Below are 243,793 nucleotides of genomic sequence, written 5' to 3' on the forward strand. Positions count from 1 at the left end.
TCAAACCCAGTGCCTCATGCATGCTAGGCGAGCACACTACCACTGAGCCAAAACCCCAGCCCCCAAAAGGGTGATTTTTTTAATGCAGTGAAATAAAGCTTGGTTGGCATCATTTCCCATGGTGTGGTACAATGGAGGGAGACTTCACTTTGGGTGCATGTGGATCTTCCAGCTGTACCTTAGGGAAGGTGTGGGCAAGGAGTTTTTTTCCTTCTCTGTTCTCTGTTCTCTTATCAGCAGAACAAATACTGTTTCTAGTTCGGTCATGATCCTTTTTTTGTTTGTGGTGCTGAGGATTGAACCCAAGGTCCTAGTATATACTATAGAGCTCTACCACTGAGCTCCACCCCCAGCCCAGTAATCTTTGTTTGGTTGTTTTAGATGGGGCAAATGGCATACTGGGAGAGATGTGAGGATGTTTTCTCTTTTTTCCTACTAGCCTGTTGGTTTTGTCATCTTTGACAGCCGGGCAGGAGCAGAAGCCGCCAAGAATGCATTGAACGTGAGTAGGTGGAAAGTAGGCCTTCTCTGGTAGGCAGTGAGTGCCCCTGTTCTGTCTTTTGCAAACCTTCCCCCATTTCACACCCAAGAAAAGAGTCCATAGGTGAACTTCATTTCCCACTCATCTCAGGGCAGAGTCCTTGATTCCCTGTTTGTGATAAATATCATTACTCACAGGTCTAAGCCACATTCTTCTACCATGGCCCCATGTGCATGAGACTTGTAGGCGAGCTTGGTTCCGGAGCCCTCTATATCCACTGCAGTCGACAGTGTGGATCCTACAGAGTAAGTCTTTCTCTTCCTTTCCTTCCTGTGTAGGGTATTCGCTTTGATCCTGAGAACCCGCAAACCCTGAGGCTAGAGTTTGCCAAAGCCAACACCAAGATGGCCAAGAGCAAGTTAATGGCAACACCAAATCCCACCAGTGTTCACCCTGCCCTAGGAGCACATTTCATCGCCCGGGATCCCTGTGAGTGGTACTCTGAGCTGCCTTCTTTTGCCCCTTTGCCTGGTCAGAGCTGGTAGGCTCTACTGGAGTTGCATGCAAAGAGACACTCAGATTCTTGTTGAGGGAATCAGTCCTGTCTGTCTTCCCCTCTTCAGGGGGCTTCTTGCATCCAGAGCTACCTTTGAGATTCCTTCCCTGTGGCCTTGGTTGACTCTCAGAGGGACTGTGCCTGAGCTGTTGGGGTTTTCAGCTTCTTGAAGCCAGTTCTTGAAGCCACCTCTGATTTTTCTTATTTGAAATGGATTGAGGCCTGTTTGAGAACTTATTGCTGCAATCAGGGTGCCCATCATGCCAGGCCAAATTCATGTGGCTTCTTTGCCTAGTCTTGGTCTTCAGTAGAGGCTGGGGGTGGAGGTTATGGCTCAATCATAGTGCTGGGTCCCCTTCTCTGTTTGGAAGGGGGTGGTAGGAGGAAAGACCAGTGTTCTGACGATGGAGGCTGTTGTCTCCTGTTATAGATGACCTGATGGGGGCTGCTCTGATCCCTGCGTCCCCAGAGGCCTGGGCCCCTTATCCTCTGTACACCACAGAGCTGACCCCAGCCATCTCACATGCTGCGTTCACCTACCCAGCTGCCACTGCTGCTGCTGCTGCTGCCCTCCATGCTCAGGTAAGCCCCTCTGGGTGGAGGAGTAGAAGGGCTCTGAGTTGGCTCTTCCAACTTAGACTTTGTACCTTCCTGGCCATGGGGCCACTTCTATTCCCAGAGCTCCAGTGGAACTGTTGTCCTTCAGGATGATCTAAAAGACTAGGCTTCAGGGATCTATAAGGATTGGGATCTGACTGAGGGGAGGGAGACTGTGAGTGGTGAGCTCCTATAGAGGCTGTAAGGCAGAGTGCCAGGAGTGCTGAGAAGACTGGCTGTGGCATCGCCTCCCGGAGCCCACCGTGCTCTGCCCTGCTTCTCTGTGGTGACAGGATCACAATTCCATTCCCAGTCCAAGCATGATCTCTGGAACCAGATGTGCCTCTGCCTGTCTTTATGAACTTCGTCAAGCTTTTAAAGATTTCTCTGCCTCAATTTTTAATCACCTGGAAAATGAGAATAATAGACTTTGCCTTAGTTGTTGTGACAGGTTGATGTTAACACAGTGAAGTTCTAGAACTGTGCCTGGTTGTCCTAAGAGGTCTTGAGTGTTTGCTCCTGTTTTTATGAAACCTGGCTATTTCTGGTCTTAGGGCAGGAAAGTGGGAGCAGACATGTCTTGGGGGGAGTTGGGGAGGGTGAGGACTGGGCCCAGGGGGCTCTGTGTCAAATGCTATGTCAGATCCCAGCCTCTGGCCACCCAGGTTTACTCTGGTCTGACTTTTTTTTTTTTTTTTTTTTTTTGCTTTTATTTTTTAAATACATGACAGCAGAATGCATCACAATTCTTATTACATATTTAGAACACAATTTTTCATATCTCTGTACTCTGGTCTGACTTTGTCATTAAGTATAAGCCTTGGGATATACTACCAGTGATGTCTCACCACACTGTGTGTGTGTATGGAGAGTGGTCTGCACAGTGGCAATGACAGGAAGCTACCAGGTGTGTGGACAGGATGCTGCCAGACAGTCACAGGAGGAAGGCCAAGGAGCAGTCTTGATCAGCCTCTGATCTTAGCCTCTGATCGGCCAGATGACCAACAGCTGAGCAAGCTGGCCCCAGCGGGATGGCGGTGGGGTGTGCTGTGCTGTTGAGGGAGTATATAAAGGTAGGTGGCTTGGACCTGACCTGGGAAGTAGGGAAGGGGACAAGGCGAAAGGACATGAGAAGCCAGAAAGGGAGAGTTCACTGGAAGAAGAAGCTGCTGGTGTGGGGAGCTAGGTGCTTTGCTAAAAGCTGAATGCATAACCTTCTTTAGGCCCTTTGAGGGGCTAATGACATTGAGGTTCACCAGTTCCAAGGTAGAAAGTTCAGATTCATGGTCCACTACCTGAGCCAACTTTCCCCTGGCAGGGAATTCCTTGGCTACAGCATCTTTTGATTGTACCAAGGGCAGAAGAATTGTGGTTATAGACTCGCCACTGTTCCCAGCTGATTACCAGAGACAGCGCTGAAAAATTGATTAAAGCATAGAAAGAGGGCAAAGGTCTTTCCCTGGAGGAAGACCTTTGAAGGTTTGAGTGTGTGCCACAAACTAGTTTCTGTGGCAGGGATAGAGTGGGGAGCAAGAAAACCCATCCTGTGTGTCTGCCCAGGGCAGACCTGTAGTGCTCCAGCGAGCTGAGCTGTTTTAACTGTAGGGGCCCCAGGAGACACTGATGGGACACAGAACTGGCCTTGCTGGGCTCCTCACCTCTGGTCCTGTGTCTTCATCTGTAAAATGAGAGGGTTGGACTGGATCAGGTGGAGAGGTTCTGCTCTGTCCTGAGATGCTAGGCCATGACAGACAGGGAGGCAGGAAGGGGGTTGATCAAATGAATCAGGGGAGGCTTGGAGTGGCATGCTGCTACCTGTCACTGAGCTCCATGCCACAGGGTTGCGTGCCTGCCATTTTTCTTTTTTCCAGTTTCCTCCCATAATCTGCCATATCTAAGGATAGTGGCAGTTTTCGGGAAGAAGAAAACTCATGTCCAGAGGTTAACCAGGTGGTCATTAGCCAGCCATTCATTCCTCAGCAGTAAAAGAGGCTGTTAGGACCAAACGTGTTAGTCCTTAGATTTGGGAATAGGTGTGTAGGTAAATTCACAGATGTGAATCTTTTATGGAAAAAAGAAATAGGCTTGAGAACATTTTCCAAGTAGAGACTTTTTTTTCTTTCCAAGAGCCCCTTGACAAAAATGGAGGCTGAAAGCATCTAAATAAAGAAAATGGATTCTTCTCAACTAATAGAAAAACTCAGGGCAAGAAGGTGACTTTAAGAGAACGGCCAATGGTCGAGGTTGTGGCTCAGTGGTAGAGTGCTTGCCTAGCATGTGTCAACCACTGGGTTCGATACCCAGCACCCCATTAAAAAAATAAATAAGATAAAGGTACTGTGTTCATCTATAACTAAAAAAAATATTTTTAAGAGAGAGAGAGAACTCTCAAAAGACAAGCAGGGATGAGGGCCGGACCCCTTTCTCTGCCCCATCATGCACAGCTCCACTGCAGGCCAGGCCTTGGAGGTTATTCTGTCCTGCTCTGTCTTGGCACAAGGCCATCTTGCTCAGTCTTATAATCCTCATAAAAGAATCTTCTCCTTTGAAGGGTTGAGCTTTGAAAACAGGCATGGATGGCAGGGGTACAGTGGGGCTTGGCACATAAAAATGGTGGCTTGAAAGCAGGGATTCTCCATCTCCTGTGGCATCCCAGTGTCCTCCTGAATGGAATTTCATTTTCCATTTCAATCTGAGAAATGCAGGTCATTTACCATGGCTCGATCCCCCTTAAACTGCTTCAACCACTTAGGTGGAAGTCACATTAACCCCCCCTTTGCCTCCATTTTCTGTTAGTATACTGATGTGTCTGGAGATGGGGCATTAGCTTAACAGGTTGTTTGTTTAATGAAAATTACTCAGAACAGCATTTGGCACATGGTGAGCTTCTCCTAAGCATTGGCTACTACAGGTCTACATTTAGGGAAAGCAGGTTTTTGGGTTTTGCCCGCCCCATCCCTCCCTTTGACCAATTTTACTCCCAGGAAAACCACTCGTGTTAGTCCTTAGATTTGGGAATAGGTGTGTAGGTAAATTCACATATGTGAATCTTTTGTGAAAATTACAATACATAGTTAATCTTTTCTGAGTTTGAATCTTAAGACAGTTTTCTTAGTAAGTAAGTATAGACTTGCATTTGGGATGCCTAGCTGGCACAGCGGTATGGAAATGGACCTGTGCCTGGTGGACAGTAAGTTAGTTGTTTGCATACTTGTTTTCTACTGTAGTGCCCTTGCTTTGCTCACATGTCTAGGCACCTGTCACAGACCTATTGCAGGGTCCAAGTGTAGGCTGTCACCTGGGTCAAGTATTGTTTAATTGACCTTCAGATGAGAGAGGTTCCCATCTTTCTTGACTATTCATATTTCTAATTCCTTTACCCTCTTCTTGGTGTCATCTTCTCCATTAGCCAGTCCTAAGATCTGAGAGCGAGCTGAGGCCATGTCCTCCCCTCCTTGTTGGAAGCAGCCCCCCATAGGCTCATCCATAGCCTCATCATTGTGCCCTGTGGGATGGTCTCTCAGGAGCACATTGGGTTAGCTAGAGGCCCCGACTCTGGTTGGGTCCCTAACATTGGTCCTGCCCCCAGGCCTGAGGGTCTCAGGCAGGAGGAAGAAATCTAGGAAAGGTCATGTTGCTTCTGGAGAGCCACTGGCCTATACCAGGCCCCCGAGGGAAGCAGCCCCTCTAAGTGCATTCCATCTACTTCAGTGACACGGCTGTCCTGAGCCCACAATGGGAGCTTTCTTCTTCTTTTCCCCCAATTAGTCACCTGACTTACCCAAGTTGGAGGGAAAGTTGCTGCTTGAGATGCAGGGGTCACAGTACCTTGTGGAGGAAGTGTAAGACAGGATCTAGCAGCTGCTCAGATTCTCCAGTGTAAAAAAAAGGTAAGCTAGAGGTTTCCTAGTCCCTTCTAGTCTCATCCCGTGCTCTCCCCTCTTTGGCCCTGCAGGGCACCCAGATGGGTAAGGGATCTGGGCAGGGCCCACTGATGGGTTCCCCGAGCTGGACTGAGCCAAGGCTTCTCTGGTGGCACCACTGCCAGTTTCTCATGTGTCACTCTTATGTGGAATTATTTGTAGTGTCCAGCCACATGGCCAGCTGAGAGGGCATCCCTGGGCCACATCTAGGAAGGGACATGCTGTTGGGGGCAAGAGAAGCTTTCTACACAGCTGTCAGCCTAGAAGGGAAGGATCTGCTTCCCGACACTTAGGAGGCAAGGAGAGGCCTTTTCTGTGGGCTACAGGCTCTATTAAGGTAGTTCCTGTGACCCAGGGCCATTGTATTCTAGTGACAGCACTGCCACATCCTTTAGAGCCCAGGGGAATCCTAGTGTTGATTGGGTGGCCAGACACTCACTTCCCACTGCAGTCCAGGGTGGGTGTGTGGCCAGAAATCTGCATTGCACAAAATAACATCAAGAATTTGCACAGAGCAAATTTTTAGGAAACCTCTCCTCCGCCCCCAGAGGGCCTGGCATCCTTGGACATCTTCTGTCTACCCAAGAGGCAGGAATCATGGCTGCTAAGTGGGTAACTGGTACCGCCTGCTCTGCTTCAGGGTGTCTGGCTATGTACTTGGCTTCAATCTCATTCTCTGTAGTCCCTTGCTCTCGTATGTCTTTCCTTCCTTTTTTAAGGGGACCCTGGGCTCCCCTTCTGAGTTCTCATCCCTATACCACATTCACGTGGTGCCCCTTCCCTCTCCAAGACAGCCATGGCAGGCTAGGGCAGACATGCTCTGCCGTGTGTAACAGGCAGGTGCCTTCCCTGCAGCCTTGGCCTCGCAGCTGGTGTAGCCCTCCTTCCAGATGACTGGCCCATGGGGACAGGGTGCATGTTATTCATTCTCTTTCTTTCTCTCTGTCTCTCTCTAGTGCTAGGGATTGAACACACTCAACAAGGCAAGTACTCCACCACTGAGCTTCACCCCTAGCCTTGCATGTCATTTTCTTGATCAGACTCTGGGAATCCAGCTTTGGAACCATTGCTCTGTGGGGCCTTCTGGCAAGTGCTAGAGTTTAGGTGGGCACTGGTAGGATACTTTGAGGCTGCCATCCCTCTAGATGCTTTGAAGAATCGTATAAGGACAGGAGTTTTATCTCTTAGATGACCCTGTTTTGTTTGTCTTGTTTTGTTTTGAGTACTAGAGATTGAACTCAGAGGGGCTTTCCCACTGAGCTTCATCCCCAGACCTTTTTATTTTTTATTTTTGAGTCAGGGTCTTACTGAGTTGCTGATGCTAGCCTTGACCCGAACTTGTGATCCTTCTGCCTCAGCCTCACCAGTCTCTGGGATTGCAGGAGTGCACCACTCCTGGTGTGACCCTGGTTTTTTGGGGGGCGGGGGGTGGGTGGGTACTGGGGAGTGAACTCAGGGGCACTTAACCATTGAGCCACATCCCCAGCCCTGTTTTGTATTTTATTTAGAGGCAAGGTCTCACTGAGTTGCTTAGCGCCTCGCTGTTGCTGAGGCTGGCTTGGAACTCGCGATCCTCCTGCCTCAGCCTCCCGAGCCTCTGGGATTACAGGCCACCACACCTGAACTGATCCTGGTTTTTAATGTACCTTATGTCCTATCTTACCTGATTGTCACATCCATCTCTGTTCTATGACTGGAATGAGGATACTGAGACCCAAAGAAACACAATAGAAATTTACTAGGTTTGTTTTTCTACTAATGTTAGGAATGTCTTGCTCTCCTAGTAAGCAGGGGGGGCAGATTGCTGACTGCCGAGATGTCCCTCTGGCAGGCCTAACCTGGCACATGGCTCAGGCCTAGTGAAGTCTAAAGGCATCTGCATGATCTGCTCTCACGGAGCCTCAATCCTGCAAAGGAGGTGGGGCAGGCAGTCTTCTGGTTTCTGGATGAAGAAACTCATATTTAACGTGAGTAACTGGCCCAGCCTTTGCCAGCCAGTCAGTGGCACAACTAGGACTGCAGCAGGGACACCGAAGGCTGAGCTCATCAAGTTCCCTGCTGAGGGAAAGGACCGCACGGTGGGCCCCTGATGGTGGGTTCTCTTGCAGGTGCGCTGGTATCCCTCCTCTGACGGCACCCAGCAAGGATGGAAGTATCGCCAGTTCTGTTGATTCTTCAGTAAGTGTTGGCCCCAGAAGCCTGGGACAGAAAATGTTCTAGACTCTGGCTTCCTGCAGGGCTGTGGTCCTCTCTCTGCCCAAGTCTCCAGAGCTTGCTACTGTGAGGTGGTACCTGGAGCCTGGTCACTGGGGCATGTGGCTGGTTTTCCCTTTTCCCACCCCCGTGAGCCTGCCATCTCCGTGTGCCACCTCTGCAAAGGGAGGCCTGGGCCAGCTCTACTCCCTTACCTCTGCTCATGGCCACCCCTCTCCCCTCCAGGTCTGGTCGCCAGGAAGTTGGTTCTGGGACTATGTGGTGGGGCCAGAATAGGGCCCTGAGCTTCCACCGCCCCCTGCGTGCGGCCTGTGCAGAGCTGCTGCTTCTCCGGAGACTGTGAATCTTAAGCCTGACTCAGTGAACTGCTTCCTGTTCCTTTCCCTCTTCCTCAGGCTTGTTCTACCCCAAACCCTTCTCCAAGGCCTCCCTGGAGGATTTGAGGGCCTTCTTGCTGGGACACCCAGACCCAGCTAGGAGGCCTCACTGTGACCCAGCAAGACCTGACCTGACCTCCCACTCAAACATGCTTCTTAAGCTCCCCCTCAAGAAAATGAGGCATTTAATTTTGCATGTTTTCTGGCATGAATTAAGACACTTAAACTTGTGTATATGTGAGTGTACAGTTTGTTCTCACACTGTCTCCATAGCAACAGGTCCTAGCTTATGGTGCCTGGTCCCTCTCTCCACACCCCGCCCCTACACCCACTGTGCTTCAGAGAGGCCTGAGCCCTGTGGCCACTTCTCCCCCGAGGACCCATGCACCACACACACTTCCAGGCTCAGCAACCACCACACGACATTTGCCTTGTCATTTCGAATCAGTCCTCTGCTTCCTTCTCAGATGGGCCAATAATTATAAGAAAGTCCTCTCCTCTGCCCATCTTGCTGACCTCTCCACAGGGCGCCCTGCCCCCACCACTGCTCCTTGTTCTTTCCAAACCTTAAAGTCAACCAAAACGTGAAAAGTATTTTTGTACCCTGTGTAACAAAATATTTATGCATCATAAAGGATTTTCATGTGTGTACCATTAATTATTAAAGAGACCTTGTTCGCCTTGTCAGATAAGTTTAATGTTTAGTTTGAGGCACGAAGAAGAAACGGGTTTCCATTCTTCAGCAGTGAGCCTTTGTGTCAGGCGTTGGTTTAAGAAAAATAAAGAAAAAAATTGTGCAATTTTATTTTGTTTTGTGAGCATATCAATGCTTTACCTTTAGTCACAGCTGTGACTGTCTTGCCATTTCAGATGTGGGAGACTAGGTGGCTGTTGTAATTGTTGATCCTGTGAGAATGTGAAACTGGATAATATATGAAATGTAAAATTAAAAAATCCAAAGTGACTGCTCTCTGGCCTTTGCTTCCACCTTCCATGAGACACGACTGCAGGGTGAGGGTGTGACCAGAGAGGTGCTGAGTTAAGGGGAAGGAGCGGAGTGCGCCTGCCTGGAGCTCTGGCCTGGTGACTGTCATGGTGGGAGGGCAGCGGAGCTCCTGTTGCCTTTCTCTCCCCCCCCCCTTTCTTTGGAGAGCTCAGGAAACAAAGTCCTGGAGGGGAAGCAGCTTGCCAGGGGCTGCACAGCTGGGAGCTGTGTCTAACAGCCCACCTTGTTTTTAATGAATTCAGCTCCTCATTCTTGGTTCTGAGGGTAGGGACGGGCTTCCCTGCACCCAGAATAGACACCCTGATATTTGGTCAGGATCTGAGAAGGGACCTTTGTTTTCTCAGCATCCCTGTGTCTGTTTGGCTTCACCCTTCATGGCTTGTGGTCTTTCAAGCCCTCCAGTAGAAAAGGACTAAGGTGTGGGGCGTCAGGCTGCCCCATGAGGTGTCCCACCTTTGTGTACATCTTGTGCTGTGCTGGAGGGAAGGAGAAGGCCCAGGAGCCTTGTCAAAAAAAGATTAAACTAAGCCACTGTGTAGGCTGTGGACTACAATTCTGATTGCTAGGAGGGGAACAGATGGGTGTGAAGGTCCCCAGTGTTGTGCGGTGCTAAAGAGCCTTCCGGGTTGGCCTGGGTCAGGGCCAGGATGCTGTAGCCACCCAGTCCTTCTGTGATTTGGGCTCTCGGTTTTCTCATCTGTGAATTGGTAGTTAGAAATACTTTCTAGCTACTACTAGAGGGATGACCCAGTATTTCTAACTGGCCAACTGGCGAGACTGAGGCAGGAGGATCACAAGTTCCATCCACATCCACCCAGGAGAGCTGCCCCTGCACCCTACCTTCACCCCATACCTGAACCTGTACCTAGAATGAGAGGGCAGGGTAGGCCCCCAGAGCCTTCCTCCCCTGGGGTTCATTCCAGCCTTCCTCTGAGCAAAAGCTAGAGGGGATGGTATGCTACCCTGGTCACTTCCTCTCCTGCACCTGGGGTGACCCTGGTGACATTCCAGGTCCTGCACTAGGTGGCTTGAGTCTCAGGTGTTCCCTGTTGGTGCATGTGCCAGCTGTTAAAAACTCAGAGGTGACAGGTTCATTCAGGTGCTCTGAGGGAGGGGGAAGAGCCTGGGCAGGCACAGGCCCTGTGGGTTACTGGGTGGCAGGTGGATGGTTGTCTGGATCCCAGAGGGAAGCTCTGGGAAGAGGGGTGTTGGTGCCTTTCTTGCCTCAGACCCCTTACCTCACTTGTCAAGTAAGCAAGGTCATTCCAGCCTGCAACCTGTCCCAGTGCTGGTGGGAGAGCTGCTGCTAGCCTTACAGAGCCCAGCCGGTGCCTGACCTACTTCAGCTGTGTCAGGAACCACTGGGTCTTCCCAAGGTGGTGAATTATTTAGCTGGGGCGCCTGGGCCTTTCTGAGAGGGGCTAAGAAAGCTGCTCCATAATTTAAAGGCCCCTGCGCCTGTGGCTTCCCTGGGGGGCCTCCTTCATGCTTTACTGAGCAGGGGCTAGGCCTGGGTCTGAGAGGAGGAGCCAGGAAGGGGCAGGAAGTCCTGTACCCATTCCAGGGGAGGCTCTCCAGCTGGACGAGGGCTTTTCTCAGGGCATCTGCAGAAGGCCTCAATGGACAGTCATGCTTGGCTTGAGCTTGAGTTGATGAGCCTCCCATAGTTTAATAAGGGCTTCCTGGCAAGGGTGTAGTAAGGCTGGGGTCAGAAACACTGGGTTCTGACTCTGTCCCATGCTCTTTCCAGAAGGTACTTACCCCTTTCTGAGGTGTATCATCCTGATCTCTGGTGGCAGGTGTAAAGCTTCTTTCCTTCCTGAAAGGGACCTGAGCATCTGGGAATACCAGGGTTCTTTGAATCGGGGTCTCTTCCCAGTAGCACTAAAGTCTCCCCTGAGGCAGAAGAGGCCATCTGTACATGTCTCCTTCACACACTGATGAGGTCAGTGCTAAAGAGACGCTTGGGAGACTGTACAGCCCTGCTGCCCCTGTGCCCTGGCCAGAACCAGCTCTCCTTGCAATAGAGATGGTGCTCATGGCTCCAGCTGTACCTTACTGGGGAGCTATTGCCTGGCCAGCAACTTTTAGGAGATACACCTTTTTTTTTTTTTTAATGGGTAGGAATACGACTTTTATCTCAGGACCTTACCTAGAGTAGGTTCCCAGGTTCCAGGCTATGGGGTCTGAATCATACATCCTAGAAATCAGTGCAGGATAAAAGTTCAGGCTGCTTGAGGACCTAGAAGACTGGAGGGATCAGGACTCCTATCCCGTGTGTGCCTTGTAGAACTCCATTTCCTGAAGTTTTGAATAAAACCATTTTGATGTTGAGTTCTCTGTCAGAATGCAAATACCCTTCAGAAACAGGACTAGTTGGGCTTTATGGTGCACACCTGTAATCTCTGCAACTGGCCAACTGGCGAGGCTGAGGCAGGAGTTTCACAAGTTACAAACTGTCCTCAGCAGTTTAGCAAGGCCCTAAGCAATTTTAGTGACACCTTGTCTCTAAATAAAATACAAAAAAAGGGCTGGGGATGTGGCCCAGTGGTTAAGAGCCTCTAGGTACAATCCCTCATACAGAAAAAAAAAGCAAAAAACAAAACAACCCCAGGGCTAAGCCCTTGAATAGAGAAGGCGATCCTGAAGAGAAAGGTGAAAAATGGGGAAGAAAGACTTCCTGTAAAGCCAACAGGTGGGAGCAAAAACTCCCAGTTACAGGCCCACCCTGACTCCCACTTCAAAAGAGCAGGACTCTCCCTGACATGTTCTCTAAGGTAGAGCTGAGGGCCACCCTTGTGAGAGGAGAGAGAAGCTGGGCAGATCACTGTCATGACCATACCTCAGGGTTGACCAGAAGGGACTGAGTCCTGATGCTTTTCCCTGGCTGTATAGCCCATCACCCAGTCCACCCACACACTCTGAGAGGCAGTGTGGACAACATCCATGGGCTCCCCTGCTCTCTGGTCTCTGGGTGGAGTCAGTAATGGGAGTCCCTACAATAGTGTGGAGGGGATTCAGTGAGATCAGATGCCTCTTGGTCATTGCCCTCATGACCTTAGAGCGAACCCCTCCACCAGTCTTCTGAAGAATGCTTCAGATGACCCTGAAAAACCAAAATCAGAATGTTATCACTGAGTATTGAGTCCATTTCCCTGCCCCATTTTACAGTTGAGCAAATTGAAACAGGACAAGTGGTCAGCTCTAATGGCACGAAGACATGTCTCCTGGCTTCTACTTCTACCACTGCACATGGCCATTCCAGAACCACACACTGAGGGAGGCAGCAGACCCCTCCCTATTATGCTACACTATGCTTTCTGCTTGAGGTATCTTGGTCTAAATATTACCTGATCTTTCCCTGGGATACTGGATCCTGCTACTTGATTAAGGGACAAAGAGAAGCATTCAGTGGCCCATCTAACTTCAGTCCAGCCTATGCAGTCTCTGGCTTTCTTACACAGAAGTTAGGATTGTTGAGTTTATAAAACCCATCTAGCCCCAGTTTATGCAAGAACCCAAATAGTCTTTCTGCGTTTCTGTCTGTAGTAGAGAAAATGTAATACAGGAGGGCTCTCAAACAAGGATGACACTCTCATTCCATAAGAGCCAACCATTTCTCTCTGAATGTGAATGTATTTCTCTGTGACTCCTTTTCCTTCTCTCACAAGGTTATGAGAATTAATGACAACACAAAAACATGTTCACAGTAGGTACTCAACTGTTTTCCATGATTATCTTAAAAACACATTTTTCGGGCTGGGGTTGTGGCTCAGTGGCAGAGCGCTTGCCTAGCATGTGTGAGGCACTGGGTTCGATCCTCAGCACCACATAAAAAAATAAATAAACAAAATAAAGGTATTGTGTCCATTTACAACTAAAAATAAATAATTTTTCATGTTTCATATTTCTCTCATTTTTATGACAAAATGAAGTTGAGTTGATTTCAATTTCTGCCCTTCTTAATTATTTCTTCAATGGATCAATAGTCATTAAAAGGTTTTTAATCCCTAGAAGAAAGGAGAAGGAAAGACAAAGGAGGGGCCCAGGAACTTACAGAATACCTATAATACCTAGACACTTTGGCACTAGATCTAACTCTAGCATTTTTTTTTTTCTTTTTTTCTTTTGTACCAGGGATGAACCCAGGAGCAATTTACCACTGAGCCAAATCCCCAGTCCTTTTTATTTTTTATCTTGAGAGAGGGTCTTACTGAGTTGCTTAGGGCCTTGCTAAATTCCTGAGGCTAGCTTTGAATTTAGGATCCTCCTGCCTCAGCCTCCCAAATTGCTGGGATTACAGGCATGTACCACTAGCCTTTTTTTTTTTTTTTTTTTTTTTTTGTACCAGGGTTTGAACTCAGGGCACTTGATCACTGAGCCACATCCCCAGACCTATTTTTTTTTTGTATGAATAAACTTTATTTATTTATTTATTTTAGTTGTTGATAGGCCTTTAGTTTATTTATGAATTTATATGGGGTGCTGAGAATTAAACCCAGTGCCTCACACATGCTAGGCAAGTTCACTACCACTGAGCCCCAGCCCCCCTATTTTGTATTTTATTTAGAGACAGGGTCTCACTGAGTTGCTTAGCCTTTGCTGAGGCTGGCTTTGAACTTGGATCCTCCTGCCTCAGCCTTTTGAGTCGCTGGGATTACAGGCATGTGCTACTGCACCAGTTACCACTAGCCTTTTAACTCTGGCCTTTTTAATCAAAGTACTCAGGACTTCAGGATAGTAATACTAATAGGGGTAACATGTTCATGCACTACTATCTCTGATGATCACCCATAAAAGCCCTATGAGATAAGCAAGAAATGCATTTTCCTCTATTTTTTGCATCTATGGAAACTGAAGTTAAATAGGTCCCAGAGAGGGGCTGGGGCTGGGCCTCAGTGGTAGAGCGCTCACCTAGCATGTGCAGGGCCCTGGGTTCAATCCTCAGCACCACATATACATAAAGTTATTGTGTGCAACTACAACTAAAAAAATAAATAAACATCTTAAAAAAAAAATAGGTTCCAGAGAAAGCAAAGGCTCAATTTTCAGGTTTTCCAGTTCCCCATCCAGAGTTAAAACAATTCTCTGTGATTCTAAACCCACAAAATCTAGGGTTCCTTCAACTCTTGGGAGTACCAATCCTATTAGCACCAGAGAAACCCAGAATGAACAGAAGAGCTATCAAATGTTTCTAGTTACCAGATTAAGAAGTACATTAGGGCTGGAGTTGTGGCTCAGCAGTAGAGCGCTCACCTAGCACGTGCGGGGCTTTAGGTTCGAACCTCAGAAGCACATAAAAATAAATAAAATAAAGGTATTGTGTCCAACTACAACTAAAAATTAAATATAAAAAAATAAATATGTTAGAAATTAGGCATGATGGCACACACTTATAATCCTAGCAACTCAGGAGGCTGAGGCAGGAGAATCACAAATTCAAGGTCAGCCTGGGCAATTTATCAAGGCCCTGTCTCAAAAATTTAAAAGGGAATTTGGGGGTGTCTATAGCTCAGTGATAGAGCATTTGCCTAGCATGCACAAGATAAGTCCCTGGAATCAATCCCTAGTGCCACCAAAAAAAAAAAAAAAAAAAGATGAGAGTCTATGAAACAAAAAGTAAAGAATACAACCTTGAGCATTTGTGGGAGGGAAAAATTTATTAGCTTGAACAAGAGTGAGCAAAATTCAAAAGTATCTTGCTGGGTGCAGTGGCTCATGCCTCTCATGCCTATAATCCCAGCAGCTTCAGAGGCTAAGGCAGGAAGATTGCAAGTTCAAAGCCAGCCTCAGCAATTTAGCAAGGTCCTAAGCAACTCAGCAAGACCCTGTCTCTAAGTAAAAAATAAAAAAGGGCTAGGAATGTGGCTTAGTGGTTAAGCGCCCATGGGTTCAATCCCCAGTACTAAAATAAAATTTTAAAAAATTAACAAATAAAATCTCAGTGTAGACTTGCTTCTTCTTTTGGTCAAACTGGATTTTACATGTGCCATTGTCAACTACCTACATCTGAATTTATTATTTAACATTTTTGAGAAACTGTAACAATACTGCCTGAGTGTGAATAGCTTTATTAGTCTAAATAAAAGAAAAATTTGGTTTGTTGTTTTCTTTTCTTTTTTTTTTAAAGGGAGAGAGAGGGGGAGAGAGAAAGAGAATTTTTTTTTATATTTATTTTTTAGTTTTCGGCAGACACAACATCTTTGTATGTGGTGCTGAGGATCAAACCCAGGCCGCACGCATGCCAGGCGAGCGCGCTACCGCTTGAGCCACATCTCCAGCCCTTTTTTTTTTTTTTTTTTTTATGCTTCTGGGATTGAACCCACCAAGGCCTTGAGCCTGCTAGGCAAACTCTGTACCACTGAGCTACATCTCCAGCCCTGAATTATTTGTTTTCAATAACTTAAAATTATGAAGCAGGATGAGAAGGATCTAAAAACTAAATCCATACACAATTACCACAAAGCATTCCTGTTTCTGATCTTCAAAGTATCCTGAGAAGGTCATCTGGGAATGATAATTTTTAATGGACAGAAAGTTCAAGTTCTGAGAGGTTCCAATATCATGTTTGGCTCTGATGAGCCAAGCCAGAGGATCTTGTCACATCAGGGAAAGGGCCACACACCAATTTACCCATTCATTCCCTCATTGTCATTCTTTTTCCAAACATTTTTTTCTTTTCATGTGGTACTAGGGATTGAACTCAGTTTTGTGCATGCTAGGCAAGCCCTCTACCGTGGAGCTACATCCCCAGTCCCCACTCCCTTTTTAAAAACTTTTTTTTTTTTTAAAGCTGTTAATGGATCTTTATTTATATGCAGGGCTGAGAATCCAACCCAGGGCCTCACACATGCTAGGCAAGCATTCTACCACTGAACCACAACTCCAGCCCTTTTCTAAAACAGCGTTTCCTTAAGTTGCCAAGGCTGACCTTGAACTTGTGATCCTCCTGCCTCAGCCTGGGAGTAGCTGGGATTCAGGCATGCACCATTGCTCCCTGCTTCATTAAATGCACATTGAATACTTGCTCTCAACCGGAAGCTGCATTTGGTGCTGAGGTGGAGAACAAGGCATACTTTCTGCCCTCTGGGGGTCCACAGCTTGGATTCCGAGGGTCTTGGCATGGAGCTACTCAAGTAGGAATCAGGAAGGCGGGGGTTAGGAGTTAATGGTTCCTAATGCCCCACTTTCCCTCTTTTCCCCCTAGATACTGTTCTACACCTGTCTTCCCTCAAGAGTCCAGAACCTGACTTTGGGTGCTGGGTATTGTTCTGGGCTTGACCTACCAGAATAGCTACACAGGTGACTTAGGAGGTGGGCACTGAGGAAGAGGCCCCCATTCCCTATCCCAAGATAATTCCTCAGCTTCCAGAGCAGGGTACCCCCAGGATCCATCCCCTGGTAAAAGAGACCTCTCAGGATTCTCAGATGTGCTTGTTTCTCTCCTGGAATCAGGAATGAGCTTCCTGAAAGTTAGCTGTGTCTCAGAGGAAAGACAGGGAGCAAGAAGCACCATAGAACAGCAAACAGGAAGGCAGAAAAGTCCCCGGAGCAGTGTCCCCACTAAGATTTTTCCCAAAGACCACATTCCCAGGTGTTTATTTGCATATGTGTTGCTTAATCTATATATTTCAATCTGCTGTGTGTAGCTGCCTGATGAACTGTGCCAAAATAACCCCTTCCTAGTTTCAGAGCTTCCTCCCATGGTTCTTTAAAGCCTATCAGGACCCACCAGCACTCTGGGTTTTGGTCCCTCTTTCCCTGTGCCCTCAGGTCAAGACATTGCGCTGATCTCTTTTAGGCTGAGCATTGTCTTCATCCTCCAGGTAACAGGAAACCTCGGGGTGACACTGCTCCCAGTCTCATTTCCTTATGTTGCTCTAGACATGCCTGATAGTTCCCCCACAAGTACCTTTCTCTCTCTTTGGCCCCCTTCCGGTTCTGTGGCCACCTGCATTTACATCTCAGGCTCCCTGTCTTGGCTTCCTGGTGATTAAGGTGAGGTTTCTACTCACCTCACACTTAGTATTGTGCCTTTGATGCAGCCTCCCTCTGCTCAGGAGCTGGCTTGGCCATGAAGCTGGGGCACCCTCTTGTGGCTGAAAATGCTCACAAGCCTCCCAGATCTTTCCCTTTTGGTCCTCCAGAATGAACTTTGCCTGGAGCTACTTGAGGGTCTGTTTTTCTGAGCTGTCTGGGCGTCTAATGCTCTCTGAGACAGAGTAGGGCAGTAAGTCACAAACATTCATGGGGCACCTTCTGTATTTGCAAAAGATATACATTCTAGATGATAACAAACTGCTGCCACAGGGGACACAAAAGTGAGTATTAGACTGACAGATTTGATTCAGTGCCCTCAGTTCACCAATGGAGAAGCTTCAGCCCTAGGAGGGAAAGAGCTGCACCCAAATCCATTTGTATGTGCGCAATTGACATAAAACTCATGGTGTTCTGACACGGTGTCATAGGAGTTCAAGTCAGAGCCGGATGTGGTGTGATCCTGGGAAGGCAGAAGCAGGAGGATTGCAAGTTTGAGGCCAGTCTCAACAACTTAATGTAACCCTGTGACAAAATTAAAAATTAAAAAAGGTTGGGGTGTAGAGCACCCTCAGTGGTAGAGCACCCTCGGCTTAAATCTCCAGTACCACAACCATCATAAAAAAAATAAATAAATAAATGAAGTCAATTTGGTTACCTCTGTGCCCTTTCAACTTACTGATTAACCCCCTACATGCCCACAGTAATGACACTGGGCTGAGTAACAGTTGCTATTTTCAGAGCTTGCATTTCTCATGCTGGGCAGGTTTTATTCCCACTGGAATGGCAAGAACAGACCCCCTGCAAGCTCAGATTCAAGACGGTTCCATCTCATTGTACTGTTATTCCCACTGGCCTGTCTCTCAGGTCCCCCTACATAAGCCTGGCTTGTCCCCACCCAGACTGGAAGCTCCTCTAGGGTGCAGATCCTGCGTTGTCACTCATTTACCAGCCCAGTCCAGGGCCCTTGGTGGTATCTGACCCGGGCCAGCTAACTGGCAACTTCACTTCGGAGACATATTATAGGCAAGTCTCTTCCCATCTTTGGACACACGTCCTCATGGGAACCCAGCTTCCCCACCCAGTGAAAGCAGTGGAAGCTGTCCAGAGACACAACAAGCTGCCTTAAGTCAATGACATTTTTGTCCCTGAAGGTCTTCCAGCACATACTGGATGATGATGTTTAATGGGGATGTTCTGGAGGCAATTTAAGCACTGAATGATTGGGTGGATCCCTGACCTGATGTTTTTCCACTCTGTTCTTTTTTTCTTTTTTCCCTTTCTTTTTTGGTACTGGGGATTGAATCCAGGGGCACTCATCTATTGAGTCACATCCCATTTTATATTTTGAGACAGGGTAATACTTAGTTGCTTAGGGTCTCCCTCGGTTGCTGAGGCTGGCCTCAAATTTGGTATCCTCCTGCCTCAGCCTCCCAAGTCACTGGGATTATAGATTTCAACCCTGCTCTCTATCATGAAACTCTGGGCTTGGTCAAGAGTTACAAACCTGCAGAGTAGGGTAGTAAGGAGGCTGAGGGAGGTGGCCTGGGTGACTGGGTGGCAGGAGAGAGAGCTCAAGCCCTGCCGAGCTCATGCGGCCGTCCTCAGCCCCAGTGAATGGCTGCTTAGCAGGATGGGGGCCCCATATGGCTTAATTCTGATTTTTTCAGAAAAACTAGACATTGAAACTTTAACAGGCTAAAGAATGATGCATGTGCTTGTCACTTTGCAACTTCAGATCAAAGATGCCTTCTAGTTTTCACTTTGTGCAGTGAGTTTTGGGGAGAAAAATCAGCCCCCTAGGGCTTAGTTATCCCTGCCTCTATGTATGGCACCAGTCTCTCCCTCTATTGTTCTGTTCTTCTTCTACAGCTAGCAAAGGGCAAATCATGAAGGCTGGGTTAGCTGAGTTTCTTCCTCTCACCCACATCAATCCTGATCTCTGAGGAAGAACCAGAATAGGCCTTTCTTATTATGATGTGTCCACAGTGCTACAAGAGGCCTCCAGGGGGGAGGATGGGTGCTGAAAAAGACTGATTGTGGCTGGTGAAGGAGTGGGGGTTGTCATCTCAGTTTTTTTATTCAGGTTTGGAGGGTCAGGAAGGCAGCTGGGGTCACTCCTTTAGGGTACAGTGTGGCTTGCCATTCCCTGACATACCTGCCAGTGAGGGCCGTGCCTCACCTCTTGGGAGCAACTTTTTATCTGGATTTTTGCCCTTAGCTGTCTTTCCTTTTATACTCACCTCATCCCACCTCTGTCCCCCAGCCAACCAGCAGTCTCTGGTATCAGACTGATCTGCCTAAAACCCACCTACTAGACCTTTTTAAGTGCTTTCAAAATAGGGCACAGTGGTGCATGTGTATAATTCCAGCTACTTGCTGGCTGAGGTAGGAGGATTGCCAAGGTCGAGGCCAGCCTAGGTTATTTAGCAAGACTCTGTTTCAAAATAAAATAAACAATAAATAAATAGGGCTAGGGGTGTAGCTCACAGATAGAGTGCCCCTGGGTTCAATCTGTAGTACCATTAAAAAAAAAAAAAAGCCTTCAAGGGCTCCTCATTACATTCAGTTGGATGTGCATCCCTATTATATGAAAGAGAATGGGCTGAAGAAGCCTGGCTTTCATCTCAATTGTAATTGTGAGAGCTGGGATGGAGCTCAGTGGCAGTGGCCAAGCCATGAAGCCCGGGTCTCAATCCACCACCACCAACAACAGCAACAACAAAAAAGAACCCCGTAATCAATTGTGATTTAAGAACAAACTTTATCATTTCAAGTTCATTGATTAGAAGAAAAGAGTCTAATTTAGCCCAAAAGAATTCAAACATTTTCTAAATATCCCTGCTAGATAGTGTGGAGCATATAGTGAACTTGAAGATAAGGCTCACATCCTCTAAGAGACTATAGGTTGTTAAGAAAACATGATACACGGGCTGGGGTTGTGGCTCAGAGGGAGAGTGCTTGCCTTCATGCATGAGGCACTGGGTTCGATCCTCAGCACCACATAAAAATAAAGCAAAGATATTGTGTCCACCTATAACTAAAAAAAAATAAAGAAAAGAAAACATGATACACATTTATGAAGAGGTAACCAACTCCCAGTGGCTTCAATATGGGTAGGATAGGCAATAACAATAATAGGGATATCAGAGGCTGGTCAGGACAGGCTCCACAAAGGGAGTAGCAGTCTTCAACTAAAGTTCTGTGTCTCCAGAGGCATAAAAGGACTTTTAGTCTTTTTTTTTTTTTTTTCCAGCACTGAGGATTGAACTTAGGGCACTCTATCACTGGGCTAAATCCCAGACCTTATTTTTTATTTTGAGACAAATTCTTGCTAAGTTGCCTGGACTAGCCTCAAATTTGCAATCCTCCCATCTCAGCCTCCCGAGTAGCTGGAATTACAGGCATTCAGCTTTGTAGGAAGACTTTTCCAAGGGTAGATGGGCAGGGTTATGTTTAAGAGAATCAATTTCCAGAAAGTCATCTTCAATAAATTACAGCAACTCCAGAGGTTGAGGCAGGAGGATCACAACTAAGTTGCTGCCTCAGCAACTTAGACTCTGTCTCAGAAATTAAAGGTTCAGGGCTGGGGTTGTGGCTCAGCGGTAGAGCACTCACCTAGCATGTGCAAGGCCCTGAATTCAAGCCTCAGCACCACATAAGAATAAATAAATAAAATAAAGATTAAAAAAAAAAGTTAAATCAGAAAGAAAAAAGGCTCAGTGGTAGAGTGCCCTGGGTTCAATCCCAAGGGTACTGAAAAATATATATTAAAAAATAGGGCTGGGCGGGCTGGGGATGTGGCTCAGGAGTAAAGCAGTTGCCTGGCATGTGTGAGACCCTGGGTTCAATCCTTAGCACTGCATATAAATAAACAAATTAATTAAATAAAGGTCCATTGACAACTAAAAAGTATTTTAAAAAAATAGGGCTGGGGTTGTAGTTCAACGGAAGTGTGCTTGCCTAGCATGTGTGAGGCACTGGGTTCAATTCTCAGCACCACATACAAATAAATAAAATAAAGGTCCATCAACAACTAAAAAATATTTTAAAAAATAAACTTTATCCAGGACTACATAATTTTAAAAAAGTGCTTAGGGCCAGATGCAGCGGCACATGCCTGTAATCCCAGTGGCTTTGGAGGCTGAGGCAGGAGGATTGTGAGTTCAAAGCCAGCCTCAGTAAAAGTGAGACACTAAGCAACTCAGTGAGACCCTGTCTCTAATAAAATACAAAATAGGGCTGGGGATGTGGCTCAGTGGTTAAGTACCTCTGGGTTCAATCCCCAGTACTCCCTACCCCAAAAGTGTTTAGGGTATGCATGAGCCGAATTATTAAAAAACCACAGTTTTGAGAGCTAGGCTGGAGATGGCTTAGTAGAAGAGTAGGAGAAAGGTATTCTTTTTTAAAAATATTTTTTATTTGTCAATGGATCTTTATTTTTTTTTTTTTATGTGGTGCTGAGAATCAAACCCAGTGCCTTGCACATGCTAGGCAGGTGCTCTACCACTGAGCCACCACCACAGCCCAGGAGAAAGGTATTCTGAATAGAAGGAAGAGAGAGATTAAGTATGGAAGAAAAATTAAGGCATGTTCAGGGAATTATGAGTGGACAGATCATGGAGGGCAGCCATCTGAGAGAAAAGAAAGTTGGGATCATACTAACAGGTATGAGGCTGAGACATTTCTCTTCATTATTGTTTTTAATTAAGTAAATTATGCATGATTATAATCTCCTTATAAAGAAAAATTTAAGTTTTAAGGATAGGCCTGGGACCATAGTTTCTATTTTTTTTTCTTTTTGTACTAGTGATTGAAACCAGAGTCCCTGTACCACTGAGCTAGATACACCCTCAGCCTTTTTAACTTTTTTATTTTGAGACAATCTTGCTAAGTTACTTAGGGCTTCCGTAAAGTTGGTGAGGCTGTCCTCAAACTTGCAATCCTCCTGCCTCAGCCTGTGAGTCACTGGGATTACAGGCATGCGCCACTGCACCCAGCCATCACCCCCATTTCTGCTTCCTTCTCTACTTCTCTGGAGGTGACCTTCGTTTTCAGTTTGGAGTAAACTCCTTTGGATGTATTTCCTTGTATTCCCAAGCACATGTCACATGTCTCTGCATGAGAGAACACTTAAGCTAAGAAGTGTCAGCTTTCTCACAGGGTCATTAGCAACCTGAGGCTGGGGGATGAGCTGATAATATACTACTAGATTTTATTATTACTCTTTCGTGTCTTGCAACTATGCTTTGCTCACTGAGAAAATTAGAATTATGATTTAGGAATAAGGGAAGGAGTAGGGGGGGTAATTCTAGCACAAGACCTATGACATTTCATAGCCAAAGAATGACATTAAACACTATGCCACTGGAGGCCAGGTGTGGTAGCACACACCTGTAATCCTAGGGGCTCAGGAGGCTGAGATGAGAGGATCTTGAGTTCCAAGCCAGCCTTAGAAAAAGTGAGGCACTAAGCAACTCAGTGAGACTCTGTCTCTAAATAAAATATAAAAAAGGGCTGGGGATGTGGTTCAGTGGTCGAGTGCCCCTGAGTTCAATCCCCAGTACTCGCCCCACTCCCCACAAAAAAAACAAACAAAACCACACTACGCCACTGGAAAGTGAAGGGGAGGGGACAGAAAAGGTGGTAAAAGGACAACAAACCTTATCTTGGCTTGCTTAGAAATGTGCCTGGCTGGGTGGAAGTATGCTCTAGAAACAGGTGGCTCTCTTGGTTTCTTTTGTGTCCTCATTTTTGATAAAGACAAGAACACAGAAAACTATGGAATAATCATGCCAGTGTAAGGAGCAGCAGCAACAGATACTCAGCCTCAGATTTGGGGACAAGTGGGGAGTGATGTGGACTGTGGTAAAATCAATTGCCCAAGCTCTTTCTAATGGGAACAGCCATTATTGAGTCCAGTCAGCTATTGTCCTAGGCCAGTGTGTATCAATAGTCTGTATCTTCTGATTTTTCAAAAGACTGTAATAATTGGGATTTTAGTGAATTTTAGTGAATTTAGTAATCTCTCAATATTGACTGAAAAAAAAAAGTTTTTTTTTTTTTCTTTTTTTCCCAGCACTGGGGATTGAACCCAGGGGCATTCTACCACTGAGCCACATCCATCATCCATGCTCCCACCCACTTTTTTTTTCTTCTTTCTTTTGAGACAGGGTCTAAGTTGCCCACGTTGACCTTAAACCTGTCATCTTCCTGCCTCAGCCTCCTGAGTAGCTGGATCAAAATTCTTAAACAGTATATTAGCCAAACAAAGCATGTATCTACAGGCTGCATATGGCCTTTGGTCTGCCATCATGCATTTGGCTCTAAGCTTTAAGTGGCTGTGAAGGATTCTCAGCTTAAGTAGATGCAGTGGGAATGATTGACTTTATTCCCCACATCTGGCTCCTACTCCTCTCCAATATCCAGCAAGTCATAGAGCTCTGCTAGGAAGCTTGGAGCTTAGCAAATGGTTCCAGAAACATCCTAGAAGTTCAGGGAAGTCACCATCTAGATTCACCACCTCCAGGGAAATAGTCCTAAGGCCTCCAGTGTCTTTCTCTCAGGCATTGGGGCATGTTCTTATGCCTCTCCCAGAAGAGAGCCCAGTGGGAACGTAGACTGGTAACTAGTTTTCAAAGGGCTTTGTCCTGTGACTAAAGCCAGGCAAGGCAGTCAGACACAAATGAAAGTGCGCGCATACACACACACACACACACACAGAGTGCACTCCCAAGACCTTTTCCCACGCAGTCCCAGGACAGCCGGAAGGGCAGCCAGTCATGGGAATTAACCCAGGCCCCCCTCCCCCAGTGGAAGCTTCACCCTGCTTCATTTACTCCAGGCCATGAATCTCTGGCCCCCTCCACCCCCTTACTACTTCCAGAGGAGGAAATAGATGAACAATGTGGCAGATCAGAGAATGGGCACAGAGCCTGGAGCCAAGGCCCAGGAGGAGTCCTCATAGGCCATGGTCTCTGACCCTTGGCTGCCTTGCTCCCTGTCAGATGGCTTCCCCAAATGTGGCCTTCCTCAAGCCTCTCCATCCCTAGAAGATTCCACACAGCCTGACAACTCCTTTTCCCTCCCTTGGTTTGCCTCTTTCCTTTTTCTTTCACACGCCCACACTCCACTTGGAGCTCCAAGTCTGAGGGGCTAAAGCCAGAATTTGGTGGGAATTTTGTCTAGTGGGGAGCAAGTAGGAAGAAAGGATCATTTTTCTCTCACATTTGTCTCGGGGCTAGGGAATGCATGTCCTGAGAATGAGACATTGTTGGAATAAAAGCTCCAGAGTCCTGAGATCTCATTCTGTCTTCTAGACAAAGCCTTCTCACCTTAGCAGGAGGAATGGAAGTGCTCACAGGCCCTGGGGCCATTCTCAGAGCAACAGAAGGGAATCGCCAGGCATTTCCAGTTTCCTGGGGCTGAGAAGTTGGTGGGAACCACTAATTTTGTTTTTCCTGTTGGTCTAAAATAATGATCTTCCTGGGACCGGAACCCTACGCCCCAGGCAAAACTACCATTGCTTCCTCCCAGTTCTAGTACTTTCAACTGCCTCACCTCTGCCAGGCACTTCCTGACTTGTGAGCCAAGGGGCAGGGTTCCTCACAAATCTTTTGCTCTCTCAAAACCTGGTATTCTGCCCCCTTCCCCATGGATCCTGGTTCAGGAGTTGGTAGTGGGATCCAAGATAGACCCTGGAAGGTGGACCCTGGATAGGTGTCACAAGAGGCCAACCTCATACCCTTCTGCCATATCCAAGATGGTTCCAGGATACAGTGGAGATGAGTCCTGAATCTCTTTCCCCTGATGTTTGGTTTCACCCTTTAAATGATTCTCATCTCCTTTTAGCTTGACCATACATGTGTGGTCATTTGGGAATCTCAAAGGTATTTTTTTTTTGTGTGTGTGTGTGTGTCTGATACTGTGGATCACATCCAGAGCCTCACGTATGCTAGGCAGGCACTCCTCTACTAGGCTATACTCCCAGCCCCTAAAAGGTCTTAGAGTGGGAATGACTTTTTATGAGTTTATTCCTACCCTGAAATTTTAGATGAGAAACTGGCACAAAGAGTACATGTGTCTGACTTGAGATCAGTAACCAGAAGGAGGAGGAGAATTCGGACTCCATTTTTATTTTTATTTATTTATTTTTTTAAAGAGAGAGTGTGGGGGGAGAGAGAGAGAGAGAGAGAGAGAGAGAGAGAGAGAGAGAGAGAGAGAGAGAGAATTTTTTAATATTTATTTTTTAGTTCTAGGCGGACACAACATCTTTGTTTGTATGTGGTGCTGAGGATCGAACCCGGGCAGCACGCATGCCAGGCGACCGCTTGAGCCACATCCCCAGCCCACCATTTTTATTTTATTTTATTTTGCAGTACTGAGGATGGAATCCAAGGCCTCACATACGCTAGATAACTGCTTTACCACTGAGCTACATTCCCAACCCTTTTTATTTTTTTGAGAAAGAGTCTCCTCACTGAGTTGCCAAAGGTGTCCTTAAACCTGCCAACCTCCTTCCTCAGCTTCCCAAGTAGCTGGGATTACAGAGATATACTTTTGTGTCATAACTACACCTGATATTCTCTTTCTCCCTCTCATTCTTTCTTTAGCTCTTTCTCTACACACGCACACACACACACAAATATTTATATATAAATATATATATATATATAAATATATATATATTTTTGTTGTTGTTGTTGTTGGTTTGTTTTTTTTTTTTTTTTTTTTTTTACAGTTGGGTTCTTTGAGTTAGCATCCAAAAAGAGGAGCTTCATGTTATACCTTTGGTGGCTCTATTTTTTTTTTTTTTTTGTAGCTCAGGGGCACACTGTTACTGAGCTACATCCCCAGTTCTTTTATATTTTTATTTTGAGAGATAGGGCCTCACCCTGTTGCCCAGGCTGGCCTTGAACTTGTGATCCTCCTGCCTCAGCTGCTTTAGTCACTGCAATTATAGGAGTGTGCCAACACACCTTTTTTATATCTCTTAAGTTTTTTGTTTTTTTTTTTGTGTGTGTGTGTGCTGGGGATTGAACCCAGGGCCTTGTACATATGAGGCAAGCATTCTACCAACTGAGCTACATCCCCAGCCCATCTTAAGTCTGTATTAAGCTACATGTTTTCCCTCCCCTTCCCCACTTCTTTAGTGAAAAAACATACTTTTGATCTTTAGAATGATCCTACATTAGGGATTTTGCTGATTGCATTCTTTTTAAAATTTTTTTTAGTTGTAGATGAACACAATGTATTTATTTATTTATTTATTTATTTATGTTTGTGGTGCTGAGGATAGAACCCAGTGCCTCACATGTGCGAGGCAAATGCTCTACCACTGAGCCACAGCCACCCTCACTGATTGCATTCTTTTTTAAAAAAATTATATATATATATATATATATATATATATACACACATACATACACACACACACACACACACACACTTGACACAATACATTTATCTTATTTGTTTATTTTTATGTGGTGCTGAGGATTGAACCCAGGGCCTCGCATGTGTTAGACAAGTGCTCTACTGCTGAGCCACATCCCAGCCCCTGATTGCATTCCTGGGGTGAAATTTAACAGTTCTTTTGTCTCTTTTTATTTTTCTGTAAATGGTAGTCAGATATAAAAGTTTGCTCTGATTCAGGTTCAAAGTTTTGGCAAGAATACATCATAGGTTGTTGATGTGGTTATGAGGCATAACCCTCACATATCTCTCTTTAACTTTAACAGCTACCAACAATCATTGTGTAGATTCATGATCACCTTAAGAGTTTGCAAAATGGTATCATCGGGGCTGGTGGTATAGCTCAGTGGTAGAGTTCTTTCCTGCTTTCCTAGCACACTGGCAGCCCTGGGTTTGATTCCCAGCATTACAAAAGATTTAGGGCTGGGGATATAGCTTAGATGGTAGAGTGCTTGCCTTGCATGCATAAGGCCCTGAGTTAAACCCCCAGCACCAAAAAAAAAAAAAAAAAAAAAGAGGAAAGCTTTATTGGGGGCTGGGGCTGTAGCTTAGTGGCAGAATACTTGCATGGCACAATGAGGCACTGGGTTCAATCCACAGCAGCACCTCATAAAAATTAAAAAAATAAATAAAAGTATTCTGTCCATTTACAACAACAATAAAAATAAATAAATAAAAAGATTAAAAAAAAAAAGACTTTCTAACCTTCCTTCTTCACTCATTGCCTAATTGTCACCTAGAGACTCACTCCTAGAGAAAATCAGGCTGAATACTTGTTACTCACTCTTTATAGTTTTCAGAATCACCTCACATCCATCTATTTTGTTACCTTGGAGTATAGTTCATATAAGAAAGGCACGTTAAATGCTTGAAAGGTGGCTAATGATGTTCCTTTTTTATTTCACCTACTTCCCTCTCTCCTCTGTATCTTGTATCAGTAATCATTTATGAATTCTACCATTATAAACTAGCTTTCATCAGATCTTTTCTGGAGAGCAGATTTTTATACAGATAGAAGTGGGACTAAATTTATGTTTTTTGGTTTTTTTTAGAGAGATTTTTAATATTTATTTTTTAGTTTTTGGTGGACACAACATCTTTGTTTGTATGTGGTACTGAGGATCGAACCCGGGCTGCACGCATGCCAGGCGAGCGCGCTACCGCTTGAGCCACATCCCCAGCCCCCCCCCTAAATTTATGTTTATAGAACATCTTCTAGACATTGGATTAGGTGCTTTCACAGACACTATTTTTTGTAATACTGCAATCTTGGAAGGCAATGCTATGGTCCTGTTTTTCACAGAGGACAAGATAGGTCCTCAGTAGCCTTGACTAGTCCAAAGTCATAGAGCTAGCAAATGGTCAAGTTCAGATTTGTCTTACTCATTTTTTTTCTTTGGTGCTGGGGGTCAAACTCAGGGCCTTTCCCACACTAGACTAGTAGTCTACAACTGAGCTAGATCCCCAGCCTGATTAGATTTGTCTTATTCATGTTGCATCACATAGCTTTTGTGTGTTTGTGCTAGGGATTGAACCTAGGGCTTCATGCATGCTAGGCAAGTGCTCTGTCACTAAGTAAGCTATACCCCCCAACCTCTATTTCATTTTAGTTCATTTAAATAGCAAGGGGATATCATAGGACAATATATGTTAGAGGAAGATGGCTCCCATCTTTGTGAATTTTTTACTGGCTGACTTGGTTTCCATAAGAGTGGTCACTCATTCAAACAGCAAGCTGGTGGCAGAGAGCTTCTGACTCCTCCACCAAATAAATCTAGGCTAAACACAGGACTAGGCAACCCTGGGTCCAAATTTTAACTTCACCATTTAATAGCTTTGAAGTAGGGCAAGTAAACTGACTTGCTTGGTATAGATAGGCCCACAATAAATATTAGCTAACAGAATAAAACTTCCTAAGGTTTTTTTTTTTAAATATTTGTTTTTTAGTTTTAGGTGGACACAATATCTTTATTTTGTTTTTATGTGGTACTGAGAATAGAACCCAGTGCCTCACGCTGCTAGGTGAGCACACTACCACTTGAGCCACGTCCCCAGCCCCTCCCTAAGGTTTTATTCTCTTCATTATACAATAATGGTGAGGAATTGTAACAAGTAGTGCTATAGCATGATGCTCAATAAATGATTGCTATTCATGACATAGTGGATTCTTAGTATTTGCCAAATGATTGACCAGAAACTCCTTCAGACCAAAGGGTTACTTGTCCATGGACTGGCAAAAATTAGGCATCCCAGCTCCCTTTGAGAACCAGGAGGTTTGCCCAGATGGATTAGAGCTGGGTTCACTTGTCTGATTCTATTATACATGTAAAAGCAAACCTGGCATGAACTTGAAAGACTAGCTAAGGATAGCTGAAGTGATAAGATAGAGGATCTTAAAGTGAGCCAGAGATGGGACCGTCCTGGTATCATTTGCCACTCTAATTATTGTGAAAAAGCTTTAGTCTAGTAGCTCTAACCTTTCTTTTTTTTTCCTTTTTTTTTAAAGAGAGAGAGAATTTCTTAATATTTATTTCTTAGTTTTTTTTTTTTTTTTGACGGACACAACATCTTTGTTTGTATGTGGTGCTGAGGATCGAACTCGGGCCACAGGCATGCCAGGAGAGCGCGCTTACCGCTTGAGCCACATCCCCAGCCCTAGCTCAAACCTTTCTTTCTTTCTTTCTTTCTTTCTTTCTTTCTTTCTTTCTTTCTTTCTTTCTTTCTTTCTTTCTTTCTTTCTTTCTTTCTCTCTCTCTCTCTTTCTCTTCTTCTTCTTCTTCTTCTTCTTCCTTTTCTTTCTCTCTCTCTCTCTCTCTCTCTCTCTCTTTCTTGGATACTGGGAATTGAACTCAGGAGCACTGGGTCACTGAGCCACATCCCCAGCCCTATTTTGTATTTTATGTAGCGACAGGGTCTCACTGAGTTGCTTAGCACCTCACTTTTACTGAGGCTGGCTTGGAACTTGCAATCCTCCTGCCTCAGCCTCCTAAGCCACTGGGTTTATAGGAATGCATCACTGTGCCCTGCTCCAACTTTTCTTTTTTCCCTACATCCTTATCATCTAAAATCCAAAAGCAGGTTTGTGAATAAATGTTGATGAACCCATCCTAATTCCATTTTAAGATTGGGAGCCATCTTGTCACAAAGTCATGAAAAGTTAATTTCTGTTTTACTATAAATTACTGAGATTTCTAAACTTGTTTGGAATTCCTGCCCATGCCTTGAACTCACCCATGCCTGGCTTTCCCTGACCAGATAACAACGCTCTCTGAAACCTCAGTGGTGCCTCATAAATTCTGCTGTTAGGATCTGAATTTACTCCCTACCTTGAAATATCATGCCATGTAGATCATTAACCTACTATCTGCCTTTGTATTATGTTTGTTAAAACCCTGTTATTTGTAACTTCTCAAGCACCCCCTTTTGCAACTTTTTGTGCTATAAAATCTCATTATTGGAGAGCTGGGTTGCTGGCCTGCATTAGGAGAGACAGGCGCTGATCAGCTCTCTTTGTGTACACAAATACAAGCTTGCTTTAATTTGATTTAAAATTGGAGTCGGTGGTCTTTTCTTTGTGTCGGGGTTCAACATTGTGTCCTGAGATGGCCATGATGTGTGACATTTGTGATTTGGGGCTATTGTGAACTAGAGGTCATAGTGACTCTGGTATGGAGTTGGTACACTTTCTGGGAAGCCATCCTTCTTCCCTAGTTACTTTCTCTGTTGCCTCCTTCATACTGAGCACTCACCTTGTATTGTGATGGGCTCTCTGTGTCTCTCACTCAGAGCAGATTGTGACATCCAAGGCAGGAACCTTGTCTAGCTGATCATTGAGTATTCCTGGACTCTAGCCCATGCTTGAGGCACATAGTAAGTAGTTGCTCAATAATTATTGTTGAATAAATGAATGGATATGATTTGAGGTGACAGTGACCCACTATGAGCTGAAAGTACACTATCTCTTGATTGCAATTTGGTTGACTATGAACAGAGTTAAAAACCTGATTGTTTTGAAGTGCCTGTGATTGTGACCTGCTATGACTATGATTTGAGGTGTCTATACAACAGTGACTGTGACTCTCTGGCACTTGTCTGTGATAAGGACCAGCAGGGATAGTGAATGGAGATGGCTGTGCATTAGTAACCTTGCATGATTGACTGAAGTAGCCTGCATTGATTGTGACTTGAAGTGACTGTGAACAAGTCAGTGATGGTGGCTTCCACAATTGTTATGATGTGGCTGTGATCATGACCTACAGAGATTTGGCTTCTGATAACCATGTGACTGGCCAGTGATTGGAGCATGGACCATTGACCTGAGATGTGTCTCCAAGATGAAGAGACAGTTGATCTCAGCTCGCTGTTGAGGTTATTGATCTGCATTATGAGCTGAGGTAACTGAGATCTATAGGCTTGGACTCAGACTGGGGATGGTGCTAATATGTGTGTAGTACTCTTTAGATTTCCAACTTGGTTTTTAATAAAATATCCTTTAGAGGCTTACAAACGGCACTGCCCCTCTTGACCCCAGCAAAAAAGGAATGGGAACTAGGACTAGGTTTGGTTAGTCTTCAGAAAACAACCTGAAATTCGATGCATCATTCAGGCTACCGTGCACGGCCACGCCACCAATTGGGCTACGGCTTCTCCCTAAAAGCAGCCTTTATCCGGAAGCCCCTTACCCGCATCCCAATCCACCGCTATCCACCCCAGGAGCGCCTGCGCGGAGGTGGGGCGGTGCTTTGCCCTTTGTTGTGGGCCCCAGTTTCCCAGGACACCGCGCGGCTCCGGGGTGGGGCTATGCAGATGAGCCACTCGGGGGCGGGGCGGTTGCGGCGTCGGCGGCGGCCGGGGAGGGTCAGTTGGAGGCAGGCGCTCGCTGAGGCAGGAGGAGGCCTCTCGGCCCGCGGCCTGACAGGGACTTAGCCCGCCGAGATCGGCCCGCGCGCGCGACCCCACACCCACCCACTCATCCACCTACCCACTCCCTGCGCCGCCTCCTCCCACCCTGAGCAGAGCCGCCGAGGATGATAAACACCCAGGACAGGTAACGGCCCGGCCCAGGCTCCCCGCCCCCATCCTCTCTACTTCGGCTCTAGAGGGCCTCCTCCCCCACCAACCAGCTGGTCTCCGTACCCCCCACAGTAGGTCCCCGACAGGGCTCCATCCGCCTCCACCGGACCCTTCCCCACTTGAGCCACCCCCGTCTGAGTTCCAGACCTGAAACTGGGCCTCTTTCCGTCTTTTAGCCCCCTCCCTCCAGCCTGGCCCATCCCCCTCATCCGGGCCTCCTCCTTCTCTAAAGCTCCCGCAAACCCGGACCCAATCTTTCAGTCAGGTCCCTTGTGCCCTCCTTAAAGGTGTCCCTTTATCCCCACTGGGCTTTATCCTTCCAATAGATTCCCCGAATATCCCCGCCTCCTCCATATCTTCCCCGTATATATATTTTTAATCCCCATGTAAGTCTTTGACCCCGCTTTGAATCTGCTTTCTAGTGAAAACTACACGCCCCAACCAACCAGATCCCTTTCTTGTCACTGCTTCTCTCCCACCAGTCAGGTTCTATCCTTCAGTTCTCAACTAGACCCCTTACCCCCCCACCCCCACTCCAGGTCTAATGGTCATTACAAAGATGCCCAGCCCTCCTTTTGGCACCTCACTCCAGCTTCATCTTTTCTCTCCTTTCCTCCTTCCACACTCCTCTCTCGGGGCTCATTTCCCTTGTCTTCCAGTGTCATTCCTTTTATTTCCTCAAATAATTTGAAGTGGGTTCTTGTCCTTTTCTCCCTAAGGGTGTCCCACCACCACTCTAAACACTCCTATCCTTTAAATACTTTCTCTCAGCTGGATCTCAACTTAACTCTTAACTTTTCTCACCTTAATTGAGCCACATCTTTTTTTTTTTGGGGGGGGGGTAGGGGCAGTGCTGGGGATTGAACACAGGGCTTCATGAATGCTAGGAAAAAGCATATCCCTAGCTCATAGAACCACATCTTAAAGATTATCAGATCACAGAACTTAGCCCTGTACTTCTTCCAGTAAAGACTTTCAAGGAACACCTCCTTTCCTTGGACGTCCAATGCCTTCATATCAGGCCCTGTACTTTGGACACTGCACCTTGCAAGTTTCCATCCCCAAACCCAATTCCAGTTTCTCCCCATTAAATGAAGAGAAAGGTGCATATCTTTCTGCAACTGAGATACTGGATATCTAAATACTGAATATACTAAATAGATACTGGATATCTAAACTTGAATCCTTTTATCTTTCCCCTGCCTAAATTAAGCACACTTCATTACTCAAAATTTCTTTCTCTTTTCTTTTTCTAGGCAGTTTCTTCTCACTTATCACCCTCAAATATATCCCAAAATTCTGCCCCAGACACTATTCTCTGAAATGGTTCCATATTTTCCTCATTCTCGAGTTTTTAGCCCTGGTTGTTCCTCTGCATCAGAGTGAATTCTGTTTGCAATTTAGACCCAATTCCCTTCCTCATTTTTTCTCTAGACTTGTTGCTGTCCCCTCTGAAATGTGTGCGAAGCTCATTAGTTCCTCACACCAGACCCTTTGTCTTCAGATTTGCCCTTATGGCTTCTGCCCATCTGTAAGGCCTCATTATTTTGTAAGCAGATCCATTCCCTGTAAATCCTCTTTAAACCATGCCATGGTCCTTACTAAACTAGGCTCTACTTTTCTCTTATAAATATAGCCTTAATGCTTTTCTTCACATAAGGCTATAATTGCCACTCATGGTTCCCTTCTTACTAAATGGTCTCCAGCATAACATTTCCTGTTAATCAGCACCATCCTTATATATTCCAACTGGGTTTTCAATTTTCTTGCATCTTAGTATTTTTCATCCCTACTGCACATTTGAAAAAGTCACCTGGGCCCCATCTTCACAGATTGGTCTAATTGTCCTAGGGTAGGGCTGGTTATTGGCATGTATTTTTTATAGCTCCCCGGGTAATTCTTTCCAATGAAGTTGAAAAACACTGCTTCTCTTCTTTCAAAAGACTTTAACTTTTATCATTACGTTTTTTTAGTGAGTGTCATCTCTTCTTTACTGAAAAGGGCCTAGTCTTCCTCAGGGATTTCTCAGTCTTTCTCAGACACTATCCAGAAGAACCCAAGATACATGCAACAGCTTCTTAAATTCTCTTTCAGTTACTGGGTTCTCAGCCATTAGCCATTTTCTTCCCTCAATTCTTAAACTCTTTTTTTTTTTTTTAAGAGACAGAGGGAGAGAGAGAGAGAATTTTATTTTAATATTTATTTTTTACTATTCGGCGGACACGACATCTTTGTTTGTATGTGGTGCTGAGGATGGAACCCGGGCCGCACGCATGCCAGGCGAGCGCGCTACCGCTTGAGCCACATCTCCAGCAATTCTTAAACTCTTATCTAGTCTTCCCACCTTCATTTCTTTTCTGCATACACTGAAAGAAAATTCACTCCCTATTCCTGGTTTGTTCCTTTTTGACTTTTATCTCTGCCTCCTAAGCCCTTCTTACCTACAATCCCGTTCTGCTTTTATGTTTTCCTTTTCTGAGGCTATCCACATCCAACCCTCATTGCATTCCCCTTTCCTTCCATCTTCTATAACCCAGTCCTTCTGGAGCTGAGGAGGTGGAGGTGGATAGATACTTGAATGGTGCAAAAGGTGTTAACTGTGGTTTGGAGGGCCTTGTGTAGAGGATGGAGGGCAGGTAGGAGAGAAAACAGGTTGAAGTGTAGGGGTGGAGGGAAGCAGAGGAACCTGCAGCAAAACCTGCTCAAGGGGTATGTATGTGAGATGAATTTTCTATGTTCTAATATTTGTGTCTCTGGAAGGTGGGGTGGCTGAGCAGTAATTTTATAGAGTCCTCTGTACTCATCTGGTCTAGATGCCAAGTCCTTTCCAGGCTGAGCTCAGAGTTGAGCACTTGGGACCAACATATAAGGGTCCTCACTGAATGAGTGTGAGAGACCTGAGTTCTAAGTTCTGCCTTAGCTAGTGTGCTTACATGTAAAAAAGAAAAAAGGGGGGGGATTGGGTTAGCTTAGCTTAAAGATTCTTTCCAGCTTCCTAAGTGGCAAAACAGGGTTGCTTGTCTCTAGGGCCCTTGCTTAGTGTGTGGGTAATTTGAGGGGCTTGGCTATGTGAGAGGCAGGTGGAGGGAGGAGCCAGCTGCCCTGCCAGGGCCTGGGCTGGAGCTGGGCCTTGGATGAAGCTCCTCCACTTTGGCCTGGGGGTGGGGTGGGGTGGGGTGGGGTGTGCAGGGTGTCTGGTTTCTTTGAGTTACTGCAATCCTGTTTCCCAGCCTCCTCTGGCCTGCCTCTAACTTTCTAAAAGAAATCCTGTTAAGAGTCCTAACTAGGGATTCCGATAAGAGCCGGATGCTCTTCCCAGTCAGTGTTGTTGGTGTTTTGTATCCGCAGAGAGGAGGAGTTGGCTGGAAGTTTAGCTCCCATTGGGTGGGGGATGGGATTTCCAGCTTCCCTGGCTCCAGTGAAAAATGCAGGAGGTGGAGGCTTAGTTTCCTGGAAGAAATAGTTGAAGAGCTTGCAATATGTTTTGAAAACAAGGCTCTTCCTTTCCAGTGTTGTTCTGATTGGTGCTTCCGAAATGTCAAAATTCTTGATGGTGGGGGAGGGAAGAAGACGGGAATACAAGCCCCTTCATTATATTTTTTGAATATCAGGTTTAAATCCAAGAGGAAATCAAGCTTCCTGGCCTTTCTCTGTCTGGACTTGGAGGGGCAGGGAGACAGTATCTGTCTAGGGCTTGTTTCATATCTTTTGACAGTACAGTATTTGGAGAAAAGCTAGCCCTGGCTTTATAGCTATGTTATTATCATTCTGTGTACTCATGGACTTTGGGGGAGAAGCATTTGGTTCTACAGGTGGTTTTTTGAAGGTGGAGGTGAGCAGGGTACAAAAAGCATATCAGAATTACCCCGAGTAGCTTCACAGTTTTGTGGGTAATGGGATTTGCCAAAGAATATGATTTTCCTTGTTTATTGGCATTATGGCTTTTTGAGTGTAGGGTGGAAGAACCAGTTTTCCTAAGATGTGCCTTCAAGAATACCCTACAGAGAGAAAGAAGCTCCTGTATAATCAGGAATTCCTCCAGATTGGATGCTTCAGAAAGCAGTATGGACTAATAATAGCAATTTCTCATTCTGCCAAGAAATCCAAATTTAGCACCAGAGCAGCTCAGGGGGAAAAAAAGGTGGGGGGTACTGAGGGAGAGGATAGAAGGATATTACAAATGTTCATTTTTAAGAAAAAGTATTTCATCCCTTTTTGAAACAATACAGTGTTGGTTGAAATTGATGCCATGGTTTGGAAGGCTGATGGAAAACTATAGATTAGAAATGTCATTAGATTAGCAAGAATCTTGTTACTTTAAGTGAACAGACAGGTAGTTTTCCTGTTAGCAGCAGCAGAAAATGCTTTGTATAAGCCTTCAGAAAATTTCCTAGGTCTTTGATACAATATGAAAAATGAAATAATTTTATCCTGGGAGAAGCGGCTGGAGACTGTGATGAGCTTACAATACAGTGTAATACTAGATTGCAGTGAAAAAATTGAGATCTTTTTTTAAAAATAGGATTACCTAGCCATGCAGCTGCCTTTGATAGACATGTGATTGTATTTACTTTTGGTAGAAGATGTATCACACCATCAGCTGTATGATAGGCAAACCTTAGGGGCAGAGATATTCTGGCTGCTACCATACATATGTTTCTTGTGGAGAATAAACCAAAACCAATTTTGCTTTTAGCCTGTGATTCAGATTGGTGATGTCATTTTCTTATAATTATGCATAGCAAGTAGACTCCCTTTGGAATGCATAACAGCCCTAGTGAAATGACTTTAGCCTGGCATTTGCCCAAGGCCCCTGTCTCAGATAGAAGGGGGAACTGGAAGCTGAGAATCAGCCTGTATGGTCACACTAGTCTGAAGGTGGCCATCACCTCCCATCTTTCTTCCTGTTTCTTTTTTGTTAAGTGTGATGGTAGCCCTGAATTGGTCTCTCTTTACATAAGGATTAGTCATCAGAGATATTCCTAGTCTTAGAGTAAAAGCAGCCTCTGTGAGGGAAATAAGGGCATTCTGAGTATTTTGTGAAGCAGGGCCTGAGACATGAATGGATCAGAAGTAGTTAAGAGGGAAATGAATGTATAATACTGGAAATGTGATTTTTATGTCTCTTACTTAATATCAAAGGTAGGTAATACCAAAGCCATCTGATCTCTAGTAGGTATTAAAATGAGAAAAAGGGTGCAGAAGGAGGCCACTGATTGAAGAGAAACCTGATCAAAATTTATCAGAGTATTTGAATTCAAGTGTTTTTTAGATTCTGTGGCTACAGAATTACTTTTATATTAAATCTCAATTTTGTGTAGCAGCAGGTACCCTTCTTTGAGCAAACCAAATATAAAATTCAAGGGGGCTGGGGAGATAGCTCAATTGGTAGAGTGCTTGCCTTGATGCACAGGCCCTGGGTACGATCCCCAGCACCGTCACCCCCCCCCCCCAATATATATATATATATATATATATATATATATATATATATATATATATTCAAAACTGATAAAATCAACTGGAAGTGATTTAATTCTTTTAAATAATAAGTACTCCAGATATTTAAAAACAGGATTTAAATTATACAAATTTGATTTAGCATCAATGTTTCCAGGAATACATGCTGCATATACTGCCTGTTGGTAGTCAGTGTATGAAATTATGATCTGTTAAGGACACTTCAGATAGGAGTTTCACAAATGCTTTAAATTAGAAGCAGCAGGATATGATATGGTAGCACTCATTTATATCTTGAGGACTGTTTCTAAGGGCATGTCCTGTAACACCTGAGAAGATAAAAGGTACAAAAGCCTCCAATCTTCCATCATCTCCTGACTTGCCCTGGATGCTGGATACATAATACCCTCTTTGTCCCTACCACTCCCCCCCCCAGGGCATATATTGGGGATTGAACCCAGGGACCTTTAACCACTCAGCAACATCCCCAGCCCAGCCCTTTTTTGTATTTTGAGACAGGGTCTCTCTAAGTTGCCTAGGCCCTCACAAAATTGCTAAGACTGACTTCAAACTTGTGTGATCCTCCTGCCTTAGCCTTCAGAGCCATTGGGATTACAGGTGCGCACCACCATGCCCAGTACATGCCTGTTAATTACTTAAACTACTGCATATATACCCATCCTCCTTTCCTTCTCATCTAGGAAATGACAGTCAGATTTTCTTTCAGAGAAGCAGTTTGTCATTAATTGCAAGTATCTAATAACAGATGCTTTATAATGGCTGAAGAAGATAATTATTGTCATCTACTGTCAAACAAGCTTATCCCAAACCCCAGCTGTTTCTCTTAGGGAACTGGAACTGGATCCCTGTGTGGAGTCCTGACATACTCCACCCCCACTCAAACACATGCTTCTTTCTGCACTTTATGGGGGAGGAGCAAAGCCTCTCCAGAATCCTTATGTGTGAGAGTAGGGAATTAAATTATTTACTACCATAGGATGGACATGTTGCATTTATTTAGAAAGATCAGGAAACCAGAAATATCACTAGTTTATTATAGGTTAGTGCTGGACGCAGGGCAGGTTTCAGAGATTATTTCAAGAAAAAAAGGAGGGATTCTGTATGTAAAACAAAAATTCCCCACAATATTCTGATCTTTTCAGGGGATTGCCCCTATTGCTTCTGCTTTTCTTTCTTTCTCAGTTGCTTAGGGCCTCACCAAGTTGCTGAGGCTGGCCTTGAACTTGCATTCCTCCTGCTTCAGCTTTCCTAGTTGCTGGGATTACAGGCATGTGCCACTGTGCTTGGCTTGTTTCTATTGTTTACAAGTGCAAATTACCCAAGAATGAAGATATTGGTTGGAGGGCTGGGGATGTGGCTCAAGCGGTAGCACACTCGCCTGGCATGCGTGCGGCCCGGATTCGATCCTCAGCACCACATATAAACAAAGATGTTGTGTCCGCCAAAACCTAACTAACTAAATAAATAAATATTAAAAAAAAAAAAGATATTGGTTGGAATGCAGGGCAGAGGTTCAGTGTAAATCACTTATGTAAAAATGGTTTTTGGGGCCTGGGTTGTGGCTCAGCGGTAGAGTGCTTACCTAGCATGCGTGAGGCCCTGGGTTCGATTCTCAGCAACACATGAAAATAAATAAATAAATAAAGGTATTTAATACAACTAAAAAATAAATATTTTAAAAAAATGGTTTTGAGGGCAGTGGTAGAGCGCTTGCCTTGCATGTGTGAGGCACTGGGTTCAATCCTAGGCACCACATAAAAATAAATAAAAATAAAATAAAGATATTGTGTCCATCTACAACTTAAAAAAAACAAAACAAAAAAACAGTTTTGAGAAACATTTCTTCTGAGAAGTGGGAGTCTGGCCCCAAAATTTTAGAATTTCAAGGCTTTGGATCTAGTTGTATTGTGAATCCAAGCAATTTTTCTGGTATACAAGGTGACTATCCATTCCAGAGGGGATTTGCCCAGTTCTTGGGTAACTCTGCTGATCAATGCAAGCAGGCCAGCTTTCTCTAGTGGCCCAGTCTTCCTGGTGTTTCTAAAGGAACCTCATTATATGCCAAAAGGGGCACTGGGGAATGAGAAGGGAATGGTATGTAGAGTGCACCATTGTGTAGGGAAACCCCCTCACACTTGTTTTATTTTTTTGTTTGCCTGGACAGTATTCTTCTGCCCCTTAAAACTTTGGAAGGGAAAATATAATAATTTATTGTCCCCAGCAGAAAGTAACTCCTTCAGACAAACCTCAGAGGCACAGATATTTGAAAACAGTATAATTTAAGTGTCGCTCCCCTTTCACTTAAAGGCTAAGTGTAGAGATGAGGATGCCCCAAGGTTTTCCAGAATAGGCAAGAGGTAGGGAATGGGTTTATAATCCCTAGATGTTGATGCTACTTCAGGCTTACAGATATTTCTCTGGGAACTCCATTTCCCAAGGAAATTTTCAGTTATCCTTTTAGGCCTCCAGTTAAAATCTGGAGACCATAAAAGCTGAGCAGTGATGGGTTTAGATTTCTAGTCTCAACTGGAATGCTTGCTAGTTCCAGCACACCACAACAACACTTCTGTCCACCACCTTCCAGTTATCCTGAGGCTGGTATATGATGGCTAAAGGATAGACCTGTTGCTTAGTCCTGGTGGACAAGCAGAATGAAGTCTTGCTTCATTTGCCCTTGGCTTGGGGGTCAGCTTAAGGAGCCATTCAAAGAAGGTAGTGGAACAGATCTGGAGTCCCTTTGGATCTCCATGGAAGTCATGGTGCCCAGTAAGGGTACCTGGATGTGATGGAGAGCTCCTGTAAGGGCTTTTAACTTTCTGTAGTCCATCTGATTGTTGGCTTCCTTATTCAGGTCACAGCATATATTACCTTTTCCCAGTATGCCCCTTTCCTACAACTGAGTATCTGTTCTGACTACATTGGTATTACTACATTCCCACATTTGGGTCATGAAGTGACTAGCAAAGAGAGGCAAGTGGGCCCAGCATTTGGTGGCAGATCAGGGACAAAGTCAGACATAGTAATATTGTTCTGGGAGCCAAATCTCGTATTTAATTTTGTTCTTAACCCTAGAGGAACGTGCAGTAGGTGATTTCTCATTCTAATTCCTTTGTTCAGATGGAGGATGGGGCCATCACTGGAAAGTAGCCTTGGGAATTCCTCAGGGACACAGTACCCAGTGGCATATGACTTCCCAAAGTCCATCTGCCTCTCCTGAGCCTGAATGTAGGTTTTGTGATTCTGCCTCATAGGTTGTTGAGGCATTGGTGGCTTAGGAGGGATACTGGTGCAGGGCACAGGTCTGGAGTCCTACTAGGCAAGGTAGAATCTGGTGGTTCCTTCCACGATATATGGCCAGTGCCACAGTGTTTGTATGAAGATATCTGATAGGTGTTCCCCTTGTCAGACATATGCAGTTGAACTCCCTTGGGCCTTCTGGAATTTTTCTCTCTTCATGATGGTGGGCTCCTTCAAGAGAGCAATGGCAATTTTGGAAGAACTGGGGCAATGATGTGGCCTTTAGAACACTTGTTTAGGAGAAAGGTTGGGATGGGATTTGAGTTAAATTTTCAAGTTTTGGCATTTACTGTATTATCTTCTCTTTCTCTTGCAGTAGTATTTTGCCTTTGAGTAACTGTCCCCAGCTCCAGTGCTGCAGGCACATTGTTCCGGGGCCTCTGTGGTGCTCCTGATGCCCCTCACCCACTGTCGAAGATCCCCGGTGGGCGAGGGGGCGGCAGGGATCCTTCTCTCTCAGCTCTAATATATAAGGTAAGGAAGAACTTGGGATGGGAATCTGTGGGCAGAGTTCTCAGATACCACTGAGCTGCTGCTCAAAGGGAGCTGTCACTTTCATAGTCTTCCAGGCCAGTAGTGGGACTGGGAAGGACTTTTCAGCTGAGGCTGCTATGTGGCTTTTCAGGAGTTTTAGAGGGAGGCACCATTTGCTGCCTTTTGATCTGCTGTGACTGAGGCCCAGAAGTTGGTTTGGCTTCTAAGACTGGGATGGAAGGTTAGCAGGACAGCTGAGTTCTAGTCTCTTGACATTGTGATAATATGAATTGTACAGTCCACCTGAAAGCAGGTTTTGGTTGGTCAAGTCCCCAGCCAAACCGTCACAAATGTCCTTTCAGAGGGAAGGGAAAGAACATGGTTTTGGGTGGGGGCGGAAACATAGGCTTTCAAATCAGACCTAGGTTGGAATCTCAGCTTTGTCATTTATTACCTTGAGAGCTTTGGTTGATATTCTTAATTGTTCTTAAATGTCAGATTTAAGATGGAAATACTAATGCTCACCTTAAGTGTTTGTCAAACTAATATATAGGACCATATTGTGCACTATACTTGGTACCTGGTATATGCTTCAATATACATTTCCCTTCTTAACATCAACTGGTTTTAACAATGGCTTCACTTAGCCAGATGTGGGTCTATATTTCCAGCATACCCTCTTGTCCTGTGCCCTCTTTTGGCCTAAGGGATTCCTAGTGCCACCTGGTTAGAAAGCATATGACATGCCAGAGGCAGCAGTGATATGGTCCTTTGTCCTGCTTTCCTTCCCAGGACGAGAAGCTCACTGTGACCCAGGACCTCCCTGTGAATGATGGAAAACCTCACATTGTCCACTTCCAATATGAGGTCACCGAGGTGAAGGTCTCTTGCTGGGATGCAGTCCTGTCCAGCCAGAGTCTGTTTGTAGAAATCCCAGATGGATTATTAGCTGATGGGAGCAAAGAAGGGTAAGGAGCAAGTGCTAAGGGAAAGGAACAAATGAGGAAAAGAAGGTCCCCAGACCTATGTTTACTGGGATAACTGATTTTTAACCGAAGTCCATGCTTTCTTCCCTAGCTCTAGATTTCCCAAGTAGATTCCATTTTGTAACAGGTTATTTTTAGCCAGCAAAAGAGGCCTGCTCTAGGTTATAATTAAAGCAGATCTTTATCACATTAACCAAATGCCTACTAGTTAATCACCCCCTGGTTCATGCTTCCAAGCAGATATCAAGTCTCTCTTGAGCCACCTTACAGTGGTGCAGATACCGTGGGATTCCATTGGATTGGGCAAGGCCCTCCAAGCAGCCCATGTAAGGAGCAGTCCTGAGGACAGAGTTCTTTTTTTTTAAAATTTATTTTTTAGTTTTCGGCAGACACAACATCTGTTTGTATGTGGTGCTGAGGATCGAACCCGGGCCGCACGCATGGAAGGCGAGCGCTCTACCGCTTGAGCCACATCCCCAGCCCCATAGGACAGAGTTCTTGAGTGGCTCTAGTTTCTTGAGAAAATAGGCAATGGCAGGGCCCACAGTATCCTGCTCAGTGGCAGGTGACCTTATCAAAGTTGGCAGTAATCTCTGGAGAACTGGGTTCTTTTTCTAGGTCCCAAGCTTTGACTTATGAACTGCATTAGTTAAGATGGTCAGTGTTACTTTCAGATGATGAACTAGTCACAGGAAGAGATAATTCAATAACATTTTTCTTAAGACTCTGTGTGGCTTATTTTTTTCTGAACTCGGGGCTCTCAAGATCTCAAAATGAGAACCTTCTCTGGAGCTTCTGTATTATATTGCTGGTGGTTTGGCTCAGAAAACCCCTCTTTTTGACGGTTTGGAGTAGAAGGGCCTGATTAGTTTTCTTTGCTTCTTACAGATTGTTAGCACTGCTAGAGTTTGCTGAAGAGAAGATGAAAGTAAACTATGTCTTCATCTGCTTCAGGAAGGGCCGTGAAGACAGAGGTGAGGAGTCAAAGCAGCCAAAGACTTCCAGGCTGCACAGCAGGGTCTGGGGAGGAGGATACAGGGTTCCTGTTCAGTAAGTAGGGACTCCTCCTTCCCCCACCTAGTACCAGGGATTGAACCCAGGACAGTTTTATCTCTGAGTTGCTTTTTTTAAAATTTTGAGACAGGGTCTTGCTAGTTGGCCAGGTTGGACTTGAATTTAGAATCCTCCTGCCTCAGCCTCCAGTGTATCTAGGATTACTGGTGTAGGATTACTGCCACTACCCGCCCCTGGCAAATCAGGTGTGGAAGGGAGTTGCCCAAGGATTACTAACAACCTTGTTTGTTCCATTTCTTTGGAGTTTTCCTTTGATTTTAAGCCTGTCCTTGTTTTTCTCATCAGAATCCTTTTTATGCTCTTATCTTCTACAGCTCCACTCCTGAAGACCTTCAGCTTCTTGGGCTTTGAGATTGTGCGTCCAGGTCATCCCTGCGTCCCCTCTCGGCCAGATGTGATGTTCATGGTTTACCCCCTGGACCAGAACTTGTCCGATGAGGACTAATGGTCATAGAGGATGCTTTGCCCAAGAGCCACAGTGGGGGAAGAGGGGAAGTTAGGCAGCCTTGGGACAGAGGAGAGGGCTCCTTGCTGTCTAGGGAAGGACGCTGAGGGGCTCAGGGTGAGGGTTGCCTATTGTGTTCTTGGAGTTGACTCGTTGAAATTGTTTTCCATAAAGAACAGTATAAACATATTATTCACATGTAATCACCAATAGTAAATGAAGATGTTTATGAACTGGCATTAGAAGCTTTTTAAACTGCGCTGTGTGATGTGCTCTATCTAGCCTAGGGGAAGACATTGCCTAGAGGGGGAGGGGCTATCTGGGTCCAGGGGCAAGGGCTGGTGGACAGCACTGTCAGGCTCAGGTTGCCCTACTGTTGGGCTTTCTGTTTTGGTTTTTAAGACTTAATGTATTTTCTTTCTTTGCTTCCTGTCACCCCAGGGGCTCCTAAATAGGCTTTTGGGCAGTGTCCTTGGGTTGTTTTTTGACTCCACCTGGGCTTTTCTGTGTGCATTTGTGTCTGGCCTGGTGTAAGCAGGTCTGACCCCCTCCTCCTTTACAGCTTAGTGTTATTCTGGCATTTGGTTAAGCTGGCTTAATCTGTTTAATGTTATCAGTGCATTTTAAATAGGGCATTGAAGTTCACTCCCATGACAGGGCTTTTTTTGGGGTGCCTGGGCCTTAAGAAACACTAAATTCCAACTCTCAAACTATTGCCAGGAGTTCTTGCTCCTGTGGCTCAGGCTCCAAGGTCTCCTTCCTAGGGTCACAAAGAGCAGAGAGAAGAAATAGCAACTCAGGGCCTGGGAATCGTGGGGAATCTGTTCTTAGGGACCTAATGCCTCTGGCTGGCTGAGCATAGTGCTGACTGCCCCTAACAGGTTCTGAGCAGTGCTTTAATACCTTGTCCTGCAGGGCCTAGAGGTAATAGGAAAAGGGGCTAAAAGTGGCTCCTTCTTTTCTGTTTCATTGAATAGCTTGTTCTAAGGGGAAAGGAAGGGGCAGGAGATCTAGACTGGGTGAAGGGAAGTGGGGGTGTCAGGGAGGAAAGTGTGTTGTGTTACTGTGTCAATAAACTGATTTAAAGTTATGGTTGGTCTGTTCTTTATTCCTGTACCAGGACCAACTTCTTACCACTACTGACTTTTGAGCCCAGAGCCTAACTTAATAGGGGTGTGCAAACATGCTTCTCAAGGAGAAAGCTGCAATGTAGTAGGGCAGATAAGTTGGCCAAGGTCTCTGGGGCTGTGTTATACTGTGAAACCTGGGGTTGCTAGGAGTCTAAGACACATTGCGAGAGCCCCCTAGAGAGACAGGCATGTACAAAATCACCTTCATCTAATAGAGGCTCTCTCCCTAGGATCCAAATTGTTTTTCCTTTTGTATTACAAGTCTGAGTTCTAAAACTGGGTTTTTGGCTTTTGCATGGAACTGCCAGACATTACTTATTCCTGAGGTCTCTAAAGGAAGTGGCACATAACGGTCCCTATTCTTGTTTTTCTCTTTTTTTTTTTTCCTACTTCCTATACCTCCTATAGCTTTGTAACTACTCTTGATTCTTAAGTTTCTATGTGGGTCTCTGGCCAATTTACACACTGTATTTCACAGAGCTTACTTGTGTTTTATTCTGGGCCAAACCATTAACCTAATAACCAAGTAGGTATTCCTTAAAAGACCTGAGTCAATACCCCCACTCCCCACACATAGTGTAGTATTAGAACAAGTCTGGGACTAGACACATTAAATTGAAATCAGAGTGGCTAAAAGCTGTCCCCCATTAAGCAGGTGATTTCTGGAGGCAGCCTAAAGGATGTAGGCAGTTTAGGATTCAGATGTTAAATCCAAGGAATCTGCTAGTAGAAAGGATAAGGGAAAACCTTTCAGTCCTTTACTTTTTCCTCCAAAGCTAGCAGAATGGACAGGAAAGATGCTTGAGATTCTCCTGCCATCTGTTGGTGGTTCCTGGTGCAGAGATAAAAGGAAGGACTGAATTGGAAATCCAGGTACCCTGTCAAGATTTCCCAAAAAATAGCTTTGCAGGAAAGAAATTTTGGTATTCGAAGTCTGAACTCCAGTTAAAAAAGCAACTTGGTAGAATTTTTTTGGGGGGAGGGTGGAGAGAGGGATAGAGATGTGAAAGGCAAACTAAGTCTAAATTTAAGAACAGGGACATTAAAAACTTTATTCAATAAATACAACAAATAATTTAAAAATATATTTCAATTCCAAAGCCAATTAAGAAAAGGAAGTAGAGGCAAAGGGAAAAAAAGCAGGGAAGTAGGAAGGTAGAGGAAAGGAGAAATGGGGAACAATGGTTTGGTTGGGCTGTGTTTCAGAAGATACCACCCTTTAAAATTCTGATCAAATGCTCTTGATCCATAACCCCTTAGCCCTTTTTCTGATGGGGTAACATAGGAGTCCACCAGCAAAGAATGATTCTCTGGGCTCTGGAGCAGAGCACTTTGGAGACTGGAATGTGTGAGGGTGGGATGGGTAGAGCAATAGGAGTCCTTTTCCAGTCATTCCTAACCCCCCCCCCCCCCCCCGCGGGTTCAAGTAGTGCAAACTCTTAGGTAGAGAGCTCCCAGCTGCATAGTTTCTTGGGTGCGCATCCAAACTAGGGCCTCTGGGAGATTGGTCCCAGAATACCAAGGGGTCCAAAGCCACTTTGGTGAGTGGGGTCTAAGGGTGAAAAGAGGAGAGGCTAGGACAGAGCTTCTGGGCTAAGCCAGTGACCAAGTCAGAAAACAATGCTGGGCAGGAAAGGGCTACAGGGCAGGTAGTTGGGACACTAGATTCAACAGCTTGCCATTAGCCAGGGAAGCTGAGGATGCACATGAGCAGGACCAGAAGACTGGGAAAGCTGAGGGAAAACAGAAAAGTTCGGAGGAAGGAAGAGGCAGCTCAGCAGCAAACTCCAGGAGAAATAACCAGCAGCCCTCACAGATTTGTGATTGTCTCTTAAAAAGATTTATTTTCTCTTCTTGCCTGAATGTACAAAGGCAAAAAGAGTACAGTTTGTATATATATATATTTATATATATATATAAAAAAAACAAGGAACTTGGTAATTTACACTTTTACAGAAGGGAACAATCAGGAAGACTGAAATTAAATCCAACAGAGCAACGCCAATGGAATAAAAGCTATGAACAGCAATACTGCCCCTCCAGCCCTGGCCTCCAGCTTGCCCCAACCTGCTCCCAGTGGGAGGGCTGAGCACCAAGGCAAGCGGGTGGGCTGGGGCAAGAGGGGCTGGGGGACAGGGCCTGGGAGGAGCTCAATCTCAGAAGGAGCCCATGGCAGGGCATCACTGGAAAGCTTCCTGGGATGCCCTAGTAATAAAACAAATGACAAAGGCCCAGAATTCTGGAGCCAACTAGCTGCCCAGTTGGATCTTGGGGGCATCAGAGTAGACACTGGGATGGAAATGGGACAAATGGGGAAGTGACACGAAGGGGCCTCAAAGCTTCTATACAATTCTCTAGCCCTTCTGTAGTCTTAATCCCCAACTCCTTAAACTAAGTTCTCCTACCCCTACACCCTGGAGTCTGGAGAAGAAAGTCAAGAAATGACCATTTCATCTCATTGGGTGCCTTCTTACCCGTCTGTGTGTGGTTCTTTGTCCTTGAGATGTGTGGAGAAAGTGGGGAAAGAAGGAAACTCCATGCACGCACACACACATGAATAAGGCAGGGACTGAGGATGAAGGGAACCAGCACACCTTAAATGAGGAAGCGGATGTGAATCCTAAAGAGCAGCTCTCCAAGCTGCCCTTCCTGGGGATGAGGTCCTCTTTACCTGTAGCTTCTCTTCCATGGGGGTGCCCAGGTAGCTATGTTTGTAGGGACCTGGGCAGGGATGGCTCAGAGAGAGGCTTGGTTTGGGGGTCTGGACCCTTGACCAGTAACCTTTTCTAGCCTCTGATGATGGGGTAGAGATCATTGTTGAGTGTCTCATCCCTCTGACTAGGTCATGGGTGCCACAGGTAGCCCTTACCTGTGTTGCTCCTCCCCATATAGGAGAGGTAGACAGCAAATCTTTCACTCAGCACTTGTCAAGGATCACCACAGCTGCTGCTTCTACTTCTGTATCATGTTATTTCAGGGAAGATTGTACCCAGGAAAGATCAGGGTGAAGAGAAGGCAGGCAGTGCCATTCTGCCACTGTTGTTTTCACCTGCTCTTCTGGGCAGCTCCTACTCTTTGAGGGAGACTTGATATATGGATCAAAGCGCTAAATGTTTTTTAAAGGGTGGGGGGAAGCAGCTGTTCCCTTCTGCAAAATCCAAGGCTGCTCTACAAATACAGAAGTTCCTCCTTTCTGTGTCACAGAACTAAGTGGAAAGGCAGGAGTGTGGGGCCATGCCTGCCCAATGAGAAAAAAAAAATTATTCCAACGGTTTCTTTACAATATGTACAGAGCACGCTGCAGGACAGCGCCACAGATACAAACACACAATATTTTAAAACAACAGAGATGGGCTCTTGGCTCCACCCCACAGGAGCCTGGGAAGGCATAATTAGGCTGAAATTTAGTCACTCTCTTGGTAGGGGTGACTCAGGTTAGGTGGAATGAAGCTGTCTTCCAGCTATTTCCATAGATAAAAGGGAAGTCACTATTCAGGGCACTACCCACTGGGCAGCAGGAGGCAGAGGGATGATGGCTGTGAGGGAGGCTGCTTGGGACCTTGTCAACAGGTCTAAAGTAAGGGAATTTTGGGGAAGGCTAAGAACCCAATGTGAACAAAAAACAAGGACTTGAGAGTCTAGAGAAAAGGTCTGTAGGTCAGAGGGGCTCTCCTCTTGGACAAATGACCTAGGCCCATCTATGTATAGGGCTGCAGAATTTTTAGAAACCACCCTCAACTGGGCATTGTGCTTACTGTCCTCCTATTCTCATTCTCCAAATTAAGTCACAGTCATATTCCTGCTCTTAAATTGTCACTTTTGGCATTCTGGTCACAAATTCTCTAGCCTTGGCAAGTGTCTGTCAATCTTTCTCTCTCAATCCAGAGGGTCAAAGAAAGATAGGAGGGGAGAACAAAGAGATGACCCCTCACAAAAGCAAAGAGCTAATACTTCCCACACTCCAGGGAAGAAGTGACTCCAATAAAGCTACTGAATCATTATCATTTTCCCAGTGTACAGGGCATAAAGCTTGGACCCAGAGAGACTGAATTTCTAAGGACAGCAGAGAAATGTTTGCTATCTCAAAGCACAGCTCCACTGAATTCACTGCAACTCTGACAAGCAATGCTTGGATGTATTTTCCCAGGGTCTGAGGAACAAAAGGCCTCCTATGGCCAGTGGCTCCTAAAACAAAAACGTGTGTTACAAAGACACAGCTTATATTGGCACACACGGAGGTTATAGATTGAGCTATATAAAGTCATGTACTTGTAGACAGAACTGGGCTGTATACATTTGTAGCCCTAAATGAGGAAGTTACTCAAATGGCTGAATGCACAGGACATCTCCAAGAACTGCTGGGTGCTCCCAGGGCCTGCCTTCTGGGTCTTGCCCTAAAGTGACCCAGCAGACTCCAAGCTTCCCCATGCTGGGGGAATACTATTTTATCTGCCTGAGTCTTAAGAGCCAAGCAGTGGAAAAGAAGAGGCAAGATCAGTGTGGGGATCCCCCTGGGAAAAGCACCAAGGGGTTAGGAGGGAAAAGAAAAAGACAAGGAGTTGGGAGATAAGAAGCAGCAGGACCTAGTGGGGATGCAGTTTCAATTTCATGCTCCAACTCATTCAGGGTATCCCTGGGGAGCCCTGTGCTGGTGTTGAAACCCCTGCCCCTCTGCTTCACTGGCAGCTTCAAGGCTATGGTGGGGCAAATGCCTTGGTCTTCCTTTCTAGGCTAGGCTCTGAGCGTTTATATGTGCTCACATTGGGCGGCGGGGTGGGGGGAGGGGTCCTGGTCCTCTATGTTTGAAGACCTTGTTTTCACACAGAGAAAACAGCCCCCCAATATCTTTTCCTGAGATTCTAATTCCTCCACATGCTGTCTGTTCCCAGGGCCCAAACCACTGGGGAGATGCAGGAACTGATGATGGTGGTAATGATGGTAGAGGGGGTATGGCTGCTGTGCTGTCTTCAGACCTTACCCAGTGCTTGCGGGGTGGGGGTGGGGTCCCCTCTCTGGGGGTGTACTGCCCCGGCAGCAGACCAAGGCCTTGGGGAAAAGAGCAGTGACTTCTCTGGGCTGAGGCCATGTTCCCCTGGTTGCTCCCCGTGCCTTCATCTCCACAGAGGTGACAAAGCCATGATGTGGCTGAGAGAATAAATATTTTTGCTAAGTACCAGCTCTCCAGGTCCTGAGGAAGAGGAAGGGTCAGGGAGTTCCAGGGGTCTGGTGGAGGCGAGAGAGCCAAGGGTCTGCCTTCAGTCATGGTAGGAACGGCAAACAGGATGCTCAACACCATTTAACTGATGTCTAAATGGCACGTCCAGCACCTCCTTGGGTGAGCCAGTCCAGGCCCGTGAAGTTGACTTTATCCGGGCACTTGGTGTTCTGCAACGGAAACATGGACAGGTAACCAGGCACTCAGCCTGCTGGCATGACAACCACAAGATGGCGCTCCAAGAAAATTAACTGGCTAGTATTAATCCCTAGGGGCCACAGGTCTCTTAGATGCATACAGCTTCACAGGAGACTGTCCTACAAGAGGCTTGGCAGGATTCCACTATTTCCAGACTGCTGACACCTCAGTTATCCCTCACTTAGGATCCACAGGGATGCTGTGATCCAGGTAGCAGCTATTTCTGGCCCTATGTTGCCCCAAACAAACAAAAATTACTTACCATTCTCACCTCCTGGGGGGTGGGTACAGTGAGGGAGTTGAGCCTTGCTGGCTGGCAACAATGGCTGTAGAAGAAAGCCCTGGGCAAGTAGGAGGACATGTTAGTCCAGCATTCACAGAAACCTCCCCTTCACATTTCCTTTTCACCAGCTGGCTAGACACAGGGAGGACAGACCTCTTAAATTCCTAGCTCCACTGAGTTTTGGGTACTGACTAAAAAAAAATCTGATTCTTGGCCAGATACAGTGATTGTGGGTGGACAGTATAGTTTTTAGTATAGTTTTTTTTTTTTTTTTTTTTTAAATTAAATAGATGCTTCTTTTATTTTGGCTGTGGGAATACCTGTTCCTTATTCTGTGAATATCAAAGTCAACATTCTGGATGAGTCTAAGAATCCCCCAGCTCCAAGGGAGTAAATAAATGTCATGTTTTAATGAGTATTTGCAGGAGGCTAGTATTTTGGATAGATTAGAAGCTTGAAAAGAAAAAAGATTCTTGGCTGGGGATGTGGCTCAAGCGGTAGTGCGCTCGCCTGGCATGCGTGCGGCCCGGGTTCAATTCTCAGTACCACATACAAACAAAGATGTTGAGTCTGCCGAAAACTAAAAATAAATATTAAAAAAATTCTGTCTCCCTTTCTCTCACTCTCTCTTTAAAAAAAAAAGAAAAAAGAAGAAAGTTTGTTATGTGGGGGGACCTTACTATGAGCATTACTACTGGGATGCAGACCAAAATATAGATGATAGGGACAATAGGCTTACCTGCTGCATAGGGTAGGTTGTACTGTGCTGGGAGCAATGAATACCCCAAGTGGTGGTGGTGGTGGTGTGTGGACATCAGGCGCTGGGAAGGGGAGGTACGGGGCCGGTCGACACTTCGATCACCCCCGCCTGATCCCCCAACACTGCTACAGCTGCTGCCACCCCCAACCACCCCACAGCCTCCCCGATCTCTCTCCTGAGAAGTTTTATCATTTATCTGGAAAGGAAAGGAAACACAGAGAAGCACCAGAGTGAGACAGACATGAGTGATATAACCAGAGCCCCACATTATGATTTCCTGAAAACGCAGGACACCTATGAATCAAGAACTTGCCCTGATGAGTCAGTCAAGTTGCACTGTGGTTAGGACCTGAACTTGCCCACTGCCTCCAAGATTTTGGATCTCTGTTATTTTTGGATAATACTGTACTTCTCTTACCGTGGGAGACTTGCTCTTGTAGTGACTGGCATGCTGCTGCAAGATGTCCAGGGCTTTGGACTCTGAGCTGGATTTACAACTGACATTGGGGCTGGCTCGTGCCTTGTCGGCATCTTCACCACCTGAGACCTTGCTGCCATATGGGGAGAAAGAGTAGCTGGAAGGCAAATAGGAACCTGGGGAAGGAGAAATCAAGTGGTCAAAGAAGTGAAAGGTAGAAGAAACTGCTTTAGTGAGCTTGGTTAAGTGGGCATTAGCTTTCCTAGGCATAGGCTGAGGTATTTCCTACCATGGTATCTTTGGGATAAGACTATTGGCTTGTCTTTTCTTTATTGAACTCTACAGGGAAAATGAGTGAAGGGATGCAAGGAATATGCCTTCAGTTTCCTGGAGCTGACTTCCCCTGACCTGTATGGTTCTTTGAAGGACTCTCAGATTCTTTTGGAGGGGTGATATTAAAGTAGAAAGATCATAAAGATATAAAGTCAACTGGCCTTGGGATTAGCTAAACCTCTGAAACTTTCTAGCTGGGTAATCTTCAGCAAATTAACAACCTTTTTGAGTTTTAGTTTCTTCATCAAAATGAAGACAAGAAGATAATGTTCATAAATATTTCAGGATAGTGCCTGGATTGGAGCAAGCCTTCACAATACACAGAACTATTATTTTTATATATATGAGTGTATGTGACAGGGAGTAAGGAACACCTTACCTTGCTCAAGGAGTGAGAAAATTTTCCATTTCTGTTTGAAAAGCTTACTTATTCTACTTAGAGTCTGTCTTAAAAACAATGTCACCAGATGTCATGATTATTTAGGTTGTAGGAAGGTGGAAGCTCTAAGAAGTAAGTTAGGAAGTGCCCAAGTCTGGGGCTGGACATGTGGCTCAAGTGGTAGCACACTCGCCTGGCATGCGCGGGGCGCTGGGTTCAATCCTCAGCACCACATAAAAATAAAATAAAGATGTTGTGTCCACCGAAATCTAAAAAATAAACATTAAAAAATTCTCTCTCTCTCTCTCTCCTCTTTTAAAAAAAAAAAAAAAAAAAAAAAAAGAAGTGCCCAAGTCAAGGCTGGGGATGTAGCTCAGTGGTAGAGTGCTTGTCTACATGCATGAGGCCCTGGGTTTAATCCCCAGCACTGCAAAAAAAAAAAAGCCCAAGCAAATCTGAATGTAGAATAGTGATTACTAGGGGTTGGGGGAAGGGTAAGGAATAAAGAGAAGTTGGATAACAAGTATCCAAACACAGGTAGAAGGAATATATTCTTGTTTTCCACAGAAAAGTGGGTGGCTATAGTTCATAATAAGCCTATTATATTTTATGAATATTATATTCATAAATTCACAATAAGCCTATATTTTATGAATATCTGTAAGAAAAGAATTTGAAGGCTCAAACATAAAATGCTAATCATCCTGATTTGATCAGTGCATGCTGTATACATTTGTTGACATATGACATTATATCCTATTAATATATATAATTATTACATGTTAAGATAAATAACAAGACAAAGTTAAATTGAATGCCCTTCTACCCCAGAAGAATCCCACATGACTCTTTGGGCAATAGAAATTGGCAAGCAGAGTTGACTAAGAACATTTTCTTCTAAAAACTTTCTTTAAAAAAAAATTTAGATGTTTTTGGATCTTTATTTTATTCATTTATTTATATGTGGTGCTGAGAATCGAACCCAGTGCCTCGCACATGCTAGGCAAGAGCTCTACTACTGAGGTACAACCTAGCCCCTAAAAACTTTTTAAAAAAGAAAATGTTCTTATTTAACTCTACTTGCCCCACCCCTCTAGGAACTCATGGATACCAGCATAAAGAGCTAATCTTTCTCAAGTTGAACCTAGCCAGACATCCCCTTACTTTAAACTGTTCTTCCTGTCTCTTGATTGCCTTCCAAACTTTCAGCTGAGCATGATCTTGCAACTGAATATATACATTGTTCTGATCTGAATTTTATTTGTTCCACATGTCTCTACTCTATCAAGTTATAAGGTTTTTGAGAGGCGGGAACTAATCTCTTTTATATTCTCCATAGTGCCTTGTACATTGCAAAATTTAGAGCATATGTCTGAAAAAAAAAGAAGCCAGCTTAGATGGTGATACTAAGAGTATCAATGAGAACTGACAGTAGAGGCAACCCTCTAGCTTGAACAAGGGAAGGAGAGCTAGTCCCTCAGACTATAATCAGGAGTCATTTAAGGAGCTACGAGAAAGTGTGACCACTTCACAGAAAGATACAATCAAAAAAGGGCTGTCATCTAAACAAGCCTCATTGAGTCTTAGTGCCAAGCAACAAAACTCTGGGTTTGAAATCTCCCTTCCTGGTAAATGGAGCAGAGATGGCACTAGGATGCTGTACCTGGGTAGTTCTGCATCATCACAGCAGGCATGCCCCTGTAGCTGGGGTGGTTGGGATCATAGGACTGGCTGTAGGAGTAGCCGTGCATATAAGGGATGTAGGACTGGTGCTGGGTGAGGGGAGAGGACACAGGCACATGGACACTTGGTCGCGGCTCCTTGCTCCCAAGGCGGGACTCCTCAGACGTGGGCAGCTTGCAGTCACTACTTGTGCTTTCCTTCCCATCCTCCTTGGGGATAGAGTCCTTACTCCGACTCCTTTCCTCCTTCAATTTGCGATCCCGTTCCTCTTTCCACCGCTCATCCTCTGACTTTATATCTGAGTACTTGGCAGGATAAACATATGTCCACATCCGGGGTTCTGCCTCCTACAATAATCACAGAACGAGGTGTTGTACACATAAGACAGAGATATAGTTCAAGCCCCAGGTCCCAGTATAAATACAAGCACACTAGACTCCTGGGGCAGGGTAGGATCCTGGCTTTTATTGATCTTTGTTTACAATCCAATTTTGGTTTCTCTTGTTTAAAAAGCTCCCCACTCAAGGAGACAAGATGTGGGGAGAGAAAAGGAAAACCTATCAGTGTACGTTCTCTAGGCAAGCACAAACATTCTGGGACAAATATTCCTGGAATAGAAGGGGCTACCTCCTTCTAAAACATTTAGATTGTTTCCTTTCTTCAGCACACTTTTTTTGGTGTGTGTGGTGGTGCTAGGGATTGAACCCAGGGCCTTATACATGCCAGGCAAGCAGTCTACTAATTGAGCTATTGTTTCCCTTCTTCAGGGCAAGCTCAATGGGTAGAAAGCTATCACTGCTGCCAGGTCAGAGAAGGAGGGTAAGTGTTCACCAGTAGGGAAGGGAAGATAGTCTAAGTTCCGTGAATAAAGATGCGAGACTCTACATTCTCTGTTCTAACTCCACCTACTAAATCCCCTTTCTCCCTCCTCTTCTTCAGTTCTGAAGATTGAATGCAGGGCCTCATGCATGATAGGCAAGTGATATACCATTAAGCCACATCTCTAGTCCTTTTATAAATTTTATTTTCAGACAAGGTCTTGCTAAGATGCCCAGGCAGGCCTCAAACTTGCGATTTTCCTGTCTCAGTCTTCCTGTCTCAGTCTCCCAAGTAGCTGGAATTACAGACATTATCACATATGGCTATAAAATCGTTCTTAAAGAAAATGAGTAGTGTACTTTTGACCTGCTCTAAAACATGAAGAGATACCATTAACTCATTCCATAGGAAGGAACTAAACAGTGGAAGGAACATTATACTAGGAAATAAGATATCTAAGTTCTAGTCCTGGCTCTGCTAGTGAAGGTTCAAGTAACTTTAGACAAATCAAGCTAATGTACCTAGGTCTTTCTTATCAAATGGAAAAAACCTCTTTTACAGAGCTATATAGTGCTTACCCCCATTCCCTGAGACTCTGGATTGAATCCAGGGGCCCTCTATCACAGAATTATATCCCCACTCCTTTATATTTTGAGATGGTCTTGTTAAGTGGCTGAGACTGGCCTCAAACTTGCAATCCTATCACAGCCTTTAAAAAAATCACGAAAAAAATTTACAAAGATAAAGAATTCCTAAAATCATAACTCTAAAACTCCAATTTTTAAAGTCTATGTGTTGCCGAAGCGAGCAATTGGGGGTGCTGGGGTTTTGGCTCAGTGGTGGAGCGCATGCCTCGAACACTGAGGCACTGGGTTCGATCCTCAGTATCACTTAAAAATGAATAAACAAAATAAAGATATTGTGTCCATCTATAACAACAACAACAAAAAAGGTATTGGTGATTGAACCCAGGGATGCTCTATCACTGAGCTACATCCTCAGTCCTTCTACTTTTTTATTTTATTTCAGACAGGGGCTTGCCAAATTGCCGAGGCTGCCCTTGAACTTGGTGATCTTCCTGCCTCAGCCTCCAGAATTATCCACCACACCCACATTTGATAATCTCAAATGAACCCTTATCTAAGGATAGCCCTCATTTGTGAGGGAGACAGAAAGTTTATCAGACAGTATTTCCACTTCCTCCCAAGGGCAAGAGTTACCTGTCGGTACCAGAGTATTGGATCCACCTCTGCCTGTCGGCCACACTCTGTGCCTGTCTTAGCCTCAGAGGCCTCCTTGCCTAGGTGGCTGGTCTCATTCAGCTTCACTTTAAGGCCTTCAGGGGCTTGGCTGGGGAGTTTTGAAGAGTCATCTAACTTGGGAATGATGACTGACTTGGCAGGATCAGTCCCTGGCTCCTTGGCTTTACTGGGTCCTGACTTTACCAGGTCTGTTAAGCTGGGAGCCTTGGTGAGGGTAGGTGGAACTGACGGCTTTTGCTTCCACTCGTCCTTGAGTGCTGCCTCTCTTTCCTTCAGGCCCATCTCTGCCTTCTTGTCCAGTCCCCGCTGCTGCTGCTCCAAGCTCTGCCTTTTCTGTTGTTCTTCATATTGCTGCCGGTAAGCCGTGTTAGTGCTCAGGAGGTGGGTGTGGTAACTCTGGTCACTGTAGCCATAGGGGGGCACATAGGCATACTGGTTGTAATACAGGGACTGCATGTACATGTTGGGCCGCTGCTGGATGACTGAGGGCTGCTGACTGGAACTCAGTTCAGGCTTCTTTTCCTCACAGACATCATTCTTTACTTTCCCCTCTATACTCTCAGGTTCCTCATCCTTTTTCATCTTCAGGGCCTGGCTCTCCACTCCTGCCTGGTTGCTGGGGTTCAGAGCCCCTGGGCTAGACTGTGCATAACTTGGAGAGTAGTAACTCTCAAAGCTTTGATAATATGGTGAGTCTTTGCTCTGTGGCTGAGGAGGGAAAAGAGTTTTCTTAGCCCCTTCCTTAACCAACTGTTCAGGGTCCTTTGATTTGACACTGTCCACCTTGCCTTCCCCATCCTCCCCAGCATCAGAGATGTCAGAGTATGCAGGGCTATTGGTTTTGACTGAGCTGGCTTCAGCTCCATTCTGGGTCACTACATGTAAGGGAGTCAGGGGCTGGGTAGGGGTTGTGCTATCTAGGCGGCTGCTGCCTCCAATTGAAGGGCTGGGGGCATTGTCTGTGAAGCTGTAGATTTTATCAGCTTCAGCCTTGATGCTAGCCAGTCGGCTTTGATGGGGGTCTGATGAGCCATTCAGGAGTCCTTCCATTTTCATCCCATCTCCTGATGATTCCCTGAATGGACTTTTGCCTTCTTCTGTTCGACATACCTTCCCAGGGGTCAGAGGACTTTCAAGTTCCTTAGAAGATTCCTTCTTTTTTTTGTCTTTCTTTTTCTTGTCCTTGGCTGGAGTCAAGGCAGGGTTGACTGAAAAAGGTTCTCCCATAACAGTGGGCTTGGGCTGAATGGGCTTGAGTTGAGGACTGTTAGGCATGGCTTGAACCACTGTGGTGGTCAAGCCTGAGGAGGAGCCTGGGCTTGCTGCTGTGAAGGTAGCTGTCTGGAAAGTGTAGATTTGCTGTGGGGGGATAGCAGGGGCAATGGGCCGGGCTGACTTTAAGCTCTTGGAAGGAATCTTTTCAGGTTTCAAACTAGAGGGTTTTTTACATTTCTCTTTTTCCATACACTTCCTTTCCAAAGAATCAAAGGCGTCATTGCTTGTTTCATCCACTACTGAGGGTCCATCATCAGAGCCATCATTGGATAAGGCCCCAAGGTCTGTGTCCCCTTCCCCGCTCAATTTTTTCTTACAGAGGCCTTTTGTGCTGAATTTATTTGAAGGAGAGGGGCTATGAGGCTCCACGAGCCGAACTTTGGGGGTAGCTGAACGGGCAGGGGACAAGGAACCTTTCTGTGAGACGGGTGCACCATTGCAGCTCCCGAGGTCTGCATGGAGGGTGGGCTCTTCTCCATACTCACTGTCTCCATCTGCTTCAGGCTTGCTGTCATCATCTGTATGGGCATGAGCTTGGTGGTACTTAAGTCCATTGATGTGCTTGTATTTCTTGTTGCAGTTTGGGTGGGGACAGTCAATTAGGACTGGAGAGGGACAATTTCTATCCAGAACAGTGGGTTCCACCTTGGTCCCAGGGAGGGGGCCAGTGGCTGAGCCCATGGAATTTGTACGGACACGCTTGCTCCCTTTGGAGTCCTCTGAGCTAGAATTCAGCTCCATGTCTGAAAGGGGTTTATTTTTCCGCTTATTAGCTGAGGAAGGGCTGGCCTTCACATCTTCTGAAGTGCTGCTGGCAGGTGGGCGATGCTCTGAAGAATTCTGGCTGCCCCGGCGGCCTTTGCTATTGGCTCCTGCTCGGGTTTTGCTGCTACTGCTGGTCCCTTTGCTCTCAGAGGCTGTGGTTGTCTCGTTGACAGGTGTGTTACTGTTCGGACGCATGCGTTTGCCTCTACCTCGACCATTGCGCATTTCCAAGTCACTGGTGGGTGAGTCACAGAATCTTGGCAAAGAACAAATATAACAGGATAGTATTAAGAAGAGAAACCATCTTTATTTATTTGTTTATTGGTACTGGGGATTGAACCCGGGGGCATTTAACCACTGAGCCATGCCCCCAGACCTTTTTTTTCTTATTTTATTTTTTATTTTAAGACAGAGTCTTACTAGTTTGCTGAGGCTGGCTTTGAACTTGCAATTCTCCTGCCTCATCCTCTTGAGTAGCTGGGATTACAGGTGTGTGCCACTGTGCATGATGGAAAAAAAAAAGTCTTTAAACCAGTTTAGTTGTAGCCTCCAGAAGAACCTTCCAGATGATGATTATTGCTTTCAACAAATATGATTTGTTGAAAGAATTTGTGCTTGTGGGAACTGCATTAAGTGGTGAACTCCTAGGATTTTACCTGCATGCCAGTTACAAATTATTCCCCAGCATTTCTCTCTAAAGCCATGCAGGCAAAGAGTAGTCATGCCTGCATTTGTTCCATCACACAAAAAATAGTCATTATTCTGCATTTCCTATATGCAGCCATAATCACGGTTTCAGAGAAGACTTTAAAGATCACTCAGGAAATTGAGACCAGGAATGCTAAGTAACTGACTCAAAGTCACACTGCTGATTAATGGCAATAAACAACCAGAATTTAGTTCTGCTTTCAGCATAATGCTTTTTGCCTAAATACCTTACCACAAAGGTATAGACTGGTAGAACAAATCAAACATCCATTCATTTAAAACACTCCTAAATATGTCCTAAACACAATGTCAGCCAATAAATAGTATATGAATTTTTTGAATGTTTGCATCTCGAGATTTGCACCTATGGATCTTTTTTCACTGGCCCTAGAGTAGCTTTTCATGGACCCCAAAATACTATCTAAAATAATAAAACACTTAGCTAAAGATGGTTCCTGTTTAGATCTAAAGATGGTTTTGACTCTTACTCCAGGGGCAGGTGGAATAGATTGTTTCTAAGACTGTGAGTGCCACAGCTATGGAAGAAAAAAAGACAATTTTTGTCAATTATCTCCTTTGGGCCCCCAGAACATTCATATTATAAAGCTACTATTTTTATTATTGCCCTACTTACCCACTGTTTCTCTAGATTCTTACATACCCCAAAGCAGAAATAAATCCTTCCAAAAGATTTCTCAGAAATAAAAAAAGAGGATATAGAGAACAAAAACTGGTCTTAGCTGGGCATGGTGGCACATGCCTGTAATTCCAGTGACTTGGAAGGAGGTAGGAGGATCATGAGTTCAAAGGTAGCCTCAGTGACTTAGTAAGACCTTATCTCAAAATGAAAACTAAAAAGGGCTGGGGATGTGGCTCAGTGGTTAAGCCCCCTAGGTTCAATCTCCAGTACAAAAACAACAACAAACAAACAAAAAACTTGGGGTGGGTTTATGGCTTAGTGGCAGAGCATTCACCTAGTGTGTGGGAGGCCCTGGGTTCGATCCTCAGCACCACAAATAAATAAATAAAACAAAGGTATTGTGTCCAACTACAAATAAAAAATAAATATTTAAACAAATAAACAAACACACATAAAACTGGTCTGAGCTCATCTGAACAGTTTTACAATATGCTAAGCCTCCAGAAGCCTGGCCCAGCATCTCTCAATATTAGGAGGCATAAATAACCACATAATCCCAGGTAGAGCACCATTACAGTAGACAAAAAGAAAGTGATAGGGAGTAAAAAAACTTCAAAAATAATTTTCCTTGGGACATTCTTGCCGATCTTTGTTTCAAGGGAATAATGGGCAGTATAGTTTTTGTAAAAGATGTCTAGATGGTAACTACCAATTTCTTTTCTTCTTCATCCCCCACCCCCATCCTCAGACAGGGTCTAGCTTTCTTGTCCAGGTTGGCCTTCAAACTTGGGATACTCCTACTTCAGTCTTCCAAGCAGTTGCCATTATAGGTGTGCACCATATACCCTACTTGGTAACTACCATTTTTAATGACTATGAGTCATTAAAGAAGCTTGTAAATGTGTGGGAACTACATTAAGTGTTGAGCTCCTTGGATGTTATCTGCATGACAGCTGTAAATTATTCTCCCACATTCAGGCACCCCAAGCCCTGGCAAATTGGGTACTAAAAAGTAATATGCCATTCACTGAAATATTAATCTTTTTTTTTTTTTGGTAGTGCTAGGGATTGAAGATTGAATCCAGATCCTTGCACATGCTAGGCAAATGTTCTTCAGGTCAAATTAGAATTTGAGGGGCTGAGGATGCAGCTCAGTGGTACAGCACTTGCCTAGCATGGGTACATGGGTTCTGAGTACCCCCTCCCCCTGCAAAAATGGCAATTTGTAAAGGTCCTTGCCTACATGGTCTAGTCTAGTAGGGCTTATAAAACTAAACATGTTCTTGAGATGAGTTTCTGGGGGGATACTTATCATTGAAAAGCATCATCAATGCGTGTTTGTTCACTGATAGTTAGATTTTATATCCTTAGTCTCAAGGTGACTAAAGGAAGAAGCTAGAATTTAATTCTAGACAAGGGCTTAAAAAGGATTTCTTCACTGGTTGTGTTGCTGCATGACTGTAATCCCAGAGGCTCTGGAGGCAGGAGGATCATAACTAGAGGCCAGCCTTAGCAATTTAGTGAGGCCCTAAGCAACATAGTGAGACCCTGTCTCAAAATAAAAAATAAAAAGGGCTAGGGATATGGTTCAGTGCCCATGATACCAAACACATAAGAAAACAAAACAAAACAAAAAAACGACCAAGCAATTAAGAAAATAATTTATTTCCCATTCTTCTATCCCTATTTCCCAGCCAATACTTTAATACATAATCTATTCATTCTTTTTTTTTTTTTGTAGTGTGTATGGACAGCATGTCTTTATTTTATTTGTATGCAGTGCTGAGGATCGAACCCAGTGCCTCACACATGCTAGGCAAGCGCTCTGCCAATGAGCTACTGCCCCATCCCCATTTATTCTTTTAAATGAGAGATGAACACAGTGCCTTCTCTTATTTCTATATTATAATGCCCTTTAAAAAAAAGATGGGTATACGGCTCTAGCAGGATAAAGGTATAAGGGTTCACTGATTATAGAGAGATTCAGACTAAGTGCTCACCTTGGGGGTGCCCAATCATGCCGTGTGCAGTCAAGAAGTGTACCTACATATGTCTTGTTCCTCCATGTTACATTTACCACCAACATACCTGAAAAACAAGAAGACAGAAATATAGAAAAGGCAAACCCTGTTGGCCATTGGAAAGGGTATTCTTCATTTGAGCACTCTGACTTCTGTGGGAGGGCTTGGAATTGCACTGGGCACCAATGGGACGAACAGGATAGGCACAGTTGGATAGGTAATAGCTGCAAAGACTTCATGGTCAATGCAAAACACAATTTCTTAACTTTAAAAATATTATGCAGGGGCTGAGGTTGTGGCTCAGAGGTAGAGCACTTGCCTAGCATGCGCGAGGCTCTGGGTTTGATCCTCAGTACCACATAAATTAAAGATATTGTGCCCATCTATAACTAAATATTTTTAAAAAATATTATGCAGCTGGGTGCAAGGGTGCAAGTCCTGTAACTCCTGCTACTCAGGAGGTTGAGGCAGGAAGACTGTAAGTGTACAGCTAGCCTTGGCAATTTAGCAAGACCCTGTCTTCAAAAAATAAAAGAGCTGGGGATGTAGTTCAGTGGTAGAGTGCCCATGGATTCAATCCCCAATACTGGGGTGGGGGTGGGGGTGGGCAGAAGCAATATTTCTTTAAAAAAAAAAGTATGGGGGCTGGGGATGTGGCTCAAGCGGTAGTGCGCTCGCCTGGCATGCGTGCGGCCCGGGTTCGATCCTCAGCACCACATACAAACAAAGATGTTGTGCCTGCCGAAAACTAAAAAAATAAATATTAAAAAAAAAAAAAAAAATTTAAAAAAAAAAAAGTATGAAAGATAACCTAATAAAACACCCATGGGGGCTGGAGATGTGGCTCAAGCGGTAGCGCGTTTGCTTGGCATGCGTGCAGCCCGGGTTTGATCCTCAACACCACATACAAACAAAGATGTTGTGTCCGCCGAAAACTAAAAAACTAAAAAAAAATTAAATAAATAAATAAATATTAAAAAAAAAAAAAAAAAACATGGTTGGGTGTGTTGGCACATGCCTGTAACACTTGGCAATTCAAGAGGCTGAAGCAGGGGATCAAAAATTTGAGGCCAGCTTCAGCAACTTAGCTAAGTTCTGAGCAATTCTGACCCTGTCTCAAAATAAAAAATAAAAAAGGGCTGGTGATATAGCTTAGTAATAAAGAACCCTTGGGTTCAATCTCCAGTATCAACAAAATGAAACAATAAACAAAGACAGGTGTGACAGCATCATAACCCTAAGACTCAGGAGACTGAAGCAGGGATATCCCAAGCTTGAGGGCTTCCTTGGCAATTTAAAGACCCTGTCTCCAAAACCAAGGTTGGGAATGTAGCTCAGTGGTAGAGCTCCTCTGGGTTTAATCCTCATATAGGGGGAAAAAAACAATAACCATGTACCTATCACCCAGCTCAATGAATCGACTGATTTTGTGCCTTATGTGCATCAGATTTCATTTCTAAGTAGTAAAATATTATAATTCAAAAGCATTATTTATATTTTAAAGCTTTATGTTGATCAGATCATGTTGGCAATACAACTTACCTTTCTCATGTAACAGTATGGACGTGAGATTTATCCTTGGTGATTTTTTTTTTTTTAGAAAAACGAAAAAGAAGTTTCCTTGCTTTGCTAGAAAATACAGGGGACTCCTGTCCCAGAGGCTGTGATTCTGCCCATCACGGGGAACAGGGGGTTTTTAAAGAAGTGATTCAAAGGCTACATTCCAGGTATTCTTTGTCTTGTACTTGTTGTAATGTACTTGTTAATTTGGGAGATAATAATTTCTTAGATCCTCTGGTACCATTCCCAAGTGAGCAAAGTATTTATTTCAATGCATGATTTGACCACAATTTATTTATTTATTTTTAAGCGCGGGGGGGGGGGGGAGAGAATGAGAATGAGAGAATTTCAATATTTATTTTTCAGGGTTTTCGGCAGACACAACATCTTTGTTTGTATGTGGTGCTGAGGATCGAACCCCGGCCGTACGCATGCCAGGTGAGCGCGCTACCGCTTGAGCCACATCCCCAGCCCCACAATTTGTTCTTTAAAATACTTATCACAATTTGGTCTCCTTTTGGTGGACATCTTAGGTTTTTTGGGTACAATTTCATTCCAAAATGAGGCACAGCGAATACTCCTGACATGTTGTTAATCTTATTTAAAAATGCTTTTGAGTAGTTAAGGAAATATATTGGTACATTCATCCTTAAATGGTAGATATATATATATATATATATATATATATATATATACACACACACACACACACAATTTTTTAAATTTATTTTTTAGTTATAGGTTGACACAATATTTTTATTTTATTTTTATATGTTGCTGAGGATCGAACCCGGTGCCTCACGCATGGTAGTTGAGCGCTCTACCTCTGAGCCACAACACCTGCCCTATATATACAAAATGTTTTGAACATTGTTGTTTTCACATATCCATATATTTTGGATCATTCTATGAGTATGCAGAAAGCTATTTTATTTTTCTTGAGATTGCTTCACTCTTCTGCTATTATAAATAAATGGCAATAAACAGCCTTGTACAAATGTTTTATCTTTCCTATACAAATGTATCTATAAGATTAAAATCCTGTAGTAAAACTGCTACAAAGAATTTGTATTTAGAGTTTTCATAAACACTGCCAAAATGCCTCAAAGAGATTTATTAAATTTACCTATTCCTCAGCAGCCCACGAAACACTTCTTGACCTTTCCCTTTGGTAATGTAGTATTCTGAGACTTTTTGATCTTTGAATTATTATTATTATTATTATTATTAGTAGTAGTAGTAGTATTAGTATTAGTATTCTATTACTAAGGATTGAATCCAGGAGGCTTAACCACTGAGCCACATCCTCAGCCCATTTTATATTTTATTTGGAGACAGGGTCTTGCTGAGTTGCTAAGTGCCTTGCTAATCTGCTGAGGCTGGCTTTGAACTCACAATCCTCCTGCTGGGATTACAGGTGTGCATCACTGTGCCTGGCAAAGTATTTTTTTAATGTTTGGTTAAAAAGTAATTTTATATTTTAATGACAGAAAATAAAATGAAAATGAGATTTTTGTGTTATAAAATTTACTATCACTGCTTACAAATAAAGTTTTATTGGAACATAATCACACCTGTTTATTTACACATTGTGTATGCCTTCTTTTACACCACAGGGCAGAGTTGATGCAACAAAGATTGTATGACCTGCAAAACTTAAGATATTTACTTACTATCTGGCTCCTTACAGAAAGTTGTCGACCTATTTTAGAATTTGTTTCTTCTTTTTTTAATTTTAATTTTTTGGTATTATGGATTGAAGCCAGGGCCTTGTGCATACTAAATACAGGCTGAGAACAGGCTCTACCACTGAGCTATATCTCCAGCCCTGGTGCAAGCAATTTAAAGATATAAATTTCCATTAAGACCTATGTTAGCTGCATCCTAACAAATTCTGATCAGTTTTCATTGTCATTTAGGTCAAGATATTTTCTAGTTTCTCTGACAATTGTTTTTTTTTTTTTTTTGGATCCTGAAGCTATTGTCAAATTTCAAATATATGAGGATTTTCCAGCTTTTTAAAAATATTTAATTTGGGGTGATGGGGCTTAAAGGCAGGGCCTTACCCTTCTTGTCAAATGCTCTTTCTTAAATATTTTTTTGTTAATGATTTCTAACTTAATTCTACTGTGGTCAGAGAACATACGCTATATGATTTCAATCCTCTTAAATTCAGTGAGAGTTAATTTATGTTCTAAAATATGGTCTTTCTTGAAGGACAATGTGCACCTGAAAAGAATATTAAAAAGTATATATTCTGCAGTTGTTGGGTGTTCTATAAATGAAAGGTCAAGCTGACAGTGTTATTCTTCTACATCCCTACTAATTTTCTGCTTGCTTGTTCTTTCTTTTATGTGGTTCTTTCCCTTATGTGGTGCTGGAGATTAAACCCAAGGAATTGCACATACTATAATCAGTTCTACTGATCATACTTGTCTGCAGTATACTTTTCAAACTTTTGAGTTCATCCCTTAAAAACAAATCTCTTTACTGACATTTAAGTAAGTTATAAGGGAGGAGGTTGATCTACCATGTTTAATTAGAATATTATTTACTTTTATTTATCCTATTTGATACTTGGAGTGCACTATCTAAATACTTAAATTTCGAATTAGGAAAATTATCACTTATTTTATATTCATTTATTGCTTGTCACTTATTCATTCTTTTATTTTCTAAGGACTTACACTAGATGTGTCCTGGAATCTCTCAGGTCATTACTTGTACATTTATTTATTTTGCAGTACTGGGAATTGAAACCAACAGCACTCTACTACTACATCCCAGCCTTTTCTATTTTGAGTCAGGGTCTCACTTAATTGCCCAGGCTTGCTTTGAACTTATATTCCTCCTGCCTCAGCCTCCTGAGGTGTTGAAATTATAGCTATGTGGCATATTGCCAGCAATTATCTATAAATTTAATTTCTTGAATTTAAGGTACTGAGCTAAAAACATTTTTTTTCAATGACTATTTTTCATTTCCAAGATTTTAAACTGGCTAAATTTTTCATATCTATGTGACATTATTTAGTTTTTGGCTGTTTGAGTAAAAGTTTCATCTTATTAATAGACATTATTTTTGTTTCTCTTTCATAAAACTAAAAATACTTAATTAAATCAATTTACTTAGCTATGCATGTAAGTCCTGATGGCTTCTTTTTTGGGGTGGTGGGGATGGGATACTAGAGATTGAACTCAGGGGCACTCAACCACTGAGCCACATCCCCAGCCCTATTTTATATTTTATTTAGAGACAGGGTCTTACTGAGTTGCTTTAGGGCCTCACCATTGCTGAGGCTAGCAATTTGAACTCGTGATCCTCCTGCCTCAACCTCCCAAGCTGCTGGAATTACAGGTGTGCACCACCATACCTGGACTTTATGGCTTTTTGTTTGTTTGTTTGTTTATTTATTTATTTATTTATTTATTAATTAATTAATTACAGTCCTGGGGATTGAACCCAGGATCTTGTGCATGCCAGGCAAACATGCTACCACTAAGCTATAACTCCAGCTCCAGTCTTGATGTTTTTATTAAATTAATTTGTTTTAAAATTTTGAGATATTATAGATTCACATACAGTTATGATAAATAATAGAGATCCCATGTATCCTTCAGTCAGTTTTCCCCCAATGGTAATATCTTGCAAAACCATAGTACAACATCCCCATCAGGAAGCTGATATTGATACAGGGAAGGTACAAAACATTTCTACCAGCACAAAGATACCTACAGTATCTTTTAGGCTATAGTCACTTCCCTCCCACTCATACCCTTCCTTAACACAGGGCAATTACTAACCTGTTTGCCTTTTTATTTTTTCAGTAATGGAGATCAAACTTAGGTCCTTGCATATGCTAGCCAAGTGCTTTACTACTGAGCTACACCCCTTTGCCCCTTTTCTTTTATTTTGAGACAGGGTCACCCTAAGTTGCCCAGGCTAGTCTGGAACTTGGAATCCTCCACCTCAGCCTCCCAAGTAGCTGGAATTATAGGCATATCCCACCTCACCTTGCAGTTCAGGTCACTGCCTTTTTTTTTTTTTTTTTTTTTCTGGGGGGAGTGGGGCAGGGGTGTTGGGGATTGAACTCAGGAGCACTTTACCACTCAGCTACATCATCTCCAGCCCTTTTTGATTTTAGGGTCTCACTAAGTGGCTTAGGGCCCTGCTAAATTGCTGAGGCTGTCCTTAAACCTACAATTCTGCTTCCCAAATCACTGGGATTACAGGGTTGTGCCACCATTCTTGGCAGTTCATTGCTTTTTACTGCTAAGCAGTATTTATGGTATGGTTGTATCACAGTTTGTTTTACCATTCACCTTTTGAAGGAAATCTGGATTATTTCTAGTTTTGGGCTATTATGAATAAAACTACTATGAATATATATGTACAAGTTTTTGTGTGAACACGTTTTCATTCCTCTGGGATAAATACCCAGGAGTGCAACTGTTGGGTTACACTAAAGTTGCAAATCTAGTTTTTTAAAGAAACTTCTCAGAGCAGCTGTACCTTTTAACATTCCCACCACCAGTCGGTTTGTATCCTTGCCAGTATTTGGTGTTAGGATGGCTGTGGAAGTAACATCTCATTGTGGTTTTAATTTGCATTTTCCTAATGGCTAATGATATTGAATATATTTTTGTGCACTTATTTGCCTCTTTGGTAAAATGTCTGTTCATATCTTTTGCCCATTTCTGATTACATTTTTTGTTTTCTGTTAAATTTTGACAGTTCTTTATGTATCCTAGGCCTTGGTGGAATATTTTTTCCTATTTGGTAGCTCTGTCATTTCATTATTTTAACAGTCTTTCCCAGAACTAACATTTTAATTTTGATGAAATCTAATTTATCAATTTTCTCTTTATAGGATCATGTTTTAGTGTCAAGATTGAGAACCATACTTGGCCCTAACTAAAGATTTTCTTCCAGATTTTTCCCTAAAAGTTTTGTTTTCTGTGTAAGTCCTTGATCCATTTTGAGTCAACCTCCATACCTCCCCTTTTCTTGGTACTGAAGATTGAACCAAGGGACACTTAACAACTGAGCCACATCCCAGCCCTTTTTTACATTTTATTTAGAGACAGGGTCTCTGAGTTGCTAAGGGCCTCCTAAATTCCCAAAGGAGAATTATGATCCTCCTGCCTCAGCTCCCAAGCTACTGGGATTAGAGGTGTATGTCACTACGCCCAGCTCATTTTGAGTCAATTTTTTTTGGTACCAGGAATTGAACTTAGGTACCTACAACCACTGAGCCACATCCCTAGCCCTATTTTGTACTTTATTTAGAGACAGGGTCTCAATGACTTGCTTAGCGTCTTGCTATTGCTAAGGCTGGCTTTGAACTCTCAATCCTCCTGTCTCAGCCTCCAGAGGCGTGCCCCACCACGCCGGGCTTGAGTCACTTTTTGAATGAGATTTTTTTTTTTCTTTTCCATCTATGTTCATTTGTCCTAGAGGCTATCTTTCACCCAAAGAATTTCCTTTGCGCATTTGCCAAAAATCAGTTTGGCACATTTGAGTGAGTCTATTCCTGAATTCTCTGTCCTGTTCCATTAATTTATATGTCTATCCCTCTGCCAATTCCAGTCTTTTTTTTTTTTTTTTGATGGTGCTGGGGATTGAAGGAGGGCTTTGTGCATGAGAGGCAACCATTCTACCAACTGAGCTATATCCCCAGGCCTCCACAGTCTTAATTACTGTGGCTATACAGCAAGATTTAAAATTGGGAACTTTCCCATTTTATTATTCTTTTGTTATAGCTTCCCCCCCCCCCCTTCTTTCTTTCTTCCAGTTCTGGGGATTGAACCCATAACCTTGCACATGTTAAGCAAGTGGTGATAGCTGTTCTAGTTCCTTTGCCTTCCCATGTAAATTTTAAAATAATCTTCTTTATATCTAAATATCAAAACAAAACAAAGTAAACAAAAAAACCAAACTTGCTGCTGGTATAGTGGTGCATGCCTGTAATCCCAGTAATTTGAGAGGCTCAAGCAGGAAGATCACAAGTTTGAGGCTAGCCTCAGCAACTTAATGAACCCCCCCCCCTTATATATATATATAAAAGGACTGGGGATGTAACACAGTAGTAAAGCACCCCTGGGTTCAATCCTCAGTACAAAAAATAAACAAACAAATGATTTGCTGGAATTTTGGTTAGGGATTCTGTTAAGCCTGTACGTTAATTTGAGGAAAACTATCATCTTTACTATGTTGTTTGCCAATTTGTAAACAGCATTTCTCTGTATTTATATGGATATTCTTTAATTTTTTTCATCAGCACTATGTGGCTTATAGCATACAAATCCCATGGATGTTTTCTTAGAATTATATCTAAATATTTTATAGTAGGATGGCTACTGTAAATGGTATTATATTTCTTAATTTCACTGTCCATGTATTCGTAGCTAGTGTATAATAGCTTCACAGCTGATTTTTTTAAGTTTATCTTATATTCTTTGATCTAGCTGAACTCATTTATTAATTCCAGGAGTTTTGTATAATTGTAAGGATTTTCTCTAAAGACATCAAGTGATCTGAAAATAGGAACAATTTTTTGCTTTCCCCCACCCTCTAGTACTGGGGAATGAACCCAGGGGTGCTTTCCATATAGCTACCCCAGCCCTTTTTATTTTTGAGATAGGGTCTTGCTAAGTTGGTGAGGCTGGCCAACAGGAACAGTTTAACTTCTTCCTTTCTAATCTATGTCTTCTATTTCCTTTTCTTAACTTATTGACAGTGGCTAGAACTTTTATCACTATGTTGGATTAAAAGCAATAAAGGTAAATATACTTGTCTCATTCCTGTTCAGCTTGAATTCTTCTACATATGGGATGTGGGAGGCAAAAGGAAAGCCAAAGCCCCGGGGAATTACCACCATGTTGGGACTTAGGTCTTTGGCTCTGGGCTCCCTTGCTGGTCTCCCTTCTCTTCTGTACCTTCCATAGTTTGTTGTTTTTGTTTATATCTAAGTTTTTTAGTTGAAATTAATGGGAATAACAGGGAAAAGTCTGTCTATTCCATCTTCCCTAAAGTGGAAGTCATAGTTAATTTTAACTGGCTACTTTCCTTAGCACAAGATTTCTATTATATAAAATTTTGGTTTTTAGGAATTTTTTTGTTTTTTTCGAGTGGTATGACTTTGTTATTAACCCCCACCTTTTCTCTAATAATTTTGCAGTTTCTTCTTTCTGGTACCCTAAGGACCCAACCCAAATAGCTACTGAAATGGTCTGTGTCACAGTAAAATTAAAGATATCATAATTCTTTTAATAAAATATTTTATTGTTATTTAGTTGTAGATAGACACAATATATTTATTTTATTTTTATGTGGTGCTAAGGATCGAACCCAGGGACTTGCACATGTTAGGCGAGTGCTCTACCCCTGAGCTACAACCCTAGGCCTAAGATATCATAATTCTAAATCAGTGAATCAAGAGGCAGCGTGATATAGTCTTTTCCAGCTCTCCATAGGTTTCTCTCTTCCCCCAATTAAATGATTCCCTGCATGAGGTTGGTTGGGGGTTACTATCCTACTCCCCTAGCTTCAAGTTCTCATCTCTCTCTTTATTTTTTCTCTACAGTATTGGGGATTGAACCCAGGGAGCTCTACCACAGAATTACACCCCACGCCCTTTTTACTTTTTATTTGAGACAGAGTTTCACTACATTGCTTAGTCTGACCTCAAACTTGTGATACTCTTGTTTTAGCCTCCCAAGTCACTGATATTACAGGCATACGCCACCATGCCTGGCAAATTCTCATCTCATTTTTTAAAAAAATATTTATGTTTTAATTATAGGTGGACACAATATTTTATTATTTTTTTAATATTTATTTTTAGTTGTAGGTGGTGGACACAATATTTTATTTCATTTTTATGTGGTGCTGAGGATCGAACCCAGTGCCTCACAAGTACTAGGCGAGCACTCTATCATTGAGCCACAAGCCCAGCCCCAATATTTTATTTTATTTTTTATGTGGTACTGAGGATTGAACCCATGCTAAGTTGCTTAGGTCCCCACTCAGTCCCCACTCTACCTCTTGAGCCACAACCCAGCCCCAAATTCTCATCTCTTTCTGGGGCATTTGTAATAATTATTTACCCATCAGAAACTCAGCAAGTCCACAGCTTCAGCCACACTAGTGACTTCCAACTCTTCTGTTTTTGGTTCATTGAGATAGTTATTTTGTTTTTAAAACCAAACATTTTCTTTTGTGGGTATGTACTGGGGACTGAACCCACGGGCACTCTACTATTGAGCTGTACCCCTAGCTTTTTTTTTGTTTTAAGACAGGGTCTCCTTAAATTGCTGAGGTTAACCTTGAGCTTTCAATCCTCCTGTCTCAGCCTCCTAAATTGCTGGGATTACAGGCCAGGTGTGCACCACTGTGCCTCGTTCTTTTTCTTTTCTTTTTCAGACAGAGTCTCTATGTTGCCCAGGCTAGTGTCAAGCTTGTGGGCTCAAGTGTTCTTCCTACCCACCTCATCTTTTTTTTGGTACCGGGGATTGAATTCAGGGCACTTAACTACCAAGTCACATCTCCAGCCCTTTTAAATATTTTATTTAGAGACAGGATCTCACTGAGTTGCTTAGGGCCTCTCTAAGTTGGCTTTGAACTTGTGGTCCTCCTGCCCCAGCCTCCCAAGCCACTGGGATTACGGGTGTGTGCCACCACACCAGGCCTGCCTCAGCCTCCTGAGTAACAGTAGTAAGTAGATGGGACTACAGGTTTGCACCACCCCTGTCTTTACATGTTCTTTGATTTCTCTTTTTCATATTTTACTTTAAATTCTTGGTAAGTGCTTGGAGGAGAAGATATGTCAAAAGTTTGAGCCCTGTAAGTAATTCTTTTTTCTTTATAATATTGGGGATTAAACCCAGCAGTGCTCGTATCACTGAGCTAACATCCCTTTAAATTTTTGAAAGTGTCTTATTAAGCTGCCCAGGCTGGCTTTGAACTCATGATCCTCTTGCCTCAGCCTCCTGAGTCATAGGATTATAGGTGTGCATCACTATGCCTGGCTCTGTAAATCATCTTCTTCTTCTTTTTTTTTTTTTTTCGGTACTGGGGTTAAACCCAGGGGCACATTACCATTGAGCTACATCCCCAGTCCTTTTTATTTTGGAATAGGATCTCTCTAAGTTGCTTAGGTCCTCACTCAGTTGCTGAAGATGGCCTTAAACCTATGATTCTACTGCCTTAGCCTTAGAAGCCCCAGATTACAGCCATCACATTCAGCTCTGTAAATCACCTTGATTGGAACTTCCAAAATATATTTTCTGTGTATCAAAGAGAATAAATCTGGGGAATCTAGAATTAATCTTTTGTCTTTGGTCACATATTAATAAAATACTACTTGTTTAGTACTCTCAAGGTCTCTGTAGTAATTCACCTAGTTTCATTTTCTTTGATCTAGAGTGCTGTAAAAGATCACAGTACCTAAAATCAGAAAACCTTAGACCAAAACCTTGCTCTGTTACAGTATAACCTTGGACAAGTCATTTGGCTTCTATGAATCTCAGATTTTTAATCAGTAATACAGGATTAAAACAAAAACAATTATAACACTATTAATAAGACAACTAGCTAACAGTGCAATACAAAGAAAATGCTTAGACCAAACTATGGAGTATTAAGACTTCAGCCTCAAATTTTTGGACATTGCTTTAAGAATGATCTTATTGTGGAATCAGAATTTATGTTGCTAAACTGGGTACAGTGGCACATGTCTATAATCCTACCAACTTGGAAAGTGTTTTTATATTTCTGACTAAATGTTTACAACCTTATATCATCTTCTCTTTCACCCTGGTGCTGGGGATTGAACTCAGTCCTTGTATTTGCTACGCTGTACTCTACAACTGAGCTACATACCCAGTCCTAACATCACTTTTTTTTTTTTTTTGAGAGAGAGAGAGAGAGAGAGTTTTTAATATTTATTTTTTAGTTTTCAGTGGACACAATATCTTTATTTTTATTTGTATGTGGTGCTGAGGATCAAACCCAGCGCCCCGTGCATGCTAAGCGAGCGTGCTACCGCTTGAGCCATATTCCCAGCCCCCTAACATCATTTTTTAAGCAAGGCAGGTCATAAGGAGATAGAAAGCACAATCTTGTTTGGCGAGGTGGTGCACACCTGTATTCCCAGAGGCTTGGGAGACTGAGGCAGGAGGATAGTTAGTTCAAAGCCAGCCTCAACAACAGCAAGGTGTTAAGCAACTCAGTGAGACCCTGTCTCTAATAAAATACAAAATAGGATTGGGGATGTAACCCTGAGTTCAATCCCTAGAACCCTTAAAAAAAATAAAAAAACCCAAACAGAAAGCACAATCCTCCTCCCGACACATGTTAGCGATCAAACCCAGGGTCTCCTCAATGTGAGATGAATGCTCTACCACTATGTCACACCCTGACCCCCATTTAAAGCTACTTTTAAGGGCTGGGGTTGTGGCTCAGTGGTAGAGTGCTTGCCTAGCACATGTGAGGCACTGGGTTTGATCCTCAGCACCACATACAAATAAATAAAATAAAGTTATTGAAAAAAAAAGCTACTTTTAAAATGAGGAAATTAAAGTCCAGAAAGGATAATTAACTTACTGAACACACCTCACTGTTAGTTGAGAGCCTTAGCTCATGACATAGCTATCTCTAATGAATTCTCTTCATGCAATTTCCTTAGAATGTCCCTTTATTTTGGTTAAAAGACACATGTAGAATTGCAGGGTGTGGGGATCCAGAGGGGGAGAAGGATAGGATTCCTATCCCTCTTCAAGGCTCTGGCATCTTAAAGAAATAGCATATTGTGTAAGAAGTAGTAATTAAGCTAAATTCTCCATGGCTATTAGCAAAGTGAATTCATGTGGCCATCTCCCGTCAGTGATGGGTTGCTCTGCTTAATGCATAACAATTTTTTTTAAATGCTAGATTTTTTTAACCTTTATTTTATTTGTTTATTTATTTATTTTTTAGATTTTTTTTGGAGCTGTAGATGGATACTATACTCTTATTTTATTTATCCTTATGTGGTGCTGAGGATTGAACCCAGGGCCTCATGGGGCTAGGTAAGTGTTCCACAACTGAGCTACAATCCCAGCCCCTTATTTGTTTATATTTACTCGGTACTTAAGATCGAACCTAGTGCCTCACACATGCTAGGCAAGCACTCTACCACTGAGCTACAACTCAGCCCTGCATAACAATTTTAAACAGGAACAGTGTCCATTTATTTCTAGATAAGGTAAGACTTAGAGTAACCTCATTTATAAGGGTGGATGAGCACAGCTGTATATAGGGAGCAGGCATACAATCAGAAGATGAATGTTATTCCTACTTCTGAAAATAGCTGGGCAAGAACACATGTTTATAAAAGTGGCTCCTTCCTCTGGTACAATCTGCAAACCTTAGCAATAATAAATGAACTGAAAAAAAGACAGGTCAGGCAGAGTGCTGAAGGGGAAGAGGAAAAATTCTAATATGGAAAGACAAAATGGAGGGTTGTTTAAATGTCAAAGGAAACACATTTTGTTGAAGTGTAATACTCTCCCTATAAGGTTCTGGGTTGAGTCAGCTGGGAGAATAAGAGGACAGGAAGGAAAAGCAGAAAATAACACTTAACAGATCTAGTTTCTCTACTAAAAGTAGCTTTAGGGCAGTAAGTAGGCTGACAAGAAAGAGAAAAATAGATCTTCATTTTAGAAAGCTTCCTATTTTTCATAGTGTTCACAAAACAAGGAAAACCTTAGCATGTTTGGAGATGATAGTAATTCTGCTAAAAATTCTGTAACAATAGTCCTGTTTCTCTAGGTGGTTACTGTCATCTTTACCAAAAGTCATACAGAAAATCTTATTAACCATTATTAAGTTTTAGAGTGGCTGACTATTTTCCATTTTTATAGTTGATCAATACTGCAGCAAGATAAAGGGAAAATGACCTAATACAAGGCAGTTGTCAGGTTCCCCCAGTTCTTAGGAGGAGTGCCATGCTGAGCAAACTAATCCCAAAGCATCAGTGCTTTGATTCAGGGGACACATCATAACCTCAAAACATTTATGTAGTCAAAACTGATCCATGGGGCTGGGGATGTGGCTCAAGCGGTAACGCGCTCACCTGGCATGCGCGGGGCGCTGGGTTCGATCCTCAGCACCACATAAAATAAAAAAATAAAGATTTTGTGTCCACCGAAAACTGAAAAATAAATATTAAAAAAAAAAAAAACTGATCCAACTACAAAAGTAGGAAGAGTAAATTTTACCTTCAGGTCCCTCTTGTTTTTTTTTTTTTTTGGAGTGGAGATACTGGGGCTTGAACACAGGGGCACTTCACTGAGCCATATCCCTAGCCACCCCCCCTTTAAGTTGTAGATGGACATGATACCTTTATTTATTTATTTTTATGTGGTGCTGAGGATTGAACCCAGGGCTTCACACATGCAAGGCGAGCGCTTGAGCCATAACCCCAGCCCCCTAGCCCCTTTTAATTTTGAGACAGGGTCTTTTTTTTTTTTTTTTAAGGTGTTTTGGGTTTCTTTAAAACAAAACAAATACATATATATATATATATATATATATATATATATAGTAATTGGACACATTTATTTTATTTATTTATTTTTATGTGTTGCTGAGGATCGAACCCAGGGCCTCACATGTGCTAGGCAAGCGCTCTACCACTGAGCCAAAACCCCAGCCCTGAGACAGGGTCTTGATAAATTGCTTAGGGCCTCATTAAATTGCTGAGGCTGCCTCCAACTTGTGATCCTCTGCCAGAGTCTCTCAAGTCACTGGGATTACAGGCATGTAATTACAGGCATTTTTTTTTTTTTTTTAAGCACTAGGGATTGAACCTAGGGACTCTACCACTGAGCTATATCCTTGCCTTCCTTATTTTATCTTGAGACAGAGTCTTGCTAAGTTTCCTAGGCTGGCTTTGAATTTTTTTTCCTTTTATGTCAGTCTCCCAAGCAGCTGGGTTTACAGGTGTGTGCTACTGCACCTGGCTTTTTGTTTATATTCTCATAAAATGGATACTATGTACATTATTGGTTTGATTTCATGTATTTAAATTTACTTTTTTAGGGGCTGAAGTTGTGGCTCAGTGGTACAGTGCTCGTCTAGCATGCACGAGGCTCTGGGTTCGATTCTCAGCACCACATAAATGTAAAATAAAGATATTGAAAAAAATTTATTATTATTTTTTTGTTGTTGTTAAAAAGAAGACACCACAAAAATGCTAAATCTTTGGACAATATTAGATAGATGAGAATTAGTTCTCCATAAAACTACTCTTGTTTTCTCTCCAAATTGTTCTAAAAAAAGAGTTTTTACAAAGGAAACTGATTTTTTAAATGTAAATAAAATATCTAAAAAAAAAAAAAAAAAGATATTGTGTTCATTGCAGAACCGTCAACCTCTAGACCTCCTCACAGCAAATAAAGGAGGAACCTGTCTGTTCCTGAAAGAAGAATGCTGCTATTATATCAATGAAACTGGATTGGTCGAAGAGAATGTTGACACCCTCCGTAGTTTGGGTTAAAGGCTTAAACAGCAACCATCAAATGACCCCTGGCCAGGCTGGCTAAATTCAACCCTTATTGCGTGGCTGACTCCCATTCTCACTCCTATTTTAGTAATAGGGCTTCTACTAATGATTGCTCCCTGCCTTCTCAGGTTCGCTGGAAAGCGCGAGTGAAATTGCCAGAGTGACCTACAACCAGATGCTCCTACACCCCTACAGTTGCCTCCCCACTGAACCTACAAGCCACTCCCCCACCTACTACGCCCCTAAACAAGCAGGAAGTAGCCAGACGAAATTCGCAGCCCTATATCACCAAAAAGGCTGGAATGTTAGGTCGGTGGCAGCGACTTGGTGGCGACTTAGTGGCAACTTAGAACAAAGCAGCCCGCGCTGCTTTGAACATCAATCAGATGCCATCGGAAACGCCTGTCAATCAGCCAGATCTCCTGACTAACGCCTGTCAATCAGCAGGACCCCCTGGCCAATCCTGGAGTTCAGCCAACTCCCCTGACCAACTCCAAGGGGGCAAGGGACCCTAGAGATACCTTTTCCTGTCCCAAGCCCTTCCCTTCCTGCTGTAAGCCCCATAAAAGTCCAGTCCAGTCGAGCTTCCACTCGGTTTCTCCTCAGACCCTTCCCCTGTCCCCTCTGTGGGTCTGATCGAGTTCCAACCGGGTGATATCTCAATAAAGCCTGTTCAGCGGCCCTTTTAAATCTGCCAACTTTGGCTGCTGCCTGCCCAGCCTGATCTGACATTGTGTCCAACTAAAACTTAAAAAAGACATGATCCCAATCTATTCTCATGCATCTTACAACTTAGTTGAAATTAACACACAGACAACATACTCCTATTAGATAAGGAAGAAAGTAAAGTTTGGCTGAATAGCTGAGTGACATATTATGACAGTAAAAAAAGGATGGGATGTCTAGATATAAATGAACTGATGTGAAGTTGTAAAACAGTACTGTAAATATTTTTAGACTTTCCTCTAGGTAAAGCTGAAGTAGCCATATCATCATCTGTAAGTAAAATTTCCTTTAACATTTAAAAGTAAGGGCAATTTATAACTCATTAGCACCCTGATGGCTCTGCTACCAATTTTATAGTCTTTTGGCTCCCAGTCTAGGAGAGTGTGAAATTCTGAACATTACTAAGAAATTAAAACCACAGATAATGCAAACCTTAGTAACCTCTTAATTACAAAACGCTACTAAGTCAAAGTGATATTCTATTTGCATGTGTTTGAGAGTGGGGAAGTGGGATTGAATAAATTTGTCTCTTACTTCCAGAAAGTTTATAATCTAGAATGCAGTAAACAAGAAAAACTCTATGATAAAGCAGAAAACATTGTCATAAGCAATCATTACCTCTACTAATCCATAAGATCACAGGATGCATAGGGTAGAGAATGAATATTCCAACCAGCCTAAGGAAATGAGGGTTCTTGAAAGACTAGTAATAAGTTTTTAAAGACATATTTAAAACAAAATTACATACAATTGTTTGTACGTTGTTTTATTTCTTTGGAACTGGGGATTGAACCAAAGGTGCTTAACCAGAGCCACATCCCCAGCCCTTTTTTTTATGTTTTATTTTGAGACAGGGTCTCACTAAGTGCTTAGGGCCTTGCTAAGCTGCTGAAGTTGGTCTCAAACTTACAATCCTTCCTGCCTCAGCCTTCTGAGTCGTGGAATTACAGGTGTGCACCTATTGTTTGTACTTTATAGTAGCTACCCTCAGCTCTGTTATATTGGGCATCTGGAGCCAGATGTAAGCCCTGGTTTCCAAGTAGGAAACACAGCTGGAAAACAATATTGCACAAATTCCACACAAACTTACACAAATTTGTAGTATTTAAGTAATATGGTATAAATGATACAAAAATGTAAACTGGGGAATGGGGTTGACTCATGACTTTTCAAAAACTTTCTCAATAACTGAATTTCTAGTACACAGAGTTGGAATAACAGTATTATTATTCATAATAAATGAATAGAAATAGAACATTTCTACTTCCTCCCCAAGAGGGGAGCAATTTACACAAAACTATAGCATAGGGGTCCAGAACAGCACCTCTGAAAAACCTCTACCTAGGCATTCTCCACCAGCTATCATTTCCCAGAGTAGCCTCCAAGCCTTTTGGTCATCTTATGTTGTCTCTCCCTCTCTCCTTTTCTTCCTTGTTTTTGTCTGCTTTCTTTCTTCTCTTTGATTGTTTGTTTATAATACTATGGATTGAATCCTAAGGTCTGGTACATGCTAGGCAAGCACTGTAACACAGAGCTACATCCCCAGTCTCTTCATGCTTTTTTTTTTTTTAAACCGAGACTGACTCAAACTTAGAAAACTCCTGCCTCAGCCCCCAAAGAAGCTAAGATTACAAGCATGTACCCCTGTGTCTGATTTGCACAGTCCTCTTGACAGCTTTTATTATAGTCTTTCCCCTCCAATGCCAGTGTTGAACTGGCTGGGGAACCCCACACATTGAAGAGGAGCTGAGCAGTGGCTCATTGCTCCTGTCTAATCCCTTACATTAACAGGTACCTTTTGCAATAACCTGGTTTCCTAGTTTAAAATAATCAGGCTAAAGAAGAGTTGATATCTGTTCTTTTGTGTTAGATACCTAAACAAGATGCAAAGCCAAGATCTGAATGCAAATCAGTCCGACTCTAAACTAACGTCTGTATTTTTAACTATGCTGCTTCACAAGATGAGAATATACTTTCTTGGTTCTCAGAAGTTCATAAGTCCAAGTGTAAAACATAAAAGGTTCTATGTACTGCACTTAGAGAATAAAATTGTGGATAAAACTGAAAGATATCAACAAGTATAAGTTTACTTTTGGCTGAAAAACAGGTTATTGATTTTGCTTGACTGCTTTCTACCAGAAAAGAGAAGCAGCAATAAAACTTCAGACTGATGGGAGGCAGAGATAGGTAGAGTAAACGACATAGAAGTAAAAAAGAAATGTCAAAGTGAGCAAAAGCAGCAAGAGGATAGAAAGCAGCAATGGAGAGGGGTCAGAAACTCAGAAGTTCAAAGCTGCCAAGTTATTATTGTAGAACACAAAATGTGGCCATGTAATTCCAGTGACTTAGGAGGCTTAGACAGGAAGAACACAAGTTCCAGGTTAGCCTCAGCAACTTAGTGAGACCTTGTCTCAAAAAATTTTTAAAAAGCTCAGTGGTAGAGTATCACTACCACTGAGGGTTTGGTTCAATCCCTAGTACTACCCCCCCCCCCAAACAACAACAACAAAAAAACTATACTATTTATCTGGTTGATATATTACTTTCTTCTTTGTGATTTACATTGTCTTCTCCCAAAAGCAGTAACTTCCTCTGCTCTCTAGCCCCTAGTATTTTATCTACTTTCTCTCAACCACTAAGCCATATCCCCAGCCCTATTTTGAATTTTATTCAGAGACAGGGCATCACTGAGTTGCTTAGCACCTTGCTTTTGCTGAGGCTGGCTTTGTACTTTCAATCCTCCTGCCTCAACCTCCAGAGCTGCTGGGATTACAGGTGTGTGTAATAAATGTACCTGGTTTATCTACTTTCTAAGTAAATTCACCCATTCGAATATCTCAAATAAGTGGAAAATCAGAATACATGGCCGTTTGTGATTGGTTTATTTCACTTAACATTTGTTTTCAAGGTTTAACTATACTGTAGCATATATTAGAATTTCATTTCTTTTTTATTTCTGAATAATATTCCATTGAATGTTATCCATTCATCTGGGGATGCACACTTGGATTGTTTCTACCTTTTGGCTGTTGTGAATAATACTGCTTTGAAGATTCACATAAAAGTTTTTGTTTGAATATCTGTTTTCAATTCTTTTGGATATGTATCTAGGAGTGGAATTGCTAGATCATAGGTTAATTATATGTTTAACTTTTGAAGAACTGTCAAACTTGTTCATGATGGCCCCACCATTTTACACTTGAACCAGAAATCCATAAGAGTTCTGAATATTCCATATCCTCTCCAACACTTTACTTTCCATTTTTAAAAAGTAACAGGGCTGAAGCCAGACATTGTGGCATACACCTGTCATCCTACTTGGGAAATAAAATCCCCTTACCAGAGTTTCTGACTTAAGATGTGAGTCTTAGAGGTCAATTGTAAACTGCATAAAACATATAAAATGGTTTGGGGCCAAAGAACTCTTGCTAAGATTTTTTGTTTGTTTATTTTCTTTTGCTTTTTAGTTTAAACTGGATACTATATAAATGCCCTGTAACACTATCTATAGGATGGTAAGCAGAACTGATGTAGTCTTGAACCTGTGGATAGCTTTGTTTTTATTATCATTATACTTTCTTTTTTCTTTTGGTGCTAAGGATTAAACCCAGGTGCACTTTACCACTACATCCCCAGTGCTATTTACTTTTCATTTTGAAACAGGGTTTTGCTAAATTGCCAAGACCTTACTAAGTTGCCAAGGCTGGCCTTGAACTGTGATCCTTCTGCCTCAGCCTCAAGAGTTTCTAGGGTTACAGGTATGAGCCAGCACACCAGGCTCATTATGCATATTTTGACCTCTACTAGGTTACAGTCCAGTCAGAGGAGGAATGTGGATACTTAAAAACAGACTTTGTTAGCCACTGTGTTAAACTGTTTTGAGTTGGGTACAGTGGCACATGCCTGTAGTCTCAATGACCTGACAGGATGAATCACAAGTTCAAGGCCAGCCTGGGAAGACCCTGTTTCACAATAAAATATAAAAAGGACTAGGGATCCATCATTTGTTATAAAATACCTATTTCCTATTTCTTTTTCTTCTTCTTTAAAAAAAAAAGCTTTTCACCTCAGAAAAGGTTTCCTTGAAAGCTCTATTTCCTTAGCTTGGTCAGAGAAATAAAAAGCACTCAGCTTAATATCCAGTGCTAATGTGAGTAAGTAACCATCAACATTAATAGTTGTTGCTGACACACTACAATGATGCCAAATTGTTCAATATGGCCCTACTCTATAGAAAGATGTTATCATTTGTATTTTCCTATTTGCTTTCCTAGTACTTTTTACTCTCCTCATACTTCTTATAATGGCCAAATCCTTCTAGCCAGCACTAAATGATCAGAAACCTGTTAATAGATTCTTTGTAGTCCCAGTTTTTTTCTAAAGAACAACCGACATGTTTGTCTGCTGATGTTAGAAGCTGGAGCAAAAAGGAGGAGGATACAACTGCAACAAATTCCATTTGCTCCATTCCCAGTCAATAATAGTTTCAGGTTTTCCAGTCCTCTTTTGAGACAGAGGTAGAAGAAGAGATCAGATGAAAATAAGTCATTCATAGTTTCTGGAACCTATACATAAAGCTGGATCTTGGCTTGAAGCAAGTTATGCTGCAGGAAACTGGCTAGAATGGAGAGAGAATGCAAAGAGAATGCCTGTAAGGAAGGCTTGTTTAAACTCTGGGTATTATTATCTCTGCAAAAGCCTCAACCGGGGAATGTAGGACTTATTTTACTTCCCATAGCTGATCTCCAGCATGTTATTGTCTAATATTTAACCTTGGAGAATATACTGTTTATTACAGGACAAAAGTTCCAATCAGAGATGTAGGGATAGTGTAAATATAATTAGAAATTCACTCGATGGGGTTGTGGCTCAGTGGTAGAGTACATGCCTAGCACGTGTGAAGCACTGAGTTCAATCCTTAGCATCAAATAAAAAAAAAAAAATACACAAAATAAAGGTATTTTATCCATCTACAACTAAAAATATTTTTTAAAGATTAGAAATTCAAAAGAGTGAGTAGCCTTCAGAAATGAAGAGACTAGAAAAACTAGGACCATCTGTGGTTCTTGAACTAGGTAAGATTTTCTTCTTAAATTATGTACAGTTATTATCTGAGAACTATTCATTTTTTACAGGTTTGCCATGGGGTAATATTAGAAACTTTGGTAAAAATAGCCATACTTCAGGGAAAACTCTAGTTCCAAGTTTGTCTACCACAATGAAAATTATTAGAAGATTTCTGCCACACAATAAATTCGTAAAGCCTGCCAGATCTCATGCAGGCACAACCTCAAATCAGTTTAACAGCAACATCTCTAGGAGGCGGTGTTAAATATTTATTTTGGTTGTAGTTGATACAATACCTACATTTTATTTATTTATTTTTATGTGATTTTATTTTTAAGGATTGAACCCAACACCCTGCACGTGCCAGGTTAATGCTCTACTGCTGAGCCAGAACCCCAGCCCCATTTCTAGGTTTTGAATCCTATTTATCCTGGTAAACCTTATTCATCTTCAAGTCATGGATCTGACTGATTTGACTATAGGGAAGAAGCAAATTATATATGGATCTTCTAAAACCAAAAATCCAAGGCAGAAAAGTGGTTATTATTTCTTTAGAGAGAGTACTTCCCAAGAGAACCTTTGCTATGAGTCCTTTATTAACATTACAAATATAAATCTCTCAGATGATGCAACAAAGCAATCTGGGATAGTTTTCCACAGAAATGTCTGAAGCTGCCATGCCCAGTGGTGCATGTGTATAATCCCAGCAATTTGGGAGGCTGAGGCAGGAGGATCTCAAGTTCGAGGAGGCCAGACTGGGTAACTTGGTGAGATGCTGTCTCAAAAACAAAACAAATAAACAAATAAGCAAACAAAGGGCTGGGGATATACCTCAGCAGAAAACCACCCTTGGGTTTAATTTGCAGTATTAAAACAAACCAGAAATGTTCGAAACCTATGGAGAAACTATGATGTTTTGTTACAGAATGGAAACACCTGAAGATCCATTAAAAAACAAAAAATATTGACTTCTGACTCCCACCCACAGAAATTCTGATATCATTTAATTGAGTGAAACCTGGGCATCAGGATTTTAAAATCCTTGTTCCTGTTCCAACATTCTAATGTGCAGCAAAATTTAGGAACACTGACAGAGAAAATGATGTCTTCAAATTATTCTGCCTTCAAGTCTGCCACTGACAGGAAACAATCTCACAGCCCTTATTTCTGGGATCTTCTGGGATTGAATAAGCCAAAGAAAGCACAAAGGTAACCAACATTTATCCTGCAATCTTTTCACAGGAGAATGGTATTGTCTTTCTATAGAATTTTAGACAAAAGAAAATAGCCAATTGAAACCATTATCAAGGCAAGTACCAATCTGGGGAATGGTTAGGTGTGTGTGAATGTCTTCCCCTCCTCCCCTTTTCTTTTTTGGTACTGGGGATTGAACCTAAGGGCGCTTTACCAATCCTCCTCCTCAGCCTCCAGAGTTGTTGGAATCACAGGCATGGGCCACCATACCTAGCTAGATCTGGCATTATAAGGAGAAAAAGAACTGTTATAGGATTAAAGAAGTAAGGCCAAGGTGTAACCTCCATCAAATGTAAACTATTCCATGTCCAGACTGTGGGGAAGGGGGAGGCTGCAGAGGAATGCTCAAGATCTGATACAGTTCCTCTTCCCATTATAAGTTCTTGCACCATGGAAACTGTAAAACAGTGCAATAAAGTCTGGTTCACTACACCCTTAAATGGTTCATCCTCCCTTTCCTCTTGCTGAGATAACCACATACTTGTAGCCATGGCTGGAGAAGGTGGATCAGCAGAGGTCATCAGGTTCAGCTGGAATCCTGGTCTGAAAATCACTAGAAATAAGAAGGTTCATATTCTCAGTTTTGAGGAAATACCTCCCAGGTTGAGATGGAATCACAATGTCCACAGCTTTACTGCTTTATGACCTAGAAGGAAGACCTAGGGATAACAAGATGCCTAAGGCTGGCTAGGCACTTTTTCTTTCTAGCCTTCCTCAACCACAGGCTGTGAAAGGTACAGCCTGTTTTCCTTTCTGGAAATCTCTCCTTGGTAGTTTCAGGTCTGTTAACAGAGCAGAACTGAAGCACCTTTTGGCTCTCAGTGCCAAAGAAGGGGAAACAGTAACACAGAAAGAGGAACCCAATAATAGTTGGGGTCTGGGGATGAATGCTCTTTTACCCAGTCTGAGGATAAAAATGCTCTTTTACCCAGACTGGCTTTAAAATAAGATCATTTGGATCTGTCCTAATCTAATATAACGGTATCCTTATAAATAAAAGGGTGACATTTAAGATGGGTATGGTGGGCCTGGGGTTGTGGCTCAAGTGGTAGAGTGCTCGCCTAGCACGTGTGAGGCTCTGGGTTTGATCCTCAGCATCACATAAAAATAAAACAAAGATATTGTACCCACCTAAAACTAAAAAATAAATTAAAAAAAAAAAAAGATGGGTGTGATGACACACAACTGTAATCCCACTGACTTGGGAGGCTGAGGCATGAGGATCATAAATTCAAGGCCAGCCTAGGCAATTTAGAGAGACCCTGTCTCAAAATATAAAATAGAAAGGGCTTGTGATATAGCTCAGTGGTAGAATACCCCTGGGTTCAATATCTCCACCACTGGAAAAAAGGCGGATGTGTGGAAATTGGACATAGACATGCACAGAGAAGATAGCTATGTAACCAAATGATCCATCTACAAGCTATGGAACACAATGGATTACCAGCAAACATCAAAAGCAAGGAAGATCTCTCCCCACGAGCCACCTTGCTAACACCTTGATTTCAGATTTTTAGCCTCCAGAATTGAGAGATAATAAATTTCTGTGGTTTTAAGCAGTCAGCTTCTGGTACTCAGTTACAGTAGTTCTAGGAAATTAATATAACACCATATTCAGACCTAGTGTTGATTAAATCACTCAAATTTTTATCTTAACTAGCTTCATTGCTAAATTGCAGTCTAGATCAGTGGTTCTCAAGTAGGGTATATAGAGAATAGTGGTAATGGCAGCACCAACTTCCTTTCTCCCTCCCTTCCTTCCTTCGTTCTGAGGGCCCTGTGCATACTCAATAAGCGCTCTACCACTAAGCTACATCACCAGTCTGCAAATGGTAATTTCCTGGGGAGGTTTTTCACAGTAAACATGCCCAATGTTTTAGATTATGAGGGTTGGAAGAGGTAGCATATATTTTAAAAGGCTCTCTAAGTGCTATTAGTGAGTTGCTTTGATTCTCCTTTCCCCCAACTTTCTCTCACTTAACACTAGCTTAAGTAAAATAATAAACTTTGATTCTAATAATCTGTGGTTTCAATGTAACTTTAATCAAAATCTTAGCATGCCTTTTTCATAAAAAAAAATTCACAAGTTGATCCTACAATTTTTGTGGAAATGCAAAAGGCCAAGTGCCCCAAGGCAATCTTGAGGAAGTACAACAAAGCTGGAGGACTTACACTACTAGATATCAAGATTTATAGAGGTATAGAGTTAAACCAATGTATTATTGACAGAATAGGCAAAAGAATTAAAGGAACAGAAGAGAATTAAAAAATAAACCCACACATATCCTCTGATTGAGAAATATGACTCTGCTGTTCAGTGGGGGAAAGGATGGTCTTTTCAATAGATGCTGCAGCAATTAAATATCCACATGAAAAAAAAAAAACAAAAAACCTTGACTCAAGTCACACCTTAATCAAAAATCAATTCCAGATAAACTGTGGATCTAAATATAAAAGGAAAAACAAGTATCTCAGAAAAAACATAGGATATCTTTATTATCATAGAATAGAAAAAATTTTATTAAACAGAACCCCAAACTACCAACAATAAAACAAAAGACGAACTAGATTACATAAAAATGCAGAACTTCTATTCATGAAATTATACAATTAATAGAAAAGGTGAGACACAAAAGATATTTATAATACATATATTTGACCCAGGACTCATAACAGAATATAAAAAGATAGGCAATTGCTAGGAGTGATAGCACACACCTGTAATCCCAGTGATTTGGGAAGCTGAGGAAGGAGTATTTCAAATTTGAGGAGAGTCTTGGCAACTTAGTGAGACCCAGTCTCAAAAATAAAAAGCAAAAGGGGTTGGGGATGTAGCTCTGTGGTAAAATGCCTCTGAGTTCAATCCCCGGTACCAAAAAACAAACAAACAAACAAACAAATAAAACAAAACAAAAAAAACCAACCAACAATAACAACAAACAACAACAAAAAACCCCACAACAAACAAACTACTATAATGAGAATAAACAAAGTTAAGTACATGCAACAACATGGATGAATCCTGCTAGTTTAATGGTGAGTATAGCTCCAAGATTTAAAAAGTACACATTGTAATGATTTTATTTATGCAATGTTCAAAGTGAATTACACAAATCTGATGACAGAGGTCAGAACTGATTGGGGAGTGGGGGTGTTGTTAAGACTACTGGAAGATGGCACTAAAACAGACTGGTGGACCAATGGTACAGAATAGAGGACACAGAAACTAACCCGCAAAATTACAGTTATCTTATATTAGATAAAGGTGCCAAAAACATGCAATGGAGAAAAGATAGCATTTTCAACAAATGGTGCTGGGAAAACTGGAAATCCATATGCAACAAAATGTAATTAAACTCATATTAAACACCATGCACAAAACTTAACTCAAAATGGATCAAGGACCTAGGAATTAAACCAGAGATTCTGCTTGTAATAAAAGAAAAAGTAGGCCCTAATCTTCAGCATGTGGGAATAGGCCCCAACTTCCTTAATAAGACTCCTATAGTGCAAGAATTAAAACCAAGAATCAATAAATGGGATGGAATCATACTAAAAAGTTTTATCTCAGCAACAGAAACAATCTGTGAGGTGAACAGAGAGCCTTCATCCTGCGGGCAAGTCTTTACCCCTCACACATCAGATAGAGCACTAATCTCTAGGGTATATAAAGAACTCAAAAAGCTAAGAACTGAAAAAACAAATAACCCAATCAACAAATGGGCCAAGGACCTGAACAGACACTTCTCAGAAGAGGATATACAATCAATCAACAAATATATGTAAAAATGCTCATCATCTCTAGCAGTAAGAGAAATGCAAATCAAAACTACTCTAAGATATCATCTCACTCCAGTCAGAATGGCAGCTATTATGAAGACTAACAACAATAAGTGTTGGCGATGATGTGGGGAAAAAGGTACATTGCTGGTGGAACTGCAAATTGGTGCAGCCAATATGAAAAGCAGTATGGAGATTCCTTGGAAAACTGGTAATGGAACCACCATTTGACCCAGCTATCCTTCTCCTCAGACTATGCCCAAAGGACTTAAAAACAGCATACTACAGGGACTCAGCGACATCAATGTTTATAGCAGCACAATTCACAATAGCTAAACTGTGGAGCCAACCTAGATGCCCTTCAATGGATGAATGGATAAAAAAAAAATGTGGTATATATACACACAATGGAATTTTACTCAGCAATAAAAAAGAATAAAATCATGGCATTTGCAGGTAAATAGATGGTGTTGGAGAAGATAATGCAAAGTGAAGTTAGCCAATCTCAAAAAACCAAATGCTGAATGTTTTCTCTGATATAAGGAGGCTGACTCATAGTGGAGTAGGGAGGGGGAACATGGGAAGAATAGATGAATTCTAGATAGGGAAGAGGGGAGGGAAGGAAAGGAAAGAGGCAGGGGATTAGCAAGGATGGTGGAATGTGATGGTCATCATTATCCAAAGTAAATGTATGAAGATTTGAATTGGGTGTCAATCTACTTTAAATACAACAGAGATATGAAAAATTGTGGTATATGTGTAATAAGAATTATAATGCAAAAAAAACAAGTACATGTATAAAGACATGAATTGGTGTGAACATACTTTATACAAAGATATGAAAAACTGCTCTATATGTGTAATAAAAATTATAATACATTCTGCTGTCATGTATTTAAAGAAATAAAATCAATTAAAAAAAGGAAAATAAACAGACTATTGGAAGGGAGGCACAAAAGAGCTTCTGGGATTTTGACAATATTTCTTTCTTTATCTAGGTGCTGGTAACATGGTATGTTCACTCTGAAAATTCGATGACTTGTACACTTATGACTCATGAATATATTTATATTATTATTCAGTAAGACCTATTAACAAGCTGGACTCAATGGTACATGCCTGTAATCCCAGCTCAGTGGTTGAGTATCCCTGAGTTCAATCCCCGGTAGCTTCCTCGCCAAAAAAAAAAAAAAAAAAGGAAAAAAAGCCTGATTATCATAAACAAATCAGAACACCTTTGGGTTTATGAATCCTATAGATCAGTGAAAGAGAGGATGATAAAGTAGGCAGTGCCAGGATCAGCTTGAGATGCTGGCTTGAGATGACATATTTTAGGCAGCCTGCCCAACCTCCAGGTCAGCAGACTAGTCTAGTATCTAATGCAACAGCATATGGCGGGTGTGGGTGTGTGTGTGTGGGAGGGGGGGCAGAGGGTTCTACTTTGTTCATCCATTCTTTCTCTACACTGATACTTGATTCTGGGAGATTTTAAATATGATTTTAAGGACAGAGCTAAAAAGCAGAAGGAAGCTTGAATTTTAAAAGGGAAAATGCACAGTATTTCAAGTATACTGAATGATTGGGGAAGGTTTTTTTTACATATTTTTTATTGGTGCATTATAGTTGTACACAATGATAGGATTTGTTGTTACACATTTATTTGTACATGCACACAATATGGGAAATTTTTAAAAGGTCGAGATAATCAGTCAGATATGAAACAGGCTTAGTTTAGGGTTAAAAGTTTCATTTGATTATGAGTTCAATGAAGGTAGAAAATTATTTGATAGTCTTTTTGGTTTTTTTAAGATATCTTAAAGAGAAAATAACAGTACAACTTGGGAAGAGTGCCTATTCAATTCCTCGAATAGCCTTTTTGTCATATCGTTTGTTGCTATGGAGAAGACTGTGAAGGCAGCAACTGAGGGAATTAAAGGATCTTGGAGGAGTAAACATAGGGATAGTGAATTTTGAAAAATTCCTAAAGCAATTAGCAAGTAAAAGGACCTATAAATGACATACTTTCCATGTTTTTCTAATCTCTACTCTTCTGAAAATACATGGGCCTAGTTTGCCACTATAATTTAACTCAAAAAACAGAGAGGACTGAATAGGCCTAACAAAGCCTAAACCCAGCAGACAAAATACAAGGCCATTTAACAATGCCACCTCATGCCAGGAAGAATCAACTACCTACCCACCCTATTTGGTGAAATTATCTCCTGCTGCTTAAATTATAAAGTTGATGCCCCGTGATTTCTTTGTTCTGTAAAGCCTGAGGGAGACTGGATAATAAGGTATCAGAAGAGGTGGAAAACAGCCCCTTGTTTCAGAGAGAGAGAGAGAGAGAGAGAGAGAGAGAGGGAAAGAAAGAAAATATAAGAGAATGTTAGTTCTCACTGGTATCGTTTATAGGCAGTGGGAGCCTCAGTAGCAGCAACCTGGGAGCAAATCTCTGCCTGAACTGGTCTAAAACTACTGCCGTGGGAGCCAAGGCTAATTTGCAAATTTGTGCCCATCATTGTTACAGCAGCTTTATCAACCAAGGCAGGGCCAGGACCTGTTTTTAGCTGTGTACACTCTGTGACCAGAGAGTCCTACATTTTCCACATCTCGTCACAACCAATGACTAACAAAGACAATCCCTCTTCTCTCCCACACAATGATACAGAAGTGGAAATATCAGAGCTAATGCAACAGCATATGGGAGGAAACAGAGGGTTCTACAAGGACAGGACAACAGAGCTCCTAAATCTAAATTCCTCATTTGTACAATGAGGAAACTAAGGCCCAAACTAGTAAAATGACCATTTGACAGGGCAGGAAAACACCAAGGCCATCAAATGGGGCCCTTTCCCCTTGGAATCATACATGAAAGCTAAATTATCTACAGCATAGTGATTAATCCCAAGTCAAACCATAACTGTATCTACTGTACCTGAGTTCATGCATAAGTATCAGGAACACAATTATTTATTAAAGGATGTTATTAGTAACAAAATAGGCCTGCAAGGATTTTGTTACTGAAATATCAAAAGATCTCATTTTGAAACAACCTTCCCTGTCTGGCAAGTCCACAGCCTGGTCACCTGTACTGCCACTCTGCTTTGCTGTCCCTGGGAGGGAGGGGATGAGAAGTGGGTGAGAAAGCACAAAGAGTACATACATCTCTTTTCCTTAGAGATTAATCCATTTTGTAATCTGAAACTTAAAAAAAACTGTGACTGAAAATTTTCCTTAGGGCTTCGGTATTTGAATATATGACAGTGGGCAGATAACATAATCCACCAAGGGTATATAAACACATCATACCTTAAAGCACCCCCTGGGAGTAAACTGCTAGGTGGGAAGAATGTGTTGGCTCCTGTTTTTTGATGGGGGAGGGGTAGGAAAAAGTAGGTATTGATTTCCCTAATGTTTCCTTTGTGTGGCTGCTGTTGCCATGTGGTAGTCTGTTGCTATGAAGATCTGTGGTGCCAGACAATGGCTGCTAGACTCTTTATGACCATGCTATTGGTAGCGCTCTTTCTGCAGAAGTTAGGCTAGTGTGCATCTGGCTAAGCAGCTGAGAAAGCTTGGTCCCAGTGCAGCATCTCTCTCTAGGTGAGTGCTGAGGTGAGACTGAAGGTAAAAGGGCATTAAGTATAGCCTATAAGAAAAGCCAGTAGCTGAGTACCACCTCATTTTTCCAGTACAAATATCTAAAATCAGATATTTCACAGTTCACACACGTATTCTCCTACATCAGAATCAACAGAATAAACCATAGGGAACTACCAAGGTTACCATTTTCATGAAATAAGATTAATGGAGAGACCCTTCCCTTTAGAGAGAAGGATAAAGACCCACAGTCAGGATCTGCAATTAGATAAGGATGAAGAATCACTGGGGCAGTTGCTCATCAGAGCTATCAAGGACAAACTAACTTCTTTTTAAGCAAACTGCCTATTACTCTGATAATAAGAAAACAACAACCACAGACCAAAGAGCGGTGCTCATCCACAATTTAAAGCAGGACCAAATGTTTTCCTGGGTAACAGGGGTCAGAGTATACAGAAGTCTTCCTGGACTATTTAGATGTCATGTCAGCTACTCACCCTCTCTCTTCACCTTCTGACACAATCACTGTTCTTTTCATCTGAGAATACACACACAAACACTACAATATTAAATTGTCTGATGGGGTTTTCTTTTTTTTTGGTACTGGGGATTGAACCCAGAGGCGCTTAACTACTGAGACACATTCCCACTCCTTTTTATTTATTTTTTATTTTGAGATCCTTCACTAAATCGCTTAGGGCCTTGCTACATTGCTGAGGCTTGGAACTTGAAATCCTCGGGGCTCAGCCTCCCGAACAGCTAGGATCACAGCTATGCGCCAAGGTGCCTGGCCCGATGGGGTTTTCTTTTTTTTTTTAATATTTATTTTTTAGTTTTCGGCAGACACAACATCTTTGTTTGTATGTGGTGCTAAGGATCGAACCTGGGCCGTATGCATATCTGGTGAGCGTGCTACCGCTTGAGCCACATCCCCAGCCCCCCGATGGGGTTTTCAATATATTAGATATAATACATGCAGCCTAGTGTTGGTAAACTTTTAAAATAAAAGCCAAGGTCACAATGATAGTGGCAGAGGTACAGAAATCGCTTGATTTTCACTCCACTGCTCCTTCAACTGTATTACAAACTCTTCTGTAAAATATATGCCAAAGTAAACCGTATTACCTTTGGCTTTAGTATTGCTATCACAAAACTGAATCCATGGAACCTCCTGGAATTCTTATCTAAAGTCAGTTTTGCCTTTCTTTAAAATACCACAGATGCCAGCAAGCAATTTTGCCTTAGCAAAAGCATATGTCCTCTTTAAGGCTTTTTTTTTTTTTTGTATTTAGGGCCCAGGGTTAAGATTAAGCCTTGTGGGCTGGGGATGTGGCTCAAGCGGTAGCGTGCTTGCCCAGCATGCGTGCGGCCTGGGTTTGATCCTCAGCACCACATACAAAAAAAACAAAAAACAAAGATGTTGTGTCCGCCAAAATCTAAAAAACAAATATTAAAAAAAAAAAAAGATTAAGCCTTGTGGGCTGGGGTTGTAGCTCAGTTGGTAGAGTGCTTGCCCTGGGTTCTAATCCCTGGCAAAACACACACACACACACACACAAAAAAAAAAAAAAACATTAAGCCTTGTAAACCTAGAATAGACTTGGTACTTGATATTTTGATTTGAAGTGAGGTAGGCCAAAGTGAAATCAGCTGGAATCAGACCCTTGCACAGTGGTAAAAATCAATCTCAATGAAAACAAAAAAATCAAAACAAAACAAAAATCCAAGGGAAATATTCTGGGTTACACTTAGGTGTGTTTTTCTAGAGAGGCTGGGATTGGGGTATTGGGGATTGAACCCAGGGACACTTTACCACTGAGTTACATCTCCAGCCCTTTTTATTTTTATTTTGAGAGAGGGTCTCACTAATTTGCTTAGGGCCTCACTAAGTTGCTAAGGCTGGTCTCATTTCAAAGTCTCCTGCCTCAGCCTTCCCAGTTGCGCCACTGTGCATAGTCCCTTAGGTGTTCTTAACAATCCCAAAGTTGAACCTGGTCATGGATAGATCTTTGCAGAGTTGACTGAATTATGAACACCCTAAAAAGAGATGGAATCTGCAGGAATTTCAAAATGCTTTCAAGGCGGGCTGGGGCTGTAGCTCAGCAGCAGAGCGCTTGCCTAGCATGCGTGAGGCACTGGGTTCAATACTCAGCACCATGCAATAATAAATAAAATAAAGGCATTCTGTCCATCTACAACTACAAAAAAACTAAATAAAAAATGCCTTCAAGGCAAAATTCAAAATGAGAGATAGGGAGAGTAAAGGAAAAAAAGAGCAACACTGGTAGGGCAGGGAGGCAAAACAAAACAAAGCAACCCTCTTCCAGCCCCCCCCGCCCCAATAAAACCCAAAACCAGGAATTACTGAGGCTATGACCACTACACTTGTTCTCAGCAACCTACAGGAACTCATTTCCTTTCTTTTCTTTTTTAAATATTTATTTTTCAGTTGTAGTTGGACACAACACCTTTATTTTTATGTGGTGCTGAGGATCAAACCCAGGGCCTTGCAAGTACTAGGCAAGTGCTCTGCCGCTGAGCCCCAGTCCCAGCTCTGCAGGAACTACTTTCTATAGGAACCTCTTAGCATCCTCCATTTTCCCCAAGAGGCCAAGCATTCATAGCTTCTTTCTAAGCTGGAAAGTTGTTCCCTTTGAAAATAATAGTTTGCTGGGCAGAGATAGAAGTGCAAAAAGTCAGGTGCAGACACAAAGCCTAGAATTTTTTTTTTTAAAAATATTTGTATGTAGTTCTTATGATCAACTTGAGGAATGACCTAGTACTCTAGATCTTACTCCCCCCCCTTCCATTCCTGGTACTGGTAATTGAACCTAGCTCTTGTGCATGCTAGGCAAGCACTTTATCACTGAGCTGTATGTATCCCCAATCCTTTTCATTTTGAAACGGCATCTCACTAAATTGCCCAGGCTGGCTCTGAACTTGCAATCCTTCTCCTGCCTTATTCTCCAGAGTAGCTGTGATTACAGCCCATCACCCCCGACCCCTGCCTAGATCTTATAGATCTTTAAAATTTTTTTTTAGTTGTCAATGGACCTTTTATTTAATTTATTTATATGTGGTGCTGAGAATCAAACCCAGTGTCTCACACATGCTAGGCAAGCACTCTGCCAATGAGCCACAACTCCAGCCCCCCCCCCCCACCCCCCCGCGCATCTTATAGATCTTCAGAGAATGACTGTTGTAGGAAATCTGTTACTTTGAGATGTAAAGGGGACTGGGGATATAGCTCAGTTGGTAGAGTGTAATCAGACCTTCATCAACTGACAATTCAGGTGAAGAGCCTTTGAGGTGTCCAAAAAGAAGAAGGAAAAAAAAAAAAAAAGTAGAGCATATCACTATATAAAAGATCTTCCCACAGAATGAAAAGGGAAAAAAAAAAAAGTGAAGGTAAGTTTTGAAATACAATATGTTAAGTGGGAGAAATCTGATATTAATAGAACAGAAAATCTTATAGTTGAGGACTTTTCTAAATTGCTGAGGCAGGCCGCAAACTTGTAATCCTCCTGTCTCATCCTCTAGAATCACTGAAATTATAGGCATATGCCACCATGCCTAGCTCAAACAAATTTATTTCTGATAGCCCACTACAAGTGGCAGGTGTTAAGTTTTTTGTTTTTTTTTTTTGGTACCAGGGATTGAACCCAGGAGTGACTCATGGTAATGAGTCACATTCCCAGCCCCATTTTGTACTTAGAGACAGACTCTCACTGAGATGCTTAGCACCTCATTAAGCTGCTAAGGCTGGCTTTGAACTCTCAATTCTCCTGCTCAGCATCCCTAGCTGCTATGATTACAAGTGTGCACCACCATGTCCAGCCAGGTGTTAAGTTTTGGGGGACCAATGGTGAGCACAAAAAATCCCCAATCTCAGAATTTCTAACATAGGGGAAGAGACAGACATTAATAGAAAAATTAGGGTTAGGGATATAGCTCAGTGGTAGAATGCTTGGCCAGTGTGTGCCAGGCCCTGGATTTGATTCTGTGGGTGGGGGTGGGGTAGGGAGTGGGAAGAATTACATGATTATAAACAAAACTGAAAACTGTGCATAAATACTTTGAAATAAAGTCTAGAAAACATTAAGAGTATCTAACAGGTGGCCAAGCATGGTAGCACATGTTTGTAATCTCAGCAACTAAGGAGGCTGAGGCAGAAGGACCACAAGTTTAAGGCTAGTCTTGGCAACTTATCAAGGTCCTCTCAAAATAATAAGAGCCTAGGCTAGGCATGTAGCTCAGAGGTAGAGTGCCCTGAATTAAATCTCCCTAATACCACCACCACCACCACCACAAAAAAAAAAAAAAAGTCTTGTCACTAATGTAGAGACATGATGGCACTCTGAGACCCAGCCTTTCTACCACATATACTTTATATACTTTGACAAGGACTTCGATTCTTTATTAAAAGAATGTTCTTGGGCTGGGGATGTGGCTCAAGTGGTAGCGCGCTCGCCTGGCATGCGTGCGGCCCGGGTTTGATCCTCAGCACCACATACAAAACAAAGATGTTGTGTCCGCCAATAACTAAAAAATAAATATTAAAATTCTCTGTCTCTCTCTCTCTCTCTCTCCCTCTTTCACTCTCTCTTTAAAAAAAAAAAAAAAAAAAAAGAATGTGCTGGAGCATTGGGCATGGTGGTGCATGCCTGTAATTCCAGTGGCTTGGGAAGCTGAGGCAGGGAGGATCATAAGTTCAAAACTAGCTTCAGCAACTTAGTAAGGCCCTAAGCAATTCAGCTTGCTTATTGTCTCAAAATAAACAATAAAAAGGGCTGGGGATGTGGTTCAGTGGTAGAGTGCTTGCCTAGCATGCACAAGACCCTGGGTTCAATTCCAAGCACTGCAAAATCAAACAAACAAACAAGCAACAACAACAACAACAAAAATCCAGGAGAATGAGCTGGATCACACAAACTCAGTGTTTTCAAGGGATCTTGATTACCTATTACCTGCTAAGGTACCTTTCATTCCTATTTCATTTTATTTTTTTATTTTTTAGTAGTAGTTGACACAATGCCTTTATTTTATTCATTTATTTATTTATATTTGGTGCTGAGGATTGAACCCAGGGACTTGAATGTGATAGGTGAAGCTCTACCACTGAGCCACAACCCAGCCCTCATTTTTTTAGGCTTATGAATTTCCAAAACAGAAACTCTGTTCTCAGGGCAAATGAAACTTAAGAAGTCTGTCTGGATGGAAGGCTTGGACAACAGCAACTTACAGCAAGCCAAAGACTTGGTGGATGTCTGAAAATAAGTCTATGTAAACATTTCCCTGTTGACTCAGCCCATAAAAATCTGTATTAAGTTGACAGATGCATGAAGTGGTACAGGTGGCTGGGCAATGAGGCAACCAATGGGAGGAAGGAGGTGACTACACTAAATGTTAAACAAGGCAAGAGCTGAGCAGGATATGGTGGTATACAGCTGTAATCTCAGCCACTTGGGAGGCTGATGTGTAAAAATCACAAACTCAAAGCCCTCAGCAACTTAGCAAGACCCTGTCTCAAAATAAAAAATAAAAGACTTGGGGTTGTAGCTCAGTGATCAAGTATCCCTGGGTTCAATTCCCAATACCAAAAAAAAAAAAAAGGAAATGCAAAAGCTGCATCTTCAATGAGCCAAGATTAATTCAATTTAGAGTGAGTGTTCTCCATTCTCTTGACTCTCTCAGCTGCCATTATTTTTTTCTTAAAGCCTGAACCCAAATTTCATCTATAACCTAAATCTCCCATATAAATGATAGAGGGAGGTGGGCTGGGGATATAGCTCAGTTGGTAGAGTGCTTGCTTTGCTTGCACAAGGCTCTGGGTTCAATCCCCAGCACTATGGGGGTTTGGAGAGTGTGGATACAATCTGAATCACAATGCCAGCACCTATTAAATGACTGCCTGAATACAAGGGCCAACACTGTTGAAGAGTTATAAAGGGAGATAATTAATTTAACAAACTGGCACTGGGGGCTCAGGATACAGCTTAGCAGTAGAGTGGTTACTTACTTGTGATTCCCAGCACTGCAGAAACAAACAAATACTGGCATTGGAAATCTCTATAAATGAGATTCTGCTATTCTGTTTGGTTTGCTGCCATCCTATGGGTATTGCTAGCAGACCTGTTGACACATGAGACTCCTTATAAATACCTGGCAATATTTACAGCAATAAGCCCTTATTGGCTGCTTGGTAGAAGCAGGTTGAGAAGGGGTGAGAAAGCCATATACAGCACTTACCATCTTCTGTTTCCTGCCACACGATGCCTTCGAGGTTGACACTGGTTCCAGGTTCACAAGGGCCCAAGCACTCAGGCTCTGTGGCTAAAGCCACATCACATGTGTTGACACCAACTGATCTTGTCCGAACCATAATCTGCTCACAGGGAGATGATATGTCATTATTGACCACTGGCACCAAAAGGTGGAGAGGCAGCACTGCTGGTGTGGAGACAGGGGACTCCATCTGTGGGGGAAGACAAAGCAGTAACTGAGTTGTAGCAAGATTATTTAGGATAAGTACCTTTCAGTATTTAATCTAGTTCCACATGCTTTGCTGCCAGAGTACAGAGGCTCTAAATATTAGACTGTGGTCCTTCCTTTCAAGTTCTAGGTCATGATTCCATTACAAATTTGTGGTTTAGATGAGAACACCAACAAACACACACACACACACACACACACACACACACACACACACACCATACCTAGTCCTAGGAGAAGCTCTAATTATTTTTTTCTTCCCCCCTCTACTCTTCTTTCATACTCCCTTTCTTTTTTTTTTCTCTTTCTATTTCCTTTTCTTTCTAACTATCTATCTATTTATTTAATGGTGCTGGGGATTAAACCCAGGGTCTTGTGCATGTGAGGCAAGCACTCTACCACTCTATCCCCAGCCCTCCTTTTCTTTATTTCTGTAGTACTCAGATCAAACCCAGGGCCTCACACATGCTAGGCACATGCTCTACCACTAAGTTATACCTCCTACTCCTCTATTTCTTATGAAAGACCTTTCTCATGAACTGTGCTTGGCTAAAAGTGGTCTTTTGTATGTTGTATTTTTCCTATTTCATTTAAAAGTCTCCAGTGGAAAAGAATTAGGGCCAAATTTCAATAGCAGAACAAATAAGACTGATGTGAAAGACCCAGCTTTTCAGGCATATTCTGCTACCACTATGCTTCCTACCAATCTATCATTCACCCAATCTAACATTCAACAGTCAGTATATTATTTAGGTATAAAAGCCATGAATACAGATGGGGATAAAGAGAAGAAGAAATATCCAGATTTAGGAATGCTATAATTCCTAATGATTCTGGAGCTTTAGTACGACTAGCTAGAAGGAAATTTACTTAAAAGATATAGGAGAGTTGGGATTAATCTGATTGTGGTGGTTGGCTAATGAGAATGGCATTTTGGAGTAGGACTCTAACATCAAATCTATTTGTGAGGCTGGGCATAGTAGCACAGACCTATAATTCCATTAATTCAGGAAGCTGAGGTGGGAGAATTGCAAGTTTGAGGCCAGCCAGGGCACTGAGTGAGGCCCTAAGCAATTCAGTGAGACCATGATCCAATACAAAAAGGGTTGGGGATGTAGCTCAGTGTTCAGGCACTCAGTCCCCAGAACTGTCCCCTGCTTCCCCCACCAATCTCTCTCTCTCTCTCTTTCTCTGAAACAGGAGGTACTAATACAAATCCTGAAGCCAATCCACAGCAATCCAAAGCAGTCTGATTATACATACCTAAACAAAAATGTTAAACCAGCAATCTACCTCCAAAACTATAACTTCTCACAAAAACATAATTACTAGGTTCCAAGAAGAATAAAACACTTCTAGAGATAACATAAAAGTTGTAATGCAGCAGGTGATGATCCCTTAACTCTTTCATCAGACATAGAAAATGGGTCAAGGAGTGAGATTCTTGGGATTCTTATCAAAGACTTCTGAACTGGAAGTGGTGACGCAAGCCTGTAATTCTAGCTTTTGGGGAGGCTAAAGCAGGAGGATTACAAACTCAAGGCCAGCCTCAGTAATTTTTAGAAAGACTCCAACTCAAAATGAAAACTAAAAAGGATTGGGGATGTAGCTCAGTGGGAGAGTGCCCCTGGTTCAATCTCCAGTACCAAATGAAAACCAAAACTACATTTTTTAGTCAGATTAATTGTAGTCTTTGAATAGAAAATTCAGGGAACTACAGATGCATTCACAGTCTAAGCTGCTAGACAGCTTTGCAATGGAACTCTGATTCTGGGATAATTTACTGCATGACCACCACTCCCTCTCCTCCAAACACACACCTTTCTAGCCTTGAAAACTAGTTTAGAAGTGGAGGTATGAATATTGCTTTCTTTACAACTGGCTCCGACTTGCTAGCTTAGAAAGTCACCACAAATGAAAAATTGAAAAACACAACTTAAAATAAATAATTTTAGCTAAGCACAGTTAAATTATTAATAAAAAATAGAGGAGTTGGGGGTATAACTCTGTGGTAAAGCACTTGCCTAGCATGTTTGAGGCCCTGGTTCAATCCCTCACACCATTAAAAACAATACAAAAAAAAAAAAAAAGTCCATTGCTGAGCTTGTTTTCTGGTTCTGTTCCACAAACAATTTGTTGTTGTCCTTGCTGCTGCTGTTTTTTTTTTTTTGTATTTACTATTTGACATATAGTGCCAAACACCTTGAAGTCAGTCTAGATTTTTCTTAGCTCCTTTCTTTCTCTCAGGCACTTCAGCTAGGTTATTCATGGCTCTTAGACATAATAGCATATCTTCCTCCTGAGAGGTCAAGAGGAAGATATGCTATTATGTTCTAGATAAAGTCAAGCCCCCAATTCTGCCCTTGAGAAATCCAGAAAACAACACCTAAGATGCAAGTTGGAAACCCCAATTACTTTCAAACAGTATGTCTGGAAAGTAGAATGTAATCAAACACATGAAATAGTTACATTAATAAAATATTATGGACTGGGATGTAAACTTTTTTATAGAATATTTAAAGAGACATTGGCTGAATAGATCACTAAAAAACCTAAACCATATGAGAAACTTATTAACCTTTGTACACCAAGACTACCCTTTAGATTAGAGAAAGTAGAGTTCAGGATCTTTGTATGAAAATAACTTTATCTCATTATTTACCTAATTAAAAATATATTTTGGGGTACAAAAAATGAAGACATCCACCTATGGGTGTGAAACTATGGGTTTCCTTTTACTTTGTAATAGAAATCTAAAAAGAGATCATGGGGCTGGGGATGTGGCTCAAGCGGTAGCGCGCTCTCCTGGCACGCGTGCGGCCCGGGTTCGATCCTCAGCACCGCATACAAAGATGTTGTGTCTGCCGATAACTAAAAAATAAATATTAAAAATTCTCTCTCTCTCTCTCTCTCTCTCTCCCCCCCTCCCTCTCTCACTCTATCTTTAAAAAAAATAAATAAAAATAAAAAGAGATCATAAAAGAAGTACAACAGTGTTTAATTTAATTACAGATCTAGCTCTGCTAATTACCATTTAGTCATATCTATAATTTATATTAAGCCATAGTGCATCATAAGCAACTATGTGATATACATTTAATAACCTAGTCTGCTTTATAGGACTTCATATTCTACTACTAATTGCAAAAAACATAGTCTTATTTATTACTCTTCAGAAGAAAATAAAAAACAGAAAAGCATTTATTTTGCTCTCTTTCTCATATGCCTAGGACACAAAAGCAGACTGTCAGGAGATTGATGCCAACATGGAAAAGAAGGAATAGTAATATGAAAAAGTTAAGGTTATTAAATACCTTAAGGTTAAATACCTGGTTCTGGGATAATTTACTGCATGACCACCACTCTATCTATAATTCACCTCTCTCTCCCCCAAACACACACATTAATAACTATAATAATAACACAAATTAGGCCAATTCCCAGTCTCTGAAAAGCTAAGACTGTCACCATGCCTCCTGGGGCTCTGCCCAATAGGGAGGTAAACAACAAGACAAACAAAAGCCTGAAAAAAAGACAAAGAACTTAAAGAGAAAACCTCTGGAATATCACAACAGTTCAAGTCCTTTATCTTTTAAGGATACGTCTTTTCAATTCAACTTCAGATATTAGTTTAAAAGCAACTAGTAGGATCTGAGTATTGATAGGCATGTAATAGAGAAAGAGACAAAGAAGAATAAAGAAAAGCCAGAACCATTAATCTTTCAAGAAGTAATTATACACTGATTTCAACTGACTCTCATACATGAGAGGCAATGATGGAGAAAAATCTTCAAGGCTACAAAATAATTTTAGGAAAGGGGGTAGTGGCTGATGCCTGTAACCCCAGCAATTCTGGAGGCTGAGGCAGGAGAATCACAAGTATAAGGCCAGACTCAGCAATTTAGTGAGGCCCTAAGCAGCTTAGTGAGACCCTTGTCTCAAAATAAAAAGGGTTGGAGATGTGGCTCAGTGGTTGAGTGTCTTTGGGTTCAATCCCTGGTACAAAAAAAAAAAAAAAAAAAGGGCTGGCTATACACTTGTTAATCCCAGTTTTTTATTGGCCACTTAAGTAATCATTATTTACACCCAAAATGTAAGACAATGAAGATGTAAAAATTAAAAATGAGATCAACTAAATTTAATTTACAATAACTAGTGTATAAACTTCAGGCATTGCTATGTGGGACCACAGAATTACTGCCTTACATTACCTGAGTAAAATTTAGGGTATAATCTAGTATCAAAACTGATAATTATTTAATGTCATTTTGAATCATAATTCCAAGATCAGTCAGATGTGGTGGCACATACCTATGATCCCAGATACTAGAGAAAATGAGGCAAAGGATCTCAAGTTTGAGGCCAGCCTAAGTAATTTAGCGAGAACCTGTCTCAAAATAAACATAAAAAAGAGCTGGAGGGTTGTGGCTCAGTGGTAGAGTGCTTGCCTCACATGTGTGAGGCACTGGGTTCAATTCTCAGCACCGCATAAAAATAAAAGAATAAAATAAAGGTCCATCAGCACTAAAAAAATATTAAAAACAATAATAACAACAACAAAAAAGAGCTGGAAATGTAGTTCAGTGGTAGAGCACTCCTGGGCTAAATCTTCAGATCACAAAAACAAACAAATATTTGGAACAGAGATCTTCCCTCTCCTCTTCAGAATGTGAGTCTGATATCTTCATGTACACTGTCAAAAGGCAGAAAGAAAATTAGTTTTACTGATTAACTGGGGTAGCTCTACTCTCTTTTATTCAGGAATAGAAAGATAACTGGGGATAATGGTTAGATGAATGTTTACATTTATTCAGAATTATTAGATAAGATTGCATAGAAAGTACAACTGTAGGAAGTAGAATGTCATCAAATACACTAGTAATAAGATGTTATCAGCTGGGGATGTAGTTGGGTGCTAGAGTGCTTGCCTGAAGTGCATAAAGCTCTGAATTCAATCCCCAGCACTGGTGAAAAGAAAAGATGTTATAATTTTTCAATAATCTCAAAGGTCCTTCAAAATTTTATAGTGAATTAGTAATGTTAATAATAATATAGGTGCACAAGGCAAATGGATTAAAATGAAAACTTACTGATCCATGGACAAATAAACACTTCCTTTGCCAAAGTATTAAATAAAAACTTCATTGTCTCACAGTTTTTATTGTAGATTATTTAAAAAGGAAGTAACTTAAAATCCTATTTTTTTTTAACATATTTGTTTGTTTTGTGTCCCAAGGTCTTGGGCATACTAAGCATGTGCTCTACTACTGACCGACACACCCAGCCTCTATGTTGTTTATTTTTGTCTTTCAAATTAAAATACAGAGGGGGGAAAAAATCCTCAATTGTTTGAACTGCCTTCTGTTGACTGGAATTTTGAGACAAAATAAGTTTACTATATTTTATTTTAATAATTAGAGGTTACTTTTGCTTATTATGAAAAATCAACAATTCCTTCTGAAAGGATGGAAGGTAGAAATTACAGAATAATTGAGAATGTAGGAAGAAATTGAACTTCTCCTTTACATAAAGCTCTTGTCAGATGCAACAAAATATCCTGAGTAAATCCTAAAACCCAAGTACTGATGGAAGAAACCAGTTTTTTGCAAATATATCCCTCCCTGTAAAAAAGAAAAAGAAGAGGAGATTTCTGGTCTGTTGAGCTTCCAGATTTCACTTAGGCTACATTGAAAAACCAATTGTGAAAAAAACAAAGAGGGGAAAAAAAAAGATGATGACACAATAGGGTATCATAACCAGACTTCAACAATTTTAGAAGCTACATATTCTATTATTCACAGAATTACTTTAGCACTTAATTTTACCAATCTGTACCTGGTCAGGTCAGCAGTGAAGCCTATTCTAGTGTATACTAGAAGATGCAAGTGCAAAGAATTTATAATTTGAAGACCACAGGCTTGCCATGGGGGAGTTATCCTATTGTGATCCCTATATAGCATCAGCTTAGACCCTACAGAACTCTTCAGGTAAAAAAGAGGAGATAGGGCTGGGGATGTGGCTCAAGCGGTAGCGCGCTCGCCTGGCATGCGTGCGGCCCAGGTTCGATCCTCAGCACCACATACAAACAAAGATGTTGTGTCCGCCGAAAACTAAAAAATAAATATAAAAAAAAAAAATTCTCTCTCTCTCTCTCAAAAAAAAAAAAAAAAAAAAGAGGAGATAGCACAGGCAGGGGTGGTGGTGCATGCCTATAATCCCAGCAACTCCAGAGGCTGAGGCAGGAGAATCACAGGTTCAAGGACAGACTGTGCGACTTACTGAGGCCCTAAGCAACTTAGTGAGACCACGTCTCAAAATAAAAAATAAAAAGGGCTGGGGATGTGGCTCAGTGACAAAGCGTCCCTAGGTTCAATCTCTAGTACCCGGAGAGAGAGGAAGAGAGAAAAGGAGATAGCAGATCAAACAATTCTAATATTCCACCTGGTTTAAATTCCCAGCATGTGGGAATGGATAAAATTATGTTTGAAATGTAACAAAGAAAAAAAAAATATCATAAGCAAAAGCAATACATAAGACAAATCACACAACAGTGTCCAGTACTGTGGCAGTTTTTTGCTGAATGAACTATCTCCTCTGCTCTGTCTTAGGAAGAAATTCACATTATCCTTCAAATCTACTTTTACAGCTGACAAGTGATGATAGGGACCTAAGTTACTACCTCTAAGGCTGACTGTATTTTTAACCACAGAAAGCCAATGATCCTTCCATTTCTGTACTGTTCCAGGGTAAGAACTGCTTCCTAAAAATAAAGAACTTGAGCAAAATTCATTTTTCGGCTGTAACTATTTTCATACTATTTTAATTTCCTTTCATAATACTTTCACATTTCCTAAAAAGTCAGGGCAGAAATGTGTTATCTCTACTACATTATTGTATCTCTGAATATAAAAACAAGTAAGCAAACAAACAAAAAATCCATAAACCACATACGGTGTGAACACAAAAGAAAGCTAAATTCTTTTTTTGAATCATTTAGAATCATAGATGTCAGAAGAAAAACCTTCAATAGTGATTCCTAGTCTAGCTGACACAAACCAACTTAATCTATAAGCGGCTGGACCAAACAATTCTAAAGAACTTAATCATCATTCATATTGATGGTCATATGAAAAAACATAAAAATTCTAAAATAAAACCTCTGCTGTAGTACAGGAAAGAGAAATGACATGATTCTTCCTGCTCTTATGCCAGTTGTTCTCAAACTGTTTGGTCTTGGGAATCCTTTAAATTTTCAAAAATTGAGAACTTTATTTTGGTATTAAGAATTAAATCCAAGGGTGCTTTACCACTGAGCTACATCCCCAGATCCTTTTGCTTTTTATTTTGAGACAGGGTCTCACTAAGTTGATTAGGGCCTTGCTAAATTGCTAAGGCTATCCTGTCTCAGCCTCCCCACTGTTGTGATAATAGGTGTTACATGTGCTCCATAGTGTCTGGCAAAAGTTGAGAACTTTAAAAAGCTTATATTTATGTAGACTGTATCTATTAGTATTTACCACATTATAAATTAAAAGATACTAATATATAGCAGGAAATTTATTTAATAACTTAATTTTGTATGAGACAAAATTAGAGACATAAGGCTTAGGGTGTGGCTCAGTGATAAGAGTTCTTGCTTAGAATGTGCAAGGTCCTGGGTTTCATCCCCAGCACTGGGAGGGAGAAAAGTTGAGAGACAGAAAACAGACTAGTAGTTACCAGGGAGAAAGAAAAGGGAGGTGAGTGTGGTTATGAAACACTTTAGAGATCCTTAGGATGATGGATTTGTTTTAACACACTGACCCATGACAGAATTGCAATGGAACTAAACAGATACATACAAATAATTATGAGTGAAATAGGGAAAATGCTGTTCCTAAATTAAATAGGTGGACTGTATCAGTATCAACCCTCCAGTTCTGACACTGTACTATAGTTTTGCAAGATGTTACCACTGGGGGAAAACAAGGTAAAGGGTAAAGAAGATCTCTGTTTTATTTATCTCAACAATAATGATTTAAAATAAAAAGAGTGATTTTAAAAAAATTGAATGCTAAATGCAGTGGCATATGCCTGTTATCCCAGCAACTTGGGAGGCTGAGGCAGGAGAATCCCAAGTTGGAGGACAGCCTAGGCAACTTAGGGAGACCCTCTTTCAAATGTGAAAAGGGCTGAGAATGAAGCTCAGTGGTAAACCATCCCTAGGTTCAATTCCAAGTATAAAACAAAAACAAAAAAAACAACAAAAAAAAGGCATTTCATGAAAAAACTGGCTAGTTCAGCTTGAACTAAATCACACAAGTGCTTTTCCTAGAGACATGTACTTCTTATTTTGTTGGGAATTGAACCTGGGTCTTGTGTGAGACAAGAGTTCTGCCAATGAGCTACATCCCCAACTCCCAAAAGTTGAGATTTAATAAAATTTTAACACATCATTGAGAACATTTAAATGTGGAACTGGTTCTTATTTTTTTTGTCTTTTACTTTGCATATAAATATGATAACTATGAGTACAATTTGTCATCACTGCCTTGATTCATGCCAAGATACCAGCCATTTACACATTACTACTTCTGTACCATAAGTCAACAGAGTGACAAAGTAAAAATGTGTAATAATATCATGAAAATAGTTTGACCTTGCAGAATACCTAAAAAGGAGTCAGGCACTGTGGCAGGGGAGGCTGAGGCAGGAGTATCATGAGTTTAAAGCCAGCCTTAGCAACTTAGCAAGGCCCTAAGCAACTCAGTGAGGCCCTGTCTCTAAATAAAATAGAAAAAAAGGGCTGGGGATGTGGCTCATGATAAAGAGCCCCTGGATTTAATCCCTGAAAACAAACCAACCAACCACCTAAAAATAAAAAGCTTTTAGGAATATACAGAATCTGAAGGTCATATTTTGAGAACCAATCAAATTTCATGATCTGGATTTGAGGAAGAGACCAACACTCCAAAAGCATATTCCCACCTGATTCCTAAATAGAACTGGGATTCTGGTAGGAAGGGTAATATGAAAGTACTATAACAGAGTAGTATGGAATGGAAGGAAGGATAAGGAAAAAAAGACAAGAAAGTAGGGAAAATTATTAACAAGAGTGGTGTAGGAAAGAGCCACCCCTAGGATCCAAATACTAAGGATTTTATAAGTCAGGGATGCTTACAGGTTAGATATTAATAAATTTCAGCAATTCAATCAAAAATCAATTGGTGTAGATTTTTTTTTTTTTTGTACTAGAGATTGAACGCAGGAGCTATCAACCACTGAGCCACATCTCCAGTACTTTTTATTTTTTATTTTATAATAGGGTCTTGCTAATTTGTTCAGGACCTATCTTATTTGCTAAGGCTAGCCTCGAACTTGTCATCCTCCTGCCTCAGTCTCCTGAGTTGCTGGGATTATAGGCATATACCACCATGCCACCCTGTAGTAAGTGAATATTAAAAAAAAAAAAAATTGGAGCCAGGTGTACTGGCATACACCTACAACCCTGACTACTCAGCATCCTGAGGTAAGAGGATTGCAAGTTCAAGGTCAGCCTCAGCAACTTAATGAGACTCTGTACTAAAACAAGATAAAGTTAGGCCTAGGGGTGCACGTCTGTAATGTCTGTGGCTTGGGAGGCTGAGACAGGAAGACCACAAGTTCAAAGCCAGCCTCAGCAATGGCAAGCCGCTAAGCAACTCAGTGAGACCTTGTCTCTAAATAAAGTACAAAAAGGGCTGAGGATGTGGCTCAGTGGTTGAGTGTCCCTGAGTTCAATCCCCAGTACAAAAAAACAAAAACAAAAACGTACATCAGTGAGTGGTACAGTGTCCCGAGTTCAATCAGTACTGCAAAAACGAAAACAATGTGTGTGTGTGTGTGTGTGTATAAACATCAAAGTATTTTATAAGGTCATTAACTGAACCCAAAATGCTTAGTATGCAGTATCCAGTTATACACAGTGAAAGTTCAATACATATAAGTTAATAATAATAATAATAATAATAATAATAATAAAAATCTTGTTAATTTAATCTTTATAGTCTCAAGACATCATGAATCTCTCATTCACACATTCAGAGAATGAGTTAAAGTATGAAGTAGTATAGTTTTGACTTTTCATCATGATTTCCCTTACTTTTCCTTCTGATGGAAGAATCTCTTCCTTATGGAAAACCCATTCTCCCAACTTCACTCTATTATAGAAGTGGGCCCAGACCTACCCTAACTACATGAAATAGGTACTCCACAGGCTATAGGGATTCTTTTTTCCTTTGGTACCTGAAGCTAGAAGGACTAATCAAATAAGCAGCTGCCAGCAGCCACTTTGCCTTACACATGAGGAAAGCCTCCTTATTTAGGAGAAAGCAGAATAGGGAGGTGAGCAATGTCAGAATCCCAATAACATTATTTGATCCTTTGCTTAAAACTAATAAACTCTATGCCTGGGAACCTATAAATTCCTTGATGGTTTATACTAGTTTGAGCCAGGTTCTGTCACAACCGAAAGTCATGACCACTATATCATCCACAAGTTTATACACATACTTCTAATTTAGTCACTGAAATTATAATAAAAATGTTGAACAAGACTTGTGATACACTACATCTACCCTAGCTGACAAAAATCTAGTAATCTATATACTCTTTAAATGTAGCTCTTCACACAACTATAGAATCACCCAACTGTATCACCATCCATTGCACATTTCATCCATATATCATTCAGAATATCATAAAAGGCTCTTTGAAATACCTTGACAAAAATCAAGGCACTCTCATCTCCCCACCTAACAACTCTATTGAGTGAAAAGAAGGGGGACAGATTTTAGCATGTCTTGATTTAGAATTAAATTTGGTTCCTAATAAACATTCTTTTTCTGGATTTCTTTCCTCACTCTGTAACATTAAATACTACTGCGGTACAATGATTATATTATGTTAAGTGATTAATAAATAAAATAAAAACATTTCATTTATTTTAGGTCATCAGGTCAGTAGAAACACATGTGAACAAGTAGTGTTTCGTGGTGGATTAGGAATGTAGCTCAGTGGTAGAGCACCTCTAGGTTTAATTCCCAGTATCCTCACCAAGTGAACAAATAGTTAAAGCAATGTCATAAAAGATGCAGAAGAGGTAGGTATAAAAGGGGCAAAATCACTTATGTCTATCTGAGAGAAAGGCATGTGACATTTCACTACTCTCTCTATATCTCTCTCTCTCTATATATATATATTGCAGTGCTAGGGACTGAACGCAGGCTGTCATGCACGCTAGGCAAGTACTCTACTACTGAGCCCAGCCCTTTTTATTTTATTCGGAGACAGAGTCTGGCTAAGTTGCCCAGACTGGCCTGCAACTTGCAATCCTCCTGCCTCAGCTTCCTGAGTAGCTTGGATTATAGCTGAATCCTGCTTCAGCTGAATCTTAAGAAATCAATTAACAGAAAGATAAGGAAAATTAGGTTATTTTGGTCTCATGAAATACCAATTATATGGCCTGAGAGGAAGCTACAATAGTTTGGCATAAGGGCTAGAGAGAATGGTAAGAGATTACATGTAATGGTTAAGAAAAGTCACTGTGGAGTTATAAAAAAAGGAAAAATGACACGATTCAATATGCTTTTTAAATTTTTACACTGCTTTAAAAGGAGATTAATCAGAAGGCAAGGACACCAGTAAGGGGCCCATTATAACAGCCCAAGTAAGACAAGATGACTTCAACCAAGACAGAAGTTGTAATGGAAAGAAAGAAATAAATTAAAGGTGGAATCAATAAGACTCAAGAGACTCAATGATGGACTCAAAGTTCAGGAGGTAAGAAAAGACCTGGGCTCACTTTGAAAGTTTTGGTGCTATTATGTCAGACACGAAATAGAAGAAAACAACAGCAGCAAAGAACAACGACAAATTATTGTCAGGACAGAATCAGAAAACAAGCCGAAAACTTAACTCTGTGTGTGTGTGTGTGTGTGTGTGTGTGTGTGAGCATGAGCACACGCCAAAGCACAGGGCTAAGAATCAAACTCAGGCTCTCATGCTTGCTAGTCAAGAGCTCTACCACTAAGACTTTAACCCTAGATACAAGTTTTAAAGTAGGACTGGAACTAGGGGAAAAAATCAGAGTAGTAAATAATAGAAGCCTGAGCTTGCTTCAGTGAAACAGCCCAATGATATGGTATAAAGAGTTAAAAAGCAAGCAAGTTAGGGAGAGAATCCATGGAATATCCACAGTTAAAGAAGTAAATCTACTAGAACAGAGATCCTACACCTAATAGAAGAAAAAGTATGCCCAAATCTTTACCATGTCGGCCTAGGATCTACTTTCCTTAACAAGACTCCTAAAGCACAAGAAGTAAAAATCAAGAATCAATAAATGGGATGGACTCAAATTAAAAAGCGTCTTCTCAGCGAAGGAAACAATCAATAATGTGAGGAGAGAACCTACAGATTGGGAGAAAAGCTTTACCACATGCACCTCCGATAAAGCATTAATCTCTAGGATATATAAAGAACTCAAAAAACTTAACACCAAAATAACCAAATCAATAAATGGGCTAAGGAACTGAATAGACACTTCACAGAAGAAGAAATACAATTGGGCTGGGGATGTGGCTCAAGCAGTAGCGCGCTCGCCTGGCATGTGTGCGGCCCAGGTTCGATCCTCAGCACCACATACAAAAAAGATGTTGTGTCCGTCGAAAACTGAAAAATATTTAAAAAATTTTAAAAAAGAGAAATACAATCAATTAACAAACCTGAAAAGTGTTCAACATTTCTAGCAATTAGAGAAATGCAAATCGAAACTACTTTAAGATTTCATCTCACTCCTGTCAGAATGACAATCATCAAGAATACAGGCAATAATAAATGTTGGTGAGGATGTGGGGAAAAAGGTACCCTCATACACTGCTGGTGGGACTGCAAATTGGTGCAACTACTATGGAAAGCAGTATGGAGATTCCTCAGAAAACTTGGAATGGAACCACCATTTGACCCAGCTATCCCATTCCTCAGTTTATACCCAAAGGATGTGGACACAGCCACATCAATGTTTATAGCAGCACAATTCACAATAGCTAAACTGTGGAACCAACCTAGATGCCCTTCAGTAAATGAATGGATAAAGAAAATGTGATTAAAGAAGAATGAAATTATGGCATTTGCCAGTAAATGGATGGAGTTGGAGAATAGCATGCTAAGTGAAACAAGCCAATCCTGAAAAACTCAAATGTTTTCTCTAATATGTGGATGTTAATTCACAGTAAGGCAGGGGGCACTAGAGAAGAATAGCATTACCTTAGATTAGGTAGAGGGAAGTGAAGAGAGGGGAGGGGACGTGAGGATAGGAAAGACAGTAGAATGAAACGGACATTACTTTATGTATATAGGTGACTGCATGACCAATAAGATTCTACAACATATATTCAGAAAAATGAGAAATTATATCCCATTTATGTATATCAAAGTGCACAAATGCGTTCTACTGTCATGTATAAATAATTAAAACAAAAAATTTTAAAAAAGAAGTAGTAGTAGTAAATCCAGCTAGGCGTGGTGGTGCATACCTGTAATCCTAGCGATTTGGGAGTCTGAGGCAGGAGGATCTCAAGTTCAAAGCCAACCTCAGCAAAAAGTGAGGTGCTAAGCAACTCGGTGAGACTCTATCTCTCAATAAAATACAAACTAGGGTTGGAGATGTAGTACAGGGGTTGAGTGCCCCTGCATTGAATCCCTGGTTCAAAACACACATACACACACACACACACACACAATGGCTAGGGATGTAGCTCAGTGGTAAAGCTCCACTAGGTTAATAATACCCAGCACCCCCCACCCCCCCAAAAAAGGTCAAAAACAGAATCACAATGGAGAAAAACAAAGCCTTTTAACCAAGGTAGGGCATTAGGCAAATCCAACAATGTATAAGAGTCATCATATTTGCTGGGTGTGGTGGCACATGCCTTTAATCCCAAAGATTTCGGAGGATGAGGCAGCAGAATCACAAGTTGGAGGCCAGCCTGGGCAACTAAGCAATGCCTTCAGCAACTTAGCAAGACCCTATCACAAAGTAAAAAAAAGGCTGGGGATGTGGCTCAGTGGACAAACACTTCCCTGGTTTCAATCCCCGGTTTAAAAAGAAAAAAAAGTCACTACATTCTAGTTAACAGATTTTTACTACCTTCACTATTAAATATAGTCCTTATTCTAACATCCCAAATTCATTCAATAGCAATAAAATTGAGACTCGTGGTGCTGAGGATTGCCTCACACATGCTAGGCAAGCGCTCTACCACTGAGTTATAGTCCCAGCCCCCAAACTTCATTTTAGATTAGGAGATGAACTGGTAAACAAATAATCATAACAAAAGTGAACAAAGGGCTACAAATATTTTGCCCAGAGAGTGGCTTCCAGAGGGAATAGGGAAGACTTCATACAGAAGTAGACCTAAAGGATAAGTAGCAATTTCTCAAAGAGAAAAAAAAAAAGCATCCTCCTAGCAGAAGGAGCAGCCTGCTCAAAGATGCAAAGGCATGAACAAACACAACAAATTCAAAGAACAGCAAGTTGGTTGGCTGGAGTAAAGAGTATAGGGAAAATAAAATTTATAGTATAGAGAAAATAAAATTACAAAGCCACTCAGGAGACAAAACAAAGGGATGATGTTATCGTATTTGTATGTTTAAAGGTAAAATTAATGGAAGAAGGGGAATAAACAGAAGAGATTGAAAAGGAGGACTCCTGGGAATAAACAGGGTAAATGATAAAAGTTAGAAGTGAGGAGATAACAGGAAGGACTCAAACACTTAGGACCTATAAGCAATTTGAGAAGCATCAGACATGTAGGTGATCAGTAAAGGAGTTAGGTATGACTAGAATTTCTGGTTTAGATAGCTGGGAGGTGATTCATTCCAAATACTTACTGTGCACCTCAAACATGCCAGGTACTATTGTAGGTTTGGAGGATACAAGAATGAGCAAGACAGTTAAAAACCCCAGTCTCAGCCAGGTGCAGTGGCATAGGCCTGGGACTTTGGAGGCTGAAACAGGAGGATCCCAAGTTCAAAGCCAGCCTTAGCAACTTAGGGAGGCCCTCAGCAACTAAGCAAGATCCTCTCAAAAAAAAAAAAAAAAAAAAAAAAAAAAATCAAAAGGTTTGAGGATGTGGCTGAGTGGCAAAACACCTCTGTGTTAATTCCTAGAACCAACCAACCACAGCAATAAAAAACCACCACTGGAGCTGAAATTTGAGTAGATGGTATTCCACTAACTGGAAGAAAAAGAAAAGGTTTATTTAGTTAGAGGGAGACTGCAGGGAGCAGAGAAGCATGATTATGACTTTTTTTTTTTTTTTTTTTAAACTTTGCTCAGTTGCCAATACTGTAGGAAAAGAAGAAAAGAGGTACATAGATTTTTGGTGCATAATCGGAAGGAGTTATTTGAAGTCTTCCCTACCCCCAGATTGGGGTTTGAACTCACTGAACCATATCTCCAGCCCTTTTGTTTATTTACCTACTTACATTGATTGACAGATGATGGGGATTGAATCCAGAGACACTTTGCCATTGAACTATATCCCTAGTCCTTTTTATTTTGAGACAAGCTAGGTTGCTCAGGCTAGCCTTGAACTTATAATCCTCCTATCTCATCCTCCCCGGTTGCTAGTATTACAAGTGTGTGCCACTGTACCTGGCTCACCTGAGTATTTTTAATGATGTAAAAATTATACTTACATACACATACCCCCCCACATAATTTTTCTGACAAAAGTTGAAAGAGTTGAGTAATATACCCAAGTAGACAAGAGTATGTAAAAACAAACAAAATCAGAAAAAAATCTAAAATGTGCATTTTAAAATAATCTCAACACTATATCTCTACGCCATATTTTTAGTGAATAAAAAGAAAAAAGGATATAATGTAGAATGAACTATATTAGTTCATTAATGTTAGTGATTTCTTACTATGTATATATGATTCCAACACAATATGTAGATCAGCAGATAAAATTAAGAGGTTGAGAACTGGAAGAATATTGTAGTTTTCATCTCTGGGTAGTGAGATTCTAGATTTTTAGTTTCTCTTATTTTTTTTTCAATTTCATTTTTTATTACATTAAAAATTATGTTTTAGTTTAAAGTTCTTTTTTTTAATTTTTTTTTTTAGGTGTAGATGGACACAACACAATGCCTTTATTTTTTTATGTGGTGCTGAGGATCAAACTCAGGCCCCACCCGTGCTAGGCAAGTGCTCTACCACTGAGCCACAATCCCAGCCCCTAAAGTTCATTTTTATTTTGAAGGAAAGGGGAGAAATATTTATATATGTGAAGATTTATTGCAGGAACAGAGACCTAGGTTAATAGGAAATGAGGCAGGTAGGAGAAGACTTAAGAATACTTTAGAGTATTTAATAGAAGGTAGAGGCAGAAGGATAAGGACATTAAATTAGAACATCTATTGTATAGGTCACTGGGTAACAAGAATAGTAACATCTGGGTGGTTCCTAAGAGCTGGGGATGGGGCAGTAGCTCAATAACCTTCATAAGGCAAATATATATATTTATAATCTAAGGACAGATTGTATTCATCTAATTCTAGTTGTCTAGAACAAACAGGCATATTTCATGCATATGTATATGTGCAAAATCTTTGTTGAGAAATAAACAGCAATCCCAAACCCCTCTCTGTGGTAACCAGTATTCTGCCTGGAACAGGGCCAGAAAAAAGGCCCGTTTCCAACACTTCTGAGAAAACTGTGGCTTCTGCTTATCAAATTAAAATGCAAAGCAGTTCACTCCAGTGTCACTGGGAACTGTCAGAAAGGGATTATGGTTCCCATCCCAAGCATGCAGGTCAGCTAAACAATACCCATCTTCCTTTGCTGAGAAGGAAGGGAGAAAGAGGAGAATGATTAGGCCTGTTTCCAAATAGCAGTTCCTTCTGCTTGTTACCGTGGTAACCTCCCTTCCCAGAGCTGCTCTTATTTGTCTCTCTCTCTCTGACCTTCATGTTGCTCTGACAGTAACTGAGGAGGAAAAGGTGCCAGTCTGCCAGCTAAGCACTCAAGCTGAGGGCACTGAGCAAGAAAAAGAGCCACTCAAAGTCGCTCTCCTTCAAACTCTAAACAGTGACCTGACAGTTGATTAGAGTTCTGAAAAAGATTTCTGGTAGCCCTTGTCATTTCATCCTTCCTCCCCTGCTCTCACAGCCACCTCACTTCTCTGATACATCCTTTTAGCATAAGGAAGCTGAGTCAGAGTCAAGTGGGTAGGTGAGAAGTTACAGAAAAGAAAAATTAAGGCATGACAAGCTAAAGAGTACGGATAACCAAAAATCAGCTCAAAGCTGCCTAAGACAAATATCAGCATAGTGACTTTTTTTTGGGGGAGGGGGTACAGAGGATTAAACCCAGGGGTGCTTTATCACCGAGTTATATCCCCAGCCTTTTTTAGTTTTTAATTTTGAGACAGACAGTTGCCAAGGCTGACCTTGACTTGTGTTCTTCCTGCCTCAACCTCCCAAGTCACTCTTTTTTTTTTTTTTTAAAGAGAGAGTAAGAGAGAGAGAGAATTTTTAGTATTTATTTATTTATTTTTCGGCGGACACAACATCTTTGTTTGTATGTGGTGCTGAGGATCGAACCCGCGCCGCACGCATGCCAGGCAAGCGCGCTACCACTTGAGCCACATCCCCAGCCCCAAGTCACTCTTATTACAGACATGAGCTACCACTTTTGGCCAGCATAGCTTCTTATTTCCTCCCTCTTCAGGATTCCTGCCATGAGTATAGTCAGCACAGGTTATGAGGGCAATTATTACAGTACTTGGGACCAGGATTGGGGGAGGGCCCAAACTCTTAGTGCTTCTTATTGTTTAAGAGAGAGAGAGAGAGAGAGAGAGAGAGAGAGAAAATTTTTAATATTTATTTTTCAGTTTTTGGCGGACACAACATCTTTGTTTGTATGTGGTGCTGAGGATCGAACCCGGGCCGCACGCGTGCCAGGTGAGCGCGCTACCGCTTGAGCCATATCCCCAGTCCCTTCTTATTGTTTCTGAAGCACTGGCTACACATAATTCAATGATTTAAGAAATAACAGCCAGGAGCAGTGGCATATGTAGGTAAGCCCAGCAGCTTGGGAAGCAGGAGTATCACAAATTCAAAGCCAGCCTCAGCAACTTAGTGAGGCCCTTAGCAACTAAGCAAGACTCTGTTTAAAATAAAAAATTAAAAGGTTTGGGGATGTGGCTCAGTGGTTAAGTGCCCCTGGGTTCAATCCTCAATACCAAAACAAAACAAATATCCCCCACAAACAAAACAAAAGAAAAAAAACCTCAAATAATTATTGAGTACCCCCTATGTGAAACTCCTGGGCAAGGCAATGGATGTAGAATGGTAAATGAAAGAGATGGATAAATACATAGAATTGAAAACTGCTATTAAGGAACAAATAGGACATAGAATAATAAAATATACATTGGGAGATATCTAGTAAAGGGGTTGGATTTAAACTGTAACCTGAAAGATGAGAAAGAGCCAGTCACATGAACAACCAAGAGATAGGTCCTCTGTGCCAAAAGCCACATGGGGCAGCAGAGTGCCAGTGGGTCTGTGTGGAGGTGGGCTTGGGTCAAACAGACATTGGATCTCAACAAGGTAGCAGAAAACAGACACTGGATCTCAACAAGGTAGCAGAGAAAAAAATGTGAAACGTCTTGGTCGTGGTTTTATATTGATTATATGTTGAAGTAATATTTTGGATTGACTGGGTTAAGTAAAATGTATTATGTAAATTTTAAAAAGAACCCAGGGGGGCTGGGATTGTGGCTCAGTGGTACAGCACTTAACCTGGCATGCATGAGGCACTGGGTACGATCCTCAGCACCGCATAAAAATAAATAAAGGTATTGTGTCCACCCACAACCAGAAATATTAAAAAAAAAAAAAAAAAAAAAAGAACCCAGGGATAAACACTTCTAGGAGAGAGAGCAGCATTTATAGAAACCCCTAAGACAGGAAAGATTCTGGTATATATTTGAGGTCTATATTTCATTTCATATTACTAAACATATTCATGGGAAGAAATGAGTTTGCTGATTTTAGAAGTTTAGGAGGCTCAGGGACTGGGCAACATCAAAAGAGCCAAATGTTGGGGCTGGGGTTGTGGCTCAGTGGTGGAGTGCTCTCCTAGCATGCATGAGACACTGGGTTCGATCCTCAGCACCACATAAATGTAAAATATATTGTGTCCATCTAAAACTAAAAACTATATTAAAAAAAAAAAAGAACCAAATGTTATCCACTGAGTTCAAATGACTTTATTATCAATCATGAGAAGACTATAGTATAAGAATGGTTCACCAATCCATGTTGTAGAGAAATAAGAGCTACAATACTGGGGTCAGTTTTCTGCTGAAAACAGTTACTATATTCCAAGAGACACTTTGTATAAAAGTAAGGCTGACTTCCATTAGTCATCTTAAATGGCATCCTCAAATCCTTAACAGCAGGTCCATGCTTTAGTCTCTATTTTCCACCATTAAGCTATTATGTATAATCTTAGGCAAGTAAATTCACTTTTCCAAACTTTAGCTTTAAGAAATGAAGTAGTAGGACTGTTTGATCTCTAAGGAGACTGTCTTGTGACTTTTTCAGGTACATGTGACAGAAAACCACAATCTGGCTTAAACAAAAAGAACTTGTGAATCGCCTGCCTCAAGCCTCTCTAGACGTTTTTTCCCCTAACCACACTAACAAAAATCCTTAGATTCATTCTAATTGAAGCAGCTTATGGAGTTTAAAAGCTAATGTTCCTTAAAATCTTTATATTTTGTGATATAGCAAAGCATGCAACTAAGAGGAAAAACAATCCAGGCAGAAGAAAGAAATGGTATACAAACTTCAGTTAATACAACTAACCAACTAATAAAGCAAACACAATGAAAGCTAATCAGGAAAATTTCAAGTATTATTAGGGGAGAGATTTTTTTAAAAGTTGACATTTTTATTGAGATATAATTGATATATAATGAACTACATATAGTTAGATGATATAATTTGATAAGTAGTGATATATATATGTATATATTTTAAATCATTGTCATAATGAAGACAATGAATATAATACCCATCACCCAGAAGTTTTATCATATTACTTCATGCTGCTTTGTTATCTCTTGCAGGCCCCTCTGAATCCTACCCCCACGCCAGAGGCAACCCTGATTACTTTGTGCCATATATTGGTATGAATTTTCTATAACCTTTTAAAGTATAAATTGAATAATTATACTTTTTCTAATTGTCTGAATTCTCATTGGAAATATTGAATATTTCCAAAGTGACTGCATGTATCAATAGTTAATTTTTAAAATACATATGTATTTTTAGTTGTAGATGGACACAATATCTTTAATTAATTAATTAATTAGTATATGATGCTGAGGATGGAACCCAGAGCCTCACACATGCGGGGCAAGCACTCTACCACTGAGCTACAACCCCAGCCCCTACAGTTAATTAATTTTGACTGCTGAGTATTATTCCATGGTAAGGATTTACCACCTGGATGCATTTATTTGTTTGTGGATATTAGGACTGTTTTCAGGTTTGGCTATTACTAATAAAGCATCTATGAATTAAAAAAAAATCTTTATATTTTGGCTGGGTGTAGTGGTAAAAGCCTGTAATCCCAGCCACTTGGGGAGCTGATGCAGAAGGATCACATCAAGGCCAGACTGGCAACTTAGCAAGTACTTTTATCAAAATTAAAAATAAAAAGGTCTGAGGGTGGGCTGGGGTTGTGGCTGAGTGGTAGAGCACTTGCTTCCCACATTCCCACATGTGAGTTACTGGGTTCGATCCTCAGCACCATATGAAAGTAAATTAGTGTGTCCATCTACAACTTAAAAAAAAAAAAAGGGCTGAGGATATAACTCAGTGGTAGAAGGTCCCTGGATTCAAACCCCAGAACGGCCAAATAAAAACAAAAACAAAATAAAATCCCCAATTTTATATCTTGTAAATATTTATATCCCCTCTAAGTCTTTGCCTATTCATTTTTTCTTTAAAACCATGGAACATATTTACTTTTTGTCTGTCCAGCATCACACTTCCTGTAGAAGAACACTGCTCCTCCTCTCCCCATCTGTGTGTCCTGAGTAAAATGGGCAATCACTGTCTCTGTAAGTACCTGTACTTGTATGGGATAAGCATCAATCTATTCCTTTATTTCTTCTAAAATAAACTGCTGGTGAAATATTTCTTTGTTTTTTTTTAGAGGAAGAGCCATGCTTCATCCCCCCGCCCGCCCCACCTGCCTCCAGTAATAGAGATTGAGCACTTCCTCACTGACCCACATCCCTAGCCCTTTTATTTATTCATTTATTTATTTCTGAGACAAGAGTCTTGCTAATTGCTTAGGGCTTTGCTAAATTGCTGGGGCTGGATTTGAACTCTCAATCCTCTGAGCCATTGGGATTACAGCATGCACCATGGAGCCTAGCCCCATGCTTCAATATATTTTGCAGGGGAAGAAGGGGACAGTGTGCAGGGGATTGAATTCAGGAGTAATCAACCTTTGAGCCACATCTACAGTCCTGTTTTTTGTATTTTATTTAGAGGCAGGGTCTCACTGAATTGCTTAGCCTTCACTATTTTTCCTGAGGCTAGGCTTTGAATTCACCATCCTCCTGCCTCTGCCTCCTGAGCTGCTGAGATTATAGGCCTGTGCCTTGGCGCCTGGCCCCATGCTTCATTCTTAATGTGCATACTCATAATATCAAAACCTTCATACTCTATCTACTCCTAAAAGTATTTATTTTTTGTATACTCCTGAAATATAATACTTGAGCAAGAGTGAAGGGAGTTTTATCACAAGTGTTAATAAGGCTGGGCGCAAACATCAATCCTTATCCGCTTAGTTCTATTATAGAAATGAGTATGGTTGGATCCTCAAAACATTCTGAATTACTCTTGAAGATGGGAACTTGCTTGCTTTAAGTTTTTTTGTTGTTGTTCAACAGGAGATTGAACCCAGAGGTGCTCCACCACTGAGCTACATCCCAACCCTTTTTATTTTTGAGATAGGGTCTCACTAAATTGCCAAGGCCCGCCTTAAACTCTTGATCCTGCATAGTATCCTCTGTCACTAGGATTACAGGCATGTGCTACCATGCTTGGCTAGATCCCTGAATGGTGGAAACTTTACTGAAGACCAACTACAATTTTCAGATAATGAAACGCCCATTTATCAGATGTCAGAATTTCACTGCATCATGAACATATTTTTTGTCAATTATGTTTTGATAAAATATAATTTAAATAAAATGTTATAATCTAAAACATAATTTTAAGGGCTGGGGATATAGCTTAGTTGGTAGAGTGCTTGCCTCACATGCTCAAGGCCCTGGGTTCAGTCCCCAATACCACACACACACAAAAAAAAAACCCACATAATTTTAAATGTTCGAACAGAATTTTCCTGAACAAACAAGCCACAACATGTAATGATGTAATGAGTTCCCTCCAGATGGACATTTAGATTATCCTGATTTTTACTTGGCTTAGAGACATTCAGATTTCTTTTTTTTTCTCCCAGTGCTGGGAACTGAATCTAGGGCCTTCCCTGAGATACTTCCCTTAGCACTGTTTCATGCACTATTAAAGTTCTATATATTAGCTAAGTGAGTAAAAGCGTAAGCCCCCCACCCCCATCGTGGCACTGGTGATTGAATCCAGGGGCACTATGTCACTGAACTACATCCTCAGACCTTTGTTTTTTTTTACTTTGAGACAGGGTCTCCTTGTACTGCTAAGATTGGCTTCAAATTTGCCATCCCTAATGCCTCAGCCACTGGGATTATAGGCATACACCACTGCATCTGGCCAAAGTATTCTATTTTTGATCTTGCTTTACTCACAAAGGCTGAAAACATTTTGTTTTTAAATCTTCCTAATAATAACCCTGTAAATTGACATTTATAGCCACTGTTTCTGTCTTAAGGAGGTCTACTGATTTCTGATTTCCTTTTCCTGAAGTAAGGAATCCTGATCAAAACAGATAAACCCAGGCACAGGTTTATCTCACATTCCCATACCCCACCCATATGTATGATTTTATATTTAGCCATAGGCAATCTTCAAACAATTATGACCCTGAAATTTAAATACTGGGCTGAGTCTGAGTTCCTCTTAAGCCTGGACAATAAAAGATTAGATTTCTTAGCATAGAGGTTGGAAGTTAAGATATTTAATCAACAAGTAGTTGGCAGCCAGTAAAGATTAACATTTTTAAGTTAAGGGGGGGGGGGGCCGCCATGTATAATGTATAGTGTGTTTTTTCTTTCTCTTCTCCTGACACATCATCCCAAATTCAGCTCTTCTTACCCCATTATTTTGAAATAATGATTTACCTTTTATCAAAATCAATGATTAATCATACTACAGCTTTTTTTTTTTTTTTTTTACCAGCATCTATTAGTCTATTTTCACTGTTACTTGTCTAAGACTTTTTAAGAGCTTGAATACTATTAAGAACTTTCTAGGGGCTGGGATGTGGCTCAAGCCGTAGCGCGCTCGCCTGGCATGCGTGCGGCCCGGGTTCGATCCTCAGCACCACATACAAAGATGTTGTGTCCGCCAAATACTAAAAAATAAATATTAAAAAATTCTCTCTCTCTCTACCTCTATCTCTCTCACTCTCTCTTTAAAAAAAAAAAAAAAGAACTTTCTATAGGTTTTTTCCTGTCAAATCCCTATAATGAACAAATCTCTTAAATATCTGAGTCTGTCTCCAAGATGTAAACAATTTTAATCATTTTATTTATAATTTTAGCTTTGTTGAAAAGAAAATCTCACATAAAAGAATGTCCCTGAAAAGCTCCACAGAGAGGGACTATTTTAGAAATGAGTAGAGGGCTTGGGTTTAAATGAGAAGAGGGAAGGGAAGAAAGACTTCTTCAAGTAGAAGTAAAGGATAAAGATAAGTAAGGGAGATAATGATGAAGAGAAATGGACTTTGAAGAAAGCCATGCTGAGTTCAGATAGATCTCGGCTTATGTGCAAATCTGGGCAAGTTGTTTTAACTTCCTTTTATTTTTTTAATCTTTTATTGATTTTATTTTATTTTTTTTAAATACACGACAGCAGTGGAATGCATTATAATTCTTATTACACATATATAACATAATTTTTCATCTCTGTATATACAGTATGTTCATGCCAATTTATGCCTTTATACATGTACATTTTTTTGCATTACAATTCTTAATACACATATATACCACAATTTTTCATACCTCTGTTTGTATATAAAGTATGTTGACACCCAATTCAAGTCTTCATACATGTACTTTGTATAATGATGTCCATCACATTCCACCATCCTGCTAATCCCCTGCCCCCTCCTTTCCCTTCCCACCCCTCTCTTCCCTATCTAGAATTCATCTAATCCTCCCATGCTCTCCCTCCCATTAAAATGAAAAATCATACTTGTATGTATCTAACAGAGCTATTTCAAGAATTAAACATATAAAAAGCATTTAGCATTGTTGCCTGGCATGTGACCCAGGCATCAGAGCTCTTTTCAGGCTAAGAACTGGTAAAAAGAAATAATCAAATGAGTTTCTGTCTCTTTTTCTTTCTTTTCAATATTATTCTTGTTTCAGGTTGGAATAGAAGACAAGAGTATCTCCACTTTGGACTCCATCAGAAGAAGAGCTAAAAAACTGAACATGCTAAGGATGCTGATCCATAATATGCTGTGGGGAGGGGGTGGGAGGATTAAATGAACTCTAGCAAAGGGAAAAAGGGGAGGGAGGTGAAGGAGGATGGGATAGGGGCAGAAAAATGGTGGAATGCAATGGTTATCATTACCCTAATAAGTACATGTAATGAAGACATGAAGGATGTGACTCAACTTTGTGTACAACCAGAGATATGAAAAATTGTGATCTATGTGTAATATGAATTATAATGCATTCTGTTGTCATACAACAAATTAAAATTAAAAAAAATTGAACATGCTAGTTTTCATCTCAGTAAGACATAAACAAACCTGGGAGAGAAAGTATCAAAATAATATTCTGATGTATCACTAAACCACCTGCCCAATTTGGGTGGCTAAAACATTGGTTTTGTTGCACTGTTAGATTAAGAAAGAAGTTGTCATAATCTCCACTAGTCTCTACAACCTTCTCTCCTTTTCCAATGGCAGTGCTGGGCATTGAACCCAGGACCTTTCATGTGCTAGGCAAGGGCTAGCTAGCTACATCCGCTTCTTCTTCTTTTTTTTAATCTTTATTTTTATTTGTTTGTCTTTTTGTGGTGCTGAGGATCGAACCCAGGGCCTCATGTGTGTGAGGCAAGCACTCTACCACTGAGCTACAGCCCCAGCCCCTACATCCGCTTCTTCACCTTCTTCTTTTTTTCTGGTTGTTATACAAAGTATATTCACACCAATTCTTATCTTCATATATGTACTTGGGATTATAAAATAAACTGCATAATCTAGTTGGACATGGTAGCACACAGCTGTAATCCCAACGGCTTGGGAGGCTGAGACAGGAGGATTCAAAGTAGTTCAAAGTAGCCTCAGCAACTTAGTAAGGTCCTAAACAACTCAGTGAGACCCTGTCTCTAAATGAAATATAAAAAAGGGCTGGGGAGGTTTCTTGGTGGTTAAGCAACCCTGGGTTCAATCCCTGGTATCAAAATAAAATAAACTGCAAAAGCATAATTTCTACAATAGCTAAAACCGGTCATCAGGTGATAATGTGGAAATAATCCTATAAATCTCTAAGGAGTTGGAGAAAAGACACTTAATCTTACTTTAATGAGGAATTTGGTTAATCACTTGGCTGAGAAATCTTCAGAAAAACAAATGGCTAGGACAGCCATACAGTGGGATTCACATAGCATGAATATACTTTTTAGCTGACTTTATTTAAAAAGATCTCCCTCAATTCTTTATTCCTTTTCCATCTATAACAAGTAGACTTTAATTTGAAAAGAAAATTTCCTGGCATATATTACATAGTTTTCTAACATCCTCAAGATTTCTAGGTACAAGCCTGTAATTTCAATGATTCAGGAGGCTCAGGCAGAAGGATTGCAAGTTTGAGGCCAGCGACAGTCTCTTAGATCCTATCTCAAAAATAAAAAATAAATAAATAGGGGCTGGAGATGTTGCTCAATGGTAGAATGCTTGTCTAGCAAGTGTGAAGCATGGAGTTCAATCCTCAGCACCGCTAAAAAGACAAATAAACAAACAAACAAACAAACAAACAAATAAAAAGAATGAGCCAAGCATGCAGTTCAGTGTTATACAGCACCCAATGGTATTGTAGAGCATGCCTGGGTTGATAATCCCCAGTTCTGGGGGTGGTGGGGAGACAAGACAACATGATTCCATTTAACAAAATCAGACAAAACTAAGAAAAAAAACTACTTAAGAATACACAAAAATAAAAAAAAAACATACATAGGTGAATGATTAATATAAAATTCTAGTCAATAGGAAATAGAAGGAGAAAGTATGAGGGAAGTCACGCAGGAAGTTATAAACATAAATTGTTGCTAATGCTTTCTTTTTAAGGTAGTTGATGGGTACATGTGTGCTTTTTACTGTCATTCTCTCTATATATATTTCACAGTTCAAGACCAAGAGGAACAAATTACATTCAAAGGCAAAATAGTCCTTATAATAAAATGCCTATAGTGAGCAAACATGCCAAGATTTCCTGATAACCTATGAAGAGATTAAAATACTCAAATTAGTTTCAAAAAAAAAAAAAAGCCAGAAAGGATTCCATAGAATCTCACAAATATTATTTTCCTTTGTAGCATTTATCTCATGCAAAATAACTTTTTAAAAATTAAAGCTTTATAGTTATACATAGTAGTTGGGTTTATTCTGACTAGTTCATACATGCATGGCAAAATAACTCTTTTATAATGCTTCCCTCCCATAATTAGCTGGAAGATTCATGGAGAGTTTGCCCTATTTGATGTCTCTTAAATGGATGGCCTCAGCAACTGAGCAAGACCCTGTCTCAAAATAAAAAGGATGGAGATGTAGCTCAGTGGTGAGTTTAATTCCTAGTACAAAAAAAAAAAAAAAGGAAATATGCCTCAATTTTCCATTGAGGTTTCATCCTCATGTTATTAGGTCCTTTGAACCACTATTCTAGAACTTACTAGGACTTATGCAAAACAAATTTTTTTTAATAAAGATCCTACTGGGGCTGGGGTTGTGGCTCAGTAGTAGAGTACTTGCCTAGCATGTGTGAAGCACTAGGTTCAATCCTTAGCACCCCATTAAAAAATAAACAAATAAAATAAAGGTATTGTTTCCATATACAACTTAAAAAAAATAATAAAGATCCTCCTACAAGTAGGCACCATACTACCACATGAGGTGAAAATATGGCACTGATAAGATAGACAAAGTCTCATTTATCTATATAACAACCACTCCATGTATAAAGGAAGATGGGAAGATAAGATTTCCCCCCCTGACATTTTAGGATACTGAAATCTACAAAGACAAGGCAGAGACTGCAACAACTGGAGGTGGCAAGATCCATTTTAGAGAACAAAGGGGTTTCTCCTCGGCTGCTCCCAACCATGAAATAATTCTTTTAGGTTTTGCCATCCTTGTGAATTAAAATTATCATCATTCTCTGTTCTGTAGAATAGACTCTCCTAAAATACTGAATAAACAACTAAGTATTTTCCTTCTGGAACCTGTTACTGATCCCCCAGCCTTACATCTTTTTATTGGCTCATAATGATGGGATTGTTGTTATATATTCATACATGCACACAACATAATAACTAGGCCAATTTCACTCCCCTGAATTTTTCTGTTGCTTCTTCCCCTTCTCCCTTGGTCCCTTTCCTCTATTTTACCTTTTCTCTGTTTTTTTTTTTTGGGAGGCTGGTATTGGGGATTGAACCCAGGGGCATTTTACCACTGAGTTACATCCCCAGCCTTTTTTATATTTTGAGACAGGGTCTCACTAAGTTTGTTTTAGCCTAATTATGTTTCTTTTTCTTTTTCTTTCTTTTTTAGAGAGAGGGAGAGAGGGAGAGAGAGAGAGAAAGAGAGAATTTTTTTTTTTAATATTTATTTTTTTTTAGTTTTCGGCGGGCACAACATCTGTTTGTATGTGATGCTGAGGATCGAACCCGGGCCTCACACATGCCAGGGGAGCGCGCTACCGCTTGAGCCACATCCCCAGCCCGCCTAATTATGTTTCTAAGGCTGGCCTTGAACTTACAATTTTCCTGCCTTAGCTTCCTAAGTTGCTAGGATCATAGGTGTGTGCCTTCCATGTCCAGCTTCTCCCTTTGCTTTTCAGGAGATCACCTTTCTTTTCCTTTTACATATCTAGCTTCCACATATGACATAAAAAATATGACCCTTGACTTTCTAAGATTGGCTTATTTTGCTTAACATAATGATCTCAAGTTCCACCCTATTTCCTGAAAATGACATAATTTCATTTTTCTTTATGGCTGAATAAAACTCTGTTGTGTATATATACTACATTTTCCTTATCCATTCATCTGTTGATGGATACCTAGGCTGGTTCCATAGTCTGGCTATTGTGAATCGTGCTGTTATAAACATGCATATATCAATATAGTATAATGACTTTAATTCTTAAGTATAAACACTGAAGAGTGGTATAGCTGGGTCATATGGTGGTTCTATGCCTAGTTTTTTGAGGAACCTCCATACTGATTTCCATAGTGGTTGAACTAATTTACAATAGAATAAACAGTGTAAAAGGTTCTTTTTTCTCCACATCCTCTCCAATTTATTATTGTTTACATTCTTGATGACTGCCATTCAAACAAGATAAAAATCTCAAGGTAATTTTGATTTGCATTTCATTAATTGCTAATGATGTTGAATATTTTGTTCAGTATTTGTTGGGTGAGTGTACTTCTTTTTGTTACTGGTACTAGGGATTAATCCCAGGGGTCCTTTATCATTGAGCTACATTCTGGTTCTTTTTATTTTGATACAGAGAGTCTTGTGAATTTGCTTAGGACCTCAATAAATTGCTGAGGCTGACTTTGGACTTGTAATCCTTCTGCCTCAGCCTCTCAAGTTGCTAGGATTATAGGCATATTTCACTGTATCCAGCTGTATTTTTTCTTGTGGCAAGTGTCTGTTAATTCACTTGCCCATTTATTAAATAGGTTATTTGAGGATTTAGTTGGGGTGCTTTTTGAGTTCTTTTTTTAAAAAAAAATATTTATTTTGAGACAGGGTCTCACTAAGTTTCTTTTTTCTTTTTCTTTTTTTAATGTAGTGCTGAGGATTGAACCGAGGGCCTTGCATGTGTTAGGCGAGCACTCTACTGCTGAGCCACAACCCCAGCCCTTTTTGAGTTCTTTATATATTCTAGATACTAATCCTTTGTCAAAAGAGTAGTTAGCAAAAGATTTTTTTCCCATTCTGTAGCTTCTCTCTTCACATTCTTAATTGTTGGAACATGTCCTTTTTCTGTTTTGGTACTGGAGACAGAACACAGGGATGCTTAACTACTGAACCGCAACTCCAGCCCTTCCTTTTAATTTTGAGACAGTATCTCGCTAAGTTGCTTAGGTTCTTACTAAGTTCCTGCGGCTAGCTTTGAATTTCGGATCCTCTGGTCTTACTCTCCAGAGTTGCTGGGATTACCAGTGTACATCCCACACCCAGCATGGAACCTGTTCTTGAAAGCAACAGACAGAGGCAACACACAGGGGAAAAAAAAGAAAAAACAACAACAACAAAAAAAACGGTACAAAGGAAAGAAATTATTATCTTGAAGACAAACATTACTATTCTGAAGAGTCCTATGTTGCCACATTACAGCTGCACAAAGGCTAAAATTAGAGATAACTAATGAAAAAGCATAAACAATGTGTCTAATCATTACTTGAGAAATATTTAATTTCATTAAAGTCAAAATTTTTGCTGTTGTTAATTATGTTCTACCACTGTAACAGTTATCACTGTACCTAGTGTTCCTTTTAAAAAAAGGCTACAGTAGAAAATTTTGCTCAAGTTATTCCTTATCTCCTTTTTCCCTCTTCCTCAAGCCAACCTAAAAGTTAAGAAATTAAAGCTGCTGAGTAGTGAAATTAGTAAGTGGACAATCAGCACCCTCAACATGATATCTTTGTAGAGAACTAACTTTAACTTCTCCCTAAAAAGTTAAGGAAGTCATTGGTAATTTGACTTCACAAGGCATATTTCTGTTTGTATATTATCTCAGTTAAAAATATACATTTCAGAATCCCTTAGATTCAGTTTCTTTCTCTGCCAATCACTGTTTATGGGACAAGAATATGCACTTGAGATACTGAAGTAATTCAGTCATGCCTGAATTTACTGAATATGTTTACTGAATATGTACATGGTTCAGAAGACTAAAGTGAGTGAGCATGAATTTAAAGTTAACTGAATACCTAATAGGTTGTTATACTGTAAACTAATCAATAGGTGAAAATAAAACTAATTTATTACTTTATTCAATTTATCTAGTAAAAACTATTCACAATTTGTTATAGAATTAAAAAAAAACACATCATCAGCAGAAACATACTTCAAATTACCATTATAGGCAAGAGCAGCAAATATATAGAGCAGCCCAGGCCTCTCATCAGCATAAGGCCTTTGACAATCAAAGAAGCTCCCTTTCTCTGGCTGACCAGGTTCAAGGTACTTACTATAACTCAAACACAGGTTGGATCTCAACCCTTCAATTCAGCTGCCTTTATCAGGGCACCCTCCTGAATGGTACTCCCTGTACAACTGAGATGATTTACTGTACTTCTAAGTTTCTCTCCTCTCACTTCTAAAACCTCACTAAAATGAAACTAAACAAACAGAAAATAGGTATAATACTTGAGGACAAAGAGCAACAGAAAAGAGATAGTACACAACAGACATTAAAAACAGGCGGAACTGGAAAGCAGATGGACAAATGTTAACTTAGCAGACTAAAGAAGAGTGAAACCTAAACCTGTAAGAGATTGGTAGAGATAGAAGTGAAGAAACTGTGTTAGCACACATTTAAAATCCAGGAAAAGCTGGGTGTACTCTGCATATACTCAATCCTAGAGATTTGGAAGGTTGAGGCAGAAGGATTGCAAGATAGAGACCAGTGTTAGCAATTTAGCAAGATCCTCATCAACTCAGTGAAATCCTGTCTCAAAATAAGATATAAAAAGGACTGGAAATGTAGCTCAGTGGTAAAAAGCCTTCTGGGTTCAAGACCTAGTACAAAAATGAAACAAAACAAACTCCACAAAATCAAAAACAAACAAAAACCCAGGAAAAGCTCAGGATTAATGGCATTAGTATTCCCCCCCTCCACTATGCAACCCACTTCATTGCCAGCAGCCTACAAGCACAGAGGCCAGACAATGGTTCAGGGCCACAGTTGGCTCCTGCATGGCAGGCAGCAGTACTTTGAAAAGATTGTAGGACTCAAAACAGGATGAATGAACGCTCAAAGTCTCAAAAGATAAAATCAGACCTCTAGGTCATCTCCACCACTTAATGCAGCTTCCCCCCACCTACCTGTCCCTGATGATTCTAGCATAAGTCTGAAGGTTTACTCTGAATATGCTGACAAGAAAAGCTGTGTTCTCACACCATGTCTATGTTCAACTGAGGACAGAAATAACATACAACCCTGAAAGTAACAGTGAAACAAACCCTTTCTTCCCTCACTGGGCTCTGAGAAAGCAGGTAAAAAACTGATTTGGATGAGGGAAAAATGACTTGCTTCTGACAAAAGACGTACAGAAGCTGGAAGGTTGGTTATCCTATCTAAATGGTCAAATAGCTCCTATAATAAGGGCCACCAACTGACAAGCCCCTCAAAGCTTCTAAAAAAGGACTGTAGTGTCATATTTTTCTTTGTGTCTGTCTGTCTCTCTCTCTCTTTTTTTTACGGGAGAAGTACTGGGAATTGAACCCAGGGGTGCTTGACCACTGATCCATATTCCCAAGCTTTTTTTTTTTTTTCAAATTTTGATACAGGGTCTTGATAAGTTTCTTAGAGCCTCTGTTAAGTTGCTGAAGCTAACCTTGAACTTGTGATCATCCTGCCTCAGCCTCCTGAGTTGCTAAGATTACAGGCATGTGCCACCATGTCTTTGTTTAAGTCTAAACTAAAGAATGAACCTGTAGCAAATAGAGATCATGAAGGAACAGAAAAAACAAAACAAAACAAAAAAAAAACCGATCTTATCAGATATGACATTCTGAATCCAGGAACAAAAACAAGAAATTGTGAAATTTCAGAATTTCAGAAAACTGGAAATTAAAAAGACAAGAGGGGGCTGGGGATGTGGCTCAGTGGTAGAGTGTCTGCCTGGCATGCACAAGGCCCTGGGTTTAAAAAAGCGGGGGGGGGTGGGGGGAGACAACAGCAAAAAAATTATTTAAAATCTTATCACAGAAAATTGAGGAGACATTCTAGAAGAGAGAGGGGGAAAATGGGGAAAAATAAGAAATTTTAAAAAGCAGTATGGTAGGGAAATATGCAACAAACAGAGTTGGAAAAAAATAAAATAAAATAAAGAAAAAGGGGAAGAAGGAAACTTTTTTTTTTTTTTAAATGAAGGGGAGAGAAACCCAAGAAAATTTCCAGACAGAAATTTGTAGAAAGGCAATCTAGAAGTTAGCTCCTAGTAGTATAGATGAAAAGAATTCCAAATTGAAGTATACTGCACTAAAGTTTTAGAATAATAAAAAGACTGAAGGCAAGGACATCATACTTTCAAAATTCTGAAGTAAAATTACATGAAACTGCCCTTTTTTTGGGCCCCGGGGGAGTAGTATTGGGAAGTAAATCCAGGAGAACTCTACCGATGAGCTATACTGCCAGCCTTTTTAAACTTATTTATTTTAATTTTTCTTTTTTTGTACTGGAGATTGAACCCAAGGACACTGTATGACTAAGCAATATCCCCAGTCCTTTTGTATTTTTTATTTTGAGACAGGGTCTCTCTAAGTTGCGAAAGCTGGCCTTCAACTGTGATTCTCCAGCTTCAGCCTCCCTTAGTAGCTGGGATTACTGGTGTGTGCCATTGTACTATACTGCAAAGTCATTTTTACAAACCAAGAATTGGTGTATATACCAATACATACCAGCATTTCATTTCTTTTCTCTCTCTCTCTCTCTCTCTTTCTTTCTTCCTCCCTCTCTCCCTGCTTCCTTCCTTTCTTATTAGTTGTGGTGCTGAGTATTGAACCCAGTGCCTCACACATGACTAGGCAAGTGCTCTGCCACTGATCTACAACTCTTACCCTCACGCCAGCAATTTCTTATGGCCCAAAGTAATACTTTCATTCTTGAATTTAATATCCAGGCAAACTTTCTAGGTTTATCAGGTCTTGAAAAGTTTCCCTCAGAAAGCTACTACTGAAGGATAATGCTCTAGTACCACAAGGAAATAATGAGGAAGAAGCAGCCTTGATATCCAAAATGATAGTATCTAATCTAGAAGAAAATTCCAAGGATACATTGTAGGACAAAAGCTGTGCAGCTGGATTAGAAAGCTAAGGGTTCATATTTAGGTTCAGGGACCTCAAGGAGTGATGTCTCTTAAGGGAAAAAACTGAAAAAACTGTTACATATGTCTGAATATATTGAGATTTTTTTTTGTTTTACTGAAAAACCTAGAGATGAAATACTGATGAATACATAAAACTCTAAGCAAACAAACCAAAAATAAAATCCAGGGTAAACAAAACAAAAAGACTGTACAAGAAAAGAAGCATAGGAGAGAATAGTGCATAAAACAGGGTAGGGAGTGAGAAAAGGAGCAAAATTTTATCTTTCAGTGTAGTAAATTTAACAAATACCTTAATACATATGAAATGCAGGTTGAAAATCCCTAATCTGAAATATTTCAAATTTTCAGATGAGTAAAGTCTATGAAAATATTCCAGTATCCAAAACACTTCTGAACCCAAGAATTTTGGATAAGGGATACACAATCTGTATCGGGGGTGGGTTGGGAGAACTGAACAAGTATAGTTTTTGAACTACAGAAGTGAACATCAGGAGAAACAAGAAAAAGCGGGGTGTGGTAGTACATACCTATATTCCCAGCAGCTCTGGAGGCTGAGGCAGGATGAACCTGAGTTTAAAGCCAGCCTCAGGAATTTAGCGAGGCCCTAAGCAACTTAGTGAAACCCGGTCTCTAAGTAAAATACAAAAAAAACGGGATGGAGATATGGCTCAGTGGTTAAGTGCCCCTGAGTTCAATACCTGGTACATCCCCTCCCCCCAGAAAAAGAAGTGGGGGAGGAGGAGAAGGAAGAGGAGACAAGTAAAAGATTTGAAAGTGGTTGCCTCTGAGTGAGGAGGGATGACATGCTACTGTTCTATTATAAACCAAATGTACTTTTAATTTTTTAAACAATGTATAGGGCAGGGGATGTAGCTCAGTGGTACAGAACTTGCCTATCATGCAAGAAACCCTGGGTTGAACCCCCTGAATTACAATCAAACTATACACAGACACTGCTTTAATAGGTAGTGCAAAGCAGTATGCTAAATTAAATATAATTTCATTAAACAACCTGCATGTAAAGCCCTTAGTCAACAGTCAGCTAACCCTTTTGGACAATCATCTAAATTAATCACTTCAAAATTATACATTGAGAGAACCACATAAATACACTGAGTTTGAATGTTTAACTGATTTCTGGAATGATGCTATTTATCTCCAAATCTCCTCCCTCCCTTTCTTTCTTTTTTTGGGTAACCAGATATTGAACTCAGGGGTACTTGACTACTGAGCCACATCTACAGCCCTATTTTGTATTTTATTTAGAGACAGGGTCTTACTGAGTTACTTAGCATCTTGCTGTTGTTCCAGATCCTCCTGCTTCAGCCTCCTGAGCCATTGGGAATATAGGTGTGCTGGGGATTGAACCTGGGGGCTCTTTACTACTGAGCTATATCCCGACTTTTTCATTTTATTTTGAGATAAGAAACTCACCTGAACTCATGATCCTCCTGCCCTGGCCTCCCAAGGAGCACCAAAACGCCCAGCTCCAGAATCTCTCTTTCTCTCTTTTTTTTTTTTTTTTTTTTTTACTAGGGACTGAACTTGGGGTTGTTTAACCACTGATCCATATCCCCAGCCCTTTTTTATTTTTTTATTTTATTTCGAGGCCAGGTCTTGCTAAATTCTCACGGCTTCACTAAGTTGCTGAGGCTGGCTTTGAACTTACAATCTCCTGCCTCAGCCTTCTGAGTTGCTGGGATTACAGGTGTGCACCACTGCTCCTGTCTTCTAAATCTGTTTTATTAAGAAAAAAATATTCCAAAAGGAAACTAGCAACTAAACTGGCAAGGAAGAAATTAAATTATCCAAAAAAACTATCAGAACTAATAAATGGCTGGATGTGGTGGCTTTCGCATTCAGTGGTAACGTACCCAGGATTCAATCCCCAGGACCAAAAAACAAAAACAAAAACAAACAAACAAAATATATATATATTCCTATATATGAATGAATGATGAAAATACGATATGAATATTATAAAAAAATGTTTGTGGCAATTTTTTTTTCTTTTTTATGCCAGCAATCAAACCCAGGGCTTTATGCATGCTCATAAACATGTGTTCTACCACTGAGCTATATCCCCAGATGCCAAAATATTTTAAAATACAGGAAAAATATAAAGAAGTAAAAAACTGTTAGTACAAAGTTTAAAAAAAAAGTTGTAAAAATTTTTATACTTACTTTTTACAGCGGCACACACCTGTAATCCTAGCAATTTGGAAGGCTGAGGCAACTTATGAGGCCCTATACAACTTAGTGAGACCCTGTCTCAAAACAAAAATAAAAAGGGCTGGGGATGTGGCTCAGTGGTTAAGTGACCTTGGGTTCAATCCCTGGTCCAAAACAAAAACAAAATAAAAATCAAAACCAAAAATCCAAAACAACAATATAGAAAGAAAGAAAAAAAAGAATCAAACTTTTTTTTTTTTTTTGAGGTATAGGTGATTGAACCCAGGGGCACTCTACCACTGAGACAGGGTCTTATCAAATTGCTGAGGCTAGCCTTAAATTTGCAATCCTCCTGACTCAACTTTCTAAACTGCGGGAATTACAGGAATCCATCACTGTGGCCAGCCAAATACACTTACCTATTCCCACCCCATGGGTGTGTGTGTGTGTGTGTGTGTGTTAACCTGGGATTGAAAACAGGAGCAATTAACAGCTGTGCCACAACCCCTTTTAAAAATACTTTATTTAGAGACAGGGTCTCACCAAGTTGCTTAGGGCCTCACTGGCTCTGAAGTCACAATTCTCTTGCCTCAGCCTCCCAAACTGCTGGGATTTACAGGTGTGTGCCACTGTACCTGGCTTTTTAGGATATTATTAAGGCAAGCTTATTTTTTTTTTTTTTTGAGAGAGAGAGAATTTTTCAGTTTTCGGCAGACACAACATCTTTATTTGTATGTGGTGCTGAGGATCGAACCCAGCATCGCGTGCATGCCAGGAGAGCGGACTATGTTTGAGCCACATCCCCAGCCCAAGGCAAGCTTATTTTTGATCAGATTAAAAAAAAACAAAACAAACAAAAAAAAACTTTTACATAAACATTTTCTTCTGTTACTGAGAATATGGTTCTGATATTTTTTGATGGTTGCATAAATGATCTGATACAAAAATCTAACTTGTATCCTATAGTCAGAATTTTATATTGACTGCATGGGGGGGCATTCTGTACTTTGCAAAATGCTTCCAATTACTTTCTTGTTATGAACTCCTACATGTGGAATCATTGTCAAAAAATGTATAAACATTTCAATACACATTTTAAAATTGTCTTCTAGTAATATTGTAGCAACTAACTTTTCCAATAACAATAAATGTCTCATCCCTTGATTACATGGACAGTATTTTTAAAAACAGCTTTATTGAGGTACAACTGACAAACAATAAACCCCACAAACTTAAAATACTCAATCTAGCAAATTTGACAATGATATATAACAGTAGAAAGCCATCATCATAATCAAGAGAGTAAATAGTCATGTTTACACACAATGAAGTTTCCTTATGCCTTGTAATCTTTTCTTTCTGATCCTCAGCCCTTCCAGATCTTCCTGAGAATCTTCCCCACCCCTCTCAAGGCAAACACTGATCTGCGTCTTATCATTATAGTTAGTTTGCATTTTATAGAATTTTATAAAAATGAAACCATACAAAGCTCAGTGGCATAGTGCTTGCCTGACATGTGTGAGGCACTGGGTTGGATCCTTAACACCATAAACAAACAAACAAACAAAGACATTCTGTCCATCTACAACTATGAAACAATTTAAAAAAATGAAACCATACAATGTGAACTCTTTTACTCAGAATTATTACTTTGTACTTTGAGATCCATTTATGTTGGTTGTAGTGATTCAATAAATTACCCATTTTTGTAAATGAGTAATAATTTATTGAACCAGTATACTAAAAATCTATTTGGATTGTTTCCAATTTGGGGCTATTATAAAGCGTCTATGAATATTTGTGTGCAAGACTTTACATGGAGAAATACTTTTATTTCTTTTGAGTTAATGCCTTGGAATAGAATGTATAGGTCAAATTCTATGTGAGTGCTTAATTTAAATTTTCTTAACTGATTTCCAAAGTGGTTTTACCTCATAAGAGAAATACAAATAAAAACCACAATGAGCAATGGGGCACATCTGTAATCCCAGTGATTCAGGAGGCTGAGGCCCTAAGAAACTTAGTGAGACCCTGTTTCAAAATAAAAACTAAAGGGTTGGGGATATGGCTCAGTGGTAAAGTACTCCTGGGTTCAATCCCTATTACAAAATAAAACAAAAAATCTCCAAAATACCAAAACCAAACCAAAAGGAGATTCAACTTCAAATTCACTAAGATGGCTATTATTAAAAAGGTGGACAATAGCTGGGTGTGGTGGCATATGCCTGTAATCCCAGTGGCCAGGAAGGCTAAAACAGGAGACAAGAGAATTGCAAATCTGAGGCCAGTCTTAGCAAATTAGCAAGGCTTTAAGTAATTTAGCAAGACCCTTTCTCAAAATAAAATAAATAAATAGATAAATAGATAAAAGGACCCCAGTGACTCTGGGGGCTGAGGCAAGAGGATTGTGAGTTCAAAGCTAGCCTCAGCAAAAGCAAGGTGCTAAGCAACTCGATGAGACCCTGTCTCAAATTAAATATAAAATAGGGCTGGGAGTGTGGCTCAGTGGCCTAATGGCCCTGATTTCAATCCCGGGTAAACACCCCCCACAAAAAGACTGGGGGTGTAGCTCAGTGACAAAGTGTCCCTGAGTTCAATCCTCAGCACCAAAACAATAACAACAAAAAGATGAATAATAACAAGTCTGGTTAAGAATGTGGCAAAACTGGAATGTCTGTACATTTCTCATGGGAATATAAAAAGGTACGGTTGCTTTGGCAAACAGTTTGGCACCTCCTCAAAAAAGTTAAACACAGAGTTACTAACAACTAGCAATTCCACTCCTAGGTATATATATACCCAAGAGAATTAAAGATGCATGTCACTCAAAAACTTGAACATTCAGACCATCATTATTCATAATAAGCAAAAAGTTGAAACAAGTGATAAATGGATAAACAAAATGTGATACTGCCAGACAGCAGAATACTCAGCTATAAAAAGAAAGAAGGTGCAGTTGTCCTTCCATTTCTGTGAGGGATTGGTTGCAGTCTCCACCCCTGCCAAATATCAAAATCCAAAGATTTTCAAGTCCCTTATATAAAATGGCTTAGTATTTGCATATAACCTATGCACATCCTCCTATAAACTTTAAATAATCTCTAGGTTACTTATAATACTTAATACAATACCTTCATTTGCATGAATTCAGAATAGGACTTGTATGTGGCAAACTCAAGTTTTGTTTTTTGGAATTTGTGGGAGTGTTTATTATTTCTAAATATTTTGACCCTTGATTGGATGACGCCATGAAGGTAGAACCCATGGATATAATAGGCCAATTGTTAATGTGGATTAATCTTTTTTTCTTTTTAATGTGGTGCTGGGTATTGAACCCAGGGTCTTGCATATGCTAGACAAGTGCTATGCCACTGAGCTACACTTAGAGCCTGTTTTCTTTAATTTTATTTTGAGATAGGGTCTTGCTGAGTGGTCCAGGCTGCCCTCTGACTTGAGATTCTTCTGCCTCAGCTTTCTGAGATTATAAGTATGTACCTCTGTGTCCAGCTAGATGAATCTCATAAATACTATGTTAAGTGAAAGAAGCCAGGCACATAGGCCATACATTTAATGATTCCATTTACATAATCCATAGATTCAAGAGGCATAATACACTGGTTGCAGTGGTAAATGCCTATAATTCCAGCAACTTGGGAGGCTGAGGCAGAAGGATCACAATTTCAAGGCCAGCTTCAGCAAATTTAGTGAGGCCTTAAGCAACTTAGTCTGAGACCCTGTCTCAAAATAAAAAATAAGAAGGGATAGGGATGTGGCTCAGTGGTAAAGTACCCTTGGGTCAATTCCCACTAAGGGGGCGGAGGGAATCTGTCTTATTTTTTCTTCCATAGATTCAAAAGGAAAAAGGAATAAATAAGGAAGAAATGCTGAAAGAGCGCTAAATTGAAAGGCAGCAGTGTTGGGCTGGGGATGTGGCTCAAGCGGTAGCGCGCTCGCCTGGCATGCGAGCCAGCATGGATCCTCAGCACCATATACAAACAAAGATGTTGTGTCCGCTGAAAACTAAAAAAAATAAATAAATATTTAAAAATTCTATTTAAAAAAAAAAAAAGAAAAAGAAAAAAAGAAAGAAAGGCAGCAGTGCTGACATTTAATTCAAGTTCTGCTACCAAGTGACTAAATGGTAGCCTTCCTCATAGAGAGAGAATTTATTTAGTTCCACAGGTTAGTTCCATATCCTCTCTGATCCACAGCTATAGGTTATTGTAATTATTCCCAACTGGTCAAGTTGACAATAACCTCTTATCTTTCTAATCCAACTACCATAAAAGCCAGAATTATAGTCCTAAAAAAGTTCTATCTATAGTTTACATAATTGTTCTTATAAATCAGTAAGAAAAGCAAAGGTGATTAATTCAGTAGAAAAATGAGAAAAAGAAATGAACAAGAGATACACAAAATATACACAAATAACCAATACATATACATTTAATATAATATTCAGGGCTGGAGCTGTGGCTCATGTAGAGCCCTTGTCTAGCATGTGTGAGGCATTGGGTTCAGTCCTCAGCACTCATAAAAATAAATAAGATAAAGGAATTGTGTCCTTCTATAACTAAGAAAAAGAATTTTTAAAAAATCGGCTGCACTAATAATTAGCAAGGTACAAATTAAAACAGCATAACATCCCTTCCAATAAATAAGCATAACTGTAAAGAATGATAAATACCCAGTTTTGATAAGGACGTGGAGAAACAGAAACTTCTGTTACAATCTTTGTGTATGTGCATGTGGTTCTGGGGATTGAACTCAGGGAGGCTCTACCACTGAATTATATACCTACTAGTTCTTTTTATTTTTATATTGAGACAGGGTTTCACTACATTACCCAGGTTGCCCTTGAACTTGAGATCCTCTTGCCTCATCTCCTGAGTTGCTGGGACAACCAGTGTGTGCCACCTAGTTTGGTTTAGCTATTAAAATCTTATTTACCTTTTGCCTTTAAGATGCAATCCAAACTCCCACATAGGATTGAAAGCCTTTCACAATATGGCCTTGGCTTATCTTTCCTTTCTCTACTTACCCTGAGTGCTTTACCATACATCAAAAAGAAAAAGCCTGGACCCATCATGTATATTTTACCTCCCAGCAATTAGAAATACGCTATTCTCACTGCCTGAAATAGTCCTATTTCCCTTAGTCTCTTCAATACAAACACAGTATTTCTTTTCATGACATAACTCAAATTACCCTTTCATGATGTCCCTGAATTTATTTGTTCCTCTCATTTGTATTATCATAGCAGTTGTTTAAAACTCAAGATCCTTAACACTCTTCCACTTTAATGCTTTTAGATAATTGTCTTCCTAAATTACTGAGAGGGAGGTCCTTGAGACTAGTCTTATTTATTTTGTTAGCCCTGAACACATAGTTGGGGCCCCATAAATACTGAATTGGTAACATTTTACCTAGAAATTAAAGCTAACAGCAAGGTTGTTTTATTTCTTTTTCTTTTTTATTTATTTATTTTTTAGTTATAGGTGGGCACAATATCTTTATTTTATTTTTTTGTGGTGCTGAGGATCTAACCCAGTGCCTCACGCATGCTAGGCGAACGCTCTACCACTGAGCCACAACCCAGCCCCAAGGCTGTTTTATTTTTTAAAGTCTACAAAGACTAGTATTATTTTTCTCTGGTGTGGGGGATTGATCCAGTAGTATTGTAGCTTTGAACTACATCCTCAACCCTATTTATTTTATTTTGGGACATGGTCTCACTAAGTTGCCAAGGTTGACCTTGAACTTTCCATCCTTTTGCCAAGTAGCTGGGATTACAGGCATGTGCCACTGTGCCTGGCTAAGACCTCTATCTTTCTTTCACATTTTAATACATTTATTATGCAATGACATTATTTCTTACAAAAATGTGTACTTTTTTTTGTTTTAAGACCTCTATTTAATATTATCTTAAAATCATACTTTTCAACACATCATCATCCAAAAACCCAAACATAAAAACATGGTCTGGTAATCTGGGTTTTATTACTAATCACTTATAAGATAAAAAAAAGCCAAGCACTGTTTTTACCAATACAATGGCCTCTGTAGGTTAATTTTAAGTAAAAATAAGGTCAGTGTAGAGGCACATTTTTGTAATCCCAACTACACAGGAGGCTGAGGCAGAAGGATCCCAAGTTTGAAGCAGCCTCTGCATTGTAGCAAGACCATGTCAACATAAAAATAAAAAGGATTAGGGATGTAGCTCAGTGGTAAGGCACCCTTGGATTCAATACCTAGTATCGAAAAAAATTTTTTTTCATTTAAAATAAAAAGAATAGAAAATAATGCTATTAGACAAAAGCAGCTGTACACAAGGCAGTTGACTCCATGTTAACAGACTGAAATCATTTAGGGAAAGATTATTTATCCCACGAAAACTGGTAAATACTAAAAATAAACCTGTCCCTTCCACCAACCCAATTAAACATTTACCAGCATACCATTGGACAAAATTGTTATTTATTCTAATAGAGGACAGCACTGCAACTAGATCATCAGCAAATAGTAATAGTTCAAGTCTTCTTTCTTTAGAAACTTCTTTAAGAAGCTTTCCTAATTTAAACTTCATAGTACATTAAGTTTCCCTATTTTACAAATCCTAAATCACTTGTTTCTAGGTAAAATAGTTTTACTTTTAGTTGCCTAATTCATTTAATAAACATTTACTGAATGTCTATATAATATGTAGCACTGCCCACATTGATGGTTTTTCATTCACCCATTTTCTTTTTTCCTTTACTATCAGAGCTTCTTGCAAGCAGGAGTAAGTTTGCAATGAATACATTATAACGAAGTAGCAGACATTATAATAGACTCCCAACATCCACTTCATCAGGGATTATCAGTCTAAGAAAATCACTAAAAGCCTGTTCTTATTGGTGACTAGTTTTGGTCCTTTGCTGGGCACAGTGATGCACCCTTGTGATCCCAGTTGATTCAGAAGAGTGAGCCAGGAGGACTGCCAATTCAAGGCTAACCAAAGTGAGATCCTGTCTCAAAAATAAAAAGAGCTGAGGATGTGGATAAGTGGTTAAGTGCCCTGGGTTCAATTGCTGGTACCAAACAAACAACAAAAAAAGTGTCTTGTGATTTAGTTATGGTCAATGGGAAATAAAAGTCAATGAGAATAAAAGCCCATTGGGAGCTTCTGTGAAAGGATTTCTAACCCCTGTTACCTTCATGTGGTACTTGGATGAAAAGCTTAGAAAAACTGTTGTCACTGCATTATCCAGAACAAACAAAACAAGAAACCTACCTCTGAAACTTCCTGCTACATGAGCAATAAAGTTACTAAGCCATCTTAAAACAAGCTTTCTGTTACTTGCAGCCCAAAGCACAAAAATAGATTAATCTGAGAAATGGATATATGTACTGAACATGGATTCTCAACACAATATAATTACCTGTTTAGGAGTAGCTGAAGCTAGATGTGGTGATGTATGCCTATAATCTTCGTTTCTTGGAAGGCTAAGGCAGGAGGATCTAAAGTTCATGGCCAGCCTCAGCTACTTAATGAGACCCTGTCTCATAATAAAAATCAAAAGGGCTAGGGACATAGTTCAGTGGTAAAATCCCCAGTATCAAAAAAGAAAGAAGAAGAAGAAAAAAAAATAATAACTGAAGCTAGATGCAATAACACATACCTGTAACCCCAGCTACTTGGGAGTTGGAAGCAGAAGGATCACAAGAAGTTCAAGGCCAGTCTGGGCAACTTAAGGAGACTGTCTCAAGACTTAAAAAAAAAAAAAAAGTGTGGGGGTGGGGGTGTTGGGAGGAATGTAGCTCAGTGGTAAAGTGGTTGCACCAGTTTGGAAGATAATGATTTACTTTTTCTTCTTCCGTATATTATACTTGTATTTTTTCTATCTCTAGAAAATCTACAGTTTATATGAGCTGGGATTGTGGCTCAGCAGTAGAGTGCTCACCTAGCACTAGGTTCGATCCTCAGCACCACATAAAAATAAATAAAATAAAGGTATTGTGTCCAACTACAACCAAAAAATAAATATTTTAAAAAAATATAGAGATACTGATATGTACTGAACATAAATCTGATGAAGGATGAACTGACATAGTTAACTGAGAAGCACATGACTAGAGAAGCTCTATCAGAATTTGTAAAATATCTAAGCTAAAAATCACTTTTAATGTTTAAAGAGCTGTGTATGGTGGTACACACCTGTAATCTGAGTGAACGTGGGAGACTGAGGCAGCAAGAGGATGGCAAGTTTAAGGCCAGACCATGCACTCTAATGAGACCCTGTTTCAAAATAAAAATAAGGTTGGGGATGTAGCTCAGTGGCAAAGCATCTCCAGTACTGGAGTGTGGAGTGGGGGAGAGAGAAGAAAGTCAACTAAACAAGAAGTAGGCATTAAATAAATGGCAGTTATTAATGACAAACACTACTTCTGTATCAGCAAGTTCCAATACATATGAAGTAGATAAATTTGAACAAAAACCAAGGGTTTTAGTTTTTCAAGATAGCTATTCCTAAGTAGTTTTTATTTCTACTAATTTCTCAAATATATCAAGTAATTCTTTTTAAATTTATATGTTCTCAGTTGGGTAAAACCCAGCTTGGCTGGAATGTAGATTCAGCTCCAAATCTTGGCAAAGTTCAAGTAGCTCTGTCTTTAAGTTATTTTTTAATTTTAATTTTTGGTAAATATAGTCCTATACATACTATATGGCCCAGGATCCTATTAATTTACACAATTAACAACACACAAGAACCCTGAATAAAAATGGGATTCAGAATCAAGAAAAAGTAAAGCCGGGCATGGTGATACATGCCTGTAATCCCAGTGACTTGGGAGGCTGATGCAGGAGGATCACAAGTTTAGAGGCCGCCTTAAGCAACTTAGTGAGGCCCTAAGCAACTTAGACCCTGTCTCAAAATAAAAAAATAGAAAGTGATGGGGATATAGCTCATTGGTAGATAATGCTTGGTTTCAATCTCTAGTACCATTAAAAAGAAGGAAAGAAAAGAAAGAAGAAACAAATAAAGAAAGGTGGACAGATACTCATGCTATTATTGCCTACAGGCAACCTCTACATCTCTTATTCACTCTCCACACTCCAACCTATAGAGGTCAATGTTCAAATCACTGGTGTTCAAAGGAGAATCTTTCCTTTTTTTCTCTTAATGAGAAATGTGTAAGTAGAGGATATTCTACCCTTTCCCTTAGTTCCCTAAGGTCTTATCACTCACCATTGCCTGATGAGATACTCAAAACGAATCCAGATTCTTAAACAGAATAGTTTTAGGAATAAATAGGAAAAAAGAATAACAAATTTAAACTGAGGTCTGGAGAAATAAGATTATGATCATAAATCTACTTAAAGGTATCTAAAACATTAATAAGCATTTGAAGGATTAATGTAGACTGTATAACATGTGCCCTTGATTATTCTTTTTTCTTTTTGGTACTGGGGATTGAACCCAAGGGTGCTTCACCACTGAACTACATTACCAGTCCTATTTAACTTTTATTTTGGGATGGGGTCTCACTAAGTTGTTTAGAGCCTCACTAAATTGCCGAGGCTGGCTTTTAACTCAAGATCCTCCTACTTTAGCCTTCAAAGTGAGTGGGATTACATGTGTGCACCACTGTACCCAGCTAGCTTCAATTAAAAAAAAAAAAAAAAAAAATATATATATATATATATATATACACATATACATATTTTAGTTGTAGTTGACACAATACCTTTATTTTATTTATTTATTTTTTATGTGGTGCTTAGGATCAAACCCAGGGCCTCTACTGCTGAGCCACAACCCCAGACCCTAGCCTCAACTTTGATAAGAATTGTATTTAACTGCAACAACAAATTCGATTACTAATACTATTAAAAACTAAAACAAACAAACAAACAAACAACAACAACAAAATCAAGGGAAATAAAACAATTACTTAAAAAAATTATCCTGACCTGGGCATGGTAGCACACACCCATAATCCCTGCAACTTGGGAGGCTGAGGCAGGAGGATTGATCATAAATTCAAAGGAAGATTCAGCAATTTAGAGAGGCCCTAAGCAACTTAGTAAGACTCCACCTCAAAACAAAAAATAAAAAGGATTGGGGTATGTGCCACTGCATCTGGCTGGCCTCAACTTCAATAAGAACTATATTTAACTGCAACAGCAAATCTGGTTCAGTGGTTAAGCATCCCTAGGTTCAATCACTGGTATCAAAATAATAAAAAATAAAAAATACTTATTCTATCCTGTTAAGCAAGGAACATGCCTAATGTTTAAAATGCCTAAATCTTATTTTCTAATATTTATTTCTAAATTTAAAAAAAAACAGAGCTCCTTGGAGAAATGGCTAATTCTTAGACTAGGTCTGATACCAGGAGAGTTTAGCATCTTACAGTGCTAATAAAATAAGGAAGTCTTCAAACAATAACAACAACAAAAACACACATTTATGGTAAGAACACTTCAAAGGAGCAAGAAAAAGGAAACTTAGTCTATACTAGTTATGGACTTTAGTTAACAGCAATATACCAGTAACATTTTATTGATTGTAAAACACATATTATACCACCAATAGAGAATATTAGTAATAGGAAAAACAAGGTATAGTGTATATGGAAACTCTATATATTATGTTCTCAGATTTTCTGTAACTCTAAAAAACAAACAGTCTATTAAAAAGAAAAAAAATAGTAAGGATCCCTCTCCCCAAGTCAGAATGGGATTTGATCAAGTTAGGGTGAATGAGGACATTTAATAAATTTGAGTTCACAAAGAAAAAAGCCACATATTCTCTTACCTTAGGAAAAATTTGGAACCTATCAAATATAACATATATCAGGCATATAACTAACAGTTGTCTAACCACAAATGGTTGTGGTTAGATCAGCTGTCTAACCACAAAGTCACTTGAGTCTCATAGTAACTATATATCTTTGCATATCAGAATCAAGCATCTGAACATCTGGTCTTGCCAAAACCATGAATGATCTGACAAGAGAATTGTGGGGGAGATAGCTTCAAGTAAAAAATTATAATTTCTTTTTCTTTTTGTACTGGGAATTGATCCCAGAGGTGTTTGGCCACTGAGCTACATCCCTAGTCCTTTTAATATTTTATTAAAAGGGTCTTGTTATAATTCTTCTGCCTCAGCTTCTAGAGTCTCTAGGATTACAGCTGTCCCTGAACAGGGCTTCAGATTATAACTTCACTAGATCAGAGCTTTCCTTGAACATAAAAACTAATAATAACCTTAGGAACCTATCACACCCTAAAAGAAAATTACTTACCAGAAAAATCAAATCAATAATTGAGTCTTAGCTAAATGCAAGGAGTTATCCCTAGGTCAGAATTATTCAAAGTGTAGTCTTCATACTAGCAGCATCAGCACTTCCTGAGTACTTAAGTGCTGTAATCCAGCCCTCTTAAACATATCTAGATTGTTTTCCAGAAACTCCTAGATTTGGTTTTGAGTCTAGCACTTTCAGGTTGCCTTTTCCTTCATGTTCTTTCCTAGCACTTTCTATATCACCAACAAAAGCAATTCAACAGGATTCATTTTTATATACTGTGCTACCAAATATAAGCCTCATTAATGAACAACACAAGGGACTAGGGCTTGGCTTGGTAAAATGATTAGCGTGTCAGGAGAAATTCAACTCTGCAAGCTGCTGCTTTTAGAAAAATTCATTAAACTGCAGCCACAAGTCCCTTTCTTTGCTTGAAAATCAGATGTTCACCCATCCCTAGCAGTAAGATGAAGACCTTAGAGAGAGGGCCCTGACAGCAAACCACAGAGGCTGCAGACACATCTTGTTTTAATTGCATCAGCAACTGCTAAGCAATTAATGAGAGGGAGAAAGAGGGAGCATCAGGGCAAAGAGAAAAGGAACTTGTGCAACCATGTGGAAATACTTCATCCTCACCCCAATGAGAGCAGGTTATTTATGGTAGCTGCACAACACGTCAAATCCTTGCATCTGAACTCCCAGGCCACTTCCCAGGCAGCAATAAAGCTACAAAGTCTAGATTTCCTCTTGCTTACAGTTTTATATCTCCCATATTCTTCCCTGAAGATACCAACAAAGGTGAGGGAGGGAAAAAGGCAACAGATCAAGTGGGTGATTTAGTTATTAAGTTCCTTGAGCAGATTCTATGTTTTGCACAATACTGGAATATGAGGATCACTAAATACTAAGAGCAATGATTCATCAGAAGCATGTACAAAATAGGCTAAGGGCATGGTGGGATGGAACTCCATCAATAAATCCCTTTTTCTAATTTTTTCTTTTTTTTTGGGCAATTTTTATCTTACTGCTTTTCTCTTCTGTTTGAAAAAGGCAGTAAGATAAAAATTGCCAAACAAACAAACAAACAAAAAACAAAAACAAAAAAACAACTCAAAACAAACAAACAAAAAACCTGAAAAAGTGAATTCTCAAGTGCCCCCAAGACCCCCAAAAATCAGCTTGAAAAAGAAAGAAAAGCAATGGTAATTTAATGCCAAGATTCCAGCTGTCATCTCCTTAGTAAATAGGAAACCTTAACTTATACCAGTGAAGGTTTATGGTTTTGGGGGGATGAAGGGTGAGGGTAAGAGCTGATGAGAATCAGAGAATTGTGATTATTTCATAGAAGAAGATACTAAGCAGAATAATATTCAGGTTCTCTCAGTTTCTTCCTTACTCATCATTCACTTCAATCACAAGAACCAGAGGCCCTAGGTTTTTTATAATAATCTGGTTTAAAAAGGATCATTTTATGTATAGTTCATCCTCAAGTCCGTAGCTCAATTCTTGAAAGAATGCGGTAAGTTGATATATGCAGACAAAATGAAATACGAAATAGACAAAGATGAAGTAGGTAAGAGGTGCCCAAAAGTATACACCAATTTGGTCTATGACATACTCTAATGCAGAATTATCTGCACCACTTATTAAAAATATGGACAATGATTCAATGAGAAGTATTCCATGGAACTTCCCACTAGAGTGTAACTATTTAGGGAGAGAAAAACTGAATTCCTTGGAAGTCCCTACCAGATCTGGTTTCTGCTTATCTTTTTGTCTCAGAACCCCTCTTTCCTCTCTCTATTCTGCCATTCCACAAATACTTAGTGCTTGATATATGCTGGCACTGTTCTAGGTACTATGGATGCACTCAGAGCTGCCATGAAATTGTTATTCAATTATTTTTGTAAAATTGTTTAGGAGGCAATAGGAGACTAAAAATCCAAGTCATGTTTTCCTACCTAAACTGCATGTCCTGATGTGGGGCCAAAACCTTTAGGAAAGACTTTTTGTTAATTTGCACAAAGAAGTTCCATGGCTCCAAGAGATATTCTAGCTAATGAACAAAAACAGAGAGAAATGCCTGTCCTCATGGAGTTTGTACTGTATTATAGGATAAAAATATATGAATACATTTCATTTATATATGATTTTATAACATATATAAAATCATTGATTTATATAAATGATTATATAAACATATAAATGAAATAACTACATGGTATGGTATAAAATAAATTATATCAGATGCTTACAGTTAGGGAGAAAAACAAATCAGAAAACTTGAGTAGGTGTGTAATTTTATTTATTTTTTAAATATTTATTTTTTGGAAGTAGTTGGACACTATACCTTTAATTTATTTATTTTTATGTGGTGCTGATGATCGAACCCAGGGCCTCACATGTGCTAGAGGAGCACTCCACCACTGAGCCACAACCCCATCCCCAGGTGTGTAATTTTAAACAGAGTATTCATGGAAGGCTTCACATAGGTGGTGATATTTCTATGTTTATTTATTTATTTATTTATTTTTTAAAGAGCGAGTGAGAGAGGGAGAGAGACAGAGAGAATTTTTTTTAATATTTATTTTTTTAGTTATTGGCGGACACAACATCTTTGTTTTGTATGTGGTGCTGAGGATCAAACCCGGGCAGCACGCATGCCAGGCGAGTGTGCTACCGCTTAAGCCACATCCCCAGCCCTATATATTTCTATGTTTAAAACTACATTTACAGGGCTGGGGTTGTAGCTCAGTGGTAGAGTGCTTGCCTCACATGCATGAGGCACTGGGTTTGGATTCTCAGCAACACATGAAAATAAATAAACAAAATAAAGATATTTGTCCAGTTACAATTAAAAAAAATTAAAGACAAAACTATGTTAAAAAATAATTTTCTCTTCAGGCCTTTGTACTTGCTGTACTCTCTGCCTAGAACTCCTCCTCCAACCCTGTCTAATTTTTATATCACTGTTTTGGTTTTTTTTTAAATCTTTCAGGTCCAGCCTAATTTCATTTTCTCAAAGGGTTATTCCCAGCACCTCTTTAGTAAAATAGCTACCAATATCCCTAGATATTCTTAACCAAATGAAAGAATCACATATAACTAAAAATGTTCTATTATTTCCTGGCTTAACCAATTGAAATGAATAATAATAGTGGCTAATTTTAAAGATTGCTGTGAAGATTTATTACAAAAACCTTTCAATAATGTAACAGTAAAATGATAATATTATCATTTTATGGTGAGAGCTACTTATATAGCATTATTCTATGTGTTCTACATTAACACATTTAATTTACTCATTGAATACATTCAAATTGCTTAGTACTATAATTAACACAGTAAATAAATGTTTGCTGCCATTCTCATTACTATAACTGGTGGCAGCATTATCTATTCTGAGGTACCAGCACTCTGATGAACGTTCTGTTCCACTGAAGTATCTATGCCTAAAAGTTCCTTATTTTCCCCTCTTCCATTAACACTCTAAAGAAGAAATTTATGATTAACCTTAGTACTCTGTGTAAAGTATCTCTCATTCTTCACATCAGCATGTACTTTAAAAAAAGATATGACTGTCTATATGGATCATGTGTGTTAAAGGTCCACTAAAGGGCAAGTAATTCAATAAAGCAGTGCAAAACTGGTAGTAAAAATCCCTAGATTAAGAGACTATGAAAAATGTTACAGAACATTTGAGATTCTCCACATTAATTCCTCTTTTATACATTTAAAAGAATTATGTATAAAGAAGAAAAAAGAAAGACTGTTACACAGATTTAAAACAATTCCTATTAAAATCCCAATAACATTCTTCATAGAACTCAAAAAAGCAATCATGAAATTCATTTGGAAAAATAAGAGACCCAGAATAGCCAAAGCAATCCTTAGCAAGAAAAATAAAGCAGGAAGCATCACAATATCAGACCTTAAACTACACTACAGAGCAATAATAACAAAAATGGCTTGGTATCGGCACCAAAATAGACATGTAGACCGATGGTACAGTATAGAAGACACAGAGACCAACACACATAAATATAGTTATCTCATACTAGACAAAGGCACCAAAAAAATACATTGGAGAAAGGATAGCCTCTTCAACAAATGGTGCTGGGAAAACTGGAAATCCATATGTATGAAAATGAAATTAAGGGGCTGGGACTGAGGCTGGGGCTCAGCAGTAGTGCACTTGTATGACATGTGTGAGGCACTGGGTTCAATTCTAAGCACCACATATAAATAAATAAAGGTCTATCAACAACTAAAATATATATATATATATATATATATATTTAAAACAAATGAAATTAAATCTCTAACTCTCACCATGCACAAAACTCAACTCAAAGACCTAGGATTTAGACCAGAGACCCTACATCCATTAGAAGAAAAAGTAGGCTCAAATCTTCATGTCAGATTAGGCCCTGACTTCCTTAACAAGACTCCTAAAGCACAAGAAATACAATCAAGAATGAATGAATGGGATGGACTCAAACTACAAAGCTTCTTCTCAGCTAAAGAAACAATTAATGAGGTGAACAGAGAGTCTACACTCTGGGAGCAAAATTTTTTCCACATGCACATCAGATAGAGCACGAATCTCCAGGATATATAAAGAACTCAAAAAACTTAATACCAAAAGCAAACAACCCAATCAATAAATGGGCTAAGGAACTGAACAGACATTTCTCAGAAGAAGATATACAAATGATCAACAAATATATGAAAAAATGTTCAACATCTTTAGTATTTAGAGAACTGCAAATCAAAACTACTCTTAAGATCTCATCTTGGGCTGGGGTTGTGGATCAGTGGTAGAATGCTTGCCTAGCACATGTGAGGCATTGGGCTCGATCCTCAGCACCACAGATAGACAGATAAATAAATAAATAAGGAAAGAAAGAGAGAGAGAAAGAAAGAAAGGTATTCTGCCCATCTACAACTAAAAAAAAAAAAAAAAAAAGATTTCATCTCACTCCTGTCAGAATGGCAATCATCAAGAATACAGGAAACAATAAGTGTTGGAGAGGATGTGGGGGGGAAAGGTACATTCATATTGCTGGTGGGACTGCAAATTGTACAACCACTTTGGAAAGCAGTGTGGAGATTCCTCAGAAAACTTGGAATAGAACCACCATTTGACCTAGCTATCCGACTCCTCCATCTATAACCAAAGGATTTAAAATCAGCATACTATATTGATATAGCCACATCAATGTTTGTTTGTTTATTTATGTATGTATTTATGTATGTATGTATTTATTAATTATAGATGGACACAACACAATGCCTTTATTTTTATGTGGTGCTGAGGATCGAACACGGGTTCCGCCCGTGCCAGGCGAGTGCTCTACTGCTGAGCCACAATCCCAGCCCCACATCAAAGTTTTTAGTAGCTGAATTCACAATAGCTAAACTGTGGAATCAAGCTAGATGCCCATCAACAGATGAATGGATAAAGAAACTGAGGTATATATACATAATGGAATATTATTCAACATTAAAGAAGAATAAAATTATGGCATTTGCAGGTAAATAGATGGAGTTGGAGAATATTATACTAAGCAAAGTAAGCCAATCTCCAAAAAACTAAAGGCCGAACGTTTTCTCTGATAGTGGATGCTAATTTATGATGGGGGTGGGCATGGGAAGAATGGAGGAACCTTGGATTGGGTAAAGGGGAGAGTGGGGAGGGGTTATGAGGTAGGAAAGATGGTGGAATGAGATGGACGACATTACCCTAGGTAGACGTATAATTGCACGTGTACAACTAGAGAACTGAAATGCTGCACTCCATTTGTGTACCATGAATTGAAATGCATCCTGCTGTCACATATGACTAAGTAGAACAAACAAAAAATAAATTAATTAAAAAAAAATAAGACCTGGGGGAAAAAAAGATTAAATACAGAACAACACATCAGTTTAGGATTAGCAATATGATTTCATTCCTAACTATAGCAAGATCACTGCTGTAGTTTGAATATGCTCCCCAAATTTCATTTGTAAGAAATTTGGTCCCAAATACAGCAGAGGTGGAACCTTTGGGAAGTTCTTTTGGGTCAAGAGAGCTTTCCCTTCATGAGCAGATTAATTATGTATGGATTAATAGATTGATGAGCTATTATGGGAGTAGTTTTATTATAAAATAGAGTTCTCTGAGGCAAGTTATTTTCTGTTTCACCATATAATGCCCTACACTGCTTCAAGATTCTGCAGAGCTCTACCAGCAGGCAGGCCTTTACCAGATCTAGCCTACTGACATTGGACCTACTAGTCTCCAGAATTGTGAGCTGATTTTATAAAAAATAAATTAATTCTTTATGAATTACCCAATCTGTGGCATAAATATAGCAATAGAGAACAGACTAAGACAATGGGTTTACTAATAGTTTTAAATAAGAGGGAAGAGAAGGGAAAGAACAGTTTGAATTATTAATTATTAAGGCTTAATATTCATGATTTATAATGAATAAGTACAATAATTAATGTATGAGTAGATGTCTTTTTAATGGAAGCTATTTAATCATAAAAACTACTTGGTCCGGTGCTTGGCACATAACAAGTTCTCAAAATTTGTTGAATTAATATACAAAACTGAATGAACGAACTAATTTGATGTGTTTGTGTGTGTATGTGTGTTGTGTGTGTTTTTTGGTATTAGGGATTGAATCCAGGGACATATAACCACTAAGCCACATCCTCAGCCCTTTTATTTTTTGAGACAGGGTCTCACTAAGTTGCTTAAGGCCTTGCTAAGTTACCGAGGCTGGACTTGAACTTGTAATCTTCTTGCCTCAGCCTCTCAAGTTGTTGGGATTACAGGTGTGCACCACTGTGCCTGGCTTGATGTGCATTTTTCCCCCCAGTAGATCATTCTGACAAAAGAGAACTTTGTCAGCATGTAAATGAACCTCTTGGAGTTTGGCCCTATAAAAAATAAACAGTCCAGATATACCATATTAAAAAATGCTAACTAATCTAGAAGGTAAATGCTACAGTTTGAGTATGGCTTGTCCCCACCAACACAAAGCTTAATTCCTCAATGTAGTAGTGCTATGAGATGGGAGTTATGTGGATCATGGGGGCAAAAACCTCTTGAGTAGATTAATGCCATTTCACAAAAGCGAATGAGTTCTCATTCTCAAAGAATTAGATTAGTTACTGAGAGAATGGGTTATTATCTGGCTTTTCCCAGGTGTAGCCAGCCTGATCTTAGACTTCCAGCTTTCACCTAAATAAATGTCTTTCCTTGTATAAATTACCCAGTCCCAGGCATTCTGTTATAGCAACAGAAAATGGACTAAGATAGTTTATGACTATGGCTACTAAAACAAATTATCACAAACTTAGTAGCTTAAAACAATAAATTAATTCTCATAGGATGGAGGCCAAAAATCCAAAATCAGTTTCAATGGACTGAAATCAAGGGTCAAGAAGGCTCTCTGGAGGCTCTAGAAGAGCCTTGATTCTTCTAGTTTCTGGTGCCTACCAGCATTCTTTGGCTTGTGGCCTCATCATTCCATTCTTCAAAGCCAGGATCTTTCAACCTCTTTCTGCTCTATCTTCATATCACCTTCTCTTCTGTTTGTATTCATACATCCCTCTCCATTCCTCTGGGGAGGGGATCCATGTAAATGCATTTCGAGCATAGCTGAATACTTGAGGATAAACTTTGTTTCAAGATCCTTAACTTAATCACATTTGTGAAGACAGTTTTATAATATAAGGTAGTATTCACAGGCTTCAGAAATTATGACAGGGGGATATCTGTTGGGAGTCCATTTCTTTACGCTACCAAGGCTGAATATAGAAAATGAAAAGGGAGTGGTAACTAATATCTAAAGGAGTTCTTAGCCAGCTGTGCAAGAGGCTAAGGCAGGAAGATCACAAGTTTTAGGACAGCCTCAGCAATTCAAGGAGACCCTGTCTCAAAAACAATAACAAAAGAGCTGGGGATGTAGCACAGTGGTAGAATATGTGCCCAGCATGCATGAGACCCTGGGCTCAGTCTCACCATGCATCCTCCCAAAAAAGTTCATAAAGTAAGTTTTGAAGAAATATGATTTGCCTGAAAAGAAGGGAAAAAATGATTGAGACAAGTGAATGAGAGATAGAAAGAATGGCATATAGTAGAGTTAAAAAAGGGTAGATCTAGGCCAGGTAGAATGGCACACGCACATGCTTATAATTCCAGGTATCTGAGAGGTTGAGAAGAATGCAAATTCAAGGACAGCCTGAGCAACTAAATGAGACTCTGTCTCAAAATGCAAAATAAAAAAGGGCTAGGGGTGTACTTCAGTGGTAGAGCACCCTTGGATTCCATCTCCAGTGTGTGTATGTGTGTGGTGGGGGGAAATAAATATAGAGCAGTTTTGTAAATTATCAACAAAGTACCTATACCTTATCCTAATAAAGGAACATGCACAGCATGCATATACTCTACCACTGAGCTACAACTCCAGCCCTTTTTTTATTGTTTCATTTTGAGACAGGGTCTCCCTAGCAGGAGGAAAAGGTGGAGGAGAATCTTTTTTTTTTTTTAAATATTTATTTATTTTAGTTTTAGGTGGACACAATATCTTCATTTTATTTTTTTTTTAGTGGTGCTGAGGATCGAACCCAGTGCCTCATGCATACTAGGCGAGCGCTCTACCACTGAGCCACAACCACAGCCCTGGAGGAGAATCTTTGATTGATAAGAATGTGGCTTTTGAACAAGGCTACCAGGAATTGTTTTCCTTATATTCATTGCTTTGAGATATAAATCTACACTGAACTATCTCAAAATGCCTTTCATAGAAAATTTAAATGTTAAATATTAGTACAGAAAAGTATATAAACGGGATGAAGTATGGTTTAAACTGCTGAATATTAAGTAAGATAACCTGGATATTAATCCTGGCTACACAAATCACCAACAAGGGAAATATCTTAAATACCTGAAGCTCATGAACTTAGCAAGACCCTTGTTTCAAAATAAAAAGGGAGACTTGGGCTGTAGCTCAGTAGCAGAGTGCCTGCTTACTACTTGTATGCACCAAGTTTGATCCTTAGTACCACATAAACAAGTAAAATAAAGTCATGCTGTCCATTTATAACTACCAAAAAATAAAAATAAATAAATAAATAAAAGGGCTGGAGATGTGGCTCAGTGGTAGAGCATCCTGGTTTAATCTGCAGTGCAGCAAAAGAAAAAAAGAAAGAATAAGTGCCAAAACAAATATCAAACACAATAATACGATAGGACCATCTGGGAGGTTACTTTAGATTAAGTGGTTGGGGGAAGCCACATTGAGGAGACAAATTTAAACTGAAACCTAAACTTAGCAAAGTCCAGTTTGTGTTCCAGAGGTGAGGGAAGAAGTGGAACAACAAACTAGTGAAAAAATTCCTAGGATACAAACAAGCTTTGTATGTCTGAGGAATAAAATGAAAGCTAGTGTGCATGGAGCAAAAAGTAATATGAGTGATAAAGATAATACCTGAAAGATAAGTCAGGTCATGTTAAAGCCGCAGAGAGGTTTAGGACTTAAAACTTACACTCAGCAAAGCTAGAATTTAACTCAACAAAAGCCTGACTTTCAAGTTCACAGTCTTTTTAGAACACCACAGTTAATATATCTTATTCATCATTATAGAACCTGGCTCAACGTTTTGGTTTTTTTTTTTCTTAAAGAGAGAGAGAGGAGAGAGAGAGAGAATTTTTTAATATTTATTTTTCAGTTTTCAGCAGACACAACATCTTTATTTTACTTTTATGTGGTGCTGAGGATCGAACCCAGCGCCCCTCGCATGCCAGGTGAGCACATTACTGCTTGAGCCACATTCCCAGCCCCAATGGCTAAATGTTTTAAATGTTGTAGATGTTCAGTAACTATTTTGTTCAGTATACATTTTTGAAAGAAAAGGAAAAAAGTCTTAAACATCTCAGTATACCAATATTGATTCCTGTTCTGATCAGAAAAATGTCAACTGTCTATGAAAACATGTACTCTCACTGAAGATTATTACTATCTCAATCTTGGTTGTACATAGGAATCATACGGAAAACTTTAAAATATATCGGGGTCCCTCTCCCCCAGAAATTCTGACTTACATGGTCTAGGATATAGGGGAACTGGGAGTTTTAAAAGCTCAAGTTTTTCTAATATGCAGCCCAAGTGGGGAACCACTTCATTAGAGGTCCCCAAGTTTAAAACCAGATCAACATTCAAACAATCTCATCAATTGTTTCTGGATTTCAAGTCTATGGCAAAATGACAAGGAAAAATAAAGCCTTGAGGAAGTAGGGCTATTAGAGTGAAGCACACTGAAATAAATGACTAAATAACACATCTTGTTACGTATGCTTGGATAACAAATATATATATATAAGTAAAACCAACATGAAAAACTCTTACAATTACTGAATCTAAATGGTAGATGATCAGTTCAGTCCTCTTAATTTTTTGGTATGTTTAAAATTGTTCATAATTTTTGCTGGGAGGAGGTAAATATCTTCTACAACATAAGTAGTCCATCATGTTTGGGAAGTTGTCTTCTTGGTAATTTTTTATGATGGAATGTCAGATTCTTTGAAGGAGTGCCAGTCTACACTATCCCTAATGAAAAGAGTATATAATAAAAGCTTGCCTTAACAATATTTTAAGAAGGCAGGTGTTGTGGGGCATGCCTGTAATCCCAGCAGCTTTGGAGGCTGAGGCAGGAGTATTGCAAATTCAAAGCCAGTCTCAGCAACTTAGTGAGGCCCTAAGCAACTTAACAAGACCCTGTCTCAAAAAAAAAAAAAAAAAAAAGGGCTGGGTGTGTGGCACAGTGATTGAAAACCCATGGGTTCAATCCCTGGTATGTATAAATAAATAAATAGTTTGAAAGAAGTTTATAAAAAATTCTCAACTCTATCCACTTCCTTGTTCCTTTTTAGCCTGTTAGTTCCTTATTATTGAATAATGGGTAAAACACATACACTCTTCAGAGTTTCTGGTGTTTCACTCTTTTTGGCAGTTAGATTTCCCAAAGCTTATCACCAAAGACTTCTGTGTGTTGCTAGCAGTTTAAGGCTGTCTGCCGTGAAATAGTCCTCACTTCTGAAAGACACTAAGAAATACCACCCATGACAGAAGATGATGATAGCCTCCTGCAGAACTGAGCTACATACTCTCTGGGTATAATACAATCTATCTCCACAGCAATCAAAAGCACTGAGCTGTAATTAGGGTTATTTAAGATAAAACTGGGGGGCCTGGGGTCATAGTTCAATGGTAGAGTGCTTGCCTAGTGCTTGCCTGGATTCAATTCTCGGCACCATATAAAAATAAACAAATAAAATTATATAATATATATCTGGGAAGTGGGAATACTGTCCCTACTAATTACTCTTTCTGCTAACAGATGATCACCTTCCAATTCTAAACCTTCCCCCATCTCCTAGATCTGTTGGCTTTACTCACATCTAATTTTAAACTGTGAATCAATTAAATAAATGACTTCAAATATGTTTGCCAAATCTGATTTTGGTAATGGTCCATTCTTCTCTCAATGTTTATAAACTTAAAGACAATATATTCATTTACTAAAATGCTTATGTAATTTGCTGGGAATTCTTGTCTAAGCAAATATGAAGGGTTGGGCTGGGGATGTTGTTCAATGGTAGAGCACTTGCCTAGCATGTGCAAGTCCCTGGGTAGCAAGTCCTAGGACCATTGGGAAAAAAAAAAAGGGTAAATATGGAACAGTTTCATAAATTATCAATAAAGTACTTAATTTAACCTATAAAGGAACATGTACATAATAAGGAAAACAAAATTAAGAATTTACATCATTCTAGCCTTAAACTTAGGATCCTTCTGCCTCAGCTTCCCAAGTTGCTGGGGCTACAGGTGTGCCCCACCACTAAAACCCCACTCTTATTTAATTAGCACTATTGGTTAAATTCGAGAAGTTTAATTATGTAGATTTACTCAGGCAAGAACTGCAAACGTCTATGGCTGTATCACAGGGGTTATTAGTAACATATGAGCCAATGTGGGGGTCACATTAGTGCTTCTATCACATTAAATGATATAGGCAGTCAAGCATGGTGGTAAAATGGTCATCTTTGAAATCACACAGACATAGGTGATAAATCAATTTTTGCTTCTTTCTAGTTGTGTGATCTTGGGGATATAGATGTTTCTAAATCAAAGTTTCTTCAAATATGAAATGAGAACAATTACTGCCTACTTGTCAAGGTTGTAAGATTATCAAGATAAATTATTGCCTGGTATGGCTCACTTTGAAGGTTATTCAAGTACATGAGAACTATTATTACTAATTACAATGACTGTAAGTGAACATTACATTCATTTGGAGGCATTTATTTATTTATTTATTTATTGTGCCAGGGACTGAACTCTGGGGTACTCAACCACTGAGCCATATCCCAGCCCTATTTTGTATTTTATTTAGAGACAGGGTCTCACTGAGTTGTTTAGTACCTTGCTGTTGCTGAGGCTGGTTTGAACTCATGATTCTCCTGTCTTAGCCTCCTGAGCCACTAGGATTACAGGCATGCACCACCGCACCCAGGTGGAGGCCAATATTTATGTAGAGAAGGGGATCTCAATGTGTTGCCCAGGGTGCTCAATGGATAAAGGTCCATCAACAATAAAAAAAATAATAAAATAATAAAAAGGAGTAAGGAGTGTGCTAGGGCTGTCGCTCAGTGGCAGAGCAGTTGCCTAGCCTATAAATATAAACAAACAAAACCAAGGCATCCTGTCCATCTAGAACGACCCCCCCCACAAACAAACAAACAAACAAATAAATAAATAAATATTTTAAAATAATGGAATGAGAAGTGGAATAAAAACACGAGTGCTGAGAGACTAGGCGAGGTGGAATATGCCTATGATTCCAGCGGCTCAGGAAGCTAAGGCAGAAGGATCCCAAGTTCAAAGCCAGCCTTAGCAATTTAGCAAGGCCCTAAGCAACCCTGCAAGACCCTGTCTCAAAATAAGAAATAAAAGGGCCAGGGATGTGGCTCAGTGGCTAAGGACACCTGTGTTTAATCCCTAGCAAGTGTCCCTTAGGACACTTGTGTTTAATCCCCCTCCCTCTGCAAAAAAAAAAAAAAAAAAAAGAAAAAGAAAGAGTGCTGATAGAGGCATCAATTAGATTAGGTGAAGTGAGTGATAAAATTGGAAGCACAAATGATGAAACCATCAGCAAATTCTGATGAAAAGATAGAGGAGACTCAAGGAAGTGACAATGACAAGGAAAAGAAAGTGAGAAAAGGCAGATCTCCCAAAGTTGAATTTAGAAATGAAGAGGAGGGCTGGGGGTTCAGTGGTAGAGCACTTGCAAGAGGCCCTGGGTTCAACCCTTAGGACTGCAAAAAATAATAAATAAATAAAAGCCAAGCTCAGTGGCGCATGCCTGTAATCCCAGCTGTTTGGGAGGTTAAGGCAGGAGGTTCGCAAGTTCAAAGCCAGCCTCAGTAAAAGCAAGGCACTAAGCAACTCAGTGAGACCTTGTCTCTAAATAAAATACAAAATAAGGCTGGGGATGTAGCTCAGTGGTCAAGTGCCCCTGGGTTCAATCCCCCGTACCAAAAAAAGGGACACAGAGAGAGAGAGAGAGAGAGAGAGAGAGAGAGAGAAAGAAAACAACAAAGTATATCCATACCACACACTGAGACTACCATAACTAGACACAAGTACAAACCCTTCCAAAACCATTTGGAGCAGCATCACATTATATAAGGGACAAAGCCAGGCCAAACCAAAACACTTCAACCCATACACCTCAGTCTTTGGCTATGACTTCAGTGTCTAGTATCAAATTATCTGGTGACCTTGTCGATTTTTTTGATGGTACCAGCCAATCAGTAGGAGGATCAGCTAATTTATCTGGGGGATTTGTTGATTTTGGCAGTTTCCCTTCCTGAGTAATAACAACAAGCAGACAGGTGACATTGGGATAGAAAATAAATCCCCCTTCTTTTATCAATTAATTAAAATAAATCTATTCGAAGAACCATAAATAAATAAATAAATATGAAACAATAAAAAGGGTGGACATCAGGACTCCAGCAATCAATGAAGAGATAAGCACTCACCCTCACAAGGATTAATTAGAGAATAAAGACTGACAAGAAAACAAGACAATATCAGAAAGTAATGTGTATTAAAAAATAAAACAAAGTAATGGATTAGATAAAGGAGTCTGATAAAGGAGCTGATAGGCTGAATAAGTCAGGTACTAGGGAGGAGCAGAAAGTGTAAAGACTGAGGCAAGCAGGTAAAAGGTCTGAGTGGATGGTACCTGGGTGAGAAAAGTATTAAGATCAGTCAAACAGGCAGTCACAATCACATATGTAAGATTTTTATAAACAAGATTTAGTGACACTGAGCCTATTCTCAACATCTGAAGATGCTATTTTCCTGTTAAAGTTCACAGGTCCATATCAAGCCAACATATCCCTCAAATTAAAAAAAAAAAAAAAAAAAAGGTACGGTGGGTGGAAGTTTAGCACTTAAATTAAAATTCAATGGACTTCAGCATTCTCTGACCTGTTTTTCAGTTCCTTGTTCCCCCAGCTAATTTAAAAGCCCTGTCAGTTTTCCCTTCATAATCATCATCTGTTTATTCCTTTTGTCAAGCATCTTAAATTTTTTTCCATCTCTATTCTTTTTCTCTTCTTTTCCAAATACATGCTCATGTGTCTAAATGCACACAGATGGGCAAAAAATTTGAGACAACTCTTATCGGGGGAAAAAAGGGTTTTCTATGTTAGAATCTAAATAATGAGAATGAAAAAGTATTCCATTTTCAGAAATAGAAAATAAGGAGTTCCCTGAGTAAGGGCTAAACATGGACAAGAACTAAATTAACTCTATCTAGATGACAAACCTTTGATGTACTATAGAAAGCCAAAGGTTTTATTATATGCCATCTTTCTTATCAGATACTGAGATTCTTTGGGAGGCTATGTCACTTTTTAAAATCCCTCTAACAATGACAAGATACAGAAGATGATAAGATAAATGTCAGTGCTGGGAATACTTTCCACAAAGTTTTTTTTTTTTTTTAAACATGGGTGTTACTTTTTTCTGCAAAACTAGCTTGAACTCCCAGACTTTGCCTTCTGAGTAGCTGGGACTATAGGTGGGTACTACCATACCCAGTTTACACCAAAGCTTTTCTAATGCTCAATTCTAAGGCCCATTCTCAGGTTCTTACTTAGCCACCAATGGTCCCCCTTTTGGTACAAAATCACTTCCTTCTTGTTTGCTCTCACGGCCACATTTAATCTTTGAAGCTTGCCTCCACCTCCATCCCTGGCTGACTAACCAAGAAAATCATCTTTTGCTCCACTTTCAACTTTTAATGTCTGGATATTGACTCCTCTTCAAACTAAGGGATCTTTTCCTTCTAATCACAAGCACTTTCTTTCTTTTTTTGTGGTTGTACAGCTTACCTTTATTTATTTACTTACTTTTATGTGGTGCTGAGGATTGAACCCAATGCCTCATGCATGCTAGGCAAGTGCTCTGCTGCTGAGCTACAGACCCAGCTCCACAAGCACTTTCTTGACCTAAAATTAAAATTTTACATTTCTGAGGTCTCATGTTAAAATGGTTCATAATATAGTCTGGCCTGGGAGTCACCTCTACTCTTTGAGCATTTCTTTATATTCCAGCCAAAGTTAAAAGTGATATATCAACTGTAGGTGGGGGGGAAAAAGTCAAGGTGGGGAGGACAACCAAAACCAAAACAAACAACAACAATAACAATAAACTCTACCTACACAAAACAATCTACAAAATAAAACTCTTCAAAATAAACTTTAATAGTTTAGTTCAGGGCTGGGGTTGTAGCTCAGCGGTAGAGCACTTGCCTAGCACGTGTGAGGCATTGGGTTTGATTCTCAGCACCATATAAAAAATAAATAATAAATAAAGTTATTGCATCCAACTACAACTAAAAATATATATTTTTTAAATTTAGTCCATGGGGCTGGGGTTGTGGCTCAGAAGCAGAGTGCTTGCCTACTGTGTGTGAGGTACTGAGTTCGATTCGTATCACCACATATAAAAAAACAAACTAGGGTCCATTGACAACTAAAAAATATTTTTAAAAAACAGTTTCGTAATTTCCCCATTTGGTTTTCTATTCAAATTGTATGAGTGTGCTACACAACAAATATTTATTGAATAGTTACTATGTGACAGATAGTCAATTAGGCAATACTTATATAATTCAGCGAGGGAAGTACAGCAATCTATGGGTATAGAAAGACGTTTTTAACTCAACTGTGGGTCACAAAAGACTTCTCAGAATGATATTTATATGGTGCTTATTAAGTGACAAGAATTTGACTTTTCTTTTTATTGGGGGTGGGAGGAGGTTACTGAGGATTGAACCAAGGAATTTTACCATGGAGCGATATCCTCAACTCTTTTATTTTTTATTTTTCAATTTTTGGCAATAGAGATTGAACCCAAGGGCGCTTAACTATATTGAGCCACATTCCCAGCCCGTTTTATATTTTATTTTGAGACAGGGTCTCATACATAGCTTAGGGCCTTGCTAAATTGCTGAGGCTGTTTTGAACTCACAATCCTCCTGCCTCAACCTTCAGAGTTGTTGGGATTATAGCCAAGAACCACAGAGTCCAGCACAAGAACCGTTTTAAGAGTATTCCATATCTACCAATTAAATCTCCCAACTACCTCATTAAACAGGAACTATTATTATTATCAAATTGTAAAACTGAGGGAATTGAGAGATTAGGCAAATTGCTGAAGTCATACAACTAAGAAGGGGTAAAACTGGGATTGGAACACAGGCACTCTAGAGGCTCTCTACATCCAAGTAAGAAAGTTCAGTATGGTGGGCTCTGGAGAGAGGGTAAGAATGAAATTTAAGAGAAACCAGATTAAGTTGGGAATCTTTATTACACTAGATTTGAGCAGTCAATATCAAACTAAAAAAAAAAGATCAAACTCAAGAATCAATCACGTGTGAATTACAGCAATTAGTCTATGAAATGATTTCCTGTTCTTCCTCTGAGATAATCTTTCTATATACTACTAACAGAATTCTACATCTAAAAGATAATTGCATAATATCACTATCATTGTCAAAAAGTCTTAGCTCTTGCTGAGTATGAGATTCATGCCAAATTATAAAGCTTCACAAAGTGGGCTCCATCTCTTTTTAACCTTTGCTTCCACCAATCCCGCACCACAAATTTCTATTCTAGATAGAATTACATTTTGCCCTTGAAACAAACACTCACAGCTAAATAAAAATTTGGAAGAAATACTTCAATTTCCATATCATACATCAACCTTCAAACAATATACCACACGTCTACAGTTTTACAACTTTGAATAAATATGTAGAAGGGAGTAGAAGAGTGAATTTGTACAAACAGAACCAGTTCTTTAATATGTACCTGATATTCCTTAAAATGACTGCCTGTACATGCCATATCTTCAAATTAATGAATTGTGGTTACTTCCAAGACCTAGAATCTCAATTTTATTAAATATGCCAGTAATAAGAACTAAATTTAGTACTAAATTGTTTATTTCTAAATGAGCCTAGATTTGGGGTATAATTATCTTGTTTCAACTTTAAAAAGCAGGGTATTAAAAATACAAAATTCTCAAGTAGTGGTAGATAACTGTAAATACATAATAAATCTAGTCACTATGGGGGGGGGGACCCTCAACAAACCAAGGAAATATTATAAATATAGGAGGGAGGCTATAACTGAAAGGTGAATATGTATTGACAGCTGGTCAACATAAGGTCATGTAGTTATATACAGACTAAATACACTGGCATTATGGCATACCAGTGAAAAAAGATTAAGTATTAATGACAAGGAAAGAAGGACAAATATTTCTGTTAAAATCCAAAAGAATTTACAAAATAAATTTAAATTAGGGGCTGGGGGTTGTAACTAGTAGTAGAGGCACTGGGTAGAAGGAAGGAATTATAAATTGGTACAAAATTTGAAAAATTATTTATAACAGTTATTTTTATTTTTACAAATCTACTAAAGATAGAAACTAAATGCAAACTAAGATGTACTTATAAAGATGTGCATTGTAATATATCTAAGAATGTACCTTAGAAGGCTGGGCATATAGCTCAGTTGTAGAATACTTGCTGAGTCCCTAGGTTTGATCCCTAACAGTGGAAAAAAGCTATCTTAGATACAAATGAAGTTCAGGGTTGGGGATGTGGCTCAACGGTAGTGCGCTTGCCTGGCATGCGTGCGGCCCGGGTTTGATCCTCAGCACCACATACAAAGATGTTGTGTCCGCCGAAAACTAAAAAATAAATATTAAAAAAAAATTCTCTCTCTTAAAAAAATAAAAATAAAATAAAAAAATAAATGAAGTTCATAATAAAAATAAATGAAATACAAACTGGGCATGGTGGTACACACCTGTAATCCCAGAGACTAGAGAAGCAGAGGCAGAAGGATCACAAGTTCCAGGCCAGCCTGGGCAACTTGGCAAGATCCTGTCTTAAAATAAAAAATAAAAAGGGCTGTAAGTAAAAAGGTGAAAAGCAACTTTAAAGTTTAACATTAAAAATTAAGGAAATGATAGGATACTCTGACTCCGAAATATTTAGCAATAACTAAAAATGTTTGTAAAGAATTTTTAATGAATAAAAAAGAAAGGTAACTCAAAAAAACAAAACAAAACAAACAAACAAAAAAAACAGGAGGAGTTCAATGGTTCAAAACAATACACATATAATGAGGGAATGTATCTAATGTTAAAAACTGGTAAATGCCCTGGGTTTGGTAACACATGCCTATAATCCCAGCAACCTAAAGAGGGAGGAGGATTATAAATTGAAGGCCAGTCTCAGCAACTTCGTGAAACTTTTCTCAAAATATACATAAATAAATAAATAGACAGAGAGCTACTGCTACATGTTAGGTTGTGGGTAATTTTTGTTCTCTATACTTCATTTATATTCCACGTTTTCTACATGAGCACAAATCAGTTTAGTAACAAATACATAAACATTTTTAGGGTTCCATTATGCAGAGAATTAGATACACAGAGTTCTGAGTAAAACTATTTATTATTATTAATTATATTACATCAAACTTTAAATTAAAAGCAAAAAACTGGGTGCTGTGTAGGTACCCACCTGTAGTTTAGCTTCTCAGGAGGTTGAGGCAGGAGGCTCATCTGAGCACACCAGCTCAAGGACAGCCTGAACAACACAGTCCTGGCTCAAAACAAAAAACAAACAAAACCCTAACCAAACCAAAATAACAACAACAAACACTACTGTCACCACCAACCCCCCTCCCCAAAACCACCACCAACAACAGAAAACTCACCAAAAACTGTCTTCATACCAAAATCATTTATGGCCTATAGGTGGCAGTAAAGCTGAAGTGAGAGAAAGTTATTACTTGTTTTCCAAACCATATACATACACTTCCCCCAATGAAAACATTTTTCATGGAAGAAAAAGTATGTAGAAGAGACAAAATTAAAGCAGACAAACAAATACTTGATCCTGAATCAGGATTTGCATCAGAAGACTGAACATGTTAAGTAAAGATTTGAAAGCAAAAACAAAAAACCTAAGTAAACCCTAGATGAAAACTATAATGTTTGAGTTAAAACACACTGTAAAAAAAAAAAAAAGATAGATTAGATACTGAAGAAGAAAGATTGTTGAAATTGAAAACACAGCAATAGAAACTATGTAAAATAAAGCTTATACAAAAGAAGGATTAAAAAAAAAAAGAACAGAAGAACTTCAACTGGAATAATAAGCATGTAACTCAAGTCTCTAAGGTGGAAAAGAAAAAGTATTTGAACAAAAGTTGACATTTTTCCAAAGTTGATGAGAACTATAAAATCACATTAACAAGAATCTCAACAAATTCCTGGCAAAAGCAGCATAAAGAAAAAACACACAACTTTTAATTTATTTTTAATTTTTTTTTTTTTGTAGCAAGGACTGAACCCAGGGGTGCTTAAACACTGAGCCACATTCCCAACCCATTTTATGTTTTATTTTGAGACTGGATCTTGCTAAATTAAATTGTTTACAGCCTCACTAAGTTGCTGGGGCTAGCTTTGAACTTGCAATCCTCCTGTCTCAGCCTCTAGAGTTGCTGGGATTTTAGGTATGCACCACCAGGTCCAGCAAAAATTTTAAGTGACTAAGTCTACTTAAATTTAAAAAGCAGATTCCTTATGTATAGAGGAACAAATTTAAGAGTGACCATAGATTTGTCAAAAACAATGTAAACCTTGAAGAGAAACTACCAAACTATCAGAAATTAAAATCTTGCAGAAAATTGAAGAGGGAATACTTCTTGGCATATTCTATAGTACTTGAATCAAAAACATTACATGAAAACTTTAGATTTATATCCTTTACAAGTATACATGAAAAAATTATTTTAAAATTAGCAAATTAAATCTAGGCATATATAAAAAGTTCAATACATCATGATCAAGTGAGTTTACCCTAGGATCACAATATGATTAGGTATCTGAAATATTTCAATCAATATAATTCACCATAATAACAGACTAAAATTTTTTAAAGTATAAATTTATCTTGATAGATGCAGAAAGAACGTTTGGCAAATCTAACATTCATTCCGATAAAACACTCAGCAAAGCAGGAGTAGAAAAGGACTTTCTCAATCTGATAAAGGGTGACTATAAAAATCCTGTATCTAACATATTTAAAGGTGGAAATAAAAGGCTTTTCCCCTGATGAAAGAATGCCTACTCATGGGCTGGGGATGTGGCTCAAGCGATAGCGCGCTCGCCTGGCATGCGTGCGGCCCGGGTTCGATCCTCAGCACCACATACAAACAAAGATGTTGTGTCCGCCAAAAACTGAAAAATAAATATTAAAAAATTCTCTCTCTAAGAAAAAAAAAAAGAATGCCTACTCTCTCATCACTTACTGTTGAGTGACCACTGTTAACAGACATCCTGTTTAGCTCAATAAAAGCAAAAACAAACAAACAAAGCAAAGCATCCAAAATAGAAAGACAGGAAGAACTAAATCACTCTCCTTGAGAATTACATGGTTTTCCAGCTAACAAATTCATTCATGTGTGTAAGTGTGTGTGTGTGTGTGTGTGTGCTGTGTTCCTAAGGATTGAACCCTGGGTGCTCTTACCACTGAACCCTTTATATTTTTTATTTTGAGACAGGGTCTTGCTGTGTTGCCCAGGCTAGCCTTGAACTTAAAATCCTCCTGCCTCAGGTTCCCTAGTTGCTGGGATTACAGGTATGCACCACTGCACCTAGCTTGTATGGAATCTTAAAGAAAAAGAACTGATATATGAGGTTTTAGCAAAGTTATAGGATAGAAGATCAATTTATAAAAATAAGTTTTATTTCTATTATAGATAAACAAATACTCAGAAACTAAATTTTAAAAATATCATTTATAGGTATATCTCAGTAATAAAAGTGCTTATCTACCATGTACAAGGCCCTGGGTTCAGTCCCCAGCAGCGCAAAACAAAAAAATATTCACAATAGCACCAAAACAGGAAATACTTAGGAACAAATCTGGCAAAAAATATGCAAAATGTGTACTTTGAAAAAAAAAAACTGCTAGGAGAAATCAAAGAAGTCCTAAAATAAAAGAGATAAACTGTGCTCATAGATTGGAAGACCATCTTATTAAGATGACAATTCTCCACAAATTTATTGAAAGATTCAATGCAACAGACTTTTTTGGGGGGGGGAGGGCAGCGGGATACCAGGGATTGAACTCAGTGGTACTTGACGACTGAGCCACATCCCCAGCCCTATTTTGTATTTTAGAGACAGGGTCTCACTGAGTTGCTAGTGCCTTGCTTTTGCTGAGGCTTTGAACTTGCAATCATACTGTCTCAGCCTCCTGAGCCACTGGGATTTACAAACATGTGCCACCATGCCCGGCCAGGCTTCTTTTTTAGGACAAAGACAAGCTGATTTTTAAAATTTATAAGAAAATCACAGGATCTAGAACAGCCAAACAACTTTATTGTTTTTTAAAATACTTATTTCTTAGTTGTAGTTGGACACAATACCTTTATTTTATTTATGTGGGGCTGAGGTTCGAACCCAGGGCCTTGAACACGCTAGGTGAGCGCTCTACCACTGAGCCACAACCCCAGCCCCCAACCAAACAACTTTAAAGAGACAAGCAAACTGAAGGATTTATACTTGGTTGACTTCAAAATCTACTGTAATACAATAGTAATCAAGACAGTGTAATTGGCTAAAGATAATACACTGAATCAAAATAGAATCTAAAATTATAGAATCATGCATCTATGATAAATGATCAATTAATTTTTTTCAAAAAAGCAGGGAAATGCAGTGTGTTGGAGAAAAAGAATGGTCTTTTAAATAAACAGTGCTGGAACACTGAACAGCCATAAACAAAAAACACGAGCATTTCAATCCATACCTTGCATCAAACACAAAAATTAAAATTAATTCAAGTTGGATAACAACAGACCTAAATATAAAACCAACAACTATAAGACTTCCATGAGAAAACACAAGATAGTATATTTGTAAACTTCATTAGACATAGATTTTAGATAATAAATAAAAGATTTTTTCTTTTGAGGTACTAGGGATGGAATTCTAGGTCTCACATTACTTAGGCAAGCACGCTAGCACTGAGCTATATCCCTAGCCCTAAACAAAATATTTTTTAAAAGATATTTCATGAAAAAGATATACAGATGGCAAATAAATTCACGAAAAGACAACATCACTAGTAAAAAAAATTAAAATCACTAAGAGATACAACTATACATCATTAAAATATATATAAAAGAAAGATCACAGCAATTGTTGGCAAATGGAATGCTCACATGCAGCTGGTAGGAATGTAATATAGTACATTTTGCAAATTTGTTGGGGACTTACTTTATTGTATACAATTTGTAAAATGGAATACTATTCATGAATAAAAATGAATGTTTTCTACAGATGTAATTTCAAATGATTAAAGAAGCTAGACAAAGAAAAAAATTTATTTATATAAAATTCTAGAAAATACAGGTTAATCTATAATGACAGAAAACAGACCTATAGGTTGCCTGGAGATGACAAGGAGCAGAGAGGGTTGGGAGGAACAGACTCCAAAAGAGCATGAGGACATTTTTAGGGGTGATGGAAATGCAGATCATCTTGATTTTGCTAAGTTCCACTGGTTTGTCAAAACATACCATATACTTAAGTATGTGCAACTGATTATATGTTAACTGTCTTGCAATAAAGCTATTAAAATGTTTGCTTAAATTAAATAAAAATGTTTCAAATCACAGAGCACAAACTGAAGTCATAATGTATTCCATACCAACCATTTACTTCTTTATCTCCTGTCCTCCACCTCAACTAATTTAGCTCTGAGTCACAGGAATTTATTGTTACCTGAACATGTTGCCACCCCCTCACCTCAGCACCTCTGCACTTTATGCTTTTAATCCCTCTAGGACATTATTCCTTTGGATTTCCTCATCTCACTTCCTTATCTCTTTGTATATTGTTCTGTATCAAATGACACCTTCTCTGATCTACAAATCCCTTACCTGCTTCTCTAGTTTATTTTCTGCAAAGCACTCATCACCATCTACTACGCTATATAGTTATTTTGCTTATTGTCCAAAGTGGCCAGGATCTTCCCTCCAGATCCTTCAAAAGTAGTTTCTTAATATCCCTAACTCATAGTTTGACCATCTGAACAATCTCTATGTCTGGCTGTATTTATATTTTCTTCTTGCTTTTCTGAATATCTCTTAATGTTTGAATGAAGTGGACATTATGTGTAAAAAAACAATACAGACTGAAATAAACAATATTTATACCTGGAATTGAGCAAATCTGTTTCTGCCAGGCCACAAGGGTGTGGGTTTTAAATTAATCTAGTGAGGAGGTGAACTAAGTGTGTTTTCTGTTGTTGCTTAGTTAGCTACAGTGCATCAAAGCCTTCAAATTCTTCCAGTACTGAAAGGAGACTGCCTTTACAGAGTTGGAAATTAATTTTTTGAAGCCCCCTACCCCCCTGAATTTTCACACCATCCTCAGTTTTCAGAGTCTTGCTCACTTGTGCCATAGAGCAGGTATCTCTCCGTGCTCATGCCCTTACCCCAGTGTCAGACTAGTATTGCTATTTACTTGGCACATGAAAACATGATTCTCTTGCTCCATTCAGTTCATGCCTTAGGCCCTGGGTGCCTGAAATTTAGGGATGGAGCTTTACTCCAGTGGCAGACAAACCTGTTTCCTACCCAGTACAAGATCTACATAGGTCAGGAAAGTTTCCTGCAACCTTTTTACTCTGCCCCTCACACTGCTCCTCTTTCTTCTCCATTGATCAACTGAACTCTGCCTAATCTGAGTTACACTAGGTGTTCATGGGGACAAAGAAATAAGAGCAAGAATTTTAAGCTTATTTAATAATGTGTTCCCAGCACCTAGTATAGTGTGGCAGCACATAGTAGGCACTTAACAAACGTGCTGAATTAATTCCACATTGCAGTAAGTACATACTTACACATAAAACTGAAAATATGCTTACTAAATATACTGAACTCTTTTTTCCACCAGTACTAGGGACTGAACCTAGAGACCCTCTACCACTTAGTCACCACTGAGTCCTTTTCACTTTTTTATTTTGAAACAATCTAAGTTGCTGAGGTTGGCCTTATGCTTGTCATCTTTTTGCCTCAGCCTCCAAAATTGCTGGGATTACAGGAGTACACCACCATGCCTAAAAGGATGAGTTTTTTTTGTTTTCTCCCTCGTCTTACTGGGGATTGAAGTCAGGGCATTATGTATGCAAGGCAAATATTCTCTACCACTGAATTATATCCCCAGCCCCCATCCAATAGTTTTATTGAATTTTAATATTATGTGATATTGCTTTAATATCTCTACTAGTTTTTAACATTAAACATTATATATTGAAACCTATATACCCTATTTTGTGTTGTTGTTCTCCTTATGCTCCCATCTCAAGAACCACTATCATGGATTCAGTTTATTATTGACAAGTATAAGTTTTAAGTATTTATTATATATTTAAATATACAGACATCATATATTGTTGTTTTTCATCTTTATATTTACTCAGCTTTTCTCATTTTTCAATAAAAATACTGTTAAAAATTCCCTACTCTAAAAACAGCAATCCAGGGGGCCAGGGAGTCATAGCACATGTTAAACATGTGTGAAGCCTTAGGTTCAATTCCTTATATCAAAAACAAATAAACAAAAAACCAAAACAACACAGACATACACAATGGCATACGCCCATAGTACCAGTTACTCATGAGGCAGTGGCCAGAAGACTGCTTGAGTCCAGGAGCTAGTAGGCTTAGTTGATACAGTAAAATCTGACTCTTAAAACAAACAACCCTAACTATCCTCCTTTTTCTTCCCCCTTCTAAAGACTGAAATTTCTCAATGAGTAATTTATACTTGCTACTACCATTCTTACCTGCCACTTTTCCTAAATCCTTTGTGCTAACTCTTTTTTCTTCTTTTTTTGGGGTAATGCTAGGCATGGGACCCAGGACCTTGTACATGCTAAACAAATGCTCTACCACTGAGCTATATACCCTTAGCCCTTTTAAATTTTATTTTGAGACAGTTGCTAAATTGCCCAGGCTGGCTTTGACCTTATAATCCTCCTTGGATTACAAGCCTGTACCACCCCACTTCGTTTATGCTACTCAAATTGATGTACACTTGTAGGTAAAAGCAAAGGATTAGAAATTGAAAGAAACCACAGGATGAAAGTTGAATCCCTCTCTTACACTGTAACAAAAATTAATACAAAATGGACCAAAGAAGTAAATGTAGGAACTAAAACTATAAAACTCACAGAAGAATACATCAGAAAAAATCAATAATTTCTTAGCTATAAAATAAAAAGTACAAATAACAGTGGCTTGGGAGGCTGAGACAGAAGGATCTTGAGTTCAAAACTAGTCTCAGCAAAAAAGCAAGGCACTGAACAATTCAGTGAGACCCTGTCTCTAAATAAAATACAAAATAGGGCTGGGGAATGTGGCTCAGTGGTTGAGTGCCCCTGAGTCCAATCCCTGGTACCAAAAACAACAACAAAAAAGAGTGAAAGGACAACCCACAGAATAGGAGAAAATATTTTCCAACTATACATCTATACATCTTGTAAGTAATTAATATCCCGATTATAGCCAGATGCGGTGGTGCAGAACTGTAACCACAGGAACTCAGGAGGCTGAGGCAGAAGGATCAAAAGTTTGAGGTCTGTCTCAGCAATGTAGTAAGACCCTACCTCAAAATAAACAATAAAAAGGACTGGAGATGTAGTCAGTGGTAAAGTGCCCTGATTTCAATTACCAGTAACAAAAAAACAAGCAAACAAACAAAAACCAGATATAAAAGAACACATACAATTCAACAACTCAATTCAAAAATGAGCAAAAGACTTAACTGGTATTTTTATAAAGAAGATATAGTCAATAAGCACGTGAAAAGATGCATCACCAGCTATTTGAAAATGTAGTCAAGGGATGGGATTGTGGCTCAGAGGTAGAGTGCTCACCTAGCATGTGTAAGTCACTGGGTTCGATCCTCAGCATCACATAAAAATAAATAAATAAAAATACAGGTATTGTGTAAATCTACAGCTAAAAGAAAGAAAGAAACAAAGGAAGAAAATGTGGGGCTGGGGATGTAGCTCAGTGATAAAGCACCCCTGAATTTAATCCCTAGTACCACATTAAAAAAAAAAAAAAGGGAAAAGAAAGAAAGAAAAAGAAAAAGAGGGGTTAGGGATATAGCTCAGTTGGTAGAGTGCTTGCCTTGCATGCACAAGGCCCTGGGTTCAAATCCCAGCACCACACACACAAACAAAGGAAAAAAAAATGTGATCCAAAACCACAATAAACACCACTTCACACCCATTGGATGCAACATTACAAATGTTGGTGAGGGTGTGGAGAAATTGGAACCCTTTTGCATTGTTGGTAGGAATATAAAATGGCACAGCCACTATAGAAAACAGTAAAACAGTATGAAGTTCCTCAAAAAGTTAAACATAGAATTACCATGATCCAGCAATGTTACTTCTGGTTATATACTCAAAAGAACTGGAAGACTCAAATAGATGTTTGTTCACCTATGATTATAGAGGTATTATTCATAATAACCAAAAAATGGAAACAACCCAAGTATCTATCAACAGAAGAATGGATGAGCAAAATGTTGTATATTATATAAGATGAAATCTTTAGCCTTAAAAAGGAAGGAAATTCTGATACATACTATAACATGGACCAAACTTGAAGGCATTAAATGAAATAAACCAGTTTATTTTAGCTTCTTTTAAACATATGATTGCACTTCTGTAAGGTAACCAGCATAGTCAAATTCACAGAACAAGGAAGCAGAATGGTGGTTACCAGGGATTGGGAAAAGGAGGGAAAAGGGAGTTGTTATTTAATGGGTACAGAGTTTCAAGATGAAAATAGTTCTGTAGACTGACTACAAAATAATGTGAATATACTAAACACCACTGACCTGCACACTTAAAAATGGTTAATGAACTGCAGATGTAGCTCAGTGCTATAATACTTACCTATATGTGCAGGGAGAGGGTTTGATTCCCAGCACAAGACAAACAAAAAGGTAAATTTTATGTTATGTGAGTTTTACCACAATAAAAAGGAAAAGAAAATATTAGCTGGGCATGGTGGCATAGGACAATAATCCTAGCTAATGAAGCTGAGACATAAGAATCACAAGTTCGAGGCCAGCCTGGGCAACTCAGCTAGAACCTGTCTTCTCAAAATAATAAATAAAATAATTAAAAGGGATGAGGATGTAACTCAGAGGCAGAGTGCTTGCTAAGCATGTGCAAGATTCTGGATTCAATCCTTAGTAGTGCCAAAAAAAGGTGGGGGAGGGGGGCAACAACAACAAAAAGTATAGACTCTAGAACCAGACAACTTGGCTTCAAATTTTGGCTCTGCTATTTTCTAGTTATGTAAACCTTGGGCAAATTACCTAACTGCTCTGTGCCTCTATCTCCTCAGCTGTAGATGGGGATGATTTGGATAATTTCAATAGTTCCTATTAATCAACTTGTGAGTATAAAATTAGTATATATAGGTAAACTTTTTATAACAATGGTAGCATACAGTAAGTACTATTTTTAAGTGTTTGTTATTATGAGGTTCCATCTTAAAAAATATTTAATTGTCAACGGACCTTTATTTTGGTTATTTATATGCGGTGCTGAGAATCAAACCCAGTCCCTCATGCATGCTAGGCAAGTGCTCTACCATTGACGTCCAACCCCAGCCCTTAGGTTCCATTTGAACATATAATTTCATGTGGAATTCAGACTTATGGGTAAAACTGAATTTCTTCTATGTAAAGCTGAATAAAACAGTTCATGTCCTTGAATCTCAGGATGTTTGAGTGCATACTTTACATAAAGCTTTATATCTGCACACCTGTCATAGTTACAGTACTACCCCAGTTCATAAACTGAGAACATATTTCCATATCTTCTCATATTTGCAAGGATTTCATTCACAACCTTGAATATTTCATCTAGGAGATTATTTTGATAGATAAGCAGAACAAATAAATTCCTAAGATTTTTCTCTTCAAGCATTCTAACCAGCATTACAACACATTTACTAATCAATCTTTAATGAAAAGCAACTAATTTAATAGCCATTTGGTGTAACATTATTTCTGTGGTATCTGATGTTTTGTTCAAGTGTCCACAAGTAGAATCACTCAAAAGCAGCACCTTTCCTATTAAGTAGTCTATAAGTATATTAAAATTAGTATACTTCTACTATAATCCCACACTCCTTCTTTGGCTCATTCTTCTCCAGAGTCCATCTCAGTCTTAATAAAGATAGTACCTTCATGATTAATCTTTATTGTGTATTTCCCCTACAATTGAATAGGGATTTGTTTTGTTTTTACTGTTTTATTCACTGCTGTAACCCAGGCACCAAACAGTACATAGTGCCTGGTACCAGCCTTGTGGGCACTCAACTAAATAGTTGTCCAATGAATAAATTAGTGAATGGCTTTACAAATGTCATTTGGTAGGTGACGTAATATCATTTTCCTCCCAAGTAACCTGGTTTTAGGACAAGTTGCTGCTGCTGCTGCTGCTTCTACTTTTTTGTTTTTGTGTGTATGTGGTGCTGGGAAGAAAAAGCTTATTTTGAAAAGGGTCAGACCCAAATTTTATTATTCTCAAGAGTACAGGGTCTTCTGTCTAAATTTTCAAAAGCCCAGAGGGAAAGTCATCTTGCTTACCATCTGTCATACCAATTCTACATGACTATTATGCAACCATATTTATCTACTTCATATTAATGTCTTATGTTCCTATTATGTCATTCTAGCATTTATGCAAAGGCTCACAAAGATGAAGCTTTCAAATATCCAGAAAAATCAGGCTGGAGATGTAGCTCAGTGGCAGAACACTTGCCTGGGTTTAATTGCCATTAATGGGGGAGATTGGTGGTGGTGGTGGGTGGGGGACAGCCATACACAATCCACAAATATCCAGAAAAATCAAAAAAGCCCAAAATTCAAATAGTGCAGATCCTAGCCTCACCGCCTAAAGTTAAATAAGCTAAGTGTAATATCAACACCATGACTGTCTATGTCTATAGAGAAAATCCTGGAAAATCTAAAAAATAAAATTCCAAACCAAGCTGGTCACAGTGGCGTGTACCTATAATCCCAGTGACTCAGGAGGCTGAGGCAGGAGGATTCCAAGTTCAAAGCCAGTCTCAGCAACTTAATAAGACCCTGTCTTAAAGGGCTGGGGATGTGGATCAGTGGTTAAGTGCCCTAGATCCAATCCCTGGTATAAAAACAAAACAAAACAAGACAAATCTACCTTTCCTTCAACAGGTAAACAGATAACAAAGGTGGTACGTCCACACAATGATACTTCACAATAAAAAGGAGCAAACTGCTTGGGCCTGGGGGCATATCTCATTGGTAGAATATGTGCCTAGCATGTATGAGGCCCTGGGTTCAATCACAAGCACCATTAAAAAAGAAAAGAAAGAACCTGCTAATATATGCAACAACTTGGGACAATTTTCAAGGACATTATACTGAATGGAAAAAGCTGGATACAAAAATGTACACTGGGTGACTCCTTTTATACATAATTTAGAACAGACAAAACTAATCTATGGTGCTAGCAATCAGATTAGTTGATTCCAACAGAGGGGCTGATTGCAAACAGACACAAAAATATTCTTTGGGAATTAAAATATTCTATATCTTCAGCTGGGGATTGTAGCTCAGTTTATAGAGTGCTTATATAGAGTGAGCCTGTCCTAGATTTGATATCCAATACTGAAAAAAAGTTCTACATCTTGCTTTTGAGTGGTGGTGCAACAGGTACACCCTCTTGTCAAAAGTCTGGGGCTAAGGATGTAGTTCAGTGGCAGAGCACTTGCCTGGCATGCTGGAGACTCTGGATTCAATCCCCAATTAAAAAAAATAATAATTAAGCTGTGTATTTACATTATTTGATTTTTCTTCCCTTTTATGGGTGATGGTGGTGGTGGTGGTGGCAATGGTACTGGGGATTAAATTTAGAGATACTTTACCACAAAGACTGAACTACACCCCCATTCCTTTTAATTTTGAGACAAGGCCTTGCTAACTTGCCAAAGCTGGCCTTGACCTTTTGATCCTCCTACCTGAGCCTCCCAGATTGTTGGAATTTTAGGTGTGCACCATTGTGCCTGGCAAAAATCTCTGATTTTTATCATATGAATGAATAATATTATACCATAATAAATGAATTTTTAAAAATCTTGTACACACACTCCCCCCCAAAGAATCTGTACATCCACATCCTACGATCATTATACCAACCCCTCTCCTACCTTTTATCAAGTAGATCTGACTGAAAAGAAAGGGTTGAAAGTATAGCCGAGAAACACAATGACTTCAAAAAATGGTTTTCTAGTTCTATTTAATCTTGCTTAGTAGACAATCTCTTTCACCTGCTAATCAGAATGGTGGAACCTACAGGTACACACCTTTCATAGTAGGGAGACTACAGCTTTCTGCAATTATCCAATATTCATGGGCCATCTTGAAACATGTGACACAGCACCTTCAACTTTATAATGTGACAGCAAGAAGAGAGAACCAATTTGCAATCCAGACTGAAAACCAAATGCCTTTTAACAACCAAGGTACCTTCCATGTATTCTTATCTCATGGCTTTCATGATAACTGGAAAGAAGGTTTATTTGCTGACAACTTAGAGGAGGATTTAAGAAGGGATTAGTCCTGATTTGCTGTTGAGAGAACTTTGAACAAAGTCTGACCAGTGATCCTTGGCCTTGAAAATGAGGCTGTAGAAAAAACTCTTGTCTTTATCATGAGTTAAAAGGAATGCTACCAGAAGTTTTAATAAAAACAACAAAAACAGCTGGAAAACTAATCTTGGCATCATTTGGTTGATGTTGAGAGCCAAAAAAATTATCTTACTCACATTTACATGAATCTGGTTACCCAAAACTGGCAAATATATATAACACATAAAATTATTTTACAACAGGTCCTAAAGGCCTTTTAAATTCACTGATTTGGGGTTGGGGAAATACTTAGTTGGTAGAGTGCTTGCTTAGCATGCACAAGGCTGGGTTTAATCCCCAGGACCAAAAAATAAATAAACAAATAAGTAAATAGATAAATAAATAAATTCACTGGTTTTGCTGGACTGTGGTTCTAAGGAATATTACTTAATATAAATTAACTGGGGAGGGGGAAGTGGAGGGTTAGGGAAGACATGGGAATGAGATTGATCACTGTGTTATGTGCACATATGAATATTGCGTATATGCATAATGAAATCCACTATTATGTGTACTTTTAATATACCAATCAAAATGGTATATATATATTCTGTCCTTCCACCTTTAAATCATACTCTTGCCTATTCCTTTTCTCACAGAACATAGGCTTTGAAGAGAAGATGAGAATGGGGGAAGACAGGAGAGAAGGAACTCTTCCTAATGTACTATGAAGTATAGGAGATGGGTAGAGAGCTAGCATCATAAACCTTCTAGTAATAAAACTCCTCATTTTATAGATAATTTAAAAAAAAAATTTAAACGTTCTGACTTTGGCGTATAGTCAAATTTAATAACTCTATGAAGAGCCAAATTTACTAGCAAACTTCATGATTAACTAGCCTATGAATTAAGGCAAAAACCTTAAACATTTTGATGAATTATTTTTCATTTTCCAAAAACTTAAAATGTCATGATGGTTTAAAAAGCTCACGCTGACAGTCAAATCTTTTAGTAAATAACTCAGAGATCTAATAGTAGATGCCAATACTATTAGGAGATCTCACAACTTGAGAGACTTCTAAGGAAAATCTAACCAATCTGAAAAAAAATTCTACCTTCTAATGCAACAAAAGGAAGAAATTAATTGGAACACTATCCAAGAGTATGCATTCTTTTTTTAATGTTTATTTTTCAGTTATAGGTGGACGCAACATTTTTATTTTATTTTTGTGTGGTGCTGAGGATCCGAACCCAGTGCCTCACGCATGGTAGGCAAGCGCTCTACCTCTGAGCCACAACCCCAGCCCAAGAGTGTGCATTCTTAATGAGGGCAATATGGGGGAGGGGGAGATCATATTAAAATGGTTTATGTTCAGCCAAAGGGACACAACACAGGAACATTTCCTCTTTTTACCGAAATTCTATTTTTTGAGCTCATTTTCTCTGTAAACCTGTTCCAAAGACTCTTGCCACTGATTTCCCCCTTTCTTTATATAATTTATAACCTGGTTATAAAGCCATCACATTTCTGTGTAATACAGTATTTCATGAATCCTTCTACTCTGATAAGATGATGCCTTTCTTCTTGTGTACTGGGGTTTCTACTCTGAAAACTAAAAAAGTGTAACATTTGAGATTCATACTGTAACAGTGGTCCACCTTGTGCTTTGACTATAACCCTTGCTGCTTTGCCACTGCAACTTATTTTTAAAATGCACATATTTCTTTCTCTTCCTTTATCCTGCTCCTCCCTAATCTCTCCAGTCCCTAATCTCAGGGGCAACAGGATTACCTTTCTTCCCCATTTTAGGCAGTATTTATCTTTGAGTATACACCCACCATAGGGACCAAGTAATCTAGACTTTGGGGATGGGACCAGAAGATCTCAGAAATGACCATCTCCCAAATTAACAAGTGAATTACAACTCCAACAGAGAACATGTGGAATATAGCCTTTGAATCACCTCTTTTTTTTTTTTTGGTACTGGAGAATGAATTCAGGGGCACTCAACCACTGAGCCACATCCCCAGCCCAATTTTGTATTTTAATTAAGAGACAGGGTCTCACTGACAGGTACTCACTGAGTTGCTTAGTACCTTGCTGTTGCTAAGGCTGGCTTTGAACTCTTTTTTTTTTTTTTTAATATTTATTTTTCAGTTTTAGGTGGACACAATATCTTTATTTTTCATTTATGTGGTGCTGAGGATTGAACCCAGTGCCTCACGCATGCCAGGCGAGCGTGCTACCACTGAGCCACAACCCCAGCCCCTGGCTTTGAACTCTTGATCCTTCTGCCTCAGCCTCCCCAGTCTCCCCAGGATTACAGGGTAGTGCCACCATGCCTGGCTGAATCACCTCTTTTAAAGGCCCCTATTCCTGCTGATGGGCAGAATCACAGCCTTTAGGGACAGGAGTCCCCTGTGTTTAACTTTTGCTAGCAAAACAATAAATCTTTTTCTCAAAACTGTGTCCTCATTATTAAATTAGCCTCGGGGACAAGGACCAAGCTTTCAAATTTGATGACTCAAATAGGACCCAAGAGCAGCCTCCAATCCAGCTTTCTTGGGCAGGCCTGAATCTCTAAGGAACCCCATTTCTACACTGAGGATGCAAGATGCTGGTGAACTTGTTGAGAGCCAACTGCAGGAGAGTTAGGAGACAGTGAGTTTGCCTCAGGTCCAACCAGAGAAGCTATTCCTGTAAATAAAGGGAGGGACTATCCCAGTAGCTGCTTAAGCTTCTTTCGCTTCAGGGAACTCCTACCTTTTTCTGTGAACAGTACATATTGCTCCATTATGGTCCACTTTGAGAAAAAGGAAACTCAACACAGGAAAGTTGCAACAACTTTGCATGTAAAGACCCTTGATTCTACTCATTTGGTTCCTCTTTATGGGAACATCTAATCCCTCTTTCTAGGGACATCTGTGGCACCACTGGTGTAGGAGTCACAGTTAAGTGGGATTCAAGAACCTAGGGATATTTACTCCCTTGCGATCTGTTCTAGGTTTTCATCTGTTTGTTGGCCTTGAGCTTGGGAATTCCCTCTACTTGTCTGTTTTGTTTGTACTGTTACTGCTCTTTTTAAGACATGGCCAATACTGAACTGATCCCATAGGTAGTCTCTTGGGAAAGATCTTGGCTGGTCAATTTAAAGGTTCTTGTCTATAGACCATGGTTTTGGGGCTTCTCTCTGGTTGTCTCTGTGTTTCTTTTTTGTACAATCTTGCAATTGGAGTTGGTCTTTCAGAAGTAAAGTAAGTTGAAGAAAGGGCCACCTATAAGTATAAGCCTGTCTAAGATAATGTTTTACTATAACAATCTGGGTTTTGAATAGCTTTTTGGATTATTGTACAATCCTGCAGTTGGAGTTGATCTGTCAAAGGTAAAGTAAATGAAAGAAATTTGTGCACGCAGGTTTGTCTGTTTTAAAGGTCTTGTCTGTCAGCCTTTTGGTGATCCTCTGTTGTCTATTTTTTTTGTATCTGTTACTGGCCCCTTAAGTCATGGGCCATACTATGTTGATCTTACCAGTAGTCTCTTGAGCAGAGATCTTGGCTGAATGGACCACCTATAGGTAGGTATAAGCCTATCTAAGAGAAAGATGATTTACTGTTACACAACCTGGCCTTTGAATGGTTTTTCTGGATTATTATACAATTCTGAAGTTGAAGTTGGTTTGTCAGGGGTAAAGTCATGAAAGAGATTCTGTATGTACAAGTATGATAAGGGGTCTGAACTGTCAGGAACTAAGCTGAAGGTACCAAAAGGCATTGCCTCTGGTGTGCAAGGATAGCAGAACACAAGAAGAAAGGGTTAAAAAAATGATTTCAATCTTTTAAACTCAGTGCTGTCAGTCGCAGTACTGTTTCTCAGCCTGGCCCCAGGTAACTGCAGATATCTCATTGTGGGTCAAGAATACCAGCCCTAAACTGGGTGAGGAAAAAAAAAATCCCAGAAAAGCTGCCTGGGTTGTAGAAAAATGGCCAAAGAGAACCTGGCCTCTGCTCTGCCTTCCAGCCCCTTTTGCCCCTGCAGGATAGAGGCTGCTGGCTTTGTAAGTGGGAGTAGGTTTCAGCACTATTAGTTTACAACCTGGGGACAGGAACAGTCTCACCACTTAGGATCTGACAGAACATCCCCTTTGGCTGGGGAATATTCATCACTGAGGCAAAGCAATTCTTGCTGTAATAGTATCCCATCAAACTAAATGCCTGGGAAGACTGGTAAAACAAATAACTGTACCCAGAAAAGAAAAAGACAGAAAGAAACCAAGGCTAACCTGTGTTTTGTAGGCAGCCTCTGCAAAGGGATCTTCAAGGAAGCCTAAAGAAGATAGAGAGGGCCTCCTCCATTGCGTATCAGTATGACCAGCATGAGAAAAAAATCCCCAAAAGAGTTTGTGGGTACAAATGACAGTAGGAAACTCAAAAGTTGATGGCATTGTGATAATGATAAGGAAGATAGGTCAGGCTTAAAAATATCCAGTTTTTATATGTACTGGTTTGTACAGCCGTCTCCTGGGATGAAATTTGTTGTGTAAATTAAGTGCACAGATAACATTCATAAAGACTGTTTCAGAATATGACTTTAAGAAAGGGTCCACATGGGGCTGGGATTGTGGCTCAGCGGTAGAGCGCTCGCCTAGCACGGATGGGACCTGGGTTCGGTCCTTAGCACCACATAAAAATAAAGGCATTATGTTGTGTCCATCTACACCTAAAAAAAAATAAATAAATATTAAAAAAGGGTCCAAAACTAGAAAAGATAAAAGAAAGTTATAGGTATGGAATAATTTTAGTATGGAAAATTAGAAAGTAAAAGAAATGTTTCTGGATGAGAAATATTTTGCCTGGTAAAGTAATATTATTGGGTAAATGTCCAAGATAAAAGAGGACAAAATTTAAGGATGTAATGTTGTGAATGTCTAAGTAAGTCTCAAAAAGTCTGTGTTTGTGATTAATTTGCTATAATTAGCACAGTCAAGTCAAAATTATTTAACTTTAATGTACTGATATGAAACAAAGTCTGAAACATTGATCTGCTCTTACCTATCAAGATAATTTTCTTGTATTTGTTAGATTTTATTATTTGGGAAAAATAACCATTAAAGGAATTAGGGTTTGTACCTGTTTTAAAGTCTTAAATGATTACCTTGTAATAGGATAAACAAACAACTGTTATTTAGGTTATAACAATATAGTTACACCATAAATATATGTGAGTAGGTGTATGTATGCATCTGAGAACTATACCTGTCTAAGCCTTGTCTAAATGTTATGTAAATGTTTATAAAAGTTTATGTAAGTTTCTGGCAAAATAATCAATAAGTGCTCTCTTTTATACATAGAAGGGCCACACTGTTGTAAGAAGACCTGTCTTAATGTTTGATTTGACTGAGTCAATTTCTGATTATTAACACCGTTTCCTAAATGTATAATAGATTTAAGGCTATTCTTTCATTTTTGTTAACCCATGCAGATGTGTGATTATTGTTACCATACAGTCTGGATTCTATATTTTGAAAGTTAAACTTAGTTAAATGTAGGGGCTGGGGTTGGTGCTCAGCAGAACGCTCGCCTAGCACGCACGAGGCTCTGGGTTCGATCGATCCTCAGCACCACATTAAAAAATAATACATAAAATAAAGGTATTGTGTCCAACAACAACTAAAAAATAAATAAATAAATATTTTTAAAAAACTTAGATGTAAAGCTTAGAAGCGCACTGTCAAGTTGGTGTTCTCTAAACTAAAATTAAGCGCAAAAGTCTTGGGTTTGTAGAGAAATAACAAATTTGACTGATATTTATTCATGTATTTGATGTTTTATAGCTAGATAAAGTAACCTGTTGTCAATAAGTTATACATACAATCTGGTGTTACTCTTCACACTGGAATTGGAATTTAAATGTATTTTTGGAAGGTATTAAGGAGAGCCTGATCTGCTTAAATGTGACACTGTAAAATATGGCAGCATTCTGCCACTTTTAGTGTCCTACTGTGTTATTTGTAAAGAACCCCACCTTAACTTGAGATAAGGCTTTGCCTCCCACCTTACTCCATATTAGAATGGCTCCAAAATAGGCTAGACTTCAGCTCATTTAAAGTTGAGTTCAAAAGATTGTAAGTAAAGCTGAAGGCTATAAAGGAAGGGTTCTTGTGTAAGAATGAGTGCCTAATAATAAGGATCACAAAAGACTCCAGAGTTGCAAATTTGTTCTGAATTAATTTGAGTCTGTTCTCAGACCTACAAAACTTCTAACCTCCTACATTGATAAACTTGTTTGTTTTTCATTGTTAAGATTATGAGTTACTATCCTCTTGGTTTTCAGACTGGCTGAAAACTGCTTTTGTGCTAATTGTTTATAAAAAAGTAATGCTTTTCTGTCCTGTTTATTGTTGGTTTAGCAATAATCCCTGCTCTACATATGCCCTGTCCAGTCACATGCTATCTGCTGCTGTGGACCTCTGGACTGCTCTGATGTTGAATACTTTTAACTGTCCATTCTCTACCTGACAAGAGAACAAGGACTTTGGGTTACTTCCCTCACTTTCAGCAGGAAGCAGTTTGGAGATGTCTTTGCCCATTTTTCCATAGAAATGGAATGTAGAAATTGATAGTGCGGCAAATGTAACAGTGGTCCACCTTATGCTGTGAATATAACCCTTGCTGCTCTGCCACTACAACTCATTTTTAAAATGGACATATTTCTTTCCATTCCTCTCTCCCTGCTTCTCCTTAATCCCTCTGGTCCCTAATCTCAGGGAAAACAGGATTACCTTTCTTTCCCATTTTAAGCAGATTTATTTGTCTTTTGAGTACACACCCACCATAGGGACCAAGTAATCCAGACTTTGGGGATGGAACCAGAAGATCTCAGAAATGACTGTCTCCCAAATTAACAAGTGAATTACAACTCCAACAGAGAACATGTGGAATAACCTTTGAATCACTTCTTTAAAAGGCCCCTATTCCTGCTGATGGGCAGAATCACAGCCTTTGGGACAGGAGTCCCCTGTGTTTCTCTTTTGCTAACAAAACTTTGCTGTTATTGGACTGGCACTGGTGACAAAGACCGAAATTTCAGCAACAACAGCTGCTAACAGAAGTAAACTCCGGCTGATTTATGCAAAAGATGAAAGGTTAGTGAGTGAGTCACAGAACCCTCAGGAACTCTCAAAAAATTAGCAGGAATAGAAAAAGATTACACAGTTGGATTCACTTCCAAAATCATTCCAAAGAATCAGTATGGAAAGGACACTGCTACTGTTACTGATAGCTAAGTCCTTGTCCCAAATTCTAATCCAATAATGAGGACATAGTTTTGAGAAAAAGGAAAAACAAGGTTTACTGCTTTGCTAGCAAAAGAGCAGCACAGGGGACTCCTATCCTAGAGGCTGTGATTCTGCCCATCAAAGGGAGCAGGGGCCTTTTAAAGAGGTGATTTATCCCAATGTGTTTTGTCAGGAGTTGTAATTCACTTATTAATTTGGGAGATAGTAATTTCTGAGATCTTCTGGGGCTATCCCCAAAGTCTGAATATTACTTTGTTCCAGTGGTATATTTGTACTCAAGGACAGATAACTCTGCAAGGATGGAGAAGAAAGGTAATCCTGCTTCCTCTGAGATTAGGAAGGGGGAAAAATTAGGGAGGAGCAGGACAGAGAAAGAGAAAGAATCATGGGCATTTAAAAAACAAACTGCAATGGCAGAGTAGCAGGGGCTATATTCAAAGCATAAAGTGGATCATTGTTACACCACTTCTACAACTGAATCACTGATACTACTGGAGATTGTAGGGTGCTGTCACTACCATCAAAATAAGCAATTCTACAATGTCCCTTAGCATCAGGAATTGATTGAAAATGACATATCCTAGTAGATGAAGCTTAGATCTTGTTAAGAGATCTGGAGCCAGGTGCAGTGGAAGACACCTGTAATTCCAGAGGCTTGGGAGGCTGAGGCAGGAAGATTGAGAGTTCAAAGCCAGTGAGGCCCTAAGCAACTGAGTGAGACCCTGTCTTTAAAAAAATACAAAATAGGGGTGGGGATGTAACTCAGTAGTTAAGTGCCCCTGAGTTCAATCCCCAGTACAGAGAGAGAGAGAGAGAGAGAGAGAGAGAGAGAGAAGAGGAGGGGAGGGAAGAGGAGGGGAGGGGAGGGTAGGGATAGGGGTAGGGGTAGAGGTAGATATATCTGAAAAAAGAAGCATTTGGCATTTTCAGATTTTATACTAGACTCATCAGATGAGGAATAACCCCAAGGGCCAGAGGTTCAGGTAATATAATGAATATTTGTACTTTTTTTTCTCTCTATGCACTGAATTATTCCATCTTTCAAAGTGTTAAAGGCATATTTATATAAAATGCTATATTCCAAATAAAAGTATCATTGAAGAAAAATTCTTTTGTATCAAATGACACAGTGGGCCTGAACAAATTATACCAAAGGCAGGCATGATGGTACATGCCTGTAATCACAGGTACTTGGGAATCTCAGGCAGGAGAATTGCAACTTTGAGTCCAGCCTGGGTGTCTTACCAAGACTGTATCTCGAAATTTAATTTTTTAAAAAAAGGGATAGGGATGTAGCTCAGAGATTGAGTGCTTGCCTAGCATGCACAAGGCATGAGTTAAATCACCAGTACCTCAAAAACAATAACAACAAAAAAACCAAATTATAGCAACTCACATAGATGGATAGTGATATCTGAAACTTTTCTCAGTAACTTTAAATATTAACAGCCATTTAAAAGCAGTTACATCCATATAAAAGCATGAAGATGAACAATTTTGAGTTAAAAGATAGAATGATTTAATAAAGAAAAACTCTAGCAGCTCTCTCATAATTTCATCCATCATTTAAAAAGATGTGTATGCCAGACACTAGGGATACATATAGAAGCTTAGAGAAAACAGACATGTAAACAACTGAACATAATAAAAAGTTATGGATGCTATGCTTTCTCTGAGGGTTCAAAGGAATGATGCCAGATGGGGTGGGGTATGATGCCAGAAGGAATGATACAAAGTCAGAAAATGCTTTTTTAATGAAGTAGTCTTAAGCTCTTGAATGATAAGATGAATAGCTGACAAAAAAAAAAAAGCAGGAAGAGGAAGAACAAATAAAATTAAAATTCCACCTCAATACAAGATAGTCCTAGATCCATATATCTCTTTAAACATCCTTTCAAAACAGAAGTAAAAATAAAAGCTTATTTAAGCGCATATCAAGTACAAAAGGAGATGCTAGGCAATTTGATCACCAAAATTTATTTTCCTAAAAGCAAATGCATAATATGGGTGTGGTAGTCATAAATCCTTCCCTTTCCCAAATCCCTGCCCCTGGATTATTCTCACCAAAACATGAAATTTATTTTGTGTGATGGGGATTAAACCCAAGGCTATGCTAGGCAAACACTAAGCTATAATCTCAGCTCAGTTTGTTACTTCTTGAATATGTATTGGCAATGTTTAATTGGCTTTGGTCAACAGAGGTGACAGCAACAAATTGTGTCAGTTTAAGGCACAAGATTCAACAGGCCTTAAACATATCTCACACTTCCTCTTGGGGAAAAAGATCAACATATGAAGAACTGTGATATAATCTGCTATAAAAGGAAAGTCCACATGGTAAAGGAAGGTAAATTGTCAACCAAGGTAAGCCAAATTGGCCAGATTACTAGGACCAAGTAGTTGAACTCAAACTAATTTGCTGTCCCTCAGAATAAAAAGCCAAAGAAGTCAGTAAATGTGATGCTTTCTTAACCAGCAAAAGGTAACTGATGTAATGGTTGGCTGGTTTAGAAAATATAGAGACAGATAAGTTTCTATAATCAAAGATTTTATTCACCATTATGGAATTTCTAAAGCAGAGAACTAATAAGGAAGAATTTTCAGATTTTCTCATCAGCATATTTCAGAAAAGGTACATAGTCACTTAAAAAAAAATGGGTGAGAGGTGCTCTAAACAGTGTAAGTACTCAAAAACTCATCAACATACAATGACTAGATAAAATGTGGTTCATTCTTACAATAGACTACTAAAGAGCAACAAGTGAAGAAACTACAATTACATGCACCCATATGTATGCCTCTCCCAACCTCAAAAGTATCTAATGTATAACTGTTTATATAAAAATCAAACACAAGCAAATAAAAATGAAAGTAGCAGAGTGATTAGTTTTAGGAAGTCTGAGATTAGAAGAGGCCCAAATGAAGGTTTTTTTTGTTTTTTTTTATTTGTACTCAGCACTTTTCCACTGGGTGATATCCCCAGCCCATTTTGTATGTTTAATAAAACATTTTTAAAAATACGTATTATTCACGAGGTATCATGGTTTATGCCTATAATCCCAGCAACCAGAGGGTCTGAGAGGGAGGAAGATCACCAGTCTGAGGCCAGCCTCAGCAACTCAGTGAGGCCCTAAGCAATTTAGCAAGACCCTGTCTCAAAATAAAAAATAATAAGGGTTGGAGATGTGGTTCAATGATAGAGTGCTTTGAGTTCAATCCCCAGTATTGCAAAAATAAATAAAGTACATATTATTCTATAACTGACAATTATTACCCCATTTATTTATTTATTTATTTATGTATACCCACAAAATGTTTTAAATTGTCATACACAAAAATAGAATTGTATATATCATTCTATTTTGATTAGTATCTTACTTATCTATCTTTCAGATCAACAATTCTTAGTTTAAAACAAGTCTTAAAAACACAAAACAAGCAGGATGTGGTGGCCCATACCTATAATCCCTGTGGCTCAGGAGGCTGTGGCAGGAGGATCACCAGCCAGCCTTAGCAATTTAGCGAAGGCCTAAGTAACTCAGTGAGACCCTGTCTCTAAATAAGATACAAAAAAAGGGGTGCTGGGGATATGTCTCAGTGGTTAAGCACCCCTGGATTCACTCTCCAGTTCTAAAAGAAAAGAAAAAAAGAAACAAGGCCAGGTGCTCTCCAGTAATTCCAGCTACTCAGGAAGCCGAGGCAGGAAGATTGCAAGTTTGAGGTCACTCAGCAACTCAGCAAAGAACCTAAGCAAATTAGCAAGACCTTGTCTCAAAAAATAAAGTGCTGGGGATGTAGCTTAGTGGTAAAGTGCCCTTGGATTCATTCCTGAGTACTGCCACCCCCCCAAAAAAAAAGAAAGAAAAAAGAAACAATAGCAAGAACAACAAAAAAGCTCAAACCCTAATACACCCTTCTTCCTAGTGCAAACATAACCATCTATCAAACCAAAAACATTTTGAGCAGGGGAGAATCTGGAAAATAGGAACAGGAATGGTTTAAAAGCATAGGTATATGACTTCTCCTGAAGCGTTCATTGGAATCAAAGAATCTTTTCCTCACTTGCTATTTTGCTTAAGCAGTTACCTGACAGAAGCAGGTTGGGTTCTGAGTTTCAGGCAGCTCAATTTATACACAATCAAAATTTCTATTATCTCCTTCAAAAATGAACAACAACAAAAAATCTGACTAGAATTCACAGGCAGGTGGTAAGAAAAACTGAGGAAAGAAAAGAGGGCAATGACTGCAAAATAAAACAACACACTCTACTAGAAAAACCAGCATTCTCTCCAACAGCAGGGATTTCCTGGTAGGTTCTCCCTTGGGAAAATCCCAATTTGAAATTTAGAAGAAGGAACTATATTTGCACATTTCATTTGCATCTACTCACTCAGGTAGTATTCAGAGTTTTATCGTTACCATTCCAGAGGTTACTGTTTGCTGGATTTTCTTTTCTTTTTGGTACAAGGGATTGAACCCAAGGGCACTTAACCACTGAGCCAGATATTTTTATTTATAAATAAAAATATTATTTTTATATTGTATTTAGAGACAGGGTCTCACTGAGTTGCTTAAGGCCTCGCTAAGTTGCTGAGGCTGGCTTTGAACTCAGGATTCTTTCTGCCTCAGCTTCCCAAGCACAGCTGCTGGGATTACAGATGTGTGCCACTATGCCCAGTTTAGGATTTTCATTTTATTCTCTTAAACACTGGAACATATTAGAGTGAAGAAATGTGAGACAGCACTGAGAAGACCTGCTTAAGCCACTAATACAATATAAAACACTTATATAGCATTTAAGGATAAAATCTATAGCATCATGTTTTTCTCTGCTATTATTCTCCACGGAGAAAAGCAAGCCAATAATGACACACTCATGAAGCTTACATAAGTCCTAGTATTTCTTTCTTCTTGTGTTTTGAGATTAGGTAGGAAAAGAAAACAAATTGTTATTGAATTGATATAAGACCATGAGTAAAATGAAGAAATGTACCACATTCTTATTATGGTAATGATAATGCAATATTTTATTACAGTATTAAAAAGGACAATATAAGGGCTGAGTTTGTAGCTCAGTGGTAGAGCGATTGCCTAGCATGTGCAAGGCCCTGGGTTTGATCCTCAGTACCATGTAAAAATAAATAAATAAAATAAAGTCATTGTGTCCAATTACACCTAAAAAAAACAAATATTAAAAAAGGACAACATCTCCTTCAAATTAAATCTATAAAATTAGTGTAACTTCAATCAATAGCTAAATTATATTATGGGAAGAATATATCAGCACACTTTTAAAGTTAGTCTACAAAGGATATTAAGACAACTAAGCCCTGCTACAGTAACCTTTTACATAGTATTTACTTTGTTATATAAAATTAAAAGAGTTTTACATATATTAATGCATTTTCTTCTCACAATAACCCAAAATGTATGTTCCATATTTTAACGAGGGGGATATTGAGGTCTAGTGAATTTAAATAACTCGCACTAAGTCATTTAGCATTCAACTAGGCAACTGACCTAATTTAAGAGTTAAGCTCTTAATTATCATGCTATGCCTCCTTCTAGACATTACATTTCATCAAGAAATGTAATATGATGATGTAATAGGTGAACAAACTGACAAAAAAGAGCAGAAACAACCCCATCTCAAGTTCAAAGACAGCCTCAGAAATTTAGCGAGGCCCTAATCAACTTAGTGAGGCCCTGTCTCTAAACTAAAATACAAAAAAAAAAAAAAAAGGGATAGGGATGTGGCTCAGTGGTTGAGCAGCCTTGGGTTCAATTGCTGGTACTGAAGGCAGGGGGGAGGTAGTTAAATTCTTGGCTAGATGCAATGGCACATGCCTATAATCCTAGCGATTTGGGAGGCTGAGGCAAGAGAATCTTAAGTTTGAGGCCAGCCTGGGCAATTTAACAAGGCCCTAAACAACATAATAATGAGACTCTACTTCAAAATAAAAAATAAAAAGGGTTGGGGATGTGGCTCAGTGGTAAAGCATCCCTGGGTTCAGCCCCCAGAACCAAAAAAATTAACAACAAAAAAGCAGTAGCTATATCCTTAATTCTTTTTCTCTTTTAGACACCTTCTTCTTCTCAGAAGACTGAAGGTTTAATTCTCTGGAGTAAAGTACTTCGGGCATAGTGGAGGACACAAGTACCATGCCTAAAAAAAGGGTATAAAATGTAGATATAAGCATACTGACTGCTGACAACTGAGCCTATGGAGTCCTTTCTCACTTGGCTCAAAGAAAGCTGGCAGACAGTCTTCATCCTTCTGCAAGACTAGAAGAGGCTTTTCTAAGGAATGTGGAAATCCCATGAGTAAAGACCTAGAGATATTGATAGATATTGATAGCTACTAAACAGCCATCTCACTGTGAAGCTCTCCACAGATGTGTCCTGCAGATGCACTCAGAACTTCCAATTCATCTCTCAGTACCCTATCTTAAAGATATTTAAAACATGAATAGACATCAAGGATTCCAGACATCTGAGAAAAGCCTCTGATATAAAAGAGATCAAAACTAGCATTTCATAAATTAATCAACTAAGGTTCATATTAGCTAGAACTGAAATTCTTATTCATCACAGTGCACAGTTCAATCATACATTTAGTTAATATTTATTGGACCAGGTACTATTACAGATATGTGCTTGAGAAACAAAGATGCACAAACCAAAATAAAACAAATTTCTGCCCTGGTAGAGCTTATGTTCTAGTAGGTAGAGTTAGACAATAAACATAATAAAGTACATATATAGGGCTGAGGATATAGTTTGGTGATAGAGCATTTGCCTAGCATTGTGAGGCCCTGGGCTCAATTCCCCAGTACCACACTCAATCAATAAATTGATCAATATAAACAAAGTACAAACATAGGAAATTAGAAGATTAGTGCTCTGAGAAAAAATAATGGAGCAGGGTAATGGAATGGGGAGTGGGAGAATGCAGAGGCAGTTGCAAATTTAAAATAGGGTGACAACTGAATAAAGACTTGGCGATGAGGGAGTTGATGCCACCAATCTATAAGAGAATTCTAGTAGTCAGATTGACACTATAAGAACCATACTGGGAATCTACTGTTCATTAAATAGTAAAGTCCAGTTTGACTGAAGGGAAATGAGAGAGGAAAAACAAGATAATGCCACAAAGGTATGGAAGAGAGAAGTGTGGATCATGTAGGGCCTTAGAGGTCACTGGCTTTTTCTCTAAATGAAATGAAGAGACAAAGTAGGATTTTTGTGCAGAGGAGTGACACTGGACAAGTTTCAAAGAAACAATTGCTGCTGAGTTGAAAAGAGACTGTGTGGAAGTAAAGAATGTACCTTAAATGGAGACAGGGAATGGAATCTCAATTTTAGAGTTGACAAAGGCCTTGGAAATAATTTTCTTCCAAGTCTTTCGGAAAGTTAAGTGAATTTTCCCAAAGTCATGTAGGAAGGTCTGGCATAACTCACTTTGCATTTGTGTAGTCCTTTTAGTGCTTTCAGGTTTATCATCTAATCTTGTGCTTAAAAATCCTCTGGAGAGTTCAAAGGGTAGCTGATAGCTAACATTCATTTATAAAACATCTGGCCAAAATTAGAGATTAGGTCTAAGCTATTCTCTTGCAGTACTCAATATAAGTTATTAACTAACTGTACAGGGAATGAGTCTGCCAACACATCTATAATATCACAAAGTGCTAAATAATCGAATCAGATCTTTATGTTATCTTCATTTTTACATTATCTAATCCACAGCAAAGCCAAGGCTACAAAATGCATTCTGTGTACATTAAGAGGAGTGATATACATTACAAATTAAGAAAAAGACTTCAGACTTGGTGAGTCTGAAGTTTATTTGAACAAAGTTAATTCTGAGGTGAATGGGAAATAGCAATTTTGCTTCACATGATACTGTGTGTTCAGGTCACTTCCCCTCCTCTTTCCCACTTAAGCTTCACCCTGCAAGTTCTTCAAATAAGAAAGCAATTGATAAACAACTAATTCTCATAAGATGATTGTTGATAATAGCTCAAGGAGTATGTGTGCTTTAATAGGAAACAGAAAACCTTCAAAAGCCCCCCAAAAAAGAAACTGCAGTCAAATTAACAGGTTTATTATTACTCTGAAAAGGACTTCTTAGCACTGCCTCAAATTACAATCACTAAATCAATTCAAACTAAACAACTGTTTCTTAATGAACTACTATACTGTTAATTGCAAAGACAAGCATAATTTCTTACCCTGAAAACTCAAGACCTAGCAAAAGAAGACCTCACAGGAAATATTAGCTTTTGTTACCTGCTATACATTAGGCAGTAAGTTAACGGCCTTTTCCTTCCCTGTCTCTGCTGTTCTCCTCTTCCTCCCTTTCCAGATGGGGTCTTGCTATTTTGCCCAGGTTGGTCTCAAAGTCCTTGTGACTCAAGTGATCCTCCTTCCTCAACTTCCCAAGTAGCTAGGACCAAAGGTGCACACCACCATGCTTGACCTGAACTAACTGGTTTTCATGAGCAATATCTATCAAATATTATACTTAGCCCAGTGCTTTGAGAATAACATATATCTGGAGTTGTGGCTCAGTGGTAGAGTGCCTGCCTAGCATGTGTGAGACCTGGGTTTGAGTCTCAGCACCACAAGTAAGTAAATAAAATAAAGGTCCATTGACAACTAAAAAATATTTTAAAAAACATACATTCAATATTGAGGCCATGACTATCATAATTATCTCCATAACTGCATTTAACCTTAATTTTTGCTTTATGAAGTAGATATTAGCTTTACAGATAAGAAAACTGAGGCTAAAAGAGGCTAATTAATATGCTCAAGGTCATAACATCTATTCAGATTAAAATTCAACTCTGTCTAAGTCTTGTACAATATGCAATATTTCCATAACATTGACCGAAAAGTTTAATTTCACTTGGAAGTCTCAGGGGTTGGCTAACAAAAATATGCTGTAAAGAGGAAGTGACATTTAAGCTTGGTCCTGAATGACAAAGTAAAGTTTGTTGAGATAACAAATCAGAGTCTGAACATAGGAATTAGCAGCAAGTATAAAATAGAGGTGATCTCTGCTTCTGTTATGCCTTTCTGCCATAATGTTCTGCCTTACCTGAGGCCCAGAATGATGCAGTTGGCTAACCATGAACTGAACCTCTGAAGCTGCAAGCCAAAATAAATTTTTAACTTCTAAGAAAGAAAAAAAGAAAGAAAGAAAAACAACAGAGGAGAGGTATAGTAAAAAGATGTGCAGGAGAGTAGGAGATAGTCAATCAAGGAGCCTTTGAATATACTAGATGTAATTAATAAGTGAGGAAAAGATATCAAGGATTACTTGAAATTTTTAGTTTCAGTGACTAGGAAGATGTATTCCCATTATTGAAACTGAGAAGGCAATTGAGAGAGGTAGTCTTTAGGGCTAAATAATAATTGTTTTGGACTTGGTGAGTCTGAACTTTATTTGAACAAAGAAATCTATCAGGCAGCTGGATATCATTGTTGAATTTAGGAAAGAGATCAGGGCAAAGGGATAGATATTTAGGAGTCATTGCTTATAACAATAGTAGTTTGAAATAATGAGTGCAAATGAGGTAGCTCTCATGGCATCTCACATGTCAGGCCAAGCCTAACACTGAGATCATACTAAATTCTGAAACAAGCAAGGCTGTAACACATATCTACAAAGCAATGTGCCCAATCCTACTATTTTCACAGATAAAAAAGAGGTGGCTGGAATAGTGTCAATTGATATCTGAGGACAAAGACCCTTATATACTCAAAATATGTGGCAAACTGAATATTCAATAAATATTTGATGAACAGAAAGTATGAAGGAAGAAAACAGAGAAATCAAGCAGAATGACCAACGTTACACAGTTTATTTCTTTATTTTTTAGGTGGTGCTAGGGATTGAACCCAGGGTCTTGTGCATGCTAAGAAAGCGCTCAACCAACTGAGCTATATCCCCAGCCCTGTTACACGGTTTAAAAAGTAGAATGGACATCAGAATTCAAATGTCTCAATCTTGTATGCTTTATATTCCACAGATTTCTTTACCAAGTCACCCTCCCAATATGTCCCTCATGGATTATCTTGTTTTATTTATACATTTTTGAATGTGTGTATTTGTATATAAATATGTATATATGTGTGTGTATAGATATAGCTATCCAATTACTCTTAAACTCACATAAGAGATTCCCTTAAAATTACATTATTAATAAAGGCCATCTATGAAAAAGTCTTCAGTTAACATCATACTTAACAATAAAAGACTGAAAGTTTCTCCCTGAAATCGTAAACAAGTAGACAAGGTGGTATAGGCCTGTAATCCCAAGAACTTGGAAGAATGAGGCAGAAAGAGCTCAAATTCAAGGCCACTCCTGGCAACTTGGTGAGACCCTGTCTCACAATAAATAAAAAGGGCTGGGGATGTAATTCAGTGATAGAGCACCCCTGGGTTCAATTCCTAGTACCAGCTCCCCCTAAATCAAGAAACAAGGTGAAGCTGTCTCCTTTTGCCATTTTTATTCAACATTGTATTGGAGGGTACAGCCAAACAACTAGGCAAGAAAACACACCTCTATACTGGAAAGAAAGAAGTAAAACTATCTGTTTGCTAATGGCATTTCATATGTAGAAAATCTTAAGAGGGGATGGACATATAACTTGGTGGTAGAATGCTTGCCTAGTAAGTAACACGAGGCTCTGGGATTAATTCCCAGCACTGAAAAAAAGAGAAAGAGAGAAAGAAAAAGAAAATCCCAAGTAACGCACAAAAACCCTATCAGAGTTAGTTTTTGCAAGACTGCAAGATACAATATCAATGCATAGGTCTGAGGTTGTAGCTTAGTGGTAGAGTGCTTACCTTGCATGTGTGAGGCACTGGGTTTGATCCTCAGCACCACAGAAAAAATAAGTCAATAAAATAAAGGTATTTCTTAGAAAAACCAATGTACAGAAACCAACTGTATTTCTATATACTAGCAATAAAAATCTCAAGTATAAAATAGAAAAAAAATCTCATTTACAAAAGCATTTAAAAGCACAAAAGATTTAGAAATAAATTTAACAAAAGAAGTACAAGACTCATGCATCAGACAATAAAACATCATTGAGAGAAATTAAATAAGTCCTACACAATGGAAAGACAATGGATTGCATGACTTTATATTGCTAAATTATAGTGTACTCCAAACTAAGTGATAGAGTCAACAAAATCTCTATCAAAATTTCAACTGGCTTCTCTGCAGAAAATGGGAAAGCTGATTTTAAAACTCATATGAAAACAGAAAGCACTCAGAATAGCTAAAAAACAATTTTCAAAAGATGAACAAAGTTTGAAGATTCATAATTCTCAATTTCAAAACTTCACTGCAATGACACAGTGATCAAGATTGTAGCTGGGTGCAATGGTGCATGCCTGTAATCCCAGATACTCAGGAGGATGAGCCAAGAGGATTGGAAATTTGAGGACAGCCTCAGCAACTCAATGAGACTCTAACTAAATAAAATAAATAAAAATAAAAAATACATAAATAAAAATTAAAAATAAATAAATAAAAGGACTAGGGATGTAGCTCAATGATACAGCGCCTCTGGGTTCAATTCCCAGTATTGCAAAAAAAAAAAAAGACTACAATACTGGTATAAGATACATATACAGATTCATGGAACAGAACTGAGAATCCATAAAAACAAACAAACAAAAAAACCTATACATTTACTGTCAACTGATCTGCAATGAAGATGATAAGACAATCCAACAGGGAAAAAATCTTTTGTCAACAAATGGTGCTTGGAAAATTAGATATTTACATGTAAAAGAATGAATATAGGGCTAGGGATCTAGCTTAGTGGTGGAATACAGCCTGGTATGTGTGAGGCTCTGGATTTGATCCCTAGAACCCCTACCCCTACACACTCTGAATCTATAAACATAAATCTATATATCTATGTAAGCATCTAAAAAGCAGAACCTCTAGACTGGTCAACATATAAATCCTCCCAGAAAATAATATAGGGAAAAAAAACGAACTTGTTTCTGGGTGGCTTCATTAACTAAAATGTTCTGTAAGAGAAAAGAAAATGTCCCTGTGGATTATTTGTGGATCCATGAAAGTTTCCTGGGGTTGTGGCTCAATGGTAGAACACTTGCCTCACACGTGTGAGGTACTGGGTTTGATCTCAGTATCACATTAATAAAATAAATAAATAAAGATTTAAAAAATTCCATGAAAGTCAGTTTTTTTCTTTTTTATAAAACAAGAAATATCATAAGCTTGTTTCTTGACCAAACTCATTGATGAAAGCAAATTATTACATTAACTGATTCCACTGACACCTCTTTCCAAAGAGGGATACCAGATCAACATTAAGCGTTTAAAATAACAAAACTACTATTCCCTACATACTCACTTACCACCATCAATTTAAAATCAAATACCCAGACTTCTAAAGGCAATCACCAATGAAGATAAAAAAAACTTGGTTTGAGACAAATTACAAAAACTCAGGGCTGGGCTGGGGTTGTGTCTCAGTGGCAGAGCACTTGGCTCGCACATGTGAGGCAATGGGTTTGATCCTCAGCACCACATAAAAATAAATTTAAAAAAAGACATTGTGTCCATGTATAACTAAAACAATTTTTGGAAAACAACAACAACAAAAAATTCAGGGCTGGGGTCATGGTTCAGTGATAGAGTGCTTGCTAGCATGTGAGAGGCACTGGGTTCAATCCCCAGCAGAAAGAAAGAAAGAAGGAAGGAAGGAAGGAAGGAAGGAAGGAAGGAAGGAAGGAAGGAAGGAAGGAAAGAAGGGAAGAAGGAAAGAAAAGAAAACTAAATAAAAACTCAAAATACAGAAGATGAATTTCCTACTCCAGGGTATGATCTCAGCAAATGTAATAAAATCTAGCCAAGCAGGGCCAAATCAGTTCAGTTCTCTAATAAGAAAAATTAAAGATGCTTTAAGAAACAAATTGAGATTCATGAGATATAGACCATGCCCAAGTCAGTCCAAAACCAATAATGTCTGCCATTATTGTTTTCTTCTGTTAAGAAAAAATATGGAGCTGGGCAGGTGGTCATAATGGTAACCCCAGCTACTCAGGAGGCTAAGGTAGGTTTCCAAGTCTAAGCCCAGTGTGGGTAACTGAGTGAGACTGTCTCAAAATAAAAAATTAAAAAAGGGTTGCAGATATAGTTCAGTGGTACGAGTGCCTGCATAGGTTGGTGGGGGGTAAAACAGAATTAAGTACGATTTTTCTTTTCTTTTTTTCTTTTTTTTTGTTTGGTGGTACTGGAGATCAAACCCAGAAGTGCGCTACCACTGAGCTACATTCCCAGCTCTTTTCAAACTTTTTAAAATTTTTAGACAAGGTCTCACTGAGTTACCCAGGCTGGACGCAGACTGGCAATCTTCCTGCCTCAGCCTTCAGAGTAGCTGGGATTGCAGGTGAATGCCACTGTGCCCAGCTAAAACTTTTTAGAAGACATTAAATGTTGGTTGCCATGCCCGAATGCTGAAATCTCATTAGTAGAGAACATCCTCAAAGAAACACAAAATCAAGTGGACAAGAAGCTGTAAACTGACAAGGTCAAGGCATTCCCACTTGCCAAGTAGACAGCTGACCCTGAGGGCATCAGAGATAGCAATGCTTATACTTTGCCCCAGTCTTCTTTCTGACAATAACCTTTTGTCTAAAGTTACCAGATGTCTCAGTGATAGCCAAATGCCAGAGGCCCAGAACCTAGATAACACAGCTGGAGCATGGTATTCTTACACAGGCATTAAGAAACAATCTCCAGCCCACAACTCTATTGAGCAAACTTCAGGAGCTGCCAGGGCCAATAAAAGACTAATGAGAGGACAGGGGTCCATAGGCATAATTACACTTCTTTTTCCCACAACGTTGCTCCCACTTTCCCCACTTCCCTTTTTCCCCAGATGGCTTAGCCTGTTTGCCAGCTCCAGTTCTTGCTGGTCTCCTTGCCTTAGCTACCATGACTGCCTATACCCTTAAAAAACAAACAAACAAACAAACAAAAAAGCTGGAAATGATGGGATTTTAGGAAAATTTAAAACTTCCAAATAAATTGAGGATCCCGTGTTGGGTATTTTCATAAAGGTTATGAGCCTTGATTTTACCAAGTTAAACCTCTTCTGGCTTTAGTCTTGGCATATAGGAGAGCTATAAAACACTCAATATTCAACTATTTCCTGTACCTTGAAATGTTAATACTAAAGGGTAGGGGAAGAAAAAAATAAAACAAGGAAGAAGAAATGAAAAAAAAAAATTTCCTCTTAGGGCAATGCCCAGATCCCAGAGACTAAGGTCTAAACTCTCCCTGCTTCATTTCCAGCCACACAACAGCTAAAACCATTAACAATTCCACTTACAGAGCCTTCCACACATTTCTCTCTTCAGCCAATTCTGAGTCAGGATGAGAAACTTTGCTGGCACATGCCAGCTCTTGTTTATGAGCTAGTTTCCACCTCAAAGGATACTTGGCCCAAGGCCTGCTCTCTCTTTACAGGATCTTTCAAACTTCAAAACAGAATCTTCTTGGACTCCTCTCAAGACACTGAGGTGGGTTACTTAATCTATTGCTTTCAGCTGGGCCCTACCTAAAAATGTCTCTAGGGACTAAACTCTTTTTTTTTTTTTAAAGAGAAAGAGAGAGAATTTTTTAATATTTAATTTTTTTTTAGTTTTCGGCGGACTCTTAAGGGAGCGTCAACATCATCTAATATCAAAGGAATTTCTACCCATCCATACAAAGTAAAGACAAATTGAAAAGATTTTATATTAAAAGTAAAAAGCAAACCCTTTCAGAAGTAACGTTAGTGGTCATCAGTAAAAGACTAAAATCAGGTGATTCTCTCTTTTGCTGACACACAGAATTGGAAAAAATAATAATTCAATCTGTCTTACACCCAGAACTTACTTTGAAATCTTGTAATAGGAATTTTTCTAGATTGAATTCCATACCCTATTGGCTAAAGGATGAAACAAAACAAAACCTGAAAAGTCAAGAGTCTTAAGACTACTTTTTGCTGTCTTTCTATCCTACCATGAACTTCTCTCCCCACTTATTTCCACCTTGCCAAATTTTAGGAATTTAGTATTTAGGTATAGTTATAGATTAGGGAGCATGTTTATTTTCTTTATATGGAAATACAACATTTACAACAGAAAACTGTGCCTATCATTTATGTAGAAGTCTGCGTTGTCATAAGCTAAACACAGCTATGTAAATAGCATCCACATTAAGAAACAGAATATTTTAGCAAATGGTTCTCAACCAGAGATTTTGCCCTCCAGGGGACATCTGGCAATGTGTGGGACATTTCTGATTATCTCAACTCTGAGCATGTGAGGAAGATGCTACTGACACTTTAGTGGGTAAAGAAATAAATGCTGCTAAACATCCTGTAATACACAGGACCATCCCCACACCAAATAATTATCCAGCCCCAAATAGTAATAGTGCTGTTGCTGAAAAATCCTGGATTACAATTACCCAGAAATCTCCCTGTACTTCCTCTCCAGAAAGAACTTTTACCACTAAAATGCAATACAACTTTGTTCTGGCATAAAAGCTGGAGAGAATGAATGAACCAAATAAAAATGTCTCTTGAGATATGTGTATTGTATATTCCAGAAAACTGCAAATTTAGAGTTATCACATGACGAGGTGGTACAAAGCATAAATGATCACAGATGAAACCCATACATCTGAAAAACAAAGGAAGGCTTCAAGGCAAAAGAAAAACAGAACAAACATTTTTTGCTGGCCTACATCTATTAGACTCTTATATACTGTGTATTTTCAGTACATTTTGGCTCTATTTTAATCCATACAAAATTTAAGGAAAATGAGATACAAAGAGTTAATTTATAAAAGATCCTTCATCTGTAAGTGGTAGTGATGAGATTCAAACACAGGTCTGATTACAATGTCTATGCTTTTTTTTGTTTTAATATTATTATGGAAGTTGAGAGTGATTTAGAGACTTGGCAGTAAAAAGAAAATATACGGAAAGTGACTGAAGTAAAAGCAAAGACTATTCTTTCACTATTCACAAATCACATGGGAAAGAAACTTTTCCTTGGGCTGGGGTTGTGGCTCAGTGACAGAGCACTTGCCTAGAATGTGTGAGGCACTGTGTTCGATCCTCAGCATCACATACAAAAATAAATAAATAAAATAAAGATTTAAAAAAAGAAAAGAAACTTCCTTAAAATATGCCTTAATACAGTAAGATCCAATAAAACTACCAAACAAGTTCTATAAGATCTTTCAGAGGATTATAAAATGTTTGTGAAGACATATGTCCCTAGTTATGGATTTCATGTGCCCTCCAGTACATTCTAATAAATCATCTAAGTTAGCTTCCTCCTTGGTATTCTTCAGTGTTTTATCCTAGGGTCCTGTTCATTCAGCACAGATAGTCTTTTTTGGGTAAGCTCACCCACTTCCATGACATTGATTACCTCTTATAGCTAAACATTAGATTTGCAGTTTACTGGAATATACAATACACAGCTCTGAAAGGAGATTTTATTTGGTTCATTCATTCTCTCCTTCAAGTTAACTCTATTCATCCGTCAGATATTTACTCAAACTTCTTCATGGATATTTTCACTGATCCTTCCTCTCCTTTCAGAATGGGTCAGCTCCCAATTTATGGGCCCTTAGCACCCTGTAACTTTTGCTTCTTATAATCTTAATAGTGTATAATTATGTATGTCCATGTGATTATGATTCATTCTGTCTCTTCTAGTAGAATGTATGTTCCAAGGAGGATGCAATCAAATCTGTTTAGCTTATCATCACATCCTCAGCATATACGGTGTAGGTATCTGAAACAAGTTGCAAGTTAAACTCCTTATCCTTTCCTACAAACTAGCCTTTTTACTCTATTAGTAAATTGTTCCAACAAAAATGTTGCTATGCCTAAACATAAACTCCTGACTTCTTTCTTCTTTAGTCTCATCCCAACAGTAACCAAGATACTATTAAGATATTTTGAACTTAAAATCTCTTAAATCATCCACTTTGATCCTTTCCTATTAATAACTATTCCAATTCAGGGATCCATTAATCTCAACTGGCTTTTGTGAACAGATTCCTAATTACTTCTGTCTTGCTCTCCAAACTCTTCTGCAGATGGCATCAAGAGTGATCCTGGGGATATAGCTCAGTTGGTAGAGTGCTTGCCTCACATGCACAAGGCCCTGAATTCAATCCCCAGCACCACCACCCCCACCCCCCCAAAAAAAAAAAGAAAAGAAAAAGGTGAGTTAAAAAAAAGTTATTATTATTTTTTTAAAATGAAGGTCTCACTATGTTTCCTAGGCTGATTTTGAACTCAGGATCATGTCTCAGCCTCCCAAATTGCTGGGATTACAAATACATATCACCACACCTGGCAAAGAAGTCCTCTTAAAAAAAAAAATCTATCGGGCTGGAGATGTGGCTCAAGCGGTAGTGCACTCGCCTGGCATGCATGCGGCCCGGGTTCGATCCTCAGCACCACATACAAACAAAGATGCTGTGTCTGCCGAAAACTAAAAAAAAAATAAATATTAAAAAATTCTCTCTCTCTCTCTCTCTCTCTCTTTAAAAAAAAAAATCTATCACTTCAATCCACTAAAAAGTCAAAAATAATTTTCTATAGATGTTAGGATAAAATCGAAACTAATGAAGTTTCAAGGCTCTCTACTTTGGACCTCTAGCACTCCAGTCTCATCTCTTTACCATTCTATTCCTCATTCTCTAGTGGTAGTAAACTTACAGTTATGCTCCAAGAGTAGTTTTACCATTGAGCCTTTTAAAAAAATATACATATATTTTTTAGTTGTAAATGGATCTTTTATTTATTTGTTTGTTTTTCTATTTATTTATATGCAGTGCTGAGGATCAAACCTAGGGACCACACATGCCAGGCAGGTGCTCTACCACTGAGCCACAACTCCCGCCCCCCACTGAGCATTTGATTATGCTCCTCTCTGCCTGAAACCCATCTTCTGTCCTCTCTATTCATCTGTTGAACTTGTGCTTATCTCTTTGAGTTTCTTTAAGTTGAGAATAATCAATAATTTAGTTATAAAGCATCCTAAATAGGATTTGTTGAACCAAAGGGAATTGTTTTTTGGTGGGGTTACCAAGAATTGAACTCAGGGGTACTTGATATCACATCCCTAGCCCTATTTTATATTTTATTTAGAGACAGGGTGTCACTGAGTTGGCTGGCTTTGCACTCGAAATCCTCCTGCCTCAGCCTCCAGGGCCGCTAGGATTATAGGTATGCGCCACTGCACCTAGAGGAATTTTTTTTTAAATATTTTTCTTTAGTTGTAGATGAACACAATACCTTTATTTATTTATTTTATATGGTGCTGAGGATCTAACCCAGTGCCTCACATATGAGAGGCAAGTGCTCTACCACTGAGCTATAACCCCAGCCCCCCTTAGGGAATTTTTAAATCAGCTGATGCTAATTATTAAAGCAAGAAGCTTAAATTGGGTGCAGAGGTGCACACATGTATCCCAATGACTCAGGAAGCGGAGTCAGGAGGATCACAAATTCCAGGCCAGAAATTTAGCAAGAAATCAGCAAGAAAATTTAGAAATTTAGAAATCAGCCTCAGAAATTTAGCAAGGCCCTAAGCAACTTGGTGAGACTCTATCTCAAAATACAAAATAAAAAGGGTGGGGGGCTGGGGATGTGGCTCAAGTGGTAACGTGCTTGCCTGGCATGTGCATGGCACTGGGTTCGATCCTCAGCACCATATAAAAATAAAATAAAGATGTTGTGTCCACCGAAAACTGAAAAATAAATATTAAAAAAATTCTTAAAAAAAGATGGGGGATGTGGCTCAGTGGTTGAGTGTCCCTGGGTTCAACCCCTGCTACCAAAAATAAACAAACAAATAAGTAAATAAGGCCAGGAGTGGAGGCCTATAATCTCAGCTGTTCAGAATGCTGAGGCAGGAGAACAGCAATTTCAAAGTCTCAACAACTTAGTGAGAGCCTGTCTCAAAATAAAAAGTAAAAACAGGCTGGAGATATGTCTCAGTGGTTAAATGGCTCTGGGTTTAATCCCTGGTACCAAAAATAAATAAAAAATAAATGGTGTTGGGGCTGAAGCTCAGTGGTAGAGTGCTTGCCTAATATACATAAAGCCCTGGGTTCAATCCAGCACCACAAAAACAAATATATAAACAATAAATGAATGTTTCCAGAGTAGAGAGGAAGGAGACTGTTGGAACCTGGAACAATACCATAACAATCATCCTGACAGTTGAAAGGTTAGACTTATTATTCAGTACCTATAAAATGAACTTTGGAAACACTTCTAAAAAACACAGAAGCATATAAGCACAATAAATGCAATTATAAGGAACCATATCTAAGAAAAGGTCAATACAAGAATATGTTTAAAAAGATAATTTAAGCCAGGTCTTAAGCCAAGATAAATTTAATTACAGGCACACACCTGTAATTCCGGCTACTGGGGAGGCTGAGGCAGGATTGAAAGTTCAAGGAAGTTCAAGGTCCACCTGGGCAACTTTAGCAAGATCACGTATCAAAAAATATATATTTTTAAAGGGATTTTTATATTTTAAAAGGATGTAGGTCAGTGCCCAGCATGGGCGACATTCAAAAGAAAAGAAAAATACAGGTAATTTTTTTTCCTTTTTTCTTTTTTGGTAGCAGGGATTGAACTCGGGGCCACTCGACCATTGATCCATACTCCCAGCCCTATTTCCTGTTTTATTTAGAGACAGGATTTCACTGGGTTGTTCAATGCCTTGCTGTTGCTGAGACTGGCTTTTGAACTTGCAATCCTCCTGCCTCAGCCTCCCAAACCACTGAGATTACAGGCATGCACAAATGTGCCTGGCTAAGCTAATTTAATTTTACTGTGGAGCCACAGTAAAATCTAAGTTTCCAGTGGTAAAACACTTTCTTAGCATGTGTGAGGCACTGGGTCTGATCCTCAAACACCACAAAAATAAATAAATAAAATAAAAGTATTGGGGCCATCTATAACGAAATCTAAGTTTCCATTATCTCTTGCTATCAGCACCTGAACTATCCTGATCACAAAATCTAGCCAAAATCATCTTTAGTGGGTGTTAACCAGACATTTGTTATTTTTCTGACCCAACAGAAAGCAAGTAGGTGGTAAGGAAAAAAGCTAAGATTTGTCTGTTCTTAAAAACAAACCATCAAAAATTATATTCAAGCATTCATCCCTCAGCATCACAAAGCCCAGCCTCTTAACACTACCTTCTGAATACCTCTCAGGCTGCTTACCAGTTGCAATTCAATAAGCTTTCATCAGTATCAAAGCTCTATGGGAAAGATTAAAGTGAGATCTGCCTGGTCCTTTTCTCTTGCTTTGGGTTATAAGATATAAAATAGGAAGGAGAGTGGAATGTGACTAGGGAACAATAACCAAGAAGAAATCTGAAAATTTTAGTCAGATATGAAAATGTCATTTGGCATTATTTCCCCATTATTTTCTATACTTTTTCCTATCATGAATGCTGCCTCAGGTAGCTGAGCACAAATTATAGCCAGTCCTAATTTAGCTTCTAAACAACAGTCAGTCTTAGCCTCTGTGATATGAGGAGAGGGCTGGGAGGTGACATTATTTTAAGTTGTCAAGTCTCCTCTATTCTACCTCTCCTGTCCCCACCACTTTTGAAAAGAAGCTCTATTTCACAAAGGCTGAGAGGCAAACACCAAGAGCTTCTCAACTCAATAAGCTCAGAATTTCTATTTCTGGGAGCTTTTGTCCTAGCTAAACTGCTTTCCAGGGAGAGGCAAACTGTACATTTATTTTCCCTCAGTGATGCTATATTGGCCTATATCCAGAGTCATTTTTACTCAGTTCTTCAACACAGAGGTTAGGGTTATAACTCAGTAGCGGCCACACTTGCTTAGCACACACAAGGCTCTGAGTTTAATCTTTGGCACCAAACAACAATAACAAAGCCAAGGAAAGCAGTCCTTCACTATGAAAACCTTTGTCTCTCTAGTCCTATTAGGCAAATGCAGCATCTCGTCCAAGAATAGCCACTAATACACAGCCAAAAGTATAGTAGTGGCAAGAAGCCTTCAGATCCAACACACAATCCACTGACATGTCATCTCCAAGTAGTAGCTAGCAGCAATTCTTGACTATGGGTAAACACTCATTGTCAAAAGTAGTACAGTGGTCTTGATAATGTTTTGCCCAGAATGTAACAAATGCCAAAGTAAAACATAAAAACAAGTGCTTTTTCTTAAATACTTTCAACTGGGGCAGAGGGAGGAGTCCATCCCCCCTCTCTTTAATTATATATAAATATATAGCTATATATAAAATATATAGGTAATTATAAATATATAGAACCAACAACAATTATAAAAATGAGTTCATAACTTTTTAAAATATTTTTTAAATTGTAGATGGACACAATACCTTTATTCCATTCATTTATTTTTATGTGGTGCTGAGGATGGAACCCAGGGCCCCATGCATGCTGGGCGAGTGGATCTACCGCTGAGCCACAATCCCAGCTCATAACTATTTTATTTATTGATTCTCGAGATTGAACCCATAGGCGCTTTATCATTGAGCTCCATCCCCAGCCATTTTTATTTTTTATTTTGGCTAGCCTCCAATTTGCCATCTTCCTGCCTCAGCCTCCCAAGTTGTTGGGATTACAGGCATGTACCACTATGCCCAGCTACTTTTTAAAAATAGTTATCTATACTTTACATCTTTTTTTAGGTCTTGGAGTACGACTCAAGGACAAAACCTGATATTATCACAAATAAATGATTTTATTTCTTCAGTGACCAAGGGAATCTAAAGAGAAGGAATTTATAGGTACTGAAGAACATGATGTCTGAAATTGAAAAAGTAAATACTTATTTTTCATTAATTTTGTTTAAGATGGACACAATACTGTTATTTAATTATTTACTTTTATGCAGTGCTGAGGCTGGAACACAGTGCCTCACATGTGCTAGGCAAGGGCTCTACCATAAAACTAAAATTCCAGCCCTCATTAATACAGTTCTTAAACACAATCCCACTTTTATGTGAAGACTTCAACTTAAGAAATAATTTCAGTGCCAGAGAAAAGAATTAGTTGTGTTAAATTTATAGCCAACATGGTGTCAATCTAAGTTAATTCTGAAGAGTAGTTTCTTGATTGAGAACTTCGCACTCTGATTTTTAAATGTGATCTGTGTTTAAGACGGGAAAGGACAGGAGAGATAACAGCATAACAAAAGAAAATTTCTCAGTCTCTTTCTGAAATTGAAATAAGCAGTCAGCTTGTTTGATTTCAAATCCCTACACCCTAAATACAAGCTCATATGTATAAGCAAAATGAAAACTGCCTTATGGCATATTTTTTCTAAAATAGACACTCTACCAGATGTTTAGGAATCTTCATAGGGATTGAGTTAAGATGTAGTCTAATATGGTTTATATAAATGTGTAGTCACTTTGTATGATTACTTTTCCCCCTACATTTGCCAATTTTTCATCCTACTCAGTAGTATATACATTGGAGATACTCCAAAACCTAAAAAAAGATGTATAGATTAATATAAATTCTGAGAGTAAAGGTAATATATGTACTAGTACTAAAAATCAAGTTTTAAATTTCATTATGAGAATAATAATTTTGGCCAAAATTGACTACAATGCTTTTAAGACTGTTCATAGTATATTCAAAAATATGTGTTCATCTCTAATAGCAATTAGCATTATGAATACTTTTCCTTATGTATGCGACTTAAAATATCAGCAGAGAATACTTTATACCCCCAAACTTTTAATTCTCTTCTTGACTTCAAACAACAATAAAGAACTAAGAGACAGGGTTTTCTGCTATTTCTGTAAGATAATGTTTCTATGAGTTAAAGAGCATGTTTCATTTGAATGTGTCTAGCAGTGGACTCGGGAATAAGGTCTTTTATGCATAGCAACATTATTTTACTTTGGAATGTCACAAATTTTCAGAAAAGTAGAAATGCCTTTGTCAACATAAACACAAAAATACATTCATAAACCAATCAGAAATAGGTGTGGTGGCACACACTATAATCCCAGCAACTTGGGAGGCTAAGGCAGGATGACTCAAAGTTTGAGGCCAACCTGGGAAAATTAGTGAGACCCTAATTCAAAACAAAAAATAAAGGTGGTGAAGATGAGGTTTAGTGGTAGAGCACTCTTGGTTTCAATCCCCAGTATACGTGGCAAAACACTACCACCACAACAACAAATAAACAACAAGAAAAGATACTACTTTTGGATTAGCAATAAATTTTGATTATCCAAATCTGTCTTCTGCTCCACTAAACTACACAGCAGGGATGGGGGTGGGGCAACCAAAGTTGCCTATATATATAATAAATATATCTTGTAATATGAGAATTTTCCTCAAATTTGCCTTAAAAATTCTGAAATATTTTAAAACTGAATCATTAATGCTAATATAGATGGCTATACCTTAAAGGATTTATAACTCTCAGAAATTCAATAATTAGTTTTCCTAATTAAGAGGAAATTCAGAAGTCAGGTTCATTATAGCTCTATTTGTAAATGACTGATCCTAAAGTTTGAACAATGAAAAAAAGAGATTCGAAAAGATCCTTGAGCATGCTATAAAACACTGGGACATGACATCAGCTGTAATGGTACTCCCCTGTAATCCCAGCAATTTAGGAAGCTGAGGCAAGAAGATCACAAGTTTGAGGCCAGTGTGGGCAACTTAGAGAAACCCTGTCTCAAAAATAAAAAGGATTGGGGATGTAGCTCAGTGGTAAAGTGACCCTGGGTTCAGACTCCAGTAACACACACACACACACACACACACACACTCTCTCTCTCTCTCTCTCTCTTTCACACACACACACATACACACACACCCAATCCCAATCCTCATTCTTCTCCAGGCTACCTGTGCTGATCCCATCAAAAGGCTTAAATCTGTTCTGTTCAAGGATTAACAGAGAAACAAAAAAACTTCCTGAACTAAAACAATCATTATCTCCACTTCAAATCTTAGGAAAATAATTCAGAAGAAACTAATTAAACACCAAAGAAACTGATTTTAGTAGAAAGGTTTAGCAAGAATGATGATTCTTCAACCTGAGATTAGCTGTCTACCTAAGAGTCCAACAAACACTTCCATACTAACAATTTAATTAAATAATAAAATCTCAAACCTCAGCGGCTCTAAATGCTCTGAATCCATCTTTCCTTCAAGTGTTCCTAAAAATCAGTAGGAGTTGGAATATTATCATAAATTCATATTTGCTAAAGAATTCAAAATGAAGTAAAATGAAGACTTTTTCAAAATAAAGTCTCTTAAGAATTTTTTTCCCCCTTAATTTCACAATGACCTTGCACCTCATTAGGCTCAAGAGATCCCCATGTCTCAGCCTCCCAGGTAGCTGGGACTGCACTATTCTGAAGTATCTATGCACCATGCTGAGTGCTTAACCTTTTGTTTTGTTTTTAGTTATAGTTGGACAAAATACATTTATTTGTTTGTTTGTTTATTTATTTATTTTTATGTGGTGCTGGGGATCAAACCCAGGGCCTTAGGTGTGCGCTCTACCACTGAGCCACAATCCCAGCCTTCCTAAACTTCTTTGTCTCATTTAACCCTCACAATAACCATAAAAGGTCAGTGTTATTACTTCCACATTACAGATAAAAAATGTGAAGCTTAGGGTAAATAATTTAAATATCTCTTCTACCTTCAAAGTCCCATACCCTTAGATATTCCTTCCAATTTCTGTGAGTTTGTCATAAAGAATAAAAATATATCTGACCATTAAAGAAAAAGAACCCCTCCTACTGTCCAGAGTTACTTTTCATTCCTTAAAATTCCTGGTAATTTTTATTATCACTTTTAAGACAGCAAGGTGCTCTACAATACTGGATATGAAATTTCAGTGTCACAAACAAGAGAGCTAATGTTATAATGTAAATTGCCGGGTCTCAAGTCTAAAGTTTCTGTTTTGGGGGCCTGGGATGAGGTCTTAAATTTGAATTTGAATTTGATGCTCACCATCTCTAGCTGTCAGAGAAATGCAAATCAAAACCACCCTAAGATACCATCTCACTCCAGTAAGATTGGCAGCCATTATGAAGTCAAACAACAACAAGTGCTGGCGAGGATGTGGGGAAAAGAGTACACTTGTACATTGCTGGTGGGACTGCAAATTGGTGCAGCCAATTTGGAAAGCAGTATGGAGATTTCTTGGAAAGCTGGGAATGGAGCCACCATTTGACCCAGCTATTCCCCTTCTCGGTCTATTCCCTAAAGACCTAAAAAGAGCATGCTACAGGGACACAGCTACATCGATGTTCATAGCAGCACAATTCACAATAAGCAAGACTGTGGAACCAAACTAGATGCCCTTCAATAGATGAATGGATAAAAAAAATGTGGCATTTATACACAATGGAGTATTACTCTGCATTAAAAAATGTCAAAATCATAGAATTTGCAGGGAAATGGATGGCATTAGAGCAGATTATGCTAAGTGAAGCTAGCCAATCCCTAAAAAACAAATGCCAAATGTCTTCTTTGATATAAGGAGAGTAACTAAGAACAGAGTAGGGACGAAGAGCATGAGAAGAAGATTAACATTAAACAGGGATGAGAGGTGGGAGGGAAAGGGAGAGAGAAGGGAAATTGCATGGAAATGGAAGGAGACCCTCAGGGTTATACAAAAGTACATACAAGAGGAAGTGAGGGGAAAGGGAAAAATAATACAAGGGGGAGAAATGAATGACAGTAGAGGGGGTAGAGAGAGAAGAGGGGAGGGGAGGGGAGGGGAGGGGAGGGGAGGGGGGATAGTAGAGGACAGGAAAGGCAGCAGAACACGACAGACACTAGTATGGCAATATGTAAATCAATGGATGTGTAACTGATGTGATTCTGCAATCTGTATATGGGGTAAAAATGGGAGTTCATAACCCATTTGAATCAAAGTGTGAAATATGATATATCAAGAAATTTGTAATGTTTTGAACAACCAACAATAAAAAATTTAAAAAAAAAAGAAAATACTCAAAACAAAAAAAAAATGTAGCATATGGTTTATTTATTTTCTTTCAGATTTTTTTTTTTTTTTTTGGTGCTGGGTATTGAACCCAGGCAAGCATTCTACCAACCCTACATTTGAAATTTCAACAAATTCTCAGACACTGTTGATACTCTTACATAGCCTATTGCTTTATTAGATAGGAAAAGGAAGTACATGCCTCTCACCTTAGCTATCACCTCATGTGAAAACACTTATCTACTGTATTCTCAACAACCACAAAAACCCACTTACGGTTTAAAAATACCTCCAAGACCTAAATGCTAAGATTTCTTTTTCTTTCTTTTTTCTAACTTTGCAAAGGCTATAATGGCACCAGTGACCATTAAGGCAGTATAAATTCAGGCAAAGAAAAAATAAGGACAAAATATGTATAAAATATGCCCAAGCCTTTTACCATTCATGCTTTACTTCTTCAACCTGAGAAGTCTTTTCTTTGGACTTCTAGGGCAAGAGAGAAGCCAAAAGAAAAAGGAAGTAGATTATTTTATAATACCAATCCCCCAAATGAAGATAGGTTCTCAAAATAAATAGAATTTTGCTCTATAAATAGAAAATCTCAAAATGCTCTAAAAATTCCTGTTTCTCTTTTGTCACACGTCCTCTTATCTCAAAAGTGACTAAAGTCTATTCTTTTTAAGATAGCTTAAGTATTGATTATGCCAATGTCATCTAGGATGAATGACTTCAGGGAAAAGAATTTATTAAAGATATCTCCTCAGCCATCCAAGAAGGCTTCTTGTGTAGGTGCTCTCAACCATGACTAAATTGTACTGAGAGAAATATATTCTAAAATATTAATATGGTCTGGCACCTTCCTGATGCTAATGCTCCCAGGCCCATCCTGATGGCACAACTGGGAAATTAACTGAAGAGAAAAGCAATCTTCCCTCTGCTCTCTACTTTCAGATGTCCCTCCTCCCTAGCTAGCTTTGCTATGCAGACTCCTTCTATAGATACACAGAGATAAAACATGCTCTCACACACAAATAACTCTCTGCAGGAACTCAAAATCAAAGTCTAACCCCATGGTTTTTAAGTGAGCAAGTCCAATTTCCTTCTTTGTAGCTCTTGACACATGCTGGCTAGGAGCCGTCTGGAGTTTTGCTGCCTTGTTCCTGCACCAGAAGGCTCTGCACTGTAGGTCAGGGGATGATAAGGAAATGAACAGTGTAATTTCCAAGGCCTCTGAAGACGGCCCTGTCAGCAACTCTGGAGGCAGGTTACTCAAGCATAGCTTGAAGAGTGCAAACCACAGAGAGGAGGGCTCAGATAGCCAGCAAGTGGCAGGATCTCAGCTGCGTATGTTACTGTCACCTCTAGCCTGAAAGCCCAAGTCCTGCTGCCTGTCTGGATAAGCTCAGCTGGCAAAAGCTCTTATACCCAAATGGAAAATATACAAGTGCACACGGGGGAGCAAAATTAAGATCTAAGACTTAAGATTTTCCATGTATTTTTGTGTAAAAACAAAAACATTTAGTGCTCTTTCAGTTTCCATAAGATTGCATATGCTGGCAAACCCACAGTAACAGCAATCTAACCCACTCCAGGGATGGAGCCAAAAAGTAAACTTAATTCATACGATATCTGAAATTCAACAAGACCACTTCAATATCCTCTGAAGCCTATTTTTGGTCTTTTCCCCCTTTCCAACTATAAATACCAGGAACTTTAGAACATCACCAACATGCAAATTTCCCAACCCAGTTTTGGAACCTGTAAGCACAGTATGGAAAATCTTATCCAACATGTTTTATATTTTTATTCTGGGCTTCCTGTATAGAGGAATGTTGTTACATTTTAGTCCATTATTGCTTAGGATAGATGAAGCCATATTTTAATTCAACCTGTGTTTTCTAATACTTATTGAATGTTTTCTGTTCTGAATTAATTAATTTAATCTTGCAACAACCTTATGTTCATAATTTTCTTCATTTTGCAGATGAAAAGAATGAGTCAGAGCAATTAAGTAATTTGGTCAAGATCACTGAGGTAATAAGTGGCAGAGCTAGAATACAAACTTAGGTAGTCTGGCTAGAGAGTAGTACACTCTTAAGTACTAAGTCATATATGAGTTGATGTGAAATTTAAATTTTGAAGAATGGCATTTAAAATTAGAGGTGGCTCCCAGAACCTGTCTTATAAGAAAATTCACAAAGACACTCAAACTATAATGTAGAAAGCAATTATTTGGGGCTGGTGATGTAGCTCAGTGGTAGAGTACTTGCCTAGCTCTGGATTCAATCCCCAGTACTGGGAGGGGAAAAACAGACTTATGGAAGTGCAGATTTCTGGGTTCTTATCCCCAAAGTACATTTATCAGATCTGGAGTAGGGCCCAGAAATCTGCATTTTTAAATTCAAGGAATGTGATTGATATACATGGTTTTATGGAATACCCTTTTAGCTACTCCATTGTAGTTGGTGTACTGTAAGCTTTCAAAAAACAGGGACCATCTCTGTTTTATTCACCAGTGTGTATAACCCATCACCCAGTACAATACCTAAAACCTAAATGCACTTATTTGCTGGTTGGATGGGGGGTGGGGCATGTCTATAATCCTATCAATTACGGAGGCTGAGGCAGGAGGATCAAAAGTTCAAGGTCAGCCTCAGCAATTTAGTGAGGCCTGAAGTAATTTAGCAAGACTCTGTCTCAAAAAAATAAATAACAAGTGCCTCTGGATTAAATCCCCACAACTCAATAAAGTAAAATAAATAAAATGTAGTTTACTGTATTGAATGAAAGTGACAAGAGTATCCATAATGTATCTTCTCTTTATAAACAATAAGGATTGGAATGTAGCTCACTGGAACCAGCTTGCTTCACATGTGCAAAGCTCTAGGTTTGATCCCCAGCAATGAAAAAGGTAAAAAGAAAGACCCACTTAATAATAATCACAATCATTTGAGGATCTGCCTATCACTGATGTGTTCAAGTAAGAAGCACCAGAACAGGATAATTTTTTTCCTTATCTGCAATTGCCAAATAAAGAAAAAACTAGCATTACATAATTGGTATTGATATAGTTATATAGGAGGAATAAGTTCTAATGTTTTAAAGCATAGCAGGATGACTGTAGTTCACAATTTACTATATATTTTATAAAGAACCAGAAGAGTTGAGTAAGGTTTCTAATAAAAAGAAGACACTTTTTAAAAAATATTTTTTAATTGTCAATAGACCTTTTATTTATTTATTTGTTTGTATGTATGTTTGTTTATTTATGGTGCTGAGGATGGAACCCAGGGCCTCACATATGCCAGGCAACTGCTCTACCACTGAACCACAACCCTAGCCCGACACATGTTTAAGGAGATGGACCTAACCTGATCATTGCACACTGTACGTATGTATTCAATTACCACACTGTATTCCATAAAGAGGTATAACTATTATGTCAGTTTAGAACTAGCAATGCCTCAAATAATTACAAAAAATATTCCAGAAGACACAAAATCCCTCCCTTCCCCATTAATGAGTTAAGCTCAAAGCTTTTTTTTTTTTTTTTTGGTGTGGGGTGGTTGGGGAAGTAGGGTTTGCTGGAACTGAACCCAGGGGCGCTTAACCACTTGTCACATCCCCAGCCCTTTTTATATTTTATTTTGAGACAGAGTCTAAGTTGTTTAGGGCCTCCCTAAGCCTCCCAAGCTGTTGGGATTACAGATGGGTGGCACAAAGCCTGGCTTCAAAGACATCTTTTTTTTTTTTTTAAATATATTTTATTTACATTTTTTAGTTCTCGGCAGACACAACATATTTGTTTGTATGTGGTGCTGAGGATCGAACCCGGGCCGCACGCCTGCCTGGGGAGCGCGCTACCCTTGAGCCATATTCCCAGCCCCTCAAAGACATCTTAAAAGCAACTTTTCCTCTTTACATCCAACAGGATATAGATTCTCTCCTAGCTGTAAATGGTTATTCATTGCAAATATCATCACCTCACCTAAGTACCTTTAATTTGAAAGATCCTTTGTTTACTGAGTGTCTATAATGTTGAAGTTTCTATGAAAACAAAGTGAAAATGATCTTGGAATACCTGGGCATTTACATCCAATGTTTCTAAAGGTAGTCTTTAAAGACTGGAGACTTCATGCCAGTTAAAGATTTGTTAAGAAATCCAGAATAGCAACATGCCCTAAGAATTTGGTGTCCAAAAATCTGGCTCCCGTGCTTGGTTTTGCCAGTAATTATCTGTGAGATCCAGGTAATGATCTCCCTGGTCTTAATTTACTCTTCTATAAAGTGAAGAAATTGGGCAAGATAATCTTTCTCTGGGGCTCTCCTTAAATTACAATACCTAGAAGGAAAACAGAACTGCTGAAAAGATAAATTAAGCTTGTAGTTCAAGATTGCAACTCTGTACCATAAAAATATCAACATCTTTATTTTTTCCATGAAGGTAAATACTTGAGGGCACTGGACTTCAGGAAGCAAGGCTGACTGCTATGCTTGTCAACAGCTGTACAAAGTGGAGGAAGGTGTTAAGTGAGAAAGCCTTGGATCAGAAGGAATAAGAGATCTGACCTTGACTGGGCAATGAGGGATTGCAATAAGAGAGAAATGAACTGGAAGGCATAAACTAGGGCCGGAATACAAAACCAAGGACAAAGGAAGATGCTCTTACAACATGGATATGATAACACGCATGATCAGAATACAAAAGAGTAAAAGTCATTTTCTTTATATTCTAAATGAATGGGTAAAGTGGCAAACATATGCATCATTCTGAAATAAGCAGAATCTGACATACAAACATGGGGAAAGCAGAGTGAAGTATTCCTACCCTGTAAGATCAAAAGCAGCTGTTAAGGAAAGGTCAGGGATCTCCTGGTTGTAAAAAACTCTTCATGCACTAGAGCCTTTGAGTAAAACTCATATCATTTGGAGGGGAAAAAAAGGAAAGAGGTCTCACCTTAAACTCTTGGACATAAGCTCTGACAGCACAGACAGATCACTGCTGTCTGTGGTTTGTAAATTCCTTTTTCCTTGTTTGTCAGAGTAGCCACATGTGCACTAAGCTCAGAACACTCAGACAGGCACCCTCCCTCCTGCCTACCTTCTTTTCCATCCCTAAACTTGTAACAACCTATCAATCAAACCAAACACAAGTAAGCAGGCAGGAGCCAGAAGGTTCTATCTTTTTATTCCTCAACATTCCCTCTCCCAGTCTCTTCAGTTGGCAAGAAGTATGAGACAGGTGTGTTCAACAATTCAGGGCAACAGCAGTTGCTGAGCCATCTCTGGTTATCTCCTAGAACCCTGGGAAACAACACAATGAGCCACCTGACAGAAAGGTATAGTGGAGTAAAAGTGGATGCCATTAAGGGGAATCTGCATCCCAGACTGATAGAAAATTTCCTTGGCCACACCCTGAGATATCTACTTTGATGAGAGAGAAAGTCCTGAGGTAGTAATCTGAATATTCAAATCTGCCTCATTAGATAGTAGTCAATGTCTTGACAATTCTACCCTGCACCACAGAATCTACTGTTTTCTTTCCTATTTCCAAGGGGCAGCGGGTGATATGTGAAAGGAACTCCAGTCAACACGCTCTGAATTTTATGAGTTTCTCTTTTTCATGACAGTTCCCAGCTTAAGGGTATGCAATTTCAGATTACATCAAAACATCTGTTTTGCTGTTTTGGTTCTGTTGGTTGTTCCTACAAAGAAAGAACATTCCAAACCAGTTAGGCCATAGACAAGCCTGCCTTTCTTTCTTTTTCTTTTCTTTTTTTGGTACTTGGAATTGAACCCAGGGGTGCTGTACCACTGAGTTACATCCCAAGCCCTTTTTATTTTTTGAAACAAGGTCTTCCTAAATTGCCCAAGCTGGCCTAGTATTACAGATGTGCACCATGTTACCTGGCAACAAACCTAACCTAACCTCCACTTCTTTTAAGGGTCCTAAGGATTGAACGCTGGGATGTTTTAATCTCACTGAGCTATACCAAGCCTTTATTTATTTATTTATTTTGGTGCTGGGGATCAAATCCAGAGCCTTGTGCATGCAAAGCAAGCACTCTACCAACTGAGCTATATCCCCAGCCCGCCATTTTTTATTTTGAGACTGGATCTCTAAATTGCTGAGGCTAGCCTTGAACTCCTGATCCTCTGGCCTCAGCCTCCTGAGTAGCTGGGGTTACAGAAGTGCATTGCCATATCTTGCTAGGCCTTCATTTTAGAGAAAAATTCTTAAAAGATATTTATATAGACCTTGCTTTAAAACATAATACTAATCATCAAATGCTGGCTGAGTACCTATTATGCCCAAAATCCTGGGTTTTGAACCCTGGGACTCCTGCTTTCTAGGTAAGCACTCTCCCACTAAGAGCTACACCCCCAACTCTTCTTTCCCTGCTCTGGTCCCAGAAATGTTCTCTTCCTGAATCATGTGTTTCTATCTCTTAGCAACTTCCAAACATTTATTTAAATAATTATCTTATTGGCCAAAGGCAATATGGTAAAGCACCCTCAAAACCAGTATGTCTAAAACTGGTTAAGGAACAGGAAGGAATGGTGAAAATAGGCTCTTGCTTATGGTAACATAAAACTGCACAGTAAATTTTCTCCTTCTAAAAGTACTTCCCAGCAATTTTACATTTCTTCCCAAAAACGAATGCTGTCTGTCTCCTTTTTGTCTCTCATTCCACTGCCCCATTCTTACAGTCTGAGAGGCAAAGCTTAATAGCAAAGCTATATTATTAAAGGTAAAAATTTCCTGGCACCAAGGTGTATTCTTTTTATTATTTTTAAGAGTTGATCTCCCCCCCCAACGTTTTTCTTGGTGCATTATAGTTGTACATAATGGTGGGAGTTGTTGTTACATATTCGTACATGCACAGACCAAGATATATTCTTAGCTGAATGGATTGCATCTTTCAGCAATTTTAATATGAAGGTCAGTTATCCACCAGTCCATACACTAATGAGAGAAAATGGGTTCCATTTGCTTTTCTATTGGAGACAACCATGGACATTTAGATTTAAATCCAGTATAAAGCTAAACAATAAGCAATATTCATCCTTTCATTCATAGATTACAACTGGGCTTAGAAGATTACAACATAAGTAAATTTAAAAAAAAATGAAAGCCACCCTCAAAAGTACTTTTGGGTACAGGATGAACAAAAATTATGAATATGGATACATGGTAAAAGTTTCTTGAAGCCAGATGTAGGGAACAGTCTAATAGGCCTGGAACAGAAGCAAGAACTCCTGGTACTCCAAGGCCTTTTTAAAACAGTATTATCCATCTGTACCCCTGAGAAAATGGCAAATCACAGCCAACACAAGATGAGCAATGCCTATAGCCAGCTGGAACTTGACTCTACTAAGGTGGACTATGGCATCTGCCACCTAAAGCAGGCAGGCTCTCTGGCAGCTGTCACTTGTAAAAAGGAATGAGCCATTGTTTAGTGGAAGAAATTCATAGCTCTCTTAACCAGAAAAACCCAGATGTTGCTAAAAGCTACAGATGTGCCGGAGTCAAAGACCAACGTACCTAGAGCAAAGAAAAAACAAGCTACCACTAAAATCTAGGCACTAAGAGGGCACCACCACCCACACATGCACATCTAGCCTTTATTTATTAACTACTGCATCTGCTGGGATCAGCTAAAAGCACAGGGTGAGCAGAACACAGAGCAGAAAATCAAGAGCCAATGATACTTCCTCACCAGTCCAGCTGCTTCATAGGAAACTGTAAGCTGCTCAAATTTAGGGCAGCCTGAATTGGCCCCAGATGCACACCTATTCTTCTCTAGCACTGGAAGACATTCACTCAGACATTTACTGAGATATCAACTAAGATCATCTTCTCAGAGGAGCGACGCAATCTTAACCCATCCTAGGGCTGCAGGCACCTATCCTTTTAAGTCAAGCAAAAGACAAGGTATCATTATACTATTAGGCAGCTAAAAAACCACCAGGATACTGATTCCCAATAATTGCAGAAGGTACCTGGCAAAGAGATACCCTTTCAGTGGCCAAAAATTCTTCCTAGGCCAAACTTTCATAGCTACAACAGTAACTCATAAAGCCTGATTAAGTATTTCATAGTATAGTCAGGACCTCCTGCCCCCTTGTTTACCAGACCAGCAACTGTGTCCTTAATGCTCTTTGGTAGCCACCAATAGAACACTTGGTAGATAAGCCATGAAATTTAATCAATCTTTTAGTTCTTCTAGAAATACAACACCATCAATTATTCCATTAAGAACAGCCCTATACATGTAAACAAAAGCTAATTAAGTTTATCAGTTATTATGAATCTAATAATGAAATATCATTCAAGCTGGAAACCACATGAAAGTTTGGTGCCAGCCTCTAGCAACAAGTGTCCAAGATGGAACAATAACAAGGTGTGAGAATTCATTCTACCAAATAGCATTCTAAGAAGATATCCTATTCCAAAATGTCTCTCTTGCTGTAAATGAGCCTATAGGGAATCCGCTAAATTGGAACAAAACCACATTAACATGACCAGCTGCTCTGACCTTGTAATTGGTCATTACCCACAAACTAATAAACCTCCAACAGAGTGTATACAGCATTTGGCAGTTAGTCCAGGGCAGTTTTGACTGGCAGTGAGTGGGCAGCCAGATCCGGCCACCTCTTACCTTTTCAGACTTGACTTTCTTTAGCGGGCGACACTCATTCTCCCCTTCCTCTGGCTCCGGTTTAGTTCCCAAAGGATTGAGTGCTGCCCCAGGCTCAAGAGCTATACTCCCAAGTGGCTCCACAGCTCCTGTATCCACCCCTGTACTTCCATCATACTGACCACCCCGTCCTCCCAAGGGAACCGGCTGGAGGACCCCAGGATCCTTTTCTGAACAAGTCCCCACTCCTTCGCTTCTCTCCTTCTTGCTCTTGGACGAGCTGTTCTCCTTCTCCTTTTTGGAGCCGGCTACACTGCGGGATGCCTTACCGGCCTTCTCTGAGCCCTTGGGAGCAACAGCAGCAACCAGGCCTCCTGCATTGGCACCATCTCCTGAGCGTCCCTGCACCTCTTTCTTGCTAGCTGCCCCCTCACTTGGAGTGAACAAGGAAGTCCCTGGAGTGGGTTTGCTAGTGTCTTTTCCACTCTTATTCCTTTTGGATTTTGATTTGCCTTCCTTCCCTTGAGGACCTGGCACTGGGGTCACAAACTTGATGTTGTCTGGTAGTGTGGCCACAGCATTGGGAGCTGGTATCCCCACCTCCTTTGAGCCTGACATTTCCAGTTTCTGCTGGTCCTTTTCCAGATCGGCGTCCAGGTCAATGATGAGGTTCCCTACTCCAATGTCCCATTCATCCCCACTGTCGTATGTTTCAACCGGGTTTGCATCCACTCCTTTCCCTCCGGAGGCTCCACTGCTCAAGGACATCTTAGAGTCAACGTCCCACCTCAAGATTCAAGGCTCTTCCTTGCCCCCAGCTTTCCTATTTTCAGCTTCAGCTATGTTCTCAGACCTGCCACATTGGTCAGTACATGCCCAGTGGACAACATCATTGCTGGAAAAAGAAAATTTAAAAAGCTGTTAAAAGAAACAATACAGGCAAGGAAACAGCCTGAAATAAACTCCCACATAAAACAGAACCTTCCTGTGTGACTATCATATCACAAAAAAAGTTATGGGAGCTAGAGGTAGAGCTCATTGGTAGTATACTTGAATAGCCACAAGTTTACTCCCCAGCACCATTTAAAAAAAAAATGCAAGTAAACAAAAATGCAGACTCAGTTAAAATTCATACAGAAATCAGAAAAGTACAAAGAAATCTGTTGAAATATAAGAAAATAAAATTCTGGAAATTTTTTCCAGAATTTAAGGGAAATGGACAGTGAAGAGAAAAAGAAAGAAGGAAAGAAAGAAAGAAACTGAGAGAGAACATTTCCTACCACTAAAGGAAAATAAGAGATCAGAACAATACATGAATAACACCTTGAGCAGAAGAAATCTTGCAGACTGGAAAAGTTCACTATATTTTTGGCAAAATCAATTTAAAAAGACAAATGTGCACACATTCTGGAAAAATTTTAAATTACAAAGGACAAAAATTGGACTGCTCTCAGAATACTCAACAATATTAAATGTTAAAAGACAATGAAAAGTTACAGAATTTTGAGGAGAAAATGTTAAGAAACTTACAATAAGACAAGTTATTTGTCTTGTGTAAAAACAACATATTTTCAATTATGTAAGAACAAATATATAGTTGGGTATGGTGGCTCATGCCTATAATTCCAGCAGCTTGGAAGGCTGAGGCACTCAGCAAGACCCTGTTTCTAGTAAAATATTTTTAAAAAGGGCTGGGGTTATAGCTCAGTGGCAGAGTGCTTGCCTGGCACATGTGAGGCATTAGATTCAATCCTCAGTACCATATAGAAATACATAAAAATAAAGATGTAGAAGATTAAAAAAAAAAAAAAAAAAAAAGGTTGGGGATGTGGCTCAGTGGTTGAGTGCCCATGGGTTCAATTCCCAGTACCAACAAAACAAAACAACAAAGGGAGAATCCATCATTTCTAAAGCATATTATCAGGATACAAAACTGAAAAATGTAAGACAACTCAAAAAATATAAGATGACACAAATATTCTTACAAAGTTCTGATGACTGAACTTAAAGGATAACTTAAGAGTCATTTACCTTTCATAGACATCAACAGTATTAAAAATTTTAAAGAAAGTGTTTTAAAATTGTTTTACAAATTATATTATAGGTTGTATTGATACTTATTTGAGTTCTATAAAGGGAAATAACAATTCTTTCTTTTTCCATGAACTCAGTGTTATGGGCTTTCCTTTTAGACTACTCCTCCCTCAGATATGTCTCGTAACACTTAATACTGACAAGAATGACTGCATTTTGCTTCAAAAATCTCTCAGGATCAGGCTGTGGGGAGCAGGTATAACTCAGTAGTAGCTCTTGCCAACAAGCATGCCCAAGGCTCTGGGTTTGATCACCAGAACAGGAAAAAATAAATAAATAAATAAAACTTGTCTCAGGGCTAAGGTACCCATCTCAAGACTCACATTTTAACATCCAGAATATCTTTCTTACTAACCTACTAGGTCATTGATCCCACCAACCAGCTAAGCCTTCAAATCAATTGTGTGAAGGGGTTGCTGTCCTAGGGAACTGTCAATAAACCATGGGATACAACAAAGTTGCTAAAAGAACTCTTATTATATCATCTTCCCTGAATTCCAGATGCTGTCCTGAAATCACTTCATATTTAGCTCACCTCAGGTGGAGGTAGTACAAGATGTAAACCATCCTAAGTGACTCTGAGCTTACCCAGCTGGAAGAACAGGAATCCTCTCCACCTGCCACACTTCATGGGAGCTCACTAATCAACTGAATTTCCACCTAGGTTCTAACGAGAAATAATCAACTTCCCTTTGGGCCTCCCCTTAATTTATTACATTAATTACTGTAACAAAGGAACTGTGTCATCTCAAGTACCATAGCTCTCAGCCTATAGCTCCAATGGAGATTAGATAAAGAACAAACAGTGCCAATTTGAGAAGACATCCAATTCAACAGAGCTCATCTGATCACATGTCACATAAGGACAGAAGAATAAAATTGTAGCATCTCTGGCTCCTAATCTTTATATACTACAGCTCATATGGTCCTCACAGGCTGCTAGTCTCAGACAAAGTTTATGAGGTTTGACCTGTTTTATTTCACATAAACAGCTGACACTTTCATCAGGACGAAGCTACTTAACAGGATTCAGGTTTAGATCCTTGATGTTTGTCAATACTGTTCTGTGTCAGCATATAAAACTCAGAATAGGTTGAACAGCATACTGAATCTATAAATAATTCAGCCTCAACTCCAGAGGGATTCACTTAGTGAAACTGATCCACTCAAGAAACTTTTTCCAAGACCTGTGTGTATGGAAGTGAAGAAATAGAAGGCAAAGATTGTCTAAAGTAAAAATTTTTTAAAAGCTCTGCCATCTCTCTTCCTCTTATAATCAGAGGCTACACAGGCCTTTATAATCTGGTTCTTATTCCCAAAGGTAAAAATTTTCTGTACTAAAGAGAAGGCAATGAAAAATTCTCAAGAAAAAAGTGAACAGTGGGTCTATGTGTGGCAGTGCACACCTCCTAATTCCAGCTACTTAAGAGGCTGAGGCAATAGGATTACAAGTTTGAGGCCAGTTGGGAAACTTAGTGAAACCCTGCCTCAAAAAAAAAAAAAAAAAAAGGCTGAGAGGGCTGGGATGTAGTTCCATTGGTAGCACTTGCCAAGTACACATAAGGCCCTGAGTTCAATCCTTGGTTCTGCCCCCTCTCCACCAGCTATAAAAAGGTTAAGGGAGGTTAGAAAACTGAGCAGTCCTCACAATTAAAATGCCAACTGCTCCAGAGTATTGTTTTAACCTTCATTCTCATTATTGCAGTTGATTCCAAAACAGGGCTAGTCCACAAGTCAGGTATTCTAAATATAACCAATTCCTGGTAGCCTCCATGTACAGATGACCTGTGACTTATAATAGGGTTATGTGCCAATAAACCCATAAACTGAAAATATCCTAAGTCCAATATACATACATTTATTTGATCTGTGTGTGCATGCGCAGCATGCATTGCTAGGGACTGAATCAAGGGACATTCTAGCACTGAGCTACACCCCCTAGCCGCCCCCCGCCCCCCCCCCCGCCTTTTTTTTTTTTAAATAAAGTCTCCCTAATTGTCCAGGTTGGCTCAAATCTGTAATCCTCCTGCCTTAGCCTCCCAAGAAGTTGGGATTACTGTCATGTGCTTACCACACTCAGCTCCAAAATGTATTTAATATGCCTAATCTGCCAACTGAGCTTTCTAGTTTTGAAACTTTCTACACTGTAGAACATTGGTTGTTTATCCTTGTGATTGCATAGCTGACTGGGAGCTGCAGTGGTCCAGCACCATACCACATATCCTACTGAGAATATTATGCTACACAGACATACAGCCTGCATAAACACCAAAATTCAAAATTTGAAGTATAATTTCTACTGAATGCATATCACTTTTGCATGATCATGAAGTTGAAAAATTATAAGTTGAACCATCAGAAATCAGGGATCATCTGTACATACTTAAATGTATAATAAATGAAAAGGTTCTACCAAACTTAAACCATCCACCTGTCACATTAAACATCTATAATTCAAAGGTGACAAAATGGTTATGAAAAGTGACATCATGTTCCAGGTGTAATGGAGCCTATAATTGAAGCAACTAGGGAGGCTGAAGCAGAAGGATCACAAGTTTGAGGCCAGCTGTGGCAATGTAGAGAACCTGTCTAAAAAAAGAAAAGGGTTGGAAATGTAGTTTGGCCATAGAACACCCCTGGGTTCAATCTCTAGTATCCCCCCCCACACACACACACACACAAAGAGGTAATGCCTAAAATGCCTGAAACTGGATCATGTATATGGCTATATACATATATAAAACTGGACTTGTACACAACACTTACATACTTACTGTATGTTAATATATGCACAGTATACTTTTTTTTCCTAAAGTAAAGGAGTAAATATCTGTGAACACCTGCTGACCTAGATCACTCCTGGTCCTAAAATAGTATTTTATTAATTTTATCTATTTATTTTGCAGTGCTGGAGATTGATCCCAGGCCTTGTATGTTATGCAAGCACTATATGTACCACTGAACTATATCCTCCTTAAAGTAGCATTTTATGAAAAGGGAATCATGACGTCATGATTAGGATATTAGGATGACAGGAAGGACAGGAGAAAGAAAGGGAGAGAGAAAGAAAACTAACAAACAATAGATTATCCATATTTAACTATCCATATTTGACTATTATGAGAATTATGGATCTGTTGCAGTCTGGAAAACTAGTGATAAGGATGTCACAGACAAAAAAATGACGTAAATAATATTAAGTCCTGCGGGAAGTGGTGCATGCTTGTAAACTCAGCTACTCAGAAGGCTGATGTGGGAAGACAGCAACTTTGAGGCCAACCTAGATAACTCTGAGGACCTTGTCTCAAAATTAAAAATAAAAAGGGGTGGGGGTGGAGCTCAGGAGTAGAGTGTATCTGGATTCAATCCCCAGTACCATAAAAAAGAAAAGAAATTGCATAAAATCATGTATACGAACATAAGCACATGTAAATGAATCTAAGTAAAATGGAAATCTAAAGAAGATAAGTGAATTTTAATCAATATTATGATACTGGAGGAAACTAGATAAAGGATACAAGGGATCCCTCTGCATTATTTTTACAACTGCATGAAGTGCTCAAAACAAAAGTTTAATTAAAAAATACAAAATGACATTATTTTAAAAATTTTTTCCACCTGTAGGGTTAATACATCTTGTTTACTTACTATTCATAAGAGTAGCCTAATAAGTAAGATAAAATTTATTTCTAACTTAAAAGAGTTCTAAAACAGAACACTAAGAACAGGTGATCAAGTCTATAGGTTTGGTTCATCACTTGACAGGGTTTGACAATATTCTCTGTTTTTTAGAAGCTATGGGGCTGGAAGGGTTTACCTTAGTGGTAGAGGGCATGCTAATCATACATGAGTCCCTGGGTTCAATCTCTAGCACTTAAGGGGGAAAAAAAAAAAAAAACATGTTGGACTTCAGGGTATATAGCTTAATGGTAGAGCACTTGCCCAGCATTCAAGATGCTCTCGGTTCCATCCCTAGCACCATCATGGGGAAAAAAAAAAAAAGTTGAAAGTTTTTGTTTTTTTTTTTTTTTAAACATGTCTACATTAAAGCCTTCATATCCTTTGGTTATCAGCTCTGAAATGTATTTCTTAGTGTCACCAAAATGCATAGTAACACAAATATTAGATAAACCTTGGTTTTACATAGAGGGGACTTCTTTCTTTTTTTCTATCTATCTATCCATCCATCCAAGGACTGAGTCCAGGAGTACCTTACCACTGAGCTATATCCTCAGCCCCAGTCTACTGACTGACTGATACTGGGTTTTGCTAAGATGTTGAGGCTATCCTCAAATTTTCAATCCTTCTGCCTCAGCCTTTAAGTGATATAGGTCAGGTATATGTCACTGCACCTGATAGAGGGGACTTTATTTAGTTATGTTTCCCTTACTAATAGTACCCAGCATTTCTCTGGCAGCACACTGAGTTAATTTTTTAATAAATGGCATATCAAGATTCCTAATTTCCTTTGAGGCCTGCAATTGTTGGCTAGAAGTTACCCATTCTTAGAAAGTGGTTTGAACTTTCTGCCTATTTTTAAATGCATTCTTGTCCACACTGTGTTCATCTACTTTTCATCTTTCTCATATAGTCAAGATATTCCATAAGTGCAGCCTGAACAATTTGGATACCTAACTACCTGAAAGAGCTTAATGTGATGGGAAAACCTAAATATTTCACTTATGTAAAACATTTATTTAAATGTCAAATAAGCCAGGTGTGGTGGTATCACCACAACTTCAAATAACCACTGTTTTGGTGTGGTCCTTTTGATTTTTTGTTTTCTTATAAAATAAATTTCAAATATGGTAGTTCTTAAGTCTTTTAATTTCTAGTAGGTATCTACTTTTAAAAATTTTTCTAGGGCTGGGGATGTGGCTCAAGCGGTAGCGCGCTCGCCTGGCATGCGTGCGGCCCAGGTTCGATCCTCAGCACCACATACAAACAAAGATGTTGTGTCCACCAAAAACTAAAAAAAATAAATAAATATTAAAATTCTCTCTCAAGAAAAAAAAAAATTTTTTTTTCTAGTTTTCCTACATTCTAAAGTACATATTCGATCACAGCTCAAGTTCCTTAAAACTGAATCCCTATGACAGATTTTGTTCTTCCTCTCACTGAAGAATGCTGAACTTAATTGATATGATTACTATTAGAATGCTTGACTACATCATTCTTGATGTTTGTCAAGGTAAAATGTAGGTTCTTTGCTTTGTAGCTTCTAAAACTGTCAATAGGAGGGAGTAATTTAAGTTAATCAAAACCTCAAAACCACATCTTCACATTTGCTCTCGATGATTTAACCAATCTATGTACAAACAAACAAGCCCCTCATTAGTTGCTTAATTTTCCAACTTTTCCAGTCTCTGTTAACATTTCCAGCTCAGTCACCCTATTTTGATTAGAACTATGACATGTTTATTTAAGCAAGAATTTCAACCCTTCAAGCTTCCTTACCCCTTACTTTGATATAGGAAAAAATTTTTTAATTATTTAATTTTTTTCCCCCCAGACAGAAAGTCTGGCTATGCTGCCCAAGCTGGAATGCAATGTCTATTCACAGGATACAGCCCAAACTCTTGGGCTAAGTGATCTTCTTGTCTAACTCTCCTGAATGGCTAGGACTAATGGTACATGCCACCATGCCCTGCAAAGATTTTTAAATATCAACACTGTTTGTTATTCCATATAAAAATAAGATTCCTTGCTGCCTCTATCATTCCTCTGAGCAGTACAACATCTCAATGGTAAGTATCCCTCCAACAAGTATCTGTGATGTGCATTAAATCATTATAACATTATTTTTCCTATACAGAAATTAGAAAGAAAACACATTATAACATTAAACAAGGGTGAGAAAATGACACTAATAATGTTTATATTTGCAACTCTCTGAAATAAATCTATTGCTTAAGATCATACAATCAGCTATAACAGATTTGTTGTAGGAATAAAATGTCACTTTACCATTATGTTGCTAACCCAAATGTGACCTTGTTAAAACTAAATTTCTTTCTTATGGAAAGGCTCCATAAGAGAGAATATTGCCAGACATGGCCCTGTACTTCTTGGTCTGTCAGATGATGTTATGGAACTCATCTGAAATCAACATTGCCTGGATCTGTAACTCTGCTAGGACTGAAAGGCCCTACTAATACAAACCACAGAAACATTACTACAATGAAAACAGTAGCAAACTAAGCTATGCTAATGCTCTTTTACTAATAAGAGCAATACAACTTAGATCAGTAAAATGATCTACATTTTGATTCTTTCAAACATTACAGGAGGGAAAAAAAAACCTCAAAATAACCACTAAAGAAAAAAAAAAAAAAAAAAAGCATATACTTGCTGGCTTTAAAGTTCTCAATAACAGGGCTGGAGCTGGAGCTGTAGCCCAGTGGCACAGTGCTTGCCTAGCATATGTGAGGCACTGGATTCAATCCTAAGTACTTCAGAAAAATAAACAAATAAAATAAAGGTATTCTATCCATTTACAACTACAAAAACAAATAAATAAATACTTTTAAAAATGAATAAAAAATTAGGGGTTGGGGATATAACTCAGTTGGTAGAGCACTTGCCTCACATGAAAGGCCCTGGGTTCAACACCAGCACCATAGAAATAAATGAATAAATAAATAAATACCAAAAAATTAAGTTCACAATACTGCAATGTTGTTGTACCATTTAAGCATATATAATGAGAATATATTACGTCAAGTTTCATATACAAAAATACATAATGTAAAACTTGCCTAGAAGTCTATTCAATTTTAGATCCCAAATGTTGCCTAAAAGTAAAAGATTTTCCTAAACATGGATCTGAGTTCATTAAGAACTTTTAGGAGTTGGGAGTATCAGTGGTAGAGTACTCGCCTAGAATGCAAAGTCCTATGTTCCATCCCCAGCACTACAGAAAAAGAAAACATTTTTTTTTCACTCTAGAATAAAAAAGATCACACTTTTACAAAATGGCTAAAGCAAAATGCTTAATGACTTCTTGCTCATTGCAACTGCACAATCTGGTGGTATAAATAATTTAACATAGTAAACAGATAACAGTATGACCTGCACCTCAGCTACCTCAAATGATATACAATAAAACAAGCTGAATTTAATGTCTACAAGGACAGAAATAAGACACTCCATCTCATAATTATGTAGGAATTTTAGCTTCTAAGCAGTTACAAAAACAGCAGTCTAACCTAAAAGACCTCTGTTTCCTATCACTTTCACATATGGAAAAGAGTGAAGAGATAACAGGAAAAATAATGAAGAAGTAGGACAAGGAAAGGACAAGTAAAAATATTATAACAAAATTTATAATACACAAGTCAAACAGAAGAATCTGGACATTATATGATATCTTCATTCTCAAGCTGCTAAACTAGGTATTGAGATTTTTAAAACATAGCTTATGTGTTGAGAGGAAGTCATAAAGTACCACAAACCTGAAAATAACACTAAAGTTGGGAGCACAGTGCATACTCTTTGAAAGCTTAAAGAGCTACCCCAAAATAGCTGAGGCCTTACTAGAAAGAGGAAAAAAATCACGATTTAGGGCTTTTTCCTTTGTGGAAGGAGAGAACTCAAAGGTTTAACTCACCTATTACCAGAGGCACCCAGGGCCCAGTAAGCAGAAAAGTATATTTCGCCCCTCAGGGAACTGGTTATAAGGCCTCCAGTTCCACCCCGGTGTCTTCCAGACATAACTGACTGCAATTTTCACCCTGATTAACTTCCAGGAATGCCAGCCAGAGAAGCAGCCAGGAGAAAAGAACATATCAAGTAGTTATTTCCCCTCAGTGTCAGCTGGACTCTAGAATAACTGCAGACACTGCCTCTTTCTGCTCGTCACAAAAGTATATCCACCAACCTCAGGGAAGTACCTCACAGTATAGTAATGCACTAACATGAATTGTCTTATTGAAAGCTGCAATTCTCCCACTTGACCCTCCTCCATACTCCCAATCCCCCAACTCTGCTCTGTTTTCCCCTACATCATTTATTATATATTTATTATGCTTATCTCTATATCCTTCTACTAAAAAGTAAAATCCATAGACTGCACTTTTTTTTCCTTTTGTCTATTTTATTCACTGGCAGATCTTCAGCAGCTACAACAGTTTCACATATAGTAGGTATTCAATATCCATGTATAGAATAAAAGAAGTAAGAAAAGCTTAAAGAAATTTTCAGAGGTCAACAATACCCCAAGGGCCCAATAATGACTCCATTCCTCTAACAGAAGCAGAATGGTTACCATGACTAACCCACCTTTCTTCCACCTGCCACATACCACCCCCACTTACGCAAGTCTTGCATCTCTTAGGATGTACAGAACCATGTACTATTTTAAGCAATAAAAGTGACAAAGTTTGTCCTTGAATTTGAAGGATTTCTCAAGGTTTGCACAGTTTGCCTTTTTCCTAGTTTATTCAATTTGGGATAAAATGTGTTTAAAGAGTTACTTTTGCATAAAAAGAGTCTGGAAAACAAAAACCACAAGAAGTTTCTTTTTTCAAAAAACAAATTCTAATTTAATTCAGCAAGCATTAATTAAAGATAAAGTTATATTCAACACATTGGGCTAGGAGTTATAGGGAGACAAAGAACAGAGGAAACAGATTTCTTATGGAGCTTGGAATGAGGAAAAAATATATAATCATAAATAATTATGATTTAAGAAAACATGTGATAAAGTGTTGTAACAGAGACCCTAGCAAGAAAATTAAAGAATAGAGAGGAAGGTGAAATTAATTCTGATGAGAGGCTAGTGGGAAAAAGTGGGTGTAAAAGTCTTCAGGACAGAGACAGCTTTTTGCTGGGTAAGGGCTAGTTTTGAAAGCTAAATGCCTTGGAAGCAAGAAAGGGTATTCCAATAAGAGAGAAAAGGGTGGGGAAAAAATCCCACTAAGATATAAAAACTGAAAAAAAAAAAGGGGGGGGGTAAGTTGGAGGAATAGCGGTGAAAACGTGCAGATAGAGAAATACATGAAATAAGGCTAAGGAAGGCTAGGTTTGGTCAGGACATATATCTTGAACACTATTAGTGACATGGGTCATTAGTGATTCTTCAGCAAGGAAATATTTAGAATAGCAATTGTAAAAGTCTTGCTGAGTTTCTTTGTTACATATTATTCTAGAATAAAATTCTTTTCTTCAGCTCATAATCATATATTCATTAGTTGGCTATCACCCCCACTAGACTATAAGCCCTAATAGGACAGGGATCATGACTGGGCTAGTACATGAAATACTCAATAACTATTAGTTAAGTGAATAAATAAAAATTATAATATAGCAGCTGCATGTAGCATGGAATATAGAAAGAACATTAACCATGAGCATGTTATAATGTATAAAAGTTGAAGACCTGAACTAGAGCAGATGGAAAAGTGAGGTAAAACAGCAAGACATTCAATTTAGTGAACAACTAGCTGAAGCGGTGAGAAAGAAAAAAGAACCAAATAAGAGTCAAAGTTTTGAGCCACAGCAACTTAAATAGTAATACTCAGGGGAGAATAGAGTAGGAAAGTTTCAGAAGCTATGGACTGGAAGTAAATATGAAAGCAGGTGCCAAGGAGAAAAAAGTTTCCCCCTTTCTTGTGTACCTTTCAGACTTATATACCCCATAAGGTCAATAATTCCATTTCTCTTTTTATAGTTTGATTTCTTATACCATTCTTTAAGACCCTACTCTAGAAGCATCAGTTCTATTTTCTTTCTTTTCTCTTCCTTTTTTTTTCTATTATTGAAGTTATCAGTCCTAAAACAAAGATAAATACCAGAGTTTTATACTGAACCACTTCAGCTCAAATGAATGAAAGTTCTTCAAAATCAAACTCAAACAAATAAACAAACAAAACTAGACTCAAAGTGCCCCACCTAGAAATGTTGCTGATAATATAGCAAAAGTCCATTAGTACACTATGTACAGAGGATGGAACAGACATTGCCTTCCTCTACAAATACGTAACTACAGTAGACTATAGGTATCAGCAGGCAAGGTGGTACCAGTATGCAATGTGGCCTAACTATCAGGATCTCAATTTCTTGTTGTCTGATTTCCAAAGATTTTTATGTGGCACCTACACTGGACACTTGCCAATCCAATCACCCATGTTCCATTTGACACTTTTTTTTTTAAACTAAGCCTCAAAAGCTTCTTATATTTCTAATATAAATCTTTCTAGGGCTGGGGATGTGGCTCAAGCAGTAACATGCTCGCCTGGCATGCGCGGGGCACTGGGTTCGATCCTCAGCACCACATAAAAATAAAGATGTTGTGTCCACCGAAAACTAAAATAAATAAATAAATAAATATTTAAAAATTCTCTGAGTCTTTAAAAGAAAAAATCTTTCTAAAATCTTGCATTCAAGTGGAACACTTCCCAAAATAACCTTTAGATTACCTGATGTGCTACAGATGGCTGGAAATAAAGAAAAGAACTCCCAAGACTTCTTGTAAATCCAAAACAAACAGTTCCACCCACCAAAATTTCCTATTACAGACCAATGGATGTTTTGAGTACAAATTTAAAAATAGTGAATTCTATTTTCCAGTGTTCAAAGGTAAAGTAAACTTGTGATTTCCCTATATTAACAACAATTAGAATACCATCATCCTCTTAATATTTAATAAATAGCTGCTACATAACCAGGCATGGTGGTACATGCCTGTAAATCCAGCTACTTAAAAAGCTGAGGCAGAAGGCTGACAAGTTTGAGGTCAGTCTGGGTAATTTAGAGCTTGTCTCAAAATAAAAAGAGCTGGGGATACAGCTTATTGGCAGGACACTTTCTTAATGTGGGGGTCCCTGGGTTCAAGCCCAATACCTGCTATTGCAAATCCAAAATCTGAAAATGCTGATAAAAATCCTAATTCAGAATTAAAAACTTGGTTGAGCCTGGAATGTCTGTAATCCCAGCGATTCAGGAAGCTGAGGTAGGAGGATGGCAAGTTCAAAGCCAATCCTAGCAATATAGAAAAAAATAAATAAAAACGTCTGAGAATGTATCTCAGTGGTAAAGTCCCCCTGTGTTCAATCTCCAATAACAACAAAAGGAAAAAAGAAGGGAAAAATAAAAAACTGGTTGTGCAATTTTATTTCCTTAAAATTGCTTGAGGAGCCAGGCTTGGTGATAAACACCTGTAATTTCAGGATATTGGGAAGCTAAGGCAGGAGTGCAAGTTCAAGGCCAGTCTGGGCAATTTAACAAGATCCAGTCACAAAAAAAAGGTTTGGGCTGTAGCTCAGTGGTAGATTGCCTCTGGGTACCACCAAAAACAAAAACAAAAACAACCTGCCTGGAGGCCAGGGATGTAGCTCAAGGAGCAGAGTGTTTGCTTGGAATTCTTGAGGCCTTGGGTTTGATCCTCAGCACCAAAACAAAGAAACAAACAAAAACCATAAATGTGTCTTCAAACAAACCATTGTGGTAATTCATATTCAATTTTAAGAAGTTAATTCAAAGCAGGATTTCCACTGATTGGCCAAAATTGGGAAAACGTCCAAGAGTCTCAACAATTAGTTCCATAAAGCTCAAAGATGAGATTATTCGATCCTTGTCAGATTCACTTTTTATTTTGTGGTGGTGGTACAGGTGATTGAATTCAGAGCCTCATACATGCTAGGCAAGAGCCCTACTATGAGTTATATCCCCAGATCTTTTTTTTAAATTTTGAGATGGGATCTTACTAAATTGCTAAGGCTGGCCTCAAATTTGCAATACTCAGCCAGGCATAGTGGCACAAGGCTGAGACAAGAGGATCGAGAGTTTAAAGCCAGCCTCCACAAAAGTGAGGCGCTAAGCAACGTGGTAAGACCCTGTCTCTAAATAAAATATAATACAGGGCTGTGGATCTGGCTGAGTGGCTGAGTGTCCCTGAGTTCAATCCCAAGTAGCAACAACAACAACAAAGCAATATTTCTGCCTCAGCCTCCCAAATTGCTGGGATTACAGGCTTGCACCACTGAACCTGGTTTGACGTCACTTCTTACTGATAACCTGCCACATCCTTCTAGATGATTTCCTTCCCTCAGGCTGAGGTTCCTTTTTTTGTAGCTTTCTGGTTCCCACTCTTTTGTCTTAAGCATTAATTAGAAAAAGAATATGTGGCAAGCTGGTAAACCTACAAAATGAAGGTATAACATTCTTAAAAAAAAAAAAAAAAAAAAAAAGGCTGCTCAATAAAAAATACAGCTTTCCAAACATATCAAAGTAAGGGTCAAGCCCCAGGGAACTAAAGCTGCATTCACTAGCTATTCTGAATACTGATTGTTTTTGACACAGCACTAAAAAAACTTCATTAATGTCAACCATCTTGCACAGTTCTTCCATCATCATTTTCATTTCATTAAGAGATCATCTGGTCTAATATGCCCATTTTACAGATCAGGAAAGTAAAAACAAGAGAAGTGGCTTTCACGAAGTCACGTGGCTAGTTAGAGGCATACTTATGATCAGAACCTGAATTTTATGACTCCCAATTATGTTTTTATCTCTATGCTCTGAAAAGTTAAACTAGTAATGAAAACACGACATTATTAGCTCAGATGATATCTTTTTTTCTTATATTTATTTTTTAGTTGTAGTTAAACACAATACCTTTATTTTTATTTATTTCTTTTTATGTGGTGCTGAGGATCGAACCCAGGGCCTCGCACACGCTAAGTGGGTGCTCTACTGCTAAGCCACAACCCCAGCCCAAAGATGATATCTTAACTGTTACTAAACTACACAAAAATAAAATTCATTTTGGACTTGGGTTATAGTTCAGTAGTTAGAGTACTTCCTACTAGCATAAATAAGACCCTGGGTTTGATTACCAGCATGGCAAAATAAATAACTAAAAATTAATCCCCCAAGATGGGTGTGGTGGTGCATGTAATCCCAGCCAAATGGGAGACTAAGTCAGGAGGATCACAAGTTTGGGGCCAGCCTGGGCAATTCAGCAAGACCCTGTCTGAAATAAATAAATAAATAAACAAACAAACAAACAAACAAACAAACAAAGAGATGAAGGGAGGGTGGGTGGGAAGGGATGTAGCTCAATGGTAGAGTTCTTGCCTAACATGTACAAGGCCCTGGGTTCAATCCCTAGCATGACATACAAAAGTACAAAGGTTTAGGGGTACAATGTGGCATATATTTTCTGAGGCATTTTATTAATTACCAGCTGCTAGAATATATGTTCTGTGTTTTCATCAAATGTAATTCCCTAAGAGGAGGCCACATGAACCTTGAGGCTGAAAAGTCTGAAAAGTGATGATTATCAGCAAAAAAATGGTTATTAGCTATCTGGTATAGATAACTGATGGCCCCAAAGAAACCCACAAATGTGATGCCAACAACCAAAAAGAAAGGGCTGAAGTGGAAGGGGTAGAGCTATTTGCTAAGAGCAAGTAATTCTGAAAATGGCATAAGAATAAAAATCCAAGGAAGAAGTTGGCCAAAGAGCACAATAAAAAGAAGGCAATTTCAGAGCTTGCTTGGCATCAGAAAGCTCTCAACTGCAAAAGAAAGAAGAAAAAACTCTCACAGAGACAAGAGAAAAATCCTAGGTTTGTACTTGAGTGACGGACTAAATATGACCTAAGAGGTATTTGCCACCTCTTATTTCTGGGACTCTGATCCAAGAACAAACAGCAAGAGAACCATGAAAAATCAGCCCTGTTGGATCTGGAGTTCTGCCTTGACAAGATATAAAGCTCATTCATAGATCTGACTGTGCTCATGAAACTGCAGTCAACTCCTGCTGCTATAGAAAGGGGAGGGGGAAGATAGAAAGAGGTGAGGGAAGGAGGTGGAGGATATGGGTTGTGACTATAATAGCTACAGTAATTAGAGTGTTTCCAAGCTGCTAGAGAAGTCTTCAGAGCAAAGAAATGGGATGAGAGTTTGGGGGGTGGGGGGATGGGGAGGAACACAAGGAAGCAAACTATTGAGAATGCTACAAAAGGACATGGTGGTTTGTGAACAATTTAAATAAAACAAAACAAAAAACTACGATAGCTTTATATGGAACATCAAGAAGTTTATAGGCTTTCCCAGAGGTCAATACTAAATAATTTACTATTATTAGGCTACAACTTACAGCCAGGTTACTTATTAGATTTAAGCAGATGCTTACAAATGTCCTAATATATGAAGTGGTCCAAGGGTCCTGACCTCAGAGCCACAATTTGCCACCTTTTCCCTCAAATCTCTCCATCTTTGACAAACAAGTCAGAGCCTTCACTCCACTCAGGCGGGGGGGGGGGGGGGGGGGGGAAGGGATTAGTGAACAATTTTATTACATATGTGAGTATATATACATATGTACCTTTCCCTTTAATCTATTCTTAATTAGTAAATTCCTTTAAATTGTGTGTGTGTTTCAAAAGAAGAAGCACATATTCTGTGGCCTAATGCAGAAAATGACTACAGGGAACTGAAAAGTCCAGAAAATAGCCATCAAGTTACTTGTTTATAAATTTTAGGCTCTATACTGCCTACTCCAGTGGCATGAACATGTGAAAAAAACCAACCAGATGTGGTGGCGGTTCATGCCTATAATCCCAGCAATTTGGGAGGCTAAGAAAGGAGGATGGCAAGTTTGAGGATAGCCTCAGCTATTTAAAGTGCCCCTTGGTTCAATCCCTAATAACCAAATAAATAAAATATTAACTGAAGATGATGATTACCTATAAAAAAAAAAAAGTCTGGGAATTTTCAGAAAACCTTAGATTTAGGTTTTTTTTTTTCAAGTTATAGGAAATGCTACTACTTGTTTTTAGGATAAATATTTAGTAGATATATTTCTTTTTTTTTCATTTCTTTTTTAAATTTTTAGTTGAAGGTGAACATGATACCTTTATTTATTTATGTGGTGCTGAGGATCGAACCCAGTACCCCATGCATGCGAGGGAAGCGCTCTACCACTGAGCCACAACCCCAGCTCTAGTAAACATATTTCTTTAACATCATTGGTCCTCTGTTGAGATTTGGTTCTAACAAATGAGGATGATCTAAATGTCAGGAAAGAGTTACAAAAGTGCTGGGGAAAACTAAAAATTGAATAAAACAAATGAAGAGATGCAAATGTCATGTATAGAATTACAATCATAAAATAAAAACACATGCAAATTTCTTGAGTAAGGCATGTCAGGTAGATCTAACACAAAAAGTCAATTACATTCTTTGCATAAAACCTACTGGGTATTCTCCTGGTGAGCTAGATAATTTTTACCACGCTGAAAGCATAAGATCTTTTGTTTCCTTTTTCCCCTCTAATAAACAAGTACTAAAAACACTGAATTACCACTATTTCCTTCCCATTCATAGAACGTAAAACCAAAACTCCGAGATATACAAGAGGATCAAGTAGGACCATGTCTAGGGCCTGGTTCTCAATAATCTAAGTGACATAAGAACCTCTCTTCTCTATTCCATTATCATCTCACTAACAAATCAACAACAGGCATTAAGAAATGTGAAACAAAGTACAATTTCACACATATGAACTGAACCTTAACCACAGAGGACCAAGTATTTTCTTGTCACTGTGGCATGTGACTCTTCAACCACCTGCTCAATAATCCCTATTCAGCTGCACAGCTGCCGCCAATTCCACATGCTTTGCTAGGCAGGTGCTTTGGTGAATTACCTGTTCTCTAGTGAAAAAGAGTCCTTCACTGACACTTAGTGGACCCAGAACCTGCCAATCAGTATTACCTATCTTCATTTTGTCTGTCACAGATGTTTATCACAGTTATGATGAAGGTATGTTTAATATACTATGTGGTTTTGTATTTTGTACACTTTTTGGATCTTCTGTTTCTAAAGGAAACCGATTTTTGAAAATCAAGCAGAAGTGAAAATTAAGTTACTGAACATAAAATTTGCCATACAATGTAAGACTATTTATCTCAGAGTAGCCCCATCTGCCTGGCAGCATTCCCATCCATGCCAGGTTTTCCACAGTGGAAATAATAATCGCTCAGTTACCTTTGAAGCAGGATAAAGTGACTGTACAAGTACTAAGTATCTGGCAGAGAAAAACCAGAGACAGAAGGAAGACTGGGAATTTCTGGAGAATAAATATCAATCCTGTAAAAAGTCTCCATATCGCAGCTCAATAGTGTTGAGTCAAATAAATAAGGAGTGGCACTTCCACTTGACAGAGCAATCAGTAAACCCCTCAATAAATTATCCTGTTCCAGTCATTTAGTTGCTATATGCTAATTGCAACATAATTACTACCAGGAACCAAAATTACGCTTCCTTATCCTCCTACAAAAATAAGTACTAGTCTATTCAGCTATTTAGACCTCTCACAAGGAAACATTTCCTACCAAGAAGCTAGTGGGAACATCAAGTACTGTGTGAAAGATGGTCACAATCAGAAGACATATAAGAGTCCTGTAGCAAGGGTCCATCTCTGAAACTACTGTATCTAATCATGGAAAATTTAATCTGAGGCTTCTGCGTCAATCACAACATTCAGAAATAAATACCAATAGCCAAGAACAAAAAGCTTTGGGCTTAGTTTAGCTGAGGTTTTACTCATAGACCTAGAGTGTACAGTTGGAAATAGACTAGACAGATACCTCCAGAAAGGCCTTAATATATACATTTCTGTTATCCAAAAATATAATGGTTAGGGCTAGGGATATAGCTCAGTGGTTTGCCTAGCAAGCATGAGGCCCTGGATTCAAACTCCAGCACCAATGGAAAAAAATGTATGTGTGTGTGTGTGTGTGTGTGTATAAATAAGATGGTCAGAACAAACTCTTCCCTCCTTTCAAAAGCCCAACTACTAAGTAATGGGCCATCATTGTAGGACTCACTGATATAAGGGGATGAGGCAACATAATCAGAATCACTGCCCTAGAAAGACCTTTACCAAAACCAAAGACTACTAAAGTCTTATTCAAAACATCCTATGCGAAATGGTGGTTGGCTACTGTGTACATAATATACTGAATACAATTCCCCTCTCACAATGAGTTTTATATCTAATCTCTTTTTGCAGTTTCTTTAATGTTCTAAATGGAAACATGTTTTCTAACCCCAATAAATTTTTACAAAATAATACCTAAATACTATTTGCACACTTCTATAAGATACATACAAGGATAGGATTATTACTAGGCTGTTTTCATTAATAATTCCTAAGACTTAAATGATATTTTTAACGTTCATCTCATTGGTAGATTTCTTCCTAATACAGAGGCAGATATGAACTTCCTACACAATGAGCAAGTCATATCCTTTTATTAGAGTTGAAAGAAATTATAAAAGAAAGTTGTTCTGTTTCTACAGGCAAATTGTGTGGCTTTTTTGTTGTGCAATTATTATTGACCAGGAAGTCACCACTAAAAACAATATTTGGTCCTTGACTCCCTATCTTAACACTGCACAGGTTTTTAGTGGTACTCCTAAATCAACAAACAAAAATCACTGCATGAGTGTCCCTTCTCTCTGTCTCTCTCTCTCTCTCTCTCTCTCTATATATATATATATATATATATATATATGAAGAAATGCAATATGATGGTTAAAGTACAAATAGAAACCTCCCTTGCAGTTTTCCTCTTTAAAGGTCTCACACAAACATTAGGTTTCAGTGTCCCAGATACTATTTTTCCACAACTTAGTAAGGCTAACCAAAGAGGCAGGCAAAACATGGCTGGCATTCCCTATTCTTCTGAAAAATGTGTGCCAATGAGCTCTGCATTGTTTCTCACTCAAAAAGAAGAGCCTTTCTGTCTGGCCTCCTCCAATGGCAAGCCCCAGTCTGGAAAAGGAAGAAAATGGCACTGAGGAGCTTGGGAGATGGAGCATATCCAAAGCTCTCAGACAAGACTTGAACCTATGACCTTCACTGTGTACACAATAGGCGGGTGAGAGGGACCGGTTTATCTCTGCTGCAGCAGTTCTCAGCCCTGGGGTAGCACTCCCGATAAAATGACACGACTATTGTGTGTGGCAGCAGAACAGTCATCTCCTCACAACAGCCTAAACCAGCTCTCCTCCCCCAAGACAAAGCAGCAGGGGTGAAATTAACTCAAGGCTGCAGACGAAAGCCTAATACAGAAAAGAGAGGCCTGTGGGGGTTTGGGGACTCTCCTTCACCCCTGGAGTTATGGACACATGGCTAGAAACAGACAGGCTTTTCTCCCCCATCTTTCCCACTCTCATTTAGGTAGGAAGCTGCTTCTTAGAGAATTTAATCATCTGTGATTTGTTCAGAATATTCCCCCTGAAGGGCTCTGATCTCTCCACCCTGTGTGAGCCTAATTCCTAGAAGCTGAAATGACTGTTTGCTGCTGCCTGTTTCACAAACACACATTAATTGGTCAGATGTGTCTCCTCCTCCTCAACCCCAGAGGGAGGAAGGAGAATCTGAGCAAAGCACAAGAGATGATCCAACCGTAATTACACATAAAGGGGAAAGAGAGCAGCGTGGGTTTTCCAAACAGGACAGGGTCACAAATCCTCCCGGGGGTACAAGGATAGCAGTTAAAGTCCAGGCCCAGGGATCCCTCCATCTTGAAGAAAAGAACAGGAGTAAATGTGACCTGAAGAGTGGAAGGGGCACACACCCATTACCTACTTACAGCGCGCTCCCAGCCACCTTGCTCCCCCCTCCTGGGCCGCGCACACATCCTGCTTCCAACCCTTGGCTCTGAAGCCCCCTCCCCAACTCCTTGACTGGCCCCAGTCGCCCGGGGCCCCCTCAACATATCCAGATTCGCCTCAGAAACTCTCTGGCCTGCCCTCACAACCTTGCCAAACCCTAATTACCTCCTGGGCACCCCTACCCTCAGCCAGAACCGGCCCCGGCCACGCTTTGAACTTCACCTCGCGCCTCTCGAGGTCCCCTCCCCCACCACGCAACGACCCCCCCCTTCCAGCCCTAACACACCTTCCCCTCGCTCCGCCCCGGGCCCCCAACCCCCACTTCCTCCGTCAGGCGCCACTGCCCGCGGCCCCCCTCAGCCCCCGGCCTCCTCAGCACCGCCGCCTCTCTCCTCCCCCAGCCCCGGCTCCACACAAAGCTCCGGACTCACCGCGCGGCCGGTCCCGGGAGCCGCCACCTCCGCCCGCCCGGGGCCCCGGGCCGTAGAGCCGCCGCTGCTATGGGGCCCAGGCCTCCATCCGTTCCCGCGGCCCCTCCCCCCCACCCCACCCCGGCTCCGGCTCTCCGCCCCCTCCCCGCGCCGCTCCGCCCCGCCCGGCCGGTGCCGCTGTGTCCGGGGCCGCGGGTCCCTCAGCCGCCGCCGCCACCACCGCCGCGATCCGGGACAAGCAGGGCCGCCTGGAAGACCCGGATACTGGACTGTCGTGCCTTCGGATCTGGACTCCGTGCTGGTGTGGAGTCTGGAGCGGGTGAGCGCAGGGGAAACCCGGAACCTGGATGAATGAGCCAAATCCTAGGTCTCGGAATGAGCTGCTACTGGGAGCCCGGATTAAAGTCGAGCTCCGGGAATTTGGAAAACCCGGCGAGCCAGTTGCAGCAGAGATAAACTCGAAGAAATCTGGGTTGAAGAGTTCCAACCTAACGCTCCCTTCTCGCTCTCTTCTCGTGGAAGGGAGAACTCTTACTGAACCAGACTTCTCGCAGAGGGATCTCTGAAGAAGTACTGTACCATAAGTACATAAGAGCAGTTCGGTAGATGTCCTTCAGCCGTATGGAGGAAAAGGGCCTCAGGTCTGAACATAAATATCAACAAAGGGCAACCACAGCTCATGTTGGTTTCAATCATTTTACATCTTCATTCAGCAAAACCCCTCACTTTTAATCCTTTGTTCTCCTAGGTTTCTTTAGGTTTATCACTTGTTTTCCTCTACAGAGTACCCATTTCTAATCCTTCAACATCTTTTTCAGTATACCATCCTTTTTGGAGGGTGTGGGGGGTTACTGGGGATTGAACTCAACCACTGAGCCACATCCCCAGCCCTATTTTGTATTTTATTTAGAGACAGGGTTTCATTGAGTTGCTTAGGGTCTCGCTTTTGCTAAGGCTGGCTTTGAACTCCCCGCAACCTCCCAAGCCTCTGGAATTACAGATGAGCGCCACTGAGCCCGGCTCAGTTCACCATCCTATATCATAAATTTTGTTTTTTATTTTCTGATTTCTTTCCCCCTTACTGGGCACATGCACATGCTAGGCAAGCGCTCTACCAACTGAGCAACATCCCTAGCCCTTATATTCTGTATCTTATTCTGTCCTCATCCAACAGACCTTTTTATTACTATAGATTATAACTTTTGTCTTTATTTATCTGCCATTCATATCTGCCCAGCACACTAGTACACAGTAAATATCTTTTAAAAAAATACATATTTATTTTTTAGTTGTAGTTGAACACAGTATCTTTATTTTATTTATTTATTTTATGTGGCGCTGAGGATCGAACCCAGGGCCTCGCAAATGCTGGGCAAGGGCTCTACCGCTGGGTCACAAACCCAGCCCGGCAGTAAGCATTTTTAAGTGAACACTCTCACCCATCACTTGTGAAACATTATATTCTTCACAACCTTCTAAGACTTCCACCTTCTACCACAGCAAACAGAAATTTATCTTAATCCTCAAAGTTCCACACTACTTAGCCTATTATGTCCTTCCTGTGTGCATGACCATTTCATTCTGCTTTGCAGATCTTTCCTTTCTTCCTTTATCCTGAGGCTTCCTTCAACAGTGCCACTCAAGACAGCATGAGACTTAGAGTTAAGAGTGAGTCATAAAATCCCTTTACTTCCCATCTCTATCTCCACACACACAAAAAAGGAGAGTCGGAGGGTTGACAGCTAAAAATGAACAATAAGCCTGTGTGGCCTAGGAAAACTAATTCCCCTTTGGTCCACCAATATCCCCATGGTTCTTGGGACAGTTCAGGGTCAGAACTGATCCTAAGTGACAGTAAACTTCCATTCTGAACTGTAGTAGTGAGGATTCAACTACTTAGTAGGCCAAAAAAAAAAAAAAAAAAAAGCGTTCAGTGTTTTAGATTTATGTATGACTTATGTAACAGTTAAATATTTCAATAGTCATCTCCTACCAAAGGAGTGTGACTAACACTGGAGAGGACTAAATTGCAAAAGTAAAAGGAAAGGAGAATAAAGTTTTCCTCTCTCTCTCTCTCGTTCTGGGTATTGAACTCAGGGGCATTCTGTCACTAAGATACAATCTCAGCCTTTTTAAAATTTTGAGACAAGGCCTCACTAAAGTAACCCTCCTACCTTAGCCTCCCAAGTGGCTGGGATCACAGACTTGCAAGAGAAAACATTTCTATAGCGGATCTCAATTCTTAGATGCTCTCATACCTGAAAGACTCACTAAAAAATTTCAAGTGATCAAATGTACCATACAGTAAAATAATTTTAGCTATTTATGATGGCAAACATCTGCAATCCCAGCTGCTCAAGAGGCTGAGGCAGGAGGATCGAGAATACCAGGCTAGCCTGATTAATTTATCAAGATCCTGTTTCAAAACAGAAAGAACTTGGAGTGTAGCTCAGTGATAACACTCCTGGGTCCAAATCCCAGTACTTCAAAAGAAGAAAAAAAAAAATCTTAAAACCTTAAACCAGGTGTGGTGGTGCCTACGTATAATCCCAGTGATTTGGGAGCCTGAGGCCCGATGATTGCAAATTCAAGGCTAGCCTCAGGAATTTAGCAAGACCTGTGTCAAAATAAAAAAAATTAAAAGGGCTGGGGAGGTAGCTCAATGTTAAGGTGCCCCAGAATTCAATCCCCAGTACAATAATAACAACAGTAAGAACAACAAAGAATCTTAAATTGTGACTTCCTGTACCTCTAGACCAAGGATTGGCAAACTGTGGCCCAAGTAACAAACTAGAGTCGCCACCTGTTGGTATGTCCCATGAACTAAAATGGGTTTATATTTTTAAATATAAAGATAGGGTTAACAGTGATTTAAGAACTGAATCCTTCATTGAAATTTATTTGTGTGTGTGTGTGTGTGTGTGTGTGTGTTCAGGACCTTGTGTATACAAGGCAAGCATTCTACCACTGAGCTACATCTCCAGCCCTGAAATTTAAATAATCACCTTTGGCTAGTGGCTACCATATTAGACAATATTGCTCAAGACTCCTCTCAAAGAGAAGAAATTTGGTGACATTTTATGCTTCTCAGGCCAACATTTCACTCCCTTTCTGTGACATACCTCTTTATGGATTCTCAGTACCTCTCTCCCTCAACATACCTCTTTTTCTGATTCCAGGTTAGGGTCCATTTACTAGGTTTTCTTTCTAGGCTCTACCATCACGACTGAAATCCAAAATCTAATCAGTTTACCAAGTTTCATTCCACAAATTAAGCCATACTATGTGCGCAGACATAAATAGAGATTTATACAAGTTTCTTTGTTTTAGAGGACAGGACAGTGGCTATGTAATTTCTTCACTGTGTGAGAGAAATAGAAATGCCCTCCACAAGCCAGAACCCTGTTGCTGCTAATGAATGGATCACCTCCCTCTGAACACATTCACAGAAGTTGAGAACAGCAAATGTGCAGAATCTCAAGGAAAAAAAAATTCCTTTACCACAGAACTGACTTTCTTCCTCCAGGCCTAATAAACTGAAGTTTACTGATTTCTCTAGTTTTATAGATGCTTGCTTTTTACTGGTCTCTAGCAAAGGCATTTAAAAAATTACTAGATTAAATGAAATCCACATAAATGGGCTTTAGTAGAGATAGTCGTTAAAGTGGAAAGAGATTAAGGTTTATAACTCATAAAAAGCCTGTAACTTTGTAATTATTTATAAAACTAATCTTTAAAGCATACATTTTTCATACTTCCTAGGAAAAAATTATTTCTGTAAAACTCCAGTTTAAGAAGAGAGGGGATACCTAATTTTCTTTCTCTAGATAAGCTATAGGAAGCAAACAAACAAATAATGCCCCTAAGTCCTTACTGTATTCTAAAATGTCTCTTACAAAGCCACTAAACCCTGACAAAGTCTCCAGTTTCATATGCAGCTACTGTGAACTTAAATAAATGAGACTGAGTCCTGCCTGCGGGAGGGGGGTGTGTGGGGGGAGTAGAGGGAGGAAAAAAAAACAAACTTGAGATTCCTTTAGGTACTATACACAAATTGATAGCCACTGAATCCAGCCATACTAAAAAAGGGCACAGATATTGAGACTGCAACAGAAAACCAACTCAGAAACTTGAAACTTCTTTCAGGGCTAAACTATAAACTATCCCAGAGTTAATAAGGTCAGAGCAAAATGTTGTACAGTCTATTCCCAAGCAAGTTTGCACTTAGGCTGCTAAGAATTTCCAGTACGCTTTAAATTATGCTATTCATCTTTGAGCAACTGAGGGCCATATCCCCTCAAGCCTCTCCCACACTTCCTCTCCATGTCTACACAAGTAAAAGAGAGACCTTATACTACACTACCACGTGAACTAAAGACAGGCTTTCACAGGCTAACCTTGAAAAGAAGTTTCCAAGTTACTCTGCCATTTACTCATGTAGCTCCAACTGCATATTTTGAATGCTAAGGTGGGTTCTTGTAAAGTTCTTGTAAACTTTCTTATCACAGCATACAAAATGGTTGTATAACACAATCTGTTACAGCTCTCAATATTTTTCTTCACATACAATCTATCCAGGTGGAACATCAATCCAGACTCCTCTGTGTACAGGTTGTCTTCAAATAAAAAGCAGAGAAACTTTTTTGTTTTGTTTTTGTTATTTTTTTGCTGCCTAGGCTCCTTATCTCCTTTCTACCTTTCAGTTTTATTTTAGTATTAAGAAAGCCAAACAAGGGACTGAGGATGTGGCTCAGTGGTAGAGCACTTGCCTAGCATGTATGAG

At 39.5% G+C, this 243,793-nt stretch overlaps 3 protein-coding genes, 1 long non-coding RNA gene and 1 pseudogene across 8 annotated transcripts in view; 3 read left to right on the top strand and 2 right to left on the bottom strand.

Moving 5' to 3' along the window:
• The window catches only part of Rbpms2 (RNA binding protein, mRNA processing factor 2), a 25,602-nt gene extending 16,478 nt beyond the window's left edge, over positions 1 to 9,124 (top strand). For 2 of the 3 annotated variants that reach the window (XM_046426665.2, XM_046426666.2), the window contains exons 4-8: positions 440 to 502; positions 820 to 970; positions 1,468 to 1,619; positions 7,666 to 7,735; positions 7,997 to 9,124. In XM_046426665.2, the coding sequence (XP_046282621.1) occupies positions 440 to 502; positions 820 to 970; positions 1,468 to 1,619; positions 7,666 to 7,728 (429 nt within the window). In that variant the 3' untranslated portion in view covers positions 7,729 to 7,735; positions 7,997 to 9,124. The remainder of the gene's footprint in view (positions 1 to 439; positions 503 to 819; positions 971 to 1,467; positions 1,620 to 7,665; positions 7,736 to 7,996) is intronic. The other variant, XM_058573299.1, reaches the window with a different exon arrangement.
• Positions 9,125 to 31,501: 22,377 nt separating this feature from the next.
• Oaz2 (ornithine decarboxylase antizyme 2) lies at positions 31,502 to 44,585 on the top strand. Its single transcript, XM_046426679.2, is given in 6 exon segments — positions 31,502 to 31,712; positions 40,833 to 40,908; positions 40,910 to 40,990; positions 41,783 to 41,958; positions 42,865 to 42,950; positions 43,365 to 44,585. Coding segments are annotated over 6 exon segments (570 nt in total). The 5' UTR covers positions 31,502 to 31,692; the 3' UTR covers positions 43,496 to 44,585.
• A 1,066-nt stretch (positions 44,586 to 45,651) lies between these two features.
• On the bottom strand, positions 45,652 to 239,124 carry Znf609 (zinc finger protein 609). Of its 3 annotated transcripts, none has more exons than XM_046426676.2 (10): positions 239,011 to 239,124; positions 217,874 to 218,747; positions 97,165 to 97,390; positions 61,364 to 61,451; positions 55,934 to 58,271; positions 53,875 to 54,241; positions 51,500 to 51,675; positions 51,061 to 51,277; positions 50,301 to 50,379; positions 45,652 to 50,010 (listed from the first exon to the last, which is right to left on the bottom strand). In XM_046426676.2, exons 2-9 carry the CDS (start codon positions 218,618 to 218,620, stop codon positions 50,306 to 50,308), a joined length of 4,233 nt encoding a protein of 1,410 aa, XP_046282632.1. In that variant the 5' UTR covers positions 218,621 to 218,747; positions 239,011 to 239,124; the 3' UTR covers positions 45,652 to 50,010; positions 50,301 to 50,305. The 3 variants fall into 3 exon arrangements, with proteins under 3 accessions (XP_046282632.1, XP_046282633.1, XP_058429273.1); XM_046426677.2 differs by lacking the exon at positions 239,011 to 239,124 and adding an exon at positions 238,745 to 238,769; XM_058573290.1 differs by lacking the exons at positions 45,652 to 50,010; positions 50,301 to 50,379; positions 53,875 to 54,241; positions 239,011 to 239,124 and adding an exon at positions 238,745 to 238,769 and having other exon boundaries at positions 51,164 to 51,277.
• LOC131423491 (uncharacterized) lies at positions 62,230 to 65,206 on the top strand. The gene is made up of 2 exons (XR_009225134.1): positions 62,230 to 63,111; positions 63,311 to 65,206. It is a non-coding gene; the product is annotated as an uncharacterized LOC131423491 (long non-coding RNA).
• Positions 128,766 to 128,854, bottom strand: LOC124080689 (small nucleolar RNA SNORA42/SNORA80 family; annotated as a pseudogene).
• Positions 239,125 to 243,793: the final 4,669 nt, after the last annotated feature.

The sequence above is a fragment of the Marmota monax genome, unplaced genomic scaffold (assembly GCF_021218885.2).
Source record: "Marmota monax isolate L192 unplaced genomic scaffold, Marmota_monax_Labrador192_F-V1.1 WCK01_AAM20220418_F8-fsc00078, whole genome shotgun sequence".
NCBI lineage: Eukaryota > Metazoa > Chordata > Mammalia > Rodentia > Sciuridae > Marmota > Marmota monax.

Bases quoted from the DNA above. Each gene is read 5' to 3' on its own strand.
- Znf609 (XM_046426676.2), bottom strand. From the start codon at position 218,620: ATGTCCTTGAGCAGTGGAGCCTCCGGAGGGAAAGGAGTGGATGCAAAC. The intron at 58,272-61,363 runs GTGAGCACTTAG...TTCTTTGCCAAG, and splicing joins CATGATTGGGCACCCCCAAG to ATTCTGTGACTCACCCACCA. The intron at 51,278-51,499 runs GTAAGAGAAGTA...TTTCCTTTCCAG, and splicing joins ACAAGAGCAAGTCTCCCACG to ATAAATGATAAAACTTCTCA.